Source organism: Colletotrichum phormii, assembly GCF_030913505.1.
Source record: "Colletotrichum phormii strain CBS 102054 chromosome Unknown BDP81scaffold_5, whole genome shotgun sequence".
In the NCBI taxonomy this organism is placed as follows: Eukaryota; Fungi; Ascomycota; class Sordariomycetes; order Glomerellales; family Glomerellaceae; genus Colletotrichum; species Colletotrichum phormii.
In genome coordinates this window covers 745,308-975,601 of record NW_026851447.1, presented here as the reverse complement: position 1 = coordinate 975,601, position 230,294 = coordinate 745,308, and the positions used below count along the sequence as shown (strand labels likewise).

Sequence of the window (230,294 nt, the reverse complement as noted above, 5' to 3'; positions counted from 1 at the left end):
CAGACATGAGCTAGAGAGCAGAGAGGATTTGCAATTCTAGACCCATCTGTACATTCCCGTTGTCTCAAACCATCTCATGCACGTCAACGGCGCCACTTACAACAGGCTGGGCTGACTGCAACATGACCCATGAGAGACAGTACATGCAGATACAGAGAGAGAGGCGTGAGAACGTGAGAGTGGGGGGGGGGTAAAGGGTGAAGGAGGGCTCCCCGTCATCGGCTTACCTCTGCATCACCGTACGTACGGGCGTGCTCAGGAACGACATAAGCTTGCTTCATCTTCAGACCTCTTGGCAAGACAAGACGAGGCAACCACTCAGCGTGCAAGGCGCGGGAGATAGACCCGTAGATCATTTGCAATGAAAATGTGAGATTCCTTTTGCCTCCTAAAACTCCCTTAAACCCTCGACGGGCAGGCTACGTGTCATGGTGATGCTATGGTGTGTGAAGCCAACGTGGCCCGGAACTCTGGTACTCTTGCAAGATGCCCGTTCAACTCCCTTCCTTCCCTTTCCGATAATATCAGACACGATTTCTGCCACCTGTACAATAAATCAATATCGGAGACGCCTTGCCTCCCGCTTGGGGAGAAGAAGCAGGTTGCTCGAGCCTCTGTCCCCTCCCTTCTTTGGCCGTATGCCGTGCCCATGGGCCATGTTGATGTGAGACAACACAGGAGATAATCGAAGCCGAATTTGAGTAAATCCGGCTTCCACTCTGGCCATCTGCGTCTTCACTGTTTGCTGGATTCACACCCTCCCTGAATGGATTTTCCCCTCCTTCACCCCAGCCACAGTTGGCTAAGCTGATATGTACCGATAATCCTTTCTAATCAAACGGCATCGTTCACCCGTCTCGACACCCAAAGCTAGTCGTCCAGTCCCGTGGATCGAAAGGGGAGGAGGCGGCCTCCGTCGCCTTAGCTTGGGAAGATCGTGTCTCTGCTACTGGACCCCTGCGAACTCACACTATTGCGGTTTGCGTGGTATGGTAAATTCTCCGGCTTGATATTCTCATCCGTCGACGAGCCCTGGCGCTGCGGCGCTTTCTTGGTGAGCACTGCCCTGGGTTTCTCGGCCGGCAACGACTCGCTGCTGGTGCGTGTCTTGGTCAGTTTGCGAGACGCACGTTTCTGCGACGGCACTTGCGACTGCGTTTCGGCAATGGATCCCAGGTCCGTAGTGGACCTTGTGTCACTCGATACGCGGCTAGGTGTCGAGGTGCTATTCGACGGTCGGCTGTATGCCGGATTGTCTCTGATTGGAAGATGGAAGTTGGCTGCGGCTCCGTTGAGGTCGGTGGTTGTGTACGCCGGCGAAGTAGAAGAAGAGCGGGTGGCATCAGGAGATGAGGCGGCCTGGGTGGCTGTTAGCGTTGAAGCCTCGAAAATCCGACTAGAGACTCGCTTACGGATGCTTGAGGGCTGACATAGGTGTCCAACTTCTTCTTCAGCACCTCCGAGCGCACCGGCTTCGCAAGGTAGTCGTTCATACCCGCCGCCAGACACTTCTCTCGATCTCCCTGGATAGCCGATGCAGTCATGGCAATGACGAGGATCTTCCGTACAACGTCTATAGAATCCTTCCGGATCATCTTGGTCGCCTCGTAGCCGTCTAGAACAGGCATCTGTACGTCCATGAGGACCACATGGTAGGGTCGGCCTTCTCTAGCCTTTTGCCGCAAGCCCTCCACTGCCTTCAATCCGTTCTCGTAAGCATCCACGGTGGTGTAGCCCAGTCGCTGCGCATACTGAATGGCAATTTTCTGGTTGATGGGATTATCCTCTGCGACGCAAATCCTGATTTGATCCTTGGGGATGGAGGTGAGGTCTAAGAACGGATTGGGCGACTCGCCGCGCTCAAGGTACGCAGAGCGCTCGACGGCTGGAGGAGATTTCATTTGCTGCGCGTCTCCGGCAGACACGTCGGACTTGGCCTTGTCGAAAGTGACCTTGAACCATGCCGTTGTTCCCACGCCTTCTTGACTGTCGAGTTGAATCTTGCCCTTCATCATAGTTTCGATCAGAGACTTGCAAATACTCAGACCGAGGCCGCTACCGCCATACTTCCGTGCTGTGCTGGTGTCTGCCTGGCTGAATGGCTGGAAGAGCTTGACCAATTGCTGCTGGGGAATACCGATTCCGGTATCCTGCACTCTGAAGAGCAATGTTGCTTTGTCGTTGGTCTCCGATTCCACCCGAGCACCAATCGTGATTGAACCGTCCTCGGTGAACTTCAAACTGTTGCTGATGAGGTTGCCCAAGACCTGATGAAGTCTGATGGGGTCTCCAAAAATGAGCAGAGATGGCAGGTCAATATCCTGTATAATCTTGACGTTCTTCTGTTTCGTCTTTTGCCGATTGCTGTAAGACACCGCGCGAACAACCTCCCGAACCATCTCTTCTGGGTTGAAAGCGATCACGTACAGCTTCATCTTGTCGGCCTCCATTCTGGAAAAGTCGAGTATATCGTTGATGACCGTCAGCAACAGCTCTGCCGACACCTTGATGTTATCCGCCATCTCTTGCTGGTCCTTGTCTAGCTCGCTGTCTTTCAGCAACTCTGAGTTGCCAATAACACCGTTGAGCGGTGTTCGCAGTTCATGGGAAACGTTGGCAAGGAATATCGACTTAGCCTTAGCGGCCTCTTCGGCGAGCTTGACGTTACGCTTGGCTTCAGCTTCAGCGTGCTTGGCTTTCGTCTCTGCCTCCAGTGCCTTTGCAAGGGCGCGCTTCTGCAGCGCAACCATGGAGACGTTCTCTGCCGAGACTTTCTCTACCGCCTTCATAGCCAGGGCATTTGAGTAACTGATGCCAATTTGGTTAACCAGTAGCTGGAGAACGGACACATTACGATCGGTGAAAGATCCTGGCTCGCCCTCGAGATAGAGTACTCCGAGGAGCGGTTTTGAACCGTGACAGATGGGGATTGCGATGATGGCCTTGCTAAGGACATTCCGCTGTAGCCAAGCCTCGCTCACGTTACCGAAGCGCTCGTCGCTAATAATGTCAGGGATGAAGACAGCCTCTCGGAACCGTGTGCAGTATAAGATAACGTTCTCGGCAACGAGTGAGGTGCCAGCAAGCGGGAGACCGGGAATATGGGCTGACGCTCCCCGTTCCGGATCACCGCTGGCTGCAAGAGACCATCCAGACTCGTCCGAATCCTGCACCACAATGGCGGCTAGCGTAGCGGAGCCTCCGCAAGTCTGCAGGATAACATCGCACATGGTCTTGAGGAGCTCGTCGACCCGAAGAACACCGGAGATGACCTGGGATGAGAGCAGGATCGCGTGCAAATCGATCATATCGAGTGCTGGCAGACCTGCCCCAGGTTCATTGTGTTCATGCATTGAGCCACGCCATGCGCCAATCCGATCACCCTTGATATCGGCGATGGCAGTATGGTTGGACTGCTGCATCCCTTCGGGTCCTTCTTCACCATCGACAGCGCGGTAGTCGACGGTGCCACTGTCTCCGGCAAAGTCGGTCTGAACCGCAGCGTCTATCGCCCTGGGATTCCTAGTCGGGCTGTGAAGAAGCACGGCGTGCTCATCCTCTAGACGCGCGGCCACGGCCACGGCGCCGAACTGTCGGTAGAACGCAATGGCATCCCTAAGAGCAGAGCGAGCCAACCGTCGAGCCTTGCGCCTGACGAGCGTACCGGCCATCAGTGTGTTGCCTAGTGCCGCTTCAAAAATGTAATTATGCTCCTCAGCGTTGTCCAGAGACTCCTCGTAGAGCTTGACCGCACCCCCATAATCGCCGATCAATTCTGCGATCTGTGCCTCTAGGATCCTGGACCATGAAAGGTAGTTCACTTCAGTGTAGACCTCCCACTCCTTGATCCGCTTGGTCAGTTCGCGAAGGGTGCGTAGAACACTTTCGGTTTCGCCGTCTAGGCTGTAGGGATCCAGACGGGGGTCGTTGAGCCTCCGACACATGCTTCCTGCAAGAGCAAGTCCGTAGAAAAACATGACGAGCCTGCTATTGCGAGCTGACCATAAATTCTGGATGGACTCGTAGCACATCTCACCGATCTCAATAGCGCGATCGTAGTGGCCGTAGATGAAGAGCGGAACTATCTCAATGCTCTCATACCAAAGAACCGACCGGTTCCCGTTTTGTGTATTGGCTCTCAGCCATGACTTGTAGTTGGCCGAATTATGATGATCATCAGTCATGACCTCGTAGGGATCGGTGGTCCGTGTTTTGCCCTGCAAAGCTCGACAAGCTTGCCGGATGGAGATGAGGAGAGTGCCGCCCCGCGTGTCCTGGTGCCAGTTGGGGATCTCTTCACAGCCGTACTGGCAGAAAGCCTCCAGATCGGCACAGTTCTCGCTCGCAAAGAACTTGAGCTGCGCCGCGAGTCCAAAGCTCAGGATCGAGGAGATACGATCCCCCGTTGCAGCGGCATAGTCGACCGAGCCCTCCAAGTGCGTCAAGGCCACAGCGATCGGAATCTGAACATGCCCGAGGAAGTTGGCGTACAGCATGTAACCCCTAGCCACCGAGAAGGGATCGCGGTATCGGTCAAGCAGCTCAATGCAGACGTTGCCCACCTCAACTGCAAAACTCACCATGTTGAATCTGGCCAGCGCGATGAGACCAAGATGAAGGAACGCCATCCCTGATTGGGGAAAGGCGCCGTGAGTGAGATGTAGATCCAACATAACGAGAGAGAGATGGTAAAATCGTAAGTAATCGCTCCACCACGCAGCGCTGACAGTCTCTGCTAACACGGCACCGATAGACGGCAAACTGGGGTCTGAGGACGGTGTCGGGTTCATCAGCTCGTTCTTGTCCATGGTCTGTATCCTCACAGACATCTTCTCGAACTGATCGTCGCATTTCTCAAAGGTGGGTTCATCATCGAATTGCACATCAAGTGCCTGTAGACATTCTTTCAGTGCAGCCAACGCGCCTCTAGCATTGCCACTTTGCGCCAGTGTTCTGGACTGGAGAACATAGGCTGGCGCCTTATCGAGAGGGTTTCGTGCACACTGGAAGATTGTCTCGAGGAGGGAGTTGGCTGCGGCATTGTTGCTCATGTACAGGTAACATTCCGCAGCCCGCAAATGCAACTGCATCGTCTCGTCATACGAGACATCCTCAAGTTCGTCGTTCCATGGATCCGGCTGGAGGAGAGCGACTGCCGTGCTGTAGAGCTTTGAGCCGGTTGGACGGGCACAATTCTCCACGGCCGACTGTGCGCACTCGTACAGTACCTTGCGGTATATCTGACGTCTAGGGACACGCTTCATGATAATGTCCACAGACTCGCAGATGTGCGCGGCGGTGTTGTCCTTGGCTCTGGGGTCAACTGAGTAATACTTCAGAAGCGTCTGCGCAATCACGAAATGCATCTTCCGCGCGTTGCATTCCTTCAGTGCTGCTGATGCCTGGATGAACCGGTCGTGGGCGAAGCGGAATCTATCGTCCGTCTCGCTCGGGACGATGATATAGGCCTGGACCGCGGCTTGCAGTCCATTGATTGCCTCTTGCTGAGAGTACGTCCGGTGATATTGTTCGTTGCCTGGACCTTGGCACGATGCCTCCTCATTGTCTTGGTACTGGAACTCGCCACTCAGAAGTCTGCAAATGAGCTCGAATGAGAATGAAGACCCAAGGAGTGCAGCCCATGCAAGTATCGCTCTAGAGGCTGGAGGCAACTCGCTCAACCTCCGTGTGATGAAACCAGTATCGAGTATATCGTAATCGCTTGCGCTTTTGAAGTGCTCGAAGAGTCTATCAAGATCGAAGTGCCAGTTACTGTCTTTGTAGTCGTACCATATACACTTCTTCCGGTAACAGGCACTCAGTATTTCTCGCATGTAGAACGGATTGCCTGCTGTTTTGGACTGTATAACCAAAGCCAGAGGGAGAACCTCCTCCTTTGGTCTGCACAGGGTCGTCGCGACGTATTGGATGATGTCGTCCTCGCAGAGGGGAGTAAGTTTGATTCGGGTCACTACGGGACCTCCGGTTCGTGGGAACTCTGCTTTCTGGTCAGCATATAATGGCGGCTTTGGACAGTAGAAGCAACTTGCCTTCGGACTCAGGGGGTTGAATGATAGATTGAACTTGTTCCGGTGATAGCTCCTCTGGGCGATAGGTTATGATGACAACCATCTTCATCCGTGCTCCAATGATCTGGGTAATCAACTCCAAGGATTCATCATCCGCAAAGTGAAGGTCATCCAGCACAAAGCAAATGAACTTGTGGGACGTGAACATGCGAAGTACGTCAAGGAAGGTGTTCATCAAGCGCATGGTTTTCGTTGCTCCGCCAGCTCGCAGGAAGTCCTGGGATGCCTGTGAAGAGAGAACGGTAGGCTTGTTCAGGCGGCCCGGCGAGCTTCCTGGCGATGAGCCGCGCCTCTTGAGCCCTGCCCTGATAGACCGAGTCTGGGTTATGCTTTGGGTGATGGACACTGATCGAGGAACCGAGTTGTCAAGGGCGCCAATGAGGAAGTCCGGTAGCCCAAGAACCTTGTGCAGTGTTGGCCACACAGGACGAACGTACTGCTTCAGCGCCTGGTGAAAAGGTGTATCCGTATTTCGCTCGCCGAATACCTGTTTGAAGAGTGACGACAGCAGCTTAAGCAGTGGTCCAAAAGCAGTTCGGCGCGCGGTATCGAATTTTGCCGTGGCACAATAGCCCCTTCGCCGAGCTTCAGCGAGTACCGACTGGTAGAGGCAGCTCTTGCCCAACCCCCCAGCTCCTTCGACGAGGACGATCTCGCAGTGCCCGCGCCTACGGAACTTTGCTGATCCGAGCTGACGTGACAAGCTCGAGGACGATGATTCCACCGCACTCAACCGGTTGCTGTCTGTTGGCGTACCTACACCATCGATGAGACTCCGAGTTTCGATCGAGACCGACTGATGTCTTTCCCATTGCCTCTCCCACGGCCTGGCCATCCTCGCAAACGGGCCTGAATTAGACGAGGCGATGGTGTCGCCCGATATTGTCTGGGTGTCGGATAGGACGGACGGAACAAAACTAGCCTTTGACTGCCTAGGATCAGAGGACGTAGTATGTGTGAAGGATCCGCTACGACGTGTTGTGCCTTCTGCCGAGCTTGCGCCCTCGCTCGACAGGTCTCCGCAGTCAGGGAGCTCAACCGAGAGCTGCGAACCATCAGAGAAGCGGTTATTTGTTGTAGACTTTTGATTCATCGAATGGCTCTTGGCGACCCGTTCAATGACTCTGATGACTTCTGCTCTCTCTTTTTGCCGACCGATCATCATACTGGGTAGAATGAAAAAGGACGAGATGTCCTTTTCGCCAATCTTCCACTCCTTAAGCGCTAACCAGTCGCCGTCGGTCAAGAACTGCTGCACCTTGAGAAGGTCATGCTTCAAGCCGCTGGCCGAGTGATATCGATCAGCGACAGTCTTGGCCGTGCATTTCTGTATGATACGTCCGATAACGTCGGGTATGTCAAGCCGAACTTGCGATACGTTGGGGATTCGTCGGCCTAGGACGCCTTGCACAATGTCCAGGGGTGTCTCGCCATCAAATACCGGCTGCTGTGTGAGCAATGTCCAGAACACGACGCCAAGAGAGTAAATGTCGGTCCGGCTATCAGGTTCTGCCGGCATACGACCTGTCTGCTCTGGGCTTATATAGAGGAGCTTATTCTTTGCGCCCAACTCTCTTGACAAGCTCGACCATGAGGTGCTTGACAAGCCGCCCTCGAAGGATCTCGTCCCCGTGCCGAAGTTGATGAGCTTGACCGAATTCGTCTCGATATTGAAGTGGAAGGCGTCCGGCCTGATCTCTCCATGCGTAATCACCTGCCCATAGTGGAGGATTTCCAGACACTGACTTGCGCCAATGGCAAAGTCGAGGAAGTATTGTAGGTCTATGGGAGGCTTCAAATGCAGATTCTGTTTGCGATACGCCTCGTACCGGTCGTCAACCTTCCTAGCCGTATAGAAGGCTGGCCCCATGTCCATCAGATCAAAGAGGTAGTTCTGACCGGGATGCTGATAGATTGCGACCACAATGGAACCCCGATCGCCGGGGTGAGGGGCGAGACGAATGAGGTCGAGTGGCTTAACAATGTGCAGCCCTTGAGGATCAGCCGTGGCAAATAGGTTCTTAGCTATATGGAAGGCTCTCTCCTCACGGAGCACATGGTAGGAGACGCGAGCCACCACCGGCTCTTCTACGTATGATATCTCTGCGGCACCGGCGGGGATCGCGGGCGGCGAGGTCGCCGAAAAGTCGCTGCTCGCATCGCTGGGAAGGCCTGAGTGAAGGCTGGAGGAGCTCGCATGTTCGGAGGGCGATGGTCGGCCGGACTGTAGTCTCGCGATGGAGCCGGGACTCGAGGCGGGTAAGGATGAAGAGGAGGAGGGCTGGTATGGAGATACGAATCTGGTACCACAAACGTGCCTATTCGCACACGTTAGACATTACAGCATTCGAGGAGATGGGGAGAAGGCGACAGAAATTATTGCTGGTGCTCGGCGAGCAACACCAGAAGTCAATGGGGGTGGGGGCGGGACTCACCAGATGTCGTAAGATGTGTGGAAGGGAAGCCGAGACTCGTCCCAGGTATAGCCGGCGATCTGGCGAAGGCGCTCAAAAAGGCGCGAGGGAGGGTCGAAGTGGTCGTCCGACACGATGGCAGTGCCGTCCATCATTGAGGCCGGTCATTAGGCGCAAGCCGGAGCTTGGAGGCCGAGTGCAGTTGTCGATGGTGGGGGTGAGTGGGATTTTGGGTGGGCGCGCAGTTCCTTTAGTATCGGCGTCGGCCTTTGTTTCGCAGTCGGCGATGATGTCGTCGCGAGAGTCAAAGTTGACGTAGATGGGGTCGTAATTGTCAGCTAGAGACTACTATCCATGTCATATTTCCATGAGAAGCTCGAGGCGTAAGCTGTACGGCGGTGGTTCGTAGACCGGAGGGATACACTGCGGTTGGTGTTGATGTTTCCGTGCATGCAAGAGGTCTCTCGCATCGGCCGGGTATGCGCGCGCGCAATCGGATCAAGTGGACGAGGGGTGGGTTGGCCTCGTCGCTATGAATACGGCGAAAGGCAACGGCAACGCAATCTTGCAAACAGTCTGGGAACTGAGTGAGACGAAGAAGAACTTAGTATGCGTTTGGAGGGCGTCGTCAGGCGACGGACGGGTGAGCGAGTGGGCAGCTGTCGGAGGAGGACAAACCAGACGTTGGCGGTGCCGTTTGAACCTCTCTCATTCACCTTGTACCTAAGGACCTTTGCTTGGCCGCCTTGCTGACCACTTAGGTTCAAGATGGGGCAGGATGCACTCTGCACGGAGACGTTGGGCGATGGTGGCATCCGGCGACAGGGCAGCCGTGGATTGCTTAAGGTGCGCGGCACTGGAGTCTGGACAGCGCGGGCACTGGCAAGGGCAGGCTGAACTTCTGAAGCAGCAACACCCTTGAGGAGTGGAGTACGTAATGGTTTTTAAGAGGAGCAAAGGGCACCTTCCAAGCGCCAGGGACCAAGCCCACCACGCCTTCCCCAGCAGTGAAGCACCCAAGTTCCCAGTACCTTCCTTCCTTCCTTCTTACCTTAGGTTGGCTGCTAAGGACCTGAGGTATCTTTAGTATCCGCAATGGGACGTATCTCTCTCCAGCTTTCAAGTTCCATATGCACCTGCCCTGGAAAACTTGAACCAAACCAGACCAACTCCGGGCACTGTAACCTTTCAGTTGTCTCTTGAAATTATTCCAAGGAAGCAGAAAATACCTTGGACTTGAAAGTCGCAGTTGAACACAGAGCACCTCGCATTATGGCATCCGGAGAGAAGATAACAGTCGAGGACCGATACGCATGTGCCTTAGTAAGTCAGAGGCCAAATAGGGAATGGGGCAGCGGTCCAGTATCAAACGCCTCCCCAAACTCCCCTCGTCAAACATGCAAACATTGGTATCTCTGTTAAACAAAAACGGGACCCACGCCAGTGACATCTCGGCGTCTTTTCCTTGTCTCGTCCCTTTCGCTCCTCTAGGTAGCTCCTTTCTCCTCCTCTCAGGTTCTCCTTTCCTCTACACGGAGTTCACAGTAGACCCTGATACGATATTCGATGCCCTAGGGAACAGGACTCCGCAGCGGACATGTCTGCGCTGAAATTCGGGGATATGAAAGAAACAAATCACCAAGACGAGGAGAAGGAAAACGCATGCCAATCTAACCCCTGGTCACAGCAGTGGAGGAAGAGAGAAGCTGTCCACTTATTTGGGGGCTCTAGGCCCTTGGGCAAAAAAACGTGCCCAGCCCATCATCACTCGCTCCTATCTCCAATGGAAATCGTGCAGATCAACGTGAATGGAATCATGAATGGCGTACTCGGCAGGCATAGGTAGCTCGAAAACATCAGACATGGCAAAGAAACAGTAGAAGAAAGGGGTAAACATCCACCGTAGGCAATGATTGGCAGGAACAAAAAAAACCCAGTAACGCTACGCTGTGCTGTCCGTACATGTGCGTACAGTCTGTTTGGCCGAGCTCGCAGATACAAATGTCGATCATCAGAGCTCTCAGCCATCCACATTCACAACGATAAACAGGGCTAGCTGGGGTGACACAGAGCATCTTTTGCTCAATCCCTCAATGTCAATGTCCATGCCCCATCAGCCGATGGTCCCTCATGCTCGTCGTCTCTCCAAACTCCAGCGAGCCTCACTTTTCACCAAGCTCCGACGGACTTTTTGCCAGAACTTAGAAGTTGATGGGAGACATGGAATACGTACAGAAAACCTTCAAACTACCTATCCGTACAGATCCTTCATACTGAACTGCCGGAGCCTTTGTTCCCTCTTTCTTTTGTGTCTGTCCCAGCCCGTTTCCGCTACTTCCACCCGTCGCCCTTTCTCCTTGTCGCTAGGTCCGCCGCGCCATGATGGAACCCATTACTTTAGCACCACCGGCTTTGCCCCCCCCCTCCTCTAGCGATTCAAACGATCCCAACTCCCGGTTCCCGTCCTGTTTTCCCTTGCACCGTTGACCGCTAATTACCTTACTGTTCCGTCTTAACACCCAGGCCTTTGCTGATCTTTTTTGCACGCCCGATAACCCGCCGGACTTCCGCTGCAGCTGTACGTTACCGTTTACATACTCAACCGCAAACATCTTCATGTGTGGTTGTTGGAGCAGCGACATAGGTAATTACCGCCCATCTGAGGTAGGTAGGTTCTGTGTTGCCTTGGTTCCACCCAAGGTACTGTAAGGCAAAGGGTCACAAGTTCAATATGATCCAAACCTCCAGCCGTTTCCCATCATACCAGGATTTAAAAAAGACGCCGTCTCTTCTCCAAGGAAATAAAATAAAAGCCCTCCTCCCCACCGCATCCGTGGGACTGACAGAGCCGTCGCGACTCATTCGCATTACCCAACCCCTGCTCCTCCCCCAAGTCTTCTAGTCCCAGATTTCAGCTCTCACCAGAGAAAAATCTCGAAGCCTGAAAAATTCTAGTATTGAGACTAGCATCAACTCACCGAATCGTTGAAGCCAGCCCGTCTCATCTTTTCAAGATTTCTTGCAGATACCTGAGTCGTGGCACACTCGCACACAGTCAGAGTTCAGGGCGACAAGTTAAGCCAAAAGACAATAAAGAAAGAATGATGTCATTGGCGCACACTGCCCACTAGTCTGTGCTATGGTGCTACCTCACTCGGACCCTGAGATTTTTTTCTGTTTTGTGGCTGCCACTAGTAAGCTGACGCGCATTTCGAGAGAAGGAGTGCGAGAAAACAAAAGAAAAGGCATGAGGCGGTGATGTTTACAGTGTGCCTTTTCCGTCTGATATTGAACCAAATTCTCTTACGCGCGGGGTCTGGGGACATTACTAAGAACAAAGGGACCAACCGGTAACTTAGCAAGTCCCTGTTGCAAAGCCGGTGATAGCAGCCTGGGACTATAGGTTCCTGAACCAGTTTCTGTTCAACTCCAGAGGCAGTATCAGGAATCAGGGTCGTATTCACGGAGACAATAACACACAAAATCTCGTATCAACTATCCGAGGTCGTGATGGTGCCAGGTGGTCCCAATTCCTTGGTTTTAACGAGTTGAGCCTCGCAGGCCGCAGATACGCTGACTAACTCTATATCCATGAGGGTAGGGGAGAAAAAACGGGAAAACAAGCAAACAAGGACATGTCAGACGCCAAAGACAGGGGTGCCAAACTCAACGGCTCACTGGATCGTGACTTTTTTCAGATAGACGCTAGTTCGACCGGAATGCGGACGCTACAGCTTCCTGCGCAAGGGTCGCAGCTATCCGGAAGCACCTCCGGCCATTGAGTATACGGGAGACGGCATCAAAATTACAAAGTAAACAATCAAATGCTCGAATGGTGTGAGATTGTAGAAGCCAAACACATCTATACTCTATGTAGGTATTCCTTTTCGAGGGCGAGTCGGCCCCCCACGCCTACAGCTGCGCACGACTTTCAACATCAACATCGTGGGTATGGCGCACCGGATGATATCCCCCCCCCCCCCCACCCCAATTCAACATCGTAAAAACTCCCAGGTATTCTCTTTATGCTTAGCCAAAAGCAGCTCCCTTTTTTCCTGGGCTTGCCTCCTTCCATTGGTCATGCTCATGCTTCTTTCTATTGCTTTATAGCAACAATACTTGAAAATCAATGCAATTATTTGCCTCCTTTTCTAACAGCTTCCGCCAACACATGGCAAGCTTACTTGCTGTGCGAGGGAATGCCGTTGGCTTGGGAGCCGAAGGCGAATGACGCAGCAAGGCGACGCTCCTCGTTCTTACGGCTGTTGACGAAGTCGGGGTAGTTGAGCGTGAGCTCGACGGCGCCGTTGACAATGTTGTCGGCGGCCTCGACACCCAGCATGAAAGAGTGGTCCTGGTTGCCGACCTCGTATCTCCAGGAACCGAAGCGGCCACGAGAGTAGATGCCCTGGTCGAGGAGCTTGGGAAGGAGGTCCTTGAGGACTCCCTCTCTCTCGAGCGAGGGAGTGGGGTAGCCGTGGTTGAAGCGGCGGTGGTATGTGGAGACGATCTCGTCCTCGGGCTTGATCATCTCGGTGTTGATGAGACCCTGGATGCACTGCTGGAGGAGCTTTTCCTGCTCGACGGGCTTCATGGAAGACTCGGAGACCTCGAGCATAATGGACCAGTAAGGACCCTCCTTGGCCTCGGTAGAGGCCTTCTCGCCATTGGCCAGGTACAGCGTGGGCAGCTTGACGCTGTCCTCGGGCTGGTTGTAGGGGGAGTAGTTGGAAAAGATGGTGGCGCGGTAGAAGGGGCAGTTGTCCTCGGGGAAGTACAGCCAGCACTTGTCACCAATGCGGTCGGGGCGAGCGCCACGGATACCGACACCGATAACGTGAGTGGAGGAGTAGAACAGACCCTTGGACAGGCTGACGAGCTCCTGGTTGCCCATGCGCTCGACGAGCTGGTCGACGTTCATGGTGGAGACGAGCTTGCCGTACTGGACCTTGGTGCCGTCCTTGAGGGTGACAATCTTCTTCTCGGCGTCAACCTTCTCGACGGTGCCCTTCTCGCCGTAGCGGGTCTTCTCCTTGGGGAGGGTGTTGGCAACGGCGATCCAGATGCCACCGGTACCGTCACGGGCGGGGAACTTGAAGGTGGCGTTGGGGCCCCAGTTACCGGCAACCTTGTTCATGACGACGTTCTCGGTGACGAGCTTCAGGTTGGGAGCAGCGACACGCTCTCCGAGCCATGCGCATTGCATCTGTAGCGATTGCCGTTAGTAAGCAGATCTAGTCTGTGGAGGGGGGTTCTCGCAGGGGAAAGTAGGCTTACCTTGGTCGTGGGAACAGCCCAGACCTTGTAGTTGTAGGGACGCATAAAGATGTCGGCGACACCCTCACCGCAGTTGCGGAGAATCCACTCATCGAAGTCCTTGGGCTTCTTGTCGGCGACACGGCACTCGAGAGCGGCGTCAATGAGACCGTTCATGCACTTGACCTGGTCCTCCTTGGGCAGGATAGAGATGTTGTTCTGGAAGGGGTAGGGAACCCAGATGCCCTTGTAGCGGACGTAGGAGACACGCTCGTGCGTGAACCAGTCATCCTCCTTGGGGAGCGCCTCCTCGATGCAGTCGTCGAAGTACTTGTAGTGGGAGAAGATGACGTGGCCACCAACATCGTAGAGCTGTTCATTGGAGGCTGGTTAGAAAATATTCTGGCAAAAACGACAACCGAATCCCAAGCATTTTATGCTGCTGGGAAGCGTGGCAAAGAAGGAAGCACTCACGAAACCCTCGGGGGTGGTATCAGTGCCAGCAAGACCACCGGCCTTCTCGGCGGAGTCAACAAGCAGCCATGAGGGGCCATTCTGCAGTCGAGGTTAGCATTGGAACAATGGGTGTGCCGGGGGTAGTGGCAATTTGGCGGTGAAGACGCACAATCTGGTTCAGACGCTTCGCAGCACCGAGACCGGTCGGGCCAGCACCGATAACCAAGACGTCAACGTTGCTAAATGAGGGGAAAGCACAGTCAGTCGCGATTCTTCAGAAATTTGAGCGTCTGGAATGGGCGCAATGGGCAGGCAAAAGACATTGGGGCGGACGGGAAGGGGTGGAGGAGAATAACTCACATGTCAGCCATGGTGGGGGATGTGTGTAGAAGGTGTTGATGATGCAGCAACAGAAAGAGAGCGGCTCTTGTTGGAGATGATCTGGCAACAAGAGAAGGATTGCAAGATCAAGGAGCAAGTGATGCACCGAGGGGGAAGAGAAAGCGAGGTTGAGGATTGGCAGCAAAGAAAGGAAGGAGGAGGAGAAAAAGTCGCGCGGGAGGTGGTAGCCGTGGCTGTTGCTGTAGATATGGGTTTCTGGTTTCGACCGGTTCCAGAGAAAAAGGGGACACACACATGCACACACACACACTGGACTTCTCTCAGGCACCGAATTCGACTGGACGCAAGAGGTGTGTGTGTGTACCTGCTTTCTTGCTGAGGGAGGCAGGTACTGACTGACTGGCTGTTCCTGCTAGGTGGCCGGCAGGAAATGATGGTGGTGACCGGTGGTGCTGCTGCTGCCACTTGCTGCTGCGTTGTTACTTCCTGCTTCCTTTCCCGCACCGCAACTGTGATGGAGGGGCTAAATTATTATTTGGGACAAGGGGTTTAGCGGGGCCCCCTGGTCAAGGACATGAAGCTCACATTTGGTGTCTTTCATGGGTCCATGGTGCCAAGTGCCAGGCGGTACGTACCGTTGCTCCTAGTGTCATGTTCCAAGATGCTCCGTCCACCATGGAAGGCACGCCGCAAGCCGCGCTCTCTTCTAGACACGCCCCCACATTGTGGGATATCGCAACATTGACACCACTGCTGCCGGAAACACACGCTTCAGTATTACTGCCATTTGAAGGGTGCAGTCAACATTGCCAATTGCCTCTTCTCTTCAAGATACTGCTGTTGCTGTAGATCCTCATCACCAATTGGGTTGCTAGAGTCGAGGCTCAACGACGTGTGGTCAACGAGGTGGAGACATCCCGGTACACAGTACGGCAGAGTTGCTGCTTGCTATACCTAAGCACCTAAGGAACCGGACTGGCGGCTGGCGGCGAATCTACTTTATCTGCAGCCACCACATGCCTCGCCGTCACCAAAAGGGCTCCAAGTAAAAAGCAAGTAGCCAAGCGTGTACTTCCCGTCTCTATAATAAAAACGTTTCCTACGTCCCGGCGCATCTTGTCCTGAATACTTGAGACAAGGTCTTATTTGACAGAAACTCTCCTTACCTCGTGGCAACCGCCGCCGAATGGCAATGCTAGCATTTACCATTATTTTGTCCATGGGAGCACTCACTCTTACTATCCCGTGCCGTCACTCCATCTATCCATCCCGCAGATGACAGACAGCCCGCACCAAGTTCGCTCCCTCGTCCGTCATCAGCCAAGACAAACCATCTCATTCTCCTCCTCCTTCCAGGGGTCTGGCCCTGGCCTGGCCTGGCCTGCACAGCAAAACTGGAACGGGAACGTCGACAGGCGCCGCGGACGGCAGCGAACCGCAACCCCAGGCCGGGCCCTCGTGCTGGCTCGCCACACGCTTGTGCTTGCTTCCTTCCCATGCCCCCTTGCTCATATGAACCCCCAACCTCTCGGCTCCAGGAGTCTGAGAGTCTGGGCATTCATGATTTCATGTGGGAGCGGGAGAAAGAAGAAAGACGCGGCGGCCGTAATGCTCACCACTGTCCATACAGGGGGGAAGGAACTCAAGACTCTCGACTCACTCGAGGCTCGAGAAAACGACGGGATGCCAATGTTACAGCCACAACAGTGGAGCAACCAGAAGCTTGTCCACCATCGCGCACCGCTCAAGAGACAGACCGTACGGATACACATACCGCATTCCAGTCTCCAAGTTTCTCCAGTAGCGGCACCGGGGCCTGGGCAAGTTCCTGCGACCCACGGCGGGTTACAGAGTTGATAGTGTGGGTTGTCTGTAATTGGCTTCGCGGACGACATCATAAGAGACGAGTGGACTTTTTCCTTGCTTTCTGGCGATGCAAAGGCACTTGGACATATGATTATGACCGTACCACCCGCACGTAGGGGGTGACTGAGACCAAGCCTCGAGAGACACGGGCTGAATCAGCTCTCAACAGTCCAGAGTGAGGCATTATAGACGTGAGCGTGAGTATGATCCGAGATCAGGCCCGTGTTGAGGTTCAAAGGTGGGATGGAGGAGGGATATGGGCCACACACCCGCCATCCGCCCGGGTCTGGTCTGGTCTGGTTTGTCCTGTTCCTCCTATCCACAGTTCTTTTGTGTGCGGTCTGGAAACCGGGAAATGGAGAGAGATGTGGAGGCAAACTCGTCTTCGCTTCCCCAAGGACTCGAGGACACGTTCCTCTCTTTCCCAATTTTTTTTTTCCCACACTCGTCCCCTCCCCCCATAGGTGCCCAGTTACCACGTACGCACACGCACCCGCCAACCCGTTCCAATACACTAGTAGGGGTTGGTGCTGGAAGAGCCCAAGAGGAACAGTTTATGATCCACCTTCGATAGGTCCCGCAAGTTGCAAGTTGCAACCCCTCCATCATAGACGTAGGTTGCGGATACTATGCTTGGGCAGAGTGCTAGCTAGAGACTCCTAACAAAGTGTCGACAAAGAATGATAAAGGCGGGCAGGCATGACGGGAACAAGCAGAGCAGACTGCAGCAGACTTATTACCCAAGTCACCCTACCAATTTGACACCTCAGAGAAACTGACTTTCCCAACATGCAGATCGTCCGTAGTGTAATCAACGACAGACGGGCACAGGGAAGAGCACACAAGGTTCACAACCCAATCTCGAATCTATGTCGAGCGTACCCGTAGTCATAGGAGGGTCGTCGCGAAACTCGGAAACACACGCCTCATGGCCGCTGCTCATCATTCTGATTGATGAAAATCTCCAATTTAATTCGGCCTCGATGGCGATGCACACCGTTCGCGCGCCGCAGCACCCACCAGTCAACACCCACCCACCTTCTCATAGACGGTGACAGACCGCCAAGGCGATGGTAACCTATCTGCACGTCTCTTGTTGACCGCCTCCCGTCGGGGATACAGTGCGTTGGTCCCGTCGATGCTGCACGTTCATCAGCTGCCGGTAAACCAGAAGAGAGGGATCAGAAAGACCCAAGGGCATCGACAGCAACCCTCTGTGCCTCTCCCTCTCGTCCTCTGCAGGGTCCCTGGTCCTGCAGTCAAAGCAAGGCTTCCGAATGGTCAATTATCCATCAGTTTGTCGGACGCTGTTGGTGCTGGCTTTGCTGCCCGTTGCCGCTCCTTACCCTGTCCCGGACTCCCGGCAACGCAGATCCTGTGCTGGCTCCTGAAGTTCACGATCCTCTTCGGGCTAACTCGTTGTTGCTCTAAGCACCTAGTCTTCGACAACTTCGGCCGTTGCCCAAAAAAGGTGTTTGGCTGAATCCGTTCTATACTGTCCTGGCAATGAGCGGCGCTTCTCTGACCCGTGAACTGTCAGTTCCCGGATGGCAGATGCTGGCGTGCCAATCTCTCCGCCATTCGGAAGTGGGTTCGACCTTCGATGTGGCTTGCGCTAATAATTTTTGATAATTCGACTCAAACCCACTGTCAATCTGCATTCACACGTTGTTTTCGCCTCCATTTCCCAGTCGGGCAGCTGCCGTCCGTCATTTCGCTCAAACTCTCAGACTTCGGGGCTTCAAGCCTTCACCTGTCACTGTTTACGTGTGTGTCTGTGTACCTTCCGCTGCCGCTGCCGCTCCCGCCACATTGTCATCCTTCCGTGGACCGTGGGGTTTGACCAACCAAGTTGGTATGGTTGGCCGGGGAAGGATTCGACTCATCTTGGCTATCTTTCGGACATTAGCCAGATGGTCGACCACGTTTTTGTGTGGTTTGATTCGCGTGCTATAGAGCCTCCATGGTGACATGAAGTACGGGGCGCCTAAGGTAAGGTAGTCTGGACCTGTTGCAGCCCGCCTTCTTTGAGATTGTCTAGATTGGAGAGCCCTAAGCCGAGTTGCGATATCTTCGATAACGGAACCCTGCTCAGTGTAATCTCATAAGATGAGCGCAATCCCACCTCTGTGGGCACGCTGCAGCTCGTCAAGAACCCGTCATGCAAAGCAGCAAAACAAACTTGCCTCAATTTGTTCAATTTGTTGTCCCGCACGGCAGCAATGACACCATGGCTTAATATGAACCGTTCGGCCTGGCGACAACTCGGCGGTTCTCCATGAGTCGGGTACGCGTCCAAGACCGAGCCTGAGTCGCAGACAAATACCCAGCCGTACCTTTGCTCCATACGAATAAGTACAAAGAGCCGAAACGTGATATCCGTCGACGTTTTGGACCACGTTCATGCCGGCGCGCCTCAAGCTACTTCTGCTTCTGCGCCAGTAAGACAAGCCGAAAAGGGACGCCAGCAGTTTTGTGATTCAGTGTCCCGTCGCCTCTACCCGCACTTTATCCTAGCGGGATGGGGCTCTCCAATCGCCTGCGTGTAAAAGCCCATGTTCCATCTGCTCATTTTCATCAACTTCGTGCATCGCCAATCAAGATGCGGGCAGGGATATCGTTGTTTCCCGCACTGGTGCGAGGTGGTCTGCATCTCGCCTTTCAGCCAGCGATCGTCGCCTCGAGAGATTTGAAGTCCGTCTTTCTTATTTCTTCTCGCCTTGCCAATGCCCATGTTCCCCCCACGGAGCCAGTGAGCTTGTCATGCTTTGTGTACTAAGGAAATAAGATGAGCCAGGGCAAAGCAGTGCAAGGGACTGAGAGACAGACAACACTCGGGCCAAGTGCCACCGTTTGAACATCTAGCAATCTGGGAAATCTTCCCGTGCACTCTCTTCACTCCTGGTCTGTTGTCGTCATCGCTGGGTCCGCGTTGGACTGTTGATGGAGTAGGCCGACTTAATTTCGATCCGTCGGTAGTTGTTACAAACAGACGCCGTTCTGGGTCCCTTGCCAGCTGGCCCAGCTTTCGTTGTTGGCGATTGACGTTTCCATCCCAATGCGGGATTGCCCCTGCCTCTCATCTGCGGAGCAGCAAAGGAGGCTGTGAAAGTCGATCAACAACTGTTGACCATCGGTCCGTCAGTTGGCAAGTGGTCCATTTGTTAGGCATCTCCGTGTGCGTGCATTCGCGCACGCTTGTCGTCCCCAGCACCACCTCCATACTCCGTACTCCGTACTCCAGTATTGAAAGACGGCCTCTCCCCCGAACAAGACATTTACTGGAGTGCCCTGCCCGGCAGCCGGCACAGGGATACGGGACCCATCTCATCAATATTCTGAAACAGACAAACTGGGCCTCTTGTAGATCAGCCTGGCCAGTTTCGGGGCACCGCATGAACCTCGACTTGATCAGCCGCCGATTCAGGGAAGCACTCCAAACACTGAGTTTCTAATAACAGCAGCTCCAGCTGGAGAATTGCAGCGGAGACTTTGGCTGACAGAATGCTTGGTATCGAGGCTGTGATCACTCATCCGTCGAGCGAGTACGAATATGTAACATCGAGCGACCTGGAGGTACTTTCGTCTGATGAATATTCGGATACCTGGTGTTGTATGCTTAGGTCACGAGTTGATGTAGTACAGCAAGCTGCAACCCCGCGGCCAAAAACACAAATAGCAACATCAAGGAGATGCAAGCCAATGTGCATGGCCCTTCTAGCAGATCCAGCCGAATGGGCCCAATAATATTTGCCAGCCGTGCCAGCCTTTCCGAGATGAAAGTGGCAGCCTTGTCGCAAACACAAATTCGAAGCTTTCTGAGGGCACCACATATCGATGGTTTGCATCTGCAGAAACGGCATGTCGAGTCGAGGCTTCGTTGTCGGCTCTGGTATCTGAATTGTCGTGCCGCATGCCACATGCTACATGCCACACGGCACCCGCCACCGTTGAGTTTGGACATGGTCGTACTGAGAAATGACTTGGTACGGTAAGTGTAGCAGCCACGCAAGAGGCAGTATGAATAAGGCTGAAGTGAGACCTGGCTGGACGCAGAAGTTGGAATGAACTCTTCGGGGCCGGGAGATGATGGCCGAAAGCATGGAGGGCTTGAGACGAGCAAGCTTCAGCCTCCCGGGCCCAAATGACCCAAGCGGCCGGTGTCCACGATCTGTCATCTGTCCGAGGGAACCCGAAAGGCGCCTCACGGCGTGGCATGGCGAAGACGGCGTCCCATCTTTAAGAGTAGGGCGATGGGAGGACCAGGGGGCAGCTTGAAGCCGCGACCCATGGACCAGCACCCACGTCCCGGATTTCCGCTTTCCGGAACAACTCATCACCAATTTGGCACACTGATGACCGACATGTCGACGGATTCGGTCCTTGCAGGCGACGAGAACAACAACCGTGAACGAGAGCGAGGGCTGTGCTTGTCAGTCGTTGGACGATCCAAAAACCAGGTTGGGTAAGGTGGGCCGTAGGTGCAAAATACTGGGGTCCCACCAACTCGCGACTCGTGGGATGAAAGGGCAATCAACTTGGAAACAGGCGACAGGAAACGGAAGAGTGAGTTGAGTTGCATGTACAGGCGACAAACTGGGTCGGGTGATACCTCGGGGACCTTGTTCGTATTCCGTACTTGTCCCAGGTGTCAAGGTGCCTCGCAGGTTGAAAGACTCAGGAAGAGAAGACAACGTCTTGGGGGTCTGAGACCCTGAGATGTGGAAATGCAGGTGGCATGGAAGGTGCGACTACAGACGGCATCCCATCCGGAGCGGTCTTACCCGCGCAAACCTGGAAGGCACCGTGGTCCCAAGGTACCTTACCTAGCGAGAAGGAAGCACTGACTGATACGGATAGTGACGGAAGGAACCTAAGGAGGGATGTTGAACCGCACGTGTTCGAGAAGGGTCTGTAACCAGTAAAGCAAGCGCAAGTCTGACATTGATTACAACCGAGGAAGGTGACAATACTAGGATTTATGCCATCATGTTAGAATAACGAGTTAGTGCCTGCCGTAGAAGACGGGAAGAAGCCGTACGGACTACGGATGCTATGGATGGTGCTAATGCATGAGCCTCCCTCCAAGGGAAGCAAGTTTCTTCTCTTCTTTCCTCCTGCGGCTTCTAGCTTATTTTTGAGATTATTTTAAATTGCAGCGTTGAGAGATAGTGCGTCCAGATCTCAGATACACAACCGATGTCACCAAATATAGTCATAAATGGCAGTTTATATACCTACCACACGGATACTAGCTCTAACGATCCGTCCGAGTTCCAGAGTTTAAAGGCGGGTTTGTTTATCACATGGCTACTCCGTAGAGACCATGGCCTTACGGAGTAGACAGACCTGACGGGAACGATGCCACTGCCACAAGTGACAAACGCATAGAGATGTCATTTGGACCCTGGCGACAAGACCTGACCGAGACCTGCCTTAGCTACGGCTGTAAGGTCAAGGCCCGAAGTGTGAGACTGCAAGACTGAGGCGAGGCCGGGGTGGATTGGCCCCCCTTTCGGAGCAATCGTCCAATTCTCTCAACCAACAGAAAGAGCCTCTTTTCGCCTAGCACAGCAGCGATAGCACAATGGGGGTTGTATGGATAATGGTGGTGATGGTACTGGATCTGTAAACGGCCGGATTGGCTGCAAGGTACATGTACCCTTACAGACTACAGCCCAAGGGGACAGGAGCTGCATGAGATGCAGTCCAATGTAATATCGAGTGCCTGCCACAATATACTGTTTCTCGAGTCTCAATAGGACTAGGTGGTGGTAGTGTTCTTGAAGGTATCCATAGCAAGCGGGACACTTTCATGAGGGTTCATAGACAAGAGTCAAGCACCACTTAGCAACAATTGATCTTCATAGCTATTGCTGTGCTGAGCCATGCAGAAACGACCTTCCTAACTCTATCGGCAGCGCCATCGGCGTCGTCCGACCTGCTCACCCACTATGATTCAAGGTTCTGACTTCTGAGGTGAGAGAGAGACGGAGAGAGAGCCAGATGCCGTGGTACCTTACCTTAGTCACGTCGTTGGTGAGATGCCAAGGAGAAGAACGTGGGTGAGCGGGCAGAGCTTGATTTGCGGCCCCTATCCAAGATTGGCAGCACTAATATTAGTCCCATCGGAGCCCCTGAGAGGGTGGCGTACCACGCAGTCGCACCCACGCTTGCCACGGCCGACACTGGAGTCTGGAGTCTCTGTCTGGACAAGTGGCTCCCCCCTCCATCCTGCTCTCTCCCTCACAGTTGCAGAGTGGGGCGTGGGTATCGTTTCCCTGTACCAGATACATGCGGGCTGCGCTCCGGCCAAGGTGCCAACACCTGCTGGCGGGTGGGCCGCTCCACTCTACCAAGTATCCGTGACTGTACATCGCCTGCCGGATCCTGGATTGGGCGGGCTTGATCGCGTCAACGTGAACCTCAATTTCCAGAACAAGAGCAAGAGCAAGGAGAGAGAGGGTACCTACGCAACTACACACGTACCTACCACACAGTACGCATGCGGTAAACACACCACAGAGAAGGGAAGGGAAAAGGCAAAAGAAAGAGAGAGAGGGGCGGGAAATACCTACGAATACACTACAGACGAAGAAATCGATTTTTTTTCTCTCACGCCCATCGCTGCTAATTGCCGGGGGGCATCCATATCTTTGCTGCACTACAACCTCGCCTACCCACCCCCTTCCTCTTTTTTCTTTCCTTCTTCCCCTTTCCCTTTCTAACACCCTCCAAGCAGCCGCTGTCCTCTTTTTCAGACCTCTATTAAACTCTTCCCGTAGGGTCCTGGTTGTCAAGAGCTTCCTGCTTTCGGCTTTTTTTTTTCTCTTTCGATTCTCATTCTTCCTTCACCATAGGTTACAGATTCACAAAGCCGTGCTCAGCCCCATTCCAAGGTTTGAACTGGCTCAGGTACCACAGGTGTCCGTTAACGTCTAACTTTGGGGACCCCCATCGCATACTGTTAAAGCACCTGTCGCCTACCCCACGACACCTTTAACGAGTTGCTTGGCCGTCCCGTCCACTCGCTCGCTCTCGTTTTTGCGCGTCTCGTCTTTTTTGCTCTCGAGTTGTACCAACTTGCTCCTACATTAACATCAACCGCCAATACCGACGACCTCAATCAAATCTCCGTCCGCCTCAACTACTCGTCCCCTACTTCCCCTTCCCCCATTCCGCACACCAAACCGTCACAATGGGTGCCGACGAGAAGACGCGTGTTTCAGGCGAGGTTCCTCGTGGAGAGAACGGCTCTATCCTGCCTACCACGAACCAGGACGCTGAGAAGTCCTCTCCTCAGTCCAAGGGTCCTCAGATCCATCCCGCTCTCTACGTCATGTAAGAATTCAGAGATTCTATTTACTGCTGCTGCGATAGTTTACTGACCCAATTTGCTCGCAGTGTCTGGATCTCGCTGTCCTCATCTGTCATTCTGTTCAACAAATGGATTCTCGACACCCTCAACTTCCGTAAGCCGATCGAGACGAAAGCTTGGAGCTTCGAACAGCACGCTGATTGATTACAGGCTACCCGGTTATTCTGACAACCTACCACTTGACTTTCGCGACCATCATGACCCAGATCCTCGCTCGCTGGACCCACGTTCTCGACGGACGTAAGTCGGTTAAAATGACTGGTCGTGTCTACGTGCGTGCCATCGTGCCCATCGGCGTCTTCTTCAGCTTGAGCTTGATCTGCGGTAACTTGACCTACCTGTACCTGTCGGTCGCTTTCATCCAGATGCTCAAGGCCACGACCCCCGTCGCTGTCCTCCTCTCTGGATGGGCCCTTGGTGTCTCTACGCCCAACCTCAAGGTCTTCCTGAACGTCTCCGTTATCGTTGTCGGTGTCATTATCGCTTCGATGGGCGAGATCAAGTTCGTCTGGATTGGTGTCATCTTCCAGATTGGTGGTGTCATCTTCGAGGCCCTGCGTTTGACCATGGTCCAGCGCCTGCTCAGCTCTGCCGACTACAAGATGGACCCCCTGGTTTCCGTCTACTACTTTGCTCCCATCTGCGCTGTCATGAACTTGGCTGTTGCTCTCATCTGGGAGGTTCCCAAGGTCACCATGGACCAGGTTTACAATGTCGGCCTGTTCACCTTCTTCCTGAACGGTCTCTGCGCCTTCCTGTTGAATGTCTCCGTCGTCTTCTTGGTAAGTCTTGCCGTCTCCGAAATCAGCCAATCGCCGTTGCTAACTCTATCTCTAGATCGGCAAGACCTCTTCCCTGGTCCTGACTCTCTGCGGTGTCCTCAAGGATGTCATGCTGGTTGCCGCCTCCATGGCCATCTGGGGCACTCAGGTGTCTGGTCTCCAGTTCTTCGGATACAGCATTGCCCTCGGTGGCATGGTCTACTACAAGCTCGGCTTTGAGCAGATCAAGGGCTACATGGGCGAGGGCGGTCGCCAGTGGGCCGAGTTCGGCCAGCGTAAGCCGATTCTCCGCAAGCTCACCATCATTGTGTTCTCCGCCTTCGTGCTCTTCACCATGCTTGGCGGCCTGGCACCGACGTACGCTCCCGAGTACGACCCTCACAACCTCATCAACGAGGTCAACAGTCACTTCGGCAGCAGCAGGGCATAGGTTATAGGATAGAAGGCGATAGCATCTTTTCTTTAGCCTGTCATTCTTCTATTTGTGGGCGTAGAGATGTGATGATACCAAACTCTCTACGCGACGATTACCCTGTTCTGAGTACATATTACGAACTTCTTTTCACCCGTGTGCACTGTTGACCTCTTTTTTTTCTTTCTCTTTTTTAATCCGGAAAACGGAACCAACTTTTGTTTGACTGGGGAGTTACACCCGTGTACAGCTATAGAGCAACGGCGCAGAGCGCAAAAGGGTCCAGGTTGCATAGCTTGCATCATGAAGTTCTAATCTGATGTACTCTAGACGGAGGAGGATATAGACATGTACGTACGCAATGATACACAAAGCTTAAAGCAAAAGATGGAGGTAATCCGCAAACAAATTACTGGTGACATGTTGTACGATGTGCAGGTGACTCGAGACTTGCATGCCAGTAGTGGAGGAATGCACCGACTCGGCTCTCTTTGAGACCATTTGCTAGGAATCTCGAACTGATTACGCGAATGGGAAGTTGGATCAGTAAAGGTGTTTCTGGCTTACGACTACCCACGTTGACTGTGACGTAGCGGGCCAGAAAACATCATCAGTTGGCCAGCGTCAAATCAGTCGCCATTACTTCGCCACAAGAAAATGCACAATCTAAACGACGATGGTATCAACATCTAACGTGAGTCGTGGTTTCAGCAATTCGGTCTTGGCTTGTCGTAGAGGGTTGTGTGGGTGGGTTGCAATATTCTGTGCAACAATCAATGTGGGTCGGGTACAACACCTCGAGCGGTGGTGGTGGGCACCGACGCAGCACTCAAACCTCATGAAATTGGAAGCACGCGCGCAGAATAGGATATAGCAAGGCATCACGACTCGAGGTTGGCTGGAAAAGGTTGATTTGACTTGCTTATTTCATGTTCCATTGATCATGGCCATCCCACGGCCGAGGGCTGAATCATACCCATCAGTCATCATAGACCCTTGACCCCTTTTAAATCTCATCTTCTTTTGTGTCTATCACTCTTCCGGTCACAGCAGCAGCGGCGGCATTTTTTTCCATTTGTTGTTGAGGTATCACAGGGCAAACGTCTTGGATTTCAATGGTTTGTCATTGGGAGAGCCCTTAAACCGAGGACCTCAAATGCCAATTGATGCTCTTTACAAGCCAGCCCAACTCCCCGACCTGTTGACGATTGCAGAAAACGGTTTGTCCTTTAAAATCCTGCGCGATGGTTGTTAGTACGTGGATGGGATATCAGTATTCGACGCGAAGCCTCTCTTCCTTGGGGGAGGGAAACCCCGAGAAATAATAGCACACGATCGACGTGGGGAAGAGAGTAACATACTCAGAGGCGTGAAGAACCATCTGTTCTTTCCGCTCGTGTAACGCTCCTCCAGAACCTTCTTCACCTGCTTCTTGGCATCCTCACGCTGGGTGACCTCCTTGAAGGTGTCGTTGCTGACGACGCCCTTGAGGCCCTCGAGCTCGAGAGTGTAGCGGGTGGGCATCAAGTGGTTGTAGTTGACAAGCTTGACGAAGGGCTTGATCTTGTTGCGCTTGTCCTGGCGGGTCTTGGACATGCGGCGGGTGATCTTGGAGGGGTAGCGCTCGATGCCGGCGACCAGGGCGTGGCCGAAGGGGTGAGCCTTGTTGCCAGAGTCGACAGGCTGGATGATGACGACCTGCAGAGAGGAACGTTAGCAATCGCTCGGGTTCGTTGCATGTATAAGCGTCGTCGCCCAACATAGTCCACTATTATCCTCCTCCGCAGTAATATTCGTAGATGCCCTCAGTCATCGGACGCTCGAGAAGTAGAAAAGTGTTTGGTCGGCCGGTGTTCCCTCCTATATTTTCGAAATTCGTAATCGTTTCGTGTAGTCGTCGCCATAATTTCCTCCCGTGATTTCCTGACCAAACACTTTCACACTTCTCGGCGTCGATGTTGGGTTGTCTTCATCCACACCCCTCCTTCTCGCGAAGTCGGGTGAAAATAGTACTGCGACGGGGTAGGCTTTCTCGAGATTTTCGTATGTAATCGTACCTTCTTGCCGGCGTAACGGCCGTGGGTGATGATGGCGACTCTGCCGACCTTGAGGAACTTCATTTTGACCTGCGCTGTCGGTGGGTGCTGGGCGTACTGGGCGGTTGGTGAAAGTTGCTGCGACGTGAGAGCCTGGATTTGATAACCTAAAGGAAATTTCAAAATTGATCCGTGGGAGGGAGGGACCTAAGCATGTGCCCGGTCACGTGGTTGAAATTTTACTGGAGAATAGGCGAATCAATGGTGGTGGGTGGTGCTGCAAGTGGGGGCCGTTGGCAATGGAAGGACGCTTCCATTGACCGGCGTCCGCGCTGGAGCTCTACTAGCACAGGTACCGTGTACGGCCATGAATCTGCTCCACTTCCCAAGCTGACCACGGAGCTCTTCGCAAACTTCCTCCGATCCATTTCAACAACAGTCCAAACTCACCACTTTCCCCGAACGACGAGACCTCACGCGACGACGATACACCACAACGCACATCATGGCTGCTCCTCCTGCATACATCATCTCAAAGGTCGCTGACCCCATCTTCGCCTTGGTAATTGGACTTGGTGCCGCTGCGACCAGAATCAATCGCGAGGAGAAGGAAAAGGGCAGGACTACGCAGGAGACCATTGCCGCGGCGAAAAGGTATGGCAGCTACCAGCAGTACACTGATGCGAGCTCTGACTAATTCAACTGGATTTCTAGACGTCTGGGGCTTCTCAAGGCTTCCGCATAGGCACTCATCATCATAACCATTGGCAAGGGAGGAAATGCAATGCCTCAATCGCATTGCCTTGCATTCACAAGTTATTGATACTACATATACCCTTTACTCGCCGTAGGACGGCCCATACTCCTTCTTCATCGCCTCCCGAACAATCTGCCCGCACAGCTTCGCCGTGGGATTCGTGCTCACTGCCAGACCCTTCGCGACCTCGTTGCCGTATCTTCCGCCATAGGCAAAGTCCCGAGACGCCGCCTCCTCGAACACGAGCTTCGTCCAGCTAACTTCTCGCCTCCCCTCGGCGACCTGCACGCTGTGCTCTTCTACGAGCTTGGCAGTCATGTGGTAGATTGCGGCGCGCTGCGTGTACGCCAGCGACAGGGTCTTGGCAGCCTGAGGCGACATGGCGCCGAACATCGTGCGCGGCGTCAAGAGGGAGATGGACATCTCAGTGTCTTCCAGGGCGGTCTTTGAGTGCTGGATCAACTCGGCGGTCTCGGGTGCCTGGACGAGTCGCTGCGGCGTGTGTGGTGCTCCCGCTAATAGCATCGTGTCTCCGTACAGCCGCCTTAGTGCCTGTACGCGATTGTTCCTCGCGCTGGCATAGTTGGGGTACTCTTCGATGAAGTCGTCGAGCTTCGAAAGAAGGCCTTTGTACTCTTGTACCGGCTCGGATACAGTTTTCGGTCGCAATCCTGCCAATTGGAGTTCGAGCTGTTGCATGGACAGAATAATTTCGCGCTCCTTCTGTATCACACGCTCATAGACGGCGGCATCAGTGATGTGAGGATCCCGGGGCAGGGATGGGTCGAGGAGGACGTTCGCCGAGGGATCGGATTCGGGGTCCTTGATCTTGTCAAGTACGTTTGCGTCTCGTCGAGTCAGGTCCACGGAAACCATTTTGCAGTGTTGAATTGGAGATTGGACAGTTTGGGAAAGAATACTGATGTTCTTTGTCGAGGGAACAGCTTCGAGATAAATCGAACTTTTTTCCCGATACGTGACGATTGAGCGACTACACGTTTTCCCGAACTCAAAGTGACTTGCACTACCAGGCCTAGCAGGCAGTACCGCAACCTTTATCAGACGCAACCCCTTCCGAGCGGCTCCAGCGGGGGGCCGACCAGCAGGTCCTAACATTCCGCACTGCGACGGCTACGAAAGGGTTTCAGAGGCGGTGCGATAAGGCATGCCGTCATGGTGGGTACCCCACCCATCCCTGAAGAAGAGAGCCCAGACGTTCCCCAGGATGAACGGAAACAGCGGCTTGGTCGCCTGTGCCCTCATGTTCTTTGTATTCCAGGTTGGATCTGGGAGGGTGCTGCGCGGGATGGCGGGCATAGCCTGGAGCATCCGAAGCATGGTGGGGAACCCGTCAAAGCCGCGCCGCACATGGGCCGGCCAGCGGCGGCTTATCGCGGCTCACTGCGGCCATCACACTCGGCCGGCGCCTTTCCGCATGCGATTGGCATCTCACCTCTACGCTTTACCGCTGCCAACCTCTCCTTCTACTTCGGGACGCTACTGCCAGGAATCGAAGCCATTCCAGGATGGCGCCCGTCCCGTCACGAATTGCCTATGCGCAAGGACTGTGAACGGAGACAGGATCCAGAGACCACCCCCGCCCGGGAGGGAAGGTCAGCCAGTGGCAAGCGTTAGATGCGGCGACGGGGAGCCACCAATCTGCGGGCGTGGAATGCAGGATTACTGAAGTCCTTGTCCTCCAAAGGCGGAAGTCCGTCGTTGAATAAGGTTCATATCTGATAATACAGTGTCAGTGTCTTGGTACATATAGAATGGACGGTACGACGTACATAACACGGACAATTACCCCCCTTTCCTCAACCAGCAACGTCTACAATCTCACTAGATTAACCATCGACTCTGCCTCTTCTCAGAGAATTCCAACGCACTTACACACACCCATACCTCCTCGACCCTAGTCCTTTCACCCCCGAAAACTTCTGAGTGTCAATGTCCCCTTCTGCAATCACAGACTCCCCGCCACAGAACGCCGCCTACCCGGCATCAACAGATCTCGGCGATGGACTCGCAGTGCAGCTTCCGCCGCCCAACTTCCAGGGCTACGATCACGTAACCTGGTGGGTTGGCAATGCCAAGCAGGCCGCTGCTTACTACACTACTCTCTTCGGCTTCAAAACCGTAGCATACAAGGGCCTTGAAACGGGCAGCAGGTACATCGCCTCATACGCCGTCGCCAACAACGACGTCCGTTTCGTCTTCACCTCCCCGGTGCGGTCCCTGGCCCATCTCCCCGAGGATGAGCCCATCTCAGGCGCGGAGCGAGAGCTCCTGCGCGAGATTCATGCCCATCTCGAGAAGCACGGCGACGCAGTAAAGGACGTCGCCTTCGAGGTCGACAATGTCGAGGGCGTATACAACAAGGCCGTATCAGAGGGCGCCAATGCCGTTCAGCCTCCAACCGTCCTCAAGGACAAGGAGTACGGCAACGTCCTGACCGCCGTCATCCGCACCTACGGCGATACCACACACACGCTCATTTCCCGTACCGGCTACTCAGGCCCCTTCCTCCCGGGCTTCCGCGCCGCGAAGCCCACCGCGGCCACCGTCACGCTCCCTAACGTTCCCCTGGCCCGAATCGACCACTGCGTCGGCAACCAGTCCTGGAACGAGATGGTGTCCGCCTGCGCCTTTTACGAGCAGTGCCTCTCCTTCCACCGCTTCTGGTCCGTCGACGACTCACAAATCTCCACAGAGTTCTCGGCCCTCAACTCCATCGTCATGGCCTCGGCCAACAACATGGTCAAGATGCCCATCAACGAGCCCGCGCCCGGTAAGAAGAAGTCCCAGATCGAGGAGTACGTCGTCTTCAACTCGGGCGCCGGCGTCCAGCACATTGCTCTCTTGACGCAGGACATCATCACCACCGTGTCGGCCATGCGCGCCCGCGGCGTCGAGTTCATCAATGTCCCCTCGACGTACTACGATACCATCCGCCACCGCCTCAAGACGGAGAAGCGCAACTGGGAGCTCAAGGAGGACCTCGCCACCATTGAGGCGCTCAATATCCTCATCGACTACGATGAGCAGGGATACCTGCTTCAGCTCTTCACCAAGCCGCTGATGGACCGCCCTACCGTCTTCATTGAGATTATTCAGCGCAATGAATTTGAGGGTTTCGGCGCTGGTAACTTCAAGAGCTTGTTCGAGGCCATTGAGCGTGAGCAGGCCGAGCGTGGAAACCTGTAAAAGCAGAAGAAGCTAGTTAAGCCATATCAAACCCCATTTCAATGTCACAATTGTTCGTATTCGCACTCGTGACTGCATTAATCACGAGTCCATGATGCTTGTCTCTCGGCCAGCTTTTTCAATGTTGGTGGGATTCTGCAGGGTACAATAGGTATATTTATAAACATGGTCCTTATCCGGACCCCTTGCGCCGATATACTCTTTTCTCCAATTCCTGTGCTCCGCTGATGCTGGCATCCGTTTGTCCAAATGCAAACTGCCGAATGTCGGCCAATTCTGGCCAGAGCCCTGCTCTCTCTCTATCTCCCTCTCTCTTGTCTCTGCCGTGGAGCTCCACATGTCCTTAAAGATCCTCCATCCCATATCCCGTTTCCCGTAGATCTGTTAACGTCATGAGTCCACCACCATGGCTGTCCCATTGGTTTGATGCTCATGCGTCCCATTCGTCTCGTTGATTATCTCCATTGCCGCCCTACGGGTATCACTTTGGCATCCAGGGCAATTGTGGATGACCTCATGCGCGTAGACGTCGCAATCGATGCAAAAGTGATTATCGCACACCGTGCAGGCGTATCGTCCACTTTCGCTGACCCCCTTGAGCTCTGCCGCCTTCACCGGGGTCGGCGCAACTGGACCGGTCGTCGTAGGAACGCCATCTTGATCCTTGCTTTTGTCCTTCTTCTTGAAGGTCTTGGGTGGTTCCGGAAAGTTGGCAAGGCACGAGTAGCATGCTTTTGACTTGGCGGCTGCGGCCCAGGGAACCTCGACCCAGTTCCTCAACGGGAAGAGATGGTGGTATGAGCGCGCGAGATGGGTGGAGAGAATGAGTGTCAGGCTGCAGGCGGGGCACTCGATGGGCAGACGACACACGCGGGTAGCGCAGCGCGTGCAAAGGTAGCCTTCACGGGCGGGTTTGTTATGGCAGGCGCATACGGCCGTCGTCTCGCCCTGCGCGAGGGTGCGAGAGGGGAAGCCCATCATGAGCAGGGAGGCGGTGCTCTGCGCGGCCGTCCGGGTGACGGGCGGGGTCGTGGCGGCGAGGAGGAGATCGCGGAAATGGGCATCGTTCATGCAGACGCTGTATTGTGTTTCTTCACCGGCGTTGGTGCGGCTGCATAGCTCCGCGCAGATGGCGACCTGCGCCGCAAGGCCGACAATCGTTACGCGGATTCGATCGGCTATGAGGGATTCTATTGTGGTGTGGATGTCGCCGGGGTCGGAGGAGAGGAGGGCGCCGTAGACGATGAGGACTTCTCGTGTGCCGTGGGAGGGTGCGTGGCTATCGGATCAGAGTCAGTAATGTGTCTGTAGAGCTCGGGGGTGGGCGTTGTCACGTACAAAAGTGCACCACGGCACATCTCGAGCGCATTCTGCAAACTCGGGTTGCCCGACGCATCTTGGCCCTCGAATTCCTTTAGCTTCTCCAGGTGGTCTGTCGGATTGCCGCTCATCTCGCTGATTCGAAGCGCCACACCGTCCCGCATGCCGACGATGCCCAGCTGCGAGATTGGGTTCTGTTCAAAGTACTCCTTCACAAAGTCTGCCGCGTACGCCCAGGCTACGCGGTAGCGGTTCGGTAGCATGTCCTTCTCGGTCATGGCGAATGACATGTCCAGCACCAGCACCAGATGTCTGATAATGCCGCGCTGCAGTGGTGTTGTGTCTCTCAGTAGTCTCCTCCTCTTCTCGGCCTCCAAGCTCGCTCCGACAGCGAGACTGCCGTCGGCGCCCTCTGTGACTTGCTCCCAACTTCGCTTGACCTCCTCCCACCGCGCCTTGGAGTTGCTGCTCTTTCCCTTCTTTCCTCCCTTCCTCGCATCGCCGCCTCTCCCGTTGGCGACCTGGAGGTCATCATCGGACATCTCATGGTACTCGCCATCGGAGTCGGCCATGATGGATGACGTCGTTCGGAGGCCTCGATCCTTATGCTGCTTCGTACGTCGGATTCGGTCGCTCGGTTATGCCTGTTTGGCAGTCTCAAAGACTCGGCGAAGCGTCTCGCTAGTCGGGGTTTATTTGCGGAAGAAAGAACTAGGTGATTAGGCAGGTGTGTGGAAGAAGTAGAAGTGGGCGCCACAAGGCTATGGGGAAAAGATCGCAGCCTCGCACTTTAGGCCTGGAAGCTCTGTTGCCACAACCAATCAGAAGGCGTGTAATGCACACCCTTGTTGGTGGTTGCTTCACATGCCACTGAACATCGAATCTGCAATCTATGCGAATTGCTCGGTGTTTTCCATATTCGATTGAAGCCTGGCGCAAGTGTAGTTTGCTACTCACCCTAATGTTGAGTTGATTAGCTTGTCGGTCTGATCGAATGTGAGAACATTGCAGCCTCAACCGTCGCCTCTGTGAAATGTTGCGAGGGGAGTCTCGCAACCACTACCACTGAATTGCTTTGCATAATACCGGACACTTTGCTTATGCATGCGAGTTCTCGAAACTGACATCGTCAATGTCAAGAGCTCTCGCTGATTTCTTCCTGCTACTACATTAACAGAGTGCGCTCGCTTACTACACATCATCTAGACTAGCCAGACCGCTTACCTTGCCATGTTGCATGATGTTCCTAGTGAGACATTCACGATGATGCACTCCGTCAATGTCGAAATAGGTACATTGGCGGAGCTATGGTGGGGTCTGACAGGGGACACCCGAACCCCGGAGCTCCCGGGGGTTCGGCTTCGCGGTTCCATCCGGATCGGCGCCGGTCCAATGAGAGTGGGGAACGTAGCCGTCCGGCCTCCGAGGCGAACTTACCTTGGATGATAGGAGCACCAAGTCGTCAAGCAACCATAGAGTTCTTCTCTATCCTATCTGACAATTGTTTTGTACCTTGTTAAGACGTTGCCACATCCGACTCTTCTGGACCAAATGCAGCTTTGCAGAAGTCTCAATTTCCAACGCTTTGATTTCGGCTGGAAACCCCAGTTACAGTTAAGCAGTCGACCGATATATATATCCAAGCGTACGACCCAGGCCTTTCTGAGTCCCATTTTGGCCCCAAAAGACTTGGAGTTATCAAGGGAGGCTTAACTGTTCTGGAGCAAACAGGTCTGGCTTTCCTCTACTCGTTGTGTAATCTTCTTCTCCGTCACTCTAAGCGCCCCTTCGGTGTTACCCGCGAAGTCGTACGTGCAGCTTCGTGACATGAGTAGACAACGGAAATTTACTTTGGTTCCTAATATGACAGTTGTATGTGTCACTTTTGCACTTGATCTAACTTTGAGTGTTTTCTTTTCTGTGGATTATGTATTGACATTCAGTCAGGCCTGGGAGTTCTTCTTCTGCTGGACTACGAGTGTTATCGCGGGCCTTGGAATTCCCGGATGTATGGCCAAGGCCCATGTTGAAGGCGCAGCTACCTCGCTCCGCAGAAGCGAGACGAGCATACTGGGCTTCATGGCTATACATCATACGAGGAATATCCGACAGTGATCATGTCAACTCGCGGACTTCACCCTCAGAGCTCGTCCGAGACTGAAGCGTGCGGGTGCAAGATTCCGGCATCAGATTGCATCTTCTACCAAAGTACACAGTCTTCCATACTCGCGTCGAGAGATGAACCTCGGTCCATAGCAGCCAAGCAACACATAAGAGCTGCTGAAGAGTGACCTTGTAGAGTATGAGGCGTCCGTCTTATGGGATACATGTACGAAGTGATGCCTGGGTGAAGTACATGGGCGAAAATTCTCATTCTCCCCAAAAACTGAGGAAACCACTTCCATGTACTTTTTGAGGGAGTAAATGTGGGTTGAGGATTGCCTCGACCAGTTTCCAGTGCGCGGCTCAGGTTCTCCCGTGAAGAATGCTGTCCAATAAGAGAAGTAAAGCACTTCAATGACAAGATGATGCTGTTGTAAGAGGACTACCTTGGAGAATGCCCCTCTTATAAACGCCTTCTGTCAGGTCATTTTCTTGGTTCCGAATATGTATCAAACTGAACCGCGAGGGAAAACGAAGAAAGAGTAGAGACTTTCGTGAAGTCAACCGCAACACATTTCGTTCGTACCTTTACCCCAGCATGGCTTTCTCTTTGGAAAGTTTACTATCCCAATTCATTTTCCTGCAGTGTCGACGGTGCGGGGAACTCGTGATCACTCTCGCGCCTGCCCCTCCTGCATAGGTGTACTCAAATTTTCATGATTCGATCTTCAGTGTAGATCGTTAACGGTCAAGACTCACTGGCTGACCCGAAGGTCTCTACCGGATTCTCCGACCTTGCCTTTCTACGCCCAAGCAGAAACCATATCTACAAGAGTTCACCGTCCCGACGATTCGCGCACACGGGCTCCGAAAACTCTGTGCATCCCGGCAGTCGCGGGCACCTGAAGCTGGAGACGCAACGTGAAGACCGAGGTTGAACAGAATGAAGGCCTTGCTGGCAAGGTGGTTGTCGCAATGTCCTGTAAACACCATACGGCTTGCTAAGGAGCGTACACGTCGCCAATACAAAAAATGGTGGAAACGGGAGGCAACATCCTGTTATACCCAGCTAGGACTCAAGGCCACCCTCGCTTGCGCTCCCGAACTAGCCCTGCCGCGGGCTATCCTTCATCATCTCCTAGCAGCCCGATCAGGCCATGGAGACTTCGAACAATACCACCAACGCTTTAACCATACAGAAGCACTGCTTACCTGCTCCTGCGGGGAGGCAAAGGCGGTAGACCATCTAGTCTACTGCCAAAAGACCCTAGTGAGGAGGCATCAGTGGCCTACCCTCCACCCTTCTAGCCCACTCGATCCTATAGGACCTATAGGATCTCTTGAGCGGTACTATAAGGGGTTAATTACTGATCCTATTGGCTTCCAGGCCTTTCTCCGCGTGACAGACTTCTTTCAGAAGATCTTCCCGCGGTACTAAGGACTAGGTCTTGACCTAGGCCCGACTAACGAATTTCTCCTCCTAGAGGGACAGACGGTAACAACGGAACTAGGGAACCAGCGGGAACTAGGGACGGATAGAACAGACAGTAGCTTACGGGCAAGATTTGGAGGACGTTAGGAAGAGGCGTGTACTATAGAGTATATAGCTCGAGCCTACGGCCCTCCACGCCATATACCCTTCGGGAGGTCTGCCGCAAGGGCGGCTGCGCCCTTGCCGTTACGGCGTTAAATAGAACAACAACAACAACTGTAAACACCATGCCTTTCCGTACAATCTTTAAGTATGATTGGATGCTATGCTCATCAGCAATCCCGCAATGTAGGACATAATTTCGGTGAGAATGTTAACGAGATTAGAAGCCTTAGATATATGTGTTCTACCCGAGATGATATCCAGATTGGTATTGAGTGGCCTTTTCTGATTGTACTTCCTCCTGCCGCTCAAGTGGCGGCGGATTTGAGATGCGGTGGCAATTTTGCTTCCCTGTCGTATGACACAAGCACTTAAAAGCCATGAAACCATCATTTTACAGGACAATAAGTTGATGAGAACGCGGTCGTTTCATTTAGATGGAGCTTACACCATTTCTTCATCCCTTTGTCGACTCAGTTTTTCAGTAACAAGGCGGGGAACATGATCAGGCTAAGGATGTGAGGCAGATTGATATCACCAAAACACCACACCATCAAAACAAAAACCAAACATGGACCTTGAAGAAAAGAACAACACGCCAATAAAAGAGTCAGGCTCATTCGCAAAGCTTCCCGAATTGGTTATGGGGACGAAGGGCAGAGCCGCAACACCAGCATCGCCTAGTTCCCGCTGTCACGATATGTCCAGCTATGCCTCGCGTTTCTGTCACATACGACCATACCCATTGGAAAACTCGGGATCCCGTCCGCTCTCCCATAGATAAGCCAATGAGGGCCGGATTAGTAGTTGGGTCGGTGACGACCAGCGAATACCTGGTGTTGTATGTCTTTTGACTTCTGTTTTGGCAATCCGGCACCGCGTTTTGCTGGGTATGTTGTTGTCTCTGATGTACCGGCTTTCAGGGGATGATATGGAGGTGACAGGCTGGAACGCCGCGGCGCATTGAACACGGAAACCCAATCTAGACATACTTGCAGGCCTTTGCTTTTGTCGTCACTGACCTACGACAACTAGATCATCTGCCCTAGTTTCCAGGAAACCGGTTCTTAGCTGGCACTAGAGGAGTACATACATACGCTGAAAGACAGGATCAAGTCCCGGGCCGCTACGGTTGAGCATTACCCGTCAAGACTCGACAGGGGAACCTCCTATCCGTACAAGGACCCAATGAGTTGGCAGATGAGGTAAGCCTATCTCGTAGTGGGGCTCCCAATAGGCTCACGGGTACCCGTGCATGTAAAATTCCACGGGTACCCGTGAAAATGACTAAGCAAACTGGTGGCACGGGTCTTGAGCCAATCGGAGGCGCGACTTAGGTTCCAATTATCCTTTCAATTTACGATTTAACCATAATATACTCTTCGGGTAGATTCTCAGCATACAACGCCTCCCGTTCGGCGTTGTCTCTCGCGACTCGATTCTAGATATCGCCTATACCTCTGCTGCTACTCCGAAAAGGGTTGTCTCCCTCCTCAGCGAAAACAAGCTCATCAACCCGTTCCTGCTCAGCTCTGTCCCAGTCTAGATAAGCCATCATCACTTCCTTTAGCCAATCTCTTGACCCCTTGGAGGTGGTGCAGCGTCTGTTCATCTGCTTATAGTCAAGACACCACTCATAAGACTTCTTCCCATAACGTAGTGGAAGACCCATTGCCCTCCGATACTCCTGGTTTGTTTTGACACTTCCACGAGGCTGGGCGGCATACCAGGCGCTTCTCGCTGCACAATATCGTTCGTATATTGTCTGGGGCGAATCGTATCTTGGAAGCGAGGGTGAAGGCGAACGCCGAGACGGCGATTGCACGTCAGGTGGTGATATCCCGGCATCCACTGCTCCATCTATAGTCGATGGAGCCAAGGCTAGTATGGATTGTATAGTGTTCGATAGAAGCCTTTCCGTAACTTCCCGTGCAGTAGAACAGCCCGCACTCGGTATCAAAACTAGACCCGGAGTAGGCATTGGCTCAAGTAATAAATGCGAGTATCGCAGAGGGCACGCCTTCGAAGTCATAGTATGGCCAGCCATATGACACCTGCTACATGTGCTTGGGGCCCGTGATGAAATTCCAATGATTTCAAACCCACTTAGCTCTCGCCTAGTGCTTGACTTCGGAATTCGGGGGTTCTCCGATTGCAACCTGGGCTCGATGCGCTGGCGAGGCTCTAGTAACAACTGCGGCGCTCCTTCACGCCTCAGGTGCCAATGCGCATGAAAGTGCTCACGTAGCAGAACAAGATTTTGTTCCTGTAAAGCCTTTAGTTTGTGTAGATATGGCAGACCGTACACACGAGAGAAGGCCCCCGTACAGACTGAGGAATGGTCTGTGCCATTCTTACTGAGCAGCTTCCGCTGCTCTTCTACTTTCCGGAGGGCTTCATGCGATACCCAGCCAAGTACTGCGCCATATATTGTTCCCGAAAGCTCGACCGGTATTCGTGTCTGTTGTTTGGCTTGATTAGATCTCAGATCCGAGAGCTGATTGAGTAACGCGTGCTTCATCGCTCGCCAAGCCTCGAACAGATCTAACGTGGATCTCTTTAGGTGCGATTTGAGCAGAGCATGGATGCCCTCAACCCGCGAGGTAGCTACGTTGCCAAAGTGCGTGTGCTGATCAACCCAGGCTTTCACTAGCTTCTCCTTGTACGGATGGACAACTTCCCTCTCGCCTAATTTTCTTGGCATCTACTGTTAGTGTAATAAGTGGGCTACCACCAAAATCCTTAACAGCTGAAAACCCTTCACCTCTCCTCCGGCGCTCTCCCGCGATGGCCTCGCAGCCTCCGGCGGGCTCTGGACCGTTGCCGGCCTCCTCGGCCGGCCCTGATCGAGGCTCTGGACCCTCTTCAGAGCCGCCCCCATCCTCAAGGGCTAAACGCCGCCGCGAAACCGAGGCCCAGCCACTCCGGCCCAGCCTCGTGGGAAGCCAGCCCGACGCCCCAACAACAACCCCCTTAACGGCTAAGGGGCCCTCGACTATGACTGGGACAGCTACTGGAGCTGTCCTTACAGCTCTTAATGAAGAGGCTAAGCACTGTGAAGCCCGAAAGGACGTCTTTATGGCTATTGCTCAGTCTGTGGACAACGTGATCTCTTGCTTTGAGGGGCCTAGGAAGCAGATTGCAAAAGAAGCTACAACCTATGTAATCCAAGCCTTGAAGAGGATTATGGGTAACGAGACTACGGCTCCGGCTCCGAGCCGGAAATGGACTGACGTAGCAGCCTCGGCTTCGACTACAGCCGTGGCCGTAGCCCCGACCCGTACCCGAATCCCCACCCGGCCCGAAGTCCAGACACAGAGTCTGACGGAGACCCGGGCCCAGGCTCTATCCCAACCGAAGGAGGACCTCCGGGTCTTTACCCGTATCCCAGAAGAGGGCCTAGCGGCTGCTAGGAAGCACGCCCCCTTCGCCCTACGCCGGACAGTCTGCCAGGCCCTTAGGCTCCAGCTGGCAGATATCCCACACATCTACCATATTGCAACTGGCTACTCACTGAGACCCCTGAATAAGCAGGTCCAGCAAGCCCTCCTTGCAAACAAACAGAAACTAGCAGAGTGTCTTGGAGCCTATAAGGTTGAGACCCCTACTAAGTGGTTTACCTACGTCGTCCCACGTTGCCCTGCTAAGATGTGGACTCTTGATGGCGACGCCCTTGACCCAGCTACTCTGGTAGAAGATGAGGTCCTTGACCAAACAGGACGTAAGCCTACCCGGGCCCAGCAGTCCCGGCTAGGTGTAAACCCTATTATAAACGAAGTTTCCTGGGTCATCTCCTTCTCTGTGGAAGTACCACCCTTCAGACTGTTTAACCAAAGCAGCAGGTCTCAGCTTATCCAAAAGAAGAAGACCCTAATCAGACATGATCCTGGATGCCAGGGATATCATTCGAACCGATAATTACTGTCACCGACAGCCACTCTGTAGCAACTGTAGCAGGCCCTCGGGATCCCACGAGACTGGGCCCTGCATAGCTAGACCGAAGTGCGCCAACTGCTCCGGCCCCTTCCAAGCTAACCATAAGGACTGTCCAGCAAGGCCCCTAGTGGTTAATGGCTCCCCTACTGTGGAGGCAATACTACTGTATTGGATCTGATGATGTTGGTTCACGGGGTCGTATACGACAAATAGTGGTAGCAATTATCACTCGTCTGTTGGTGATCCTATTGCTTGTTCTTCTTGTTCTTCTTGTTCTTCTTGTTGTTCTTCTATCTTACATTGTAGGCAGGAGTCGGTCGAAGTAGGTAGTGACGGCCTGGGTGGTTGCCCCACCTTTATCCGGCCGTGATGACTAAGCCAGTTGTCCCACTTCGCCCAGGGCAGGTGCCAGCCAGCCCATGGTACCTGCCTATTACTCCTTATCAGCCTTTGCTGTTCCAACAGATGATGATGATGGGAAAAGCTGAGCGCTGGCTGGGCTGGATATCTGGGCAAGGTGTAGGTGGGGCAGCTCCGAGATGTGAAGGAGCTGCCTCACGTGACCCACCTGCACCTGCCACACCTACCCTCCCAGACCGGAAGGAACTCTCCCGGATCCGTAAGGCTGGTCAGAAGGCCTATGAGGCCCTCTATCAGAGCAGCCAGGCTGGCACCCAAGCCAGCAACACCCAGCAACCTAGCAACAGCCTAACGAGCCATCAGCCCGGCTCAAAGCGCCCACGCGCCCCTACCCCTACCCAGGACTCAATTGTTGTAGCGGACGTTAGTGATGCGGCTAGCTGTAGCAGCATGGATGAAGATGAGAATGGGGCTGAAGCAGAAGGGCTGCAAGCCCCTGACGACCCAGTCCTACCCCCCCTACCCAGCCAACCTACCCTAGCTACCTCAAGCAGCAGGGCTCAGCGGGTGGCGCAGAAGCCTGACTACAACGTTATTAATGCCTACACCCACCTCGACCTCGACTCAGAGCAGTAGGCTCAGGCCAGCCTCCCCACGGGTACTACGAGTCGCCCAGTGTAGCGTGGGGAAGAGAAGCCCAGCTCATACAGCTCTCCTAGAGCTCTGCTGGGCGGATCAGATCGATATAGTACTGATCCAGGAGCCCTGGATAGGCTATAGAGATAAGATGCAAATCAACACACACCCAGGCTATAACTCCTATATCCCAGTTGACTTCTGGAACAACAGAGATACAAGACCTAGGGTTATGACCTATATACGCAAGAGTCTAAGACTACAAATACAGCAACAAAGGCCTACCCAAACGAGAGATATCTTATGGGTTAAGGCTGGCAACTTCACTATTATCAACGTATATAGGCCGCCAGGTGAGCCGACAAACCACACGACTACTGCTCTCCTAGGATACTATCCGCCAGAAAGAGCCCTTATAGCAGGGGACTTTAACGCCCGCCACCCTACCTGGGAACCAGGCTCCCCTAGCCGGAATCGGGGGGACGATATTGCAGAGTGGGCTGAAGGCTACGATCTTTCGTTTATTGGGGAGGTTGGGGTCCCTACCCATACTCATAGGCATACCCTCGACCTAACATTCTCAAATATCCCCTTTGCTGAGGCTTATATTAGCCCACACCTGCACCCAGGGGCTGACCACCAAGCTATCACAACAACTATCCCTATAGGCAAGGCCCAGGAACAGAAACGCCAGACTGGCCACCTCTCAGTCCCAGAGTCAGCCCTACCCCGACTTATCGACCTAGTAAGAGCTGGATCCTCAGCCTTACCTACCCTAGGGGAAGTACCTAGTCCAGCAGAGCTGGACACTCTAGCTACCCAACTAGTCAGCCTCTTCTATACAGCTATTCAAGCTGTAGGTAAGAGACGGACAAATCAGGGTAGGGGAGCCCCCTGGTGGACAGAAGAGTGTGCAGAAGCCCACCGAGCTGCTATCGAGGCTAGGCGCCAGCAGGCCCAGGAACCTGGGCTAGTTATACCTCCCCCCATCCTAGAGGAGCAAAAGATCTTCTTAACAACTGTTAGAAGGGCAAAACGCGCTTACTGGACTACTAAATCGAAGGGGCTAAGACAGACCAAGACCTATATAAGATAGTAGGCTGGCGGAAGGCTGGCTTAGCTGTTAAAGGCCCGCCTCTTATAGTGGAAGGTCAGACAATCGACAACAGCTACGATAAAGCCCAGGCCCTACGAAAGGCCTTACTAGAGAGATTTAACGCTACAGACGACTTACCTGGGGACCCTTTCGCTATCCCAGTAGTTGCACGGCGTCTAATGCCCTGGCAGGATGTGGTCAGCATGGAAGAAGTACGCCAGGCTACTCTAACAAAGACTACAACCCCTGGGATTGACGGGATTACTACAAAGTTACTACAACACACCTGGGAATCAGTAGCTAGGCCTATACAGCAGCTCTTCCAGGCCTGTATTCAAGTAGGCCACTTCCCTCGACCGTTCCGCAAAGCAGAAGTTGTCATGATCCAGAAGCCAGGGAAAACAGACTTCTCGAAGACTGGGTCTTGGAGACCGATATCCCTTTTATCCTGCTTGGGTAAAGGCCTAGAGCGGCTAATAGCAAAAAGGATGGCCTACCTTACTATCCTAGAAGGGGTTGCTAGCCCACAGCAGGTTGGAGCACTACCAGGCAGGGCTGCAGTCGACCTAACAGCCTGTCTGACCCACGAGATCGAGAGGGCTCTAGACTCAGGGCTCACTGCAACTCTTGTGACAATGGACGTTAAAGGGGCTTTTGACTCTGTCCTAAGAAACCGACTTATTATCAGGCTACGACAGCAGGGCTGGCCTAGTCATCTGATTAGGCTGATCTTCACCTTTACCTCTAGCCGAGCAGCCCGGGTCAGGCTAGAGGATACAACTACAGAGGTTTTCCCTCTATCCTGTGGGCTACCACAAGGCTCCCCACTATCCCCTATTCTCTTTTTACTATATTTAGCGGATATCCTAGCCGACGATCAAGAGCTACGGTTTGGCTAAGCGGATGATATAGGCTTAGTAGCTACTAGCCCGTCGCTAGAAGGAAATGCTATAGCCCTAGGCCAAAGGATCACTCATATCCTTAACTGGGGCACTGATAACAAGGTTGCTTTTGACCCAGCTAAGTGTGAGGCAGTCCACTTCAGCAGGAAATATAACCAGACAAAAGACCTACCAGATATACAGGCGACGGGCCTAACTATTAAGGCCTCAACTAAGCCTGTACGATGGCTAGGAGTCTGGTTCGACAAGAGACTCACCTTCCGTCACCATGTCGAAACTAAGGTGGCAGCGGCAAAGAAGGTAGCCCAGTTCCTACGGCACCTAACAAATACCAAAGGGGGACTCCCAGCAGCCGCAGTACGACAAGCGGTTATTGCCTGTGTCCTTCCAACAGCCTTGTATGGAGTTGAGACCTGGTATGCGGGCCTAACCAAACCAGCCCTAAACAGCGGCACCAATACTAGCAGTAGCACTGCTTTACAGATAGCTACAGTTGGTACAGGACAGAAGGGCCTGGCCCGTAGACTTAGCAAAGTTATTACAGCAGCAGCAAGGGCTATCCTGCCTGTCTGGAGAACCACACCGACCAGTAGCCTCATCCGAGACGCTGGCCTTCCCACAGCAGAGGTAGCCCTCGAAGCAGCGCGACTACGCTTCGCTATACGCCTGCAGAAGGTTGACCAACAGCATCCCTTGGTCCCAAGGCTGCTACAGTCAGGGCGGCAACAGACCAGGCTTCAAAGAACAGCTGGCCTTTTACCTAAGTGTCCAAGGCCAGCGCTCCTACAGCCGCAATACCTCCCAGGGTCTTATGACCTTATAGTTACACAGACGAAGGATGTAGCAGCTAGGATCTTCCAGGCCTGGCTCAAGACTGTGCCAGGTCAGCATACAGTCGTATACTCAGACGGCTCCAAAGCTCCTGACGGGGCTACAGGGTTCGGCTTTGTTATCTACCGCAACAATAAACGTATAGCCCAGGGCTGCGGCCGTCTCGGCTTAGCAGAAGTGTTTGATGGTGAGGCGGAGGGGGCGAGGGCTGGGCTCCGACGGGCCCTTCAGACCTCCCAAGGCCAGCCTATACACATCTGCATCGACAATACCAGCGTTATTCAGGGGATTCGCGGTAAGGTCCCAGACTCCTCACAAGCGGCCTTCCTTGAGATCCAGGAGGTAGCTAGGATACACGATATACAAACCCATTGGTCTCCTGGGCACCAAGGTATTAAAGGAAACGAAGAAGCAGACAGCCTAGCTAAGGAGGGAACAACTCTACCAGTCCTTAGGGGCCAACTAGCTACTCTATCAGGTATCAAGTGGCTTGCTAAAGAGCGGCCAAGACGCCAATATAGACGATGGTGGAAACAAGAGGCAACTCCCCGCTATACCCAACTAGGGCTCAAGGCTACCCTTGCTTGCCCTCCTGAACTTGGCCTCCCTAGGGCTGCCCTTCATCACCTCCTCGCGGCACGGTCAGGCCACGGGGACTTTGAACAATATCACCAACGCTTTAACCACACAGAAGCACTACTCACCTGCTCCTGTGGATGGGTTAAGGAGGCAGACCATCTAGTCTACTGCCGAAAGACCCTACTGAGGAGGCAACAGTGGCCCACCCTCTACCCCTACAGCCGCCAGGAGCCCGTAGGACCTATAGGGTCCCTCGATCGCTACTTCAAGGGGCTAATCACTGACTCTGAAGGCTTCCAGGCCTTCCTCTGCGTGACAGACTTCTTCCAGAAGATCTGCTCGCGGTACTAGGAGATAGGTCATAACCTATCCTCCAAACGACAAACTACCTCTATTAAGAAACCAGATGGTTATAACGGAACTAGGGCACCAGTGGGAACTAGGGATGGATAGAACACATAGTAGCTCACGAGCAAGATTTGGAGGACGTCAGGATACGGCGTGTACTATATAGTATATAGCTAGAGCCTGCGACCCTTCACGCCACATACCCTCCGGGAGGTCTGCCGCAAGGGCGGCTGCGCCCTTGCCGCCATGGCGTTAAATATAAAACAAACAAACAAACAAACTTGTACGGATGGAGCCAAAAGGACGTGACGTAGCCGACTTCTTTAAGATGGTCCGTAAGATAGCGTTCTTCGAAGTGAGAAACACGTTCCCGAAAGGTCATCTTAGACGGCGAGCTAATAATTAAATGCCAGGACTTGTAGAACTCTTCCTAGTTGTTAGTCGATGACTTTGGCGCTGCAGGGCTACTGGTTGTCTTCGTCTTGGTAAGGTCGAACGCAGAGTAGCAATGCTGAAGCACCGCCTTGTTTGCATGCCAGAGGCAAAGTAAAGATGCCGAAGATGGAAAGACAGCGGCTATAGCATTAATATATGCTAAGCAGCGATCTGTGAGGATAACCGTAGGTAGGCTAGCGTTGCACTGGTCATATAAGGACCTGACCCGCTCCAGAGCCCAGGTATAATCTTCTTCCGTTTCGCCACTGAGAAATGCGAACGCGATACAGAAGGAACGCTGGTAAGTATCGACGCCAACTATGTTAAGAAGCGGTATACCGTACTTGTTGGTCTTGTAAGTGCAGTCCAGCAACATTACGTCTGGGTAAGCTTGTAGGAGGGCCAAGGAATCTGGATGGGCGAACAAGACAGCTGTAACGCGGCCATCTGGTGCGAATTGCATTCGACTCCAGAAGCCTTCCTCGTCAAGCTGATTGGCAAGTGCGTGGATTGAGGTCTGCCCTCCACGAACATCTCGTTTGATGGCTGCAATATGATTGTAGATATCCTGTTGGGTTGCTATAGAGTTTGTGGTTTGTCGTATGTATGTCCGGATATCCCTGGGCGCGACGCCAGTATTTGATAGGCCGGTTATTTTTGCAAAATCCTCCTCTGTTAGCTTACGGTGTGTTGGGTGAGCAGACGGATGCTGGCTTGGGGGATGATTATGATAAGAAAACCGTTTATCGGGGCGGTGTCTTAAGCTCTATGTGCTTTTATCTAAGGATTCTTTGGTAAGTACGGAAAATCGATAACCGGTTCCCCTGCTCGTGGATCGTCTTTGGCGCGCTATTGCTTTGCTTGGGGGATGATACGACCGATCGCACGAATACGTAATTGTCCGCCGTCCACTCTTCTCTTTGGTCGATCTCCCGGTCGTGAAGGCGTATCCCCTTGTTACTGCCTAATTGTTAATTGCTAATATGAGGTCATCGCGGGATTCATATTTGCTTTCAGGAGGTAGATAGTCGTCTAGGAAATTGAGTGCTGGATTGTCCGGGGCTGTTTCCATTCTTTTCAGAAACTTGTGGCCGAGTTGCCATGAGCAGAGAAACGTGTAGAATGACGCGAGACGCGTTCGTCAATCTGTGCCGCCAGCTTGCTTAGTCATTTTCACGGGTACCCGTGGAATTTTACATGCACGGGTACCCGTGAGCCTATTGGGAGCCTCGTAGTGGGCCTGTATAGGTTGCCCGGAGTCTACTCCTTACATTGGCTTCTACTATTATGTAGTCAATATCAACTGGGGGTATCTTTGCCATGTATTATCTTGGCCAGAAAGAAGCCCAAGTCTGAGCAGTTTCGTCTCTGTCTCGGAGTACCCGCTCGCTGCTACGGAATTGGACAGAGACCGGGTTCAATATCCGTCTTGCGAAGTCGATGGGCTAAATCTGGGTATAAAATCTCAAGCACTCAAGTTTCTCGCGTAGAATTCATTGTAATACTCGGCCGAGTCAGAAGTGACACGAACAAAGGCCAGAAAACGGACCCAAACAGCTGGGATTCATGACCAAAAACTTAATCGAGGAGGATCGGGGGGGCCAACAAGCCAGCGGTGCTAGCCTCTCAGGCTCAGGGAATGGAAAAGCTGTCTCCGGCGAAATCCAAAGTGGGAACCAACTAATATTCTTCATCGAGATCGACCATAAGGTCTAGCCTGTAGCCCTGTACTCCGTATGTCTTCCATAGAGAGAGAGAGAGAGAGAGAGAGAGAAAGGAACTTCATCTGCCGTCTCAGCTCTCGTCTGTCGACGCTAACGTCTTGGGACGGCTGAGACTTGTCCACAAAGCGTTAGCTAGCAGGAACCGCAAACCTCCTTTTCCCCCCAACCGTGGGCATGAACCATTTACTCGGGACACGTTTGAGGCTTTTCGAGGCGAGAGTAGGAGATTTCGGCGCATTTCTGAGTGATTGGTTTCGTTGAGATGCCCGTCCGCTGTGGCCGCCACGTTCGAAGGGGGGTAAAGGGTGTCGAGCAACTTTGGACTTGGGGCATGCAACGTGCTCCATTCTCATGAAATCGCTCTAGCACCAGTCGGCCGCTCGGGATCCGCTACTTGTGGATTTGAAGTTCATACGTCTAGAATATGGGGCCCACCAAGGCGTCAACTGATATGGTACAGTATTTTGTGAAGCTCACGATGTAGTGACATCTAGAGGATTCCTGGCTCAGACAACATATCCAGCGTGGCTGAGATTTGTGGCTTGATAGAAAACGGGGATCAGCATTCTACACAGTAGCATTTCCCGGTGCCGATGGTGCCGATGGTGCCGTCTTGTCGGTTCCGGGCCTTGAAATTTTGCTATGGGCAAAACCTTGGCATGCGGACAGGAACAAGAAAGTCTCAGTGAAGATCAAGGCAAACGCTGTGGGTTTTCGCAACGAAGGGATCGGCCTTCCCGCTGCTTCCGCCAAGTCATCGGTCTCAGGAACGCGTTGAAAGACAAAAAAGTTGAACTCGGGTTTTCCCCCTTTCCCCTCCCCAACTCGGATCTGGTAAGCAAGCCACTTTGCGGCTTTTCCGTCTCAGTTCATCCCAAGTTCGAACCGAAATGACGAGCATGCTCCCCACGCACACGTCCGTCTGAACGTTTTGGTCGCAGGTGTTTTGGGCTGGCGTTCACTGTGTACTAGTGTACCTACACTACCTTGTGGACTACGATGACTAAGGGCCGGAGTAAAGATGCCTGCGCGGCACGCTGAAGGCGGGAGACGGGAGATGGGAGACGGGAGCTGCGTGTACCGGGATACAGATAATGTGCGTGCAATATGCGTGCCCGCCTGCCGCAACCTACCTTTGAAGTTAGATCAGATCCGTCTTCGCATTTTTGAGCGCTGCCGCTTATTGGAGACAAGTTTGGAATCAGCTTGGAGCACCCCAGATCACCCTTGCGCATCAGGTAAAGGAGTAGCATCTCAGGCTTCACACTAGAAGTAGACTTAGACGGCAAGATCTGTCGGTTGTGACTATCGTGGTAGGTATCCCGGGAGACCATCACGACATTGACAATTTAACAGTGCTCTGGAAGCCTTCCTCTTCCGTCCAAACCAACCATGCGCGTTTCCGCCGCTATTGGGTCCCGTTGCGTACGGATACATACTTACCAGCATACGACCAAGCCAATCAAGGACACGGCGCGACAACGCAGTTTCTCACCTATCCGCATTCGTTGACATGCAGCGGTCCGATATCTGCCAGCCACGTCGGCGCTCGTGCTAATTATATCTGAGTGCCTTCGTCCTCGGTATTGTCCAGGCTGCGTTCTGCTAGGCATGTCGGCCATTCTTGCTGTTCAGGCACAATGTTACCGACCTAGGTATACGGGCTCTTCATGCCGATCTCCTCGTCCTCTCGTCTGGCGCTGGAGACTGAATCTTGAGCCATGGCGAAGGCCGCGTGCAGTCAGGACGACGCTGTGAGTACAAGGCGTTGCCAGCTGTGAGTGAATAGACGATCTAGGCAGTGTTGGAACAGTCGAGAGGAGGTCTGGGGCTCGTTGGTCTGCATTCAAGCGAACCGCTCAAGCGTTGGGCAGAAAAAGCTGTCAGGTCCATGGTGATGGTGATGTTGGGACGATGGTCTGCCGGGGCATGGCTTGTGGGACCAATGTGATTGGGAATGAAGCCAAGCTCGCATTTGAAGTTGACTCCATCGACTCTGTAGTTGGCCAGTAGTAAGCCGATGTAACAGACAGCCCAGGTGTCGAAGCCTATTCGTATACTTCGTAGGGTACTGCGAAAAGGAGGCTCGGATGATGGGAAAACGCCAAAACCCGCTGCAATGCGGTAAGGTTGTGTGGGTTGGTAGCCTGTCGTGCTTGTAGGTTGTAGGTACAGCGGTACTCCGTACAGCGATATAGAGAACGGATACATTTGTGCCTCTTGGAGGAGGTCCATTCCCCATCCCCCCAATACCAGGATTCCCATTGCAGTTAGCCTTTAGGGCGCCATCGAGAAAGCCACCTGGCTAGCGATGCATATTGACGTCATTTCGTCCTCCGTTAGCGTGGCAGGGACAAGCTTCAGGGGTCTGAAAGGTCATGCGTTGTCGAAAAGAATGGATCTGCCCTCTGGCCATGTACTGCGGTAGGGAAGCGCGTGTCGTGAGCTGCAGCAGGAGTTGACTTCCTCTTTTCGAACCGTATTCTCGTGTGGACAAGTCAGGAATACTGCCTTTTTGTGGGTTGCCGATACCTGACAGTATCCGTATGTGCTTGAAATTGGCTTTCCAGAGTCCAGTACCTTGTCTGAGTACCTGAGGCTCTCCCTCGTATTCCGGAGCAGCGTCCGTTAGCTCGACGAATTGTCTTGTTGCTGTAGGATGCTGTCTTGTTCTCTGTGTACCACAGTAGGCGCAAATAAGGGGTCCAACCTGGATTCGGGGTCGAGAGGAAGGGAGAGAAAGGCGTTAACTGCACCTATCCGTGGCGGAGGTAGGGAATCCAATCGCCACCCCTCGTTGTCTCTCCTTTGGCGTAGTGAGAAAGAGTGCTTACTGAGTAAGAGGAGAAGTGAGAAGGATGTTGGAACTTGGAAATGACCCCAAACCGTCACAGAGCCTCTTGCCTTTGCTATCAAAACCATGGGGAGGAGTACCTTAGGGTAGGTCGCGTGACTAGTGATACTTTCGAGGTTGCCACGGGTATTGGAAATTCCAAGACCACCGTCCACTTGCGCGAAAGAGCAATAGAGCTGTTGAGTGGTTGCTGTTTGCTTGAGAAAAGGGGAAAGGGAGCAAGCATTTGGCGCATCGTTAAAGAGAGACACAAAACTCTGAATGGAAACATGCCCGGCGGAATCCGTGCCCTAGCTGCGAATCAAACATGGACGGAAGCCATGCCACGGCAGCATCGCCGTCCCTCCACCCCTCCAGCCACCTCCGAAGCTATCACATCTTGTTCGGCAGGTTAGCGAATAGCTGGTGCACAGGCGGCGCGACAACCCGCTCCGGCTGCAGAGCCAGAATGGAATGGCCACATTCTCTTCTGGAACAGGTGCCATCTAGCTAACCCGCTAACGATCATGTCCCCGTCGTAACTAAGCCTATGGCGTTCACCGATACGGCCTGACAGGCTTGGTATGCCCCGTAGACCGCGCGTTAGTGAGGTCTGAGATGCCAAATGTGAATTAATCAATCATTCCATTTGGCTGGGCCGCCGTTCCACGATCGGGGTAAAGGGAAACTGGGCAAAAAATAAAATAAAATGAAAAACGTCCTGTTTTCACTTTTCAGCTCGTCAATATGCGCAGATGGAGTGAACCATTGGGTTGGTACCAGACTGCTGGGTGCCGGTTGAAGGACTGCGAAAAATCTGCAAAGCGAGGCTGCAGACATCATCATGTTGTCGTTCCAACTCACCGTTTCCCAGGGCATATCCCAATATCTTGCCCTGGTGCGGTGGAGTTCATCAACAGGTTGAGTGTATCAAACCCCACAACCTCAATCGGAATCGTCAACTGAGTGAAGCCGTAAATCGCGATAAACAAATAGCGTCGCCTAGTAATTAAACAACCAAGCCCACCACAGTGCGGGGAGCAGGGGCGGGAGCTCTGTCAGTTGACCACCTTCAAACCAAAGGTGGCCAAGCATACCTTGCCGTGTTATTAGCTTGTCGTGCGTTGAGCTGCTGTGTGAACGGAAACGGAAGCTGGACTCCGGCGCGGACGGGCGGTCAACCGTGTGACGATTTGATTCTGACCACATCAGTTGGAACAACGGCGGCGGTCACCAGAGCGCAGACCAATTGGATGAATGAATGAATGACATGCGCGGTCCGTCGTATTGTACGCGGACTCAGTTGATGGACGCTTCGTAATCGTGACATATCCGTGACTCGCTCAGAGTCTCGCGTTGCTGCATGAGAGTATACTGTGCCTGACAACCCAGCTTTCTTTCCACGTCTGTTGTTGGAAAATGATCGCCCCGGGTGCCGTCTTAGTCGTAAACTTGCTGCAACAACGTTGTAGTTGTGTTCGACCTTGCATCGTGCCGTTTTGAGTTTTTTGTGGGCAAAGCAGGTTAGAGTTGACCGCAGCTCGGCGCATTGGGATCTGCCAGGGCTGGCTTTGTTGGTTTGTTTGCGGTCAGTACGGGGGTTCCAGGGGGGGATGCCATGAGCACGATGGTCGATCTAAACGTTGTGTACCACGAGTCTGAAGTTTTCGATGGCCGCGTGGTATCTAAAATCGGGCCGGATTGCCTGGGTAGTTCCGTCCGAATACTGGGTTGAGGTGCTGTGTTCCGTGTCCCGTGTCGTGTCTAGGACGTCCCGCCAACCTCCAACGCGTTGCGACTTGGGTGCGCGCATACGATACGATGGTGGTGGTGAGAGAGCGCAGAGAGTCATGAGCTTGCCGCTGCCTTGGAGGTTGAACGGAGGCACCATGGTCCGGGGAGCGTTCGACAGGTCAAAACAAGGCCGACTAGTGGTTGACTTGTAGCGGCTCATGTGTGCGAGGCGAAGGTAAAGACCTTGCTCAGGTATGGGAAACCCGGCCTGGTGAGCGGCCGGGTGGGTTCCGTTACGGGAGACGTGGAGCTGCCATTGAAACGGCGGACAGAATCCGATGGAGCCTCACTGCCTTCTGGCTCCGATGTTCCCAGAGCCGTGAGCCGTGAGCCGCCGAGTCTCTGCCAGGGGGGTCAAAATGCGATGCGGTGCGGCGTAGTCTGGGGGTGGATGCCGGGAAGGGATACGGATATTTGGGAAGAGAATTGCGTTGCGTGCTCAGATGCAGATTCGCACCAACAGTTGAGATGCAATGAGTGAATGTCGCCTGTGCGGCGAACCAGGGCCAGCGACCATTGCAGAAACGGACGAGTTCGAGACGGAATGGTTTCCAGAAGCAATTAATCGTGGAAAGACGGGTTTAACGAAGACGGAGAGGCAGGTTTGAGTGGATGCCGCGTGTGTGGAGCTTGGGGGCCAGCGGCAGCCACGCCCGTGTGATGTAATGGGGCACGTATCGGTGCAGGACTCCGCACATTTTGCCAGGGCACTTACATTCTCATGTACAGATACCTCTCTGCTTTTGTACATCACGGACTTTGATTGTGCGTGTCGTGACTGCTTATTACTGGCTGTGGCCTGGTGTGCTAGTGCTAGGGAAGATAGCTGCGGAAGCCTCTCTGTGTTTGGCGACCCGGGCAGCCTGATTCCAGTTCAGCTGGACAGGTACTGAAGTTTGTTGATGGGTGGTGTGTATTCGCAGCATGGAAAGATGATGAGATTCAAATGTCAGTATGCTGTTCGGGGTGCATCTGTCATGAACATTCTACACAGAACGCACAGGACGGATGCTGAAAGATAGGTACCTCAACGAACGTGAGTAAGCCAAGTACCGGTACGAATACTTCGATGGTACAGGGATACAGGGCCCACTAGACCAGTTATCTTCCAAGGAAGCACCCGTTGGCAGACGTGTGTGTGTTTTCTTCTTCTTTCCCTTTGGCTTGGTGGCTGCCCGTAATTAGCTATTTTCTGCCCAAGAACCTTGGGAAAGAGCTTGATTTGATGAACGGGATAGGAGGCAATGGCCGGTGATTCCAATTCCAATAGCCAGCTATCTTACCCAACTTAGATTTCCAGCAAATTGCATGCTGCAGTGCACTCATTATTACTTTGGTCCAGTCTTGACCGAGACATTGACGACGCTGGCAAGCCGCGACTGAAGCTGACTGTGATTTGTTCCCGCCGCCGCCGCCGCCGCCTTTCGCATGCCGTGCGGTTGGATTTTGGCCCATCCCGTCAGGTACCTTATTTCTCAGCTGGGCCCGGGGCTACGTCATAGCCCCCCCGGTGGACCGTCCACCCCTTCCTTTCTTGATCTTTTCCCGTCGTCTACTGCTACTACTCCCGTAGGTACCTTATTGTGCCTCTCCTTCCCAAATTTCCACGCCCTTTTCGCTGCGTTTCTCGCTTCGCTTCGCTTCCTTCCAGTCTTCTGCCCGCCACCCTGCCCCCCCTGTTCTCCGTCATCCGTCACCGTCACCGTCACCGTTCCCGTCAGGCCCGCCGTCAACGCAGACTTTTGTGTGTGAGAGAAGAGAGACTGAGGAGACCCATTTCGACAGAAACTGAGAGAGAGAGAGAACCAGCGCAAGAAATATTGCACACGCCCCTCAACACACTACGATAGGCGTAACGGATACTTGCTCCTGTCCCCATTCCCAATCCAACGACCTGCTAGGTAGGCCTGGTCCCAGTCCCTTTCTCTTCTAGTCCATACCTCTTTCAGTTCAGTCCAAACGCACATCCCATCCGTACCATCCCACACCAACCTTGCCTCACCCTTCACCACGAGCTACACCAACACAAACCAGACCGTTGTAATCTTTCCTCCACCACCGCACCGCGCGCTTCCACTCACGGCTTTTTCCTTCGACTTCCAGATCGTCACCTCCGTTCGCCTCACCGCAATCCTAACGACCGAATTTTTCACAGCGGTGCCTTTACCCCCTCATCTACTCCAAAATACCGCGACCGAACCCCTCGTTGTCCACCTCGTCTTTCGACTTTGCCACGAACCGCTTCTTCGCTGTCACGATTCGTCACGACCCGGCCGGCTACCCTCTCGGAGCGACATCACCACTACCGACCAAGGCTTCACGATTTCTGTGTATGGGGCGTTCTATTCTATGAGGAATGCCAAGCACGAGCCTTCCAGTAGACAAGAAAGACTCGTCCTCTGCGCGTCGGCTCAGCCTTCCAAGACAAACGACGCCCGATTCGAAAAAGTCGTCCACCAAAGAATCGCCTGTCAACCTTCCAAGTCCCCGCCATGGACTGACCCTCGATTCTCTAAGATCCAGTAGAAATGCGCGAGCTGCAATGTCGGATGTGTCCAAGGAGCAGTCTTTCAAGTCATCCGCCGACCGCTCCAGGGCGCAAATCGAACCCTTCGTCACCAAGGCTGCGAGTCCTGGCGGTGCTGGTCCGGATACTAACCTAAAGCGCAGCGTGGGTGTGTCTAGGGCTGATGATGATGATGATGTTGCTGGTGGCATGAGCGGCAAGGAAGCAAAAAGTAAAACCGAGACTGTTGCAGGGTTCGACGACGACACGCCACCGGCCCTTTCTGAATCCCAGATACAACTGAATCGATACCGAGAGCGATTGGCACGAGATTTGGAGAAGCGCGAGATGGCGACGAGAGGCTTGATGGCGACAACCCCCGACAAGGTGCGCGTCTCGCCAATCCAGGAGGAAAGTGGCAACTCGCCGCGCACACAGGCTGGAATCGCGGGCTTGGCAACGACATCGTCCAATTTAACGACATCGTCCAATTTAACGACAACGTCTACCGAATCCGGAAACACAATTCGCGGCGGCATGACGCCCGGCAATATCGCGGGAACCCCTTCTTACCCCTTCCCGCGCATGTATACACCGGGGTACGGCCCGGGCGCGATGAATCGACCATTCGGAAATATGTCCCCAACTGCGGCGGCCTTCATGTCGCAGGGCATGTCGCTTGGGGGCTTTGGCGCCGCTCAGGATAGGGTTATGTCTGGCTCATCGACACCCGCATCGGCCCTCACTTTCCTCCCCGCCGGAGCTACTGGCCAACTGGAGGGCGATTTCCCGAGTCCAAATCTCTATGACCTGTCGCTGATGCTCAACGCCGAGCCTGGAATGGACGCCTGGTGGAACACTGTCGTTCAGATCATGAGAGACGTGTACAAAGCCGAGAGAGTGACACTCGCTGTGCCGGCTGACTCCACCGATATCGAGAATGTGCCCTGGGGCCAGAAAGCGACCTATAACGAGCACCAGGAGGACGATCTCAGCCTCGGATACATGGCAAGGGGAAGTAGTTTGATACCCAGCAGCGCCGGCGATCTTGGCTCAGAAGAACCTCCTTTACCCGAAGACCCGGCACGACCCAGGTTGCTGTCTCGACCCAGTCTCCAGACTCGGCACTCGTTCACGACGTACGAGGAGAATAGGGAAAGGAAAGGGAACAGCAACGAGAGACTCTTGCCATCACGCCGTCCTGCGCAACTAGGCAGAAGCAAGAGTTACTTCCCGCCCGGTAAGGCGACCGAGGACATTGTTCAGGAGCCACTTGGCCCGGCGTTGAATCAATCTGCCCTTGCTGAGCATGATGCCGAAGAGCCCAACGTACCGAGTTGGGAGGCTCCAATTGGCGCCAACTCCGACACCGAGGGCAGAGTGCTACCTGTACTTCAAGCCCTGGATTATGAGGCCGATCCTCTTATCGACCACGGCGGTGTCATGCGTGTTCTTGAACGTGGCAAGGTTATTGCACTGACAAGAAGTTACCCCTACCTACAGAATTTGCCAGAGGAGATGCCAGTCAAGTCAAAGGTGACAGCCAACACGACCTCGGCCGAGGCAGCAAGAAAGAAGCTGAAAAGGGGTCGGATCGAGTCTACCCAAAAGTTATCGACGATCTTAAGTGGTTCAAGTTCCTCCTGGAGCTCTAGCCGTAGCCACAGCGGTGACAAGCCGTCCAGCATAATTTCGCGGCTTTCCGAGGACGAGCCACGCCCACCCACACCAAAATACGAGGAGTTTGAGCAGGCACCGCCATCCCCCTGGTCCCAGTCTCCAGCACCATCTCCAGCTGTGCGGGCAGATCCGAACGAGAACCCATTCTTCACTGATGCCATGGTCGACGAGGAATCTTTCAACCCCGAGTCTGCACCTGCAGATTACACAGGAATGCGACCTCCTGAAGCTATTGGCGTGGACAATGCATGGACAGTCCTTCACATCCCGCTGACGCACCTGCTGCTCTCAAAGCCTGTTCATCCTTTCAAGCTTGATACCACTGTCCTGGAACAAAAGTCTCACTCTCGCAACCGTAGTGAAGCCCAGGACCCTTCTGGCGGCGAGGATGATGATGACGCCGCCTCATTCTCGTGGCAGCGGAAAGATAAGCCTGCGCCTATCGCCATCCTCTCGATACTCAGTCCCGTCATCCCATATCCCTCAAACCTTCGCCATTCATTAGAGTATCTTGCCCCGCATCTGGCAACCTCCTTTTCTCTATGTCGTCATTACACAAATTTGGAGACGGAGCTTGCTGGTCTGAACCGGCGAAGGCCTAATACTGCTGGGTTTGGCGCGCTTGCTGCCGATGGCCGTCCCCTGGCAGACCCCAGCAGCATTGGCAATCTAAGCTTCATGGCCTCGGACGACATGGCGGCCCAACGCTCGCTAGCAGGCAGCATCACCAGCCCCAGCGATTACTCGGGTGTTTCCAAGAGCGCTGCTGGCTCCCCACTTGGCACACCTGGTTCCATGCACCATGCCGTTGACAAGACTGGATTTGCAACTAGCCCTGCACAAGTTGGGGGAGACAGCTACTTCGGCAGCAAGCTGAAGCCGAGCAGCTCGAGGGCCGAGATGGCTTCTGCGACTTCTCAGAGGACGAGGAGGAGTTCAGGGGAAAGTTCGCCAATGGACAAGCGCCAAGTCCGTCTCTCTGCGTCATACAAGCTTCTTAACAAGGAGCCTGCCCAGACGCCTGGGGACAGCGAAGATCTGGTCGAGCTTAACGTCGAGAGCCGCGTTTCGACGCCGGGAGGTTCCAAGAGAGTGCTCTCCCATGAACTCAAGAATTATCTTGACGAAATCGCTGTGCTCGAACCTCGACTCAAATCAAGTGACCAGAAGAGCTCGGATGGAGGCCATCACACCCTCCTGCATTCCTACGGTGCCGACTTTGCGACGAGCTTCCAGTCGCTACCCCCTAGCTCAAGCGTGGTTAGTAGGCCGGTACCCCATACTGCTCCGACTCGAACAGGCTCGATCAATGTTGGCCCAGTAGACATGCCACCGCCGTCAGACCGTCTCAAGGGCCTCATCTTAGACTCTCTGCCTGCTCACGTTTTTGTCTCGCTGCCGCAGTCGGGCGAAATAGTCTGGGTGAATAGTCGCTACCTTACTTACCGCGGACAGACAGTCTCTGATTTAGCTGCCGACCCTTGGGGTAGCATCCACCCGGACGACAGAGATGAATATCTCAAGGCATGGAGCCATTCCCTACGCACTGGCGAACAATTTTCGAGGACTGTTCGTATCAGACGCTTCGATGGGGCCTACCGATGGTTCTATGCCCGTGCTGTTGCGTCGCGCGATAAACGAGGGGTCATGATGCAATTCCTCGGCTCTTACATGGACATCCATGATCAACACATTGCGGAACTAAAGGCTGCACGGCAAGAGGAGATTGAGGCCTCGGAGGCAAAGCATAGACTTCTGGCCAACCTCATCCCTCAAATCATTTTCACTGCGACCGAAGACGAAGGTATCACGTTTGCCAACGAGCAGTGGTTGTCGTACACCGGACAGAGTTTCGAAGACTGCCTCGGGCTTGGTTTTATGGACTTTGTGCATCCCGAGGACCTGGCTAAATGCCATATACCCACAGACAGACCACCAACGCCGATGCCCTTCAAGTTTGACCGTGCAGGCCATCAAGAACCAATGTCATCTGAGGCGGCATTGACCAGCCTCGTATCTGGCAAATCGCAAAGTCAGCTCGAAACCAACCTCCGAGGCATCCACCAAGCGTTATCACGGAATAACAGCTCGAACAGTAGCTCGGTCTACGAAATGCCCACCGCCGATCTGACGGCTTTGGCCAGGCAGGGTATCATCAAAGTGACAACCGACAGCAACGGCAGACTGTCATATACGACGGAGGTGCGATTACGATCCAAGAACGGAGAGTACAGGTGGCACTTGATTCGTTGCGTCGAGATTGACAACATTGACTTTGGAAACGGAGCCAGCTCCTACTTTGGCTCCGCCACGGACATCAACGACCACAAATTACTCGAAGCCAAACTCAAGGAGGCTATGGAGTCTAAGAGTAGATTCCTGAGCAACATGTCGCACGAGATTCGGACGCCACTCATCGGTATTTCGGGAATGGTCAGCTTCTTACAAGACACCATTCTTAACGAAGAGCAGCGAGACTATACCAATACCATTCAGACCAGTGCCAACAGTCTGTTGATGATCATCAACGACATTCTGGATTTGTCAAAGGTCGATGCCGGAATGATGAAGCTCAAATACGAATGGTTCCATACACGCTCTCTCATTGAAGATGTCAATGAGTTGGTGTCCACCATGGCTATTGCTAAGAGACTGGAGCTGAACTACATTGTGGAGGAGGATGTTCCGGCCTGGGTCAAGGGCGACAAGGTCCGCATTCGCCAAGTCCTTCTCAATGTCATTGGCAATGCTATCAAGTTCACTGCCGAGGGCGAGGTGTTCAGCCGGTGCAGGGTTCGCACCAACAAAGACTCAGTCCATGACCAACACGAGATTGTGCTCGAATTCGCCATCATCGATACAGGTCGTGGGTTCTCAAAGGAGGAGGCAGATCTTATCTTCAAGCCGTTCAGTCAAATTGATGGAAGCAGCACTAGGCAGCATGGAGGAAGTGGTCTTGGACTGGTCATTTCGAGACAGTTGGTGGAACTGCACGGAGGCAAGATGGAAGGAAGCGCTGTCCCTGGCAAAGGGTCTACTTTCACCTTCACAGCCAAGTTTGCGTTGCCGACAAAGGAGGATCACCCAGATGTACCCCTGAGCCCTGAGGGCTTGCAGCCCACCTCCAGAGTCACCCAAGATGTGGCTGTCATGGTCCCTCCAAAGAACTTGCCTTCACCTACGGTCGCATCAACAAACAGCCCCAAGACCGACACCGAGTTCACATCGCCTGCTGTTGTTTCTAGCGGAAGTTCAGCCCCATCAGTCAAGTCGACCGTTTCTCGGGCTACAGAACGTACGTCTGTTACGTCCGTGTCTTCGATCAACGTTGGACTTGTTCACTTTAGCGAAGCTGCAAGAGCAAGCGGTCAAGATCTGTCCCAGATGAAGCTAGAGTTGCCTTCCAGCGAGTCTTCGCCGGGCAAGACACCCACACCGGAGACCTCCAAGCCGACGAACCCAGAAGACTTGAAGCCTCCCATGTACTCCATCCTCATCATCTGCCCTCAGACCCATAGCCGCGAGGCCACCGCGCAACATATCGAGATGACGTTGCCGAAGGATGTGCCTCACCAAATAACGGCATTGGACTCTACCGAAAAGGCACAGAAGTTGCTCGGGGGAGAGGGGTCTGTCAATTTCACCCACATTGTCCTCAACTTGCCGTCCCCAGAGGAGATCATCGGCCTGATGGAGCAGATCACCAAGTCGACAACAATCAGCAACACGACAATCCTCATTCTATCAGACTCGGTTCAACGGCAAGCTGTAATGAGACTTGCGACAGATACCAAGTATGAGAAACTTGTGTCTGAAAATGTCGTCACTTTCATCTACAAACCTGTCAAGCCGTCGAGGTTTGCCGTCATCTTCGATCCTGACAAGGTTCGCGACTTGAGTGTTGATCGGAATCGCTCAACCGCGCAACGTATGGTTGAAACCCAGAAGGCAAGTTACCAGGAAATTGGAAAACGTATGGGCAACAAAGGGTATAAGGTGCTACTGGTTGAGGATAACCCTGTAAATCAGAAGGTCCTGCAAAAGTACTTGAAGAAGGTCGGCGTAGAGGTTGAAGTGGCCGCCGACGGCGCCGAATGCACCGAGATGGTGTTCGGCCACGCCCATAATTACTACTCCTTGATACTCGTAAGTACGCGTCATCCCGCAAGAAGGGCCACCCGCTGACAAACTTTCTAGTGCGACTTGCACATGCCACGCAAGGACGGCTACCAGGCCTGCCGAGAAATTCGACAATGGGAGAAAGAACAAGGGTTTAAGAAGCTTCCAATCATTGCGCTTTCGGCCAACGTCATGTCTGATGTCCAGGAGAAGTGCGTCGCAGCCGGGTTCAGCGACTATGTCACCAAGCCCGTCGACTTCATCGATCTCAGCAGAGCCATGTCTAGGTTCTTCTGAAGCCTAGAGAAAGACGCAAAACCAGGATAAACAACAACGGGAGGCTCGACTACCAAATCGTGCCCCATACACTTCCACTTGCTGCAATTGCGCAGGCACTCGCACTACTTTACGGTTTACATTCAAACACAAAAATGGGGTTCATACTAGCAGGGCATGGCATTGGGGGGAAGAGGAGTTTAGGGGTTTTACGAAAGATTCAGGTTCATCATGATTAATATGGTCCTTTTCTGCTCATTGTGTACAACTGCTTCGAGGCGGATACCATCATAGAGACGTACCTCTAGAGGAGGGTCTTTTGCAAGGGGGATTACTTCAGGATTATACATTAGCTTCTATTCTTTTTCATGGATTCACGATACGGATGACACACGTCGTAGCTTTGGCGATGTATGTGCATGGCGTCCAAAGTTTGGGCCAACACCGGACTTGAGTAGAGGGATGGACGAGTGTCGTTCTGATGAGGTATCTACGTGTTGGGTATGGGACAGGTCAGGTCAGGTCCAGAGGTCAGCCGATGCTCAAGGATTCGGCTCGGCGAGTGGTCTAGCTCTGGGAGAGGAAAGATACGTTTATCGTGTGCTTGGACGGTCTGGAGGCAGAGATAGTGGTAGTTGTGATTGAAAGACGATATCTCAATACATTAGATGACGCTAAGACTGCGTGGTTGCTTCGGCTTGAGGATACGTGAGGTTGAGTAGCCATGGGATCTCGAGGCTTGTCCGAGAGAAGCCTGGATTAGACAGAACACGTTCGCGTTCTCGTTGAAGCTGGCTTGTTCACTCAACCTCAGGCTGAGACCGCTTTGTTCCTGCTTCGTAGAGTTGATCGAAGCTACCTTCCTATAATATCCTCCTCTCTTGCCTGATATGTGGTAACCTACAGGGTCCACCTGCTCTATGGCAGCCGTCCAAGTTCAAGGCATCGGAGAGAGAGAAGGTTTGGGGTGATCTAGCTCTGCTCTTGGTTGATTCGGCTCTGCCGATTCCACCTACTTCTAGGTACACTTCTTTTGCTCGATTACAGAATCGAGGCTCAAGAAGGAGGCCACTTCCACTTGAAGTCGATGCTAGGCAGGGAGGGTGTTGGCTGAAGATCCAATCTTTTCACCTACACCGCAAAAGGTCTTTCGCTCCTCCAATACCAACTTCGACTTCCTTTGCATCTTACCACTGGGTGTTTATACGACTCTCGCTCATTTTTGCTTCCCCTTCATTGGAGGGTTCATTCGTTTGTCTCGCACCTACTCGCCTCTTCCACCTCCAGACGCCGTCTATTCCCTCCTCGGTACAAGGCGGCCGCGAATGGCTTCCTTGCCTTTCTTCACGATACGACCTTTCTTTGAGGACATATACGAGGTCGGATCCTCCTTCTTCGCCTTCCGAATATCTATCTTCCTCCAACCTTCCTTTCTACTGGCTAATATCTCCCGGCCATCCATGGTAAGCGTTTTCTGGCCCGCCCTTCCATACTCTCTTCGAGCCTTCTAAGCAAGCGACTTTGGTATCTCGCTCTGTTACAGTACTGACCTAAGCCAAAAGGTCGCTTCTTCCGTTGCTTCTCTCCTCATGAGCATCTTTTAGCATCCATTCTCGGGATATTACACAATCTCCAGCAAGCATAGCACCACGGAGTCTAGTCCAGTTCAGCGGGCCGAACACGGCGTAATCGACAGCATGACAATCCCGGGGGCTCAGCATCGCAAGAGGCATGCGAGCGAGTCTGAGGACAGCATACCTGGAAGAAAGCGGGCCAAACACTATGTTCCTCCTCGTTTGGCCGCACCCGCGGTAGCACCTAAGCGCATGCCGAGATCGATTGACAAACAACGACCAACTCGAGTTCTCCGGGTGAGGGGCAGAAGGGCCATGTCGGTCACGAGTCCAGGTATAGTCGAAAGGCTTGTGGCTAGTCAATTGCCACAAGTTGTTATCTCCGAAACGACGATTCCATGACTGACCTAGACCCAGGAATTCACCCACCTCGGCCAACTCGAGTAGATTGCTTTCCTGAAGTCTCTCAACATCGTAAGACTAACATGTAAGTAAATCAGGTTCACTAGCTAACCACAGCGATAGGAATGGTGACGCTTTCCCGAAACCCAGCAGACATCCAAGCTGAGACCGATGCTGGCTATAACCTCGCCAAAATATCTGACTTCAAGCCCAGTATGAGTGTCCAGGAGAAACTGTCCTTGGGAATCCGTATGGGTTTGCAGAGAAGAGACGCAGTCCAGACCGTTTATCAGCAAACTCGAGATCGTGAATCTCGGAATAATGCTATGGCTTTGGGTGGCATCGAGCTGACCGACCATGCCCTCGCATTGCCGATGTGCTTGAGACAGAACCTAAACGAGACGATAAGTGACACCAAAATCAGCACCCAGCGTTTGACTGATCACATCGAAACTAGAATGCCGTTTATGTAAGTTATCTCCTAGTGGCAGAGAATATTTGACTCATTAGTGAGAAGTAAGGAGGCCTCTAGCAGGCTGACGGCGGCATTGCGACCATGCGTCAAAACTCTTCACACTATTCAGGGGCTCGTGGCCCGGCGGCGGCCTGGCCAGATTATGAACACCGAGTGGCAAGACAGCTGCAATACCATGTCGATGAACATGAGTTTCAGCGCCTTCCAAGCCAGATCGATGAGACTGAACGGATATCGGAGGCGTGCGATACAATGGATACACTTCCAAAGGGTGGGAGACTCGCTCAAGCCGTTTCCGGGGCCGCCCCTAGATGATGACATAGCGGAGGATAACCCACCGAGTTCCACCACAGAGATGTTCTTCGAGCATGGTCGGAAACATGAACTTTCATTGGTAGAGTTGGATATGTGAGTCCTTGACCCTTGTTCGAGATAGGACCGGGCTAATATTTACTCCAAGCACCGACATTAACGGAGCGAAACACAGATGGATCTGCATCGAGATAGCCCAGCCTCTGGCCCAAGTCAGAGGTCCAGCCCCCATCGAACTAACGCCAATGCCACAATCGTTCATCAAGATTGCTATGCCCGCCGAGAATGTCCTGGAATTGCCAAGCACAAGACAGCATATGCCTAACGAGAAAGAACAACCGAACAAGAACCATCCTCCACAGCTTGGGGACTTTGAAAAGCTCACGATAGGAGACTCTGCTCGAAGTCGCGAGGACGTGAAGATGAGGCTAAGGGTGTGCAGAAACGGTATGCCGATTTTTGTTACAGGGTCCAAGAAAGGTCACATCCCGGATTCCAGCCCGTTTGCGGACTTTCTATCCGCACCAGGTGTGACTGGTCTTCCCTGGAAAGAAACAGACAAACGTGTGGGCAAGAACACGGTATTGCTGAGAAAGAGGGAATTCTGGCAACGGTTTTTCTCGGCGGCAGAAATTGACAAGGAGCGATGGGCTTCACTCCAGGACGCCATGGCTAGAGATGAATGCATCGTGGACATTACGTTCAAGGATCAATGGCAAGAGTTTGCCCCGGTCGTCCAGGCATCTCTGTCAAAGTGGGCGTCTTTCCAGCCTCAGTCACCACAATCAGCACACAGGCCTCAAACGCAAGGCCTGCATAGAGGGTTTCATAACAGGCGAGAAGGCAACGCGGTTCCTCCCAGAAGTTCTGGGCTCCGCAACGAAGTCCGTTGGTAGGACCAAACCCCATGGTGGCAGTTGGGGATCGTGTGGCAAATTGCCGAGTTGCAAGCCAAGATTGCACAGAGAAGAGAGACTGCGTCATATGGCGAGGAAATGCAACGATTCAGGACATGGCCCCCGGGGCTATGACACAGTATCCTTCAACAGCGCACAATGGCAGCGGCTCAGAAAAATCCTAGACTGGAGTTAGAGCGAGTATTCCATAGCTGAATCTGATTTATCGGTGCTTACCCAGTGATCTGCTCAGTAAGCCCTCATAGTGATTCATTACTAACCAAATGAGAGGAAAGACTAAAGGGACTCGAACAAAAGGTTAGGTTGAGTGAGGCTCGAGGACTTTCAAGTTAGTACATAGACTCCCCTATCATGCCCCTCGGCCACGTTCCTCCGACCTTTTATGACAGATTTTGGGAAATCCAGGCATAAGTACTGCATGCCTCCTTCCCAGGGAGTATTCAAGACTTGGACTATCAGATGAAAGAGGAACATTGAAGAAGAGTATGGGACGTTGTCAAAGGTGGGTCTGTCGGCGTGCCAGGCCAGAAGCCAGGTGAAACTCGGTGAAGCCGGGGAAAAGGTTCCGCCGAGCTCCAGCTTCATCCCGCCAAAAAAACAAACCCGCCCAGCGAACTTTTTAGAAGCCCGGTGCCTTGAACAGCAGCAGCACCACTACCCCCGCCATCTCCACGGTTTCCTCTGCAACGGTGAAGCTCTTCGCCGATACATACATCCCCTCGACGACACCAATTTTTTTTTCGAGTTTTTAAATCGTCGTCGCACAATCATGCAGGCCCCAGTAGTGGTAATGAGTACGGCAGCCCCTCCTTCCCCAGAGCTCTGACTAGCTACCCCCCCCCCCATTATCACGATCAGGCACTAACTGCATACTCTACAGACACCGGCGCCGGTGAACGGCAGACGGGTCGCAAGGCCCAGATGTCCAACATCGCGGCTGCCAAGACGTACGGTGCCCTTTCGAACACTCGATAGACATTCGCTAACCCCACCATCAGCGTCGCCGACATTATTCGATCATGCTTGGGACCCAAGGCTATGTTGAAGATGCTTCTGGACCCTATGGGCGGTATCGTCCTCACCAACGATGGCCACGCCATCCTCAGAGAGATCGAGGTCTCGCACCCCGCAGCAAAGAGCATGATCGAGCTCAGCCGGACACAAGACGAAGAGGTTGGCGACGGAACAACGACGGTCATTATTCTGGGTAAGCCCCTGAAAGCTATCCTGCTTATAAAGCCAGAAACTGACCTGGCCCAGCCGGCGAGATGCTTGCGCAGTCCCTCCCCCAGCTCGAGCGCAACATTCACCCCGTCCAGATCATCGCCGCCTTCCGCCGCGCGCTGAAGGACGCCCTTGAGATCGTCGACGACATCTCCCTCCCCATCGACGTCAACGACGACAAGGCCATGCGCGGCCTCATCTCCTCCTCTATCGGCACCAAGTTCGTCTCGAGATGGTCCGACCTGATGTGCGACCTGGCCCTCCGCGCCGTCCGCACTGTTACCTGGGAGGCCGGTAACGGAAAGACCGAGGTCGACATCAAGCGATACGCACGTGTGGAGAAGGTGCCGGGCGGTGAGATCGAGGACAGCAGAGTGTTGGACGGAGTCATGCTCAACAAGGACATTACCCACCCCAAGATGCGCCGGAGAATAGAAAATCCCAGAATCGTCCTCCTCGACTGCCCCTTGGAGTACAAGAAGGGCGAGTCGCAGACCAACATCGAGATTTCTAAGGAGGAGGACTGGAACCGCATCCTGCAGATCGAGGAAGAGCAGGTCAAGGCCATGTGCGAGGGCATCATCGCCCTCAAGCCCGATCTGGTCATCACCGAGAAGGGCGTCTCAGGTGCGTTTTGTTGTTGCTAGGTATTTGGGGAACAAGGACTAACATGCAGCAGATCTCGCTCAGCACTACTTCATGAAGGCTAACATCACCGCCCTCCGCCGTGTTCGCAAGACGGACAACAACAGAATAGCAAGAGCGACGGGCGCCACCATTGTCAACCGCGTCGACGACATCCAAGATTCCGATGTTGGTACGCTCTGCGGCCTGTTCGAGATTGAGAAGATTGGCGACGAGTACTTCACCTTCCTCACCGGATGCAAGAACCCCAAGGCCTGTACAGTGCTCCTTCGTGGCCCGTCGAAGGACGTGCTCAACGAGATTGAGCGCAACCTGCAGGATGCCATGGGCGTTGCCCGCAACGTCTTGTTCAACCCCAGACTCTCCCCCGGTGGTGGTGCCACTGAGATGGCCGTCTCGGTGCGGTTGGGCCAGCTCGCGAAGGGCGTCGAGGGTGTCCAGCAATGGCCGTACAAGGCCGTCGCCGACGCGCTTGAGGTTATCCCCCGCACCCTGGTCCAGAACGCCGGTGCCAGCCCCGTCAGAGTACTGACGGACCTGCGCGCCAAGCACGCCGAGGGCAAGCACTCGTGGGGTATCAACGGTGACTCTGGTGTTGTCGCTGACATGAAGGAGTACGGTGTGTGGGAGCCGGAGGCTATCAAGCTGCAGAGCATCAAGACGGCGATCGAGGTATGTCTATATTGGGTTTTACGACTTTTACTCCTTCTCCTCTCTCTCTCTGTCTTTTTTACACGTTGTTCAACAATACTAATAATACATGACTCACAGTCCGCCTGCTTGCTCCTCAGAGTAGACGACATTTGCAGCGCAAGAAAGGCGGCGCAAATGGGCAACGGCCTGCACGGAGGTGGCGACGAATAAGATGCCTGTTGACGTTAGTCGGATTTGGTATTTTTTCATGACGAAGAGGTTGTTGCGATGAGAAGTGATGAAGATGAAAAAGAAAAAGGTCATACCCCTGTATGGATGTATAGACATGGGATTAGAAATTACCTAGACGACTGAAGTTCTCGGGACATCTCCAAAGGACAAAAAAAGCTTTGATGCTCATGCTCTCAATGCTCTCAATGCTCTGAAATGCCCCTCCCCTGCCTTGTTTTTGTGTCTCCTGTCTGTCAAATCAATGTTTAAGATGGCGCGGGACCCACCGAACATTTGGTGTTTGGTCTGAAGTTATTTTTGGTCACGCCAAGCTTATGTTCAAGCTTGAAAAAAAAGCTCAAAGCTCGACAATCCCCCTCCAGGCCCAGGGCCTCCAAGTTCCAACCACGGGACGATGAATCAGTCATCGTCGTGGATCACGATACCGGGGGGCTGAGCAGCTCCTGGCGAGGTCGTCGCCGTTTCTGCGCCCTTGCTCGTGCCGTCCTTGTTCTCCTTGGCATCGTCATCCTCCTTGTTTGTAGATGTTTCCGTCGCAGCCCTTGCGGCAACACCGCTTGACGAAGCGGTGGTGGCTCCTCCCTTTCCCACAGGAGCAGCAGCCCCACCACCACCGCCACCAGGTCCCTTTTTACCCTTTTGCTTCTTCTTATCCCTCTTTTCCCGATTCTTCCTCGTGCGCTCCTCGTCCTTGGCAGCCCGCTCGGCCTTTTGGCGCTCAAACTCGTCATTCTCCTTTTCCTGTCGGACCTCGTCGTCCATGGCGCGCAGGCGGTCGTATTCGCGGCGTCGGCTGGCCTTGTAGACGTGGAACTCGCCGGAGCCGGCGCCGGCGGAGGAACCTTGGACGTTTGTTACGATTTCGGGGGGCGCGGCGACGGCGCGTTTGGCTACGGTGCCGGCTCCGACGCCGACACCGGGAGGGAGGCGGATCTCTTGGTCTGGTTTGGAAAAGAGGGTTTCGAGGTGTTTTGCGTGTTCGGAGACGGGGGTGAGGGCGCGTTTCTTTGTTGGGCGGCGGGAGCGGGGGTCCGCTGAGGTGGGGATTGATTCGGGGCCTTCGCCGGACATTTTTGGCTGCTGCGGGTTCGGGCGTGGACGGTTGCGTTGAGGAGGCTCGAGATTGGCGGGGGAGAGATGTCGTATGATTGTGGGATGAGGCTGGATGTGGAATGGGCTGATCCGGGGTGAGGAACGCGGTAGGCCCGGGCTACGGGTGATTTGTGCTATGCTATACCGTATACGATGTGCTATGCGGACGGACGGGCGGGAAGGGGCATGTGATGGTGGCCGTCTGCGTGTGTAGGTGAGCTGGGCTTTGCGTTGCCGTCTTCCCCGGTCTAGGTAAGGTAGTGTGTGTGACTGTTGGAGTGGGTGATTGAATGTTGGGTGACTTGATGTCTGATTGCGAGTTACCACCAGAGATCGCGAGATGGAGGCGCACGCGCGCGGCGTAAGGTAGTCTAAGCGGGAAAAGATTGGCGCGCGGTGGTGTGGTGAGTTCCCGCGCTGCGAGTGGGCGGCTAGGAGATGGCCGGGGTGGTGGCGGCTGTCTGCTGTTTGTGACCTGCCTGTTGGTAAGAATCGGTAAGAGTCAAGGTACGTTTGCGGCGTGGTGTGCGGTTGCCTGTTGGAAAGGCTGAGGAAATGAAGGACGATGATTGGGACAAGGTAAGTTGTAGGTGTGGGCGAGGTTGTGTGGATGAGGTGGGGAAAAGAATGAATATCGAATGACAGCGCTGGGAATGGATGGGCAGTTCTGGCCAACGCGCCTAATCGGAGCATGCAGATGGATGAACCACCTCACGCCAGACGTGGATGCGGATTTTGATTGACACGGCGCTCGGTACGGATAGACTTAACTTTTTTTTGAGTTTACCTTGGGTATGAGGTTGCAGCGAGGTTGGTTGTCAGGCGGCAAGTTGGACGTGATGAGTGAATCACAGTCACAGGAAGAGAAATTTGGTTGGGAAGACTGCAGCAACAGGAGCTGCACAGCAACACATCCAACAAAATGTATGCGGTTTGTTAACCGTCTGTTGGTTGAAGATGCATCTTGGGGTGGCAGTTTTGCTTCACTTGGAATGCGGGCACTTTGGTTCTGCAGGTAAGACAGTTTTACCAGTGCCGGCAGACCCCGTTTCCCCTCCATTTATTAAAAATCCAATCCGTAAATGGGATGTCCGTATTCGCAGACCCATTCATATGGAACTGACAAAAATTGAAAGAGTGAAAAAAAAAAAAGCTGCTCGCAACTTGCAAGTGCCGCCGTGTCGCCGCAAGGTGGGGCTTACAGCCTCGCCGCTTGTCGGAGGGTCGGTGCGCCAATCAGGGGCTGCGGATTCCCTGTCTCAAGGTGCCAGCTCGAGCCCTGCCTCTGACGTCTGGTTGGCTGACAGGGCGTTGAGATCTTCCGATGTACCCCGCTGTAGAGCGAGAGATGGCCAGGGGCCGTGGCCCGTTGGAACAGCTTGGAGGGGGGGACGGCCCTGCCTGTCTTCCCCCCCCCCGCGGAACAAAGAGCCAGAAGTCGGTTGCGTTGTCTCTGGTAAAGGTACCTACATAGTAGAGTGTGGATGGGTCTGTTTGACTGTCATTCATTTGGGTGGGACGAGGGGTCCTTTTCTCTAGTATACCTCCTACAGGAGATTTGCGATTTGCGGCTTGCCATGACAATGCCCAAAAATACCTGGCACACGAGGGGCAACACGCCGTCGATTGATGTACAGTCCTAATGCCCCCATGCGGGAGTTGATCATTGTCACTAATGGCGGCAGTGGCACGGCAAAGATACGTATCGCATGCATGCAGTGATGGATGCACCAGACAACCCAAGAGTCCCTGAGAGTCACACCTCTCAAATGCCCCCCTCCAAAAACACATCCCTGAGACTTCTCTCGCAATGACAGACATGTCCATTCCATCCCACTTAAACCACTCCTTGCTACGCCTTACGTTCCTTGCACCTTCAACCCAAACCCAACCCTTCTCAACCTCTTCAACCTGTTGGTCGGAAACGTCTACACACTACTAAAGCAGGCTCCATCCCTCTCCCCGTCTGTCCCTAAGGTTAAGGTTGGCACAAAGCGATACACGTACAACGGCAGCCCATCCCAAGGTTTGCCTCTGCGACTAGCATCCGGACCCCATCCACCACTCTCCTGCCTTTGCCCCGCCACGCCTCATTCTTTCCCCTACACTTCCATACCCTTCCCGGTCAACAAGGTTCCCAACGCTACGACTTTTTGCGACAAGACGCTCACGTCCATTTTGTCTGCACTGAGCTTTGTTCCTTTCTTTGAATGATCCCTCGAGGAATACAGGACTTCTTGTTTCTTACAACAACAATAACCTCGCCCACCACACCGCCGTCTACTACATTGTCGACCGCTTCACACAACTTCTGGGCGCCCGATTTCGATTACAAACCGGCAAACACACCCGTCACAACCCGACATCATGGTTAAACCGAGGCTCATCATCCTCATTCGGCACGCTCAGTCCGAGGGCAACAGTGCGACTCTCTCTTTCTTTCTCTACTCCCCTTGGTCCGAGATATCTCCGTTCGACCGGAATGCTAACCGATTCTGAATATGCAGAGAACCGAGATATTCACCAGACGATACCCGATCACCGAGTGAAATTGACACAAGATGGCTGGCAACAAGCCTATGAAGCCGGCCGCAACCTGCGCAAGCTGCTGCGCGCGGATGATACACTGCACTTTTTCACCTCCCCCTACCGCCGGACTCGCGAGACCACCGAGGGTATTCTGTCGACGCTGACATCCGACGACGAGGACCCTTCGCCGTTCAAGCGCTCCAATATCAAGGTCTACGAGGAACCCCGCTTGCGTGAGCAGGACTTTGGTAACTTCCAGCCATGCTCCGCCGAAATGGAACGCATGTGGCAAGAGCGTGCCGATTACGGCCATTTCTTCTACCGCATCCCCAATGGTGAGAGCGCCGCAGACGCCTACGACAGAGTTAGTGGCTTCAACGAGAGTCTGTGGCGCCAGTTTGGCGAAAACGATTTTGCCAGCGTTTGCGTGTTAGGTATGTCGAACATCTTCGAACAGTTCGGTTTTGTGTGTTGCTAACTGTCCAGTCACCCACGGCCTTATGTCCCGAGTCTTCTTGATGAAGTGGTATCACTTTACCGTCGAGTACTTCGAGGACCTGCGGAACGTCAACCATTGCGAGTTCCTCATCATGCGCAAGCAAGAAGAGAGCGGGAAGTACATCCTCGAGAATAAACTCCGGACATGGTCAGAGCTACGCAAGGAGCGGGCCGAGTTGAAAGAGAAAGAAGACAAAGAACGGAGTGAGGTTGAGGGGAACCAGGATCGGCCCGCCAAGGATGCCAAGAACGGTACTCTTCTCGAACGCAGTAAGACCTTCATCGTCACGCGGCGCTGGGGTGGCTGTCCTAACGGGTGTGATCACAAGAGCCACTACCAGAGGCGAGATGACCTGGAAGCCCTTCGCCAAACGGACGAAGTCACCTCTAATGGGACCGTTGGCCTATCCCGTCGGCAGTCCCCTGCACCAGGACGGCGACCCGTTAAGCGATGCGAGCAGGGATACACATCCGACGAGGGCACCGACAGCGATGGCCGGCCACCGCAGATCGACGTCACCCGAGCCCGCCACGAGGTCGTTTCATCTCCCGATGGAACTCCATCCTTTATCTCTGCCGAGGATCGTCTACGGAGCATGATCTCGCCGCACCTCAATGTTGGCCGCGATTTTGGCGGAACCTTTTCCGGGCAGACCTCGATTGCAGGTAGTGACACAGACTCTTCCGAGGAGGACGGCCACAGACCGGAGATTACAGCCGTGGCCAAGATCAAGGTTGGCATTGTGTCTAATGGAGACAACAACGGTGTCAATGGCAGTATCAACAGCATCGTCGGTGGTCAGACCAAAGGAAACATGACACCAAGTACCGAGGACGAGCAGTCAGATGAGAAAAGCAGGCGTCGCCGCGCCAACCGTCTTGGTGATACCAACAGCAGCCATCGAGGCTCTGAAGCAGACGAGGAGGACATCGATGCCGCGGAGAAGCGAGACAGGAGTATCCTGGGCAGTGTTTACTGAAAGATATGACGAAGGCGCCATACGGTGGTTTATCAGAGGCCACACGAAGCTTTGTGGGTTTCTTTGTGGAAAGGCGCATCTACGGATATGGGACCTCTGCGGGAATGCGGCTTTTTCTTCTCCTTTGCTCATGAAACGATTTACATGCATGCGATTGGGGGTTCTTACGCATTAGACGGGCACGGGTTACTTCATCGATGGCGCCTTGTTGGATTCGTTGTTTGGCTGTTGGTTACGACATGAGGAGGATATACCTAGATTGCATGGTGAGAATAGACAAAACGGGCAGTAATGTCAATGCCCAAAAATTGAAGTATTCAAGCGAACTTTGCCAACATGAATTGTGTGGTATGCTTGAGATATCCGTGTCAGAATCACTATCTCTCTCTGCAATCTGGAGTACCTCTTGCTTACATCGGCATGCAAGATCTAGGTTGGGGTTCCTTGAAATTCGAAGCGGTTACTAAGAGGCCGAAAGAGGTTCGACGCTCTGGTCACATTGGATACTACTGTAATTGCGACCTCTCCAAGGCACTTACTTGTGATGCCTCACTCACTCACTCGACTGCTATAGCCTTTTGTCTGCTTTGTCAGTCGCGGAATCGTTTTAGTCTCCTCTCGAGGCAGGAATCTTCAGAGGCCTGAGTTCAGCAATCGTGTCAAGGAAAGTGATGTGTCACTGGCTCATTCCAAATGATGAGATTGCCCACAGGACTTCTTCGCTTTCAATAGTGTCTTGACCAGCTTGTCGATTCAAGTGATATAACCGAGCTGAGCTATTACACATTTTCGATTCTTCTCCCGCAACCACTACCACCTGAACTCCCAGCATTCCATACGCTATGCCGTCTCTCATCTCCTCGTCCATTTGAATAGTGTACAGCCCAATCGATTCCTCTTATTACCAGAAAGGCTCGAACCGCGGGTGGTCCCAGCCAAAACCCGTGACTACACTTAGTGAGGGTGGCAGATCCAGAGGTTGTTATCAACCACATCAATAGCCTTGCTATCAACCTGCTTACCGCCAGCATCAAAGGGGCACACGCGACGCAGACCGCACTTGATATCGCAAGCGCCCTCGTTATCGCCCTTGCACAGCGCAACCTCGTACCGGCTAGCGTGGCGGTCGTGGTCCTTTTTGCAGCGGTTCGTGGTGACCTTGTACGGCGGGCGGGGTCCCCAGCCGTTGAGCGGCGTGAAGCCCCAGTTGTCGGTATCCTGCCCGGCCATGTTGGCGCGGCAGTTTTGGTGGGCCGCGACGTGGGTGTAGCCGTTGGCGGCCATGTAGGCCTCGGTGTGCTTGTCGAGGATGAAGCTGTACGAGGAGAAGTCGCCGTTGGAGGGGATGCTGCCGGCGAGGCACTGCGGTATCACGCGGGTGTAGTACTGCTCGCAGGCGTAGGCGTCGTTGACGGCCTTGAAGTCGTTGGGGGTCGGGGAGTTCCAGGGGTCAATGTTCTTGTCTGTGATTGTTTCCATTGTGTGTTTGAGGCTTGCTGAGCCGGAGATGGGGGTGAGTTTGTTGGTGTTGGCAAAGGCTTTGGTGTCGTAGAGCATGACGGAGTTGTAGTCGAAGGGGACGGAGACGTCGGCGCCCGTGTCGATTGTGAACTGGTCGAGTTCGTCCTTTTGAACGCGGTCTGTTAGGACGCGGATGTATTGGTCGCGGTCGGGACGTTGGTGCTCGTGAGTGAGTCCGATGAGATGTCCAAGCTAGAAACTCATGTAAGTTTCAAAGTCAGGTATGAGATGTGGCAACCCTTTTTTACCTCGTGAGAAGGCGTGCCGGCCTCAAGGCAGGCCTTGTAGGTTCCGGCATAGAGGAACTTCTCCCAAGCATTGGGATAATCGAGGTTCACGATTCTCTCTCCCGAGCTAGGAGATCCCAAACCCTTGGAGTAGCATCCATCGTCATACTATAACAATCATGTAAGTCAGCGAACGTTCCGTACCCGAAATCTGCTTTCTTGATATAATCATATGATTTTTCCTCCTTACCTTTTTGAAGTTGGCCCAGGCACCCTGGCTTGTCTTGGGGAGGAAACGGATGCAGGTGGACTGCTCCCACTCTCTCATGGCACCGCGGATCGAATCCGACAAGTCGTGAGGGAGACCCTGCAGGATGTACGGGATCTCGGCGGAGTCCCAGAGCTGGTAGGCGTACATGGAGCCGCGCCTCTCCAAAGACATGGCCTCGATCTCGGAACGGTTAAAGATGTTTGTCGGGAACACGGCGGCGAGGGCCGGTTGCGAGAGGGCGAGAGCCAGAGCCGCGAGGCCCATGATAGAAACAGAGGCCATCTTCTTCAACGTCGAAGGTTTGAGACTATTTGGAAGAAAGAATTACTTGTTTGAATAAAGGAGTGATGGAAAAACTCTAGGCTGTTGAACTACACACACAAATATCGCAGCGTGATGTGAAGGAGAGACTGGAGTGAGATTCACGATAAGCAACTTGTGCGAGCATATTGTATTTGACTACACAAGTGGACTCATATCCTTCATGGACTTGCACTCCTGCGGAGCGGAATTGAGGTTCTCCAAACCACGCAGAGGTCGGTGTAAGCAGTTCGGGGCTCCAGCAGCAGCATACTAGCACTACCTCAGTAGTGTTTAATTACAGGTTCTGGACCTGAATCAGTTGACAACTTGACAGAGTAAAAGATGGGGCGGCATCGTGTGTTCCAAAGACTCTCAGAGCAACTTGGCATCCGTGCTGAAGCCCGCTAGGCATTGAATAGAAGTAAGAATAAAAAATCGCCCAAGTAGAAAGAGCAGAAAAGATCTGCAACCGTAGAGACGGGAACTGTGAGGAAAACCAGGGCGGTGGTTAATACGTGTAGGTTTTAATTGTCTCTTTCCCGAGTCAGGTAGCTTCTTTTCTGTGGTTAACTACCCTGCGGCAAGTCCCCCTTTACGAGTATAGCGGCTTGAGCCTCATCTTATTTCAAAGCATAATGCGTTTAACGGGCGAGCATTTGAGCAGCGGTTAAAGTTGCTTTGGCAGGTGCGGGTATCCCTGAACCCTTGAGAACAACTATTGTGGCGAAGCTTGTTCTCTGTGGTTCCTCTGGCACGAGCCGCAACATCCTACTTCGGTCTCGCTCTACGAGAGGACGGTAACTAGTAAGGAGCTGTGGACGGGTTCTTCGTATAAGGTGGACTTCCTGGCGCCCTTTGTTCTTCGACAATTGTATACCCATTATACATCACATGATTTGTCTTCAATGTTTGTCATCGAGTTGTGTCAAACGCACGAGAGTCAAGGCTCAAGACGCGCGTTGTCTTGACCAAGACGGGCTGCGGCAGCGCTGGGCAGAATATCGATCACCAATTTCCCTGCGCAAGTCAAACTAAACTAGCCTTATGTTGAATAAGAAAAACTTACTTGCCGATGCGGCCCCCTGTATTCAACCCGAGGAACCATCATTGCTGTTGAGTGAACTAGGAGGAGGCGCAGACGTATGATCATTGGCTCTGATACCACCGTAAATGTAGTCGGGGTCGATTGAGTTCTTCATACGGATATTTATGTCCTTCAACCCTCCGATGGCAGTCACCAGTCTGGCTCACGACGCTTCTTGATGAGAAACAAACATAAAGTTATCCCACTAGATTACTGATGCTTCCGATTCAGTTTTGAGGTCGGCGACCTCAACTGCGTCCATCGTGTGCGTAACCTCTTCGCCAGGGCTAACTAGCGACGTTTGTAGTGAGGTTTCGCAACTATCTCGGCTACTCTCAACTTTAACCGGGTGTAAGGTTTCCAGGTGTTTGTCCCATTTACTCAGCGTTTCAGGGTCTTGGAACGGCAGTGCCCAGTGACTATCTTGAAATGAGCTTGGAGCCAGGAGGCGCCATCTGGTTACTCGACCTTGGGGTTTCACTTGTGGCCGGTTCTGCTGGACTGGCTGTATAGTTATGTCCGAGAGGGCGGGGGGAGAAGCCGTCCACGGACTTCAATCGACTAAAGACAGAAGTGAGAACTCTCTGAGTTCTTTGGACGGTGAGAAGCGCACGGCAAGTAAGCTGGCTCAACTCCACGTAGGGGGCCACCATCGCTCTCAAAGGGGTCACTCAACCTACCATCTCGCCGGTATATGTAATCCGCCCGTACTGCCCTGCCCGTGTGTCTGATTCAGACAAGAGGCCAGTTATCCAGATGATGGTTATATTGCTTTGTAACCTTCTTACATTGGCGCGTATCAAAGGCACGTCGTCTACCACTCGGCCCAATCAAGGCGCTAATTTGTTGGTACAAGTCGCCGAAGGTGCCAAGATGCCGCTTTCGTGGGCTCACGCTGGAGTGACTCCCCGAGACTTGGAAGGAGCGACAGACAGTAGTTGCCTTTCTGGGACTTGTTCTTGGTCCAAGTCCAGTTGATGAGGCTGACACTGTTATCAACCATGGGAGAAAAAGGAACAGAGGTGTTTCACCGTATGATGACTGCTTTCTTCCGGAATCCCGCCTCCAATAGCCACCTGTCGACCTACTTCGGCTCATCGGACCTTTTTGTGTAGCTACGCAGTCGACAGTCAAAGGCTTCGACTCCAACGAGGAGCGTGAGTAAGACGGACAGGATGTCTTCTAATATAGCTAGACGTTAGCCGTTGTCAAATCAAGATCTCTTATTCCCAGGGGAGTAAAAAAAAGAGTTCACCCCCCCGGTGCTGAACTGGGGGTTACATCTCTTGGTGCTCATGCTGGGAACGTTTGGTGCTCACGCTGGGAATCGAACTCGAACTCGTAACCTGTCGTCGAGTAGGCTGTCGGCGTAATTGATTGTTGACCTTAAACTACTCCACCACCCAGCCAGTTTGACCCGACCCGTCGACCTAGACGGGCGCCTGCTGGCTGGTGACAGGAACGGCGTTGACGGGATATATATGGGTTCCTTCCCGTGTATATTGTGTAGATGGGATGAATATGCAATACGTACACGTGATCGTTATCCCTCGCCTATCTTGGCTAGAACCCAGAAATTGGTCAGCCAGCTGCGCTGAAGGATATGGGGAATCGACCTCTTTTTCCTCCTGGCTTGGTAGTCTCCATCATGGCGCAGAGACTGGACTAGCATATCTCACCGAGCCTCATATCACAGCTGTAGTATCAGCTAAGAATCCTCTTCTCATATGGTCTTGTCCTAGCACCGACTACACTCTCACCTACTCATGATGGAACTGCTTTTCAAGTGATCGCAGCCGGCCTAGCGTCGGCAGGCGCATTTTCAGAGACGCCATTGATGTCCGTCTCCGTGAACTACAATAAAACCCAACCCCAACTCCCTAGCCTGCTCAGGTCAACCTCTAGAGGGTCCCTCAATCGCGTTCAAAAGCTCGGTGATAGAATACAGAAGGATGGAAGAACATTTACTGGCAGAGCTCAACCTTGGTATCTCTATGTTGGCCCCTTCTGCCTAGCCCTTTCGAAGTTGATGATTCACTAATAACATCTATTGGGCTCATTCCTTCCTAAACAGCACGATCGTGAGGTATTCTTACTGCGTATGTGTCCTACCTAGCGGTAATGCTGCAATTGAGTTAATGTTGTGCGATGACTATGTATGCAGCTGATCCGCTTGTTAGAGGGTCTTCTGGTGTAAGAAGGCTTTTGTGAGCGATTGCTTCAAGCACATGAAAACTTGAGTTTGGTTTATTATGCAAAGTAGGCTTGCCAAGGTGGTCAGGAAGTGTTTCTCATGTCTCTTCGTCATTCCATCCGTAATCTCATTGAACCTACCTCTACGACGAACACCGCTCGTTGAACTGAACAATGTCTCTCGATTTTGGCGACTCCTACTGCATCTTCGTCCACTCCCCATCAAGTCAGGGCTTTCCCATACTGCTCCATTATCCCTTGGCCAGCTCACAAACCATAGCCTATTCATGACGACGACATCAGAGATCCGAAGTGACCAGGGAGACTCCTCCAGCCGCTCTGTGAAGCGATATAAACGCAGCTGAAGTGAAACAGCAACCCTGGCTAGCTCTAAGTCCCTCACGAGCATTTGCGACCGGAGGTAACCTGTCATCATCGTAGACACTTCCGTCAAGCATCTGCACAGTCAAGCTGAATAAGTGTTATCTTTGCCACGAAGAAGAAAGATAGAGAGCCCGAGATAGCCAGTTGCAACTCGCCTTCCCATGACATCCTCGGTGCTGTAAGCAATCGTCAAACCCCCAACCCCCACGCTGGACGAAGCTATTCAAGGTCGATATCAAGATCACTTCACACTCCTCGCAGAGTGTGTACATAGCTCAACGAGCCGCCTCTACGTTGACCCTCCCTCCATCGCTTACGAGGCATGTCCTGTAGCCAGATTCACGCGCCAAGAGACATCTGGCCACAAAGTTTCATCCTTGTCATCGACTAAGTGTCCTCCTCTCGATTTTACAGCAATCAGGAGCAAACCCCGTCTTCCAATGGTCGTCATCTCCTGAGAGGGGTTGATCTAGGGCCTCGATCATGCAAGGCCGGTCCAGCGAGAGACACAACGACGGTCTGGTCTTCGCTCCGAGAAGGGACGTCACATCTATAATGGAGATGGAAGCACCGACAGTCGAGGATTGCATGATCGTGGCGCATCATCTGTCGGGTAACCGCAACCGTACAGGCAGAGAGGCAGAGCGACACGCCATGGGTAGGTCTCTGCCCTCAGGCCATGTGTTTGTGCCACTCGGCGCAATGCAGGTTCGTGTGACATGCCAACTTGCCTTCCCGCCATCCATTAACGCTCATCCCGAATTCAGGATTCCAGCGTGCAATCAGGGGCTACTCACTCACTCGCAAAGAACCCCGAATCAGTCTTTTCGAGATTGCGTGGGTTTCCCAATATGGCTTCATGAATCATTGAGGATGGGCAGCCTTCCAGACGGGCAGGTGCTCATATCGCTTGCTGGATTAGAAACCAAGAACCGCAGCAGTGGTATTGTTGCTGTTTCGTCACCGTGATGCTTCCAAGAGCATCGCCCCCGCAGCTAGACAAGGGGGAGGGGAATTCTTCGCACTCGCCAACATGGACAAGTTTGGAAAATTGACCTCCAACAAACAAAATAAACCTAGCAAAACCCCCGAAATCTATGACCCGTACGATCTCAACCCCTGGCGCCATCTAGATGGCCCGACCGACCATCGCCCATCCCCAAAATCGACTTGTGAATACACTAGCAAAAAGTCAGAATTGCACTCATTTCCGAGGCTGATCTCCTCCCTAACATGGCACTCGGCAGCCAGACCGATCTGTCTCTAACCGAGATACGCTTCCTTCATCGTGATGAGACCTGCATGAAGAAACGATCCGGTCGATTCGTGGAGCCTAACGTGTGTACGGGTCCCTCCGCTCGCGCGCGTTCACACTAGGAGACGCACATCCAGCTCTCTCTATCCCATCTGCACAGCGCAGCAGCAGCAGCAACCCTTGCTCACCGGAGGGTTAGCTATCACGCCAAAACCCTCACGGTCCACGGATGCTGGCATTCTCGACGCGATCTCCCGCCTCTCCTCATCATCAGCAGAGCTGAAAGACGCCTCGGTGGCCTCGCGCGACCCCAAGCTAGGCAAGCCGAGCTGGTTTGATGCGCGGGCACCCGCATCCTCGTCCGCTCCATCCTCATCCCCATCCTCAGCAGACCGAAAAGCAAGGGAGAGGAAGAAGCGCCGCGACAGACAGCTCGCCGCCATGCCCTTATCCCGAATCGAAAAGCTGCGGCCTCCCGTTCTTTTGCTTCCTGAATCCCAATTACAGTAGCTTCATCTTCTCCTCTCTTCCAAGCACAAAGCACAAAGCACAAAGCACCATGCACCCAAGCTTCCCCCATCGCTCCACATCCCACCGGTGTGGAGCCCAGCTCCCACGCCGGAGGTTCGCCTTGCCGGCCAGCGACATGCCGGCATGGCATGGCATGGCGTGGAGAGAAGGAAAAAGAAAGCCCGGAGACGGGGACCCTCATCGGTGAAGATTGGCAGTCTGTGCGACCGCTCACCGGCTGTTTCCGTCACAATTCTTGGTTTCTTTTTCCTCTCCAATTCTCAATTCTTGTTTTCCCCCAACTGCCGTTGTGAATCAGAAAAGTCGAGCGCCATAAAAGTGCCAACTTGCCAAGGGGGTGGTGTATGATGTATCACCTCCGAGACGGCCCCGGGCAAATTTTTTTTTTTTTTTTTTTTTTTTTTGGCAAACTCCCATCTGCCATACCAGTATCTTGCCCGCAGCCCCCTGTGCGCGCCCCTGACTCTGGACTTCTGCAATCTACTCACAAATCCAAAGCCGTGTCTACCTATCTGGACATGATCAGCAATCTGTATCAAATAACCGGTTAATGTCCGTCAGAAACAAAAAGCTCAAGGGGTGGGTTTTCTTCACTGATCAACAAACTCCGAACTCCTGTCTCCTTTGGAAACAGGGGGGGCAGAGAGACGACAGGGGAAGTAGAGTAGGAACGGACGGTCTAGGCCCGGCGGCTCGGGAGATGGACGGGTTCCATTGATTGGATCCTCCCCAAGAAAAACTCCGTGGTTTCTCGCCGTTAGGTCCGGCCGGGGCCTTGCAAGGCAGGCCGCAAGAGCGCGCGCACGCACGCCCTCGGCGGACGGAATCCGGGCCAAATTTCAAAGGAATCCCCAATGAAAGCTCGCTGACAGGCACTGGCACCCCCCAGTAGCGCAGAAATGAGCCTCAAGATAAAATGATGAAAAGCAGTGTTGGTGATCCGTAAGCCGACCAACAATAGCTCGACAGCGCCCGCTCTCGAGCGAGGAACTGGACTGTATTAGCCAGGATCGATCCCCCTTGACCTTGGTCCCAGCCGGAGGGGAATGCCCCTGGCAGATTCGGCAGGAAACGAAATAGCAAAAAAGAAATGCCGAAGAGAGGTACTCTCAGGAACGAAGATGACCGCCTCTCATTGGACTGCTGACCGGGACTGACCTCCCTCTTCGCCAGGGCTGGACCAGCTCACGGCTCACCTGGCTCGGTGACCTTCCCCCCCCCCCCCCCCCCCACACTGAACCATCGTCCATGGATCAAGGTGGAGGAAGGGGTGGTCTTCCGCGATAGGAAATATCCCGTGAGGCTGGCTGACCCGAAGGTGAGAGATGGTGGTTGCGTTTTGCGAAAAACAAGCAGGCTGAGAGCAAGAAAGTTTCTGCTCCATCAGGAGGACGAGGGTTCATGGCCAGGTGAGCCAAAAAATCGGTTCTATCGTTTCTCAAAGAGGTGGGTATGAGAAACCACCAGCACACATAAGCCGCCTGCCTTGCCATCAGCCCCCTTCTTCCTGCGCCTTTCTTGCTCACGGTGTGGTCCGGTCAGCCCGGTCTGATGCAGGCCACACCTTCAATGGTCCAAGTTGGGACAGCCCCAGGCCAGAGAGGGGAGCCCACGAGCGCGGAACGGCTGGATGTGGACGTGAGTGTGGGAAGGAGTCTACCCTGAGCGTCTACTGTGTGTACTTTTGCCCCTACATAGGCCTGGGTGGCGAGGAGGAGAAGGGGATGGAAGAGGAGGCGGACGCAGAGGGAAATGACCCCTACCCTACCTGGCTTGGGAGGCAAGATGGGCTGTTGAATGTTTGGCGTCGAGTGAGTGACTGACTGGTCGACGATGGCTGCGCAGTTGACATGGAGGGGGGTCGCAACCACCACACACCAGACTGGTGCAGAAGTGTGGGAGGCAAGCCCGACGCGAGGGCGTCTGTAAGGTCTAGTCTCCCCCTCCCCTCCTCAACCTCCTCCCTACCTAGAAATGGGACGACAGTGGTGTCGATGGTTGGAGTTCGATGATGGTGGCCGGGAATCTGCACACTCGTGCATCCCATCACAGATGCGTGCCTCTCCTTTGGGACAGAGCGTGGGAGGAGGAAGGGGGAACAGGCCACATGGCGCCGTGGGCAGAATAGCTGGTTCAAGACAAAGCTGAAGCTTCGTTTGGGGCGGACTTTCTTACTCTCGTCGACCGGCGATGGTGCTTGGTGGCGTTGGACGTGTCATTTCCCTCCTGCTTTTTCGATTTACAGTCTAAGCACTTGGTTGTCTGCATATCGGCGTGGTTTTGAAGCAAGGGGTGAGGTGGAATGGGTCGACGGAGACTTGGAGGAGGAGTGAGGATGGTCTCGTTCATGCTTCTTTTCTTATTGTACGCTACTGAGAGAGAGAGAGAGAATGCTTGACCTTTCGCCACGAGAGGAGAAAACACGCCCAAGCAAGAAGAAGAAGAAGAAAGCTGAGACTTACGAGGCCAACGGCGTCTTAATGCCTAGGCCGTTTGAAAAGAATGGGCAGAATATACCTCTATAGCAGAAGCGAAATGCAACACATGCCACTTGTGAAGTTGTAGATGTCTAGCTTCACACCAGCAGTCGATCAAGGCAGGTTACGTAACATGCGCAGCCGACAAGGCGAAAGAGACGGGATGTAGAGGATGACCGGCGAGATGGTGTCGACTATCACGATGTTTCCGAGACATTGCAAAGCCCTTCTCGATTTCAGAGGCATAGTCTTCGAAATAGGTGCAGCTGATTAGACCTAGGCGGTTGAGACGGAACCAAAAGGCACGTACTCCTTTTTCGCCCGCTACGACCCTACGATCCTACTACCCCAACCTCACTTTCAAGTTTCATTTCGTCGCCGGGGCAGGCAAATGCAGGTCAGTCAGTCAACTCTTGCGTAACTCCAACAATTTGTGAGATAATATGGACGTATAGCACGACCACCGGCAGGCTAAGAACTAATGATGAAGTAGCCAATGATTGGATACTCGCCGGTGTTGTCAGTTCTAGGCCTCTCTGCAACACTCTCTCGCCCTCCTCCAAGTTGACAGCTATCGGAGGGCGCCGCCAGGGTATCACGGACCAACTGCGATGCGAGGGTTACGAGCTTCCCGAGCTCTCACCAAACCCATCATGGCCTTTTGCCTGCCTGCCCAGAAACAGTCAGGACTTGCGGGTGCCATTCGTGTAACACCAAATCCGAACCCCCTCTCGCCCAAGCATGTTGACACAGTGAGAGAGAGAGAGAGAGAGAGAGAGAGGGAATGGGTCAACCTCGCCCCTCATTACAGACTCGACGTTTCGAGTAACGTGAAAATGACATAGATAACAGAGTTATCAAACTGACGACAATGGCTCAAGCCCATGCATGAGAGAGTTCCACAATGCCAAACTACGGGATATCAAAGTGTTCTATCAACAAGTCCCGTCGCAGACCGAGACAAGTTTGTTTACTGCCCGCAGAGTCCCCACACAAAACGCAACGCCCGCCCGCCCGCTCGCCCGCTCGCTCGCCGCCGCGACACCCCGCAACTTTTGTCAGTTATCACGACCGTTGCGTCAGATAGTCCTAGCACCAAATTCCTTTCGTTTTCTGCCCTCCCCTCCCCCAAGCCCAGGCCAGACCAGGCCAGGTAAGTAAGCGCTGTCCGAAGCGTCGCAGAGCACCCTCTAACCCTTCCCGCACACCCCCTGGGAATTGAGCAGCAGCCGGGCTAGAACGGCAGTGTCGGTCCTGTCGGATACAATAGTGTCCAGAGACTAGGCTGGGGGTGGTGGTGGTGGTGGTGGTGGTTTGCCAAGCCACGCGTCCCTTCTCCAGTCCCCTTTCTAGGACTCTCAGTCTCTCAGACTCTTGAGAAGTTTACTAGGTAGCTCGAAATACGAAATACTTCTTGCCCATCCCAGAAGACGTGCTCGCTCGCTGATACATCATCATACTTGTAACTCGACCGTCAGCTCGAGGCCTGTAAGAGACCCCCCTTCCCTTTCCCCCCTTCGACGGGCTCCATCCAGAGACTTAGCTAAGCAAGCAGTGGGTGGTGGGTGCGTGATCGCCTTGTAGCAAGGTAAGCCCCAGGTTCCCAAGGCTCACGAACACACAACGCTTACGAGGTTGGGGACAGGCAAGGCAGGCACCAGCTCTAGACCATGCTCACCATTCAACCAGAAACTGCATTCTTACGGTGCCAACGGCCCTGACATGTTCGGATATGCACGTCGCCCGTTGCGGTCATCGTCTCTCTCTGTGTCTGTCCATGGTTGCTTACTACCAACCTACCTCTTCTCGCTTCCTTCTGGATAAGCGTTGCATTTTATGAACAGGCCAACAAGAGTTGCACCCGTTGCTGCAGCTAACCCCCTGACAGATTGGGGTAAGGGAATGGAACAGGGAAACGGGAAACGGGGGGGGGGGGGGGGGGCACGGGTGTTCGACCTCTTTTTTCGGTGGCTTTGGGGAAATTTCAATAGCCGACAGGGACTTGGGATAGTCATAGTGTGGCGTTACGCCCGGAGTGATGCTATTCATGGATCGAGGGGCCTTTGCACTCCTCGTCTGATGTGTCGCTTTTCGTCCGAATATCAGAAAAAAAAACGACTACGGATAGACAAGTTCAATTCGTGCAGTCATGCGATGTCGCGGGGAGTAGATTTGATATGGGCGCCCTCATGCTGTCTAGTTGCAGCAAAGCTCGTTTGGGTAGTATCCGGAATTGGGCTATAGCAGCAATTGAGATGCATCGTCAGTTGCTGGGGTTCTTGGCCATCTCAGCATCGAGGCCGGAAAGGCAGCGGACTGTAAGGATATACTCCGTACGAACAAAGGTTTACTATGGAAACAGCATCGAGAAGGAATCCAAGCCTCAAGGATTCAAGCAAGTGGGCAAGCTTGGCTTTGTTGGTCGATGCGAGCCATGCGTCGGGATGGCTCCACCCGTCATCTCGCCAGGAATGCGGGGGAGGAAATAACGTGACACGAGCTACTTCGTCGTCCAAGTCTCAAATTGAACCCCCCCCCCCCCCCCCCCCCGAACACACGATTGCATCACCGGCCACTGTGCCACTCACTCAGTATGTCCGGGACTTGGATCACCACAGTACTACTGTGCACGGAAAGTGTGTAGTGACCAGATAGATGATGACTGTCTTCGCCATCCATGCCCACCGGTCAGCCGCTCATGAGCCATGAGAGTGTGACCACAACCCCCTCCCATCTTTGCTTGTCTCGCCATGCCTGCGCCGTTTCCCACGGACCCGCCCGTTTGAGATGAAGGAGAGCCACCAAGAATGCGGAGAAAAAACACAATTGTCGTTTCGACGCAACACTGAACCGGCCCATTTGACACAAATAGTGGGCCCCATCACCAGATCACTTCTCAGACGTGTAGTCCAAACGAGGCTTAGCAACATCACGCTGTTGCTCGTCTAAACCCTTTTCCTCCGTGACCTACGCCGCACGACCACTGGGGAAAAAGCAATAATTATCTGAGTTAGGAGGGAAAGGCAAGGGACATACATATACATACATGGCTGCATGGGGGGTTGGTTGGCTTGAAGGCATCTGGGGTCATTCGGTAAACCGGTAAACCGACTTGCTTGTGTGCTTCTTGTCCATGATGAAAAATGATGGGCCAACATACGGATACCATCTGATTTCAATCGATACAGGGGATCGTCATGAGCCAATCAAGGGGACTTAATCGCCCCCGAAATGAGGTGAAGAGGCAGACAAGAGGCGTCTGACACCGTCGAGCAAACCGACAAACACCAACATGCTCGTCGCTATGGCGCGAGCATGCCTGTTGCGCATGTTTGCTATTGGCGCAGGACGTGTTTGTCCGAGCCCACCGTCCACTCGCCTTCGAATCCAGTACAGTGGTTAGGCAACGGGAACAGAGCGGTCCTTCGCTTGAGGGCTCTCCCGCCTGTGTTCCTCACCATTGGGATTTTCATCATGCGTGGGTTGGCACCACTTGCGCCTTGCTGCATTCAGCACAATCCTCACCGTGGCGGCGCGGACGCTCACCTCAGCGCGATGCTCGCCGGTTCCTCCAAGGGAAATCATCGAGACTGGAGCCCTGCAGGTGTCCACCGTCATTAAGACACAACCTCCGACCCTGTTGCTCAAACAAGACACGAAGTTGTAATAACGTCAACAGCAAATGTCTGAGACTGCTGTGTAGGTATGATTCTCGTGAAGCCGGGGTGGACTCGAGTTGCGAAAGGGGCTGCAAGACGTCTGGCCTTGAGCCGCTTTGCGTCTCTCCGCCGCTTCTTTTCCAACTGGTTGACACGGCTGTCCGAACACGGGCTATAGCAGAGGACTTGAATGGACAGGCCTCCCCTGCTACTCCCGTCGCTCTCGCCAGTCGGCCATTTTCTTCGCACAAACTCCTGACGCTGTGTATCCGTAGTGTAGTTACACTGCAGCTCCAGTATATCGATTGGACCAGGGCATGGATTGGTCAGTCTTCTCGTCAAGGGTTGAAATTTATTTTTTTAAAGCAAAGGGAAATACTATATCCGTACCCCGTACTCCATAGAGCGCGAGAGCGTGGGGGACGCTGAGCACGACAGAGGGGTGACTCTAAGACAGCGCATGCCCAGTTGCTGACATGGGGAGAGCAGAGGCCGCGAACAACGATCGCGCTTACATGGTAGCCAAGATCGAATCAAACCCAGAATGGTGTCTGTGTGTAAATAACGTGCTCTGTGCTTTCCGGAGACCACACCTGATTTGGTCCAAGGCAGAGGATGTCGGTAACGTTGGCGGCTCGAGTATTGCAGATTTTTTTGCCTATCCCTCAACGCCTACAGGGGCTTGCTTCATTGACTCACACTTCGACATCGTTGAGCTGTGGAATTCTGCGTCCCGGACCCTGGAATTTTTCACTTCGTTAGCCGGCAACTCTGCTCCTGAGCTCAGGGGTTCGGGGACTTGAATCTTGCCGTGCTCCTTCAGGCCTGGTGAACTCAATCTGCCCGTCCAGTAAAGTACGTGCCGCGCCCCACTAATGATATCGGATGAGATGGAATCTTTCTGTATGTTACAGCGGTGCTTCGAGGAGGGAGGCAATTTGCTGCAAGGTACGGGGTTTCCGTACGTGGCCAGAGTCGACGCGGCCGCAGTCATGGCAAGCACGCAAATTCGCAGCTAGATCCAGCGACTTGAGGAAGAACAGCGCGGCTCGACGTCTGGTCGAAGCATTGGGGGGTCTCGCTGGTGCTTCTACAATTACGTGCATTGCTGTCACACAACGATCGGCCGACGCCGTGATGGCTTCCAAAACGCGCCCGCACTTAGCGAGGCAGCCCTCGTTCATTAGTGGCGCCTTCGTCGTTTACCGGTTGCGCTTCAATAACACGATTTCTGCTGAACTGAAGGTCCTACGTCTCCGTCGTACCAAACAAGGCTAGACCTGGCGTTGGTAATCAAGATGTAGTTTTCGACTCGTCCAATAAGCTGCGGGTAACTACTAAGAAGATCTCAGCTTGGAAAAGAACGGTGTCACGGGGGTGACTGTGAGACATTGGGGGTGTTCTGGAGAATTCCAGCGGCAAGTAGTTGTCATCGTGCTTGACGTATCCGTATCGACGACAACAGGTCTCGATGCCATGCTAGCCCAGGTGACATGACAGCTGGGTAGATTCGCTCAGAGCTCGGGACTTTCCTTGCTTGAGATGTCAGGTATCTGCGTCGTCCTCAAGGACTGCAGTCTGGCAGTCTGGTTGTCGCACTCGATCCACCTGGCATCGTCGAAAAATCTAACGGGCCGAGTCTTGGGACCACAACAAGAGATAAGCAGCGGCTCGCATTCATGGGTCAGGAACCCAGGTGAAGTCTTTGCGATAGTCGACCTCTGGAGACAGACAAAGATGGACATGATCCGAACACGCCTTCTTTGACCTCCACCTTATCCCCAGTCCTCCTTTGCGGGCGGAGCAGGGCTAGTCCTTGTTCTCGCGCATGGCCCGTGTCAGGAACACGGCAATGCCTTCTTTAGTCTCGACTTTGGAGATGCGGTGCGGCATCGATGTCAAAACTGGTTCTCGGCATGAGGGATGACGATATGTAGCTATCCTCCGTACTCTGTGCTCGATGTCGCAGCTTCATCCGGTGGCCGTCGCAAAGGGTTTGTGAGATAAGGGCTAGTACGGGATATTGCGGGATCATCGGCGTGCATTGAAATAACTGAAGACCCTCATCTGCCCCCCCCCCCCCCCCCCCCCATTTCGCCGGATCCGACCGAAATAATGCTCGGAACATGGCTCAATCGAGACTGTCCTCTTCTTCAGCATAGAGCAACGGGCCACGGCATCTCCAGGAGGCAGAATATCGGGACAATGACGCTGTGGGTTCTTCATCGAGTGCTTGCCGCAGGTGTGGGGGTTGTGGTTGATCTGGTTTCCGCGGTTGTTCGTCTTGATCATCCTTGGATTGACCCATCCCATAATCAAGAAGCAGATAAGCGCACCAGTTCACCAATACTGCAATTGTTTGGCTTGAGGCTGGCGCGACTGGTTCTCGCCTCAGCGCGTACCAACGGCGTTAGACGGGAGCCAGTGCGAATCCTTTTGTCCCTAGCCCTCCATCCCGGCCGCAACTCGATCGAACTCTATTGCTTTCTTCATCTAAGCCAAGTCCGAGGCTCCCGCCTTCAGAGGTTTAAAGGTGTCTGTGGCAGATTTGGCAGGATCTCGTCTTCGTGCTGTTTGCTGCACTTAACGGATGCCGACAAAGCCGATGCTATCTCATGGTCGCTCTCTCCGAATGAGTTTGACGCAGTTGCCGCGTCTTGTCTAGGCCACGAGAAGGACTTGGTCGACAGCCGACTCCAAAATCCTGGCGAGGGGCCCTTCTCCGTATGAGCGAAAACTCTCGCCTCCCAGGTGTCTCTTCGCTCGCTCTAGGTTGAGATGACTTGGCGCTTGTATGCGTCCCACTTGTGGGCGAAGCAGCACTATCTCGTGCGGGCGCTGAGCAGACGTAGCCCACGCCACACGCGTACTGATAAGTCTAGGGCTCGCCTTCACCCTCAGAATCCCACGCCAAATCGCTGAGCCGTCGGGACACGCAAGGTTGGTTGCACCCAACCCCACAACCTCCCGGATATGAGTGGGTTGGTGGTTGGAGAGGCCCAGGAACCTGATGCAGATATCAGCGGGCGGCGGATTAAATGATCATCCTGACAATGTCTCTGAGGAGTGTGCCAGTTCCTGGAAGAAGGGTCTCGGCGAGGTCGAAGCAAGCTGCATGATTGGCTGTGTGCATAAAGAGATGGCTTATCTGAAGGGTGCCGCTACGTTGAAACCAAGCTAATAGGAGTCATGGGGTTCTTGTCTCTCTGCTATTGCCAGAGACAATAATTTCGTGATCGCAATCGCCGTTGCTATTTGGATCATCGCTTTAATAAGATACCCGCGGCAGCCTTGTCGAAAGAGCGGCCGGCACTCGAAGGACGATCACGGCGACAATCGCAAAGATGGCGGGATGGATCGTCCTGTTCGTCGGCCTTGATTGGCTTTCGGCGTTGAAGGTTGTGGTTGAACGACCCAAAGCTTCGCCTCTCCCACTGGGTTGCTAGTGTAGGTGGTCCGTAGATCCAGTCTCTCCGGAACTGAATGCTCGTGAGGCTCCTGAGGTGGTCTCTTTGACGGCCGCGGGTCATCGTAAGACGTCAGTCCCCCCAAAGTGACGAAGGCGACGAACTCGTCTGATCCATAGGGGAACCCGCTCCAGGGTTAGGTCCTGCAACAATCCGTGATGCAGAAGCTGCATAAAGGACCGCAGAATGCATGTTTGGGCGAAGGCGTCAGTACGGGTGGTCAGGTGGGCAACCTGGACGGCCTACTATGCCATCGGTCGACTCGGGAGGTATGGTGTTAGTGTGGGGAGGCATGTTGTGACGCTGATTTGTTCAACGTTGTGAGCCTGTTTCTCCTCCCCCGCCTCAGAACGTATGCGGGTGGTGGCCAAACTGGTTTAGCCGCTCTTGGCCCGCAGCAAATTCCAACTGCATGGATGGACGACCACGGAGGACCTCAACGGAGATATCGACGGCGAATGGCGGCTGCAGACGATAGGAGCTTTTAGAGAGACAGTTGATGTGACGAGCTTCCTCCTTATGTCACCACCATTGAATCTCCACGCGTCCGTCGTCACGGATAGTGTCATAGTGCACCACACAGCAGAATCGTGACACTGCAGCCTCCAGACTTCTCTCGGCGGGACTACTCCTGCCGTACCGTCGGCCTAGGGTGGGGACATCGGGATTGTTGAAGCACAAGATCTCCGATATCCCTGACGGAAGGGCTCCATAGTTATTGCTTGAGGAAGAGAGTGCATCATGGGGGCGTACTCGGGCTTTTGCAAGAGCTTGGGATTGCTCCCAAGCTGCACTAGTGTAGTTCTTTGGTCCGCATGAGCTAGGAAGACAGCATGTTTCGCAGTGTCTGTAACGCAGATGAATGGGCTAGGGAAACAGACGATGATGGCAGTACGCAGACCAGCCGATCGAGGGTGACATAGCTTCGGGGTGTTGTGATGCCACAGTACGGATATCATTTCGTATTTACTGGGAGTTTGAGTAGACCCATGGACGGACTTGGAGTCGTCCGTTGCGAAATAACGTTTGGTTGTCATGCCAGGTTCACCTGGGTAGAGGCGGTCATGAGGATTGTGTCGAAACTCTCGAAACCAGGATACAGCCCTCTTGTTGACAACGAAAGCCGACGACGGCACGACGGGTATCTCGCAATACTCCTAGGGCGCAACGAAATCTCAATTGCGTGCTGGGATGGATGGATAACGATGGTGAACCCCAGGTTTTCGCTCTGACGCCACTCCACGACAGGATGGTGTTGAAATTGGCGTTGGATCTGCCCAATTTGGCTGGCGGCCAATGAGGAGCACGACGGCTTTTCACCTGGTCTCTGTGTCTCTGTCCCTCCCCTTACCCTCGCCCACTTGCTGCAGCAGGGTCGATCAGTTGCCATTGTCGTTACGTGGTTGTGGTGGGCTAGGAGAGGGGAGTCGTCTTGAGACAGAACTGGCGAGACACGAAAAGAGGCCGCTGCAGAAGCAGAGACACACGAAAACGTCAAGGTGGTGCTTAGTTGGTTGGTTGCACCAGCATCCATCAGTTGTCTGAATTTTGAAGGGACCATTCGTGCCGGACTGCCAATGTCGAGTTTGCCGTCCCCACAGGCTACCGCCATCGTAGTATTCAATGGCAGTCTATCTTGGCCCGGCGTGTGGTGTGTTGCCATCGCCGTTGGCCTCTCTTTGCTGCCGCTCTGCCGCTCGAGGAAAGTTCTCCAGTCTCTAGAGAGTCACAGAGTGAAGTGGAGCATGGAGAAGGGGACGGCCGCTGTCGCTATTTTTGCGGATACCAACCCCCCACGCGGCTCCATGCCTCATATCATTCGACAACGGGCTGATTTGATTTCTCATGATCTTGGGCTGACACCCGTTGCGTCCATGTGTTTTTAGAGGACATGATACTAGCGACGACGAAAATTGTGAGGAAGCTGATGGTGACAGGCACGGAGGATGTAGGGATTCGAAGACTGTTGGGGTACCGATAGGGGGATTGAGGTTGAAGAGTTTTTTTTTTCTTTTTCTTTTCTTTCTTCATCTCCTGGCTCCTCCTAGTCCGGGCTCGCCCAGGCGAGTAGGGAACAACCGCGATCTAGACTGGTCCAGCCAGCTCCCGGGGCGTACTGCTTGTGTAGAGTGGCGTTGAACGGGATCGAGCTCTGGGTGTGCTGAGCTTTGAGGCCGACTGTGTAAGTTGCGGTCCAGTCGCAGATGCACTTCTGATTAACCACCCAATTCAACATATTCTTCTCTTGAGTCGTCCGAGGGTGGCCAGAATCCTATGCAGGGTAAGGAGTACGAAGCACGAATACTGGCGATGTTGGTACGGGTGGTGGTGTGCTGCTGCTACCAATGTCTCTGGCGGCAGCAAGCAAGACAGGAAGAAAAGAGACGACAGTGCAGCTCTGGATCTGACCAAACACCGGACTGCTCCTTGAAAGAGGCCGGGGTCGAGCTGTGCTAGCATCAATTGGGAGGGCGTGGGTGTCGATCATGGGTTTGAACCTGGGCAAGGAAAAGACGGAGAAAGTGGACCAGTTTTCTTGGTGGGAGTTGGGAGTTGGGACAGCACCATGGGCGTGAAGGAACGACCAGAGACAAGCTTGGGCCAATGGCACCCGCATCCACTAGGCCGAAACAATGCTAGCGCATTATGGATTCTTGGTATCCACCCAGACGATTCTCACTGGCTCAGAACGAGCAGCTTCGGTTCAGCGTCTGCAGCAGCCATCTGTACTCATGCCTGAGGTAGTCTTCCATTGCACAATCCGCTGCATCACTGTCATAAGCGGGCAGACCCGTGCCTGGCGATGCCGCGATACAAGGGAAAGAGGTATAGATATCGGCTGCCTTCTTGCTGCCCACGCCATTTGTATCCACTCTGAGCTGCTGCCCACACAGCTAGACGGATACCTAGGTGCTACGGAGTAGGCGTACCTTAGGTGGACTGCGGCCTGCCTTGGGTTGCTGCGTTATGCAGTTCTCGGATGTCCACACGCCCTGTGGCGTCATCGTCGACAGTTGGCTCTCTCTGGCTGGCCTGTCTTGGGACCGTCGCATCCTCAGGAAGTTAGCAGATAACGCAAGAGCAGCAACAGAGCAGACAAGACCAAGTATCTCGCCGCCCAGTTTCAACTAGCAAAGTACGAATGCTTCGTCCCACTGCTGCCCCGCTTTCTCTGCACTTCCATCTTCTTCACAATTCGACTCCACGCTGATGAATTATGTTTCTGCACCCCCTCTCTATCCAGCCATCCACACACCTCGCTCATGCCCCTCAAACTTTGAGCAGTGAGCACAATTGTCGCCTTTGACGCAGAAAATTTTCAGAGGAAATCATCACACGCCCATGTCTGCTGGATGGTCCCCTGCTCCTTTTCCCCTGCCCTCCCGAAGATGGGTACGAAGTACGTACTCTTTTTCCTTCCCTCCCCTTCTCCCCTAACAAATCTCTCTCTCACACTCTGTGACTTTGCAACTCTGTGACTCCTCTCTCTCTCTCTCTCTCTCTCTCTCTCTCCCCCCCCATCTGCCAATCTCGCCCATCTTGCTCCCCTCCCCTCTCTCTTACCCACCATCCACCACCCCTCTTTCCCTCACTCACTCCCGCCTGGCCTTGCTCCCACCCACCCCTCCACGCCCCTACCTATGCCTTTCCCTCCCACACACCCCCTTCTCTCCTTCAGTGGGCGCTATCTGCTGCAGGGTACTGGAAGTGGGGTCCTGGCTCAGCCCATCAGATTGCCAATGCCATCCTTGCTCTCTCTCTGCCCTCCATCTCCATCTTGCCATCTCCACCCCGGACCTGCACACTAGCGGCCACTTCCTGCCCTTGTGCTTGTGTGTGCATGTTTGTGTGGTGGGTGGGTGTCTTGTCGCTCTCTTCATCCACTTCCAAGTATCTTTGCACTCACTCATGCCAGCCCAGGTACTTGGTATGCACCATAGGCCTTGTCTTGGGCGTGCTCCTCCACTGGTGGCAGGCTGTGCTTCGAGGATAGATACATATGAGCCGACCTCTTTCCACACCTCGATCCACTTCTCTTTCTCTCATCATTCGACTTCACTCATCTTCTCCTCCGGCATTTGTTCGTGGCTCACTCTCTTGCTTGTGGCTTCCAGTTCTGTTCATATATCGACTGCAACCCGTCCAACTCTTTAAACAACTGCCATCAACCACACTCATCACCACATCTTGTCCACGTACAAACACACCAACTACCTCCTCCAGTCCACCACAGACCAGACCTGAACACTAGTCGACTCTCGACTCGGTTCTGCTCAACAGACAAACACCAAACTCAAACAACTACACAACACACATTCAGACGCAATGGCCGCCTTCGACCTCTGGACTCCCGAGTTCTGCCTTGGCTGCGACAAGCAGACCGACGGTACTGCCTACTGCTCCGAACACTGCCGCCTCGCCGACTTCGAGAAGACATCTACACCCAGCTCAGTTGCCAGCTCGCCCGGCTTGAACACTCCCTCCTACCCTTGGACTTCCTCAAGGCAGCAGTCTAACAACTTTTACCTCTCTCCCGCCTACGACTTCACCAACGCTCAACCCTACGGCAGCAATCCCGCCAGACAATCCTACCTCTCTTCCTCGAGGGCACCTACCACCACCCGCCGCACCCTGACCACTTCGAGTTCCAACTCCAGCCTATGCTCAATGCAGAGCACAACATCGTCAAACACCGATGCCAGCCAACTTTCTGAGAAGGCCAAGAGGGAGCTTCAAGCCTACGCCGTGTCCTTCGACCAAGCGAGACTCCAGCGTCGACGATCGGCCTAAATCAAACACGACCACTTCTACTACACACTGTTCAATATACCCTTAGCCACTCCATGAGCGGCATCTTTTCCTTTTTCCAGCACAGCACGCAACTCAGTTTACTCGATACACCATCGGCACACCGATTCTTTCTTTTTTCTTTGGGTTCGACTTTGTTGTAACAAAACGGGCATTACAATCGGAGTACTGCATTATAAAAAAAGTTTGGGTCAACTACGGGGAGTAACCTGGCTTGGCAGGACACCTGCTTCAATCACATCAGGGCGCAACAATGGGGAACACCGGGATTGTACCACGACATTAGGGGCTTGTGACCAAGGGTTGTTTACAAGCATGGCACTGAGGGATTGAGGAGATCACCTTTGGCTTCATTACATCTCACCACGGGATTGGACGTGGAGGGTAGCCTGCCACGAGAGCAGAAAGGGCTCCTACATCACGACAAAAGTTGGGTAAAGACCCAAGCATTGGACGGAAGCCTCGAGGTGAATGACCTCTGATGGCAGCTTGGACTGGTATAAACATTAGGCATTATCAAAGTGACGGATCAACTGGGTAGCGGAGATTCCAGAGAGGAATGGACTAGCACCGCCAGATTGAGATGGAACCAAAAAAAAAAATATCAAGACCAGTTCAAAGTTTGACAAGAATTTCTTCCTACTGCTTGTTGTCTGTCTGCATGGGGGTGGGTGACTGATGACTGCAATCAACGATGACTCTAACTCTGTCCATGCCAGCACAATTCACATACACTTCTGGAGCACTCGCGACAGAGCTGTGGGTCTGCGGGAAAAGTCGTCATAGTGCCGGAAAGTTCAGAATCACCCATTACGCTTTAGGAGCCCCTGGCCCAGGTGCTATGGAGTTTGGTCCGAAGGGAGGAAAAGTTGGTGAAATTTTTGGCCAGGATCCCACGCCAAGATTATTTTTGTTCGCTCGGAAGTTGCCAAACATACCATAGACTGCGAGGGGACAGCGAACGGGGGTCGGACACGGCGCACAATTCGGGAACACATAACTAATGATTAATGGAGACTTTGGGTAAGGGTGGTTGGTTGGTTGGTGGGTAGGCGGCTGATTGACGAAGGCTGGTTTTTTTTTTTTTCACTTTTCTTTTTTTTCAGTCATTGCAGACTTTTGACAACGGCTCAATTGCCCACGTTGACAACGTGCAGCTCAGGGGCCCCCCCAAAAAAGTCCAAGGAAAGGCAGCCAGGCAGGGCGCAAAAGGACAGGAACTGGAGACACACACAGATACGGATAGCCGTACACGTGTTTCCAATCCTTTTTGGAGTTCTTGACTCTTGACGAGGCGAAAAGCGAATCTTGCTAGCAAGAAAGTGAGAGATGATGGAATTGGCAAACGCATGGTACGATTGGAAGAGGCAGTGCGTGCGGCGGCGTGCCATCAATGTCGGGCACGCATTGCACTTTTCCACTCCGAATTTTCTCAATGGGAATTTCCAGAGCCTTACGGGATGGGATACCTTGCTTTCCGGTCCAAGGTACCTTACCTTCCATTGCTTTTTCCTTTCTTGTTCATCCGTCGCCTTGTTCGTTTCCTCCTCCCCCGTGCCCCCTTCCCCTTCCTGCCTTATAGAGTAGGTACCTTTGTACAGCTGAGTTGAGGCAACGGAAAGAAGGTACCTTCCAGGTTGAGGTCAGGTCAGGCAGGCGCCAAGCATTAGCCATCTTAGTCATCGAGCAACTGCGTACGAGGGGATGAAACCTGCGCCTACCCTATGTGACCATGGCTTTCAACGACACGTCCAAAATATTACTCGCACCTGCGCAAGCACGCAAAACATAACAATGCATGGCTACTGTCCCACTGGTGGAGGTCATCTCGATGGCGCACAGTTCGCAATCTCGCACCAAGATTGAGCAAGCGAAGAAAGATGAGATGCTTTCAGCAGTCCGTCCTGCCTGTCATCCATCCACCAAGTCACAGTCGCCACGACGTCTCTCGTCTCTCGCTCCCGGAGTGGCCCATGTCTCCGAGCACCGCAGCGCACAGGCACCACCTCTCACCAGCAGCTATGCCCGATGTCAAATCCCAAAAAGGGCGAATACGCACCGCCGGGCCCCCCCTGGCAGGACAATTCCCCGCCAAACACGCACACGCACACGCACACGCCTGCGCATCCATACGGCGGCATCCGTCGTCAATTCAATATTTTTTTTTTCTATCCTTTGCAGAAAGCAGGGGACCCGTAAACAACGACAATGCCGCCCACATGACCGCCATGACGTGAGCCGCGCGAGAAAACATGCCTTCCTTCTGCCCCGTCGTCCTCTGACGCAGCTCGAGCCGAAATGGATTACCATGGAGGCGGCTTTCGAACCCGAACCCTCTTTTCCCACTCAGATCCACGATCCACAAGAAAGGGAGGGGACTCGGGAGGAGACGCATTTGACAGGAGGACCCCCGCCAAGTTGCGAGAGCCTCTTTTCATGTGCGATGGAATCTCGGTTGTAGCCGCAATCTGACCATTTCCAACAGACGACTACCACCCACCCCTCCGCGCCTGGTACGGTGCATGGCGCTTCGGATACGGACAGGAGAGACTGAGAACAGCAACGAAGCTACCTACCTTTAGCCGAGGGGGCGGCGAGCAAAAAGTGAAAGAAAGGGCATTGTGGCACTGGGGTAGCCTTTCAAATTAGCTGTTTGCTACCGCCGCTCAGACCAATGATGTGCACATCATCAGCAACTGCTCCTCATCTCGGAGCTGGTTTGCTTATTACCATGGCCCTCTCGGTCTCCATGAACCACCACCCCCGATATCCGGAGCCCTCGAGGAAATTTTTTTTTTCCAAGGACCGAGGGGTCTGGCTGGAGGACTGGAGTCAATGGACTGGATTGGCTGGACCTGGGCCCTGAACCTGGACCGAATCCGTGGGGTGTCGAGGGCCGCCCGAACGCTAACCTCGACACTCACTCCGTGACTCCTCAATCCGTTCAGTCGTGCATTTTCACTCAAAAGTCGACACCCACCAGCAGCCGTCGAGGCAGCCGCTATTGGCAAGCGCCGATGGTAGAGAAAGGCCAAGGATGTTACAGCCCAGTCCAAATTGCGACCAGCTCTGACATCCTTGAGCAAAGGGTGTGGCGGCCCAGGGGAAGCGATGGTGCTACTATGGAACCCTCCAGCACCAGAGGCGCCCTACTGAGGCCAGGTGGGAAGTCTGGGGACAGGGCGGCTTGCTCAGGCGTCTCGCCAGCTGTAAGTGGCCAGAACAGGGCTCCAATTCAAGATGTGAATTTCCAGCAGAAGAGGCGTCCGCATCTCAGCGCTCGCCTGAAGGCGTGCTTCGCGCAGAAAGGGCCTGCGTCCTGCTTGCTGTAGAGTGCAGAGCAGGGAGTACCTTTGTTCAAGTCCATTCTGCACAACACCTCAGCTCTAGCTCCCGGATATTATTCACGCAAGACGACCTATCACTACCTTAACCGACGCCTGCCAGCCGTTTCTGTCTCTTTGCAGACTTTGTGTGACAGACAGACCTCTCTGTCAGCGCCGAGCCACTCACAATTGCCTCAGTTCGCCTTCAGTTCGCCTCTATCTGTTCACATTAGGTTGCCTTCACGAATTGGAATTGCCAAATAACCCGATAGGAAGATAATGCCTCACGATCATGCCGGCCAAGAAGTAGGCATGAGGGCCACAAGTGTGCCTTCGCCTTTCATCTGCAGCTTACGCCTCTCCCTCCGCCTCTGAAGCAGCAGCAGTTTGCACAATAGCCAACTGGACGACGACTTCCACTTTGGACACGGTACATTGTGACGGTGTTGGCAGCGTTTGATACGACCAGTCGGTTATGCCTCCATCTCTCTGCGAGTTTGTTGGGGGAGTGGCTACAGAGACTCATTCCTTCAACTGCAACTCGTCAAACCAGCCATTCTGCGTTTTGACACCCCTTTTCCCTGGCGGCCTCGCCCTCGCTTTACGGCACACTTCAGGGTTGGAACAGAGATGCAAATTTTCACAGCATGGATCAGCCTCTGAATCTTCTTTTCCCTCCGTCTCCCTTCGGAGAGGGCAACGGATCGATCGGTCCATGGTGTCTGGTCTCTGTGCGCCCGGCCATGGTCTAGGTACTTTTGTTCTTGATCGTTATGCCCGCTCTGTGCCCTCGTTGCTTTACTACCCGTTCTGTTTTACATTGAATAGTGAGTCGTTCCAGAGACATGTACCAAGAGACAATAACAACAAACAAAACAAAATAAAGTTTTGCTTCGTTATACGCCGAGTGGTCTTCGTCTAGGTACACCTCTAGTCACAACTAGTTCTTCATATCCGAGGCGGGTTTCGTCGGCTCGCGTCAGTTGTGCTCCAACGCTTCTGTACCTCAGAGCGCCAACGGCATTCAATAACAGCCCGGAGGTCTCCAGTCGAACCACCATGGCACCTCAAACCGCATGTTGTACCATTGTATCGCCTGCATTTCAAGCCACCGCAGCGCTATCTGTTTTACGCCTCTGACACATCCTTTTCTGCACAGCGACTATATGCACTTGAACACGTATCACGGCGATCGGCCCTTTTTCAGTCAGTCTCTATTGAACAAATCCGTTTTACTCGCTGTAGCATGAGCACCAGACATATTTTGCCGTCCAACCATACAGACGGGTGCTGCGGTAACAGCACTCTCTTGCAACGAGGCAGGGGCCGTCTCACCCGCATACCTCACAAGTGGACGGTCAGTTTAGGTAATATCTGATTGAATGGAAGCATGGTGGCTATTGTCTAGCACCAGACGAAAGATTCTGTTCTCATCGGTGCTTTTCGAACTCGGGTAGATGCAGGCCCGAAAGCTGGAACTCTCTCTCGTCCGCTCGGCGGCCACGCCCCATCGTCAAGAGCCATAAGCCGGCTCACGTAATACAACTTCTCCCTTGAACCACGACAAGCCGACAATGACGTCAAGCTTATTTGCTCCTCTCACCTTACGAACACCGGTTTCATCTTTCAGTCTGGACTGATCCGCCAAGAGCACGGCATCCCAGGTCCCTGGGAACAAGACTGCGCAGGCCCGTGACACACGGCATGGTCGGACGCTTGGTGGCCAAGCATCATCAGCGGAAACGCTGACAGGAAGAGCAGCGAACCGATCCGTTGTCCCAGGTGTCATTGTTCGTGCTGTCTGGGCTACTGCTGCTGGGTTGAGGAGCCTGAGACAAACTTGTGCCGTGCCTCGTCCCGTGTCCGGCATCGTTGCAAGGAACATCTCTGAAGGATACCCGCACCTTTCCCGCACCTTACGTGAACGCAGGGCACATTTGGCGAGAACCCGTCCAAAGGCAATTGCGTCGAAAGTTTCCGGGACGGAAGGGACAAGGGGTTGAGGCGAACCAAAGCTTTCCTGGGCGGCCACAGGCTAACAGCAAACGAGGTTCAAACATTGGGACCCTCCCTTCTCTATTCCTGTCCAAGCAGCGTGGCAGCTTTTGACGAAGCTTCAATGCCGTGCCGCGTCAAGGTAGACAACGGGAAAGAGCCAACTGCCGAGAAATGCGTCAGGATTTTCATTGCCAGTCACAGATTGACACGACCACACGTCGTCGAATCTTGGACGGGCTCTCGTTTCATCCACCCTCGGTTGACTATTAACCAACATCAGGCCGAATCACAGCAGCTTGCAAGACCGGTCCAGACTCGTTACCAATCGGGGAGATGCCCTCGCCGCATTGTAATTGCCTCGTGCTGTTGCCGTTCATGTCAGCAATTGCAAATGGGGCAACCGGATTTGCAAATCGACACGGGCCGCCTGAGAGGTTTTTTTGTTGGGCATTCGTAAAGAGAGGCAATTTTATTTTTTTCCCTTCCTCGTTTTCCAACATTGACCCTCCTCACGTCGTCTGGGCTGGCCCCGTTTCATCCGCAATCGGCATTCTCTTGTCTCTCTTTTTTCCCGTGGCCGTCGTCGGAGGGGAAAAGTGTCGTCCTGACCTGGTCAGACAATGGTTCGATCTCGGAGCGACGAAATGCTGGGCTTTCCCGTTTCCGATGGAACGGTGGTCACAGTCTTCCCTTTCCCCCCGACTGGGCTTGTTCACACCGCACGCACATAAATCTCACTTTGTGAAAGAGACAGATCGTATCCGCCCGCCGTCGTTCCGCGGCCCGCTTGCTGGGAAGCAGGGAGCGGGGGAAATTTCCCGTGGCTCTCAGATCACCGATTCGGCTTGTCATTGTCCCTGTACGGACGGATACACCGTATGATCTGATGTTTTTGATTTCTCGTCTACGGTCTTGGAAGCTGGAGTCGGAGCCAGCCTACGTCCAGTGAAGTGGGCTGCTGTGTGGGAACCGGACGCGATCGAAGGGATGAGGAAGTTTTTTTTTTTAGAGTTTTTTTTATTAGAGTTTTTTCTCATTTCACGAATCTTTTTGTCCCCTTTCTTTTTCATTTTTCTTGATGCCCGTCATTCATGCTGGCGACGTGTCATAGTGGCATGTGTATATTTTCCGTCCCTTTCCCCACGTCGTTGAAGCCTCCCCCGATTGAAAACTTGGCCCCTCTCGGCCTGACCTGACGGGACGTGGGCAACTTGTGCTTCACCGGTGAGGATGTGGATCTCCTTTTTTTGTGAAAATTTCTTGAAGCGATTTGAAGGGTTTAGGTACCAGGCAGGTTGCAGCTGGAGCGAGACAATGCCTCTAGTAGGCTCGCGTATCACTTTATTATCCCCGTTGCGGGCTTTCCCTGGGCTCACGGGCCCCAACCAAGGGGCGTCTGTCTATATAACAGCCTCTGCCGTTCCCCCCGAGAAGAGGAGTGGGATGAGAGCGAGAGTGAGACTATACTAGAGAGCGAGTCTTTGGTCGATGGCCTGATCCCATCGTTGCGGGCCAGTTTGTGTGTATATAAATCACAGGAAGCATAACCGCTGGCGCTGGGACAAGAAGCTATAGCTAGGTAGCCACCTGACAAGGCCCCCAAAGTGTCACGACGATTGGTGAGCCTTACGAGACGGGGCATTCCAGAGGGGGTGTGACCCGGAGCTAGGGCACAGAAGCTCGCCGTTGTTGTGTTGTAGCTCGTAGCTCAGCTCAGCTCAGCTTGAAGAGATTTTTTCTTCTCCTTTCCTTGCGTGTTAGGTTTTGGAAGTGCAAGACAAGACACGAACCCGGCCGATGAGAACTCGTAGTCTGAAACATGCCTCTTTTTTTGGCCTCTTAGTTAGCGATTAGATGAGTGTAAGTGTATCGACGGTGGTGCAAGTTTCGCCAATGCGCGCCCCATTGTGAGATCTCTCTATGAGAACTACACCTTTCATAGTGCCCCTCCCTTCTGTACGGACTACGGATACAAATCTGCATCTTTGCAAGTGAGAGAGATGTATGGGCGTGTGTTTTGTATTCGTACCTTGCCTATCTTATCCGTACCTACGCTTGTGCGTTGGTCGCACACGCCCAGAGCTCCGCGAATGGCGTTGGCCGGCACCGGGCGCGGGATGTGCCGGTGGGGGACAACGCAAGGCAGGGCAGGGCAAGGCATGGTGAGGTAAGGTACTTTGTACTGCGTGCCTTTGGTACCTTTCCATGCACCTCTTGCCTGCGAGGTACCTCTACTCTCCCCCTGAGGGAAGAGAGGCTCTTTGAGAAGGAGAAATGCTGGCGTGTGGAGCCCACGGGGAAGATCTCCCGGACATGGGTCGTTTTTATTCTTGGAAGTTTGGGGTTTTCTTTGAACCTCCGGCCCCCCTTGCTCTTTTGCGCCCTACCTAGAGTTGAGCCTCAGGACAGGGCAGGGCAGGGCAACCTGACGTGCCTGAACACCTACGGATAGGTACACCATACGGGACGTTATGTGTGCCTGGGTATGGAGAGAAATCTCTGCCTGCGTGATGAATGTTGAGAGAGAGAGAGAGAGAGAGAGAGAGAGAGAGAGAGAGAGAGAGGCTCGTGCTAGGCTCCGGTCTGGGATTTGGATGGTTGAAAATTTTCTTTCCAAGGGTTTCGGCCAACTCGATGGAAAAGTTGCCTGTGCATTCTTCCGGACCGGAAGAGAAAACTCTGTCTGGGGGGGGGGTTTCTTGTGCGACGCCCGGCGTTGGGGAGGGCGTCGGTGCAACGGTGAAAATCTTGGATTGTGGGAATTTGGAAATATGTGAACCGTGAGCCAAGGGGGGGAGAACATGCCATCTTAGGCCAGGCGAAAGTTACGAGATACCCATGGGTACCGCTGAGTAAGAACATGTTTTCTCATGGCTTCTCATGTTCTGGTTACGGGAGTTAAGGGGGAAAGGGGGGAAAACTTTTCTCGTTCAATCGTTGTGTGTGCAGTGTACAAATCCAGTACAACGTTTCAATTCATGGTCACAGCAAAATGTACGAAAGGAACAAGTCTCAGACGCCCCGTTTGTGTGACTTGCAAATGCAAGTCTTTTGGAGGCGTATACCGGGCGCTCTTCTTTCCCAGTTCGTCGGTATCCGTACAGGGCTGACTTGACTCTGACGGAGAGACAATACCTCTCCGGTAGGGCGGGATGTTTGATGGGTAATGATGATGATGATATGACTTGAAAACTCTGCAAAACTTGGCTGTGGCTTACTGAGCTTACGAGTGCCATAAGCAGCTGGCAGCCTCGTTGGAATACAGACTCACACGAGGTGAACATTTGGGGACAACTGGGACATTGGGAGGGGGGGATGAAAGTGGGTGTATGGACCGTCTAGCTGGATCAAGACATAAGAAATCAAGAGTTTTTTGCGTGGCGTGCGTGGGGGGGGGGGGAGGACACCTACGAATACCTACCTACCTCGTAGTAGAAGAGAAAAGAAAGAAACGACAACCAACAGCCCAAACCTGGCTTAGAGACATTCTTCGATCAAGGGGGTGTTAATTAGTGAGTAGGAAAAAAGATGGCATTTTGCAGCTACGAAGTCGAAAAAGCAAGCAAAGATGTGCGATGTTGCGCCAAATGCCATGCCACGCACCAAAAGGTTAAGATATATGCCAAAAGGCAAACGACGCCATACCCCGTTAGGAAGGAGCCCGTTCCATGATCCAGATTCTTGTGACCGTGAACAGCTCAAAATCTTTGCAAAATGCTTTGCATTTCACAAGGCGAGATTCCAGGGTATACAGATTAAAATGTCCGAACATTGCTCGCTACCATTACTTCCGTACTTGACCCTTGACTATTGATACCTAATTGACTGTGGAAAAAGCGGTGTTGGAAGATACGTATTTCGTACTCCGTAGAAAGAATTGGGAACCCAAGAAGAAGAAAAGCTAAGGGAGGGGCGGATAGGCGGGATTAGAGACAGGGTTCTCGGAGCTGTCAACGCGGGATGCCGCGGCGCTGGGTCCAATTGGATGGGATCATGGAGCTCACAGCTGAAAAGGTACACTACGAGCTTTTTGGTGCTTGTAAATTTTCTTGCCATGTGAAGCTGTGACTCTTTCTTCCATTTTGCGGGTTTCATCCACTTTTTTTTTCTTCTTTTTTTTCCTTTTCCTTTCCATCGTCTCGGCTTCTCATCCGTATGACTCCTTTTTCAAATATCGGATCCTCGTGATGCTCAAGATTTCTCTTACGGGGATACGCTGTTAACTTTTCTCGCTTAGCTTCATGAAAGAGGTACGAAAAGCAAGGTACGGAGATACCTTACCGGGCCTCGGGACCCGGTTCCAACTTTCTTTCAAAGTTCATGTCTTCTTTCGGGGACTATTTTCGGTCTCCGGCTAGCATCCCCCGTTGACATTTCAGGTACCACAGAGCTATAGGAAACTTGCAAGGACCAAGGTACCTTGTATTTGGTAGCCCTCTCTTTCTGCCTTGGCAGCTTCGGTGACGTCCTGGTTTGAAGTTGACTCATCGTCGCCTTTGTCTCAAGGGGCCTATGGGTCGTTGAGTACCTAACTACCTATGCTACACTAGGCAACTCTGTTTTGTCCGTCATTCTCCCGTCAAAGTCAGGGATACGTCGTCCATCTTCGACTGAGGCTGTGTAACCCTCTTGCTTTTCTTTGCGTACGAAGTAGTGGGTTACGGGATACAAGGCAAGGAAAAGATGGCCAGGTCTTAGCTCTGCCGGTCTCGCCTAACCGCCCGCAAGAGTCGTTTATGCTTTAAAGCAAACTAAACAGCAGCAATGAGCAATCTACAGCGTTATGCAAAAAGAGAAACTTGTTCAACTTGTTCAAAGCGAAACATGGCGCAACATTCAACCCTCCCCCCCACCAGTCCATTCCAGTAGAGAAAGAAGGAATAAAACAAAGTTTCGAAATGGAAAGCAGAAACCAACCAAACCCCCCCACACATGCAACTAGTGGGGACTTTTTGATCTGTCTGTGTAACTCTGTGTTACTGTGAGAGCGTGTGCATGTTGTATCGCTGGCTGGATAGTATTGCGGCCTCCAAGCCACCGAGGTTCTGTTCTTGTTTGGTTTAAACCGCGACAATCCGACAACTCGTATACGCAATGCATTCGTTGTGGAGTATCCGTACCCATCGCCGAGACCTGGATGTTTCACTGTTCCGGCCCTCACCGTTGATACCATCAAGTCGGCTTCAAGCGGCGGCCAGCAAAGTTCCTGCATTGCGTGCGACGATGGATCAATGTTGCGATACCACGCAATGGTGGGGACTCTATTGCAATATCTTTCACACGCTTGCGGTGACAAGTTGTGCCCTATGTTCCGGTCTGGACCCAAAGCGCGCCGAAACATTGCTAGCTATTGCGGAGTACATGTTTCTCTTGTCATCGTTTCCACCAAAAGACTGGTCCCCTTGAGTCTCGATGCACTAACTGGCGTTTACCTATTCACTATTCCTCCGTAGTGCGCATCCTCAGACCCTGTGATGTGTACCTGGATGGGGGTGGGAGCAGAGGTGGTTCCCCTACAGTCGGGTATGACGGGGGGGGGACGTAGTGTATCCGTAAGGCACCTGAGGTACGAAGGACCCTCTTGTTCCAGTCATGCCAAAATCATCCACAGCATCTTCTCGCTTTCTCAAGTGTTCAAGAGTCACTGGGCTCCATAGCTACATACGCTTGCGAACCAGACGGAGCTGAGGTGGGACTCCCAGTTCCAGTTCCCGTATGTACAGTCACGATGCTGTGCGACGCTCCCTATGCGCATCTTGTGCTGCGTCACCGGTTCCTGGATTTGCCCTGCGGATCCCCCGTCACAATACCTTCTTCTGTGGAAACTCGAGAGTCTGGACCTTTTTCCCATCAAAAAAGAGCGCACTATCGCGGCGACGCGGACAACCACACGCGTGCCACGGTAGCATCCAACATCCCCACCGGGACGCCTTGAAACGACGGAGGCAGACTTACCTAATCCAAGCCCGGCGGTCGATGAAGAGTCTGGATGCTTCACCGGGCTGGAGCACAAACTGGGGAAAGGTAGCAGCAGCAGCCTGAGGTTTCCAAGACCATCTGGCAAGCATAGGTACAGCAGAAACAAGCTTGGCAGTACGAATATGCTCATGCTGTGTGGATTTGTTTGCTCTGTGACGGCCGGATTGACCCCATCCCTCCCCAATCAATCTCCCTCAGAAGTTTAGAAACCCGTGACTCTCCTGGATTCTCCATAATCCCATACGTTTGCCTGACCGGACGGGGGGGGGTGGGGGACCTAACCCGGACCAGACGGACCTCACGGCCTCTCCGCCGAGCGAGAGCTGCGAGAAGCAAAGCCTATCCGTAAGGTACCTGTTGAGTGGAGATGTGGACGATGCGTTGTCTTTAGGTCCTGCTTGGATCGCCGTCACAGGCCGGGGAGAGCCGGCCAGCACCGGGCTCCACAATGCCAAAGGAGCTCCCCCCCCCCCCCCCCCCCCCCCCCGCCCCCAACCTCTCTCTCTCTCTTCCTCTTCCTTCCCGGACGCCGCCAGCCCGCTCCGGACTCCGTGGAGTGGGCGTAAGGGAGAGGGTGTGAGTCCACAGTCCCAAGGCGTTGAGGACCCATTTTCTTGCACAAAATCGAGCAAGGACAGCCCCAGCTCAGACGGCGTCGATAGAAGGACGCCCCTTTTGTGCAAAGTTGTGCACAACAGCTTTATACAGACCTTATGGATCACAGATTCACAGCCTTTTTAGTGCTCCCGTCATGGAGGATTCATCCTTGGGCCGTCCACTAAACAAGAAACTTGTTCGACGATGGAGCCTTTCTCTCTCTCTCTCTCTCATGTTTGCCATGTTCTTACGTACTGAAGCAATCGCTAGCAAACGCAGTAGCTCAAGCTGAGCCGAGTCTACACTAGCTCTCCCCAGGATTTTCGGGGCCCTCTAAAAGCCAGGCCTCAAAAAAAAGAAACCCGATTTACACGATGGAGTCGTCTAGTGTCAAGAAAAACAAGGCCTGGCTGCCCGAATGACCGGTGCAGATTTTCACTTTAGTACGGCACCACGGGAGCCGGCGCCGACGGTTTTTTCTTCAGAGGCACTAGGAGGCCCCAGAGGGATGGAGACCATGTGCACACACACTATGACTGATGATTGAGAAGTCTACACTAGATCGGCGTCGTCCATTGCCTTGTCCCGCATCCCTGGATTCGAACCCGGTCTTGTTGGTTGTTAGACACGTCAAAGGAACGTAAAAGCCTCCCATCAGCGGCGGCGCTGCTGCCCAAGGCTTTTTCGGTAGCGTTGATTTGGAAAACTTGATGGATCGATCGTCGTCACGCCAGGCGTGCCAGGCCACATGCAAAGGTAGGGGAAAAAGAAAAAAAGAAAGAGAAAAAAAACCGAGACCCTTGACAGCCACTGCCCAACAGCAGCCCTGGATTTTCGAGGTTTTTTCGAGATTTTCTTTTCGACATCGTCGATTCTTCGATCCGAGGGGGTCCATCCCTTTCGATCTAGCAAGGCGCAGTCCGACGATCTACTGTACTATCAAGGGGTGGGCGAACAGGGCCATATTTGGGCCTCCTTCAGCAACAACACACCCCTCGTCGTCAAACTGACTCGGGAAACGCAATTAGGCAATAGCGAAAGGTCGGCCTCGATCGATGGGGTATCGGGGGTGGTCCAGCACGCAAGCGCGCGCAAGACAGGCGCCGCATTGCGAAATGTCCAGACCCGTCTGTATATTGCCTCTGTGATTACGGACTGTTTATCCATCGCCTTCGCCTGAATGGCTGAAAGAAGGATTTGTAAACCGCCTAAGACGGATCTCATTAGTGTTAGACGGGTTCGATACTATGGCGGGATGGCAGATGGCGAATTTGTCTACTCTATCAACCTTATCTCGAAGAAGGATACGGCTAGCATCTTTGCAATTCCCTCGATACCCCCAAGGAATCCTTCAGCGGCCGTTGATTTCTTTGTCTCTGTTTGTCGTCTGTGTGTCTGTATCTCTCTGTTGGGCAACCTTGGGGACGACCCGGCGCACCCCGCGGTAGGTAGGTATGTATTGGGTTGAAGAATCGTCCGCCCATCGTTTCCGTCCTCGGCGACGGCGCCGGGCCAGCGCAGAACGCCAGCGAGTTAAGCTGGGAAGTCTGTTTTGCGGAGCCCCGAGGGTGTGCAAATTTTCTACACAACCTAACTCTGTTGGCCATGATCGGCGGACCGGCCGGGGCATCGCATCTCGCTCTCTTAGCCTGTAACTCCGTAACGCCTCGCGGCGCTGTCCGTCTGGGGGAGGAGGAGGATGGGATGGGACGGCGGGCGGGAAAACAGTGGGAATCGAGGAGTGCTGCCAAAACGTAGGTTGCAGATCACCGAGGGCCGAAGAAATGTTACTACCGAACAGGTTTTTGTCGTGATGTGGGCGGCAAAACCGGATATGAGCGGCGCGGGAAGGGACTGTGGGACTGACGGGGGTGGAAGACATATGCAATGCAACACCACGGCAATTCCTATCTACTATCGACATATTAATTGTAAGATGTTATTTGCTCGATTTCTTCGCACTCTGGGGGGGGAGTTTTTTTTTCTTTTCTTTTTTCTTTTCTTCAACGGCCCCCAATGCTACCGCACCACGATAGGAACTAACTCGGGTTGCTTTAGACCAAAGGAGGAGCTTGTGTCCGTTCTACGTACAATGCCCAGGGGGAGGGGTGTTGCGGGCAGGGCCGTGAAAGTTTATCGTGTCGTGCTCGCGAAAAGCAACGCCATCGATTCGATGTTGCGGCGCGGCATCGACCCTTGGATTTGGACGACGATGGAACATTCAAGGTTTTTTCTGTCCCCTTTAATCGCGATACGGTGGTAAGTGGCGATGGGAATCTGGCATTGTTATCCTTTGCTTTGTAAGAGGGAGCCGAATGTAGTCAGCATTTCCGTTCTCTTACTGCCCAGAGTAATCACTTCTGGAAGTCCATCGAAGGGGTCAAAACTAACTCTCGATGGGGGGGGGGTCGGGTTCCTGGTCTGGTTGACGATACTTTCTCGACGGGCTATTTTCAGTACAAGCTCCTTTCCCTCTCAATGGCAAAGGTGTGATGAAGCTGTTATGTAAGAATCACAGCATGCAAGGTTAGACTTTCGGGTAGGGGGAGAAAAAGGTTTGGACAATCCGTTGTTTTCCTTGGACATGCGTGCTCAACACGAGTCCGCGAGGAGCTAAACGAGGTTTCGAGAAACTCCGATCATCGCATCTCTCTCTCTCTCTCTCTCTAGACTTTTCTCTGCCCTTTTACGAGCATAGGGCTCGTTTCGGAAGCACAGCTAAAGCTTGAGCTTCCTTCCAAACGGATCATATCCTCCGTTGTCCGTTGTCTGTTGTCCTTTGCAACGGAGCTTGTTGGCCGGAAGGTTCGGTCGGAGCACTGCACTGAGGGGTCCCACACAGAGGAAGGGGGGGCACGGTGCTCCCGGGCCGGCGCAGTTTCGGGAGCTGCGGGTGTGCTGGCGGGGCTTCGTAAAGTATGTGTGTTGGCGGATCGGGGTCGAGCGGTGCGAAGCCGAGAAGGATGCCAATTAATTACGGAAGAGTCCGTGCCAAGCGAATACGACACGTCCGAAGGTGCCCTACACCATCAAGTGAAGTTCTGTTATTGTAGGGACCAGAGACGAGAGGTTGTCCGATCGACGGGGCTCGGACGGGCTCCGGGGACGGGGTGGCTGCCGGAGGCTTATGGTTGGCCGGCTGTGACAAGACTGATTGCCGGGGCCGTAATGCGCTGTTTCGAGCTCGGGGAAGCAAGCGCACGCGGGGCTTGGGAGGGCTCTTGGATGACCAACGTCGAATCGTGGGTATCCTTCGTAGTTGGGCTAGTTTACATTTGGCTGGATGATGATGTTCTCAATATTTGTGGAGTTGCGTCGGATTGTTCTGTGTTCGTCTGTGGTAAATGGCAAGTTGACGCATTCCGAGAGCTTTGTGCATCTGTAACGTATCTTACATCAGAAGATTGCTCGGCCATCGGCTTGTCGCCGCGTACGACATGCAACCGATCTGTCTAGCAGATGATGTCTTGGGTAGTTTCCTAGACGAGGCATTCGTACAGTCAGTCAACTTAGTTCTCAACTTGAATACTGCCATGGTGATGAGTGATGAGTGATGAGTGCCTAGAGGTCGACATAGGTTCAGAAGAGGACTCCCTTGGTAACTTGGAGGCTATGAGTTGCGGACTAGATTTAAATGTGTTTCAATTTGGCTTTCTGACGAGGACGTGAACCGCACTAATATCATTAAAAGCTTTCCTACTTACTTATTACTACAGTAATCGTATACTTTATTGGGTTTGCTGAACTAGGCACACTTGAGGAGACGCCGGCTTTCGCTAGCTCTTCCAGTTTTAAAGGCCCAGATTGTTCCGTTAAAACTAAGCTCTCAGCTCATCAAAGGGAAGACGATGGCGAACCTGTTTTACTCTACCAGGCTCAATCATCAGTCTCCAACCCAGTCGTGTCACAAATCAATTCGCACTCCCTTCTCCAGGACACATATTTTCCGTCAGGCCGTTCAATTTCCCGACTAAGAACGGGCCTCTACTCTCCCAGACAAATGTAACTCTCCTTTCTACCCAGAGCGGACCCAATCATCCCTGAATTATGCCCAGAGTTCGTTCTCTCCTAATTCCACAACAGGTATCCCCTCGGCTTGATGCCTTTCGAGCCGTTCTGAGGCGGAAGAAGCTTTTCTTGATACTCCTGAGCCGTCTTCCTTCTACTCCCTGATCTCTATTTATACTCCCCCGATTTAACCAAGAAACGAGAAAGAACGCTTGTAAGCAAAGCTCAAATCGAGGGCCACATTACCATAGAGATTGGATAACTACCACTCTACCTAGGGGAATAAAACTCGATCCCGAGGCAGAACTCTGGGCTCTTGCGGCTTGAGGTGTCCTACTGGCCTCAGCCTCTACTCCTGTTGCTGCTTGTTACTACCGCTCCCCTTCCTCTCCCCTTCTTTCTACCGTGGCTACATTAATATCTATAGATTCGCTTTGAATTAATTTAAGAGGATCCCCGTGAGGTTTGGCAACATTGCTCGAGCAGATGGCTGCTCAGCCCTCGCCCTGCATGCCCAAGGTACACGCATGTGAGCTGCCGGTAGACTGTCTAGGCTGTATGGTCAGCCATTCAATTTCCAGTCCTAGTCACTTGAATCATCCTGCTGCTGCTGCTGGGGAAGTCGAGCCTTTGTTGCAGTACAGATGCTGTTGTCGATACTGCGGATAAGTGTGGCCGGGATTCTTCTAGTCGGCTTCTCCCCGTCCCTCCCTGTACATACATAGTATCAGCCTCATGAGGAGGTTTGGCCATCATCACTATAAGGCCGACAGATTCACGATGGACTAGAAGAATTTTACCCGTTCTATTCACGTTTGAACTTGTTGGCGCCTCGAAGACCCTTCATCACTGGTCAAATGCGAGCAAAACGCTGCGAGGTTCTTTCAAAACCTCTCACAAGCGTAATGCGAGATATACAGATTGGAAACTTCGAATCTCCCCCACGGCGAGGGCAAGAGAAGGTCTCCTACCTGCAGATGATCTAGATATAGGACTCATTTCGTCAACGATTGCGCCGGGATACTCAATTTAGCTTCGGGTTATGCCACTGGGATGCGTAGCAAACTCGGGCACTTGGAGCAGTCGAAATCGCCAGCGCTACGGGTGACGGCCATCAGTAGGCGGCTTACATGTTACGATTTGTAACATATTGTGTCAATGGTTATCATCATCTCCTTATACGTGACTGTGAACTCGTTGTGCTAACTTATCCGGACAGGGAAGTAGTGCAATTGTCGATGCCAGTGCCACTTCCTGACATACTAATAAATGTAGACTGCGTGATGGTGCGCTGCCGTTTTTCTTTCCAGTGTGAATTTATGAAGAGCTGAGCAAAAAGAACTCCAGCTCAGTGTCAACCAAGTGCCTCTCTGTATTCAAATCTTATGAGTGCTAGGTGAGACATCACTGTGAACTCGCTAAAACCCTCATGCTCGTTCGTGTTCGTGGATTTGCCCTGCCTTCAAGCTCTTGAGAATCATGTATCTTGGACCAAATCACGCTACTGCATGTAGACGGTCTGCGTATCTCACGGTTCGTAAGCTGAATCAGGGGAAATTGCAATCAGATTAACAATCCTAGGATGGGAAGTCCACGGTATTCCGTGTAGATGGCTCCTAAAACCTTTCATGAAAGTCTGTGTAACCCACACATACTCCTACTGACTCACTCTGAAGCAGCACATTTTTCATTTGGCGGCTTGGATTTATCAGTCACTGTCGCTTCTCAAGCTTTGATCTAAACATGGCCGCCAACTGTAAGTAAAGGGCTACACGTAGATCAGTTGTCATGGTGGGCACGGCCTCAGCAAAGACACAGAGCAGGACCTTATTGCTTTTTTAATTCTTGTTCGTATCAATGATTCGGCGATTACTGAGATTTAGAGATTCTTTTTCGTTTAATTTGCTTCATTTCTTCGCATTGTTATGTCTTGCCCATGGCTACATCTGAAGTCATGACCAGTCCAACTACCTCCCGGGACAGCCTCGTACGGGCCTAGAGTGAATGATAAAGGAGACGATTATTGATGAGACTCTACAGTTGTTCACAAGACAACGACTCGGCAGTTATTGAGCATTGACTCCCGCCATATACTCACTATTACTTCCGGTTCCGATACTCTGAGGATTGGGGTTTCTTCTATGGATGTCCAGAGGCACATGTACAATTAGATAATCAGATGTCTCGTCCGTACGAGATCATCAAATATTCTTGAAAGGGTAGTTGACATCGCGTAAGCCCGTCTCTGGTAAGATCGATCAAATTCTCGTGAGACTGGAAACCCCGTCTCGACTTTGGTCAATTGAGGAGGTGAACTGACATGAATAATCGATCAAGTGGCACTGCGAGAGTATAGCTACGAATTATGATTTTGGGGTGAAGCTTTACGATATCTGGAGATAGTTCGTGAAGCTGAAGAATAAGAACTCCATGCCTTGTGATAAATCTTCCTCCTTCGAGGCGCGTTGCCAATTGCTCACTTGAACGGCATTCAAGAACGGGTCTGTCTGAGTAATTTCCAAGTCAGTCGTTCTCTGGAAATGACAATTGGAGGTTTCTCTTGAACATATCGAAGGTAAGAACGTGGACTTGTGAAGCTAAGTAGGTGTGAAGGAGTTGACCGTAGATGTCCGTTCAAGCCACAGCTCACGCCACAACCACCGATCCGGACAGCTCGCGCCGGCCGGCCCCACACCCCGCGGACCCCACCATCAAAAAACCCCTGCTTCCTTTGACTTTGCTCGGGAGAAAGTCCAAATCCTACCAACCTTTTGCGATCACATCCCGCCCGAAAATTCGAGCTGCTCTCCGCACCGCGACCGATTGACGAGAAATTGAGCTATTACAAGCTCGACCAGAAGCTACGCGAAACCCCGCGAGTACTATACCCAGCCTGCGATCAGGAAAAAAAGAACATACCCGCACCCAGAGAAGCCATGGCGTCTGCACAGCAGGTTCTGCTCTCCCCGGCAGAGCTCGCCTACCTCCACTCAACCCTCTCCCTCACGCCACCCATCCGCCCAGACGGCCGCAAGGCAAAGCAGTTCCGCCCCCTGACCGCAGAGACGGGCATCCTTCCCGGCACCAACGGCAGCGCGCGCATCTGCTTCTCCGACGGCACGGAGGCCATCGTAGGCGTCAAGGCAGAGATCGAGAAGACGACCAGCCCGTTTGGCGCAGACGTAGACGGCGAGGAGGCTCCGGAGCCGAGGAAAGACGCGGGCAAGAAGGAGGAGGTCAAGGGCAACAATGACTGGCTTGAGATAACGGTCGAGATCCCGGCCTCTAGGGAGGACGACGCCGCGACCGTGTTCCTCGCCAACATGCTCAGCGAAGCGCTGCTCGCCGACGGGGAGCTTACCAAGAAGCTGCGGATTAACAGCCGGTTCCACTGGAAGCTCTACCTAGATGTTTGTCTCTCCTCTCCTGCATACACATTATCGTCCCTTGTCATGAAAGATAGGAAGCTAACACACCTCTCCCCAAACAGATCCTCCTCATCTCCCCGCCTCTATCCTACCCGCTCCCCCTCCTCTCACTCACAACCCACCTCGCACTCCTCGCGACCCGCCTCCCGCGCCTCAAGTCAGAGGGCGACGAAGACCCCATGTTCGACGACGACTGGGAGGCCTCGACGTTCCTTTACCCGCGCGACGGCAGCGCGCCCGCTACCGGCGGCTCGCGCCCGCCCATAACACTGCTCGTCATCGCCGTCGGCGGCAACGTCATCTTCGACCCCGCGCGTGAGGAGCTCGCCGTCGCAGAGTCGGCGCTGGCGGTTTCGGTCGCCGAGGAGAAGACGGCCGCCTCCGCTAGCGGTATGGACGTAGACGGTTGCCAGCTGAAGTTGCTTTCCGTGCGGACGGTGGACCCGCCTTCGCGGTTGACGGCGCCCGGCGTACCCAACTCTGTGAATCCGGCTACCGGTCTTGCTGTTGGTACGCCGTCAAAGGCACCGACGGCGCCAGCGGCTGCACAGGGACAGGCGGCGGAGGGAGTTTGGAAGCCGCCTATAGGAGGTACCAAGGTGCACGTGATTGAGGGGATGATCTCCAAGGTCTTGGAAAAGGGAGGCGTCGCGGACGAGGTGCTAGAGGCGATTGCCGCGGTGGAGCTGGCCTAAGGGGGGATGATTCCGGGACTTGTATTTGAGGGGGATTTTTAACGTTTGCGACATGTCAGGATGGGCAACGGAAAGACAAAAGTCATGATACCAATTGGTGGTTCTGGTTTGGAATGTCATGTTGTACATGGTTCGGTGGAGGGTATATTACAAAAATAGCGTGTTCATCCCCCGTTACATCTTACACATGGATGGGTCATCTGTCTCTTAAAAGATGCCAAACCACTTCTTCTTCTGCTCGTTCTCTGCAGGTGCATTTGCCTCGACGTCAGCCACGGGCGAGGCCTCCATCGCCGTGGCGGCCGCAGCCTTGTCCTCCTCCGACTCTTCCTTCATGCCCAAGAAGTTGGCAATGGGGTTCTCCTTGTCCAGTCCGTGGACCTTGCGGTAGTACTGGCGCTTCGCGACGTCATCGGTGTGGCGCGAGTGCATGGCAATGGCCTTTTCGTTGCGGTCGCGCTCGTGGAGCTGCATCACATGTACCCATGTACGAATGAACTGAAAAGGGCTGCTCCAGAACTCGGACGCGGGGGGTAGGAGGTGCTTGAACGGGGATGTCTGGGAAAAGTTGAGGACCAACGTCGAGATGGCCAGTGTCGTCAGTGTTCCCTAGAAGATATAATGTTAGCCACCCGTCGTCCAACAAGCTACGGCCCGGATGTGTGCGTTTCTGTCAATGGAGGCACACCAGGTTCTACTAACCAAGGAGATGAAGAGGTGGACTTTGCGGCTGTTGAAGAACCAATGCGCCCACGTCCCCTCGGGAGCCATCATGCCAGGATACTCCCGCGTGCGCTGAGCGCGCACTTCCTGGCCGCTGAGCGGACCGCCATAGTGCTTCGGGCCGTTGTTCTTGGGCAACCGGGCGCCGTGGGAGGGCGGGTTGAACTTGGCCGGCTTCTCGAGGATGGGGGGTCCCTTCTGGCCCGCCTTTGTCGGCTTGGACGAGGCGTACCGGATCGTCCACACCGTGTTCCGGCGGAGCGCCGCCGAAGCTGCCGTTGCGGCCGGCCGGCCGGTCGAGGTCGCTGCTGCGCGCCACATGGGGCTCAAGGCCGGGAGGAGGAACCTGGGGAGGAGGGTCGTGGCCGAGGTCGTCATTGATGTTGTTGGTTCGCCACTATAATAGCAGCGGCGGCAAAAAAGGTGCAGGACCGACCCTAAAAAAGTGCCTTTGCCCGATGTTTGCCGACGTTGCAAAAGACGGCGGTCAAGAGAAAAGTAAGTCACCTGGACGGCAATGTTTTAGACTTTCGGGGGTCAGGCGTCTGTTTCACGGCGTCATTGAGGCTCTGGTATGGATCAACGGGATCATCAGGTGCGCGCCGGCAGGATCGGTCGGGGCTGGAAAAATGGAAGCTCCAGAAGAATTTCTCTGCTCAAAGAAGTTACAGTGGAGCTACGTATGATGAGAGGTTGAAATGTTGAAAGCTAAAGGGTCGCCGAACTAACCCCGTCGCGCATCCGGGCGCATGTACGGGTACGTACCTGACCCATACGAAAAACAACCCCTGCTCACCTCAATTGACGATCGCGATGACCCTATTCTGTCTCCGTACCTAGCAGCATCAGCAATAACACTCCATCTATTGGCTGCAAGATTGACAGTTCGGGATCTGGAACAAACAGACGCCGAGGTGGAAGAGGCCAGAAAGCACGGGTATGGGCAGATTTGGGAACCCCAGTCGAGGCTCGGCAAACGGGAAGTTGGTGACAAGAGGATCGAAGTGAGAGATAAAAGACAGAAAAAAAAATTGCTAGTGGCAGGGACACCAACAAAGATCCCCGCTGGCCCGCCGCGCCGCCCCGTTGGTTGATTCGTTGACCTGGCACTCTTACCCAAAAAGCGAGCTGGTCCCGTCACCAAAACACCGAGGCGCAGCGGAGAAAGCGTTCTTCCGGGAGCAGTATCCTGTTTTGCCCGGGTAGCGACCCCCGGACACATCACCCTCTGACCAATGCTGCACATCTGATTGGTGGCCGCGTCGCCACACCGTGTGGCTTGTGCGCCGCGGCACCCAGGTCAGTGAGCTCATTCCAGGCTTTTTTTCCAGGTGCCTTTGCGCCGGGTTGTTGTCATAATTAAAATCGGATAACTTAGCCTTTTTTTTTTTGCCGTACTGTCGTCTCGTCTTTTTTTTACTTGGCCCGATCCGATTCTTAAAGTTTTTCTTTCCCCCTTCTTCCTCCATTCCTCACTCTCAACCATCTACAACCCAAACGAACTTACCTGACGACCTGCAAAAGAGATTCTTCTTTTGCATTTTCTACCTGATACCCCTTTTCAAATCCTTTTAATTATCCTATAATCCGTCAAAATGGCTGGTGGTAAGTCCTCTCACTCCATGCGCGCACCTCCGTCCGTTTTCGCCTTGCTTTGCGGATCCCCGATGATTGTCCATCCCCCGAGCGCTTCAATCCGCCACGAGCCATTGAGCAGCGAAATCGCCTTCGCTGGGTCTTTAACGGTTCGGAACTGCTTCGCGGGCCAATTCGGCCTCGATTTCACCTCTTGCGACACCTTTGTCCTCTGCGACTCGTCTCTCTGAGCACCTCCGACATCTTGCGCCAATTTCCTGGCATTTCGTTTGATGGGGCAAAAAACAGGGGCCCGATGAGCGAGAGACAAGGAGGCGTCGGCAGGGGCGGCGAAGCAGTGAACTCGCTCACGACGATGGCGGTCGGGCTTTCATCGGGATTCTTATCACAAGCAAACAACGAAACCGTCGCGGAATACACATCGCCTCTAGACTAGTAAACTGACCTTGAGGAATTTAGGTGACGCCAAGAAGGGTGCTACCCTCTTCAAGACCCGTTGCGCTCAGTGCCACACCGTTGACGCCGACGGCGGCAACAAGATTGGCCCTGCTCTTCACGGCCTTTGGGGCCGCAAGACCGGTTCCGTCGAGGGCTACTCCTACACCGACGCCAACAAGAAGAAGGGCATCGAGTGGAACGAACAGACTCTCGTAAGCTCTCCCGATCATTCAGTCTCACTGAGGACACTTGAGCCTGATTTACTAACCGTGATCCTTCCTACAGTTCGAGTACCTCGAGAACCCCAAGAAGTACATTCCCGGCACCAAGATGGCGTTCGGTGGTCTCAAGAAGGAGAAGGACCGCAACGACCTCATTGCGTACGTTTTCACTGTTACTCAGCATCCCACTTGAGACTCACTCGCTAACCACGACAACAGCTACCTCAAGGACTCCACCAAATAGACGGATTGATGTGTAACGATAGGATTGCATTAGACGAACTGGCGATTTGCGATTTGTACCAATAGACCACTTTAGAACAGTGTGTTTTGGGGGCTTCACTAAACAAGCCCATGTTTTTCTCTCGAAAATTCTCCCCTTTCAAGACGTTGTAATACAACAAATTTCATTTTGCGAAACAAATATACTAAAGACCTGAGCGTGCCATGCATTGTTTCTGTAGCATCCGTGCCTGCAAATCGTTACCGTGTCCATGATGTCAGCTCTGGCGTGCCTTGTGACGCCGGACGTGGCCGGGGAAAAAAACCCGCTTACTCAGGTAATGCAGTAGTGCGGCCACTCTGTCCCCTTTAGCCAGTAAGATGACTCGCCCGGCGTTGTCATCCTGGCACCTCGTCGAGTCGTCATAGGACCCGTCCTGTACCGAATCATGAATGTCAGGAACGTGTTACGAAATGTAACGGGAAAAGGTCGGTCAATTATTCAAAAATAGCCGTCTTTCGAAGGTGTCCTTAGTGACGGTGCGGCTCAAGCTTTACTCTGCAAGCATCAGGAAGAAAGTAGAATCTTTTGCATGCCCCCTGACTCATGTGAACGACTGTCACTTCTCCACTCTCAGTGGTCAGTGAGTCCTGATCCAATCACACAATCGTCGTGGTCCCCATGAGGACTTTCTCCGACTTGAAAGTTGGAAATATCGTCTGGTTGTTCAGTCGAACCTTTCAGGATGAAAGTCTGAGGAGAGGTATACGGCCCAGACATACAAAATGGTTCCGAATACAATTGACAGTGAACGTGCGCTCAGCCCCTGATTCTCACCACCGCTATCTATAGCTTCGGAACTGAATGGCAAGGTCCGAGAGGCGACGCGGTAAACGCACAAGGAGAACAGGCTAATAGATGACGAAAATTCACTTTCACGTACCTGGAATTGTTTAATCTCTTGGTGTGTTCCCCAGAGGACCTCTATGCTTTGGGCGTGATGGTGTCCTTCTTACACCCGTCTGCCCCTTTATATACTATCGTTGACAACGTCGGGTTGGGGGGGAAAGGGGGTAAAACGCAAGTATTTGAACGTAGATGGCCGAGTCCACAGCACATCTAACCTACGGAAACCCATATACCGTGCGATTGAAACCATTGTCGACATCGTCTTTATTCTGCTATCCCTCTACAGGATCTCGGTGAGGCTCCACGGTCAACAAGGGAGCAGAACATCGTTCTTCTATCTCTGCTGGCGATCTGAATTTCGCTGCATGAGACCGGTTGATTCACCCATGACTAATATTCCTAGAACTTTAGAATGTATATCCTGTTCAATGATGCAATCGTGCTCTCGAGGTTCATCCTCCTCAAGGTTGTGAAAGTATACCGACCAAGGCCTAAGTTACTACTCAGAGTCAGTCGGTAGAGGAACGTAACTCACTTCAAATAGAACTTTGAGAGACTGCATAGCCCCTGGTTGTCTCGATTCACTCTCGGTCTTGCGATGTTTAGTCGTACTCAGAGGGCAAGTGCCAACCTGGCAGCCCAAGCAGGCAGAATAAGCAGGCACCCAACACTAGCACCACCACCACACCTTCCCCCGCCACTCCCAAAGGTCCATAGCCGAGAAAACTTTGAGAAAGGGCATGAGCCTCGTCTGAAGTGTAAATGACCTAGTGGTGGAATTGTAAATGCGTAATGGGTCCCGCAAGGGTTGCGAGTTCGAGTGCCGTTGTGCTCACAAAAAATTGGTGGTCCTATATAATGCCACAGACAGCTCATTTTCGTTGGCACTTTTTTTTTTTTCTTCTTTTTCATTTTTGTTATAACTGGATCATTGATTGATGTAGAACGAACCTTCTGCTTACTTTTTGTTTGACGTCATTGTTTTCTTGGGTTGCAGAAGCGCGGACGAGGCGATTTCTGAATCCAGCGCTGATGCTTCCAACACGTCACAGTAATGGATCCTTCCTTCCCCGCCCCGGGGCCTTGTGTAATGCCTGCCTTCCTCGTTGTTTCTATGACACGAGTTCTAGTGTAGCGGAGTGAAGCTAATCCGAACTCCTTATTTACTAGAGTTGTGATGAAGTGCTTGAACAACATCTATGAGGCGAAGACAAGCAAAGTAGGGAGAAACTTGGCGATTCGCTCGTTCGTCCACATGGAGAACCACACCTACGACTTGGACAAGTTCTTCAGATACATGTTCAAAGAATTCAGTCGTTACTTTTACTCGGCTTTCTTCAGTACCTAAGGTACCTACCTAATCATGTGGGTGTGAATCCATGATATAAGCCCAATTGCTCTAAAGACACCAGACCCTCCCAATAACAAAGGCAGCAATAAAAAGACAAACTCAACTTTTCTCTACCAGTCCACGTCTAATCCACTCCCACCTTTACGTCTGATGATGCAACTTGTTCGCCAACCTCCTGTACGTCTCCGGATTCGGCACACTCGGCTTCGTCTTGCTCAGCGCAGCCTCCCAATCACTCCTGATCAACGCCGGCTCCCCGCCCTCGTACCTCAACACACACTCGTCCAGCGCATTCTTATACAACCCGTACAGATCCGCGCCGCTGAACCCTGCACACCGCTTATCCCGCGCAATCGCCTCAACGTCCACGACGTCGTCTCCGTCGTCACCCTTGCCTTGAGGCTGTACACCCCCGCCAATACCGTTGCGCACAATCGTCCCCAAAATATCGACGCGCTCGTCCTCGGTAGGCAAATCCACAAACAATAGCTTATCAAGACGTCCGGGGCGTAGAATGGCCGGGTCAATCATGTCGGGCCGGTTACTCGTACCAATAACGTAGACCTCGCCCCTGTCCCCGGCGCCATCGAGCTCCGCAAGCAGCGCGTTGACGACGCGGGCGCCCGCCTCGGTGGTGGTATTCTCCCGCTTGGGCACGAGCGAGTCCATCTCGTCAAAGAAGAGGATACACGGCGCGCAGGACTTCGCCCTCGTAAACAGCTCGCGGATCGCGCGCTCCGACTCGCCCACGTACTTGTTGAGCAGCTCGGGGCCCTTGATGAGGATGAAGCTCGCCTGCGCGTCGTTGGCGACGGCCTTTGCGACGAGGGTTTTGCCGCAGCCTGGTGGGCCGAAGAGGAGCACGCCCGCGGGCCGCTGCTTGCCGAACTTCTGGAACAACAAGGGTTCCTTGATGCGCCGGACGATGGAGACTTGGAAGGCGGCGCGGACGGAGTGTAGGGCGCCGACTTCGGACCAGGAGGTGCTGGGGATGGAGCTGAAGCCTTCGCGGCGCATGTAGGGGGTGTGCTCGGCGATGGCGTCGACAAAGTCGCGCTGGCTTACGTGGACGCGCGTAGGGGTCGTGTAGGATGGGTGCTCGATATAGTCGTACCACAGGCAAGCGTCGTCAAGGTCGCGGGCGGCGTTGTCGTCTGAGGTCTGGGTATCCATTCTCTCGGCCTGGATGGTGTTTCTGGCGCGCGCCTCTTCCACATCCATGAAGCGGTCGCTGGCCTTGCGATTGGCAACCTGGATCACGGCGCGGATATCGTCGCCGACGAAGCCGTGCGTGCGGACTGCGAGGGCCTGGAAGTCGACTTCGGAGGGAATGTCGAGCTCTCTTGTCAGAGCCTTGAAGATCTCCTCTCGGGCGTCCGTGTTGGGCACCTTGATCGTAATGGTCTGCGCAAAGTAGTCTGGTCTCCGTAGCGTCGGGTCGACGAGCTCGAGCTTGCTCGTTGTGCCCACGATAACCACCCGGAGGCCCTCGCGCTCCCATTCTCGCAGACGTCGGAGACCGAGCTTGAGCTGTGAAATGACCTCGTGGTCGAACTCGCTGTGGCTGTTGCCCGACTTGGTCATGTACTCGTCCAGGTGGTCAAAGAGAACGACGCACGGCGCAATCTTCTTGGCCTCGTCTAGCACATCGGTGAAGATCTTGCTCACTTTCTCGGGCGACCGCGTCTCGCTCAGGTACCGCCCAATAGAGATAACAGGCGTCCTCGTCCTCCACGAAAGAGATCGCACGAGAGACTGCTTGCCCGTTCCCGGTGGGCCTGAGATGAGAATTCCCATAGGCTGCTCTCCGAAACAGGCGAAGTCCTCGGGCTTCCGCGCGCGCGCAAAGACGTACCGCTGCAGCTCCTCGATGATGCCGCGGACGCCGCCGAGGACGACCGAGCCGGGAGGGATCTGCTCGGGGCCGTACTTGGCCGCCTTGAGCGCCTTCTTCGTGACGACCGCCTGGGCGGTCTCTGATGCGTCGCCCGTCTTGGACTTGGACGACTTGGAGACGATGGCGGAGGCGTCGCTGACATTGCCGGTGCCGGCACCGTTGCTGTTGCCGTTGCCGTTGGCGGCTTCGGGCTCGGGTGAGATGCGGCGTTTCTTGGTGCTTTTGCCGTCTGACCCCTGGGCAGTGGGCACTGCCGGAGCGACGTTCCAGTGCTTCGTCATTTGTCTGTTGAGAAGAAATCGATCTTCCGGCTGTGGAAAGGTGGTGTTAGAAGAAAATCAAAGAAGGAAACGTCATGTAAAGTAGATGAACGGGAAACCCACCTTGTACTCCTCAGCCTGCTCCAGGAGGTCGTCACTGTCCTCGGATTCCTCTTCCTCTTCCCTGCGAAATTCCAACACCCGTTCGATGGCGTCTTCGAGCGGCTTCCGTTTTTGCCTGCTCAGGCTCGAATTGGACTTTTTAATCGACTCATAGATCGCCGTCACTGTCAGCCTCGGTGGTCTCTTTCTCTTTGCGCCGCCGTCTCTGTCCCTGCTCTTCTTGGCCTGCCACTCTACTTCCCTCTCGTCGTCCAGCTTCTTCACAATCTGGTATACGTCACGGTCGAGGCCGGTCCGCAGGGATATTCGGGCCATTGTGAGGTGAAGTGAATGAGGTGAAGTGAAAACGTTGATGAGACTCACTTGAAGAGGAATGAGTCTCTCACTCCGGCTGCACAGCGTTGAAGGCGACTGGCAGAAAAAAAAAAAAGATGGAGGTAGGTGGGATGTGTGAATAGAGTGTGGTGATTGGTGGTTCTGTGTGACGGGCCCATAAAATAATTGTCGTCTCTGCGGACTCGGTTCAAGCCTCCCTAAGTGTCACCTTCCTTCTTATAACTACTACTTTTGTTAAAATCCCTCGACTTTGTCTCTCAAGGCATTCTCCTTGAGTAATAAAATATAGAGCGAGTAACTTACCTTGAAGCGGAATGAAAAGTTGTAACAAGGATAGTACTTGGTAGTGGTAAGGATAGAGGTAAGGTATTGAGAAGTAAACTATTGTGTTGCATACTTGCCTCTTATAGATATGTCAACCTCGAGCAATGCATGTGTTTCCAAGTGCCTTCTTATCAAAGAAGTTTGACGTCGGGTTTCGTGAGTCACAAGTACGACAGAAGAGTTTGAATCAGACAGTATAGTGCTCACCCAGTACTTGAACCATATACGCCTGTTCAGCCTGGCGGAAGGGTATCTGTACCCATTACTGCATCGAGGTTCGCGACTGGCGTTGATGGCTTCAACCGTGATGGCTGAAAAGCTTGTTTGTGACTCCTCGAAAGGAATGAAAACCCGGTGATTTGAGCTGTGAAGGCTTATGCACAATCAATTATTCTCTTAGGTGCCCCTTGGCTACGACTGAAACGATACTGAATTGGCGGCAGATAGAGTGGTGACGGTCAGAACTTCAACGGTTTCACCGACGCAGGCCCAATATAGATCATTTTACAACTTAGAATCGTGACTCACTCTATTGCCTGCGCTGCTGAGGTATCATAATCACATTTCTTTCTTGCATCTTAAATCTGAGAGCCAAGATGACTCAATGGCTCAGAGGCGCATCACGAAGGCAAGGCCTAGAATGCACGAAAGACGTGTTATCTATCTGTTGATTTGCCTACATAAAAAGCTTTCTACCACTAAGATGGGTGTTCCGCCTTGGCTGCATGTATAGCTTTTGTTTTGATTTATTCCTTCTCCATCCGTCATTTTCTCCGCTCGCCTCAGGGTGGGCTTCAAGATCCAGTCCTCTCCGGGAAGGGAAGGGACTGGGCACCAAGTCGCCCTCCTCACCATTTTCCGTCGCCAGATGAGTAATATGAAATAAAACGGCCCCGTCTGTGTCAACGCCAGGGGGCCTCAAAGAGGCGAAAGGTTATCCTGCAATCGTCATGTCATCTATCCATGGTATCACTACAGAATGAGCGGGCGGTTGTGGGCCGCAGAGCCAGGGATTGGTGAGTCGTGCTCTAGTCCGTGACGCATGGCTTCTGGTCAGAGCCCGTAGAGCTCCCACTCATCGAAAATGTCCTGTCCCTTGGAGTCTCTCGTCGCGTTATCTGCGCTCTTGAGGTTCCTTTTCGGGGCATACTCGGTTCGTAACTCTTGAGCAAGTCACAACTCGTCATCCTCCAGCTCCGAGGGCTTCAGCAGACCGCCGACCTTGCCACGGCGCTCGAGGTCCGCCGCCTTGGCGTCCCGCTCCTGTTGCTCCTTCTCAACCTGGAACAGCTCCGCGTTGTCGCCGGCGAACTCCTTCAGGGAGATGAGGAAGTCACGCAGGTTGAGGCGGAACTTGTCGTACTGGGTGTTCAGCGAGAACAGGCCCTCGACAAAGGTCTGGATTTGAGCGCTGGATATCATGTTAGCATTCATCATGCGTAAATTTTGTTGGTGGTACTCACGGTTGCAGGTTGGGGAAGGCACCGCGAAGCAGGTTAGCCACGAAGTTAGCGAGGAACTCCTTGTTGGAAGTGCCAGCCGCCGCCTGGTCGGGGCTGTAGATCGGGCCCTGGATCTTGGCCGTGCTTCCGTCGGCGGGCTCCACGAAGTAGAACATCCTCATCAAAACCATAGACTGCGTCTTGAAACCTGCCTTGTGGTCGTTGTCGGTAAGAACAAAGAAGACGTCCTGCAGGATGGTGATGAAGAACTGCTGGAAGAATGCATTGGCCGTCTGCACATCAGTCTTCTCCGCAATGTTGTTGATTAGCTCCAAGCACATGTTAAGTCCGGCAGCCTCCACGTCGCGGTTGTCGTGCTTGAACGCCCACGAGCATGAATCGATGACGAACTTGAACTGGCGATTATCCAGCTTCAACAGCGCGGGGAAGCAGTGAAGGTTGATCGCCCGAAGAAGGTTGAAGAACTCGACACGGTGCTCAGGGAACTCAGAGAAGTCCTTGTTGATCATATCCAGAGTACACTCGAAGACGTTCTCCATGATGTTCGGGACCTGGTCCTCCATCAAAGTGGACAGCTTGGTGATAATCGCAGACATGGCCTTGAGGACTTCGGCGTCACGGGCTCCTGGCACGTTGCGGTTGTAGTCGATCAGGATGGACTCAAGCAGGGGCGGCACCATCTGTTGGCGCACAGATTGCAGATCCTCGGCCTTCTCAACGTACGTCTCAACGAGCTTGAGGATCTCCTTCTTGATCGTACGCAGTCCACGGACATGCGGCATCTTGGTAGCGATCTCACCTATAAACTGTCAGCCAAATGATTCTTTGCAAGGTTGCATGTGCCAACTTACCCTGCTTCTGGACAGCCTCGGAAATGAGTTCACTGGTAGCACGGTACATCTGGAGCATGTCGAGGAAGATGCGACCGATCTGGGGGTAAAAGTAGGGGCCGATGGATGTGCAAGCGGAGACGTTCGTCTTCATGATGTTGCCAATAACCTTGATTGTCTCGGCATCCTGGAGAATGACGGGGTTAACCCGGGCCTGCTTGATAATCTCATCCCACGCCGCGTTCGGAATGGCCATCAGATCGCTCAGCAGACGCTCCTGCTGGTGCTTGTTGCCCTGGGCAGCCACCATGTAACCGCAGGCCTCGTAGAAAGTGTGCACTTGCTGAGGCGAGAGATCGCAGGTGATCTTGTGCATGTTGCGAACAATCTCCTCAATGAAGGGTTCCTGCTCACTGGGCTGCAGAGCAACGAAGTGACGACGGCACTGCCTCGCGATTTTGATGAAGGTATCGCAAGCCATGTCCTGGACACCTGCAAGGGGTCAGCATGATATTCATAAACAATGTGAAGTAAGACGTACCCTCGTGCGACTCATGCATGAACTCGAAGAGCTTATTGACGACAGTCTTAAGGAACTTCCAGTGAGCCTTCAAGAACCGGGGGTATTGTCCAACAATGTACATGATGTTGGAGGCGACAACGGCCTTGTTATCCTTGCCGCGCTTCATCTCGGTGAGGCCCAAGAGATCCTTGATGACAGTGACGAGGAATCTCTTCTCAGTCTCCTCGTTCATGGCCAGTGAAATCGAACCAATGGCCCAGCAAAGAACGTTGCAGTTGTGCCATGACCACTCGCTGCCATCAACCTGCCGGGCGAGCTTCTCCGTCATGATGTTCTCGGTGTCGACGACGTCCAAGTGCGTCAGGTACACCAAACACTCTCTGATGGTCTTGTAAAGCTGTACTGTGTCGCTCTCCTTGACGAACTCGCGGACGATTTCTCCCTCATCGTTCTCGACAATGAGGACCTCCTCAGGACGGACCATCTTCTCAATCATGACGGTGCGAAGGTTGGACAGGACCTCGTTGTACTTGTGCTTACGGAGCGGGTAGTTGTTGAGCAGCGACGGGTTCGGTGCGCCGCCTCCGGACATGCCACCGGCCATGCCCATCAGGGGGTTAAGCTCGGTCATGGGGAGCTGCTGCATCTCATCGTAGAGCTCGTTGACGAGCTTCAGCCAGTAATCGAGACAGATCTTGAAGATCTCGCGGTCGTTGATCTGGGATACACGAATTAGGTAATAATGACCGTGAGTAAGGAAGTCCCGGTTGGGCAAGTTCTCAATAAGCTGCAAAATGTTAGCTTCAACACAACGGCAGCAAGAGAGAGAGAGAGAGTCGTCTCACATTCAGGTGCATGCCGAAGAAATTGCACAAGAAGAGAGCCAAATTCTGAATGAACCCCTGGTCTCTAGAGTTGCTTTGGCTATATGTCGACTTGAGGTCGAGGGTGATGGGAATGATGGTGGCGATGGTGGTCAGCACCTCGGTGAACATCTTGACCAGCTGCTCATCGTACGAATTGGGCTGGCCGGGCCCACCGGTTTGCAGACCGCCAATCTCGGTCAAACACTGCAAGGCGATGTTCCGGAACTCGGGGACAGGCAAAAACCGTGTACGCAGGGTGTCGATGAGCGGCGTCTCGAAGATGTAACCTAGGGGAATCCAGTTGCAGAAGCGCAATAATGTCTCGAGGGTGGCCTTGACCAGGCTCGGCTGGTCGGCGGTGTTCAGGACCTCCTGGCAGAGGGTGAAGATTTGAGAAAACTCGGCGCACATGGTGGTCTTCAGATTCCGGGTCTTGGTGGATGTCATTTGCTCGGCGGAGTAGTCGAATACCTCCTCGGACAGCAGGCGCAGAATGACCATGTTGTTCTCGCAAATGGACAGACTGGAGTGGCACGACGTGATGATCTCGTTGATGAACGTGGGCCAGTTGTGAGGCCATTCTTGCTTCAGGATCGAGATGAGAACGATGTTGAGCTTGTTCAGCAGGATCTTCTGTTCCTTCATCGACTCTTCGGAGCTCGAGCACTGGATAATGAACTGCACGACGAAGTTGCGGATGCCTGAACATTGTCAATACGAGTATAGGAAGTAAAAAGCAAATTCACGAACCTTGGCACTGGTCTCTAGGCAGAACCTTCCATCTTGTCATAATAACATTGTCGAGCACCTGCAATCCCAAGACTAAAAACCGTCAGCTGTTTTGCACCGCGGCGTCTTGGTGGTTCGCGCCCAACATACACTTTGTTTGAGGGTGGGTCGCTTCGGCGAGGATCTTGTCGACCAGGAGCCAGGAATCTTGGTCTTCCTTGAACTGCAATAGGAAATCGAGTTAGAGACCATGGTTCATGCTTCGTGGACGGAGTGGTGTTGGTCGCGTACCTGGTTAAGCGTAGCTTGCGCTTGCTTTTGCTATATTTCGAGAATCATCGGTCAGCCTCGGCCAAAAATCTCAGACGGAGCCGGGGCAGAAAACTGCAGCGCACCTGTTCTCCACGGCCCTCGTAGAAGGAGCGGACGATCTCGTCCAGCTCCGGGATCGTGATAGCCATCGCTGGTGGTGCGGTACGGGGGGCGGGGTGTGGTGGACGACAGGTCGATCTCGATCGCAAGACGCAGCAACGGGGTGAGGGGGAATCTGGTCGCGGCACAACTCTCCCCAAAGTCAGGAGGAGGGCAGGCGGGGGGCGAAAGCGAGGGCGCGGTCGCGAGGGGGTTTGGAGGGTCGGTATACGAGCGCTACGGCTGATGCAGCAAAAAAGGACGAGTTCGTATGTTGTTCGCGAGAGAAGATTTGTGCAATTGGAAGAGAGAAGGAAAGCGGCAGAGAAGTGGGAGGTGAGGGAAGTCTGCCTGGCGTGAAGGCGAGGATAGGTTGGTTATCGAGAGAGCAAAAGAGACGGATGGCGGGGGACAATCAATTTTGTCAGCCGCCCGCTAACTCCACCAGCCACAGGTAGCGATACCTCCCACTGCCTTACCGCGTCCACCTAACCTACGGGTATGGGTCAGTGTTTCCTCACTCTCTTACCGACCTTTTGGTCTCCAATTTACAAGTCACCGTGCCTAACTACTACAGGGCAGCTGCGAAGCTTGGGCCTGGGCCAGCCCTGCACTTGACCTCCTCTCGTTTCTTCAGTGGAAGACTTGTGTTTCCATCTCCGCCCAAAGTACCTAAGGTACCGTGCCTTCCCGTCTTCATAGAGTGTGGTGTGTTAGACCCAAGGTATGAGAGGTAAATACCGCGGTACCTCCCAAGGCACTGAGGTGAGGTGTCGATGTTGCTGCACGGCACCCCTCTTTTCCACCTGCACTCACCTGGCGCGTTGAACCCTGTCAGGTCCGACCACAAACCTCACCTAGCAACCAGACAGCGTGACAGCTACTGCCACTTTGACAGTGCACCACCGATGCGCGTCATCGGTGTCATGTCCACACCGACAGCTCACCTTTCCGCTTACCTGCCTCTTCACCTTGCCTTGCCGGCACGCTGCACATGGGCTGGCTACCTAGGTACTCCTCTCCGTATCCATCAGCCGAAGCGCATATGAAATTACACTGGCGCACGGCATCGGGCTTTTCTTTCCCACTCCCAAGTCGTCTATCTTGTTGGTTTAGATTTCCTTCCGAGCTGGCCACCTATCTCATCACCCAGTCAGTCCAAGTACTGGTACAAACTCACTCCTCACCCCCACCTACCCTACAGTACCTTTATACAGTATCGCTTTACCTCGGAGAATTAGACGGCGATGCGTTCGACATATGTAGCTTGGCGACGCATCTTTGATGTACCCCCAACCTTCGAGGAAGTATAAAGTCTAATAAAAACTAGTCGATCATTTAAAGAGATATCTTGTCGCTGATCCCATACTTAACAATAAAGAAAGGGTCAGCAATGCTATAGTACACCAACTTATTGACTTGTCGGTCATGTTATTCGGGGACCACTCGTTCACCGTGTAAGATGATCCCACCTCATTGTAGCCTGACAGGCAAACAGCTTGACAAGGAAGCTGACATATCAATACCGCGCGCCTGACCTGTGACCCCCTGTTTACAATGGGCCGAGGAGAACGAACCGTTGCCATCACACTTATACTTTTGCCGACTAATCACATTAAGCGCCACTTGCCCTGGCTATCATTATTACTTCGACACATTTGTTTCAGCTTTGATTTCTTTTTTGCTCATACTTTGGTCAAAGATTGCCATGCCAGATATAATAAACATATAATTGCTCGGGCTCAGCCAGTCTATTTAACCCCCAGTCTACTCCTTTTTGTAGCCAACCTCAAACAAACTGTCCTGCAGAGCCTTGATCGCATTGTCGATATCTTTGCGGTTGGGGTCCGTCACGCTGACACCCATGTGTCCGAAACGGATGTACTTGGGCGCAATCTCCTTGTGAATACCGCCGGCAAAGATGATGCCCTTCTTGGCGAGGCTGGGCAGCACGTCGGTCGCTTTGACGCTCTCGGGGAGGTAGATGGCGGTCATGCCGTGGGCCTGGTCCTCGGGGTTGGCGGCGACCTGCTTGAGTCCGAGGTCTGCGACGGCCTTCTTGACCTTGTCGGAGACCTCCTTGTGCCTGGCGAACCGCTCGGACAGGGGCTTGGAAAGGATCTGGGTGAGGCCGGTGTGCAGGGCGTGGATCAGCTGGGGAGAGGGCGTCGCAAAGTAAGAGGGCTTCTTGGCCTCGTAGTTTTGCATGACTGTGTGACTTTGTTAGCGATTCGGAGATTCCTACTCTGGTTGTGCGCCACGATACTTACCAGGGGTCCAGTTCTTGAACGAAGCAAAGTACGACGCAGGAGGAGTCTTGCGCTTGGCAAACGCCTTCATAGCCGCACCGCTGAACATGGAAATCGACAGACCGGCGGGGACACCAATGGCCTTTTGACTGGCGGTGATGACACCATCGAGCTTCCACTCGTCAAACTGTATTTCCTCGACACCGACGCTGCAGACACCGTCTACGATGACGAGGGTCTCGGGGGAGACCTTCTTGACCAAGGCGGTCAACTCCTTGAGCTCGCTCAGCACGGCGGTGGACGTGTCGACGTGGGTGACGGTCAGAACCTTGTACTTCTTCTCGGACAAGGCCTTCTCGATCTCGGGGAGCTGGGGGCGGGATCCGACGGGGGCTCTCAGCTCGGTGACGTTGGCGCCGTAGGTCTTGAAGCAGTCCGTGAAGCCATTGCTGAAGTAGCCGGTGGCGAGGACCAGGACATCCTCACCGGCCTCGACGAGGTTGGCGGCGACGAGGTCCCAGCCGAGGGTACCAGAGCCAGAGATGACAAAGGGTTGCGCTGAGGGGTCCTTGGTGATGAAGAGCTGGCGCAGCATGGACAGCGCCTCGCCAAAGGTGTTTACGAAGCCGGGACCGACATGGCTCTCACTGGAGACGGGTCTAGGTCAGCATGGTGTTCTGGGTATGCCGGGAGAGCATCCGGTGGAGACGGAGGGGGTGCCGGAGGGAGAGGACTTCAGACCTGTAGTGGCTCATGGCCTGGAGGACGGCATCGTCGAATTCGATGGGCCCCGGGATAAGGAGAGTCGAGTGAGGTGGTTGGGAAGACATTGTGGAAACTGGTCGTACCTATGGATGGTGTAGGTGTGAGAAGGAAAGTTGGGTATATCGATTGGGGGGTTTTTGGTCTAGGTAGATCAAAAAAGAGGGTGGACTTACAGCCGTTGATGTAGTCGTCGCAGGTTCCGATGGTCGCAGGTGTCTCGAGATGAGCGATACCCGAGCTGATGAGGGGTTGCTAAGGTTGTGGAGGGGCATTCTCCCCTGCTTCGCCAACGTGCGGAGAGGGAGCTGGAGCCGCCTTAGGGGAACGTGCATGTGCGCCTATGCGTCATTCACACCTCGGGAGGTAAGCCGATAGTCTTTATCGGACGGAGGATGTAATTGGTCTAGGAACAAAGAGTTGTAAGGGCTCTTACGATTTTGCTCGGATCAGTCCCGTCGCGGGGGAGGACAAGTCTAGGAAGAGGAGGCCGAGAACGACCTTAAAGGAGCGGATACCGGGGCCGAAGTCTTTTGAGGACCCCTTGCTTAGACTACCTTGGGTAAATAAAAAGCAAACAGAGTACGCAATGCCATGGAGTAATCCTTGCCTTGAATTTTTTTATTTATTTAATCTGTAAGACGACAATGCTCTCGTCTGTCTGGCTGCTGTGTCCCCGCCTCTAAAAGTGGCTGGGCTTTGGTTCTTTGGAGGGGCTTTTCTGGAGCACACTAGGGAATTGAGCGTGGATGGACGGACAGACAGTCGAGTTCGCGTTGGGGAGTCAAGCAAGCAAAAGCCTGAGGGAAGACAAGGAGTAAACTCGGCATTCAAGTCCGAGTCAGGAGAGTGCCGTGTCTCTTACCGGTGTCCTGGCGTCGGAGAGTGGAGAGCTCCGAGTTCAAATGAGACTGTTGAGAGCACCTTAGCAATTACGAATACAATTGACAGGATGGCATGAGCCTGGGAGCCATGAGGAGCTCCCTCCTGAGTTCGGGGGATGACACCGGACGACATCGGCGCTTTCCCAAGTTTGGGAGAGACCTGCTGAGCCACGAGATGGTGGAACATCCCACATGAGACTGTGGCTTGACCTCCATCACCAGCCCCACTTGACCGTTGCAACTGAGGCTGGGAAAGCGGTCGCAGCGGCGGTGCATCATGAGCTACATACACCGAGCCGACACAGCGAAGCTACCTTATCAAGGACAACCACGCCGAATCACGAAACGACCATTCCGATACCTTGCCGCCGGAGCCACATAGACCATCGTCGCATCGTTTCAGCGATCCACGGACACACTCAGCCGGAATCGTCCTGGCCTGCGGACCTCGAATCGGCCGCGCAACTCTAGGTCTTAACAGGCAGCTCCCGAATCCCCGGCGCTCCCATCACCACCTTCACGTCCCCGTCAACATGGCGTTCTTAATTCTAGTCATTGGCGATCTCCACATCCCAGATCGCGCCCTCGACATCCCCCCAAAGGTACACCTCCCCGCTCAATCCCACGTCCCGGCCACCACCCCTCCTCCCGCAACAGCTTCAACAAGCTAACACATACCCCCAAACAAACAGTTCAAGAAACTCCTCGCCCCAGGAAAGATCGGCCAGACCCTCTGCCTAGGCAACCTGACAGACAAGCACACGTACGAGTACCTCCGCACCATCGCCCCGGACCTCAAGATCGTCAAAGGCCGCTTCGACGTCGAGGCCACCAGCCTGCCCCTCACCCAAGTCGTCACCCACGGCTCCCTGCGCATCGGCTTCCTCGAGGGCTTCACCCTCGTCTCCAACGAGCCCGACCTCCTCCTCGCCGAGGCCAACAAGCTCGACGTCGACGTCCTCTGCTGGGGTGGCACCCACAAGTTCGATGCCTTTGAGTACATGGACAAGTTCTTCGTCAATCCCGGCAGCGCCACGGGCGCCTTCACTGCGGGCTGGGGCAAGGACGGGGAGGAGCCCGTCCCGAGCTTCTGTTTGATGGACGTGAGTATATCCATCGATTAATTGCCCACTAGCTAGTGAGGACTATGCCTAGTAGTGGCGAGACTATGTCGTACTAGTTTTGCTGACCATGACTTCAGGTACAAGGGATTTCTCTCACTTTATACGTGTATCAACTACGGAAAGATGACAAAGGCAACGAGAATGTTGCTGTAGAAAAGGTGACATACACGAAGCCCGTGGAGCCATCGGCGGCAGCATGAGTCAATGGCGCAATGAACGAGAGAGGAGGGCGTTTAATCAAGGACGTGGACATTTGCAAGAAAAAAGTGGAAGATCCAGCCATCATCGACTGGTTGTCATGATTCAAGACACCACACAGGAACGTAGGCAAATGATGATCATGATAATAATATAAGTTTCAGACAGCCATTCTCTAGGGCGTCAAAGCTCGCAATGCTCCCCTATATGCACGAAAAACCCAATCGCGTCTCCCGTGGTATCCAGACAGTAGTGGCCGGTCTAAGGGCCTACTCAGAAACATGGACAAAACAAGGAGAATGGTATTTGACAACGTATCCAACTCCAAAAACACCGGTGCTAGCCGTCAGTCTCATCATGTGGTGGTCATTACAACATCATGCTCCTTCTCCGCATCGAGACTTTGGAACTTGTTTCCTGAAAGTCGCTGCTCTCCACACTCTCGAAGCTGCTATCCTCAATACTTTCTGCTTCTGCGCGATTTCTTTTGGGCAAGACCATCGACGCTCTCTTCCTGGGCCCGCTGGACTTGGGCCGTTGGCTCCCGTCTGCCCCCTCAACTCTGAAGTCCTCCCTCGTAGCAGACAACGCTCGTCTTGATGACTTGGACTGGCGCGGTGGCAGAGCGAGGTCCTTCGACTCAGAGACGCGGAATGTGTCGCTGGCTGGAGTTGAGGCGGGGAACTCGTAAGGATCAGCTTCCCTTTCGGGCGACAACGTCGATTGACGGCTGGTCGTCTTCTCTAGGGGAGTAGAGCTGTTAGGGTTTTGTTGAAAAGGTCTCTGTCCTTCGCTCTCGCTGATCGAGCCCGACATCATGGCAGACGACCGTTTCTTACGAATTGGTTTCGCGACGGCGAGCAGCCGTTCCGGCGATGTCGGTTTGTCGATGGGTTCATGGGGGCTCTTTTGACTTTGCCGACTGATTGCAGACGGTGAAGCAGCAGCCGCAATCTGCTGCCAAGTAGCATCGTCACAAGATTCGCGTTTAATTATTGGTGCCGCGTCCGTCGCAGATGGGTCTGAACTGGCGCTGCCACTACGCTGAAGGTACCTTGTCTGACCGGTAACGGCGTCATAAAGTTCCTTCGTAGGGCGTCGCATCTTGTCACGCAGATTCGGCTCTGCATAGCTGACCGAAGCTCGCGCCCGCCTGCTTGGCCGCGAAGTTTCGCCTTGAGAAGAGATGTCGTTTGGCGGGGGCGTGTCCCGAACACTCGGCAGGCTCATTCTGGACGCTGGCTCAGGGGATGCTGGAGAAAGGAGAGCTGCTTCGATAGGGACGGCTTCTGTGCTCGGCAGGACATCAACAGTGGGTGCCGGCGATGGCACAGTGGCAATGACCACTTCGACTGGCTCAGGCTCGGATCTGGATTCGGCCTCAGCCTCTCTAATCTTCTGCGCGGCCCGCTGGCTTGCTGCGCGCGGCTTCGGCTTCTCAGGAGCGGCCTTCAAGTCATTTGCTGCGTCCTTGGAGCTCTTCACAGGAGAAGCCATGTCGTCATTCGTGCTCTTGGCCGACAAAGGCTTTCTCGAGTTGACTGGTGCCGACATCCGTTCTCTAGCTTCACGGCGTCTGTTGGCGAGCTCTTTCAGAGTCTGCCCGCTAGGTTGCTCGCGTGCCTCAAGCGGACGTTGTTCGGGCTCCTTCGACTTGGAGGGTTCGATGGGTGGTTTGGTGACCTTGGCTAGGTCATCTCCCATGCTGTGCTTTCTCTTCGACCCAGCCTTGACAACGATCGGATGCACGGGGGGCAAAATGGGAGTCTCCTTGGGTGGTCGCTTGGCATCGGGTCTGAGTTCTTCTGTCTTGGTTGCAGGATCGGGCCGCACAATGACATTTCTCTCGGGCTTCTGTGCCGTTCGGGATACGGGTGCCGGAGCTACTGGCGCTGGTGATGGCGATTGCACCGGCGAGCCACTTGTGGCTGCCTGCGGTTCTGCGGCACTCAGGGGTTGACGAGGGGATCCGATATCAACGGAGTCTGTATCTACGAATCGGGACATTGGTGGCGGACCAAGTTCGGGAGAGTCGGCGGTATCGGCGTTGTCTGTCGTGTCGGTCGTGTCGGCGGCTTCTGAGCACAGAGCTAGGATCTGCTCACGGCTTTGTTATGTTAGCAACGCAAGCTTGACAACAACCACATCCGACTTACTCAAGCGTTGCCCTCGGATAGGACTTGTTCTCTGTAATAGGTGGTAGACGGCCCTCCTGGAGCGCTCGAGCCTCTGTGTCCTTCACTGGCTCACGTGGCGGTCGTCTCTGGGGAGGGCTGCCACGCGGCAGACTTGCTCTGGAAATCCGTCTGCCTCGGGGGCTCGCGTGCCTTTTCGTGGGAGGCTCTTGACCGAGATTGGAAAGAAGCGACATGCAGTCCATTAACTGAGATTCGAGTCTGGACCTGATGTCCAGGGCGTGGTCTGCTATCCTCCGAGCATTGCTGTCCTCGAGCTCCTTCTCCAGCTCAATAATTCGACCATTCAACTGGAGGTTTTCTGATAGGGAACGAGAATAATCTGCTTCGAGGTTGTGGATGCGATTCAAGTGAACAGCATTTGCTCTGGCAAGGTCTCTGTTTTGGCGCAACAGCTTCCTACGTACTGCAATAACACAAGTTAGTTAAGGAGATGGGGTGAAGACGAGTAAGTAAACATACGCGTGTCGATGCTATCTGTAGATACGGGGGGTTCGTTTAGTCGGGCCATGGTGCATTCTGGAAAACTGAACAAAAACCCAACGCGTGATGAGACCAAAGGTGAGGAATGAGGGAGTCAGCTCAGCGAAGCCTGACAAGAAGGTGGCTGGGACAGTGACGATGGGGTCGGGGGGAAGGGAGAAAATTTACCGAAGTGTCATTTATTTACACTCGGCCTAATTGGGTCTAGTGTCAACAATGGTGCAGGGAAGAGGGGGTTGCTGGGGGCGCAATTGGACGGGCCCAGCTCTCCACCGCCTGCCGCATCCTTTTTCATGTGCTCACTCTCACCGAACCTTTGACGTTTCCTCCGACCTGCAGAACGCTTTCAGCCCTCTTGATTCATTACCCCGCCACGACGTTCAGCTTTTCCCAACTCGAACCCGAAACACGACGACTCCTTTACGAACGCAAAGTGATAGACTCACCTACCATCTAAAAAGATGTCATTCCCAACCCGATCACTCTCGACTCGACTCCCGGGCGCGGGGTCGCAAAACGCTTCCGCAGGCCCGTCGCCCATGCTGGTTGCGCGCATTGCAGAGAAGAAGGCAGAGCTGGAGCACCTGAAAGATTTGCGCGATCTCAGCGCTGCCGTTGCAGGTCAGATGGAAGCACTTGAGCAGAAGCTGTCGACGCTTTCTGATGGCACAGAAGGTCAGCATGACCCATCGAGGGAACCATAATGAGTGGCCAAGCTGACGGATAAAAGCGATTGCCATGGTTATCAGCAACTGGCATAACGTGCTACGCGCTATCAACATGGCATCCGGTAGGTTCAAGCTGCATGCGATGCACATGATAGTAACTGATACCGAAATTGTAGCCCAACTTGCCAAGCCGCCTCCGCAAGAAGAAACGTTGGAATCGGAGGAATCCAGCATGTCTCTGCCGCAGACACTGGTTCGCATTCCGACAGAGCACGCTCCAACGCTCCAGGCGCAGGCCGAGAACGCAGCAGAGAATGCAGAGAGCAGTATGGCTACGCCATGATAAGCTTCACGAGAGATGGGTCTTTGGCCCGAAAAGCAAAATATTCCTTGGGAAGCGACGGATTTCGAACCGGAGGTACTTTTGGTCGCTGACCACGTCAGCCTGTGTGGTGCTGCTGGTGCAGCATGCACGACCAGGCCTCTCGAGATGCCTATGGGAGATGCACATAGAAGAGAAGCCATCATTGGCTACTGGACCAGAACAACGCGGAAGAATGGCTTGGGAAGCTCACGTTGGAACCGTTGCCGGAAGCTACCAGTCTGTGGCATGCCCAAGTGTTGGCGGAAAGCTACACATTCTAGCGTCCTGTTGCGGCAGTTTGATGTCGACGCTGGATTGGGCAGGGAGGCTCCACCCCAAGTCAACAAACACTAACAAGTGAGGTGCGGGGTTCCAGACTCCCAAATGGACGGGAAGGACGCGACTTGAGTCTGAACGCGCCTCTTAGTCATCTCCATCTGGGCTCACCCGTTGGCCGTTGCCAGTAGCGAAACGGGAGGTGCCTCACCCCTCGTGGCTACCCGAACGACCTTGGCAAGCTGGCCCTCAGAAATAGGTCGGGACTCGGGAGTGAGGGGATCTATCGAGCCTGCCGCGCCCATGCTCATTTGCTGTTGGTTGGTGGCTTTATTGGCAGGACACTCACAAGTAGGGGAAAGATCAAATTGAAGCCAATTTCCCGCCATCTTGGTGGCTGTCAGGCTAGAAATCCTCCTCTTCCATGTCACTGTTTGTCTTGCTTCCATTCCGCTTCCATCTCAAAGCACCAAGCACTTTAGCCCATCATACTCAAAGAGCTCTTCTTTTTGGACACCTTCAGCCCTCTCCTCCACACTTTGGCTTGAACCAGAATCATACGGCCAATACAAAGAGTACCGTGTATGAAGTAAGGATACCTAGTGTTCCAGCCAATAACCCCGCCATATTACACGTACCCCAGCTGGTCACAAGCGAAATTGCTCCCCAATCCCAGACAACCCACGTATTGCGGCCCATTGTCTTTCAATTTGTCTGGGGTCGGCGGTTCCTTGTCTGGGTTCAGGTCGGAATCGGAGATTGTCGAGCATAATGGGTCGCCTCTCTCGATCCAACACCGTGGGACACGGCTTCGGTATCCTCGAGGACCCCTCTGGTCCCGGCCATCGTGCTTCATCCGACGCAAACGGCGCTCACACCTCCAACGACGTTGCTGCTCTCGAAGATTGTGACACTAACAGTCACCAAAACACGCCAGAATTCATCGACGCTTTAACCGACAAACTCAAGGAACTACATATTTACAGTCCTAAAAAGAACCGTGCCGACAGATCACTGCTACAACCTGCACGACGACGCCGCTTGACTCGATCCTCCATTGACACCAAGATCTTCCCAACCCTTCAACACATTAGGGAGGAAGTTGAAATCTGTGACGGAAACTCGGCTGTGACTAGCCCTACGCAAGGACCAGTCCTTGCCAACTTGCCTCGAGACACCAAACAAGACGAGGGTATCCCATCATCAACTGAAACACGTGCTGCCGTACCTACTCCCCCTCGCCAGACGTTGGACTCATTTGAAGCCAACGGATCCAACTTCTACTCTGAAGGTTTGCTCATCCGATTGCTGCCATGTGGTCCTTCAACTAACCATATTAGTCCTACACGCAATTGGCCTCGAACAGCAACATCTGGATCCTGATTTTGACATAAAGAAGTCCATCGCACGGCACAGGGCAGGTCAGTATGACTGCGTACTTTCGATTCCGAACCCAGGCGGCCCGGCTAGGCGCAACAATGCGCCCAGTAAACGAGCAGATACCACGCTCGACTACGGCTGCAACGTCTTAGTCCACGCCGACCGCACTGAGGAAAGTTTTTGCAGTCAGCGCAAACCGGCTAATGCCTTCAAACTTCTAGCAACACCTCTGATATTTGACGAAGTATCTCGGAGTGCGTCATATACATCTTCAAAAAGCGACGACAACATGGCTGTTGCAGAACCACTTGTTCGGCTTGCCTCTCCAGCGCCTGCTGGATACGAGAACACCATGACGAAGTCTGCCATCAATGTATCCGTCGTTGAACAGACTCACTCCAAGGAGTCGTCTTTAGACTACGTAGACCATCCCAAGGACAGAGTCGTTTCCTTCTCGTCTACGGACGAGAGCAGTGTCCCGACGGAAGATGTTCCCCGCACTCCATCGAGGTCGACCTCGACTAGCTCGCGATCTCGAATTGAGGACTCAGTAGAAGCCATCGATAAACTCGAGGAGGAATTGGAGGCTATCAACACGCGCTTGGCGACACCAAGCAAGTCGCGACGGATTCAATCTCTGACCGACGAATCTACTACTACAGTTTCCACAAACGAATCAGTCACCAAGCGATCTGCCTCAACGTTGAAGCGCACTCAATCCGTCGGCGCTGCTGCCAACGCGTCGTCCCAGGCACGCGCAAACCAGAGAAAGTCGGTCAACTTTGACAACGACACCCAAAAAGGATCGCCTATGCAGGCACCTGCGAGAAGGCCTGTGGCTCGTCCAACCAGCCTTCTGCCACCCAAGCCGCCTGCTAAATCCACAAGGGCTCCTACAAAGCCCTCGTTTGAGCTGCCAGGCGAGGCTACCGCTCGCGATATCAAGGCGAGGCGCGACGCTCGCCTGGCTCAACAGGCCCAGGAGAAGGCCGCTGCGGCAGTCCCCCAGCGTACCAGATCTCTCAAGGCCCCGACGAAGCCCAATTTTGAGCTACCTGGCGAGAAAATCTCCAGGCGCAAGAGGGAGGAACGAGAAGCCCGTCTCAAACAACAAGAAGAGGATGAGCGGAAGCGTCGCGAGTTCAAGGCGAGTCCTATCAAGGCGAGGCTTGGGACCGCTGCGCAACCTCGAGAGACCGTGGCTAGTCGAGCTCGCCAGAACAAGGGATCTGAGGCCAGCGACATGGAAAGCCCGTCGAAGCGCTCGTCGATTATGGGCACTCCTCGTACACTTGCGAGATCAGGTTCGACGAGGTCACCGCAAACTCGCGGCAGAGGTACCTCACAAGCCGGTACAGAGACTCAGCTCAGCCGCGCTACGTCTACATCTACCGGCAGTATGAGCGGCAAGCGGAGTGCGCTGTCTGTTGAGGAAATCGAGCAGCAAAAGGTCAAGGGTCGTGAGGTCTTCCACCGTGACAACTCTTATACCGAAGACAAGGAGCGGGAGCGCCGCGAACGTGAGTGGAATGCTAAGATGGCCCGCGAGCAAGCTGCGGAACGCTCTAGGCAAGCGAGCCGGGAGTGGCGTGAAAAGCAACAACGTAGCAAGCTAGCTATTCTGGCTGCCGCGGCAGGCCAGGCGGCATGATTTGCGGTATGTAAGTATTTTCCGGGCCCTTGTTGGCAGGGTCCGGACTTGTAGATTATTTGACCAGTGCGTGGAGCCTGGCGCCTGTATTGATTGAGACTGCGCGGAGTTTGGGGCAACGGTATTAACTGTTCAGCCGGCGATGCGGACATTCAGACGCATGCCGTGTAGATGTTTTGAAGTTCGGGTTTAGAACTCGCTTTTGGTTAAGCATCGATATGTCGATCGCCTTCATTGATTATAGTTTCTTTAGGCCCGTTGGTTGTCGTAAAATATCTCTTTTACACCAAGAACACAACTCCAATGATGCATGTCTGAATGTGTGAGCAGTTGCAGAACAACAATGTCACTTTTAGACCAGTTGAAGTATCTGAAATTCAGTGGATTATTTGGCACTCGCGGCGGAGATGAGACTAGCCAACGTGAAGATAGATGATTCGCCGTGATCAACAGAACAAGGCAGCGTGTTGTAAAATGCAAACCGGGGCCGGCCTGGAGGGGAGGCGGCACCGCACGGCCGGTAGCGTGCCGACGCTAGCGGAGCACACCAACGACGTCCGGTTGAATGGGTCCAGCGGATGAGTCGCTCGCCTTCCATTTACCTTCCTTACATCGACGTCCAGGTGATCACAGAATCGATAAAATCAGAGAAGCCAAAAGCAGGCCATAGCCCATCTGAAACCCGGCACGATTAAATCCTGAGCTACCTTACTTCATTTACACAACCTCGGCACCACCGTCGGCAATCCCAATTCTTGGTGCTTTACCGCGAAACCCTCATCGGAATATGAATCCCGCAGCCTCAACCCCGTCCCGAGACCAGCGGCCCACGGTCCGTCTGGATCAAGGAGCCTTCGTCGGCATCACGCTCTCCGAACCAGAGTTCCTGCGCGGCGTGGAGGCGTTCCTCGGCGTGCCGTATGCGAAGTGCCAACGTCTTCGTCGACCGGAGGCGCCGGGCCAGTCTGGCGATTCGTTTGATGCGGCCGAGTATGGACCCGTGTGTCCTACCGCGGACCCGACGTACCCTGCGGATGAAGAGGGGTGTTTGAACGCCAATATCTTTCGTCCGGCGGGGGGGAGAGTGGAGGGGAAGAAGGTTCCTGTGTTGGTTTATAGTACGTTTGTTCCTGCCCGATGCGCGTACGTGCGATTCTTGGTTATGTTAGTACTGACGAGCGTGGGGATGTAGCGCATGGCGGTGCGTTCAATTTTGGAAGGGGAGGGGACAGGAACCTTGCGGCGTTTGTCTCGTTTTCGAAGCGTGATGTGGTTGCTGTGAGCTTCAACTACCGCCTCGGTCCGCTGGGTTTCCTACCGTGTGGGGTTGCCGCCGGAGAGGGCATCGCGAATCTAGGGTTGATGGATCAGAGGGCCCTGCTCGAGTGGGTGCAGCGCAACATTGGCAAATTTGGTGGTGACGAAGGGGATGTCACGGTCATGGGCTTCAGCGCCGGGGCGCATTCGGTATGGTCCATTCTTCCTCATAACCACCTTCCACCCCCCTCTGTTTCTGTTGGCCTACCTAAGTACGATGCGGCCGTGTAAGAAGTGAAAGGAGTGCTAACACAATCGTAAAGCTCGGCCACCACCTCCTCTCCCCGCCCTCCCGCCGCCTCTTCCACCGCGCCGTCCTCGAATCCGGCGCCCCGACAGCCCGCTCTGTCCTCGCGGCCACGCATCCCCGCCACAAAGCCCAATTCACCCGGTTCCTAACCCACGCAGGCCTCTCCAAGCTCTCCGCAACACCAGAGGACATCCTCCCCGCCATCCGCGCCCTCCCCTTCGACAAACTCCTCCAGGCCTCGCTGATGACTTGGTCAGAGTGCGCCCCCTCAATCCAATGGCCCTTCCAACCATCCATCGAGTCCATCAACAGCAGCAACACCAACGATACCAGCATAATCCCCCTCGCCCCAATCAAAACCTGGACCTCGCCCGCCCTCCCAAACCTCCCACCCCTCCTAACAGGCTTCAACACCTCCGAAGGCACAATGTTCGTGCCAGCAACAGCCTCCTCCCCAACAGCCCTCTCAGACTTCTTCTCCGCCCTCATCCCCCCCCTCTCCGCCGCAGACCTCGACACCCTAGAATCCCTCTACCCCCCGCCATCAACGTACCCGCCTCCTCCGACCGCCTCCCACGGCACGCAGTTCCGGCGGCTGGCGCAGGCGTACGGGCATTACGGGTATATTGCTCCGCTCCTGCACTCGGCGCACTTTGCCTCCAAGGCCGGGGTTGCCGGTGACGCTGATGCTAACACACCCGCTCCGGTCTGGGTATACGAATACGCCGCCCACGCCGACCTCGGCGCCGCAAACCACGGCGACCACGTCCCCGCCGCAACGCACGACACGGACATCCTGACCCCACACAAGACGCCCGGCCTGCTCGCCGTATCGGACGCAATGCACGCCCACTGGTCCACCTTCGCCACGACCTCGGACCCCAACGACACCGAGAACACAAATTCCAGCGGTCTCGTCTCCTGGCCCCCCTTCATCTCCCCCTTTGGCGACACCGCCGCGGACGACTACATCCCCAGACCGGCAGACGACCCCACGGAGACGAGGGGCAAGATCCTCGTCTTTGGCGAGGGCAACGACGAGCTCATGGGCCGTACGGGACAGGGGCGCAGGGGCACCGTGGCGCGCGTGCGGACGCTGACCGAGGCCGAGGTGAGGCAGTTCCGGTTCTGGTGGGATCGGGTTGGGTTGAGCGAGGGGATGGGGGTCGCTGAAGATGAGGGGGCCAAGTTGTAGTAGGTCTGGTATGGATTCTGGTATAAGTGGGAAAATGATGTTATTAACGACGGACTCCTCTCTTGAAACGAAAGTAGTTCAGAATGAAAATGCACAATAGAGCGATAATAATGGATGCAAGGGTAGATTGACAAAGGAATATTCATTCATACGTGTCTATGAGACTGTGTTTCGAGATCTTGGTGATCTCGGCTATCCTACTCTTTTACTACCTACTACTGTACTAAAATCCTCCAAGTTTTCTTGTGCGGCAGCTCCCTGTCGTCAAGGTAGTCTTGCCTGCTTTGTCCAAGACAGCAGCAAACCATGTTGCGTGTGCGCACCGTTTGTTGGCTTGCTATATACAACACATTAAACTGGAGCAACGCGCTGTGGATAGCAATGATCGTAACAAATCCCCGAGATGTTTATATATATGACGAATAAATCATGTGCGTCGAAGTGGACTATGATCTCCGTGGCATTTGGCGAGCCATTACCGGCGAAACACGCCAGGCAAGGCAGCGGAGTAAATGATATTAAAGGTAAAAGAAGCTTCGCGAGGCGAGTAAAATGCCGCCGTCGCATGATTCCGTAAATCCGTAACGCCGTGTGTTTCTCGATTTCGAGACCGTTGGCCTGATGGGGATGGTGGGTATCTTCGGAACAGAACCCCCAGCAGACTAATAAACAACAAAACTTTTCTGTAGTAACACACCAGACCTTTTCTAAAAGTTCTGGGAAATACCAGCGTTCTGTTGTTGGGGATAGTGCGAAGGGTTCTCGATCCGAGTGTTGCGACGAGCTGGGTTGTCGCGGATGACCGGTTGGCCGGGAAGCTCAGTGGCCGGGTTGGCGTACGGGCTGTCAGAGTACGGGTTGTTGGCGTACTGATCGTAGTAACCATTGCCGTTGGTGTTGCCATTGCTGTTGCCGTTGCTACCACCGCCGCTGTATGCCATGCCGATTCCGTCAGAGGTATCCGAGTGGTTTCCTGCACTGTAGGAAGATGACGCATTGGAAGGTCCACGTTGAACACCGCCTCCACGGTTCATGGCTGCCGAAGGGCCCATGGCGCCGAGGATCTCGCCATCAGGTGAGTACGAGCCGTCGTTGATCAAAGGCTCTCCTGAACGGTTGTCAGTTCCTCCATGGCTGGGTGAAGTTGTGTCCGAGTGTGCCGCACCTGTGTTGCCTCCGGACATGGTCGTGGACGCCTTACGTCCGGTGGAGCCGGCAAGAGTGGTGGAACCCCAACCACGGTATCCGGATGAGGCCGCATCTTCCTTCATTTCGTACGAGCCGCCATCGCCAAGGGACGGGATGGTGGGATCCGCGTTCGGGTTGAAGGCGTAGTCCTCTACCTCCTTGCGTCGCTCCTCCTCGGCGTCCTTGCGCTGCTTTCTCTTTCTCCAGAAGTAGAGGCCAGCCAGAATGAGCAAGGCAACAGCAGCAATGGGCACGACAACGGCGACAGCAATAGTGCCTCCGTTACCGAGACCGCTCTTGGAGTTACCACCGGAGTTGATGGCGCCGCCAGAGGCCGTGGCAGAAGCAGATGAGCTGGCAGCAGTTCCGCTCTGAGTGACGCCCTTGGTCTGAGTGATGACGGTGAAGATGGTGCTTGTCTGACCTCCTGCTTCGGTTGGCGTGATGATGACGGTAGTCCCTATGAGAGTTGTTTGCAGTTGCTGCTGGCTAGTAGTTTCGGCTGCTTGAGAAGTCGGAGCCTGGGTGCTCTGCTGCTGAGTAGTTGGTGCTGCTGCCGCAGAAGTTGTCGCTGCCGGAGCTTGAGACGTGGTCGGCGCTGCTGCTGCTGCAGAGGTTTGCTGAGTCGTGGGTTGTTGTGCGGTGGTAGGCGCCGCTGCCGCAGAGGTCTCTGCCGGAGGAGTGGTGGTGGCGGCGGCAGCGCTCGTTTCTGCGGGTGCGGAACTGCCAGGCGTCGCGGCCGGGGCCGTTGTGGCCTCGCCGCCCGGAGTCGTGGCATTTGACGACATTGTGTTTTCCTGTCTCAGCAAGATCTGTGGCGGGGGACTAAGTGGTAGAGACATATTAGCGACTGGCGAGGGAGCAGCTTTGATGGCATCGCCAGACTCCGAAGAAGGGATGACGGGTATTCAACAAAACAAGACGACGGGAAGAGTTGAGATGGGACGAGTAGTTGGGCAATTGGCAACCAAGGCAGAAGACCCAATCATTTTGTGCGTAACTAACACAACAGATGCAGCAGGTTTCTTGGGAGGCAAATTGATGATCGGCAGAGATGCCGTAGTGCACTCGGCAAAATCTGGGAAGCACAGCGTCGAACAACGTACCTCCAATGAGAGCGATTGGCTCACAGGTAGCTTTCAGGGCGGAAAAAGGGAGGTGTTTCAACACAAGCGATTCTGCAAAGAGCAATTCGTCGATTTAGAGGCGCGGTCGATTCTCAACACGGCCGTGGGAGAGACCAAGCTGGCGATACACGTGGAACTGACGGCGGTACGAGGCCTCAGTTCAGGGCGACACACTGGTGACGGGTGCGTCGGGGGTGGTCGAGTCGAGGATGGATTCTTTGGAAAATGTGGGAAGTGATTGTCGCGTCTGGGCGGTAACAACGGCGATGGAGCGACGGGTGCTCAGACAAGACGAACGGTTGATAATTGGCGCGGGTGGCTGAGTCAGGTTCAGGTGGTGCCTGTGTGCCTGTGAGGGAAGCTCCTAAGACGGACCTTCTCCTGGCTACTGCGCGGGTCGGCGTTGGGTTCGGCGGTTGGCAGGGCCCTACTTCGCTTCGTACAGACGAGACGGTACCTGGTAACGGGCAGTCTGCGTATGCGACTATGCGTAGTGCCGCGCGAGTATTGTCGATCCGCAGTGACGAAGTGGGATCGATTGGCGACGGCGTCAGAGGAAAGTGGGAAAAAGCAAAAGGACAGGGCAGAGAGGATTTGCAAGAGTTAGAGCGAGAGGAGGAAGGTGGAAAGTAGGGAGAAATGGGGAAGAGGGGAAAAGAGGAGGGAAGAAGGAAGAGAGCAAGGTCGTGATTGCCTTGGAAGGATACCGGACTGATGCTGATGCCGCTGCCAATTGAAAGTGAAAGAGGAAGGGCCGGGGAGGGGGTGACGAGCAAGGACGGACGGGGACGGGGGTGGAAGGATATTGACGGGAAGGCAGCGAAAGGGAGGGAGAAGGAAGGGGGGGCGGGGAGGTTAGCTCCGAAGGAGCGGCAGAGGAAGGCGCGGAAATATGTATGTTTTGAGCAAGAGCAATCCAGTACGGTATTCGTGCGGCGTGCCTGCCCAAAGTGAGGTGGACCGACCTCCTTCCTCCTTCCTCACAGCCCTCCAGGCTCCCGCCCTGCCTTCCATTTTGCAATACCTTAGGTACCTTAAGGTAGGTAAGGTACTTCGTACTTTCCATTCAACCTTTGCCTGCATCGGGAACAATTGGAAGTCACGGCCGTCAAACCTGCTGGCGTGTGTCTGTCTCGTGTCCGAACATCTAGCTCCGAGCTGCACTGCAAGCCAGCCTCCAGTGCAGGTGGAAAGCCAGAACTGTAGCAATGGAAGACCGAAAAGGGAACACGATGGCAGACTGACCTGACTTGACCATCCACCGTTAAGGTGCAGGTGGGTGGCTCAGCGGGAGTTAGGGCCGCTGCTTCAGTGGCAGGGCGCTGAGCTATGCTGCGACCAGCCTCAGGTCAGCCAAGCCAGGTACTTACTCTCTTCTACAAAAGCACCACTGGACACAAACAAGTACCTTGACGATTTTGCTAATGCATCTCCCAGTGGAGCGGACCTGGAGGGAACCTGACTAGGACAAAGTACCTTGTAGAAAGGGCCGATCTGCAGTTCGCGCGAAGCATGCATGGCACGTTGCAACGAATTGCCTCGACCATATGGATATCCGGACAGAGAGAATGACTTGAGGGCCGTTGAGTCCAGCGAGTCTCGAGTCTCTTGACAAACTGACAGCTTTTGTCGCGTGCCCGAGAGGGAAAAGGCGGCTTCTGCCGTCCATCATCTCCCGTGTCTCAGTCATTTCGCAACTGCTGCGGCACATGCCCGTTGAGATTGCGAATTGCTGAGCCGCTGCCTTCTCTGGCTCGCAGGGACCACAAAGTCCTCGAGCCTCGAGGGACCCCTGGCACGAACCAAAAAGCCTAAAGCCCTTAGAGCTGTCTACAGTCCACGGATACTAACAACTATTACTCTGTAGGTACGGAGTACCAAGGACGAATAGATAGAGAGTACTCCGGATGGCGGCAGCGGATGCTTCCAGTCCGGGAATGTTGGCTGCTTCCTTTCATATCGTCGAATGCCTGCCGAGTCTTGTTCTGGTCCAAACGGGCCAAAGAGGGAAAGACCAGAGACCTCAACCCACTCGGCCGGCCTCAGCTCTCAGGTATGCCGCAATGCAGCCGCACATGGTCCCTGATGTCGTTCCCGATGTCGCGGCTTCGACACTTCTCAACCAGGGACTTGAATGCAAAATACAACACCTCAAACGCGACACGCCAGGCAGATACGCAAGCAATTCAGCAAGGCATGTCGGTCAAGTTTCATCTTATCTGCTCTCTCTTCTCTATTACTGCAGACTCTAGCCATCGCCCAAACCTAAACACTTCAGACGACGGACAGCCCTCAATCAAAATTCATTCAGTCAAGCCCCACGAGTGACGAAGGTTTCCTGCTATGTAGTGTGCTCCGTACGAACATCCCGGCAGGCCACCCTTTAACCAGTCCCTGCACCGGCCGTGCCTTGCTGCTGTGCGGCAATGCCCTGGGGCTCGCTCTGGACTCTGGACTTTGGACTGGAGTACTCTCCCTCGGGCCCGTGGAGAAAATTTACCTCATCAACGGGATTCGCGAATTCGCTTCGCTTTGCTGGGGACACCGGAGGGCCCGTTCGCTCCCTCTCGTATCCAGAGTGACGGTTGATGGCTCCAGAACTGGCTAATTAATTTCCCTTGTCCAACGAGCATGCACCTTCCTGGTAAACCACGCCGCCTGCCAGGTCCACTGTCCGCAACTCTCGAGATGGCATCATTTGCTCCCGAAGAAGAAGGGAAGAAACGCATCAGAGCCTTCCTCCGCTCAATATGTATGGATACAGTCTCCAAGAGTCAAAGTCGGCAAGTGCCCGTTGGCCCTCGTCTACGTATACGTACCGGGGTCCAAGTCCACCACGTTGGCATGTCTCAAACACAGGAAGCCAACGCTTGGTCAGGAATGTCACCGACATTCATACACCAACAAGCAGTCATCACAGCTCTTGACGTTCAAATTTGGATGCATGCCTCCGAGGCTCTGTTATCTCTTGGCTCTCGCCATTCAACCCACTATTGTCAACTACACCGACTATCCTGGTGGCTTGTTTATTTTGAAGCTCATGTCCACCTTGCTCTCCCTTACATCTTCTCTACAGCGACCAATTTCAGCCTTCAGCAACGTGAGGATTTGCCTCCATCTGCAGACTGCTCGGCGCCTGTGGAGCCGTTCATATCCCCAAAAATAAAGGCTGCTGATCCACAGCCGGTGCCTTTCTCTCGGCGAGCACCGCATTCGATCTATTGTGCGATCCCATCGATCTACAAAGGTAGCCAGCCGTATGGCGTCAATTGCGCGCTTCTGTTGGTCAGATCGGCGGGATTTTGGCCCTCCTGAACAACCACTACACTGACAGAATGCATCCCAGCCAGCTGTTCAAGCGCGACAGGACGAATTTCGAACGAAAGCCAGCCGGGTTGAAAGAAACCCGGTCGGCCCTGTCCTGTGGCGACTGACAACCATCGCGGCCGCCCACGTCGGATGAAAGCTTGAGACTTGCGGCTAGAGGTAGACAACGATCTTTGGTTGATACAAGTCCAAATGCTGACTTGGCAATGGGCGGCTGGCATGACATTGCTGATGCCTCTAGGGCTGCTTTCTTCGATAAACGCTTGCCTGACTAACAACCGGTCGTTTCTCCGTCGCCATGCCATTGGCACGAGCTTGTTCGACCAAAGGTTACATCCCTCCTGAATTTCATGTAGCACTCGTGGTCAGAGTATTCTGTTATCCAGACCGCTCCGGAAGCTTGTCACACAAGCCTCGAAGCTGCATAGTCCAGTATCTGGATCAAACAACTCCACCGCCGCCTGTCTGCAAGTCATAACTCAGAACCTTTCGCCTTCAAATCGATGCTGCCATAATACTTGGACGAATATCAAGGCAGTTTGAGTCTGACTGCATCGGTCGTTATCGCTAATATGGCGGGCTTTGTCATCGCAATGGCCGGCTACTATGACTTCGATGGCACATATACCTCCACATGACGTTCATTTTCTCCAACCCTGGCCCAGCACCCGCAAACAACAGCCGGGTTACAATGTCAAGGTTGGCCCCAGGATGTCGAGATCTGATGAGGTAGTGGCATAATAACAGCAGGAACAATATGCCCTAGGTTCGGACAGGGCTCTTCAAAGCAAAAGATCTACAGCAACCAACGTCATGTTCCCCTCACGTCCCTCCACACTCACGGAGCATTGACCACACTTCGATAACCTCTCAGCCTCTTTCCTTGGAAAGCATTTTGCAAAAAGGGTCTCAGGGTCACTTCGTCCCAACGTCTGGACTCCAGGCTTTGTCCCCAATTCGACGACGAGACACCTCCCTGCTCAGACTCAATCGTTCCTACACAACTCTCTTCGGACCAAATCCGATGATAGCGATGCCGGTACCCGTCGGTCGGATCGCCTCTATGCAATCGACTCTGCGCGTCTGCTCTGCGTGGTGTCACGTCAGCATATGCGCCGTCGAGCTGCCGGGACTCTCTCGCCGACAGCAAGAACCTTCGATATGATATATCTCACGCCACTTGGCCGGAAACGTACATTCGGCACGAGGTAAGGTAGCGCAACACCTGCATAGACTCAAAGGTATATGCACTCGACGTTGTTTGCCAGGTCCGTACCGACACCTTTTGGCCCATCGAATCGGCAATCAGGAATTCAAGACACCAAGTTGACCTCTACAAGAGATCGTTCTTTGTCTCCCATTTCTATTTTCCCATCTGTCCGATTGACACTTGATTAGCCTAACGGCGCTCAATTGGCTTTCACCACGGAGTCTCCAAAACCGCCACACGTATGGCTGTGCCCTCCCAAATGCCATACCTACTTCAGAAAGCACACAGCCTTCCAGCCATTGGCTTGCGGGAGCCCTCCCCTCGAGCAAACGCCACTAACTGTAAGCTTGGGTCAAGCGTGAGCCTTCCCGCTCCACACAAGCCATCCAAGTGTCCGATATAAAAATAACTTTACCATTAAGCTCTTTTCGGATGCTCTCGAGGCATCTGATTCCCGTCCCGTCTTCTCGAAGCACGCCAAGTGTCGTGTCCGTATGCGCGCCAAAGGGTTCGCTTTTTCCATACGGTACATTAGTCGCGAGGTCGCGGGAAACGGGTTGCTAAGAGTCATTGATCGCTGACTCGCCCCCAAAACAGCCATACGCAGCGGTAAGGCAAGTTGCTTACTGACGGGGCATCCATCGTTCTATCGAAAGACAAACGTTCCGTGTATTCTTATCAAACTGCTTTGGAAACGATGCAGTCAGACTCAGACTAGGCTCTCTTGGTACTCGGTTCCCGTTTCCCGCCCGACCAAGCGGCGGCGGACGTCTGACCTTTCTTTTCGACAAACTTGCCGTTTGCACTTAGAGGGGGAGACTGTGGCGGCGGCTGTGTTCTGTTCTGCACGTGTCCTAGCATACGCCCGTTCACGATGAAAATGGGGGTCACTATCCCCCCGGAGGCCGCAAGATCTACCGATGGGGTTCGGAGGGCTTATCCGTCACCCAGCCTTGTCTGCCCGGCGAGGCCTCGGACTCTGATATGCCGGTGGAGGTGCTTTTGAGTCCTTCTGTGATATGAACACGGAAGTCACTGGGTTTCGCTTACCGCAGATTGGGCCTTGAGCTGGATGCCGAGGTACTGCAGTCCAGATCCGCAAAGCTTACACATCCAGTCGTGGCTGTTGTATACAAAGTACGCAGAAGATGGGAAGTCAAAGGTAAAGATAATCATTGCTTGCAACCAAAGGACGGGGCTTGACGCTGGGTACGTTTTCCATAGCATTCATCACTGGTTTCCGCCCATGGCTGGCGGACGAGAAACAAATGTGTACATCACTGAGCAGACATTGGTGAGAGCCAGCATTCGCAAGGCAAAAGGCATTCATCCCTTGCAATACAAGGGACCCAATTCTCAGTATACTTTCTGTAGTATTCATCATCTAGTTGTTGATGGTTGGCAGACGGTACCAATGTCCCGGAGCCCTTTTTCTATATGCAAACCCTCCGCCGATATCCAAACGAGGCTGCGGGAGGGCTGGTTTAAAAAATAAAAACTATTTGTCGTGACCCAAATACTCCACGCAGCGAAACAGAAAAAAGGGTTTCAACACAGAAGACATTAGCAGTATATCGCTACTAAATGCGAGAAGAAATGACACCGTTATGCAAAATTCAAGTCCCATAAAAGTAAGGGTAGAAAGGCTCTTCTTTTTGTTTGTTCGCGCAAGTTCATGTACATGGATGATCCCGGTGCGTGCGAATATGCTCAAAAGTCGTGACCGTCGATTCGGCGCTGCCGTATCAATACGCGGTAGTCAAAGTAATGATATCAACAAGCAGAAAAACGTCGTTGCCGTTTAAGGACGCATGCCCCATTGCGGCTTGAGCGTATCGTCAAGGGCCGTCTGCGTGAAGACAGTGTCGCCAGGCAAGCGGCTGACTCTGCCGGCACCGCTGCGAAGGGCGGCCTGCTGGACAGCCGAGATACCACTGCGGTTGCTACGGATGCTACCAGCATCACTCATGTTGTCACCGTCTTTGAACTTGCGGGGAGGAGCAAAGTCGAGACCAGTGAAGGTTCCGGATTTGCGCAGCAGGTGACTGTCCAATTGTTAGTGTCTTGTGACTCCTTTGAGCATCTACGGGCTATAACTTACGGGCTGGGCATGGCAGGCATCTCTTCGAAGCTGCTGACCAACGGGGAGTGGGTGGGAATCGCGGGCGCTGCGTATGGGCGTCTCTCACCCGCCGGGCTCTGGGAACGGCCGCGGGCGCGGGAAGAGAAGGTCTCCGGAGGAGCGAAGTCGAGAGGGTTCAGGATGGAGAAGGAGTCATCCTTGAGCTTGGAGGGGTTGGGCATAGTAGTCAAGTCGGCAGGAGGAGGTCCCTTGGGCTTGGGTCTACCACCGGCGGTCCTGTTGGACACTGAAGAGCCAGGCCGAGGAGTGTACTGGCTGGACAGATCGGATCCCGGTCGAGAAGGCCCAAGGCGGCTAGACATAGCCGAGCCGGCACGAGGAGGAGGACGTCTGCCGCCAGGGCCGGGGCTGGCCATGCGACCACCCATGGAGCCGTGCATAGCCCGAGGAGGAGGCGGGCCACGGAAGCGGGAGCCGCTCGGGGGTGGCGTCATGGCACGACGAGTGACGGGCTGAGCATAGGGCATGACGAACGAGTTGCTCTCAGGGTCGAAGTAGGCATCGCCGCCAGGAGCACCGTTGTAGCTCGGGTCGTAGTCCTCGTAGTATTGAGGACCGCCAGGAGGAGGTCCTCTGCCTCTGGGAGGTCCGCGGGGTCCTTGGGGCATGGGAGGCGGGGCTTGGCCAGCGTGTGGGTTGTCGGGGTCGAAGTACTCCTTGTAGAATGATCTGATTCTGTTGGCACGCTCTTCAGGGTCCTCGGACTCCGTCACCTCATCAGGAGGCAGGGGTCTGAAGCCAACTGAGAGCCTCTTGGCGTCCTGTCCCGGAACACCAAGTGCACGTGACATGCGGTTGTCGTTGATATCCACAGAGCGTCTCTGAGATCGGCCTCTGTCCTCAAAGTCATAGTCGTAATAGCTTTCACGGTCATAAGCATTCGTTTCCTCGGGAACAATGGATGGGAGTGTTGAAGGAGCGGCATCCTTTTGGGCCCGGGGGCTGGTTGAGTGAGCAGGGAAGTTCATGTCGTCGAGACCAAGGCCAACAGGGGCCGCAGCCGGCGTGCTATCCAGCTCTTGAACTTCGGGAATGGACGGGTTCTTAGCAGACGGACGAGGGTTGGTTGGGAGTCCCCTTTGAGCAACAGGGGCCGGTTCCGGGACGTCGGGAATCTGAGGAAGAGAGCCACCGTTTCTGTCATCGGGGTACGGCATGGTCTCGATCTTGGGAATGATGGGCTCATGCGAGATGAGCGGGCTTCGAATGACCGGGGAGGTGGGAGACAAGACGACGGGCGAATTTGTCATGATTTCGAGGGCGGGGGAGCCAGACCTAGACTTGGGCGTGGCAAAGGGGTCTGCCGTCGCAGGAGGGGGCCTGGGGAGGGAGTTTTGTCTAGGAGGCAAGGTGTTCTGGGTCATGGTGGTGCGGCCAGTCATGGCGGAGCCGCGTCGGCTCGTCGATTTGGTGTAAACCGAAGCACCGTCGGGCTTGTACGATCGGATGGAACCGACATCGCTGCCGGTGTACCCAGCCACGGGCCGGTAGGGGTCTGCCTCGCTGTGGAGGGTTCTCGCGAGAGAGTGCAGAGACTCACGCGAGCTCTGGAGACCAGGGGGAAGAAGGTAGGGGCTGTCCAAGTTCATGTCCATGGACAGTTGACGCTGCTTCGTGTCGAGACCCATTCCCTTCTCACGGAACATCATGCTCTTGCGCTTTCCTTTTCCGCCCTTATCGGAGCTGGTCTCACCCAGTCCGAAATCCAGGCCTCGGTTAGGATCAGTCGCATCCTCCTGTCTTTGCCTCTTGACATTTCTTCGGTGGAAGTAGAACAACAAGCACAAGGCGCCGACGATGGGAATCCTAAGAACCGTCAGCCCATTCATATATCCTACTCGACGACTTCTGTTGACCTACGTGACACCCAGGGTGATGGGCAATGTGAGAGAAGAAGGGTCGACTGGCTTCTCACACTGGCTGGCCGAGCCGGTACAGGTTTCTCTGGTTCCGATGATACGAGAGACGATGCGCAGGGGCGCGGCGGATCGCTCGTTGTTGACCGGCTGGACATCCCGGATAGGAATTCGGGAGGCCATCACATAGCCATTGGCATTGAACGAAGCCATCTTGAACTTTGGCGGTTTCGACAGTGAGATACCGTAGTATCTTGAAGCAACTCTCCACTGATAAACGGGTTCTCTCTTTGAGGTCGACGGTTGGCCTAAAGACTTTCTCCTTCCTTCACTGGTTGAAATTACCACTATGCCACCATTACCGGACTAAAGATCGTATCGGGGAGTCGGGACGGGTTTCGAGGGGATGGATGGGACAATTGGTTCAATGTCAAGGCACCAAAAGCAAGTAGTCGAAGGTTTCGAGTCTCGAATCGAATCTCGTGGGAAGTGAACGGTTCCGAACGCCTGGGCGGGATGCTGGATACAAAAAAAAAAAGAGTGACAACCACCGAGGATATTCAGTCGGTGGGGATTTTGGGTTTGGGGTTTGTTGTGTTGAGTAAAGAACGACTTTGGAGTGAGTTTGAGAGGTCGGTTAGGTCCGGTGATCCATTCACACAATCCACGAGGTTCCTAAAAAAGAGTGACGAGCCCGCTGGCAGGCAGAGAGAGGATTGTGGAAAGTGGAAAGTCGACGGATGTCACTGGCCTCGGAAGATCAGAGTAACGACCGACGATGGGGGGGAGGAGGGACGGAAGGAAAGAGGAACGAGGGTAAGTCCCTTTTGGGGGTGAGGGCGAGCAAAAGAGAGGCGAGAAGGAGATCCGAGAGTGGGAGCGAAGGAGACGGAGACGGAGACGAGCCACCACAGTCCACAGTCCACAGTCCACAGCAGCAAGCAGCGACAGGCTGCAGGTCAAGCGAAGCGAAGCGAAACGAGCCAACGAGCGGACGGGGAGGAGGAGATTGAGCAGCAACGGACCAACAAGATGGCGACTCCTTCACGCAGCCTTGACCTGGACCTGGACCTGGACCTGGACCTGGACCTGGTGCTGGACAGCTCACTCTCATTGTTCCTTTGCTCCTCTGCTCCTTTGCTTCTGGCTCCTTGCTCCTTGCACCATGGAGAGAAAGAACCTTGAACATTGACCCATGACCGTGAGCCTGGACCTTGTAAGATGGCCGGGATGACAACAGCTAGACCCATCGTGGGCATCCCACGCCGTCCTACCGCCAGACACGAGAGCGAGTGCTACCATTGGATCGAATGGAGTTCAATAAGTTCAATAGCACACGAAAAATGAAAAAAAGATTGGGGGTGAGGACGCGAGTAGGAGGAACCAGTGGACTGTGGGTGGGCGGTACGTACACACCGTACTACCTTACCTACCTACCTAGGTAGGGTACCTAGTTACACAGCACGTACCCGGGATGAAAAGGGGGGTGGTGCCTGTCAACCTGGGAAAGTCCACTTCACAGGTCCATACTCACCACAGGCCCAGGATGACGGGCCGGGGTTGGAAAGAACCGTTTTTTGTGGAAACGGGCGAATGAAAAGCAATTTCCTCAAATGAGCCGGGGCTGGCGCGACTTTTGAACCCCCTGGTCCGAGCCCGCACCGGCACAATTCGACCTCTTCTGCTTCTTCTTCTTCTGCTTCTTTCTTTCTTATTATCTGTATGGAGTACGGAGTATCGTCTTTTTAAAATGGCAGCATGCACAGCATACTTACTATCTGGGTGACTACGTCGGGCTTCCAAGTTTAGCTGCCGACGGCCCCCTTCTCACCATTTGTTTCTTTTCTGGTCTGCAGCACCACATACCACCGCTACCACATCACCATATATCACTATCAATTCGCGCCATTGGCTTCCTACCCGCGCTGTCCACACCCAACCATCCTATCGAGCAGCCGCAAGTCAGGCACGGGCGATTGCTGACTGGCTGATGCCGCCTGTGCCATCCCAAGAGCGTTGCACTAAAATCGATACAAGCGCATGGTCCTACAGGGGCTCTCCTCGTCTAGCGCAGGGATTTGCTGCAGGAACGCGCCCCTCCTCGACCATGGAAGGCTCCAACGGGTGGATATCGTTCATCAGATGGCATCACATTGGACGGACGGGATGGTGAGCCACATCAGTCAGCAGCAGCAGCAACACACAGCACGGTCAACAGACACCGTGCAGAAGATTGTCGCTCTTACGGTCGATTTCTGCCTGTCCAGCCGTCGCATTCTACCCAGCAGGGCCAGCTTCGTCCCAGCTCTTCGCTGTTTGCTGTTTCGTCCGAACCAGTGATCGACTTCTTCACACTGTCACCACCCCCAGTCTGACCGACAAATTTAGCTGGATGGGATGAAAGACATGGGAAAGAAACAGAGAGACGGGATGCTCTGCCTCACCCTGCGATTTGTCCACTTCCCGCCCGCGCACAAGAACACAAGAACACAACCACACAGCAGGCTCGCAGCGCTAATCTTCCCGTCGAACTAGTGGCTTCAGTGGCTTCTAGATCCTCGGTCGCTGTTTCTGGATCCAGACTGGTCTCAGACACCCCCAGCATCTGTTCATATCTGATGTTATGAATTTGCTGTTCGTCTTGTTGTTTTCTTATGCACTGAACATCAGGGGCACAAGGCAATTTATCGACAAGACTCATCGGGAGACTCCGCCGACACTCGAGCCCAGGCTGTCTGTCTCGTCGGCGAAATCACGCCCAAACCCAGCCAGGTCTCTACCGAGATTGGAGCCGTTACCTGAAGCTGGCTCGGGTCTTTGTCTCTCCTCTTGGAAGTCAGGTCCCGGACTTTATCAAGGGTGTGCCGGACGGTGACGACGCCAGCTACACGCCGCGACAGGTTACAACTCTGGACCTTGGAATGAGGTTGTCAACGGTCACGGCCTGGCAGGCGGGCACTCCCGGGGTCAAGTTGAACCTCTCCTGATAACCTCATCGAGGAGGCTGAGCTACCGTCCGCTCTCCACCATGCTCCCCCGCTGGCGCGCTCGCGATCCACGACAGTTTATGCCTCTCTTTTCTTGACGTGCCGGCTACCCATCCAAGCTTACCTATTTTGGTCCAACTCCCAACTGGATTACTCAACGGGTACGGATCGCGGAGTACGGATACGCCTTTTAAGTATCGACCAAACCATCCTACGAAAGGCATAGATACGCCTGCAACCCTAACAAGCTCTACCTATACTTAGCTGCTGGTGTTGAACGGTGCGACGCAGCTCCTGACTTGCGTGTCCCTTATCATGGTTTGCCTCACAGTGCATTCGCTCATCATCGTTTAAATCGCGCGCGCACGGCTTCTTACTTGTTATCAGCGTTTCTGCATGCAACACCGGGCAAACAAGCGCATAGCATAATAGGCTGAGCTTACCAAAACGCAGCAATTGCCAGTGCCAGCAGGTTCAACAACAACACCGACGCGGCATCTCGAGCCGTCATTTCGGCTCTGGGTGGGGGTGGACAATCCCAGTCGCACCTCCAACGACGATCACTCACCTTTTTCAAGGGTAAACACCTCCGTTCAAATCAGAAAGAAACAAGGAAACAAAGACTCCCCTCTTGATCCGGGACCTCCCAGCTTCGCATCATGCGGTCGCAGCGTCGCACCTGTCTCCTTTTACGGGGGATCCATGCAGCGACAACGGAGGGCCGGGTTAAGGGGCCGGTGAAAAAAGAGATGCGGCAGTTGTCCGGCTCAGCGCATCGCATCTGGTATCCTTTCCCGCCGGCACCGATAATCGAGGGGGATCTGAGTCGCATGTCATCGCGATGCATTGCAGTGCCAGTCCCTTTCCTTGGGAATTGGGAATTTGAGCCAGGCGTCTGCCATGGCCGTTGCTAATCGGTTCTCGTCCGGTTCTATCGTGCGAGAATTGCCCTCATCGGGTTTCTGGCCGGTGCTGACAGTGACGCCAAGGCAAGAAAAGAGGGGGGGGGTCCTCATCCCCTTTTTGCAAGACAGTCCCTGATTCCACCGGCGTTCCAATGTCCCCTCCGGCGGTGGCTGGGGTTTGCGGTATTCACATGACTTCAGGCCTCCGGGCCCTCCGGGTTCCTCTATCTGAAGAGAGACAGAAGCATTCCGTCTGAGAGTCTATATATGCATGTTTCCGGAGAAACAAGCATAGACGTACCTATGTCTTGTCTCACGTGTCACTCGACAAAGACAGTGTCACCTCATCCGAGTGCGAGAACAATGAAGCCACCCGAGTTGTCATACAACGTCGTCGAATTCCCCTTGACCCAAGACTCAGGGGTAAAGCGGCTCTAAACTGGCTAGACCAGCCGCTCATGATGAGGATGAGAAATAGTCAATCCCGTTGCTGTGCTTGGCGAACCAGTCAATAAACCCAAATCACAATTGGCATCGCCCCCAGTCGAGTAATTAAGCTAATCTCGATGGATCCTCCAAAGCTTGGTCATTGGCCGAGAAATCTTGATCGGCCCCGTCGTCTTGGTCTGCTTGAGATTCACTGCCAATCACAATGCGCAGTGTTCGACCGCTATCACTCTCAGTCTGCAGCACTCGTATAATTGGCGTATAATCGGTTACTGTGCCGCTGTGCAGATGCGTTTCATAAAGTTGTGGTTTTCTGCACAATCTCATTTCTTGTCAACTACCTTAGTTGTGTAGATTTGCCTATCCGTACATCGATAATCGTATCTGTACGATACAGAAAACTGACTCCTGAGAGCAGGAGCCTCCACTCGGTATCTCTGACCGACGGCATCAATTTCGAGCCCTGCAACGCCACCATGAGCTTGCGGTAGACCGTCGACACTGCCCTACGGTTGCACTCGGCCCGCCCTATCAAAGACAGCGGTAGCGATTCGGCCCTGCTTCAGATTCTCACAATTCTCGTATATCTGCCGCAGCTCACGGTTAAGTCTTGAATCCTGTGAGCTGGGCCAGTGTCCTCAACTTTGAATGAATACGAACATTCTACTATGTATCCGTCTTCTGTACGGATATTGGCAATGGTCGAAAGTTTCCATCACCAAGAAAAGTCTGAAAGTTGCAATAGCCTCATGTCTCCCCCTGTGAGGCTCTGCCAACGTGGCATAACTCATAGCCCTGCTGTCAAGAATACGGCAGATTCTTCACTTCTTCGAGGCTTCAAATGCCCAGCCTCATCGAAGCCCCCCCGCCGCCCTAATCTCGTCTCATCTCGCCCTCGTACCACAAGAACAAGGACCCCTTCCTCCTCCTGCTGCCTCCCAACTTTACATCCCATCCAGTAATCCCAGTGTCATCGTCCTGTCCTGTCCTGTATCCCGGTATCCATCCGTAGGCTGTTCCTCAACTTCCTCCTTTTTTTTTTTCTCTCTTCACCGCGTTTCAGCTTCAGCCTCGTCGCGTGCCCGCCGCGCCGAACTGTCCGATAGCTGATAGAATTCCGGCGCGTACTCCACCAGCCAAGTCTTTTCGATTTTGGTCATGTCCCGTATGAAGATCTTGTTGGCCGTCTCCATGACCTCGTGGAAAATGACCCAGTCGGCCTTGCGGTTGAACATGAGCGAGCTGGGGTGCGCGTGGAGCGTCGTCTCGCCCGAGACGTTGCGGAACGTGCCGTCCGGCTGCATCCTCGCCGCGTGCGCAAAGTAGCCCGTCGTCAGGCACCGCCGCATCTGCTCCGCCTTTGTGGAGTTGTCTTGCTGACTTTGTTGTTGTCGTGAGCCCGGGCCGGAGGGTCCGTTGTCGACGGTGATGCCGAATTTTTCAAGGTACCGCTTCAACTGCGCCCGTATGCTGACGGCCCGCGTCATGGTCTTGAAGTTGAGGTTGTTGTCCCGGCAGAACTTGGACTCCTTTTTGCCCTTTGTCACAAAGGCCTGGTAGGCGTTGAGCAGCGTCAGGTGGTCGCCCTCGTCGGCGGCGAACTTGCGCCGCGACAGCTCCATCTGCTTCCTCTCGCCGTCGTGGTGGAACCAGACGTTGTTCCCGCCGGCGCTCGTCATGGCCGCGATGGTGAGCATCTCGCTCAGGCACCCGAACGACTGCGCGCCGAGCAGCGTCTTGGCCATCATTGGCTCGACGGCCAGCTCGACCATGCGGTAGCCCAGCGGCTTCGTCAGCTTGGCGTACTCGTCGAGGGCCCCCAAAGAGTAGAGGAGCTCCAGGGCTTTGGCCATGAGCTCCGCGGGCGGCGGGCTGAGGAAGTTGAAGCGCAGGACGTTGTCGATGCCGAGGGCCTTGAGCTGCAGGATAAAGGGCGCCAGGTTGGAGCGCTGCATCTCGGGGACGGTGACCTCGGGGAGGGCGAGGTATGCGTCTTCCGTGTAGAGCCGGAAGCACTTGCCGGGCCGGGTGCGTCCTGCGCGGCCGGCACGCTGAGATGCCGAGGCCTTGGAGATGGCGGTCGAGGTGAGGGTTTCGATGCCCGTACGCGGGTTGTAGGCGCGCAGCTTGGCGAAGCCCGAGTCGAGTACGTAGACGATGCCGTCGATTGTGATGGAGGCCTCGGCGATGTTGGTCGCGAAGACGACTTTCCGCGTGCCCTCGGGAGGCTTGTCAAAGACGTACATTTGTTGTTCTGTTGAGAGGCCCGCGTACAGGGGCAGCGCTTGTAGTGTTTGCTGGCCCTTGGGTTGGTTCGGGTCCAGCAGGCGGTCGGCGACGGCCTGGATGGCGTTGTCGATTTCTTCGCGGCCTGTGAGGAAGACGAGTATGTCGCCTTCGGACTCTGTTGTGTGTATGTCGAAGACGGTGGAGATTGCCTTTTCGACGTAGTCCTCGGTTGGTGATTCTAGGTAGAGGACGTCGACGTGATGTGTTCTGCCCTCCAAGCTAATGATCGCACCCTTTTTGTCGTCGTCGTCGTCGGCACCGTGATTTCCATCCTTGTTCTCGGGGGCGTTGACCGTCTTCTTCTGCTCGTCTCCTGGAGAAGTTGTAAAGAATTTCAAAAACTCCTCGGCCTGGAGCGTTGCACTACTGATGATGATGCGCAACTCGGGTCTTTTCTTGAGAATCTTCTTGAGCAGTCCCAGGAGGATATCGGTGCTGATGGAGCGCTCATGGGCTTCATCAACCATGATAACAGAGTACCGTGTCAACAAGGGGTCAACAAGTGCCTCCCGGATAAGCAGACCGTCCGTCATGAACTTGATGCGCGTCTGCGCCGAAGTAAGGTCCTCGAACCGGATAGCGTAGCCGACTTGCTGGCCAATCTCACAGCCAACCTCCTCAGCGACGCGGAGTGCGACCGTTGTCGCCGCCACGCGGCGCGGCTGCGTGATGCCGATGACTTTGCCGTCTGCGCACCATCCCGCGGCTTCGAGGAACTGGGGGATCTGCGTGGTCTTGCCGGAGCCGGTCTGGCCGACAACGATGGTGACTTGCTTGGTCTCGATGAGGTACAGCAAGGCCTCACGATGCTTTGCGATGGGGAGGAGGGCCGATGGCTTGTGTAGGGCCGGGATGAAGGCCGAGTTGAGATCGAAGTCTGCCATGGTTTGATGAGAACCGTTTGGCTGTTGACTAGAGACTGCGTAAATGTGTTAGAAATGAGTGATGTTTATTCAGTTTGGTGATGATACCTTCAGATACTGGCAACTGACCTTACATCTATCATCAAAATGAGGAATCTCGTGCAAGTCAAAAGGTCCGTCACCTTATATATCTCATTTTAACTGACAGCTTCTCTTGTAAGTGTGGTTTGGCCTCACAGTTGGCCTCGTTTGTCAGTGGTCGTCGACATTGCGGGTTGCAATTTAAGCTGAGTAGAGTGTTACCAGCTGTGCACAAGTGGTGATATCTGGTTCCACCCCACTTACTATTCTAGGACCTTCAGTGCTGAATGGCTGACATAATACTATGCCTCTGATGCATCGAAATTGGCCGTTTTATCACTCTTGAGCTATGATAACTACTGCATCCATGCTCCTTGACATGACTTATGAATAAACAATATTGAGTGAAGCTTAGATAGCCAAAAGAGCAGCAGCAGCAGTAATTACGACGATAGAAGGAAGTTGTCAGTATTACGGATACTTGAGCGGTACAATCTGACGGCAAGTGTGGCGGCAGGATTGTGGCTTAGCATCAAGCTCAAGCTGGCGCCTAGAGGTTCCCAGTTCCCCAAAGGGGGCGCGGCGTCATCAGCTTCGTAACCCACTTTAATGTCATCTCGCCAGCTGCTCTCCAGTCTCCAACCCCTCCGTCCGGGCGCGCGCATTCCGCAACGTCCTTGCACGTAACAATCTCGCGAAAGCAACCAAATTACCCCCTCCTCCATCCTCGAGCGACTTTGCTTGCTAGCTACTCCTATTCTTCTGCTGGGGGACCTTCATCTTGCACGAAAACGATCCCTCTCCCAAGGAGAGAAGAAGTACAGGAGAGCGACCGAACAGTAGTCATGTCTGCCCCCATCGAAACAGTGCGCATATATCCCGTCCCCCGAAACAAGCCCAAACTTCATGCGGGTGTACCCTGTCGACCTGTCCAGAGAACTGACACCTCATCTCTTTTTCCTAGAACAAGCTTACTTCCTCGAGCGGGCCCGAGTCGCCTACAACAGTTCGACCCTTGGATCTATCCGACGACGAAGACGTCCAGGAAACAGGTATTCTCGGCGGTGAGGCTCCTACTACATCCCAGGCTACTACCCCCAACACCAACACCACCTCGTCCAACATGGCCTCCTCGACACCCCCCGCCGCCGCCGAAGCGGCCCCACCAAAGCCCCCGAGGCCCTCCGGCGAGACGCAGAAGACGGAGGACATCTTAAAGGAGGCCTTCCCCAGCATCGACATCTCTGTCATCAAAGCGGTCCTGAGAGCCAGCGGCGGAAAGATTGATCCGGCATTCAATGCCCTCCTGGGTACGTGTCGCGTGACCCTATCGCTTGCTCACCCCCCGCTCCCAAGTTCTATACTGATGAGCCCCGATATAGAAATGACCGACCCCGATGCGGCCCAGGGCGAGACCACCGACGAACAACCCCCTCCCCAGCCTCCCCGCCCCCAGGGTGGCGGCCCGCAGCTATCCCAGCTCGAGGCTGACGAGCTCTACGCGCGACAGCTGGCGGAGCACTTTGACAATGTCGGCAGCTACGAGGCTAGAACGTCCAACCGGAGCCCCGGCGGCGGCGGCGGTGGCCGTGTGAGAAGGCAGCAGACCGGCCTCGAGCCCAGACCGAACTCCGAGGACCGCGAACCCAACTTCTTCGACGACGAGTTGCCGGTGATTCAGGAGAAGCTCCGAAAGGGGTTCGTGGAGACGCAGGGCAAGGTCAACAGCTGGATCACCACAATGAAGAAGAGGTTCGACGAGGAGTTTGCCGACGAGGACGAATCCAGCCAGCAGCGACCGGGTCAAGGTCAGGGTCAGGGCCAGTATGGTGCTCGACGACCCGGCGAGTCGAGCCGCCGGAGCGGCGATTACGAGAGATACGACGCCGACCCCCAGGTGCTCAGCGACGACTTTGCGGGTATGAAGTTTACCGCCGACGGAAGTAAGTCCCGATGCCCCTTTTTTCACTGCCACTAGCCCGCGCGATGCTAACAAACGAAAAACCAGCCCCTCTCCGCGATAACAACAGACCTCTGTCAAACCCTGACCTCTACAAACCCCCTCCACCCTCAAAGTCGCCCAAGCCCCACGACGGCCGTCACGTGGCCTTCAGAGAAGGCGCCGAGGAGATTGACGTGTACGGCTCGTCGCCCAGACGCTCCGCCGAAGACCTGTCAGGCTCAAAGACCAAGGCCAGCAAGTGGCAGCCCCTGTCGACGGTCGACCCGAACCCCATCAGCGACAACGACCCCTTTAGCCTGGGCGACAGCGAAGACGAGCGGGAGGCAAAGGAGAAGGCCGCGTCCACCAGCAAGGATACTACTGCCAAGGACGCCGGCGCCAGCTCGGAGGACAGCGAGAGGCTCAAGAAGGCCGCTGCCGAGGCCATGGCGGATAGTCTCGTCGAGTCCAAGAGCGGCGAGGCGGCTGGTGCTGAGACCAAAAAGAACTGAAGATTTTAATATCAAGAGCGAGGTTTGGACTGTGGTGGTCTGAGGAGGGAAGGCGGCTTTTGCGTTGATACAATACTTTCATTTTCAGATATCCAAAACCTCCCACTCCCATGGCTTGAGCCACAATGGCGAAGACAGCCTGGACAACAGGGGGGGGGGTCTCGGGAGGCATGGCGAACCTGGGATTTCATGATTCCCCTTTCCATTTCACTAAGAAACGTACCTTTAGTTAGGACATCTAAATTGAGAGTATCCCGCGATATTGTTACTGCTGTCCATGTTTCTCACCCGTTATCGAAGAAATCCAAAATCGGATTTCATGTTATCGCTTAGGAACCAGGCCGGTTTGCCGACTTGGCGGTGGTGTGAGTTGGAAGTTGGAACACATAGAAACAGGAAGGTCACGCGGATCTTGCATACAAAGAGGCGTGGTGATGATGATGTACGGAATAGACACCGAGGCATACAAAGCATACCGGGATAGACCACCCGCAAAAGACCCTTGTTTGGTCGATCGGCCTCTGACGTATTTGTACGTCGTGAACATGGCTGTCGTTCATAATGCGGCAAGCAGCGGATGGGAATGGGGGTCGCGGCCTTTTCCCGCATGGCCACTTGCCAGGTTACCTAGGTTCAGGTTGGTCCGCGGATGCAAACATGTCAAGGTAAGGTAGCATGCAGCTGATATGCCCCGCCATGTCGCTGTTCCATTCCCGAACAGCCGCATCTTGATATAATCCATCCGTGGCGGTAGAAAGGCCCAGGCGAATTGCGAGGAGCGTCCTTCGACTGCTGATTCTGGCTTTTAGGCGAGATGCTCCAAAAACGCCCCATGCCCCAGTTGACAGTTTCCATACTCCACGATGACCTCCGGAATTCCATACCCGTCCTCGGGCTTTGATGGGCTCCATGGTGGTCTACCGCTAATTGGCTCCTATATCCGACCAGAAAACAAGCATTCTGATTCGCAAGGGTCGACAACATAAGTTGAGAAACTTGTCAATAACAGCGGACTGGGAATGGATCGTGCCACCCGCTTTTTGGGTCTACAACGGCTTGTGAAGCGAAGCGAAAGAGCGAGAAATGGCCGCCGCAAGTTGGATGCCCCTCGCGGGTTGAATTGCCCCGCACTACATTCCTTGGACGGGGAAGTTTTGGTGTGCTTTTTCTGCCCACCACTCCGGCTGGTTCCGTATTGATGCAGGTTGCTGGAGCTGCTGCTGCAAGTCTGGGCATGAAACATTCCAACCGGTTAGAGCTGAGGCCCTTTTTTTCGTAGCCATAGCGATTTGGTGAAAGCCGGCAGGTCTACTGAAAAAAGATGGTTGGAGTCGATCGTTTGGAACGGTATTTGTCGCACTCAAGCAGCACCCCTCAACGGGACGTCTCGGTGAAAATGGAAGTCCATTGGGCCGTATGGAGCTTCGCCAGAATGACCCTTGACGCCGAGTAGAGCCGGGAACTGAATGGCAGATGGAAAATCTCGGATCCATCCAGCCTGACAATGAACCTCAGCCCGAGAACCAGCACAGGTGCAGAGGGAGTTGAGGTTTCGTCTCGGAGAAATATAGAGGTAGAAAATTTCCAACGGCTCGACGCCCGAGTTTTTGGCAGTGTGCGTGTGCTGTAAGGAAGCCTCTCAGCCTTGTCCTTGGCACGTCGAGAGGAAAACGTGGTTCATGTGCGAGCCATCATTGGCTGGCGATCTGAAGACTTGGCTACGGGGGAGAGCGAATCAAGCGCATGTGTGGGTGGGAGGGGGACTCCACGGGTGTTCCTTGAGGGTATGTACATGTTGTTTGGTACCTATTGTCGACGTACTGCTGCCGTGGCCCATCGAGGTACTGCTGGTGACGACTGCGGCTATTGAAAAGTAGATAAAATGTTGCTAAATGGGGGGAAGTCTACTGTCTGGCACGAGAGACATGGCCGTTCAGAATTTCAGACCCCTCTTGGATCCACGCAGAAGCCATGAAAAACGGCACACGTGCTCGGTTTCTGTGATATTATACACTGCCAGACGCAATGCGTTGTTGAACTGCCAGAAAGCGGGTACATTTGACGGTCCAGGTCGTCCGACTATTTCCTCGTTTCCGAGATGGCGCGAGAACTTGCCCGAGTAGGTAGGTACAAGCAGAAGATACTCGCTTTGATGTTGACCCGGACAGACAAGGTCGGAAGACGGTAGAGGCGCAGGATACGACAGGTCTGATAGGTAGGTGATAGGTTGTAGGCGAGATGTCCTTTCAAGGGATCTCATCGTAGGTTGATGTTGAGAGACTTTCCAAGTAGGGCGAAACGGCAGGGCACTGGGCAAAAAACAGTCAGAGAGCCACACTTGATCCCTTTCCGTTTATCGAGTCTTGCCCATCTGAGTGGATGAATCCTCGCAGCTCTTGCAGTTCTTGCAGGTGCAACGTCGTCTTCAGTGCGCATTCCCGCAAGGGTGGTAGGAGTGACATGAGAAAAGGTACCCCGCACCTCACAGCTAGACAGGGGAGGGGCTGATGGATGCTCTTGCACTCTTGCTCTCTTGCACGCAGCACGGGCAAGAAAGACCAGACGCAACTTCCTTCCCAAGCACGCACCGTGGCACCCAGGGCCGGCAGGTGAATCCACCCGCTGGACCGTCGCTGGTACTCCTCGGCCCTGCCATTGGACAGACCGATACCATGGTTGGCCAAGACCCCGGCCGGCACCCATTTGCATTTCACGACTTTGACTGCCAACTGCCTCTGCCACTACGGCCTGCCCTGCTGGCCCATCGTCTTGAGAGAGAGAGAGAAGTGAGGAAAGGTAGATACACACAGTACCCCCTGATCTGGACCTCTTCTGCCTTAAGTTTCTAGAGTCGCATCTCACCTCTCACTCAACACCCCCATATCCGAAATCTAGATCTGGGCTGCCGTCATTCTTACCGCCGCCGCCCTGCAAACTTCGACATACCGATGAGGTAGAGTTGCAGAACCGTACAACTCATCCATCTGACCTGCCCTCGGTTTGCCTAATTCGACTTCACTCTCAAACGACACCAAGACCGACGCATATGCCACTGCTGCAACTTACTGTAGCTTAAGACATCATTGTTCTCACTCGAAAGAGCCTAGATTGAAGCAATCACCTCTTGAACCTGCTATCTTGACCGGTAAGCATGAATGTCTCCCAACAACCAATCTCGTGATCTGCTCCGATTCGGCGCAAGTCTGTTTGCTGTTACCATTGCCTTCCTTTTCCATAAACTCCAACCCACGTTACCTTTTTTTCTCACCCTCGATCCATGCTTTACTGCTTCTTTTGCATAATCCCTATCACCACGGTCAATAACGCATTCGTTTCCTCTTATTCCCCAGTCAAAGCAAGAAACGGAGCCAGCACCCTGGACGAGACAACGTTCTGGTCCCCGGCCGCGCCTCGTTTTCCTAACCTCACCCCCCGTTCAACCCGTTACTAGATCTGGTCCTGGCTCAGGCCTTGCTTTCCTGATCGAAGACAAAAAAAACGGGTGCGCCAACCGACACTGGCGCTGACATGGTATATTGTCATCCACTGGCAGCCAGTCCCTGCAACCATTCATCGTTCTCTATGCCCCCACGCAGTGTCTAGCATCGATAACTATTACCTACTCGTGGCACCTACCTTATTCAGAGCAAACGCCTGACCATGTCCATGTTCTGAGAGCCGCGTGCGTTGTTGTCCCTCTTTCTTCAGAGCCTGGTTGTCACCGAGGCAAGCCCGGGATAGCTTCAGAATACCCCCACCCACTCACTACCTTACCCATCTTGCTTGCTATGCACTAGTTTCTTCATGGGTACTGGTCTTAGATTCCTCTTCCTTCGGCGTGCTCAATTTTCAGCCATAGGTACTCGGTGGCTCTACTGGCCAAGCGGTCATCTTCTCGCACGAGGGATATCTCCCGATCGTCGTCCCCTTTAGTCAAGACATTCAAATTCTAACCCAAGCAACAGCTTTGAATCCTTCCATCAACTTGGATCTTTGCTGGGCTTTATCACTGCCCCGTCTACCTTACGCGGCAGGATTCTATTTCGCCGATCGCCAGAAAGGGCCTTGATTTCCTCAACTACTCGTCCTATCAGCCTGCGCCGCTGAAGAGCCCCCCACGTGCGGTTCTCTACATCAACTCGTAGCTCTTCCAGACAACTCTGCTACCAGGCGACGTCACTCAGCATACCCTTGTGCCGGTGGCTACTTTGCTTTGCTGCCGCCGACGCATATTCACGTCGGCAGAGCCTCCTGCTGTCATCAGCTTTCTCCCTGCAGACATCCACTGTCAGCTTGCTAGTATTGGAGGGCACGCATACGACTGTCTCTTACAACGTTAATCTTTGGACGCCGCCGTGATCTCACGGGCGTCCGTCCATCATGTCAGTCTCTTTGCCCTAACACTATATCCCCTAATTTGTTCTTACTGGCGAACTTGGGCTGATATCCCAACAGGAAGTTCGGCAAGCAGATTCAGAAGCGTCAGCTTGAAGTTCCAGAGTACGCCGCTAGTTTTGTCAACTACAAGGCTCTCAAAAAGGTACGTCGCGTAGTTCAGCAGTTTTATCTTCAGAATCTATTCCCCTTTTGTTACCCCATTTCCTCGCTCCTCTTCCGCATTGGGAGGAAGCTTGGTATGCAAACCACAAAAAGGAAAAAAAAATACCCTCCAGGATTTAGTCACCTCGTTACCCGATACTGTCCCGTCAGGGGCAGGTGAATGGAGCAAGCCCCCATGGCAATAGCTAATCATATCCGGCGTTACCACTGACACTCGCTACTAGCTGATCAAGAAATTGTCGGCTACGCCCACGCTGAGCGCACAACATGACCCTCTCCGCTCCGCAATATCTATAGACTCCCAGGCTGCCCTTCAGGCCAACAAGGCCACATTCTTCTTCCAATTGGTATGTATCCAGCCATGGGTCAGTGCGATGAACTTCCCACCGTACTTACTGACTCTCGAACAGGAACGAGAGCTCGAAAAGGTCAACGCCTTTTACCTACAAAAGGAGGCAGAGGTATGCAATTATCTCTCCTGTCTAATGAGATGACTTTACCCTGCCAGAACTGACCCCCGCCTAGCTCAAGGTGCGACTGAAGACCCTTCTCGACAAGAAGAAGGTGTTGCAGTCTCGCAATGGTGTTTCCAGGCGTTCAGCCAAGTTCACAACTCTCGAAGAGGGGTTCCAACAGTTCGCCAGCGATTTGAACAAGCTGCAGCAGTTTGTTGAGATCAACGGAACCGCCTTCTCCAAAATCCTCAAAAAGTGGGACAAGACATCAAAGTCGAAGACCAAAGAGCTCTATCTATCCAGAGCAGTCGAAGTCCAGCCCTTCTTCAATGCCACCGTCATTAGCGAACTGTCCGACCAGGCCACTACTAGTCTCCAAGACCTGGGGGCTTGGGCGGAGGGTGACAATGTCAGCTTCGAGCCTCGCAGTGATCATATCGTTAGCAGCCAGCATCTGCTCGGAACCGACGAAGGTGATGCGGACACACTACTACTCGACACGGTCATCTCTGGGAACCTCGAGGCGTTGAGGGATCTGCTGATTCGAATGCGGACGGCTGCTAGCTCATCCTCGGGCTCCGACATCTCTTTAATGGAAAGAGTGACTAGAACTTTCCTTGCCGCCATCCACGAAGCGCCGAAAGAGACTCTTCAGGCTCTCCTCGACACGGATTTGGTCGACATACAGTCGGAGGATGACATTAACGAACGCAATTGCCTGCACCAAGCCGCCATCTATGGGAACTCGTTCGTTCTTGAATACGGTCTGGCAAAAGGTGTTGCTGTCAGTCGTACCGATGTGTATGGCAGGGTTCCGCTGCATTATGCCAGTATGCACGGACGCTTGGACATGCTTGATGCCCTCACGAGTGGTGAGATCTTACAAGTACAGGCAGCATGGTTACGTGGTTGCTAACATAGCCTTACAGCGGATACTTCAACGATAGATTTGATCGACCATGACAACTTTACCCCCCTGGTACACTCAATCATCCACGGCCATCTGCAGTGTGTTGAGCGACTGCTGGCAAAGTCTGCTCGAATCGACCCTGTCTCTGATGCAGATCATGTACCGTTGAATCTTGCCTGCGAGCATGGTTCGTTGGCAATCGTGGAAATGCTCCTCCAGCATGGAGCACAGATCGTTCCCGACACCGAGGGACTCTACCCCCAACATCTTGTAGCTCGGTCAGGCCAAAGGCCAGAGCTCCTGCTTTTGCTCAAGAACTTTGGAGCGAACCTCGATCAGGTCGACAAGTTGTACGGATGGACGCCCCTGGTTCATGCCGCGAGCGAAGGCAACGTTCCCTGCCTCCAAGGGTTATTGGACGTTGGAGCAGACCCCAACATCGTCGACGAAAAGGACCTACCGGCAATGTATTACGCTGTATGGGAAGGCCACCTCGAATGCATGCAATTGCTTGCTCCGTACAACGCAAGAACGAAGGCAAGCCCCATGGTCACGCAGCCCGGTTTGGGGCCTATGATGAGCAGCGGGCCCGACCCGATGGCCCTCGACCCGGATGCCATCCCTGAGCTTGAGCTGCCGCCGCCAATAATACCGTTGCGCCGGTACGGACACAACTTCCTGGATACCAAGACAGTCATCCAAATCAGTTTCGAGGAAAACGGAGACCAGCCTCTAGTGTTCTTCCACGACGGAAAGTACCCTGCCGCCCGACTCACGATTTCGTCCAAGGTTTCCGATCTCATCCCCAAGAATATCATGCTGCCTTTCCAAGAAGATACCCGTATTGTTTCCTTCCAAATCGACAACCTGGAGTCGTTTACACTCGATTTCGACGTTTTCCCCACTTATGGCGCGAAAATCATTGCCAAGACGGTGGCCCTTCCCAACACCTTCAAGGCGCTGCTCAGTAGCTCAGGGAAGTGCTGCCTGCCCCTGTTCGATCCGAGGTTACGCGCAATTGGCCAGATCAGCTTCCACACTCAGGTCATCAAGCCATTCAACGGCAAGCCGCTCGAGATCACGGATTTCGAGACGTATTGGAAGGCGACAAGCCAGTTTGACCGCAGTCCAAGCACATTTGTGACTGGTTCGAGTTTGTCAGGCGACTTTGTCCAACTCTTCGTCCAGCACACCAGCGATGGTGTGCCAGTTTTGTGGCCGAGATGGACGATACCATGTGGTGGAATCGACCTACCAATCTCAAGATTGACAATGGAGCAGTTCAATACGATTACGTCAAAGAGTCCCAGCAGAGCCGAGCTGGCATCATTACCAACAAGACCTCTGGACGCAATTGCAGACGTTCATCGGGTTCTTGCGACGGCAGGTATCCCTCTCAATGAGGCGCTGGCTCTACTCCCGCATGGTATGCATGTCAACATCCAAATCTTGTACCCGTCACTGGACGAAGAGAGGTCACTAGGTCTGGGTCCATCGCTGGATCTGAACACATTCGTCGACTCTCTTCTCACCATTGTGTTTGACCACGCCCGCGCTCAGCGAGCACAGTCCCTCGAGTCGGTTCGCTCTGTGGTGTTCAGTTCATATAACCCGAGCATGTGTACAGCGCTCAACTGGAAGCAGCCAAACTTCCCCGTGTTCCTGTGCAATGATTTGGGACGGGAGGACGTCATGGCGCCGCCAGACATCATTCAGAGCCACGGCAGAAGATCTGCGTCAATCAAGGAGGTGGTTCGGGTTGCGCAAGGCAACAACTTCATGGGCTTGATTTGCTGCTCGCGGCTTTTGGTACGTTCGGGCCCTAGCGTGAATGACTGCGATGTTCTTACTGACTGTACAACAGGAGATGGTCCCCGCCTTGGTGGACGCCATCAAGTCACACGGGCTTGCGCTGGTCACCGACAAGTCGCTGGATCCGTCGTCAACAAATTCCTTGACCGATCCGTTCCCGCGGCTGCCCAAGGGGGTGGACGGTGTGCTCAAAAGTCACGGTGTATTGCGCTTCAACGAATCCATAGACGTGTAGAATGTTGTAATTACGTGTCAGCAAAAGTTAATAGACTTGCGTGCACTCTTTTTCAATCTCGATTTGTAGCCCGACTTCGGATTTTTTTTCCTTCCCAGCGCTCGCTCCATAATGATACGTCATCATTCCAGCATAAGTCGTAAAGTAACTCCTTCCGTCCCGTGGTATTCGTAGTAAAACACAAACAATACACATACCCGCCGTCCCGTACTTATGTACTTTGCTGTAAGCTTACGCGCCCTTGAATCCATACTTGAGCGAGGCCAACTCCTTCTCCGGATCGACGCTGCCCATGACCACCTTTGCGATCAGAACAACAACGTACACTATAGCGGGCAAGTTCCCCAACCCCACGTGGCCAAACGTAGCCTTGTCGCTCGACTTTGTCGCCAAGCCCGCCAGGACGAGCATAGCGCAGAGCCCGAGGTTGAGGTACGGTAAATACAGCTCCAACGGACCTTTTTGCTCCTCTGCAAACGAGAACGAACTCCGCCTGCGTCTCCTCTGCGTCGTCTGGATGGGTTGGTAGGACGATGGACCACCAGAAACGGACGAGGTCGAGGACTCGAGCGAGGAGGCCGGGCTGGGGCGCGGGGTCTTTGGTCGGGCCCAAGCTTCGAGCCAGGGGATGCCGGTCGCGCCTGGGGGTTGGGTGTGGAGGAGGTAGGCGGTCGAGAGGAGGGAGGTGAGGGAGAGGAGGGAGGTGAGAGGGGCGGAGAGGCGGGCTAGGTTGAAGATGTAGGGGATCGTTGTTAGGAGGGGGAGGGCGAGGAGGGCGGTTGCGAATTGGGCGTTGCGGGTTACGTTGTCTTCTGCGAGGCGGCGGATGAGGGTTTCTTGTTCTGTGGTTGGGAGTGGGAGGTGTTAGTTTGGTGTTGGAGATATTGATGATGGGATTGAAAGAGAGGCGAATGGGGAGGTTTTTTGGGGGGTGTCTTGCGTACCCTCTTCATCCATGGCTTCTGGCTGTGAGTCTGCTGAATCGTCGTCTGTGGGATAGTGGAATGTGCGCCGCAGACGAGCGGCTGCACCTTGAGGTTCTGCCATTTTTGGTGTTTGGGGGGATTTCCGAATGCGCGATGGTTGTAGCGGATCGCTGGTGTTTGTGTAACGAAGTCGGAGTTGGTAGAAGCGCAGACACCTGGTCTTGTAGTTTAACAAGTCTAGTCGATGAAGACAGATTCGTAGAAGCCTGGGTAGGTTGGTAGGCTACCACAGGTAACAGTATTGAAAGGTGTAGATGGAGCTTACCCTACCTCTCGCGGGGGGCCGTGACCACTCAGCCTTATGACGCGCGCCAGCTGGACAATGTGCGACAGGGGTCTTGAACTGGGGGTCTGATTGGTTGGTGTTTATCGATTGCTTTTTTCTTTCCTCTCCAAACGCCCGCGCCAGGACCCCGGGAATTTTCTTTGAAAGAGAGCTTTGGCCCGCCTACCGAGAGTCGAGACCGAACCGACCGAACTGACCGAACTTCGCATGGTCTGATTCGGAGCATCCCGAGAATTTGACCCAGACTCCACGATCCGGCATCACGAAATCCAAACCGACCACACTCCACGGACGCGGTAGCCCAATTTAACTCGAAGGGCGCCTGGATACCACAAGGCTTTAATTTTCGAGCATGTTCTCAAACACAGTCACCGGGAGGTTCGCCTTCTCGCTGCGCAGCGCCGCCGCGAGGCAACGGCAGCAGCCGCAGCAGCTCAGAGCGCAGGCTCAAAGGAGATGGGCGACCGCGGCGCCCAAGCCCGGGTCAGGACCGCTGATGGAGCGGCGCGCCGACCGAGAACTCCCAGGTCCGCTCCCCGTCTCTCTCTCTCTCTCTCTCTCTCTCTCTCTCTCTCTCTCTCTCCCCCTCCCTCTCTCCCCCGTTGCCGTCCATCCACTGACCTCCAATCCTACACAAACAGACCTCAACCAAATCACCTTCCGCTGGTCCCGCACCCTCCCCCTCTTCGCCGCCGCCATCGCCCTCAGCAGCATCGCAATCTTCAACTACCAAAAGTCCTCCTCCCCCGTCATCGCCTCGACCCTCTACGCGCTCCGCACCTCCCCGAAAGCCCGCGAGTACCTCGGCGACGAGGTGCAGTTCAAGCACCAGATCCCCTGGATCGCCGGCGAGATGAACCAGCTCCACGGGCGCATCGACATCAGCTTCAGCGTCAAGGGGTCGCGCAACGAGGCCGTCATGAAGTTTGCCAGCTACCGGACGTCGCACAAGGGGTTGTTTGAGACGACCGAGTGGAGCTTGGAGACGCCTGACGGGAGGGTGATTGATTTGCTTGACGGGGCGGATCCGTTCAAGGGGTCGATTCCGGGTGATGATTTGAGTGAGGATGATCTTGAGGCTGTGGTGTCGGCGGCGGAGACGAGGGGGTTCAGACAGAATATCAAGTGAGAGACGGAGACTCGCTTGGGGTGGATGGTTGAACACGGCAGCACTACGGCCACTTAGAGGCACTCTTTAGGGGCTCGTCATCAAAAGCATGCATGAGGCGAAAGTAGTCAAGTCATTGGGTTGAAATTCGGGTCGGGCGAGATAATGACCCTAAAGCTATGCGCCTCTCTTCAGGGGGTGATAAATGTACAACATGTATAGTACACAGACTTTCGTAAACAACAGCGGAGGAAAAATGGGGGTGGACGATATCTATACAAGTGCCGGGATCTCTTTCCTCTCCTTCTTCAGCTCCAAGTGCCTCTCTCTGGCCTCCTGCAATCTCGCCTCGCCATCCACGTTGGCCTCCAACAGCTCCTTCAACTTGTCCTGCCTGTAAGGAAGCGCCGGCGCCTTCCTCTTGACGGCGTCCTGCAGCTTGACGATGCAGTTCTTTGGGCCCGCGACGGCGCCCTTGACGAGCACGACGCCCAGCTCGTTGTCCACCTTGAGCACCGTCAGGTTCTGCATCGTGACGCGCTCGTTGCCCATCCGTCCGGGCATCTTCTTGCCGGGCATGACTCTGGAACCGGAACCCTGCGAGGGGCCGGTGGTACCGATGGTGCGGTGGTTGAGCGAGTTACCGTGGGACGCCTCCTGACCCGCGAAGCCGTGGCGCTTCATACCACCGGCGAAGCCCATGCCGCGGCTGTTGGAGCGGACGTCGACGTACTGGCCCGTCTGGAACCAGTCGGGGAACAGCTGGGCGCCGACGGGCAGCAGCCCTTCCTTGGTGCGGACCTTGAACTCGGCCAGGTGGCGCTTGGGCGCGATGCCCTTGGCCTCGTAGTAGCCCAGCATCGGCCTCTCGACGTTGCGCGGCTCCTTGGAACCCGCGCCGACCTGGACGGCCCAGTAGCCGTTGTCCGGGCGGGTCTTGTTGGCGACGACCTGAACCTGATCGAGCTGGAGCACGGTGCAGGGGATGCGCTTCTTGCCGTAGTAGATGGCCGTCATGCCCTTCTTGACGGCGAGGACGCCGGTGCGGAGGGGCGTCGTCTTCTCGCGGCGGGCGAGGGCGGCGGCGGGACCGGTGGTGAGAACGGGGAGGCCGGCGGTGGGCTGGTTGAAACGGGTGGGCTTGCTGCGCTTGGGCGCCGTCGACCAGCCGTACTTTACACCGCGCTTCGCGGTGAAAGGGAGGAGCTGGAGGCGTGGGGCGATGACGGCCGAGGCATTGGCGGCGGCGGAGCAGGTGTTTGATATCGTCGTCGTCGTCGATCGGAGGAGCTGGAGGCAGCTCGGGGGTAGTCGGGGCGCCATGGTGGATGGCCGGGGGGTGGGATTGAGGGCGGGTTGAGGTGGTCTGGTGTGAGGTCGGCGATGGAATTTTTTGGAGTTGAGGTCGGATCTGAGTGCCTGGGGTGGAAATCTTGAAAGTGGCCCGTGCACCTCCTTGAATTGAAATGGTCACTGAGCTTCCCGGGAGCTCTTGCCAGGGTCTTCTCTCACCTTTACATGTAGTTGACATTTACTTCGCCGTCAAGCATACTACTTAATCATTCATTTAAATGTTTGCTGTTTGAAGAATTCCTGAAGCACAAAATCCGAAATCATTCATCCCAACGAAACTCATCTTCTACAAGGCAAAGCTCACGAATCGAAGCCAAGATGGATAAAACACCTATCATCCATGCATATAGACATCTTTACCGTGAGCTCCTCCGGGCAGTCCAATTCGCACCGCCACACAGGTACACCGTCCGCGACCAGCTGAGGGCGTCGTTTCGCGACAAGAGCGCGGCGTGGGACCCGGAAGTGTCCAAGAGGACACTCTGGTTTATACAGGCGGCTCGCAGAGAGGCCGGTATCGAGCACAAAGTCCTCAAGAACCTCGTTCGCGTGGCGTATGAGAGGCAGCATATGGATACGTGGAAGGTCAGCTACCGCAAGGACTCGGAATCTCGGAGCAAGGACGTGTGAGTTTTTCTTCTGGTTGACTTCCGTTCTGTTTGATTATGAGAGACATGGTCGCTGACGTTGACTCATTCAGCATCCAAGAGGCCAACAACATGAAGGCTACAGCGTATAATCACTATGACATGACGATAAACATGCTGAACAAGTCGATGGGCATTCGACTGAGATGATGGTCTCGTGCAAGTCATCATACTCTTGGCCGAATTGTCACTCTACAGCCTGCACTCATCTTCACCAACGAGTATAGATTTACTCATTTCTGAGGCTCTCAAGCTCTTCTATCATACTGGAACATACAGGCATTGAAGGTCCGAGTAAGTGACCAAACTCAGCATGCCCAGACGGGATCATCAGCCCAGATACCACGCATCGAGGCTTGTTGTGGTGCCAGGGTGGGAAGACGGCGGGAAGACGGAACGGAACACGATAACCCCGAGAGGTCGCGACGCAGTAGGTATTCTCATATCCGAGGGTAAGCCATTGGAGGAAACTGGCGTCGGGGAGAGAAACGATCGCTGGTGCGACCTTTGCCAGGTGGGCGATCTGCAGATGCGCGGGGTCAGCAAGTGAAACGGCTCACCTGTGGTTGGCTAGCACGTTTGGCTACGTGAGGGTTGGAGCAGACGTCAAGCTGTTGATGGCTGCATGGTCGATAATTTGCTGGCGAAGCGCTGCTGGCGCCCGCTTGTATGTTGATTCTTACTGTTTCTGAGCTCATTGTTCTCGCCTCTTGCGGGTCTTTGCTTCAGAATCCCCCCCGAATGAGGCCAGAGACATTGAGACAGTATCACTCAACAGAGAAAACAGTCGAAAGGTGAAAGGGGGGATATGAGTCGATGGCTGCGTCTAGGAGACAATGACGTTCGTCGCACATGGCGGGCGTTCTGCCCCAAAGGTTGGGAAGTGAGCGAGAAATGAGGTACCCAACCTTCACGGACTGAGCTGAGGGCTGAGAGGGGAGAGTTGAGGCGAACCCCCCGTATACACCCCCCGTGTCGGAGCCAAGAGTCTCGGCCGCCAGGGCGGTGGTGGTCGGCCCTTTGCCGGTACGGGGAGATATAAAAAAAGAGTGGTTCCATTAGGGATCTGTTTGTGAGAACCAAAAATACCCAATTCGGAAACAAAATAGCTCGCCCCGTGAAACCGACCCGCTGTTGTCGTAAGGTGGTCGACCGAGTTGTCCGTTTGGACAAGTACGATATCCCCAAAAGCTCGGGTGAGAAAACAGTCAGTGACACTTGAGATAGCCCACCGCGGAGAATGGGAGAGGCGTCTCTGGCTTGTGACGGTGGATTCTTGAAATGGCAGAACTGGCCAATCTGGGCTGATTGGTGTTAGCGGCCGCTACCGGGAGGAACAAATGAGAAGCGCAGAATCGTTGGAGATCCAACGGGGCCCTGGTCCCGTTTCAGTGGACCCAGACACTAAGGCACAGGTATCACTGTAGGTATCTGTTGCTGCGAAGTGAGGTGCGTCCTGGAGATACCAATCAGCAGTGGTACGACTGGTCGCTGGGCGGGGCCGAAGGGGGGCCTCCCAGGTGCGGAAAGGATGCAGCTTTCCGCACCACGAACTGCCCTGGTCCTGCAGCTCTGGAATGGTCGTCGTTTTGAAGGTACCTCCTGATACAACCAGCGCAGAGTCGGAACCTCTCCCGGTCACTGGAGTTGAGGTAAGAAGGGGATGATGAGGGGGCCAGGTGCTGGACTGAGCTTGCCATGAGGTCAGGGAAAAGGCAAGGTTGTGCGCTGTAGTTGTAGCCGTAATCGTACGTTGAACTACGGATACTTAGCTGAGGTGACGCTACGAATACAAGAGTCTGTGATGCGTATGTATCTTTCTACGCCGTAGATTCCCACTGCCGACCCCGCAATCCGAGTTACCTCAGAAGTATCCGTAGTACTAGGTAGTTCACGCCTACACTCTCGACGCTTCTTCCCTTCTTCTCTCTTTCATCCTAACCCGCAAATCTCTCATGGTTAGCGGGCACAACAGCGTCAATTCCCGGGGGTTCAGCTCTCGATTCCCCAGACTGCCTTAAGACAGCTCTTTCTACATCTCTGACCACTCGACTCGTCATCACCACCATCGTTTCTGTTTCCCTTCTGCTTCTCGCCGTCAGTCCTCCAACCTTCGCGACGTCGTCACCCCGTCTGTCGCTCGCCCAAACCAACACTCCACCTGCTGCGCGGTCTGGATGGACCAAAACCCCAACTGGCAAAGGGCCGTATCACGACCGCGCTGAAGACCTTGATCTCTCCCCACGAGATCACCGTCTGAAGGCGCTGCCAAACCGCCACTGCTAGAAGCATGCCAGCGACAGAATCCGAATATCACCAAATACACCATGTTCCGGCCCGCCAACCGACTGCGATCATGCCTCGAGCTCAGGAAGAGCGCCCGCAGAGGCTGGTCAAGCGCTACCGCACCGAGATCGCCGCCAGCACGTCGAGCATGTTCTCGACTGTCCTCGCCTTTCCCCTCGATAGCGTGAAAACGCGAATGCAGACCTACCGATACGAAGGCTTCCTCGATTGTGTGAAGCACACATATCGCACCGAGAAGTTGAGAGGCTTCTTTCGGGGTAAGGAGTCCCTCCGTCCCTCTTCCTCCACCTCCCTTGCACACGCGACCCCTCATCTCGCCCCAAGTCATGATCCCGTTAACTAACCTTCTTTTGCCCCTCACTAGGCGTCCTTGCCCCAATGGCCAGTATCACACTCGTCCGAACCATGTCCTTTTCGATTTACCAACGCGCCAAACATAACTACTCCGGCTGGGTTAAGAACGCCTTGGGATTCGACGTGTTGCAACATGTTAATACGAAAGGCACATATCCCAATCTGTACTCCATTGCCTGTTTTGGAGCTGCCGGCGCCACCGCCGGCTCATGCATCACGCTTCTCGCCTGCCCCTTTGAGTTGACCAAGCTCAGCGCGCAGGTGGCCGTCTTGTTGTCAGACCAGCAAAAGCTCAAGGAAGCAAATTGCCGCGCCACCAATGGACACCAGGTTGCAGCAAGCTACCAGAATAAGGGCACTTTCAAGACCATGCGCAACATTGTTCGCCATAGGGGTGCTCTGGGGCTTTACACTGGCTTCAACTTGCACTTGTGTAAGTCTGCCCAGGCGTACAACCCCATCAAATCCCTCAGCTGACCATTGCAGTGCGAGATACGTTGGGAACGGCCATTTACTTCATGGTCTACGAGAGCGGAAAACAGCTCGGAACTACGTTTGGTGGCGACCACCCAACGACTAACAAGTTTGCGGTTGTCATCTCTGGGGGTATGTGCGGGATAGTATCCTGGGCAATGATATGTATGTGCTTCTCGTATAAGAAACCTCGGGCAAGTGACGCTGATCCTTTGGTAGACCCCATCGACTCGGCAAAGAGCATCTACCAGCGAAACTCACTCTTGTACTCGAAAGGGCAACAAGTTGAGCCGCCCCCGAAGATAGAATTCTTCAAACGAAATATGTATCGCGGACTGGGGGTTTCAATGGGTCGCTCATGCGTCGTCAACGCCATCTTTTTCTCTGCCTTCGAATTCACGAAGAAGCATCTCAACTCTCTGGACGACAACTAAGAAATTATGATTCGCATGAACTACTTGCTAGCTGTGAATGTTGCAGTTGAACAAACGCATACATAATGGTCGATGGCGTTTTGGCTCGGAGGTTGATGTAAACCACCGAGCATATTTGGGACAATGGAATGGAAGCACGGACAGGAACCAAGTTGTAGTTTGGATTCGACTGCAATCAAATGACGATATTGAAAAAGAATGCGATGCTTCGTTGGGTGACCTTAGCCTGTTCAATGTCCGGGACATGATGGCTGCTCATGCCTTGAACATCGGCGCGCCTCGAGCAAGTGAGGGTCTAGACGCATCCTCTGTAGTAAAGTTTCGATTGAAACAACCTCGGTTTACCCGTTCGGACCTCCCTTGCCCAGCCTCTTGACGATTCTTTCGTATGGGCGCTTAATCTCGGTATATGGTTTTAGGCAAGGTAGGCAATTAAGCATGCCTACAAGTAAGTTCACGCACCTGGCTGAAGATCGGTGGGCCCGTGCAGGAACACCCCGCCACTATCATCACGTGCCGATAGTACCTAGCAGGAATCCGAGTTGCGACCCGACTTCTTTTGGGCCTTCCTGCGTCTGCGTCTTCAACTGGAACGTCTTTGCCTCAACCAGCCCTGGCGTTTCCGTCGTGACTTGTGACCTTTTGCTCCCACGCATTTATCCAAGCACCACCGCACGCGCGTCTTATCCGAGTGCAACGAGCTCCTGCCGCAACTGCTTTTGACAAGTCGCAGATTTCCAAGTTTCCGCCGCCTGGAAACTTGAACTTTCCTTCTTGTCTACCGCTTTGCGTGACCACTGCTTTTACCGTTTCCTTCGCGCAGCAAGTACCACTTGCTGACGTCGACGCCTTCGGGAAGAAGGTGCAACTTTGCAGACGCGCGCCTTCTGGCTTGACGTACTTGACTTGGACACCACCCTGTCTCCGTGCTGGCTCTGGTGCGAGACAAAGATTGTCATCCCTTTCACTAACTGTCGTTTTTCATCATCTTTTTTTTTTCTTTCCTGAGGGGCAGCCTTAGACAGCACTTTGGTCTTCGAACCACCATGGTAAGCTGATAATAAAGGAGCATCATCAGACATGGGGAGAGAGAAGAAACCACACCCTGGCCCGGGTACCGGGGCCAAGGATCGCCACCGCAAGGCTGGCAAGGTCAATAAAGCCATTGATCGCAGCGCGCCGCTGCCGCCAGGACTCGTCGCCGCGAAGCCAGTTACTGTGGTCAACAACAGCAAACACCAGTCGTACTTCGAGTTCGTCGAGAACAAAGACAAGAAGAAGCCTCTGCTCTTCCAGGTATGCCGCGCCGAGGCGGTCCCCTCGATACCCGACCCCACGACCACCGGACTAACCAACACTGCGCCAGATTACAACAAACAAAACCCCGCCTCCTGGGATGAGGCATATCCCCCTTGGCAATCCTGAACTGACCGAACGATGCAAGGACATCTCAAGAGAGACGGGGGCCTCGGTCTACATTGTGGTAAGACAGTGTCGAAAATCAACAACCGCGGAAGAAGATTGCTGATCAGATGTGATCTAGACCATGGCCAAGAATAACGCCACGGACTTGAGTCAACAAATTCACCGTGTCGGACACCACATTCGCGAGTATATCGTGGATAGGGCTCTGGAGGAACTAGGACTGGACAGTGTCAACGAGCCGGAGCTCATAGGTCAAGGCGACGCTCAGGTCGAGAAGATTCCCGAGAAACAGAACGAAATCGATAAGCAGGCGGACGCCGCCCTACGAGAACTATTCCCTCGGATTCCGAATACCGACCGGCAGCAGATTATCGACCATGCCTTCCAAAAGGTTTGTGATGCCGTGAAGTTTATGGGTGAGATCGGTAGGTGCTAACAAATACTATAGGGAACAAAATTCAAAGGCGACCTAGTCGTAGGGCTCCAGCAGGACCTGTCTCTGTCGCGGCGAGTGCAGCTTGCCGTCCTGGCACACATTCGACATAACCATACCAGATATGACCAACTCCTTAGGGAGACCACTTGGCATAATGCCAGGCGAGTTACCGAGCAGCTTTGCCTGGATTTCCTCGTCAAGTGGCGAGGCGACGACGAAAATGGCCGCAACCAGCTTGATGAAATCCTTCGCGAGGTCGTGGTTCTCTCTGACGACTCTGACGATGAGGACTCGGGCGAGGAGCCCGACTCTGACTCGTCGGAGGTACTCATCACCAGGTCCCACAACGTTGGCAGAGTATCGGAGCCGGCCGTAGTCCAGAACGTCGCTAACCGCGATAAACGCTTGTCGACAGCGATACCATCACATCCAGGATCCCCAATGCCCCTTGCCACGCCCGGGATGTCCAAGAGGGCTTACAAAAAGGCACGCAGACGGGCCAAGCACCGTGAGCGTAACTTCAGTCGTTATGAGGCTGCTGCAAACGCTGCCTGGGATAACGCCAGACAGCGGCAGCGCGGGCCCGATGATCGCACGAACCAGGCAGGCAGCTCCGTTAGTCACGGAGCGCATCAACAGGGTCCGCCTGTTGAATTCATCGAGAACAGAGTTCCCATGGGGCATATCAATCGCGCGGGCTCGCAGATGAGGCTACCCCCTGCACCGGCCCGCAACAACGCATATGAGCCCAGGCAGCACATGGAAAGTGCCTATGGGAGACCCAAGGTAAATGGAGCTGGCGACATTCCCAGTCTCGGTCCCTCAAACCACGCAGGTGCCCGGGCTCGAGAGAGCAACCAGCTGCAAGATTTCCTCCACCCATCCATTGAGCCGAGATCCCCTGACGGTGTGAGATCTCCATCACGCTATTCCCGTGGCATGGTGGAATTCACGGACCGCAGAGGTGATGAGCTGTACCCGCGTCTGAACTCCCCACCCCGTGGCCCAATGGTACGAGAGGAGCGTTACGTCCATCAACCCCCCATCTACCAAAGTCATCCCATCCATGCGAGACCTTTGCGTGATGGCCAGGACATTGTTCAACCGCTTGAACCATTATATCGCAATGTGCCACAGGATTCAGCTCGGCCACTCGTGTATCAGCAGCCCATGCGAGATCGTGGCCCTCCCCGACCTCAGGTTTACGCTGATAGAATCATCCACCGAGAGGACAATTTGAGACGACGTCAAGGCAGTGTCCCAGGAGAAAGAGCCAATCCCATTATGATTGAGGATCACAATGTTCACCCAGGTACAGTCGTTCTTGGCACAGGCGAGAGCGTTAGGGACAGATTTGGCCCCGATGTTGAGATCCTTGCTGTCCACCGTCCCGGACGTGATCGTGGCCCGGATGCTCAGCGTTTCAATTCAATGGACGAAGGCTTCATTCGCTTACGGGAGAACAACATCAATCAGCGCAATGGACTGGAAGAGGAGGGCTTTCTCAGGCTTAGAGAGCGCCCTGTCGCCGAACCCAGGCATTCTACATATGGTGTTGATGGTCGTTCCCGTCTCGATGACTATCGGACTGCACAACAGCCGCCGTCATATCGACCAGCCGAACCTTCCGGGCAGGCCATCTACGTTAGGCGCGTGGAGAGGCCGCATCAAGCTGATCTAGCCTATCCGGTGCACACTTATGAACGTGTGGAGGCAGTTCGAAATGACGGCCTTGCTCAGCGCGGAGTCCGGTCGCCTGTATATGGCGGAGCGTAAGTTAGCTGCGAAAAGCGCTCGAAATCTACGAACTAACTCGGATCACATATAGGCCATATGAGCATTCGCAACATCACTCGATGCAGGGAGCATACGGTGTCCCCGTTCATCGACACGCCATGCCAGCTCCAGGACCTGAGGATCCGTTTAGGTCCGACCGATACAGGCCATCGCAACCGCGCCAGTGGCCGCGCTCAAATGACGACGTAATCGTGCTCGAGTAAGCACGACTAGACATGGAATATGTTTCCAGCACTGTTCATAATCGTAATGATTATGCAACCATGTGTGGTTAGGATCAGGGATGGCAGCATATGCAAGGCGTTCATGGATTACCAGCATCCGCCGATGAGGGGTATTGTTTTTGAGAATCACCATGGACGGACGGGCGAGGTATAAGTCTTTTCTTCGTTAGGGAACAGAAGGGCCAGTCAGCCAGTGACAGCTTGGGGAGGATGCATGGAAGGAGTTGTTAGATATGATACCCAAAGACGATGAGCATAAACTGCTCTCGTCTGCGTTTTAGTGGAGGACTATGGATGGGAAACCCATCCGAATGAGAACATGTTAAAGAACCACATCGAATTCATTGCACGACGGAAAGCACCGTTACATATCTTCGTGGATATGCTGACATGACTACGAGGCATCACCCTCCGTCTCAAGATGTCACACTCACAATAGTCCCTTTCGGAATTTCCGTTGGTCACAACACATGGCTGTCCTGCGCGTACACGGGCTTGGTAGGGTAGTCGAAGTTTTGTTGATGATTCCGAGGATACCCACCCAGTCTGCGGTAGACAGCGAGCAAATAGCCAAGCCATCGTCGAGGATGATGATGCGAAGAACAGCCAACAACGATTTTCTATTCCGGGCTGTTCCGAAATCTACAATTGGTTGTCAGAAGCGGGAGCACTTCATCTTATTGCCTCTCGACTTATCGAGAGCATCTTTCTAGTCTACCCAATCAATCAATCAACCGCTTCTGGACGTCTGGATGATGGATGAGTGAGTGTAAGTAATCCTCAGTTCTTCCCTGACCCCTCAGTGTCAGGGGAAAAAAAAGGAGACTTGTTCGCGCCATCAGATTACACAGACCTATACTTGGACGATGAGACTCAAAAAAGAGTTCACCCCACCCGGTGCTGAACTGGGGGCTACATCTCTTGGTGCTCATGCTGGGATTCGAACTCTGGGGGGTATGCGCTGAGCCTGTCGTCGAGTAAGGCTGGTTGGCGGAAATTTGAACTGTTGACCATAGACCACTCCACCACCCAGCCAGTTTGACCTGACCCGTCGACCTAGACGGGCGCCTCCTGGCTGGTGACTGGATTGGGGTTGAGGGGGTATATATAAGATGGCAAGGCAGGCAGGAACCTTCGGGGGGTAGGGGGTCATGGGAATATTCGGTTTGGTATACGGCGTGCTTTTGGCTGTCCTACGTCTCTGGGATGTCTACTGACCCTTCCATGCCGCCCTCCGTACTAGAAATAATGGGATATTTTAGGTAGTTCCTTAACATATAATGTATACAAAAGCTCCGCCAGAATTGGAATTAATATTATACCGGCATCGTGTCGTCTGAGGAATCCAAGTAATATAGAAAAACTGTAAAACTTACTTTAGTATTTGGGGAGAATGATATAGTATTTATATCCCATCACACACTCCTTTACAACCAAGGTACCCCTTTCCCGCTCCCTCCCGATCTGCTAGTATCCACTCACTAATAGGTCCTGCAGGCAAGACACTGCCCCCAACCAGCGGGAGATTGAATGAGCCTCCGTTTCTATGGCCTAGCGTTAGAGGAAGAGGAAGAAAGCTCTCAGAGCCATTGCCGCAGAGGCACTGGTAGCGAAGTTCACTCTGAAAAGAAACGAGGAGCACGGGATACCCATCTTCAATAAATCACTTGCCGAATTAGCCATCATTATACTGTGAATCCTGGTTTGAATCAATATCGATGTGATCATCAGCTCATTTGTATTGAACCCCCTGAGAGTTGATTCTAGCAGCCAAGTAACGGCACATTCCGAAACAATGCAATGGTGTAGTTGATGAATTCAAAAAAGCAAACATGTCGAACCGTCCCGCCCCCCGTCTAGTGACATATTGCCGCGCGCAGAGATGAAGAAAACTACTATAGATGTGAAAAAGAAAAGACATGCTGCCACACCTCAAACTCCATGAAAATGCAACCAGAAATTCCCCCGCATGCTTGAAGGCCCCCCCTTGTATCATCAAGAACGTAAAGATAAGAAAGATGTGCTAAGAATAAATGGGAAAGATCAGGAAGGAACACACGTCCAAAGAGACGCCCGATCATGAAGCCAACATGGGCTGCCTCGTCCGAATCGGCTGCTGCGCCTCGGGCTCCTCTTCCTCGCCCTGCGGGACCGGTAGTTCCGTGTCGGGCACCGTGGGGAGCTTGTGCTGCTTGGGCGGGTTGCGGATAGCATCTTCGCCGGCGACGCTGGCCTCGAGCGCGGCGAGCTCGTCTTCGACTTCTTCCTCGTCTTGGACTGATATACGGCCCCCAAGCATCTCGCTAACTTCCTACAACGTGGGTAAAGAATGTACTGTTAGCCAAGTTTCCAAAAACACACATTGGACTGCACATCGTGGCCGTTTCCCGTACCCTCTGATAAGCGATGGCATCAGCCGTCTCGCCCATGAGCTTCTCCACGTGCTCGATGCCGCCCATCTCGGAGTGAATCTCCTTGAGCACCTTGGTGCCCTGCTGCAGACCAAAGACGACATCCTTTTGGATCATGGCGAACTCGACCGACGACGTGAGCTTCTCGAGCTGCTCGAGCTGGGCGTCTGTCTTTTGTAGGAGGGATTCTTGATATTTCTTGCGGCGGAGGGCGAGGAGGGCGCGCGGCTTGTCGCCCTTTGCGAGCATTTGCTTCGCGATGGCCGTCTCCTTGTCTGTTAGGACTGTGATGCGGCGCTGGTACTGGTGGAGCTTGTCGCGCTGGAGCTTCATGTCTAAGATTGCCCTGGAGGAAGAGTATCGAGGGTTAGCGGGTGTTGGTTTCTATCATGGCCGTGGTTGGATGGATGGGTGAGGGCGCATCGCGCATTGCGCATCACGAGCTTCGCATGCGCGCGCGCGATATTCGGTGGGATTGGGAGCTGGTGACGTACTTGTCCTGGGCGGTGACTTTACTTGTGTTGCCGCCCATTTTGAAGAAGAGGAGGAGGAGGATGCGATGAGACTATGCGATTCGGCGACGGTGTTTTGTCTCGTTAGTCGGGAGGAAGTTGGAGGGGGCCGACTTCGTTGCGAAGAGGGTGTTGTATACGGAGTATGGCAACGTAAAGCAGAAAAGGCGAAATGAAGTAGCCCGTGGGTATTCGGTGCACGAGGTTTCGGAGGTAGTTCGGTCGGTCGGTCGGGCACGCGATACCGGTGATCGGTGACGGAGGAGGAATGGAGGGTTGAGTTGGTCTCGTGCCTGAACCGGCTCGGTTTCGAGGCGCAACGCTGCGACGGAGGATGGACTGGGGCCACCGCTGTGAGTGCTCCGAGGGTGGGCGGGTTGGAAAGGCGGGCAGTTCGTCATTGCTCTTTCCCCCATGTATCAGGTGGGTGCGATTGCGGACCCTGATAAGATAAGGCCGTTTGAGGCTCCTGAAAGTACGACGGGCGCAGCTAACGTGTCTTAGGTAATTCGTGTTACTGGGCCAACGTGTTTGCGACTTCATGCCTTCAACATCCACATTGAGATATCGCCAGCTACATCTTCGTCGGGTAATGGTTGGCAATATTCCATGGTCTTGAGTGACGAGTAAATCTCATGACTTCTGTCTGAGTCAACATCATCAGCCGTACTCAGTCTAATCGCAGACCTGATGACAGGCATACATGACTCAGGACATTTCCCTGAGACAAGTAAAGCCATAAGTGATATCAATCAACTTTACCTACATTCATGTCTCCGTCAATGGAATGTATACTTGCAAAGTTCAACTGCCGGAAATGATATTCTTCAAAATCGAAAAGAGAGTACACTCATCTTTCCGCCACAGAGTAAGCTACATCTCCTGTGTACACGTTGAGACTGAATCCTGGTCCTGGTGATGACTTCCTATCGAAGAAAAAGGAGATAAGTGAGGCAAAAATGGTGTTCTGGCAACTAAGAGGCTCTGATTGGGGCGGTGAAGATGAAGTTGGGATGAAATCTTAGGGAAGTCGAAGGTGGGTGAGCATGCCATCTTCCCCGGATGTTGATGACCTCTCACAAGTCAATACTCGATTATATGGCTCAGCATGTGGCCGGCTTTCACTCTGGCTTTTAGAAAAATCTCATGATAGTATTACTGTTGCCCCTTCTCTGGCCAGTCTCGAGACATCGCGAACGCCAGAGTTTCACGAAACAATCATCACGCCACACAAGACCGGGCTTTCAACGCTCCATATTCCTGCATTCGCTCCACACAACTATGATACTAGTTGCAGTACTGGTAGAGATGTACATGGCCACCAGCAAAGTCAAGCCAGAACCATCCTTCACAGATGGGGGTTCCAAAAGTCCACCACTATATCCTCCAACAGCTCAGGTCCCAATGCCGCCACCAACTCCGCAATGCCAGCCTTGAGGCACCCGCTAACTCCAACATCCTGACGCTCCCACGTGACCAGATCGCCGGTCTCGAAAAGAAGTCCAGAGCCGTCTATACGCAGCTTGATATGGTCCATCTCCTCGAGTGAGCGGACCTCGTCAAGTGACATGATGCCTGGCATACCTGTGTTGAACAAGAAAGTATCATCATCATCGGCATTGTCGTCCTTCGAGTCTTCTGTCGACTCTTCTTGGCCAGCCGTAGGTTGATCTGAGGTATCCTTGTCTCCTTCAACAGCCGGTTCATCGTCTTTCTCCTTCGATAAGCTCAGGTACGGCTTATTGTCCAAAAGGCCCGTAACTCTCTTGTCCATGAGATCCCAAGCCAGCGTCTCGGGGTCCAGGATATACTGGGGCGTGTAGTCCATCTTGTACCGCATCTTGGGGCAACTATGGATATAGAAACCGGGATACCAGTAACGATAGCCATATTCCCGTGCCAGGGCAATCTCACGGATGGCGCCCAGTTTTCCCGGTGCAAATTTGTGAATGGACTCGTGATAAAGGAAGTATACGGCGCTAACGCAGTGGGGAAGCAGGTCCAGTACGCCAATGGCTACCAGTTTACCATCCAGACGGTAGCACTGATGGAAGGAGCCCAGCTTTTGCTCCTTGCCATCGGCCGTCGTGATTGTCTTGCGCTGGACCGGAGACTCGCACAGAAAGCGTTGGAAGCCGCGGCGAGTTATGTCGGTCGGCTCCTCCCCGTGGACGACTCGCTGGTAGTTCTCATACACCTGGTACTTCTCCTCGGTGAAGACGTCGTCTTCTAGGGTAACGGTGAAGACATGGGCGGGCTCAGGAGGCAGCTGCAGTGAGTCGTATTCCGCCTCGTGGACCCTCTCGATCAAGTCGAACTCAGAGTCCCGTTTCTTAGCCTGCTCGCGTGACCGAGGGTGGAGACGAGCTGCCTCCTTGACGTAGGCGTCGCCCGTTAGATACTTGTTGAACCGGTTGATGGTTTGTCGTTGATCTCGGGTGGGCTTGAATTGAGTGGAGTCTAAGCGAAGGGTGTAGTGGACGCAGCACGCGTGGAGTTGGTCCGGCCGATAGAGGGTCGTCCCGGAGCGCCTCCAGTAGTGATCCAGCAGGGTCTGGTAGTACTCAGGAGTAAGAGATGTGGACTTGGCATAGTAAGAGAAGCCTGTCGAGTAGAGGCTCAAGTTAGTGACGGATCAGATCAGGGACTCCCACAGTGGCCGACTGCAAGTCACCATTCCGCAAGCCCACGTGCGGCTTACACGAGACGATATGGAAAACGAGGGATGGCATTCACGTTTTGACTGACTCTTGCCTTGGCGGCCACAATAACCACAGCGCGATGAATTAGAGTATCCTGAGTATGTATTAGCCAGCCATACGATGTAAAGTCTTGAGTAGTAGCTAGCTAAGCGCAATTTCCAGGCCTCATAGTCCTGAAGTCGTCTCCGAGATGTGTGTATCAAACAATGGGAACAACTCTCGTAGGGCCTTGAAGGCCGGGAGCAGAGACCAGGGGGGAAAATGGAACAGAAGTAACAGCCAATCGCGTGCCTTCGGGTTCAATGTACGTATGATGAGGACACATCCCAAATTTTGGAGGGAAATCGGCTGGTAAGCGTGGGATTACGCATCCATGGCGTGCAGACAACCCCCAACTTGATCCGAATTTGAAGGATTGAAGTCAGAGGTTTGTGTGACTGGGAATGGGATACAGTGACATCGATCGGCACAGATGCACGAGGAAAAAGGCAACTAAGCCACTTCCAGAGCGACCAAGGGAGCTACCCCATAAAATGCCACGAGCCAACGGCGGCTGAGAGAAGCTGCACGGGGGCAGATGGTTGGAGGAGAGAATAGGACGAACGACTCACCGATTGGAGTTATATAGGACAAGGCATCGCCAGGGGTCTGCATGCTTGTGTCGTCCATGACTGTCTGGTCTGCTGCGACTTGCTCGCTCTACTAACGCGCCAGGGAAGCAGCCCGCTCGACTAGTGCTAGGCAAGCACGAAACGTTGGCTGATATTCGAAGTGATCGCTTCCGAGGCTGCTTGACGTCTAAACGCCCGACGGAGAGGAGGGGTACGCTATGTGTCCGGTGACTGTGACAAGGTGAGAGTCGAGGGGTGAGCCGCTGCCTTTCTATCCCCTCCTCGGCGGATGGCGCTGTTCGGCTTGGGATTCGACTTGTTGCCGTGTAGTCAAGTCGGAAGCGCACTTGTTGGTGGAACTATCACACCCCCTGCGGCATTGGAGTGGAAAGCGTGGGCTGGCGGGGTTGCGAAGCTTGAGACGGAGTGAGGGGTTAGTCGCCAGACACGACCTAACGGCCTTTTCCTTTCTTTAGTTGCAGCGCTGTAATTGCCAGCTGGTTGGCCGTGACGTCTGTTGTCTAGCGCTTGGTGCAGTGCGGCTTGACAACCTGGAAGATAGAGGAATATGAAGTGAATGCAACGCGAGTGAGGCTCTCCCGTTGGAACTGTGAGAAGCCTGCTTGTTACATGGACCGGTATGTATTTGTAGTCTGCAGTGGCCAGTCAATATCCAGTATTTGACCTCGAATAAGCCCCCCAAAAAGAGGTATGACGACGTTGCGTTTGTCCGCCTGCTGGCGCGCTTGCCTCACCTTACCGCCCCATTAATTGCGCCTGCTGGTCCCAGTCAGTTTGTCCCTTGTCTGCCAACGTAGACACTCTGCTCTTTGACTCCAACCAACTCGTCGACGCCCCTGTATGGAAGCCGAGTTGGAGGCGTTGACCTGGACGCGCCGGCTCAGTTTAGCTATACGCTGCTCTCTGTTTGCTGCGTGTCTTTGCTGGTTAGTCATCCGACGACGATGGAGGCACGGGTATGCAGGAGGTCAGAGTCTGGAGCATGGGTAATGCAAACAGGCAGCGTTACCCTACCTCACGGCAGATGACTACACCACTAGGTCTGTAATCTCGTTGGCCCAAGAAAATGTCGCATACAACGTGCCAGGATGAGGCGGCGGCGGCTCTGTCGGATCGGAGAATGACGCGCGAAAGGAACCTGGATAAGAAGATGATATGCGATAGCTTGAGTAAAAGGTGCGGCTTCGAGTTTTCAAGCTGGAAATCCTCCTGATGGAAAGTGTCGAGTAAGCGTGCGAGCTGTAGCATCAGGAGGCAAGGCCAGCCGGCACGAGACCCGAGGTAAGCAGGTAGCAATGCGGCATCGAGATACGATCGGTGGTGAATGCAGGGGAGCTTTGGGGTGTTGTATTTCGTCGCATTGCTTGGGGTTGTATCCGGGCCTCCCTCCTAGAACTCAATGGAAGAGCGGAAGCTGCGTCCCAGTGCACGCACCCGCCAGGTTGAACGACGTATCGGCTGAGGGTTCTGGCCCTTAAGGTACAGACAGATGCTTGGCCTCTCGTCGAGGACGTTACGGATCGTGATGGTCAGCATAGGAGGAACTCATCAAGAAGGTCCTGCCTTGGCTGCTCAACTCGCACACGGTAGCATTGGGCGAAAGTTGCACCCCCACATCTGAATCCTATCCTGGACAAGAAAGCGTGGCTTGCTTGGTGAATTATTCGTAACTTGAGTGGCCAGCATGCTTCCAATTCCGATGCAGTGTGGGATACATCCCGTCAAACGTCTGAAAGACAACCAGTTGCGATGGGGGTGTGTGGCTGCACCCCTCCCCTGGACTGGTGGTTGAACCGCTTCGCTAGAGAGCCGAAGATGAAGGAGTTTGGGTTCATTTCAAACGGACATTGGCGCAGTAACGACGCACTTACGCGTTGTATCAAAGGATCCTACATTTCCAGTCTTGCTGTTATATAGTCACTGCCATCTGTCCGTACTTAGTGCCTACTTTTCAGACAATCGACACCGGAATCCTCAATGGGATGTAGAAGTTTCCTTGAGCATTGATGTTGTGGATGACACTGGCAGAGCACATCAGAGCTAGCAAGAGCCAATCAGAACTTTCCGCAATGAGTTCACTCTTGAAGCGATTTGACACCAGGAATGTACAACAATCCCTTGGGCTCCGAATAGGCTGTAATAAAAGAGCTCCATTTCTAGACGTGATAACGTCGGTGATGAAGGGCTCCCGCAGCAGCAAAGTAGATAGTTGGTCAGAGTGTGTGAGCTGATAACCCTTCGCTGAAGGCCACCTCGCAGGCTCGGTTCCATTCTAGCCGACGCCTGACGACAGTGCCTGGCTAATATTGAGAATCAAAAGTCAGCATGCCAATGTCGCCAGCATTGAGCTACCATCCTGCAGCCGAGCAGCTTGCGGATGAGTCGGTCCCCGTTGAAGATTTGGCATTGCCTTCTAGGTTGTGCCCTCTAGCGAGTTCGACGCAATCCTCAGTCGGGGGTCCCTTGTTAACCCCAGAAACAAGTCAACCGGCCTCTGTCCGCCAGTTGTTCGCACATCAAAGGAGGCGCTTGAGTTGATCAGAGCAGCTGTTCGGTTCATTGTGCCTCTCTGTTGTCCAGGGAGACTTTATTCAGCAAAGCATCTCACTGGTCTTGCCGAGTCAGAGGAGCCCAGGCTTGCGTATAGCGTACGCAAAGCACATGGCGAATCGAATAGGCCTTGCAAGTTCCTAGGCAGTGTCTCCTGATTCCTGGACCACGAGGACATCGGCGCCTTTTGGCCTAAACAACGCTCTTGCGCTTGCTTGTTTTAGTCGGAGTGACACGGCGTGGCTTGTATTGGACACCTGTGCCAGCGAGATGCTTGTTCGTCGCATCACTTGGCCCGGGGGCCAAGGCAACGACAGATTATGGGGGGACTGGAGAACTTGTACAGCTGTCCGACTGGTTGGCCAGTGGTTCCCGGCTCTGCTTGCTGAATCGAGAGAAGAGAAGGAACGGAGACGGACCGTTGTGCTCGTGCCAAGCGGCATTGAAGGTGGTCTCAATATCGGTAGCATGGTCAATTAGTTGATTAGTTGATTCCAAGGCTAGGTAACCTTATGGTGCTCTTTGCAAGTCGCAACCCTTGGAAACGTCGAGCAAACTTTCATAGAGACTTTCCAAGTGTTCGGATAAGGCGTGGTATCAAGTAGCACCTTTCATGGCCATCCCCAGTCTTCACACCTGATGATACGAGTGGACTTTGTAAAGGCCGATGCTGACAACCTGAGTCGCAGGCCCAAAGGTACTCTGTACTTTGGTAAGAAACTGAGGAGGTTGCGGTAGCAAACGGTGTGGGAAGCATGGTACTCCGTAGTGCTAGGTACGTCGATACCGTGGACAAAAGTGAGAGGGAACGTCCAGGTCGCTGGAGCTGGACTGGATGGGCCAGTCTCTCCAGTCCCATCACGTCCATTACTGGCTGCAGCACCCCACCCCTCTAACGCATTTTTGGGATCATGGCCTGCCGCAAGTGCAGTGGATGCCGAGCCTGCAGGGCATGCGGCACATTTGGCACCCAATGCTTGTGCTCGAGGATTCGAGTGCGCCGGCGGCGATGTCGACAAACAGTGGGTATGTACGTATGTACCCCATAGGCCCGAGAAATCTCAAGATGAATAGGAAGTACTTGAGCGGATACCAGCCCAGGCGTAGCAAGCCAAGCCTGGCGACTTTCGGACTGACTGGAAGCGGCCGATAGAGAGAAAGCGCTGGAACACTGGGTCTGGACTGCTGGGCGTGGATGGCGAGACTGGGTGAGTGACTGGTAAACGGGGGACCTGGGCCGATCCATCAACTTGCTCAAGAAAGATTAGCGGCATTGTCGTTGAATTGTCGGACGGCAAGTCATGTACCTACGTACCCGACCAGCAGACGTCCAGTTGTACCACCTCGTATGGTGCTTTTCCCCATAGCACTCACGAGTACCTTTCAAGTTGCTTGAGTGAACCCAAAAGGGGGGCATGTTGTCTGGGCAATACCTATACGTCAAGGTTGCGAGTTTTTCTTACCTTGTTTCTAGAACCACCCGAAGATTGTAGAAGGTAAACGGGAAACGGGGTTATAGAGAAAGAGGGAAAAAGAGAAAGAAACAGAAGAGGAAACACAGAGTGAAAGAGAGAGGAAGGTACGGGATACCGTGCCTGAGGTGCGCTTTCCTGGTCCTTCCCTTCCCAGAATGCTCAGGTTCAGGTTGAGCTTCCCTGTGCCTGCGGTCTGCGGTATGCGGACCTGCCCTGGCTGAATCCCAGAAACCCAGAGACCAACGGGGAGCTTTCCCCATGCATGTCACTTCTCACCCCCATCTCCTGCCTGTCCTTGCCACACCTCACCCTGTTGATTTTTTATTTATTTTTATTTCTCAGTCTTTTGATCGGCTTTTTTTACGCTCAGTTCACGCCTCTGCTTCTGCCGCCCACCTTGGCTGCTCTGCTCATCCTTCCCACACGCCGCAGCCACACCACACTTTCTTTCCACTCTCACACACACATACGCTCACACACCAACCTACCCTATCCGTCCCCAGCCTGGCATCATACCCTGACCTCCCATCTCCCTTCACTTTTTTTTTTCCCTCTGACCGGCGTAGCCTGCTAGCTAGGTAGCTGGACCGACCACCTTAGTAGTCCCTCCCCCTGCCCGGTACCGTGGGCTGTTGGAGGCACAAGCTCTGCCTTCAAAGGGTTAAGTATATAAATCAACTTTAATTTCCCCTGGAGCCCGTTCCCGCCCATTTTTGCTCTTATGGCACGAGACATGCCACTCTCTGGCCTGCACCAGAGCTTCCAGCTACTATTACTACTGCCGCCGCCTTAGCAAACTACGCCCATCCTGGCCCTTCCTGGCCTTGACTTCTTTCACTTTCCACGTTGAACACCTTTGCTCCTTGTGCCCGTTCCGTTGCGGTCAGCTCCTAAGCCAAAATATACAATCCCCATCTTTTACCCTCTCACTAGGGTCTTTCGTCACTCGGTGGTGCGTGCCTCAGTCATATCTGACGCCGCGTCCTTCCGCCTCATCCTCCTTCCCGTCTCCTCTCTGGTCTACAACAAGCGACATTTGTCACCCAAAATCCTCAAACCCCGAACCAGCCAGACGACGAGCGTTCTTGCTGTTCTGCCGTATCTCCATCGCCTGGCCGACACCTGTCTGCCTTACCCCGACTTCGCTCTCTGTAAGCCATTGAGTGACTCGGTACGGTCAAGGTTTGCCCTTTGGCCGGAAACGTGCGACTGCTGGCCCGACACAGGCTGGTCCCACTCGTTTCTCCATTGTGGTGGTGAATCCATCCGAGCGTTCCCTCTACTGGTCTTTCTTTCACTCTTCTCGCTCTCTGCTGCTGCCGCACCTACGATCGCACCGCCTTGGGTCTGCCCTGGTCAGATCTCTCAGAGAAGTTTGGTAGCCGCTGCTGGTCCTCAGATCCGAGCCTCGTCCGAAGCTACAACACGCGCCAACAATCTGCGATTTCCTCGTCAGGATCCCCTCTCTGTCGTGTGATTCAGCATCGTACACTCTCCCACTATCAACCGCTCATACCACTTTGAAAAGCGCGATCATGTCGTTGAAAAACTTCTGAACCCGCATCGAACCCCGACACCCACCGCCGCCCGGACAGCTTTTGGGCTTGCAAATCATCTTGCGAGGGGAAAAAGTTGCCGGACCTACCGCCACCGCATATTAGAGCAGCCCCCCACCATAACCGACCCCAAACACATTCCACAACAAACCCCGCGACAGACAAGCTGTCCGAGATGGCTTCCTCTCACAAGGAGCGGACGATGGAGTCACGCACGGGAAGAAGCAAGCAGCGTAAGTGCGCAAACGGGGCAGAGGCAATACCCCTCCCATCCTGAGCCTCTTCCCCCGACCCTGGTGCGCCTGCTCGCTGCGCGGGACCCCACTAACACCTTGGTCATCGCAGGTTACAACTCCAAAGGCGAGCGCTTGGTTGCTGGTGTTGTCCCCCTAACCAAGGACAAGCGCTACGTCCTCCTCATCCAGTCCACCCGCCGGAAGGGCTGGGTACTGCCCAAGGGCGGCTGGGAGACGGACGAGGAGTGCACCGAAGCGGCGGCGCGTGAAGCCTGGGAAGAAGCAGGCATCACAATCGAGATCGACTATGATTTGGGAGATATTGTCGAGACGAGAGCACCGAAACACTCTAGCAAAGATTCAGCCAAGGCTCTGTACAGGTTCTACGAGGCTACCGTCACAGCGCAAGAGGATGCCTGGCCCGAAAGCCACAAGAGGGAGCGCCAGTGGATGACATATGCTCAGGCCAAAGATGCGTTGGCAGCTCGACCTGAGCTCCTCGAGGCATTGACGAGGTGCACTATGAAAAAGTCATGATACGCACCCGGCGCATCGACGCCGTGGTCCCTTGGCTTTAGCTCTTGGCTCCAAGCTCAAACAGGCATCTTCACGGTGTGATATGCTACCAAGGTCACCACAAAGATGCGCCCCTGAGGTGATTTATGGATCTCGACAAACTTTCAAGTCTCAAAGGACCCTTGACTCCCGACAGAGGAGTCGTTGGCCCCGAAGAGCACACCTAAATCGTCGGCTCCATTCGGTCTACAGACGAAACCTCTTTCTTACTAACCCGCCGAGGAAAGGGAAAAGAGAAAAGAAAAAAAAATAATTGCATTATGACATGGGCGTTGATGGTTTGCTTGCTATAGATGACGAAAATCAAAAGGGGCGGCCCAGGACTGGCATGGGAAGCATCAAAGAGCAAAACTGCAATTGAGATCTGGCGAAGAGGGAGGAATTTTATGGCAGTCATGGTCACTTATGACTAAAGTCAGTGCTCTTTGGAACTGTCGGGGCCACTTCGCGAGACCAAATGGTTCTTTGATTATAGATAGACCAACGCAATAGTCCGCAGAGAGCAGTATCGTGAGAAAGAGACAACACGAAGCTAGAAGTAAGAAAGCTGCAGCCCTCCCGGGGTTCGTGTGACCCAGACTTTGCCCCAAGACTTGCTCTGAGACCTTTGTCTCCTGTCACTTGCGCGACACAAAGCCTTCCTTGCCAACCAAGCAAACCTGCCTGCCAAACCAGTCTGCGCAGACACTAGAAGTCAAGAGCATACAGCCGGACTGGCTGCCGCCTGCTTCCCCCCTCCACAGCACCACCTCCCGTCAGGGACTGCGACTGCCCCGCATGCATCTGAGATCATCAGAAATTTTGACAGCAGGGATTGACTCATGCCCCGCCTTTCACGTGCCCTAGCCGCCGACCTCCAACCAGCAAACGATCCGTGCCTGCGGTCTCTGCCGGGGCGTTCCAGCCCCACTCCCGCTTCGATGCTCGATGTACCTCTTCGGATGACGCAAAAACAGGCCTTCCGATGCCGCATCTCAGCTAAGGTCGGGTTTACCTTTGAGAACACCGCCACACCAAGCCCATACCAGGGATAGACCCCACGATGATGATGGCTTGATCGATCACACCTAGCGTTTCTGAACCAAAAGAGCCGACCGAAGCACAATTGTCCATACAAACAAGAGCGAGGCAAGCTACAAACGATAATTCGAATTCCCTTCCTGATGATGTCCCTTCGCGACACGGCTTAATCTACCTACTCGCTTTGCTGCATCGCATTCGCCTCACACCCTCTTTTTGCGCCCAAATCGATGGACTGGGACAGGCTCGAATGCAATAACTACCACATACCAATGCCAACAAGATAACAATGGAAAACCTCAACATCTCCGATGCCCCTCCCCAGGGGGGCCAGCCCGTTCTCGGCGGCCGCGCGCCCCCACCTCAACAGACCCCTCAGCTCCCGCCTCAGATGTTCACCACTGCGGCGCAGCTGCTGGACATGACCGACAGTATGGGAAATACCACGGCAGCCTCGGCCGCATGAGTGCTGCGGTACTCTTCGCGAGACAGCAAACGCTAACCCTCCGTCAGAGAAGCTCATGGTTGCACTGCGCGACGGGCGCAAACTGATTGGCGTCCTCCGTAGCTGGGATCAATTCGGTATGTAAACGGCAAACACCAAAACCTCGTCCGGCTGTACATTCAAGAGGCTGACAATGGGCTTCTTCTCCTTACCTTTTATCAGCCAACCTCGTTCTCCAAGACACCGTCGAGCGCGTCTACGCTCACCCGGATCCGGAAGCCAACCCGCCCCGCGAAGGGGGCCTCTTTGCGGATATCAAGCGCGGCATCTTCCTCGTGCGCGGCGAGAACGTGCTCCTCCTGGGCGAGATCGATCTCGACAAGGACGACGACCCACCCGTGGGCTACGAGCTGGGCGACCTCAAGCTCGTCCAGGGCCTGGCAAACGAGCGGAAGGAGAAGGAGAAGGCGCGCGACAAGGGGCGGATCAAGAAGCTCAGCACGCTGGGCTTTGAGGGCGAGAACATGGGCGAGATCTTGCTCTGATCCACCTTGATTCATGTTCTTACTCCCCTTCCCCCCCTTCATGATGAGATTTCTGTGCGGGAAACCCTGACCACCAGGACGACAAACTCAGCTTATAGGCTTCTTTATTCATCCCCCATATGACTCACGAATGCACGCCGAATGAGAATGGGTCTGGGTTCGGGTTTGGGTTTGAGCTGGGAAAAGGAGGTCAAACCCCGGAGGCCCTGATGTGGTCTCTGTGGCTGCCGAGTGGTACAACGCACCGGCTGTTCACTTTATCCTTCCGACGCCGCAGTGGAAGGCTGGTAGGATGCTTGAGCAGAATATTGTGAAATGCTCATCATCCAGGGACCGGTCATAACGACCGACGCCAGCAGAATATAAAATTTAAAGCGTTTTACGAAATTCCTGGCAAACAATTGAAGTTGTGCGTCTTGTTCTACTTGTTTCATGTCTCTAGCTATCCATCATCTCGCGCGCCTGTACGGATGGGTATTGAATGTATCGAAGTTGAAAGGCACGTCTATATTTCTACACGTTGCACCCTAACTCACCGATTCAGCTCTTATTTACAACCCAGGAACGAAGCCCTCGACTACGACATCCCACTCACTGGGGAAGTGAGGCCCTTCCTCGCCATCCCAGCCACCGGCCATCATAGCCACAGCGAGCAGCAAGCTACTCGAGCTCGGGAAGTACGGCGTCGGCACCCTCGTCCCGCCGACGGGATACCCCGCGTCATCGAACTGGAACGTCGAGTGGAGGAGATATTCGACCGCGCGCTCCGCGTCGCCCAGGCGGAGGCTGTTCATCGCGAGCATGGGGAAGTCCCAGCCAAAGGACTCGTCGAGGTCCCACAGCGCCCATATCCGGGCGGCGGTCTCCTCGAGCACGGCACGGTTCAGTGGCGGGCCCGAGGCCGGCGGCGGGAGGAGGCCAAAGATGCCTGCCATGGCGGGGTGGTCCTGCACCGTCGTGTTGGTCCACATGTTGGGGATGCCCTCGTAGACGGGGTACGTGCCGTCGATGATGGGTAACGGCGCGAGGTTATCTCTGACGGTGGTCCAGGGTTCCGGGACGGAGGCGTTCTGGCGGGATTTCCACGAGATTGCGACGTCGAGGCCGAAGCGCCAGTACGCGAGCTCAAAGGTCGGGTTGACGGTGGCGTTGGGGTTCGTGTTCTCCGAGACGGGGTACATGGGCGGACCGAGGTCGTAGACGCCCGTCGTCTCGTTGCGGAAGGCGTACGAGGCCATAAAGTCCGCCGTTGCGGTGAGGACGGCGTCCCAGTCGGCGAGGATTTTCGGGTTCGGCGCGTGGCGGTAGGCGAGCTCGGCAAAGTACATTGGGTGCGGCTGCTGCCAGATGAGGAGGGTGTTGATCTCGCCGGGAGCGTCGATGGTGGAGGGGTCCGTCATCTTGCCCCAGCGGGCGCCGGCGTAGCCTTGCGTTGAGGCGCGGGTGAGGGAGGAGGGGAGGAGGTGGGTGTAGGTTCGTGGGAGGGAGCGGGCGAGGAGGGCGTGGTTGTTCCAGCGGGCGAATTGGAGGGTGTGCCAGAGGATCATTTCCATCTTGAAGGTGTGTGTGTGAGCTGGGGTGTCATATATCAAAGAGTTTGGAGAGTATATCTTACGTGGAACTTGCCAAACCATCCATTGTTCACAAGACCGGATTCTACGTCCCTGTTAGTACCTTTTCCCGGGCGAGACATGGCAATAGGGGGTTGGATGTCGACTCACCTTGCGGAGGGTAGTCGGACGCCGAGTTCACCGCCACGAGGTACTGAGACTGGATTATTCTGCGCTGAAGCTCAGTAGCGTTGGCATCCACGGTATCTGTCAGGTCTACAAAGGCCCCGTTATTCCAATACGATGGCCACCATTCCCTCGAAGCCGCTACGACACCGTCAAACTCGGGTGCAGATTCTGGTGCAGAGGGCGCAAAGTTGGCCGTGAAACTCAGCGTATTCGTCCCACTGGTCAAAAGAACATATCGATGGCTCCCGTCGGTGGGTGTCTTGATAGCACCGCTACCACCGGCGGCATCCCACTCGAGTGACAGGTCGTACTGCGTCGTGGTCAAGTCATGATGGATCCTGGCCTTGTTGATTTCTCCTCCGTCAGGGGTCGATAGAGACGTCTTGTGTAAGTCCGTCTGATTGAAGACACCTACGAACGGCGCGCCGAACTTGTCGTTTGTCGGGTAGGGAAAGTCGAAGAAGATGGAGAGGGCGCCGGAGGAGAGGAGGGCTGATTCGACGGACACGGCGACGGTGTCTGAGGCTGGGTCGGCCCAGGTTTCGACTTTGACGGTGTGGTTCTTATATGTGAAGCTGGAGTAAACGACGCCCGTCCACATGTCTAGGGTTTGGTTCTTGTTGCTGAGCATGTCCTCCGTGACCGTCGTGTTGCCGCCGTCAGAAAAGGAGAAGCCGATGGTGCCTAAACTTATGCGGTGCGGATTCTCGCGGAGCCAGTCTGCGATGTCATTGTTTGAGGGGTTGGCCATGTTGTATTGGACGAGTCGACCGTGTGTCCACCACTCTGTGCCGTGGTAGTCTGTCGTAAATAGAGTCATTACACGTTTCTGACTCAGTTACTTCTCATTGTCTCTCGAACACGCAAACCAACCTTCGATTTGAGTCTGACCGGGCGTTGTGGGCAAACTGAAGTTGTGCCACCCCCACGTTGACATCGTCGCAAAGGGGCTGAAGGTCTGGAGACCTGTGATGTCGGCACCGAAGGCAAAGTTGCCGTTGCCTACCTGTAGCGGCGTCTCGGAAGAGCTGGCATTACGGCGAGGGTTGAAGGCTTGAATGACCTTTTGCCTGTCAATCTTGGCCTCAATGAGGCTGCAGAGCAGCGGGATAACATGTACAACACGCATGACTGATTGCCTCGTTTCAATTACGAAGTATTAGGATGGCATCGAGGGAGCAGGGCTAATGTTATATATACATAACCCCAGATTGCGGGTTACGCGGGGAGCTGGGCTGCTCTTATTTCACCCAAGAGATCTGCGGTCCGCCCATGACGACGCTTGAGGCCGGGTCCTCCCCCTTGTGGTCATGTGTGAAATTTGTGTGCATGGTTTTTTGTCCGTAAACTACTCACCTTTCGGTATGGTTTGCACCGAAAGCACCAACACCTTGCTATGGATAAGCCCTGGGGAATGATGAGGGGAAAGAGATGAACTACGGATGCGGGGATGACATGGTCTCCACTTTGGAATTGAGGCTATTCAAAAACCCAGGCCGGCAGAAGTCCTCGTGGAGGATTCAGTTTGTCTGCGGAGAAATCGACAGGGATGCCTACATTTGAGCGACGCGACTGAATCGAAGTCAAGGTTCGGAGACGCTCTGAAGCTGGAAGTTGGAGTAGCATGGTCTCGAGGACATTGAACAGCAATCCGCAAATGCAAAATGCCGTAAATTTGGGTCTCGGCTCCGGGAATTAGGAGCCCCGCCCAATGTCATCCGGCTGTCCGCCACTGGGAGCCGGAACCCGCCGTGCCGCCCCGGGTGCTTGGGGCCACTTCAGCCACAATGGGCAGAAGGCGACTGTGGCTCGTGTACCCACCAGCCGGGCTCCTGCAGCCCAGCAACCGCACCGATTGGGCAAGCGCATAAACGCCATTCATCCCTTCAATGTAGTAGGGGGGACCCTTTCACAGGCACCTTACCTCATGTCACCCAAAACAGCCAACAACGCGAATCGTGGATCCAACAACATCTTGATTTGACATTTCACATCCAGACATTTGCTCGCCCGGTCGCGCAAACAGGATACGAGCATCAAGACGACATCTTTGGACGTCATATGACTATCTGGTATGTCACAATATCAATGACATCTCTCAGCGACTTTCCTTGGATTTCAATTGTTCCATTACCCCGCTAACCACTGGAATGAGCAGCCTCCGACGACAACATTGAACATCGAACCCCCTTTCGCGCGCATTTCGATAATAGACGCCGCCCACAATGGACAGGGTCGCGGGCCTCACAGTGTCAGTACCACACCCAACACCGCCCCTATGATGTCCCTTTTGCAGTACATCAGTGTGAGGACGGGCTTGCTGGCGGGAGTACCACCGCTACCGCCCCCGGTACCGCCAGCTGTGCCTGATCCTCCACCACGAAGCTATGGAGGCAGTCTCGTCAATCGAGACGTGACTGTCATCCAGATTCCCGAACCGCAGATCCCTGAACCAGTGTTGACAGCTGCTGACGACGACTACGAGGACGGCAGTAACCAGAAGGCGGCTAGGAACCAATTTCGGTCGCGCACTGTCAAGGGCACCAACAACGGCGTTGCACTACGACAGTATGCCGAGGCCACGCTCGGAGGTGGCAGCTTGCGCAAGGTTGTGAAGTTGCCTGAAGGCGAAGACGAGAACGAGTGGTTGGCAGTCAATAGTGAGTATTACCCCGGGGGAATTGGAGGATGGAGCAAAGAAAACAGCACGACTGACACGCCTCAAATGCAGTGGTCGACTTTTACAACCAGATCAACCTCCTCTACGGCGCTATTACCGAATTCTGCTCGCCTCAGTCATGTCCCGAGATGAAGGCAACCGATGAGTTCGAGTACTTGTGGCAGGACAGTGAGAACTACAAGAGGCCGACTAAGATGGCCGCGCCGGACTACATTGAGCACTTGATGGCTTGGGTGCAGCGTCATATTGATGACGAGCAGATCCTGCCGAGCAGAATTGGTGAGAATTGCTTTGTCTCGCTCAATCGGAGATGGTTATCTAACATGGATTGCCAGGTGTTGCCTTTCCCAAATCATTTCCTTCAACTGTGCGACAGATCTTCAAGCGCATGTATCGCGTTTATGCCCACGTCTACTGCCACCACTACGCGGTCATCAGGGAGCTTGGGTTGGAGCCCCACCTCAACACGAGTTTCAAGCAGTACGTTCTGTTCGTCGACGAGCACAAGTTGGCTAGTGGCAAGGACTTTTACGGTCCTCTGAACGACCTCGCGGAGAAGATGATTGAGAGCGACTGAGCCAGGCCAGACGAGCCTTTCGAGAGTATGAATGCATGCATTGTCTAGGCGTTGGGGAAAACACGGATGACACGCCGGTTGGCAAGGTAATAAGGAAGGTCTGATGATTGGCGCGTTGGGCTTTGTCACTGCTGAGCCTGTGGACACGAGGCACGGAAGCGGTTATTGTGATATCACTGTAGACTACAAACTGGGTAACGGGCAGCAAGGCTTTGGGTTGAGAATTCGAGCATTGAGAATGACCAAGTTGTTGTGTACTCTCGAGTACCTTGGGTACTTTGCATGGGTTCCATCAACCTGGAAGTGTCAGACCCAAAGTGACTTCATCCCATTGATTGCACCAGAAGTTCAGAACATGCTTCGAAGAGTGGAGCTTGGGCCTAGGCGCCTTCCTGTGCAGCAGCAACAACAAACACCTCCGATTTCCACCGACCCGAGCCCTCGACCCGCTTACCTAAGTTGATGCCTTACCATTCAACCAGCACCCAGCAGCAACGTCCCAAGGCATCAACATCCCAAATTGCCGAAGTTCAAACCTCAACCTCGAAAACCGACGCAAGCTACCACCACTGCGTCTCGTTCGAATCCAGCCATCCCTTCCTCCCGCCCGTCTCCCATCTTCAATTGAACTCCACCACCCACCACAACCGGAACCTCTCTTTCGCCCGACATGTTCTCGAGACAGGCTGTTCGCACCCTCCGAGCGGCGGCTCCCGCTTCGCGCCTCGCCCGCGCCCCGGCCGTCCGCACCTACGCCGCCGCCGCCGCGACCGAGGCCGTCAAGCCCCCCGTCGCCGTCTTTGGCCTCGACGGCACCTACGCCACTGCCCTGGTACGCATCTACTCTCCTCGTTAGACTGGGTCTCCCTTGGACGGACGGTTATTCAATTGGGTCAATTGGTTCGGGGAGGATGTTGCTTGAGAGGATTGATGGGGAACGAGGGAGCTCTCCCGGAGGAATTGCAGGAAAAACACAACCGGAAGGAAACCACTCAAAGATCTCAAACAGATGGCTAACTCTTTGCGTCTCTTTCCCCCGATCACAGTACACCGCCGCCTCCAAGACCTCCTCGCTGGACCCCACGGCCAAGGCCCTGGCCACCCTCGACGCCATCTTCGCCAAGGACCAGAAGCTGACCACCGTTCTCGCCGCGCCCACCCTGACCGCCGAGGACAAGGCCGCCATCGTCGCCGAGCTCACCAAGCAGACCGGCGCCGGCTCCCAGGAGACTGTCAAGAACTTCCTCGCCGCCCTCGCCGAGAACAACCGCCTCGGCCTCCTCCCCGGCATCACCCAGAAGTTCGCCGAGATCATGAGCGCCGCCCGCGGCGAGGTTGAGCTCACTGTCACCAGCGCCACCGTAGGTTTCTTTCTTCCTCTTATTTGAAGATGGGGGGCAGGTGCAATTCGCCATTGAGAGATTGAAGACGGACTCGAAACACCTAGACAGGGGGTGTGGTCTTGAAAGTTGCAACTTTCAACGAGGGAATTTCGCACATGCATTCAGGGACGTCATTCAAAACAGGCCACTAACACCCATTCCCAGCAACTCGACAACAAGACCCTCAACCGCCTCGAGAACTCCATCGCCAAGTCCTCCTACGTCGGCCAGGGCAAGAAGCTCAAGGTCACCAACAACGTACGTCTTGACATCCCACCACCATCTCCGAGCCGTTTCCCCCGAGATCACCTCGGTTCGGGACAGTGGCATCAGAGATGTGGTTTTCTGAACGGAAGAATCATCCTCTTTTTGACTGACACTCCCTGTTCTTCTCTAGGTCAACCCCGATATCGTCGGAGGCCTCATTGTCGAGATTGGCGACCGGACCATCGACCTCAGCGTCTCTGGCAAGATTGCCAAGCTTAACAAGCTTCTCACTGACACTTTGTAAAAAAAAAAAACCACACCAAAACTTCCATCATACTAGCATGAAGAAATCCTAATCCTCCTTCTCACACCCAAACCGAACCTCCCTTATTTTCTCTTTGTGTGTGTGTCTCTTGTAAACTTGACTTGGGGGGGCTTAGTGGGAAGGGGGATGAGGATGAAGAAGATGGGTGTTGTCTGGCTCTCTCTCACACGTGTAATGATCAGGAACGGGGGGAGACACCCCATTCTTGTCTTTGCAGCATAGGGCTGGGAGGGACCGATGTTGGCCAACTACTTTTCCCCGGGCGAGAGGACATTGGGGGGCCTAAATGAGACGAAAGCTGTGCATAGTTCTGTCTACAATAGAAGCCTTCACGGAATCCCCTTTTCACAGCACATATCTCAGTTCTCGTAGTGCCTGCCCCTCTCTGTCTCTATACCACAATGGAGACCCGGAGGCCTCGAATGACGAGTGTCCCTTCGACTTAACGGCATCACCCGACTCTATTTCCACTTACTAGCCGTGCCTGCGAGGAAGCTTTGCGGGGCGGGGGGGTTATTTTGCATCTAATGTAGCGAGGAAATGGGAGACCATAGGAGAAGGCGATCCCATTACCTTCCAATATTAACACCCTTCGCTCAAAAGGCAAGGTTTCTAGCATGTTCACGACCATAGAGCAGAGACCCGTCAGATCTTGTCGTCGCTCTCGTGGGCGCCGTCTTCTTGACTTTGATACTTGCGTCCCCCCTTCTGGAACTACTCAAGTGACATCAGTCAACTCTCTGTAACTATACAGCTCTTTCTCCAACCATTATTTATTCCTTACTCTCCATCGTCCAATAAATCAATCTGTTGAAATCGTTATGATGATGGTGGGGTTTGGGGGCATCTTGGAAGGATCAAAATCTCCACGGGAATCTGGCTCTCAAATACAATCCACGACAACAGTGCACATGTATTTCCAAACGATTGACTTGAAATGTTTTTCGCACCGGCAGAAGCCGGCTCACTTAGTTGACATCATCGTGACTCCATGGAAGCACTGAGATACGCGAGCCTGACTGGCTGCATCTGACTCTGCTTCACATAGAGGCCGTTTCCACAAACTCAACGACCTTGATATGTCCATCTCTGCAACGTCATTCATTCAGCTCGAGAATATGTGGCCTGGATGGTTGATAGCTGGATTAGGAGAAAGATGAGACACACTGCCCACCTACATATGAAAGCCATGGGCGGAATGGGTTTTCACGGCACGTATCTCAAGCCGAACGAGGACCACGCACTTGGTTGAAACCCAATCTACGTATATTAATCCTGGGAACCTCTACCTCTGCAGTCTAACAGTCCTGTATATGGCTCTATGTGCATTGATAGCATTTTTGGTTTGCCATCGTGCGCACTACGCAAGGAAACTCCATGGATGCACTCGTTTGCTTCTTTTAACCGCCCACATTCGGATGCACTTACACCAACCAGCCCCTCAGCCACCTCGCATCCTAATCACTGGAGAGAAGCTCTAGGCGCCAGCCTCATATTCGTTGTCGTTTCCACCCGGGTGCTCTTTGTCCTCCTTGAACCTCTCCAGCTGATCCGAAATGTAGCGATGCATGTGTGCGTCGGCTTCCGACTTCTCCCTCATCTTCTGTCGGAGTTTCTCTGGGTCATCCAACGTGGCCGAGTTGCTCAGTGAGTCTTCGCCATTAGTCTCGTCAAAGTCGCTCCTCGCACCGATGGATCTCGCCGTTGATGATCTACGCATCCGTGGCTTGCCACCAGGACCAGGGGTCATTGAGCCACGGCGGTCAGTGCCGCGGGCAAAGATGTCATCAAAGTAATGAGACATTCCCGCGGAGGGGGTGCGGGGAGTGTGAGGCAGACGGCAGTTAATACTGAAAAGCCTTGTTAGCAATCATGTTCAAAAGTGGCGGATCAGAGATCATCTTACCCAGTGTCGTGGATCATGCGAGCCATCAAACCGGTCCAGCCGCACTGGTGGGTAGCGCCGAGTCCACGGCCACTGTCGCCGTCAAAGAATTCGTAGAACCAGAGGTAATCCTTCCAGTAGGGATCAAAGTCGAGCAGGTCGTTTCCGGAGTTGATGCTACGCCGACCCTCATCGTTGCGTGTCATCAGGTGCTGCAGACGATGCTGAATCTCCTCGGAGACGTGGCCCAAATGCATGTAGTCACCACTTCCTGTGGGACACTCGACCTGGAACTCATGTCCGTAGAACAAGAAGAATCTCTGCAGAGACTCCACTAGAAGGAAGTTGACACACAACCAAATGGGACCTCTCCAGTTGCTGTTGCCGCCAAACAGACCGCTGTCAGAATCGCCAGGAACGTAGCCAACGGAGAAGGTCTGGCCATTAACCTCCATAGAGAACGGGTTCTCCTTGTGGTACTTTGACAAGGACCGGATTCCATGCTCGCTGAAGAACTCATTCTCGTCAAGCATGCGGTAAAGGATCTTCTCCAACCTGTCCTTGCTGACAATGGACAAGAGGATTCGGTTGCCCTTTCCACGCTTGGCAATACTAGCCATGTTGCGCTCGGCCAAATCGCAGCGGTTCTCCATGAACCAATCAACCCTCTTCTTGAATGAGGGCAGCTTGTTGATGAGCTCGGGCTCGAGAGTGAGGGTTGCGTAAAGGGGAATCAACCCGACAAGAGAACGGACTGGAAGCTGCTGGATCCAGGGGCCACCCCATGAAATGGCATCATAGTAGAAACCATCCTCGTCGTTCCAGAGTGACTTTTCGTCCTTCTGGCCGGTTCTGAAGGTCATGGCGTCACTGATGAAGATGAAATGCTCAAAGAACTTGGAAGCAATGTCCTCGTATGTGCGTCGGTGCTTTGCGAGCTCAAGAGCAATGTTGAGCATGCTGAGACAGTAGAAGGCCATCCAGCCTGTGCTGTCAGCCTGCTCCAAAGAGCCGCCAGTGGGGAGGGGCTCAGAGCGGTTGAAAAGACCAATGTTGTCGAGACCCAGGAAGCCGCCCTCGAAAACATTCTTGCCATCGGCGTCCTTTCGGTTAACCCACCAGGTGAAGTTCAACAGCAGCTTTTGGAAGACTCTCTCGAGGAAGTCCAAATCCTGTCGTCCGTAGAGCTTGCGCTCAATTTTGAAAACTCGGAACGTGGCCCAAGCATGAACGGGGGGGTTTACGTCGCCAAAGTTCCACTCGTATCTATACGGCGTTAGTACCCATCCAAGTCGGTTATTTGGGAAGTAACTCACGCTGGCAGTTGGCCGTTGGGATGACAGTACCACTCTCTGGTGAAGAGATCAAGCTGCTTCTTGGCAAAATCTGGATCCATCATTGCCAATGTGATGCAATGGAAAGCACTGTCCCACGCTGCAAAGAAGGGATATTCCCAAGAGTCAGGCATAGACAGAATGTCGTCGCAGTGCATGTGTTTCCACTGAGAGTTGCGAATGTCTTTTCTGCTGGGCGGTGGAGGGGGTTGTGTTGGGTCACCGTTCGCCCACTGGTCCCAAACAAAGAGGTAATGCTGCTTCGTCCACATCATTCCGGAGAAGGCTTGACGCTGAATGTTGCGCAGATCGTCTGCCATGGGGAGGGGGCTGAGGCGGTAGTAAAAGTCGTCGGCCTCGGCGATCCTGAGATCGACCAGGTCATCAAAGTCACCTTCGTCGAAGTAGGTTTGGTTCTTCTTGGAAAAGCGGAAACGGACGACGGCGCACTCGCCGGGAGGAACACCACCATCCTCGTTGAAGCTGAACCAGGCGGCGCACTTGGTGCCCTTCCGTGCTGGGTTGACGGCCCCCTTTTCCTTTTCGCAAATGTGACGGTGGAAGGCATCTTTGACATACGGAGTCTTGTTGTCCTGCTCATACAACAGCTCATAGTTGGTGTCGTTGTCGGTAAACAACATCTGGGGTATTACGTCCTCGCCGCTGGTACCAACACCAGGAGATGGCGACATCAGGAAGTAACGATCTCCGAGCTTGTGATGCTTGGACTTGGCCAGGCCTTCGCCGACGTTCTCGATGGACGGCTTCTTGTCCTCAGGCTCCCGGCCCCAAGCCCAGGTGTTGCGGAACCACATTTGCGGCACAATATGAAGTGGTGCCGGATCGGGACCTCTGTTCCATGCGGTAACACGGAACAAGATCTCTTCAGGGTCGTCCGTCTCCTTTGCCGTTTCGATGAAAATATCCCAGTACCTATCCTCGTCGAAGATGCCTGTGTCAACGATCTGGTACTCCTTATCTTCCTTGCCTCTGCGCGCATTTTCTTCCAACAGGTCCTTGTAGGGGAACTTCTTCTGCGGGTACTTGTAGAGGAACTTCATGTAGGAATGCTGCGGGCGGGTTGTCAGTAAGAGCAGTGGGGAACTGACTCTTTCAAACTCACTGTCTACAGAGTCTGTTAGCTACTGAACTACAAATACCCAGGCAATCTTGAGCTACTTACAGGGGTATTGTCAACGTGGAAGTGAGCTTCCTTGACGCTCTCGCCGTGGTTACCCTGGGGGTTTGAGAGACCGAACAATCTCTCCTTGAGGAAATCACTGTCGAATTATCAGCCATTGGTACGAAGCAGAAGTACCCGGCGAGCATGGACTGACTCTTCCTCGTTCCAGAAAGAAAATCCAATGTTTTGGAAGCCATGGGTGTCAGAAACACCGGCAATTCCATCCTCACCCCATCTATAGGCTCGGGATCGTGCGTCGTCGTGGGTAAAGTCTGGGGCACGTTGTCAGCGGGCTGCAACTGGAGCTCGTGGGGAATGGCGGGGGGTCCTCACGACTCCACGCGTCTCCGTCGGGACTGTAGTCCTCTCGCACTACGACACAGCTTCGATTAGATCATGTTTATTTCGCTGACGGCAGGTTTGCTAGCAGCGGCAGCAGTTGCGGCAGCAATGGCAGCAGCTGGTGCTGAACCTGGAACTGGAGCTTGAGCAGCCACTCACCAGTGGCCCATTGACGTTCGGCAACGTAAGGGCCCCATTTCTTCCAGTACTTCTCGCGCCTGCGGTCTTCCTTGAGGCGCTTCTCCTCCTCGGTGAGGTACTCGTGACCGTCAAAGACAACCATGGTGGGCGGATGGACACCTCGTAGTGTTGGAGAGACAGAGCACGCCCTTTACGACAGCGGAGGCAGCGTCGTTGAGGGTTGAGGGATTTCCAGGACGTTTGGATTTGGGAGCGAGTTGTGGGCTTGTGGCGAGAAAAGAGAGAAAGGGTGTAGGTTCGGCGGGACGAAGTGCAGGATTAGGACGGAGGTGACCTTTAGTAAGAGCCAAAGACCCCAGCCAGCAATGCTACCGAAAACAGCACGGGCAGAGCACGTCACGTATCACGATAACCTCAGCGACAGGCGGTCAGTTTCGTTCACACCTGGTTGTCGAGCTAGCTCAACAAGGGCAGGAAGGTCGAGACTCTCGAGGATGCAGAATGCAAGATTGCGTAGAGGAGGTAAGGTAGGTAGGTAGTAGCGTAGGTGCGTCTTATTTGGAGGGGAAGACTCGAGAGAGAGAGAGAGAGGAAGAAAAATAAATTAGAAATGCGGCTACTAGTATGTATGTGCCTCACTGCCCTGGGTGATGGATGTACCAGACAGGGAACCGACGTGTTGGGAAAGCCGCGGGCAATGGCGGGAGCTCTGGTCCGAAAAGAATGAGATAGCGCCTCAGCATCTTCAGGTACCAGGTGGGAAAGCAGCCAACCAAGGGCCGCGATAACAAAGCTACCTCAAGCCCGTCCGACGACAATGAGTCGAGCAAGGTAGGCACTTGGTAACCAAAGTGCAGTGCGGAGTGTCAGCGGAGGTAACAGCGAGCAAGCAGCTGCGACACGAGTAAGCAGGAATCTGGAGGTCTGGAGAGTACTCCGTACCGTAGCTCACAGCCCGCGGCAGTAACAGCCGCGAGCGAGCAAGTAAGTAGCTGCAGCACACCGGAAGGAGGGGGGCAGGCATCCAAGGTTGAGGGGGTGATGGCCGCGGGGCATTCGGGCCATGCCATTTTGTTTGCCCATCTGGAATGACCGCCTGTACCTCGCACTTACATATAATTTTGTGCCATTTTTTTTTTAACCTGTGGCTTCTGCCAACCTTGAATGCCTGCGTTCCCCATGGCCCCCCCATTCGTCTCCGCACTCCGCAAGACATAGAGGAGTAGGTAGCTGAGCAGCAGCACAACCTTAGACAACGCTTGCCTGTCATGCCAATTGCTCTCAGGGATCAGCAATTGACATCTGATGGAGCTGCAGCTGACTCCCTTCTCGTGAGTCTCCTCTTCCAAAGTTCCCCCTTCTCTCTCTCTCTCTCTCTTCCCTCGCTCCAACCACAATGGAACCATCCAATTGCTCCTGGGCACCGATATTACAGCGGCTGGCTGCTGCTGCTGCCCCTTGTTGCCCCTCTCTTTGAAACGCTAAAATCAGAGCTTTCAGAGGCATGACGTCAACAGGCTCTAGCGCACCTCCATCCAACCTAGCGGGGCAGCTCTTCGCCGGCCACATCTCACTGCATTGGGCCGTCGCTGCCACCCCCGGGGCCCCGACACGGCCTGGACCGCCGCCGACTGACAAGGGCACTTGGGAATATGCGAATCGATCGTCGATGAGGTGCTGTTTTGGTCTTGGTTGCCGCCGCCGTACAAGCCCAGAAACATTTCCAACGCCCCCCGCCCGACGAAAGAAACGTGGTTTGCTGCTCATGGTGGTGTTCATGGTGAGCCTCAATGACTTCCTTTGACTCTTGAGCCCTAACAGCTAGCGTTGCCGTCCGCCCTTGACTCAATCTGCAAAATCCGAGAGAGAAAAAATATCACCTCCGCCGTCACACACTCCGGGAGAACATTAGTCCAGCCACTGTGCTGTACTGGCATGATTCAATCATCAATCTCGACAGGACGGGACCAGTGTCGACAGTAATTCGAGGTCATCATCGACCTCGATATCAATTGCTGAACAGGATATCTATGACGTGAAATTCGAGCCAAATCGCCTAGAAACAGTCACACTACGCTGCGTGAACCCGACATGTTGATATGTACGCATGCATGCGCCATCACGTCTCGCGCGAGCTAATGACCAGCTTGCCCGCAGACGTTGCGCCTTCGTCCGTCTATGCTCTCGTCGTCGTTGGGCAAAAGAGTCTTTCCGTCGAGACACTTCGCCGATTTGCCAGATTCTATTTGGCGAACCACGGGAACTTCTTCTTGTTGTACTCGGCACCGCCGCCCGCCATGCTCTCCAGCTGTACACTCCGTTGATATATCTCCTGTGTCGATACGTTAGTCATGCTATACTATTAATAGCCGTCACCACCTCACTTACTTCTTCGTCTGTTGGCATTCTGCAGTCCAAAATCAGCTCTCTGGCTGCCTCATGCTTCGAGAGGTTTGGGTACGCAGTCCCTTGACTCTTCATGAGCGGAAGCAGTACTTCCCCCAGTACCTCAAATTTCTTCCAGTTGACTCTGTCGCCTTCAGGGCCCACAAATGTCTTGCTTCCTTCCTCGGCCGAGACCAGGTCTCTCCGGTGCAGTGGAATGTATGGTATCCGCGGCAACGGGGAATTCTCCCATGCCAGTCTGTACGCAAAGTGACTCTTTTGTGTGCCCATGAGAATGCCCAATTTCGCAAACGACTTTTGCGCCTCAGGCGGTACCAGTGCCCATGTCTGCGCCAACCGATGGACCGCCGTGCCGTTGATCCCTGCGAGCACCGCCGCCAAACCGTTGTAGTTGTTGAGTCGCCGTAGCTTTTGTGCAATGTTCATAAACTTCTCCAGCATCTGGGACCGATGCTTTGCCTTGTCTCGTAATAATATGAGATTGGCAACCCACTTCGCCACGTGGTTGAAGTGGTTGATCATCCGATTCACGTTCTTGAGACTCTTGCATTTGGATCGTTGCTCCAATGAGAGACTCACATGCCGCACGAAGTCTCTGATGCGGATAGAAGAGAACATGACCCAGTCGATGCGTGTCATCTCATCGGCGATGTCGTCGTCCGTGATATCCATGAAAATGTGGTAACGGAACTTGTTCATCGGTAGCACATCCGTGGGCTCCATATTCGCTGCCTCTCTTTCGTATTCGTCGTAAGAGTGAAACGAAACGTGCGTACCCACGCTACTAGTCCTGTCCACTTGGGAAAAGTCGGAGCTGCCGGAAGGTCTCTCATCTGTAGTCCTGTCGTCGTCGATGCTCAGGCTGATCATACCGTTGGACATGTCTGATGCAGAGCGCGTCTTTTCTCTCGACAACAGTTTGCTGCCTTCTTCGTCTGCAACCTCGTCTGACTTTGCCCACCCGGTGTTGTCGTCCTCCACCACACTGAATTCGAGATGTCGCCGAATTTGCTGCGCAGCAATGGAAAAGATCGGCTCGGTGGAGAGATGCTTGATGAACTCTTCTAGGTTTCGCCTCGTGCCTGGCCGCGCAAAATCGCCAGGGTACAGCGATACCCATTTTGCGACAACTTCAATGATTCTGAGCTGTGTCGCGGTCTTGGAAAGATAATGTGCTGATTTGTCGTCTCTGACGCGGTCAAGTCGCGTGAGAATTGCCGAGAAGAGTTCGCCAGGTGCGGCAAACTTCCGGTAGAGGCACAGAAAAACGTCCGAAAAGTTGTTATCTGCTTTGGTCATCCGGGGAGCAATGAGCCGGTCGACCAGTTCTTCAAAGGCCACACCCGTGGCCTTGTTCGGCTTCTCGAGGAAGCTCTCATCGCTCCGTTGTAGAATGGGGACCTCCTCCGAGTACCTGAATGATTCGGCGTCTGATTCCTCCATGTCTAGAAACGAATCCGTTGGCCCGCGGTCGAGACGTATCCCAGGTGTCCGTAGCTGACTCGAGACAGTTTGTTGAGACTCCTCCTCAATGGTATCTGATGGGCCGAACGAGCCCGAACTTGAAGGCGCGCCACCAAAGTCGGCTATTCGAGGACTCCGTGGAGGAAGTGGGCCACGTAAGTGATCGGGGATGGGAGGGGGGACACCTCGAAGAAGCGACAACTCAGAGCTCGCTCGGCTATGTTTACTCTGCTGACTTAGCGGGCGTCCGTTGGAGCTGTCGTGGGCCTCGAGGTTGGCCGCCGAGGCTGCACGACGGCGGGGCATGCCCGATTCTAATCGTGATTCTGGTAGTTCATCAGCTAATGCATGGGCTAGTTGTGCATCCAATGACGGGTTCAAATTACCCTTGCGGTAAGCGATCGAGGCTTTCAAAGTTGTGTTCAAGCACGCTCTGGCCCGTTCTGGACTACTTGTTGATAGATTGAAAACTCCAACGCATGACTTGAAATACTCGTGGCTGGCGACTCGCTGCGCATCAACCTGCCGTTCGCTCTCGGGATGATCGCATTTGTTGGCGACGAGGACGGCCGGCAGACCCGACTTTGTTAAAGCAGCTAGCGCGTGTCAGCAAGACGCGCCGCGTCTAGACGAATCAAATGGCGCAAGTTGGGCTCACCAATCGTTTGAGGCAATTCCTTCATGCTCTCTTTATTCATGACATCGTAGATAATGAGGGCGCCATCGACCCGCGGGACGATGTGGCCGTTGATCTGTTTCGGCCACTGGATGGGCTGTAGCGGATTCAGCTCAAAGTACTCGAGGTCGAGCTCGATCAGCGTGACGCCGTAGGTGACATTGTCAACGACCATGCGGACGCTGGATGCATTGGTAATGGGCGGTCGCGATAGGCCCAGCACGCGCTGGACGAAGGACGACTTGCCAACGCCCGAGGCGCCAATGACTGCGATATTGAGGCTCTCCATGATGGCGGAGGTTGGTGGTTGCTATGATCGTCAGCCCCTTTTTTCCACTCCCGTCTCATCAGCTACCCCGCAGTCTGTGTCTAGTGGGGCATTATTACCCAGTACAAGGAATGTCCTATTATCAACGACTCTCTTCTTGGGGGCGGCCAGCGCTCGTTGGGCGTGTCGTCATCGCGGAACTCGAAAGCGTCGAAATCGAATTCTTCGTCCTCGTCTTCGTCCTCGTCTTCGCCCTCCTGGCTGTCGCCCGCGTTTTCGTTTTCGTTTTCGTAATCGTCTCCTTCGTCTTCGGCGTCGGCGTCGTCAAATGAAGTCGCAGTCCAACGAGGGTCGAGTGCAAGCGCCCCTTCAATGTTGTTATCGTCAAATCGCAGGAAGAACGGGTCGTCGACGATGGAGATGAAGGAGTCCCGGTAGTTGGCAGGTTGTTCGGAGGCAGAGGCAGAGGCAGAGGCAGAGGGCCGTATTGGCTCGATCGAAGACTCTCGGTGGACGGCGTAGTGAGGTGTATGTCTCTTCGGAGCGGCGGGGGCGGATCGGTGAGCGGCGTCGCGGTCGGCTCTTCGGGAGGAGGAGGAGAAGGAGGAGACAGCGGCGTTGGCAGTGGAACGGTCGGCGTGGTAGTATTTCGGAGGTAGGCGGGAGCCTTCTGAACTCCTGTGAGCCTTTCGAGCTCCCATAGGATCGGACGCCATGGCCACGACCGGGGGAGGGCAGAGGCTTTTCGGGGGAAGCAAACATACAATGTGCAAAGAAGAAGAGATTGGAAAGATCACGACCAGACAAGAACAGAGCGGAACTGGCAGGGCCTTGGGTGAAAACCAAACTTTTGGGACAGTGGATGCACTGACTAAAAGTCGGGATTTCAGAGCCTCAAGGAAGGCATGGCAAACCCACCAGGGACCGTTCTTCTTAGTGTGGTCTGCGGCCTGCCTCGTGTGTACCTTGCTTTCTCGTCGGGGGCCCTTGGTAATGGTTGCTGGGCCGGTGAGAAACCTCGACCAAAGATTGGGCAAGCAAGGTAAGGTAGGTACGGATAGGTCAGGTAGGTACAGTGTAAGGTACGTAGGAACGGGACTGCGGCTCGTCAGATCAGGTACACAGAGGATCCGTCAGAGGTACTGGGCGACTGGGTGCGTGTGAATAGCGCGAACGCAGTACGGATAGGATGGGACAGGAACAGGAACAGGAACAGGATAGAGCTTCGTGGTGCGGCAGACCAGGGGTTCGAAAAAGGGGCCTGGTTTATTTTTTTATTTTCTCGCTAAGAGCTCCACCGGTGCGCAGATGTCGGGCTTGTGAGAAGTGACGGGCGTGGATTGGGACCTTGGAGGAGCAGCGTACGTACGGATACTTGGTAAGCGTTCGTCGACGATGCTAGACACACAGCAAATGAGGTCAGTCGCGGATCTAGGCCAAGGGCTCCGGCCCCTTCCAAGCTTCAGAAGGGAAATTCAAGAAGGGGGGCAATTGACGCGGCGCATGTGGTGCAGGGCCGAGCTTGGTGCGATTGCGATTGAGATTGGGATTCTACCAACCTGGCTGGTTGATGATGGCGGGGGGACTCGGGAGAGGGTTTGTCGCCTAGCGCTGACTAGGGGGTTCAAGATCGAACCAAACCAGGACGACACCAACAACAATGGCACCTTTGGTTGGTAGCAGTGGCACAGCATGTGCTGTTCCTGTTGCTTCTGGAAGGGGGCCGGGGGCCCGGGGGTTGGTAGGTTTGCTTCCTACGTACCGTACCTTTGGTAGGTTCTTGGAGTTGTGGATGGTTGAATCCTAGGCTGCGCTGGTTTGGGGCCGGACCTGACCAAGTAAGATGAGGGAATGGATAGGGGGTGGTGGTCGTGGTGGAGGGGAAAGAAGCGTCCAGTGTCCACGGGCAGGTCCCGTCAGGAGAGAGTGAGACGAAGTGAGAGACTAACGGGAGAGCGGGAAGGGGCCGTGACGATCAGGACCGCTGACCGAGAGACGAGCCGTTGATGAGGGGTACGCAGTATCCGTAGGTAATACCGTAATACGGAGCAAGAGACGTGAGCTTGATTAAGGTATCCGTAGTCCGTACATTAGCTGCCGACCCTTACCGGACCTCAAAAGACGAAAGGCGCGGGTACGCTCGCTGGTTTATCAGCAAGTTGGAGTAGTCAAAAATAGGTGTGCAGAGGTAAATAAGCGTATCCGTCCCTCTGGTGGGAAAAGCAGCTGATGCGAATGGATACTCTCACCCGGGCAGGACAGAAACGGCAGCACGGGATGGGACTGGACGTGGACGTGGAATTGAAAGTGGAAGTGGACGGGAGCAACCAGGAAAGCGGAGAAAGGGAACAAGGGATGTTCCACTGCGCCCTGTGCAGCTGTGCTCTTTCCATCTACAAGTAGGTATTCTGCGAGCAGGTACCTGAGTACTTCCATTTCTGGACGAGGAAGCAACACTGTGAAGTCAGGAAGCTCGGGCCCCCGGCACCGCACTGAGTGGACCCTAAAGGCCCATTTGGTCTGGGGGGCCCATCCATCCAATTACAAGACCCGTAAGCGTTGGTAGCACTGGACCCCTTCGACGTCCACGGAACGCTTGAACTCTCCTTCTGCCGAATGATTGGTCACCGTTGCTGAACTCATCCTGCCTCTCCATTCAAGATATCTCGAGACCCTCAGTGGCTCCAAATTCAAGGTGGAAAGTGCAGGGAGACAGGTACTACCTTTCTCAGTGGATGCGCTGCGAGCCTGTACGGACACTTAAACGGATAAGGTACCGGTACTCACTCACACGGCCCCAGCTGCTCCAGTGGACCTCTCCTTCCTGAGCTACCTAGGTGCCCAAGTACCTTGGACGGCTTCGATGCGCCAAAGGTACCTCTACCCACGCTACCTACGTTAGGTATCCTGAGGTGCTTTGCATTCGTAAGGTAGCTGCTGCTCGAGGCTGCTTCTTAACGCCAACCTACCTACCTTACTTTAAGGTACCTTTCCGTCATTGCCTCCTTCCCTTGTATTGGTAATTAAGCAGCCCACCTAAAAATCAAGTCAAATCAAACCTCGTGAACCGTGTTGTCCGGGGTTGACTCCGGCTCGCTGCTCCGGCTCCAGCGTCCTCATTGCGACCAACACCACCAACTGGCGGTCTGCAAACTTTACCAGCTCAGGACTTGAACCCCAGACGAACATCCCTAGGGACACCAAGACTTGCTATTGCCACTGTCCTCACGAGGTAGGCTGCGCTTGTCCGGGCAATCAAACTTTTTCAGCAGCAAACTCACTTAGGCCGAAACCCAATACCAACTCGCCGATGACGTACGAATGCCCAGCTCGCATCAAGCTCGCCATGGGTCACTCCTGCAGGGCCAAACTCATGCCCAACAAGCTTCTGTCCAGAACAATGCTACTGGCGCGCGTACAGACACCATTCATGTCTCAAGATGAGGCAGTCCAACTGGTGCCATGATCCTCTGCCGCCCAAGTCATCGCAATTTCGCATCAACATGTGGTCCCCAGGCCAATCAAGCTCCCTAGCTTAACTTCAAAACGTCCAACAGGGTTGCTTCTGCCACCTAAAAGTTATGCTCTCGAAACGCACCGTCGTTGACTTCTCTCTTCTCATACTAGCAATCACATTTCCCTATGTTTGGAGGGAACCCCCTGAAAAATCACTCCGGGCATTGGTCTCGAAATAAGCGGCATTCCAAAGTGTTTTCTCTAGGAACATGATCCTGGCAATGGCCCTGAGGCTTTCCAGTAGCTCGGGACCCGGAGTACCGGTCAGCTTTGGTCGGCACTGGCACGCAGATCTAGCCTCGACATTCCACCAACCTGGGTTGTCATACAAGATGCGCCATCTACGGGAATCCCATCCGGTATCTTGCCCACTTCACGGCGGAGACAAACGATATGCATTGTGTATTTCTGGACGGTTGCGGCATCTTCATCCACAGCGTCCGAACTCCCTAGGCATCTGACAACGCACCGGCCTCAACTCGGACTATTGGGCCCTGGTTCGATAAACTTCTGTCAAAAATTGGGCACGGTTCATGGAGAAATTGCCTGGTCATCTCTCATCCCAAGCCCTTCTCTACCTGAGGAACACAACAATGAAGAGATGGCACCGATATCTTCAGCTCCAATGAAACCCCCTTCGCATATACCACACCGCGCTACTTGGCCCTTTCTTCCGTTTCACGATGGAAACAACTCATCGTCCGACTTTCTGACACGAAGGATCAGCAAGCGGCGCTGACACGGATCGCAGTGGAAATAACGTCGCCGACTAAATTGTGGCCGCGTTCTTGGCATCTCTCCACTGGAGGACCCTTGTCTTGGGCCACGTTCCTGCGCTTTGGCTATGGATATCCGTATTTGACCTTCGTTATTCGGACAAGTGCCTCCATCCAACTGTATTTCATTGCTAGCTACCAGATCCGGACTCATTCAACATCACCTGATGACGATATCGCGGCATTCGCTTTCTTTCACGATCTCGTCAGCAACCCGACTTCAAGTCAGTGCAACACGATGGCGCGCGCTCTAGCCGGCCCTTTTTTCTTCCCTTTCTTGCTTTTCCAGGTCTGCAGCGGCAGAACAGCATGACCGATAAGCGGGCCGATTGTGGCATTGGCCTTCTCAATAGACTGAAAATGCCAGCCACGGCTTGACGACGGCGTCGTCTGGCGAACAGTACCCGCCTCACTTGGTTATACGGGCTGCTGCTATTCCGAAACCATCGTGAGCTGGAATACCATGCTCTCGGTCAACATTCTTTGTGAGGACCGGTAATCTTCGAAGAAGTTGAGTTACATATCAGGCTGAAGGACTCAAGCTTTTACTTTTGGTGGCAAGAGTATGTCCAGGTCGCAGACCACACGTCTGGCCCGGGTCGGCTCCGAATTGGGGTGACTGGGTGTACTATTACCTAGGTGTATCGAAATGGCCAGCTCCGGATCATCAGCCTTTATTCACAAACGTGCAGCTGTGGCGTCGCAGAATGACTTGTGTGCCTCCAACAACTACGGATACTTCTGATGGGGGGGGGGTAGCTTGTGGGGTTCGTGTGCGGCAGTTCAGGGTGCCGCCAGCAACACTCGATGGATGCGTGGCTGCATCGCCAAGCTGCATGATATGGCAAGATAACCCTTGGTAAAACCCAGCGTAGGGTTAATTGGAAGGCGATACGAGGGCAAGACATGCACACATGCACACATGCAGCAAGCTGCACAAGTGAACAACATCATCACCACTGCGGCACCTCTCTCTCGCGATACCTCACCGAGTCTTATATGCCGTGTTTTGCATAGAGACCTCGATGCGCTGGGAGCCGCGCCTCTCTGCGATGTACGGATTGCGGTGAGCAGGGTGAAGCCAATGGATTAAGTGAGAAAAGCAACGAAGCTGTCTTGGCGTGCGGTTCAGTTTGTCCAGATGGCAAGCAGACTTTCTCACCAAGTCAGGCAGTGCTACCATCAACCGAGACAATTGTGCTCTGTTGGTCAGACTCAAAGTCCAGAGTCTAGGGTCTAGGGGTGGGACACTTGGGTTCTATTCAATAGGTGCACCCATTGAGGAGATGGCGCCATGGCCAAATCCAGCGTGTATTGCAGGAGCGTTGGAAGATAAGACGACGCTTGGCAGACCATTTGCTGATCATGCCCGATAGGATTGACTCTGCCATTAGTTAGATTTGACAACCTCCCTGGAGAATCGAGTCTTCCGGTTTCGTCTGCATCTGCAGCGTTTGTTCACTAACCGCCTGGATATCACTCACTCACTGCCGAGAGCCGCCGATCTTCCTTCTTCTTTGTCTCTGATTATTTCTTTTCTTTTACTTTTTCTCCGTCTACTTACTTGCTTACTAGCCATGATTTGATGGTGGTTCCAAGACATAGGCGCGCCCACGAGCCAACCTCATCATGCTCGATGGCTGGGATATCTTGAGGCTTCAGATGGCGCGGTCGAACTTCTCGTCTGTCGATCTATCCGTACCCAGCGTGCCAGCCCTCGTCTGGGGTTGGAAAGCTGGGGGAGACTGGGGGACGCGAGACTGGGGGGAGACGGTGATCCGAAGGAACGTGGCATCACCACACCCTCCCGTAGTCGATACCAACAACCTCAACCCACGGCTCAGAAGACAGAAACCACGCCGTCCTACTCGGTTGTGCGGCGCACATGGAGCCACCGTGCATATCGAGCTTGTCATGGAACTAGTCCCATCCCCCCTTTACCCCCTTCCTCTCCCGCAACAGACTTGTTTCTAGCCTCCAGTCCTGACACTTGCAAGAAGCGCACCACAGGCTGCTCTACGGTGACTAATGCCCGCTTACGCCCTTCGACACACATCAGAAGCATGTTCAGACCACATTGTACAAGGCAGGTTGGCTGTTGTCCTACCCTCCGACCCTGCTCTCATACAGAGGACGGATGGATAAGAGCTGTCGAGGTTTCAGAACAGACAGCGCCACCGATGTCCGAAGAAGTGGTCGAGGTCCTTGAGAAGCGAGGAGAAGGGAGAGGGAAGCCGGCTCCGTGTGGTGTCGGTGAAGCGTGCGAACGCCCGGAGACAGTCCCAAAGCGGCATCCGATCACTGGTCCAGTGTAACTCGGATGACCAACAAGGCGTCTAACATGTCGAGCCATACCGCGTTGGTCCGGCCGGTTCATCCAAAGGGTAGGCTCAAGCACCACGGCCATGCTACCTTTTTTTTTTTTCTCTTCTCACCTTCAATCCCCCTGTCACCTTCTTTTTGGTAGTATGGGTTTTCTTTGCAGGTCACGATCTTGGTCGAATAAGGAATGGTTCGGGTTCGTTGGTGGTGGTGGTGGTCTCCCGGCACCCCAGTTCATGCGCCCTTACTCGCCCACGGGCTAGGGCCGAGATTTAATGAAATCACATCGGACTAGTACGGAGAAGTCGGCTACCTATTCGCACAGCAGTTGGTCGTTACGCTGGACTTGGTCATATGGCATACGCAGGGTTGATTGGTGCCGCCGAGAGAAGAAAAAGGGACAGGGAAAGGGAAGGAAAAGTAAGAAACGAGAGGTCTGAAGGTGGTATGCAGGTTTGATAGCTTGTCCCATGCGCCGCGTGCCGACCAGCACAGAGAAAGGTGGGCAACCCTCAGAGAACTACCTGCCCAGGGCCCCCGAGTCCGCATCGCCGCTTAAGGCAAGGTACAAGTCAGTCAAGTAAGGTAAGGTAACTAAGGATAGTAAGGCGAGATGGGCAGGCTAAAGGTCCAATTCCCCGTCTTACAGCTCAGTGAGGTAAGGCGAGGGATCTTTTGAAGCCTGGTACCTGAAGCCAAATAAGCGGCGCGATGCTTGAATGCGTGATAGAGGCAGTTGCATTCCCCCCCCCCCCCCCAACCTGCTTTAACTGCAATACCAAAATGGCTCCAGACTGGAAAGTGCAAAATAAACGTCTCCAAGCATCAAGCCGTTGACTCGGGCTGCTCATGCTTACTGTGTGGACTAGGAATTATGATATCCCCTGAGACTCCGAGTACTTAGCTGCCTTTGGTCTAAATGGATGCAAATGGTCTCCAATCCAACCCCATCCATTCATTCCCATCCACACCGGACCAGAACCAGAACGAGTCCTTCAAGCCATTGAATACCATCAGAGGTGTCTAAAAATGCGACCTATGGAACGCTCGTGTCCTCTAAGACATCCGTAAACCCCCCCCCTTGTGGTTTTTTTTTTTAATTCTTCACCTTCCCACACCCCTTCGCAAGCCTTCTCTTTCTCTGTCTCTCTCTCTCTCTCTCTCTCTCTCTCTTCTCGCTACTATTTCTCCCTCTCTGTCACTTTGTTGACTCTTCAGCCCTCTCTTGTCTCTCCATCCTGTCTCTCATCTCTTTCCTCGGTCTTTCGCTAGATCGCCCTCACATTTCTCACACACGCACACCACGTAAAGTCAAGTGTGTTGTCTCTCCAATCCTTCCTGCGCCAGCCACCACTACCACAAAAATCCACCCCTCCGTCGTCCGAGTTCAGCCAGACCGGGCTCCCGTCCCATTCTCTGTCTCGCCGTCACCACACGCGCATACGGAGAGGAAGAAAAGAGAGAGAGGAAAACAGTACGCTTGGTGGCAGGTCTGAAGTTTGTTCCCCGTGAGGTACATATTGTCTGGGACCCTGCGGGACTAACGACGCACACCACCAACATCTCTCTTCCATCTTTTCCGCCTCTTGCTGTCTCTTGTCTCTCTGTCACTGTTACTTGTCTCTGTTTAATCGACCTTTGCGTACCTCACCTCTCTCTCTGTCTCTCTCTCTCTCTTACACACACACGCCTCGCCCGACCTCATTCACCACCTCCAACCGCACTCCGGCACGCACACACGCACGCACCAACAGCCCAAAACGCAGGTCCAGCGCCTTGGACGTTCCCAACAGCCGACAGGACGACAGGACCCTGGACGCGAAGGAAGAGCTCTTCGACCCACTTCACCTGCCTTGGTCCAGACAGTGGTGCATTCGCTCGCTTCAACCTTGGATGAGCCCGCGTGCTGCTGCTTGCTTGCCCGGTTCCCGCGTCCCGATCGTATGACATATACATAAACCAGGCCCCCCGAGACCGCTGTTTAATCCAGAGCGCATTCGACTTTCCACTGTAGACCCTTCCTCATCTTTCTCTCTCACAGAGGCGCATTCGACCGGCGGTCACGTCAAAGGAAAGCCTGTTACTTTTTTGTGGCAGCGGATGTTACCTACATGAATACCCCTGCTAGGAAACAAACAACCTTAACAACCCGACCCGACTTGCTCTGACGATCAACCCACCCCCGCGTTCCCAGTTCACTCAGTCACCAGGGCATCTCTATCCAAGTATAAGGCGCCCTCCGTCCGGAAACGCTCTTTGCGACTGCGTCCTTTCCCACGAGCTGGTTCAGCAGAACGCACATTTCACCACTCCCACATTTGCACGATTTTGCCAAGATTTAATTCTTCAATTGGGAATCTTGACCCGAAGTACTGGTAGCTTCCAGTTAACGATCGACATGTTATACAACATGAGCTACCCTCGTGATCAGCCGACGGCGGCGGCAGCTCAGCCCATCAAGCCAATCGCCCCTCCTCGGCCGAGACAGCGGTGCTCGCAGCCGATGCCCTTCGACCCCGAGGAGCTGTCTCAAAAGCTCGTCAAGGTCCTTGCCGATCAGAAGCTTCACGCCGAGAAGAGAAGGAGAGCCAGAGCAGATGCCGCTGCACCGTCAGCACCGGTGGCGCCAGTTCCCGTTCTCAACGGGCTACAGGATGGCCACCCACAGCATACCAGCTTGGCTAGAGAATGTCTCGAGCAAGGATCACACAAGCCTGGCCAGGCCAACACTATCAGATCCGCGCCGCTCGCTGCCAAGCCGACCAAGGAGAGAGTAGACTTTGGCAGCTCCATCCGGCCCAAGTCGAAGACGTCTGACGGGGACACACGCAGCTCCAAGTCTGGTGGGAAGGATTCGTCTTCAAAACCCAAAGGCTCCGACGGCGACAGACATCCCTTCATCCCACAGTTCGCCGCCGCGCAGTTCTCACGCACAACAACGACCGAGCCGTCAGACAGCAATGGCCTCGTCCGCAAGCTGTCGAGGACGGCCCTCAGGCTTGCCCAAGGTCACCGCGAGAGGCACCAGGACCGCGCCCCCATCACTCACGAACAGATCCCGGAAATGGCTGAGCTGAGCAGTCCGCGCGCGCACCGCGACCGCAACCACCACAGGCACACCATTGAGGGACCGCTGGGCGTTGGGCGGGCCGGCGAGACGGATCATACAAGATCTGCTAGGCGGGCGACGACTGGCGACATTCTCCTTCCCTTTGAGTCTGGTACCTCTTCACCGTATCATCTTGATGATCCCGAAGCGGCGGATCACAATCCTTATGAGCACCGCGTGGACTGGACTCAAAGCGATGAAGCGCAGCCGCAGCCAAAGACCAAGTCGTCACTGCGCAAGGCGGATTCGATATGGGCTCTGAAGCATAAGCTCGGGGCCCTTGCTAGACACGGGCGGGAAGAAAACCACTCCCGGGACAACAGCCCACCGTCTGACACCGCCTTGAGGTCGCCCAAGAGCGGATTCTTTGCGCGATTCAAAGTCAACCACTGAGCTCTGCAAATATGCCAAGGGAATAATACTAGGACCCTTACCTGATGATCGATACCATCTATGCATACACAGTGCTTTCACCGCACACTTGATCGAACGTCTGTGTACGCCTTATCCAACACAAAAGGGCCGCCCGCATTGTACCCGCAGGCGCCCGCCCTAATCATACCTATACCAATACCAACCCCAAAACGTCCTCACCCGCGGTCCTCCGTCATGAGGCGCCGTATCAGCTTGGCATCCTTGTCAGCCGCCTGTTTCCGAATCACCTCCTCGGCCTCCGCCGCCGCGCTCGCCTGCGACATGAGGTGGTTGATGAGCTCAACATACTCCCTCACGCCTTCGCCATCCTCGCCGTCGGCGGCCCTGGCCCTCCGCAGCGCCTCTTTTCCTTTGCGGATCCCGACGTCGTGCGTCCACTGCTCCTTTTTCGGATTCGCGGCCGCCAACGCCCGCGCCTTCATCATGTCGTTGAGGCTGCTGCCCGTCGACTGCAGCTCGGGCGGCGGCTCCGTGGCGGCGAAGATCTCGAGCAGTCGCACTTGTAGCGTTGGGTACCGCCGGAATAGGTACCGGAGCTGGTCCGAGTCGTCGAGGACGCTAAAGGGGTTCCTTGGGTCGTACGCGGCAGCGGCGCTCGGCGCGGGGGGGTCGATGACGGCTGGTTCAGGCTTCGGCGCCGGTTCGGGATCGGGCGGGTGGTTCTCGCGGTGCATTTTATTACACGGAACGGAACAGCTGCAGGAAGCTACAAGTTAGTAAAGATAATGTATTTAACGAACACAAACCACGTATAATGAAGAACGAAGGTATTTTTTGAGACGAAGCAAGACTTTGAGAGCAAGATACGTGAAAATAGTACATACAATGGTAATGCGCAGCGCGCGCACTTGTATTTTCCCTCCTTTTCGTGACACACTCCGCATATTTTGGTCTTTGGCGCGGACGGAGGAGGCTGTGTTGTTTCTGGTGTCTCGGCTGGTGCTGCTGTCGAGGGTTGTGTCGTTTGCGCCGAGGGAGCTGCTGCTGGAGCACCACCGACGTCCCGCTCGCCCTCGTCTTCACCCGCCGTCAGGGACGCATTCGCCATCGCCGCCGTCGTAGCCCGCGTCTTTGCCTCGCTGTCGTCGTCGTCGTCGTCTTGCGAGGGGCTTGTGGCGCGGGAGCGTTTCGAGGCGGGGGGGTGGGATTCGGGGTCGGTTGCTAGGTCGTCTTGTGCGGCGCGTTTGGGGGATGTTGGGGGGCCATTGTTGGATGAGTCGTCTGGGATTGACATCTTTTTGGGAGGAGGAGGAGGAGGAGGAGGGAAGATGAGCCTTGCTGAGCGAGGCTTATGGTTGTCGTTTTGCTTGGTGGTTTTGGAGGGGAGGAGGTTCGCTTCGATCACGGTTCGCTTGGAGGGGAGGAGGCTAGGCGAGGAGGGAGTAATGGGTGGTATGAAGGCGGGGATGGTATTTCACTTCATGAAAACGAGTGTCGTAGAGTGGCTCTCTGTTTGCTGGGAAAGGTCTCTTTCTCGGTTCGTGGCGTGTAGATGGCGATGGTGTAGCGTCATTTATTCCGGAAAGGAAAAATAAATAAAAAAAAGGTAAATAGAGTGCTGACTACAGACAAGGGGTACGGGGTACGTAGAAAACGTCAAGTCCTTTGCGGTTCAGGGTAGGTGGTCAAGGATTGAGATAATGTAGGATGTTGGTCGTTTTAGTACCTATAACCCCGCGTTCTTTTTTTCTTCTCATCTGTTTCTGTTTTCTTTCTTTTTTTCTGCCAGTTGGGACCCAAGACGGGCTTCCCTCTGCTTTGGGCTCTTTTTTCGAAACTTTTTTTTTTCTGCCATCTTGTCTGAATGAGGGGCGTTTCTAGACGGGAACCTTAGGATTTCCCTGGGCGGTGAACGACCCCTTGACCGCCCAAATACCTAAGCTATCCGAGCTCCCCACAAAAGGAATTGCGGTTCGAATCGGGAATTCAACGGACCAACCCGAGGGTTTTTTTTTCCTGCGTCATTCTTACCAGCTGTCCGAACCCCCCCCCGGGCACTGGGCTGAGTGGTCAACCGCCCACTGTTCCCCCCCCCCCAAAGGGCCCAAAAAGTGACCAATTCCTGCAGAGACCTGAGTGATTGGTAATGCAACGCCTCGGAATTGAGCGGCGACGGCGAAAAAAGTGGAAGCTTTTCAACCATTTTCCTCGCGCTGTAATTTGCTCGAAAAAATAAAGGTCCGTCACCGGATGTAATGCCGAGGTGAGTAAGAGCAGCCCTTTGTAAATTTGTATGTCTGAATAATCAACATTTCGACATCACACTTCTTCCAACGTACACCCTAACCTACCAACAACCTTCTTTCCTCCAACCACCTTCGCCCCAGGCTCGTATACACAGTCAACAACGACGACAGCGACGCATATCGGATTGAAAAGCACACGACGACACCACCCCATCGTTCAAGCACATCACCGTCGCCACAATGTCATCGTACAGAGCAACGAGGACGGCCCTCCGCGTCGTCGCGCGCACATCGAGGCCCGCCACCAGACCCTCACAATCGCGATCCTTCGCCAGCGTCCACGCCCCCTCAAGCGCAGGCTTCCTCCACCAGAACCACCAAACATCACAACGCCGCCCGACAGCAACAACAACAAGTCGGCAGCAGCAAAGACAATCCCCCTTTGCCGCCCGCACCGGCGCCGTCCGCACAATCTTCATCCAGACCGAAAACACACCCAACCCAGACGCCGTCAAATTCCTCCCGAACCACCGCATCCTCCCCGACACCCTCTCCACCCCCTTTATCGAGTACCTCAACCCGCGCTCGACCATCGCGCCGCCCTACCCCTCCCCGCTTGCCGCCCAGCTCATGAACATTGACGGCGTCACCTCGGTCTTTTACGGCGCCGACTTCATCACCGTCAACAAATCCCCCGACGCAAATTGGGCGCATATCCGCCCCGAAATCTTCGCCCTCATCACAGAGGCAATCACCTCGGGCCAGACCATCGTCACCGTCTCGGCAGACAAGGAGGGCGGCGGCGCGGGCGCGGCGGCCAACGGCGCCCCCGAGGAGCAGGACAGTCTCGCCTACGACGAGAACGACAGCGAGGTCGTCGGTATGATCAAGGAGCTGCTCGAGACGAGGATACGGCCTGCTATCCAGGAGGACGGTGGCGATATCGAGTTCCGCGGGTTCACGGATGAGGGTACCGTGTTGCTGAAGCTCCGCGGCGCGTGCCGGACGTGCGATTCTAGCACCGTGACGTTGAAGAATGGTATCGAGAGCATGTTGATGCACTACGTAAGTTGACTCCGACACGTTTGGTTTCCAGGTGATTTCCTGCGAATTGCCGCCTGAACAATCATTGAATATACGTGCTGACATTACCATTTTCAGATCGAAGAGGTAAAGTCCGTCGAGCAGATTCTCGACCAAGAGGAGGAAATCGCCAACCTAGAGTTTGCAAAGTTTGAGGAAAAGCTCAAGTCCCAAAAGGGACCTGAGGCAACCGCGGCATAGAGGTCTACGGGTAGCATACCAGAATGCGTTACGAGGAGATCTGTGTAGAAGTGTTACTTGAACACTTTGAGAATGATGAGTCGACAAGATTATTGAGGAGGGCCCACGATACCTGTAAAACCGCTGTACAATTAAGAGAAACATTTCATCCAGCTTCAACCCGGTGACGTAGAGAATACCCACTACAAAGATTGTACACTGCCGTTCCCTCATTTTCATCGCAGCCTCGCCTACGTAGCCTCGCCTGGTGAAAGTGAGCACTGGCAATGACCTGGCCCGAGACCTACCTCGCACACCGCGATCGCTAAGCCTCGTGTTCGGTCGGATGCGATGCCTCACTGATCCGGGGCTGAGCTTCGCCGCCTCGAACAAAGTCAAGTTCCGAGCCGAGGCCGGTCCAGGTCCAGATGGATGACGATCTGGGCGAGCCTATGAGGGCCTTTTGCACACAACCCTACCACCGGCGGCGTCAAGTCAATTTGTAGAATTCAGACCATGGCATCGACAATGCAGGCAAAGATCGACCATGGTCTGCCAGGCCAGCCGCGTTCGAGACCAATGTCCGTCGTAGCGAACTGGGCAGGGTTGGCGGAGGGTTTTCCCTACTGCCCTCGTCCTGATTGGACTCTGGCCCAACCAAGGGTTGCTGCAGCGGATCAGGGCGGGGAGCCGGGGGTTGGTTGCTGCCGTGCAGGAACCCCTCATCGAAACCCCTCAACTCCTGGCGTCCTGGCGTCCCCACGGTTCAGTATCTCAGAAATCAAGAGTGTGGTTCAAGCCCTTTCAAGTTCCATCCCGCTTCAAAACGGCCATCTCCGGCTTGTTTCCCACCCCTCTTTCTCTCCTCAAACAGGGCCTAGGAGGTCTTCGGCCCACCGACTTCTTGGCTCGTCTTTTCTGCTCGGTCAAGTTTAGGTTCCTTGACTTCCGCTGATCTCGTGCCGCATCTCCTCATCATCATGCCAGTCTGCCGGGTGCATGCCTGTCCCGTCTCTGCCTCCGCACCGAGTACCACCGGTGCCCTCAGAAAGCGACTGACAAGCCCCTGTTGACGTTGTTGAAATACCGCAATACACTATACAATGAGTTGCGAAGAGCCAGCATTGGTACTGATTGCCGGCTTGCAGTCTGAGGCAGGTCAGATGTAGGAGCGGAACGGTTGCGGTTGCGGTTGCGGTTGCGGTCGCGCCGGGTGGGCCAGAAGAGGGTCGATCTTGGAGACCCTGAGTATCCGTCTTTAGTTGCAGTAGCGCCGCTTGGTGGGCAGCAACTTGGAAGAAACTCAACACTCCAAGGTCAAACTTCCAGATGATTCCCTTTGAGATCCGTGTAGGTGCTCTCAGGTTGTAGATGTTTGACGTCCGCTCAGACGTTTTCTGGTGGCTTTTTGACTTCTGGCTCCTTGGGGAGCCGTTGCAGCAGCCGCTCACGGTTGAGTTTAATGACAAGATGAGAATCCGGGGTAAAGCCCCCTGGCCGATTTTGACTTTCGCCCTCCATCGGCTCGGGGGGTGTCGTCGATCTCCAGTGACGGGGCGGTACGTTGCGTTTCGGTGCCGTCTTTGATGGTCGCATTTGCAGGCCATCAGATCACCCTGTCGATTGCAGAAGGAAGGCATCTCTCGTCACCTTTGTATGCGTGACATAGTCTGGGTTGCTTAGTCTCAAGCTCGGCGCATCTTCCAAAACCGATGCGTGACGCTCACACTCACTTTCTCCAGGGTGTGGTTGTTAGACAAGCCGTAAACAGGAGTAGAATAGCAATAAACGGCCAGAGGAAACTCTTTCAATGACACATGTTGCTATATTCTCCTCACAGCTGGTCGATGGAATCGAAATGCGCGATTCTGCGCATAGAGTGCGTCGACTAGAGGCAGTAACTTATCCAGGGTCGCATTTATCTCAAAGACGCACCAGACATTGTCCCCGCCCACCGGTTGCCGGCAGTGCGTTCCTACATCGTCGTCGATACGGCTTACCTGGGTTTACATCTGATTCGATATCGAAAGCTCCGAACCGTGCCATATGCCTAGAGTCTGGATGATGCCACTGTGAGGTCAGTGAGACAGTCCAATCGAAGAAACCTTTGAAGATGAAGGAGGTTAGCTTGGGATGGGCGCGCGTGACATGCTGCAGCAGCCCGTTTACTCCACAGATCCTTACCCCTCTCGGTCTCGGAGAAGTGCCCTGAACCCCGGCCTTCATCGCCAAACCTTCTGCCTGCATCTGCACATGCACCTCTGTCTCTAGTGGTTGCTCCCTTCGATATCAAAGATGGCAGTGATGGTCTCCTCTAGATCATTGACCGGTGTTGCCCAGTGCAAAAGCTGGTCCGTCATTTCGTAGTTGGTCATATTCCATCTCTGTCGGTAGTAGTGGTCGTGGCTCCAGACTTGCTGCATTATGGCACCTGGGTCCATGTTTCCTCTTCACTTGATACCCGTGGAAGAGAGTCTCAGCAAAATTGAGGCGTCTCACACTGACATCAGCTGGTGTAGACTGGAAGACGTTTCCTTGTGCCTTGTCTTGTCACCTTGTTTGTAGCGTAACGAGAGCCCACGGACATTTGTAGAACATGGATGTAGTGCGGGGTGGTGAGGGATGAGCACTGATGGCAAGCTGCAGAATTCCAGCCACCCTTGCAACTTCAACGGCAAACCTCCAAACCTTCCAGGTGTGCCAGGGA

General features: G+C 54.0%; 57 protein-coding genes across 57 annotated transcripts; 29 read left to right on the top strand and 28 right to left on the bottom strand.

Annotated features, from left to right (window-relative positions):
• Positions 1-803: 803 nt before the first annotated feature.
• Positions 804-8,829, bottom strand: BDP81DRAFT_179406 (hsp90-like protein). Its single transcript, XM_060582257.1, has 4 exons — positions 8,525-8,829; positions 6,051-8,407; positions 1,413-5,998; positions 804-1,359 (listed from the first exon to the last, which is right to left on the bottom strand). The coding sequence occupies exons 1-4, from the start codon at positions 8,656-8,658 to the stop codon at positions 922-924; spliced, it is 7,515 nt and encodes a 2,504-aa protein (XP_060448162.1). The 5' UTR covers positions 8,659-8,829; the 3' UTR covers positions 804-921.
• A 3,659-nt stretch (positions 8,830-12,488) lies between these two features.
• BDP81DRAFT_369305 (UDP-galactopyranose mutase) lies at positions 12,489-15,018 on the bottom strand. The gene is made up of 5 exons (XM_060586586.1): positions 14,576-15,018; positions 14,385-14,454; positions 14,234-14,314; positions 13,781-14,131; positions 12,489-13,709 (listed from the first exon to the last, which is right to left on the bottom strand). Exons 1-5 carry the CDS (start codon positions 14,584-14,586, stop codon positions 12,684-12,686), a joined length of 1,539 nt encoding a protein of 512 aa, XP_060448161.1. The 5' UTR covers positions 14,587-15,018; the 3' UTR covers positions 12,489-12,683.
• Positions 15,019-19,980: 4,962 nt separating this feature from the next.
• BDP81DRAFT_179356 (uncharacterized protein) lies at positions 19,981-20,901 on the bottom strand. The gene has a single exon (XM_060582256.1). It carries the CDS (start codon positions 20,639-20,641, stop codon positions 20,141-20,143), a length of 501 nt encoding a protein of 166 aa, XP_060448160.1. The 5' UTR covers positions 20,642-20,901; the 3' UTR covers positions 19,981-20,140.
• Positions 20,902-23,493: 2,592 nt separating this feature from the next.
• Positions 23,494-25,056, top strand: BDP81DRAFT_179340 (triose-phosphate transporter). The gene is made up of 4 exons (XM_060582255.1): positions 23,494-23,764; positions 23,828-23,895; positions 23,952-24,583; positions 24,639-25,056. The coding sequence occupies exons 1-4, from the start codon at positions 23,622-23,624 to the stop codon at positions 25,011-25,013; spliced, it is 1,218 nt and encodes a 405-aa protein (XP_060448159.1). The 5' UTR covers positions 23,494-23,621; the 3' UTR covers positions 25,014-25,056.
• A 724-nt stretch (positions 25,057-25,780) lies between these two features.
• BDP81DRAFT_421279 (ribosomal L27e family protein) lies at positions 25,781-27,183 on the bottom strand. The gene is made up of 3 exons (XM_060589906.1): positions 27,053-27,183; positions 26,357-26,693; positions 25,781-26,232 (listed from the first exon to the last, which is right to left on the bottom strand). The coding sequence occupies exons 1-3, from the start codon at positions 27,113-27,115 to the stop codon at positions 26,225-26,227; spliced, it is 408 nt and encodes a 135-aa protein (XP_060448158.1). The 5' UTR covers positions 27,116-27,183; the 3' UTR covers positions 25,781-26,224.
• Positions 27,184-27,536: 353 nt separating this feature from the next.
• Positions 27,537-27,776, top strand: BDP81DRAFT_458991 (uncharacterized protein; the record flags this gene model as incomplete). The annotated part of the gene is made up of 2 exons (XM_060593491.1): positions 27,537-27,685; positions 27,746-27,776. The coding sequence occupies 2 exons, from the start codon at positions 27,537-27,539 to the stop codon at positions 27,774-27,776; spliced, it is 180 nt and encodes a 59-aa protein (XP_060448157.1).
• A 391-nt stretch (positions 27,777-28,167) lies between these two features.
• BDP81DRAFT_458989 (4-hydroxyphenylpyruvate dioxygenase) lies at positions 28,168-30,995 on the top strand (the record flags this gene model as incomplete). Its single annotated transcript, XM_060593490.1, has 2 exons — positions 28,168-28,189; positions 29,761-30,995. 2 exons carry the CDS (start codon positions 28,168-28,170, stop codon positions 30,993-30,995), a joined length of 1,257 nt encoding a protein of 418 aa, XP_060448156.1.
• Positions 30,996-31,385: 390 nt separating this feature from the next.
• BDP81DRAFT_313431 (Ssl1-like-domain-containing protein) lies at positions 31,386-32,887 on the bottom strand (the record flags this gene model as incomplete). Its single annotated transcript, XM_060583890.1, has 2 exons — positions 31,386-32,274; positions 32,334-32,887. The coding sequence occupies 2 exons, from the start codon at positions 32,885-32,887 to the stop codon at positions 31,386-31,388; spliced, it is 1,443 nt and encodes a 480-aa protein (XP_060448155.1).
• Positions 32,888-36,628: 3,741 nt separating this feature from the next.
• BDP81DRAFT_369288 (uncharacterized protein) lies at positions 36,629-37,044 on the bottom strand. Its single transcript, XM_060586585.1, has one exon. The coding sequence runs from the start codon at positions 37,000-37,002 to the stop codon at positions 36,739-36,741; it is 264 nt and encodes an 87-aa protein (XP_060448154.1). The 5' UTR covers positions 37,003-37,044; the 3' UTR covers positions 36,629-36,738.
• Positions 37,045-54,028: 16,984 nt separating this feature from the next.
• BDP81DRAFT_391636 (hsp90-like protein) lies at positions 54,029-60,088 on the top strand (the record flags this gene model as incomplete). The annotated part of the gene is made up of 2 exons (XM_060587568.1): positions 54,029-59,818; positions 59,870-60,088. The coding sequence occupies 2 exons, from the start codon at positions 54,029-54,031 to the stop codon at positions 60,086-60,088; spliced, it is 6,009 nt and encodes a 2,002-aa protein (XP_060448153.1).
• A 2,049-nt stretch (positions 60,089-62,137) lies between these two features.
• BDP81DRAFT_512586 (uncharacterized protein) lies at positions 62,138-63,726 on the top strand (the record flags this gene model as incomplete). The annotated part of the gene is made up of 3 exons (XM_060595797.1): positions 62,138-62,512; positions 62,561-62,926; positions 62,979-63,726. The coding sequence occupies exons 1-3, from the start codon at positions 62,169-62,171 to the stop codon at positions 63,724-63,726; spliced, it is 1,458 nt and encodes a 485-aa protein (XP_060448152.1). The 5' UTR covers positions 62,138-62,168.
• Positions 63,727-64,516: 790 nt separating this feature from the next.
• On the top strand, positions 64,517-66,480 carry BDP81DRAFT_447217 (T-complex protein 1; the record flags this gene model as incomplete). The annotated part of the gene is made up of 6 exons (XM_060592159.1): positions 64,517-64,541; positions 64,628-64,694; positions 64,746-64,954; positions 65,008-65,598; positions 65,651-66,288; positions 66,388-66,480. The coding sequence occupies 6 exons, from the start codon at positions 64,517-64,519 to the stop codon at positions 66,478-66,480; spliced, it is 1,623 nt and encodes a 540-aa protein (XP_060448151.1).
• Positions 66,481-66,900: 420 nt separating this feature from the next.
• Positions 66,901-67,572, bottom strand: BDP81DRAFT_447216 (uncharacterized protein; the record flags this gene model as incomplete). Its single annotated transcript, XM_060592158.1, has 1 exon — positions 66,901-67,572. The coding sequence occupies one exon, from the start codon at positions 67,570-67,572 to the stop codon at positions 66,901-66,903; it is 672 nt and encodes a 223-aa protein (XP_060448150.1).
• A 2,388-nt stretch (positions 67,573-69,960) lies between these two features.
• Positions 69,961-71,600, top strand: BDP81DRAFT_458984 (phosphoglycerate mutase; the record flags this gene model as incomplete). The annotated part of the gene is made up of 3 exons (XM_060593489.1): positions 69,961-70,015; positions 70,101-70,556; positions 70,609-71,600. The coding sequence occupies 3 exons, from the start codon at positions 69,961-69,963 to the stop codon at positions 71,598-71,600; spliced, it is 1,503 nt and encodes a 500-aa protein (XP_060448149.1).
• Positions 71,601-72,554: 954 nt separating this feature from the next.
• Positions 72,555-73,950, bottom strand: BDP81DRAFT_369277 (uncharacterized protein; the record flags this gene model as incomplete). Its single annotated transcript, XM_060586584.1, has 3 exons — positions 73,599-73,950; positions 73,370-73,516; positions 72,555-73,313 (listed from the first exon to the last, which is right to left on the bottom strand). Exons 1-3 carry the CDS (start codon positions 73,899-73,901, stop codon positions 72,555-72,557), a joined length of 1,209 nt encoding a protein of 402 aa, XP_060448148.1. The 5' UTR covers positions 73,902-73,950.
• A 3,165-nt stretch (positions 73,951-77,115) lies between these two features.
• Positions 77,116-77,851, bottom strand: BDP81DRAFT_179031 (uncharacterized protein). Its single transcript, XM_060582251.1, has one exon. The coding sequence runs from the start codon at positions 77,633-77,635 to the stop codon at positions 77,183-77,185; it is 453 nt and encodes a 150-aa protein (XP_060448147.1). The 5' UTR covers positions 77,636-77,851; the 3' UTR covers positions 77,116-77,182.
• Positions 77,851-78,796, top strand: BDP81DRAFT_179026 (uncharacterized protein). The gene has a single exon (XM_060582250.1). The coding sequence runs from the start codon at positions 78,067-78,069 to the stop codon at positions 78,550-78,552; it is 486 nt and encodes a 161-aa protein (XP_060448146.1). The 5' UTR covers positions 77,851-78,066; the 3' UTR covers positions 78,553-78,796.
• Positions 78,797-78,816: 20 nt separating this feature from the next.
• BDP81DRAFT_391631 (uncharacterized protein) lies at positions 78,817-79,348 on the top strand (the record flags this gene model as incomplete). The annotated part of the gene is made up of 2 exons (XM_060587567.1): positions 78,817-78,925; positions 78,999-79,348. The coding sequence occupies 2 exons, from the start codon at positions 78,817-78,819 to the stop codon at positions 79,346-79,348; spliced, it is 459 nt and encodes a 152-aa protein (XP_060448145.1).
• A 10,425-nt stretch (positions 79,349-89,773) lies between these two features.
• BDP81DRAFT_178987 (uncharacterized protein) lies at positions 89,774-90,939 on the bottom strand. Its single transcript, XM_060582249.1, has one exon. The coding sequence runs from the start codon at positions 90,633-90,635 to the stop codon at positions 90,006-90,008; it is 630 nt and encodes a 209-aa protein (XP_060448144.1). The 5' UTR covers positions 90,636-90,939; the 3' UTR covers positions 89,774-90,005.
• A 2,359-nt stretch (positions 90,940-93,298) lies between these two features.
• Positions 93,299-93,763, top strand: BDP81DRAFT_447213 (uncharacterized protein; the record flags this gene model as incomplete). Its single annotated transcript, XM_060592157.1, has 1 exon — positions 93,299-93,763. One exon carries the CDS (start codon positions 93,299-93,301, stop codon positions 93,761-93,763), a length of 465 nt encoding a protein of 154 aa, XP_060448143.1.
• Positions 93,764-107,436: 13,673 nt separating this feature from the next.
• Positions 107,437-108,365, top strand: BDP81DRAFT_421227 (uncharacterized protein). The gene has a single exon (XM_060589905.1). The coding sequence runs from the start codon at positions 107,495-107,497 to the stop codon at positions 107,942-107,944; it is 450 nt and encodes a 149-aa protein (XP_060448142.1). The 5' UTR covers positions 107,437-107,494; the 3' UTR covers positions 107,945-108,365.
• A 4,086-nt stretch (positions 108,366-112,451) lies between these two features.
• Positions 112,452-113,812, top strand: BDP81DRAFT_469623 (putative exoribonuclease family protein; the record flags this gene model as incomplete). The annotated part of the gene is made up of 2 exons (XM_060594528.1): positions 112,452-113,099; positions 113,180-113,812. Exons 1-2 carry the CDS (start codon positions 112,626-112,628, stop codon positions 113,810-113,812), a joined length of 1,107 nt encoding a protein of 368 aa, XP_060448141.1. The 5' UTR covers positions 112,452-112,625.
• A 207-nt stretch (positions 113,813-114,019) lies between these two features.
• Positions 114,020-114,913, bottom strand: BDP81DRAFT_447211 (uncharacterized protein; the record flags this gene model as incomplete). Its single annotated transcript, XM_060592156.1, has 2 exons — positions 114,020-114,421; positions 114,515-114,913. 2 exons carry the CDS (start codon positions 114,911-114,913, stop codon positions 114,020-114,022), a joined length of 801 nt encoding a protein of 266 aa, XP_060448140.1.
• A 1,004-nt stretch (positions 114,914-115,917) lies between these two features.
• Positions 115,918-117,264, top strand: BDP81DRAFT_421220 (cytochrome c). The gene is made up of 4 exons (XM_060589904.1): positions 115,918-116,140; positions 116,591-116,781; positions 116,855-116,949; positions 117,010-117,264. The coding sequence occupies exons 1-4, from the start codon at positions 116,131-116,133 to the stop codon at positions 117,032-117,034; spliced, it is 321 nt and encodes a 106-aa protein (XP_060448139.1). The 5' UTR covers positions 115,918-116,130; the 3' UTR covers positions 117,035-117,264.
• Positions 117,265-119,414: 2,150 nt separating this feature from the next.
• BDP81DRAFT_458980 (ATPase) lies at positions 119,415-121,868 on the bottom strand (the record flags this gene model as incomplete). The annotated part of the gene is made up of 3 exons (XM_060593488.1): positions 119,415-121,280; positions 121,311-121,481; positions 121,554-121,868. The coding sequence occupies 3 exons, from the start codon at positions 121,866-121,868 to the stop codon at positions 119,415-119,417; spliced, it is 2,352 nt and encodes a 783-aa protein (XP_060448138.1).
• Positions 121,869-123,386: 1,518 nt separating this feature from the next.
• BDP81DRAFT_313242 (CRM1 C terminal-domain-containing protein) lies at positions 123,387-127,085 on the bottom strand (the record flags this gene model as incomplete). The annotated part of the gene is made up of 9 exons (XM_060583876.1): positions 123,387-123,624; positions 123,677-124,475; positions 124,528-124,998; positions 125,048-125,816; positions 125,875-126,596; positions 126,646-126,717; positions 126,775-126,847; positions 126,916-126,945; positions 127,020-127,085. The coding sequence occupies 9 exons, from the start codon at positions 127,083-127,085 to the stop codon at positions 123,387-123,389; spliced, it is 3,240 nt and encodes a 1,079-aa protein (XP_060448137.1).
• A 1,717-nt stretch (positions 127,086-128,802) lies between these two features.
• Positions 128,803-130,114, bottom strand: BDP81DRAFT_391622 (alanine-glyoxylate aminotransferase; the record flags this gene model as incomplete). The annotated part of the gene is made up of 3 exons (XM_060587566.1): positions 128,803-129,245; positions 129,306-129,931; positions 130,026-130,114. The coding sequence occupies 3 exons, from the start codon at positions 130,112-130,114 to the stop codon at positions 128,803-128,805; spliced, it is 1,158 nt and encodes a 385-aa protein (XP_060448136.1).
• Positions 130,115-131,336: 1,222 nt separating this feature from the next.
• BDP81DRAFT_178799 (MJ0936 family phosphodiesterase) lies at positions 131,337-132,438 on the top strand. Its single transcript, XM_060582248.1, has 3 exons — positions 131,337-131,532; positions 131,623-132,033; positions 132,132-132,438. Exons 1-3 carry the CDS (start codon positions 131,464-131,466, stop codon positions 132,252-132,254), a joined length of 603 nt encoding a protein of 200 aa, XP_060448135.1. The 5' UTR covers positions 131,337-131,463; the 3' UTR covers positions 132,255-132,438.
• A 183-nt stretch (positions 132,439-132,621) lies between these two features.
• Positions 132,622-134,958, bottom strand: BDP81DRAFT_314007 (uncharacterized protein; the record flags this gene model as incomplete). The annotated part of the gene is made up of 3 exons (XM_060583952.1): positions 132,622-134,359; positions 134,409-134,853; positions 134,910-134,958. 3 exons carry the CDS (start codon positions 134,956-134,958, stop codon positions 132,622-132,624), a joined length of 2,232 nt encoding a protein of 743 aa, XP_060448134.1.
• Positions 134,959-135,287: 329 nt separating this feature from the next.
• On the top strand, positions 135,288-135,796 carry BDP81DRAFT_421194 (uncharacterized protein). The gene is made up of 2 exons (XM_060589903.1): positions 135,288-135,720; positions 135,775-135,796. Exon 1 carries the CDS (start codon positions 135,392-135,394, stop codon positions 135,632-135,634), a length of 243 nt encoding a protein of 80 aa, XP_060448133.1. The 5' UTR covers positions 135,288-135,391; the 3' UTR covers positions 135,635-135,720; positions 135,775-135,796.
• Positions 135,797-136,568: 772 nt separating this feature from the next.
• On the top strand, positions 136,569-139,378 carry BDP81DRAFT_178789 (uncharacterized protein). Its single transcript, XM_060582247.1, has 2 exons — positions 136,569-137,529; positions 137,579-139,378. Exons 1-2 carry the CDS (start codon positions 137,010-137,012, stop codon positions 139,267-139,269), a joined length of 2,211 nt encoding a protein of 736 aa, XP_060448132.1. The 5' UTR covers positions 136,569-137,009; the 3' UTR covers positions 139,270-139,378.
• Positions 139,379-140,056: 678 nt separating this feature from the next.
• Positions 140,057-142,031, top strand: BDP81DRAFT_313800 (carboxylesterase; the record flags this gene model as incomplete). Its single annotated transcript, XM_060583929.1, has 3 exons — positions 140,057-140,387; positions 140,462-140,736; positions 140,850-142,031. The coding sequence occupies 3 exons, from the start codon at positions 140,057-140,059 to the stop codon at positions 142,029-142,031; spliced, it is 1,788 nt and encodes a 595-aa protein (XP_060448131.1).
• Positions 142,032-142,738: 707 nt separating this feature from the next.
• BDP81DRAFT_391616 (uncharacterized protein) lies at positions 142,739-144,007 on the bottom strand (the record flags this gene model as incomplete). Its single annotated transcript, XM_060587565.1, has 2 exons — positions 142,739-143,139; positions 143,197-144,007. 2 exons carry the CDS (start codon positions 144,005-144,007, stop codon positions 142,739-142,741), a joined length of 1,212 nt encoding a protein of 403 aa, XP_060448130.1.
• A 6,677-nt stretch (positions 144,008-150,684) lies between these two features.
• On the bottom strand, positions 150,685-153,095 carry BDP81DRAFT_447201 (uncharacterized protein; the record flags this gene model as incomplete). Its single annotated transcript, XM_060592155.1, has 3 exons — positions 150,685-150,928; positions 150,985-152,832; positions 152,887-153,095. 3 exons carry the CDS (start codon positions 153,093-153,095, stop codon positions 150,685-150,687), a joined length of 2,301 nt encoding a protein of 766 aa, XP_060448129.1.
• A 5,131-nt stretch (positions 153,096-158,226) lies between these two features.
• BDP81DRAFT_178689 (helicase associated domain-containing protein) lies at positions 158,227-160,559 on the bottom strand. The gene is made up of 2 exons (XM_060582245.1): positions 160,482-160,559; positions 158,227-160,429 (listed from the first exon to the last, which is right to left on the bottom strand). The coding sequence occupies exon 2, from the start codon at positions 160,392-160,394 to the stop codon at positions 158,271-158,273; it is 2,124 nt and encodes a 707-aa protein (XP_060448128.1). The 5' UTR covers positions 160,395-160,429; positions 160,482-160,559; the 3' UTR covers positions 158,227-158,270.
• A 740-nt stretch (positions 160,560-161,299) lies between these two features.
• BDP81DRAFT_391613 (uncharacterized protein) lies at positions 161,300-162,908 on the top strand (the record flags this gene model as incomplete). Its single annotated transcript, XM_060587564.1, has 4 exons — positions 161,300-161,320; positions 161,419-161,764; positions 161,837-162,397; positions 162,463-162,908. 4 exons carry the CDS (start codon positions 161,300-161,302, stop codon positions 162,906-162,908), a joined length of 1,374 nt encoding a protein of 457 aa, XP_060448127.1.
• Positions 162,909-166,933: 4,025 nt separating this feature from the next.
• Positions 166,934-171,026, top strand: BDP81DRAFT_178624 (ankyrin repeat protein nuc-2). The gene is made up of 8 exons (XM_060582244.1): positions 166,934-167,290; positions 167,364-167,448; positions 167,693-167,815; positions 167,879-167,929; positions 167,994-168,795; positions 168,853-170,259; positions 170,317-170,642; positions 170,698-171,026. Coding segments are annotated over exons 1-8 (2,979 nt in total). The 5' UTR covers positions 166,934-167,288; the 3' UTR covers positions 170,881-171,026.
• An 85-nt stretch (positions 171,027-171,111) lies between these two features.
• Positions 171,112-172,117, bottom strand: BDP81DRAFT_404254 (uncharacterized protein; the record flags this gene model as incomplete). Its single annotated transcript, XM_060588904.1, has 2 exons — positions 171,825-172,117; positions 171,112-171,722 (listed from the first exon to the last, which is right to left on the bottom strand). The coding sequence occupies exons 1-2, from the start codon at positions 171,925-171,927 to the stop codon at positions 171,112-171,114; spliced, it is 714 nt and encodes a 237-aa protein (XP_060448125.1). The 5' UTR covers positions 171,928-172,117.
• Positions 172,118-172,504: 387 nt separating this feature from the next.
• Positions 172,505-173,281, top strand: BDP81DRAFT_458969 (cytochrome oxidase complex assembly protein 1-domain-containing protein; the record flags this gene model as incomplete). Its single annotated transcript, XM_060593487.1, has 2 exons — positions 172,505-172,679; positions 172,794-173,281. The coding sequence occupies 2 exons, from the start codon at positions 172,505-172,507 to the stop codon at positions 173,279-173,281; spliced, it is 663 nt and encodes a 220-aa protein (XP_060448124.1).
• A 252-nt stretch (positions 173,282-173,533) lies between these two features.
• On the bottom strand, positions 173,534-174,583 carry BDP81DRAFT_458968 (50S ribosomal protein L3; the record flags this gene model as incomplete). Its single annotated transcript, XM_060593486.1, has 1 exon — positions 173,534-174,583. The coding sequence occupies one exon, from the start codon at positions 174,581-174,583 to the stop codon at positions 173,534-173,536; it is 1,050 nt and encodes a 349-aa protein (XP_060448123.1).
• A 348-nt stretch (positions 174,584-174,931) lies between these two features.
• Positions 174,932-175,410, top strand: BDP81DRAFT_391608 (uncharacterized protein; the record flags this gene model as incomplete). The annotated part of the gene is made up of 2 exons (XM_060587563.1): positions 174,932-175,239; positions 175,314-175,410. The coding sequence occupies 2 exons, from the start codon at positions 174,932-174,934 to the stop codon at positions 175,408-175,410; spliced, it is 405 nt and encodes a 134-aa protein (XP_060448122.1).
• Positions 175,411-177,616: 2,206 nt separating this feature from the next.
• Positions 177,617-178,829, top strand: BDP81DRAFT_313403 (mitochondrial carrier domain-containing protein; the record flags this gene model as incomplete). Its single annotated transcript, XM_060583887.1, has 4 exons — positions 177,617-177,824; positions 177,932-178,354; positions 178,408-178,560; positions 178,615-178,829. The coding sequence occupies 4 exons, from the start codon at positions 177,617-177,619 to the stop codon at positions 178,827-178,829; spliced, it is 999 nt and encodes a 332-aa protein (XP_060448121.1).
• Positions 178,830-179,430: 601 nt separating this feature from the next.
• Positions 179,431-183,106, top strand: BDP81DRAFT_421159 (uncharacterized protein). Its single transcript, XM_060589902.1, has 5 exons — positions 179,431-180,125; positions 180,196-180,312; positions 180,373-180,645; positions 180,703-182,462; positions 182,519-183,106. Exons 1-5 carry the CDS (start codon positions 179,910-179,912, stop codon positions 182,688-182,690), a joined length of 2,538 nt encoding a protein of 845 aa, XP_060448120.1. The 5' UTR covers positions 179,431-179,909; the 3' UTR covers positions 182,691-183,106.
• Positions 183,107-184,401: 1,295 nt separating this feature from the next.
• On the bottom strand, positions 184,402-185,984 carry BDP81DRAFT_369232 (Snf7 family protein). The gene is made up of 3 exons (XM_060586583.1): positions 185,617-185,984; positions 185,105-185,468; positions 184,402-185,022 (listed from the first exon to the last, which is right to left on the bottom strand). The coding sequence occupies exons 1-3, from the start codon at positions 185,652-185,654 to the stop codon at positions 184,789-184,791; spliced, it is 636 nt and encodes a 211-aa protein (XP_060448119.1). The 5' UTR covers positions 185,655-185,984; the 3' UTR covers positions 184,402-184,788.
• Positions 185,985-186,770: 786 nt separating this feature from the next.
• BDP81DRAFT_178538 (arginine-tRNA-protein transferase) lies at positions 186,771-188,561 on the bottom strand. The gene is made up of 2 exons (XM_060582243.1): positions 188,336-188,561; positions 186,771-188,238 (listed from the first exon to the last, which is right to left on the bottom strand). The coding sequence occupies exons 1-2, from the start codon at positions 188,364-188,366 to the stop codon at positions 186,983-186,985; spliced, it is 1,287 nt and encodes a 428-aa protein (XP_060448118.1). The 5' UTR covers positions 188,367-188,561; the 3' UTR covers positions 186,771-186,982.
• A 6,163-nt stretch (positions 188,562-194,724) lies between these two features.
• BDP81DRAFT_313900 (NUDIX domain-containing protein) lies at positions 194,725-195,322 on the top strand (the record flags this gene model as incomplete). Its single annotated transcript, XM_060583943.1, has 2 exons — positions 194,725-194,782; positions 194,895-195,322. 2 exons carry the CDS (start codon positions 194,725-194,727, stop codon positions 195,320-195,322), a joined length of 486 nt encoding a protein of 161 aa, XP_060448117.1.
• A 1,348-nt stretch (positions 195,323-196,670) lies between these two features.
• Positions 196,671-197,371, top strand: BDP81DRAFT_391602 (LSM domain-containing protein; the record flags this gene model as incomplete). The annotated part of the gene is made up of 3 exons (XM_060587562.1): positions 196,671-196,812; positions 196,895-196,963; positions 197,049-197,371. The coding sequence occupies 3 exons, from the start codon at positions 196,671-196,673 to the stop codon at positions 197,369-197,371; spliced, it is 534 nt and encodes a 177-aa protein (XP_060448116.1).
• Positions 197,372-197,922: 551 nt separating this feature from the next.
• On the bottom strand, positions 197,923-200,239 carry BDP81DRAFT_313231 (Six-hairpin glycosidase-like protein; the record flags this gene model as incomplete). The annotated part of the gene is made up of 4 exons (XM_060583875.1): positions 197,923-198,924; positions 198,987-199,027; positions 199,093-199,911; positions 199,984-200,239. The coding sequence occupies 4 exons, from the start codon at positions 200,237-200,239 to the stop codon at positions 197,923-197,925; spliced, it is 2,118 nt and encodes a 705-aa protein (XP_060448115.1).
• Positions 200,240-201,391: 1,152 nt separating this feature from the next.
• Positions 201,392-202,367, top strand: BDP81DRAFT_391600 (ploidy protein mob1 maintenance; the record flags this gene model as incomplete). The annotated part of the gene is made up of 3 exons (XM_060587561.1): positions 201,392-201,770; positions 201,842-202,069; positions 202,126-202,367. 3 exons carry the CDS (start codon positions 201,392-201,394, stop codon positions 202,365-202,367), a joined length of 849 nt encoding a protein of 282 aa, XP_060448114.1.
• A 670-nt stretch (positions 202,368-203,037) lies between these two features.
• BDP81DRAFT_313162 (ATP synthase F1) lies at positions 203,038-204,260 on the top strand (the record flags this gene model as incomplete). Its single annotated transcript, XM_060583870.1, has 4 exons — positions 203,038-203,199; positions 203,414-203,728; positions 203,915-204,007; positions 204,147-204,260. 4 exons carry the CDS (start codon positions 203,038-203,040, stop codon positions 204,258-204,260), a joined length of 684 nt encoding a protein of 227 aa, XP_060448113.1.
• Positions 204,261-205,758: 1,498 nt separating this feature from the next.
• Positions 205,759-209,308, bottom strand: BDP81DRAFT_458958 (family 63 glycoside hydrolase; the record flags this gene model as incomplete). Its single annotated transcript, XM_060593485.1, has 7 exons — positions 205,759-206,131; positions 206,188-207,432; positions 207,483-208,570; positions 208,684-208,780; positions 208,838-208,955; positions 209,017-209,055; positions 209,185-209,308. The coding sequence occupies 7 exons, from the start codon at positions 209,306-209,308 to the stop codon at positions 205,759-205,761; spliced, it is 3,084 nt and encodes a 1,027-aa protein (XP_060448112.1).
• A 2,100-nt stretch (positions 209,309-211,408) lies between these two features.
• Positions 211,409-214,696, bottom strand: BDP81DRAFT_391597 (RasGEF domain-containing protein; the record flags this gene model as incomplete). The annotated part of the gene is made up of 5 exons (XM_060587560.1): positions 211,409-211,498; positions 211,555-213,362; positions 213,423-213,632; positions 213,695-214,022; positions 214,100-214,696. 5 exons carry the CDS (start codon positions 214,694-214,696, stop codon positions 211,409-211,411), a joined length of 3,033 nt encoding a protein of 1,010 aa, XP_060448111.1.
• Positions 214,697-215,418: 722 nt separating this feature from the next.
• On the bottom strand, positions 215,419-215,962 carry BDP81DRAFT_178397 (uncharacterized protein). The gene is made up of 2 exons (XM_060582241.1): positions 215,930-215,962; positions 215,419-215,810 (listed from the first exon to the last, which is right to left on the bottom strand). Exon 2 carries the CDS (start codon positions 215,672-215,674, stop codon positions 215,456-215,458), a length of 219 nt encoding a protein of 72 aa, XP_060448110.1. The 5' UTR covers positions 215,675-215,810; positions 215,930-215,962; the 3' UTR covers positions 215,419-215,455.
• A 7,582-nt stretch (positions 215,963-223,544) lies between these two features.
• Positions 223,545-224,096, top strand: BDP81DRAFT_293179 (uncharacterized protein; the record flags this gene model as incomplete). The annotated part of the gene is made up of 1 exon (XM_060583083.1): positions 223,545-224,096. A coding segment is annotated over one exon (552 nt), but the record flags the coding sequence as incomplete, so codon positions are not given.
• A 197-nt stretch (positions 224,097-224,293) lies between these two features.
• On the bottom strand, positions 224,294-225,372 carry BDP81DRAFT_313594 (uncharacterized protein; the record flags this gene model as incomplete). Its single annotated transcript, XM_060583907.1, has 2 exons — positions 224,294-224,834; positions 224,963-225,372. The coding sequence occupies 2 exons, from the start codon at positions 225,370-225,372 to the stop codon at positions 224,294-224,296; spliced, it is 951 nt and encodes a 316-aa protein (XP_060448108.1).
• Positions 225,373-226,164: 792 nt separating this feature from the next.
• Positions 226,165-227,814, top strand: BDP81DRAFT_421111 (scaffold protein Nfu/NifU N terminal-domain-containing protein). Its single transcript, XM_060589901.1, has 3 exons — positions 226,165-227,389; positions 227,486-227,652; positions 227,725-227,814. The coding sequence occupies exons 1-2, from the start codon at positions 226,565-226,567 to the stop codon at positions 227,606-227,608; spliced, it is 948 nt and encodes a 315-aa protein (XP_060448107.1). The 5' UTR covers positions 226,165-226,564; the 3' UTR covers positions 227,609-227,652; positions 227,725-227,814.
• A 602-nt stretch (positions 227,815-228,416) lies between these two features.
• Positions 228,417-229,581, bottom strand: BDP81DRAFT_178265 (uncharacterized protein). Its single transcript, XM_060582240.1, has one exon. It carries the CDS (start codon positions 229,225-229,227, stop codon positions 228,520-228,522), a length of 708 nt encoding a protein of 235 aa, XP_060448106.1. The 5' UTR covers positions 229,228-229,581; the 3' UTR covers positions 228,417-228,519.
• Positions 229,582-230,294: the final 713 nt, after the last annotated feature.

Bases quoted from the DNA above. Each gene is read 5' to 3' on its own strand.
- BDP81DRAFT_178265 (XM_060582240.1), bottom strand. From the start codon at position 229,227: ATGCCTTCCTTCTGCAATCGACAGGGTGATCTGATGGCCTGCAAATGC.
- BDP81DRAFT_421227 (XM_060589905.1), top strand. From the start codon at position 107,495: ATGTGGGCGGCAAAACCGGATATGAGCGGCGCGGGAAGGGACTGTGGG.
- BDP81DRAFT_178538 (XM_060582243.1), bottom strand. From the start codon at position 188,366: ATGCCATCCCTCGTTTTCCATATCGTCTCGT. The intron at 188,239-188,335 runs GTAAGCCGCACG...TCTACTCGACAG, and splicing joins CGTTTTCCATATCGTCTCGT to GCTTCTCTTACTATGCCAAG.
- BDP81DRAFT_178987 (XM_060582249.1), bottom strand. From the start codon at position 90,635: ATGGCAACACACCACACGCCGGGCCAAGATAGACTGCCATTGAATACT.
- BDP81DRAFT_421111 (XM_060589901.1), top strand. From the start codon at position 226,565: ATGTCATCGTACAGAGCAACGAGGACGGCCCTCCGCGTCGTCGCGCGC. The intron at 227,390-227,485 runs GTAAGTTGACTC...TACCATTTTCAG, and splicing joins AGAGCATGTTGATGCACTAC to ATCGAAGAGGTAAAGTCCGT.
- BDP81DRAFT_421159 (XM_060589902.1), top strand. From the start codon at position 179,910: ATGGGGAGAGAGAAGAAACCACACCCTGGCCCGGGTACCGGGGCCAAG. The intron at 180,313-180,372 runs GTAAGACAGTGT...GATGTGATCTAG, and splicing joins GGGCCTCGGTCTACATTGTG to ACCATGGCCAAGAATAACGC. The intron at 180,646-180,702 runs GTTTGTGATGCC...CAAATACTATAG, and splicing joins TCGACCATGCCTTCCAAAAG to GGAACAAAATTCAAAGGCGA.
- BDP81DRAFT_421279 (XM_060589906.1), bottom strand. From the start codon at position 27,115: ATGAAGTTCCTCAAGGTCGGCAGAGTCGCCATCATCACCCACGGCCGT. The intron at 26,694-27,052 runs GTACGATTACAT...TCCTCTCTGCAG, and splicing joins GCCGTTACGCCGGCAAGAAG to GTCGTCATCATCCAGCCTGT.
- BDP81DRAFT_369305 (XM_060586586.1), bottom strand. The intron at 14,315-14,384 runs GTGCGTCTTCAC...CCTCGACTGCAG, and splicing joins CGAAGCGTCTGAACCAGATT to AATGGCCCCTCATGGCTGCT. The intron at 13,710-13,780 runs GTAAGCCTACTT...CAATCGCTACAG, and splicing joins GGGCTGTTCCCACGACCAAG to ATGCAATGCGCATGGCTCGG.
- BDP81DRAFT_179356 (XM_060582256.1), bottom strand. From the start codon at position 20,641: ATGCCACGCCGTGAGGCGCCTTTCGGGTTCCCTCGGACAGATGACAGA.
- BDP81DRAFT_178789 (XM_060582247.1), top strand. From the start codon at position 137,010: ATGGGTCGCCTCTCTCGATCCAACACCGTGGGACACGGCTTCGGTATC. The intron at 137,530-137,578 runs GTTTGCTCATCC...TAACCATATTAG, and splicing joins ATCCAACTTCTACTCTGAAG to TCCTACACGCAATTGGCCTC.
- BDP81DRAFT_178799 (XM_060582248.1), top strand. From the start codon at position 131,464: ATGGCGTTCTTAATTCTAGTCATTGGCGATCTCCACATCCCAGATCGC. The intron at 131,533-131,622 runs GTACACCTCCCC...CCAAACAAACAG, and splicing joins CCCTCGACATCCCCCCAAAG to TTCAAGAAACTCCTCGCCCC. The intron at 132,034-132,131 runs GTGAGTATATCC...CCATGACTTCAG, and splicing joins CGAGCTTCTGTTTGATGGAC to GTACAAGGGATTTCTCTCAC.
- BDP81DRAFT_369288 (XM_060586585.1), bottom strand. From the start codon at position 37,002: ATGTCTAGATTGGGTTTCCGTGTTCAATGCGCCGCGGCGTTCCAGCCT.
- BDP81DRAFT_179340 (XM_060582255.1), top strand. From the start codon at position 23,622: ATGGGTGCCGACGAGAAGACGCGTGTTTCAGGCGAGGTTCCTCGTGGA. The intron at 23,896-23,951 runs GTAAGCCGATCG...GATTGATTACAG, and splicing joins TCTCGACACCCTCAACTTCC to GCTACCCGGTTATTCTGACA. The intron at 24,584-24,638 runs GTAAGTCTTGCC...CTCTATCTCTAG, and splicing joins ATGTCTCCGTCGTCTTCTTG to ATCGGCAAGACCTCTTCCCT.
- BDP81DRAFT_421194 (XM_060589903.1), top strand. From the start codon at position 135,392: ATGTCATTCCCAACCCGATCACTCTCGACTCGACTCCCGGGCGCGGGG.
- BDP81DRAFT_178397 (XM_060582241.1), bottom strand. From the start codon at position 215,674: ATGCTGTGCCACTGCTACCAACCAAAGGTGCCATTGTTGTTGGTGTCG.
- BDP81DRAFT_178624 (XM_060582244.1), top strand. The intron at 167,449-167,692 runs GTACGTCGCGTA...ACTCGCTACTAG, and splicing joins ACTACAAGGCTCTCAAAAAG to CTGATCAAGAAATTGTCGGC. The intron at 167,816-167,878 runs GTATGTATCCAG...ACTCTCGAACAG, and splicing joins CCACATTCTTCTTCCAATTG to GAACGAGAGCTCGAAAAGGT.
- BDP81DRAFT_179031 (XM_060582251.1), bottom strand. From the start codon at position 77,635: ATGATGACAGGTTACCTCCGGTCGCAAATGCTCGTGAGGGACTTAGAG.
- BDP81DRAFT_421220 (XM_060589904.1), top strand. The intron at 116,782-116,854 runs GTAAGCTCTCCC...TCCTTCCTACAG, and splicing joins AGTGGAACGAACAGACTCTC to TTCGAGTACCTCGAGAACCC. The intron at 116,950-117,009 runs GTACGTTTTCAC...CCACGACAACAG, and splicing joins GACCGCAACGACCTCATTGC to CTACCTCAAGGACTCCACCA.
- BDP81DRAFT_179406 (XM_060582257.1), bottom strand. From the start codon at position 8,658: ATGATGGACGGCACTGCCATCGTGTCGGACGACCACTTCGACCCTCCC. The intron at 8,408-8,524 runs GTGAGTCCCGCC...GTGTGCGAATAG, and splicing joins CACACATCTTACGACATCTG to GCACGTTTGTGGTACCAGAT. The intron at 1,360-1,412 runs GTAAGCGAGTCT...ACAGCCACCCAG, and splicing joins ATGTCAGCCCTCAAGCATCC to GCCGCCTCATCTCCTGATGC.
- BDP81DRAFT_178689 (XM_060582245.1), bottom strand. From the start codon at position 160,394: ATGGCAGACTTCGATCTCAACTCGGCCTTCATCCCGGCCCTACACAAG.
- BDP81DRAFT_179026 (XM_060582250.1), top strand. From the start codon at position 78,067: ATGCAAGGCCGGTCCAGCGAGAGACACAACGACGGTCTGGTCTTCGCT.
- BDP81DRAFT_369232 (XM_060586583.1), bottom strand. From the start codon at position 185,654: ATGGGCGGCAACACAAGTAAAGTCACCGCCCAGGACAA. The intron at 185,469-185,616 runs GTACGTCACCAG...CTCTTCCTCCAG, and splicing joins AAAGTCACCGCCCAGGACAA to GGCAATCTTAGACATGAAGC. The intron at 185,023-185,104 runs GTACGGGAAACG...CCCACGTTGTAG, and splicing joins ATGCCATCGCTTATCAGAGG to GAAGTTAGCGAGATGCTTGG.